The 274,951-nt window shown below is 39.6% G+C and overlaps 6 protein-coding genes across 13 annotated transcripts; 4 read left to right on the forward strand and 2 right to left on the reverse strand.

Moving 5' to 3' along the window:
- Window positions 1-46,604: 46,604 nt before the first annotated feature.
- On the reverse strand, window positions 46,605-168,198 carry ntrk2a (neurotrophic tyrosine kinase, receptor, type 2a). Its single transcript, XM_036143809.1, is given in 21 exon segments — window positions 46,605-48,939; window positions 51,645-51,803; window positions 63,504-63,578; window positions 63,580-63,589; window positions 65,813-65,968; window positions 66,133-66,305; window positions 74,975-75,105; window positions 83,587-83,775; window positions 138,706-138,805; window positions 138,978-139,015; window positions 142,539-142,550; window positions 142,992-143,015; window positions 143,619-143,846; window positions 143,976-144,047; window positions 144,229-144,361; window positions 145,591-145,724; window positions 154,644-154,792; window positions 163,187-163,255; window positions 163,614-163,685; window positions 165,217-165,291; window positions 167,556-168,198. Coding segments are annotated over 21 exon segments (2,439 nt in total). The 5' UTR covers window positions 167,810-168,198; the 3' UTR covers window positions 46,605-48,753.
- An 11,824-nt stretch (window positions 168,199-180,022) lies between these two features.
- LOC105919554 (solute carrier family 28 member 3) lies at window positions 180,023-193,913 on the forward strand. Its single transcript, XM_036143811.1, has 17 exons — window positions 180,023-180,571; window positions 180,959-181,038; window positions 181,188-181,279; window positions 184,391-184,580; window positions 187,587-187,731; window positions 187,814-187,927; window positions 188,063-188,140; window positions 188,473-188,553; window positions 188,699-188,779; window positions 188,872-188,997; window positions 189,259-189,389; window positions 189,745-189,913; window positions 190,003-190,200; window positions 191,172-191,253; window positions 192,002-192,100; window positions 193,384-193,495; window positions 193,659-193,913. Exons 1-17 carry the CDS (start codon window positions 180,515-180,517, stop codon window positions 193,774-193,776), a joined length of 1,953 nt encoding a protein of 650 aa, XP_035999704.1. The 5' UTR covers window positions 180,023-180,514; the 3' UTR covers window positions 193,777-193,913.
- A 31,106-nt stretch (window positions 193,914-225,019) lies between these two features.
- Window positions 225,020-238,198, reverse strand: rmi1 (RMI1, RecQ mediated genome instability 1, homolog (S. cerevisiae)). The gene is made up of 9 exons (XM_012857341.3): window positions 237,893-238,198; window positions 237,377-237,791; window positions 234,435-234,545; window positions 232,020-232,169; window positions 229,961-230,031; window positions 229,691-229,814; window positions 229,482-229,572; window positions 228,180-228,351; window positions 225,020-226,922 (listed from the first exon to the last, which is right to left on the reverse strand). Exons 2-9 carry the CDS (start codon window positions 237,536-237,538, stop codon window positions 225,749-225,751), a joined length of 2,055 nt encoding a protein of 684 aa, XP_012712795.2. The 5' UTR covers window positions 237,539-237,791; window positions 237,893-238,198; the 3' UTR covers window positions 225,020-225,748.
- An 86-nt stretch (window positions 238,199-238,284) lies between these two features.
- hnrnpk (heterogeneous nuclear ribonucleoprotein K) lies at window positions 238,285-250,849 on the forward strand. 6 transcript variants are annotated; one of them, XM_021313361.2, is made up of 17 exons: window positions 238,285-238,393; window positions 239,463-239,536; window positions 239,648-239,814; window positions 240,132-240,229; window positions 240,488-240,544; window positions 241,461-241,504; window positions 242,907-242,979; window positions 243,989-244,102; window positions 244,275-244,403; window positions 244,683-245,011; window positions 245,330-245,380; window positions 246,239-246,278; window positions 247,107-247,122; window positions 247,532-247,564; window positions 248,061-248,128; window positions 248,737-248,906; window positions 250,030-250,849. In XM_021313361.2, exons 3-17 carry the CDS (start codon window positions 239,757-239,759, stop codon window positions 250,058-250,060), a joined length of 1,311 nt encoding a protein of 436 aa, XP_021169036.2. In that variant the 5' UTR covers window positions 238,285-238,393; window positions 239,463-239,536; window positions 239,648-239,756; the 3' UTR covers window positions 250,061-250,849. The 6 variants fall into 6 exon arrangements, with proteins under 6 accessions (XP_021169036.2, XP_012712816.2, XP_021169041.2 ...); XM_012857362.3 differs by having other exon boundaries at window positions 245,333-245,380; XM_021313366.2 differs by having other exon boundaries at window positions 239,723-239,814.
- A 321-nt stretch (window positions 250,850-251,170) lies between these two features.
- Window positions 251,171-259,074, forward strand: c12h9orf64 (chromosome 12 C9orf64 homolog). 3 transcript variants are annotated; one of them, XM_036143813.1, is made up of 7 exons: window positions 251,171-251,270; window positions 252,968-253,167; window positions 254,021-254,168; window positions 255,521-255,633; window positions 256,392-256,535; window positions 257,092-257,287; window positions 258,583-259,074. In XM_036143813.1, the coding sequence occupies exons 2-7, from the start codon at window positions 252,979-252,981 to the stop codon at window positions 258,810-258,812; spliced, it is 1,020 nt and encodes a 339-aa protein (XP_035999706.1). In that variant the 5' UTR covers window positions 251,171-251,270; window positions 252,968-252,978; the 3' UTR covers window positions 258,813-259,074. The 3 variants fall into 3 exon arrangements, with proteins under 3 accessions (XP_035999706.1, XP_035999707.1, XP_035999708.1); XM_036143814.1 differs by having other exon boundaries at window positions 252,971-253,167; XM_036143815.1 differs by having other exon boundaries at window positions 251,195-251,270; window positions 252,974-253,167.
- Window positions 259,075-260,815: 1,741 nt separating this feature from the next.
- LOC105921364 (kinesin-like protein KIF27) lies at window positions 260,816-273,995 on the forward strand. The gene is made up of 15 exons (XM_036143816.1): window positions 260,816-261,503; window positions 262,631-262,825; window positions 264,748-265,709; window positions 265,888-266,031; window positions 266,121-266,297; window positions 266,388-266,608; window positions 267,864-267,982; window positions 268,115-268,225; window positions 268,492-268,691; window positions 269,959-270,006; window positions 270,128-270,298; window positions 270,389-270,580; window positions 270,700-270,927; window positions 272,550-272,748; window positions 272,858-273,995. Exons 1-15 carry the CDS (start codon window positions 261,203-261,205, stop codon window positions 273,403-273,405), a joined length of 3,816 nt encoding a protein of 1,271 aa, XP_035999709.1. The 5' UTR covers window positions 260,816-261,202; the 3' UTR covers window positions 273,406-273,995.
- The last annotated feature ends 956 nt before the right edge of the window (window positions 273,996-274,951 follow it).

Raw genomic sequence — 274,951 nt, forward strand, 5'->3', positions numbered from 1 at the left:
TCCCAGCTGTCAATCACAGGTTCTCAAGAGCGTCGCACAAAAGACGGCCCACTCTCCTTCAGCCACCGCCACAAACGCCAACAAAATCCAACCAATTAAAAAAAACAGGTCAAAAGGGGGGGTGTAGGGGGGGATATTGTGCATGCTTATGAATGTATGAGCCCTGCAGCGATGGAGGGTTCTGAAGTGCTTCTGCAGGTTTCTCATGTCCAGCAGAGACCACTAATTAGGAATCCCTCTCTCCCCCCGCCTCTCCGTGTCTCATGCGTTCTTGCAGGCACTTTGCCCAATCTCCGTCCTCACACTGATGAGCTCATTTCTGTAGTCAAAGTGTGGCTCTGTGGGCGTCTAATAGTGTAGCCAATTAGTGCCAGAGTCTGACTTGGCAGCTTCTCTAACTCACTGGTGGTCCCACAGAGGGACAGAATGACTCCCTGAAAAGGTACAAGTTCACAAAGAAGGGCCCGACAAAGACCCGTGTGTACGGGCTGCGTGTCATGGCAGAGCACACGGGAAGGGCAGCTGTATCTATGTGTGTGTTTAGGTGTGTGTGTGTGTTGATTATTGTAATTCAGCAGCAGAAATGATCAGTCCGGAGTCTCCCGATTATGAGGAAAAGTTACGCTTTTAAAGACGGTTGAATATTGTGCCACCAAACATCTGCACACCTATTTCAGCCTGACACCTACTGCAGTTTTATTTTGATGGAGGGGTTCAGCAGGCTCTGGGTCGGTTTACCCCTTCACTGCCTCATACCCCAATTTAACACCCAACTGTGACCATCTTGTCTGATAAAACGTTTTTTTTTTTTGTGCTCTTGAACAAACTGTTTCCACATTTCCTTACAGAAGGCTATGAATAGATTGTTAGAAATGAAATAATCGTCACAGTGGCAACTGTCTTCACAAATTAGAACTTCATATGCAAAACTGTCAAAACACAGATTATAAAAATCTGAAACACAAAATTATATATCTTTTTTTTTGACATTTTAGGTTTTTAAAGACAAGATACTCTTCAGGTCTAGGCTTTTAAAGTGATCACTTCATTAGGAAGTTCTAAAAGTATTTTAAATTTAATCTCCAGGCAGCAAAGCAACAAAGCACAGACCTTCTAAGGTCCTTGTTTAATATGTAATATTAGGTAAACTGTGGGGGAAAAACATTTGCATCAACAATCTTGATACGTATTGTATCAAACTAATAATAGTGGGAAAATACACTTAAGCTAAATAATTAAAATGGAAATATTATACATGGTTTGGAAACATTTTTAAGACTTAATTAGACCCAATCCCAACCAAGTTGTTTAAGGAGGTATTCCCTCTGATCAGTGGTCCTATTTTAGACATGATTAATCTATCCTTAGTAAATGGATATGTACCACAGGTTTTTAAAGTAGCTGTTATTAAACCTTTACTTAAGAAACCTTCTCTTGATCAAGATGAGCTAGTAAACTACAGACCTATATCTAATCTTCTTTTCTTATCTAAAATTCTTGAGAAAGTAGTTGCTAATCAACTTTGTGAACATTTACAAAGTAATGACCTACTTGAGGAGTTTCAGTCAGGCTTCAGAGCTCATCATAGCACTGAAACAGCTCTGGTGAAGGTCACCAATGATATTCTCATGGCCTCAGATAATGGACTTGTGTCTATACTTGTCCTGTTAGATCTTAGTGCTGCATTTGATACAGTTGATCACAATATTCTCCTACAAATACTTGAACATACTGTAGGGATTAAGGGGAAAGCATTAGGCTGGTTTAAATCTTATCTGTCGGACAGATTCCAGTTTGTTCATGTTAATAATAAATCTTCCTCAAACTCTAGGGTCACCTGTGGAGTACCACAGGGTTCAGTCCTTGGACCAATTCTATTTACTATATATATGAATAAATTATCAGACAGCATGGGATTAATTTCCACTGTTATGCTGATGACACTCAGCTATATTTATCCATAAATCCTGATGAATCCAATCAATTACTTCAACTGCAGTCATGTCTTGATGACATCAAAAGCTGGATGACTTTAATTTTCCTGCATCTAAATTCTGACAAGACCGAAGTTGTAATCTTTGGGCCAGAGTCCTCAAAAAATAAACTTCTTAACCAATCACTTAATCTGGATGGCATTATCTTGGCCTCTGGTAATAAAGTAAAAAACCTTGGTGTTATTTTTGACCAAGACATGTCATTTAAATCCCATATTAAACAGGTTTCCAGAGTTTCCTTTTTTCACCTCCGGAATATCGCCAAAATTAGAAACATTCTGTCCAGGAGTGATGCTGAAAAACTAGTCCATGCATTTGTTACTTCAAGGCTGGACTATTGTAATTCTTTACTATCAGGAAGTCCACAAAATGCAGTTCAAAGCCTTCAGCTGATCCAAAATGCTGCAGCAAGAGTTCTGATGAAAATCAACAAGCGGGATCATATTTCTCCAATTTTAGCTTCCCTTCATTGGCTTCCTGTTAAATCAAGAATATAATTTAAAATTCTTCTTCTAACGTATAAAGCCCTTAATAATCAAGCTCCATCATATATCAGAGCTCTGATTACCCCGTATGTTCCTAACAGAGCACTTCGCTCTCAGACTGCAGGTCTGCTGGTGGTTCCTAGAGTCTCTAAAAGTAGAATGGGAGGCAGATCCTTTAGCTATCAGGCTCCTCTCCTGTGGAACCAACTTCCAGTTTTGGTCCGTGAAGCAGACACCCTGTCTACTTTTAAGACTAATCTTAAAACTTTCCTTTTTGACAAAACTTATAACTAGATTGGCTCATGTTACCCTGAGCTATCTCTATAGTTGTGCTGTGATAGGCTTAGGCTACTGGAGGACATCAGGGCCTATTTTTCTCACTCTACTGATTTCTACTGTTCTTCAGTCTACTGTTCTCCAGTTTTGCATTGCATTACATTGAAATGACTGTTGTCATTTCAGCTTTTAACTTTTTGCTCTCTCTCTTTTTCTTCATAGTAGGTACACCTGGTCTGACGTTCTGTTGACTGTGAAATCATCCAGGGAGGACAGATCACCGACTATTACCATCTAATATAGAACAGATTACTAGATCAATGTGTGCTTCTGTGCTTTTTGTCTGTCTTGTTGTGTCTCTGCTCTGTCTTCTGTAACCCCAGTCGGTCGAGGCAGATGATCGTTCATACTGAGCCCGGTTCTGCTAGATGTTTTTCCTTCCCGCTAACGGGTGTTTTTTTCTTTCCACTGTCGCTTCATGCTTGCTCAGTATGAAGGATTGGAGCAAAGCCATGTACAATGCAGACGACTCTCCCTGTGGCTCTACGGTTCCCCAGGAGTGAATGCTGCTTGTCGGGACTTTGATGCAATCAACTGGTTTTCTTATATAGGAACATTTTTGACCAATCTGTATAATCTGACCCAATCTGTATAATATGATTGAACTTAACTTTGTAAAGTGCCTTGAGATGACATGTTTCATGAATTGGCGCTATATAAATAAAATTGAATTGAATTGAATTGAATTGTTTATGGTACATACGCAATAAAATGTTATTGCTGTAATAAATGTCTGGGAACATCCATCCATCCATACCCAGTCAGTCGCTGCTGTTTCCTTGCATCGTTGGTATAGTCTGGTCACCAAGAACAACAATTGGCATGTCCTACTGGTTTTTATTTATTTATTTTTTAAATGTGTGAGAACTATGTTGGATATTGAACTTGCCACTGGAGACCTTTGAGTTACCAAGTTGAAAGGTTCTTGTTGTATTTGCCGCTGGTAAAAATCCAACTTTGTGTTTAAGAATGGAATAGAAAAAACTTGGCTGTGTCAACTTGTGGGAGACTTCATTCCCAGACATCAAGACCTAAGGTGGGAATTAAATATGGCCTCCAGCAAGTAATTAAAATGTGATTTTCTATGGCATGCAAGTCGATTAGCCCACTCATTTCTGTCAGAATAAACAAGGTGGTGCTTTGTTATTTCCAGGAAACAAAGCTTGTTCTTTTAAAATCATGAAAATATAGTGGTGTGACTGGTTCTTGTGTTCGTCTATAACTCAAAAGTACTGATGTTGGCTCTTCAATGTAACACTATCAACTATAATTAACAAGGGTAGGAGTTTATGGTGTATAAAATGCAGCTTAACATTGTTAAGATATTTGTTTTCTACATTGTGATAACGTTTTTTAGCAATTTTTCTTTAACTGTTAGGACATAATTTGTGAAATGTTGTAATTAAACAATTTGCAGGGCAAAATTGGTTTATTGGTTTGTGTGATTTTTTTTTTGTCACAAAATGTACTTTTATTAATTTGGCCCCTGACAGTTTTTGCATTTGAAAAGTGTTTTTATTAAGCTAATTAAAAAGCTGAAAAGATTAAAGATAACATCCAGGAACAAAATAATTTTAATATAAATATCATAGTCACATGACATCGAAATTGCCCTCAAGACATGAAAGAAAGTACTTTTCTTTTTTTTTTTACTCCCCATGTCTAAAGTAAACATGTCACGCATTGGATTGTATCTCTTGCCAGTGGGCCACTTGTGATTGTGCTCTTGAGCCCCCTTTTGCACGGCTTTTTTGGAAGTGTCATCAAACATTTCGAAATCGTCGCGCTTTGTTCACTTCCTCATGCAATTAAATAACAGAAACGTCGGCTAAAAACAGACTGAAGGCAGGCAGCCTGGCACAGATCACAGATGCAAACACATTATGTTTAAAGTCAAATGCCCTGGAAACATTTTTACAAGCTCACGTGGGCCCGCTTTTTTTCGTTTGCATATCAATAGTCCTAGTACACACACACACACACACACACACACACACACACACACACACACACACACACACACACACACACACACACACACACACACACACACACACACACACATAATTGGTTACACGGGGAGCAAAGCCAACTTGCACCTCTCGTTGCCGTGGTAACCAGAGAGACTGATTTTTCTAGAAGCACTTACTCACATCCCGTCTTTTTTTTTTTTTTTTTTTTCCCCACTTGTTTGTTCATTCATTCCTCCATTTAGCCTCCCTCTTTCTAACATCATTCTCTTCCTCCCTCTCTCGGCTGCTTTTCAGCTCATTTCCATCCCCACTTCTCCTCCAATGAGACGCCTCCTAGCATGCATATGCAAACGAGGAAGATTTGACACCAATTAAACGGACCTGAACAACGAGCAGCATTGTGTCCAGCAGCTGGATGCGTGAGATGGATGCTCTGATCCACAGAGAGGGAATCTAATGCCTGCGTTGTTCTATTCTGATGGGGGAACTAAGTGGCTGTTTTATTTCCTATTGGGGGAATTCAAATATTCCAGGACTCCTTGCTTGATTTGGTTCTTTTACAAGTAAAGTGTACTGATTTCATCATTTTTTGACTATATAGAGCAGTGGAAAAGATTTTCTTTGTTCCCACTTTTATGTCATGCGTAAAAGTTTTCAAATGATCTTGGATGTTCCCCTATTTTAATTTATAGAAGGAGGGAACATTATACCTATTATTACTTGGACGGGTCTCCAATCCATCACAGATCCAGAGAAACACAAAATAAACAACTAGACATGCACACACACACACACACACACACACACACACACACACACACAATTTACAGTAACCACTTAAATCATGTTTTTGGAAAGTGATAGGAAACTTGAGTACCTGGAGAGAACCCACTTATTATTATCATTATTATTATTATAAATAATGATGATAGTAATAGAAACAGGAAAAGCATTTTTAAAAAAAATTTAATCTAGCAACATAGAACAGTTTTTATGCATAAATGGCCTGTTTAAAGTCACGCCAAAGGACCACACGTTCACCACCATGTTTGACTGTTGACAATTTAGCTTTATGTCAGATGTAACAGGCCAGACACCTTCCAAAAGGTTCTTGTCTTGTCAGTGCAATGAATATTTTCTCAAAAGTCTTGTGACTTTTCTGTTGTTACGGATTATGTGTTTGGTAAATGTGAGATGGGCCTTTCTTTTCTGTTGGCTCAGTGATTGTTTTCACCTTGGAACTCTCCTATAGATCCCATTTTTAGATTCCCGTCTCTTTGTTATTGTTGAATTATGAACGCTGTACCCGAGCAAGTGCGGTCTGCAGTGCTTGATGTTGTTCTGGCATCTTTTGTGACCTCCTGGAGAAAGCCATCACTGTTCCCTTATAGTAATTTTGATTGTCTGAACATTCATCATTGTTTCATGTATCCCCAGTTGTGGATAATAGTTTTCTCTGTGGTTTTTGCTGGAGTCTTGAAGCCTTACAAATAGGTTTTTAAATCTTTTGAGACCTAGAGATGTTAGATACTTTGTTTTTGATGTCTCTTTGAATTTTTTTGTTTTACGATTGGGACTTTATGTATTACTTTTTGAGATTTTCAAAACATAGTTAACTTCACCAGACAGATTTCATTTCAGTGCCTATTTTATTTTACAAGCCTGGCATTAATCAGACCCAAATTTGGCTCAAGAGCTTTCCAACAAAAACATTTAAGAGAGAGAAAAAAAAGAGCAAAAATCTAAATTTCTTTACAAAAATTTGTAAGGGGGCAAATAGTTCTTCACAGTACTCTAGCTTAACACGTTTACATACTTAAACCTCAAACAGTGCCAAATTCCATGTTTCAATTCATCCATTGTTTCTTTCTTTTCTTTTTCTTTTTTTCTTCCATGCACCCCATCACCGCCCCCGCAGCTCTCCCCCGGGTAGATCAGGTTATCACTGGTTGACAAAGCAGAAAACAGGAAGTACATAGTGCTCTGTAGACAGAACATTGGAGATACTCAGTGGCTAAACAGAGGCGCACACACATTCCTGCTAAATATCCACACAGCACCCCTGCACAAAAGTCATAAGAAGGAGAAAAGTCACGAGACGAAGATTATTTTCATGGCATTTAAAAATAAACATATTGGACATTCAAGAAAAGAATCGTTGAAATGTTAGCGTTCAAACTTCTTTCAACATTTTGTATGGCAAGCATAACAAATAAAGTAAAAGGTTTACTGCTGGCTGCTGCTTCCCCCCCACTTTCCCCAGGGATAGAGATTTTAATGTCCACCTACATGTGCATAATTTTAGACGAGACTTATCCCTGAAGTGGGCTTTTTAATTTGAAATTTTGAACGACAGATCTGCTTCCAATCTACATCGGAGTAGAAGTGAGATTTGAAAAAAAAAAAAAAACACAAGACCAGAGAAATATAGACGGTAAAGCACATATTCTTGTACAAACAATTACACATTCCATTTTGACTGACCCAAACGGTAAAAAAAGGAAGAAATTTAGCGAAGGAGATAAAGATGCTAACCTTTTATGTCAGCATTATGTCAGGTCGAGTCTGTGAAAGCAAAGAAATCCCAGGAGACGACAAGCTCTGATAGTCCTGTGTCAGCGTCCAGTCAGACCCCAGACCAACGCGACCTGAAGGCGTCAATGGACGGACGCCAGTGAGATCAGCAGTCATACCCTTCAGGTTCAAATGCCTACCAGCCCATAAAACAAAGACACACACATAAAACATGCTATGTTCAGCAGTACAGAGATAGCACAGCGCACAAGAGGTAGTTAAGGTTAAACAGAGTGAGTGCTGACGATAGATTGAGCGAAACAAAGAGACAGACTGGCACACACACACACACACCGTCTCAGGGGGGTAATTAATACGTTAGCATGAACACGTCTGCCATCTGAGTGTGTGGTAGTCTGCATACCGCACTTCATATCTTCAATTCTTTCACCACATTGCTTCTGCAAGGTCGGAGCGTGCCGTGCCGATATAAAACGATGAAAAAAACAAAAACAGGAGTCCGGCACCAGGCATTGTTCTTTGTGTGTGATATGAACCTGCTCCTGGAAATAACCCAGAATAGTGCTTTGGTGGCTGTGAAACTTGCAGCAGATTGGATGGAACAACCGATCCGAAATTATTACAACTATTTTTAAATCTATCCGAAACGTAGAAAAAAAAATAGTATAGGCTACTGAAATGAGTTTTCTGCATGGGATATCTGGGCTCTCCCTTAGAGATAGAGTGCGGAGCTCAGTCATCCGGGGAGGACTCAGAGTAGAGCCGCTGCTCCTCCACGTCGAGAGGAGCCAGTTGAGGTGGCTTGTGCATCTGGTTAGGATGCCTCCTGGACGCCTCCCTGGTGAGGTGTTCCGGGCACGTCCCACCGGGAGGAGACCCAGAGGAACACCCAGGACACGCTGGAGGGACTATGTCTCCTGGCTGGCCTGGGAACCCCTTGGGATTCCCCCGGAGGAGCTGGCCCAAGTGGCTGTGGAGAGGGACGTCTGGGCCTTTTTTGTCCAGCTCCATGCAATCTGAAACTATCAATCAACATTTTGTACTGACAGCCAAGGGGTCTGTTTTATAGTCTCTTCACTCAGAGACAGACCTTTTCTGGCTCCTGTACAGAAAGGGCTTTGAAAAGCATTTCTCAAATTGTGGGGTGCGCCCCCCAAGACACCATCTTCTGTTTGGTCTGTACCTCCCATAAGAAGTATGAGTGGCAAGGGATTCTGGGTAAACATCAAAGGAACGCCTTAACCGCATTCAGGTAACGTAGCTATAAATATGGAAGTATAACATTTAGAAACTCCTGAAAGTGTTTAAACTTAATGTAACTGTATTTTTTCTTTTGATATTAGTGGCTTGATATTATTTTTTGCCATATTTTGCCGGCTGAAAATATATATATTTTTTCAAACAATACAAAAAGTTTGAGATCCACTGTCTTGGAATACATTTGGTCATGAATTATACTCACTGTCCACTTTTTTGTGCTACACCGGTTCGGTTACTTGTTAATACAAAACCAAATCACCCAATCATATTTCAGCAGCTAAATGTATTCGGGCGAGTAGAATATATAAATATGACTTATATATGAAGTTCAAACCAAGCTTCAAGATGGAATACAGAAATAAAAGCTCATCCAAGCTTGTATCCCTAAACATGACATTATATTATTTTCTATCTATATCGACTTATGACCAATTCTTTGGCTAAAGTGCTGATGATAAACACAAGCAGTAGCTTGTGCTTATTGTTTTACAGATAAAAAGGCTCATGTTAGCTTAAGCATGTTGTTCAGTGTGGACTTAAGGTCATGAACAGAACCCACTGATATTAACAACATTGCACAGAATGATTTAACTCTTTTACCATTGGTCACAATTATTGATCAAATGTTTGGTTAAAACTACCAAAACGTTGATTTCAACATCAAAACCCAGCATTAGGGTTAAACAAATAACCCAGCGGTTTTTGTGTTGGTGTGTGTGTGTGTGTGTGTGTAGAAAGGTTTCTTCCACCCACTGGAAGTATTTTTAAGGTGGACCCTCTTTTATAAATGCTTTTCCACATGGTTCTGTCCAACCAACATCTGGCGAAATTATGCTAAGGAATATTACACATCCATCTCAGGTTAATGGTACCAATGGGAGTACAACATTTTCAAAGACTTCCTGTGCTCAGGAACATACTGCGTGGTCCAATGCTTCAACAGAAATTAAGAAAAAAAATTTGCCCCCTCCATTCTGAGAGCCCCAGAGCCTCTAACCCTACCCCCCCCCCCCCCCCCCCACCCACCCACCCAAACACACACACACCAAAAAAGGTCACTCCAATAAGATGTTTGTGTCAAGTGATTTAGTCTGTCTTAAAGTGAAAAGAAAAGGGACTTTCTTACTTGGAGCACAGGTAAAAAAAAAAAAAAAAAAAGAATCAAGGTGTTAAGAAAGAGGAATGTACAGCAACAGGTACATTAAGTACTTTGTGTGTTTGCCTTATATTTTCCATCATTTTAAAATTACAATGTCGTGACTGCAAGGTTGACACTAGATTACATCCCCTTGAAAGCTGCAGATCTCCTCCACCTGAGATGAAAAGCAGAGATCGGACCTCCTCATACCACATCACATGTGTTTCTTTGCACTGTTTGTTTTACCTTGAAATCTCGTCCATGAAAGCCACAAAGAGGGATGCAAAAGAGGGATGTCATCTCTGCACAAGTAACCAAACCTTGAGGAAAACTGTCCTCAGTGTGTATGGTCACAGAGTGCCCTAAACATTTTAGGGGAAGATATTTCATAACTAAGATGTGATTTATCCACCATTTTATGCACAGCTGGCAGATCTGTCAAAAAGAATATGGTTGTGCATGTATGCATGGTATGCATCATTTTCGCTTGGTTGTGCACCGCCGACTCACAGCGTAGCATCGCAGAAACAGCGGTTGCCTAGAGGAAAATAGCTGGTCATCTCAAGCATCTCAAATTTCTGCGGAGCTGCTGAGGAGTCAGTCGTATACAAGGCAACGTTTTAAACAGCTTTTTTTTTGTGTGTGTGTTTATGAAATATAGTGTTGAAATGTATTCTGAAAAAAACAAAAATGCAGATATCAGATTAAGACTCAGCATAGAGAATGGATTGGGGACGTGTGACGGACTGGAGAATAGTCTGGGTTATTTCCTGCCTCTCACCCACTGACTGCAGGAGACAGACTAGATCCCCTCTTTGCCATCCCTCCCTGCAAACCAGGAGCAAATAAAAGGACATAGAAAATAAATAGACGAATGGATGGCATCAATGAGGAAAATTCTTGTTTAGGCATGACTAGAAATATTAAAACACTAAAAAAAATTTTTTTTCCCCTTCCTGTACATGCAGGTGCTCCCATCTTGTTCTTTAACTGAGAAAAAAATAATTAGTAAAGCGATGCAAAAAAATGATACAATCATAAACAGATGAACAGATGAACAGAAGCCTCAGCAGGTGGGGATTCATTGTGACATATGATGAACAGACTTGTTTAGGACCTGAGCGTCCCTGAACTGTTCCATCAAAGACAAAACACATATGCTTCTTGTTTTCCTTTTAATTCACTTGACAGTTGCTGAAGAAGCAATGTATGGTTTGCTCTAATATTGTTTTAAAACAGCCCCAACACGTAGCTTTGTTCTCTCCCCAGGCCTTCAACCAAAAATGTTATTTAAGGGCAGGGACTATTTAGTCGCTTGTTAGGGTAAAAAAGAAGCCTCATCGCCCATGTTGCTTTGTGATACTTCTTCAAGATGTAGGGGGTAATTTAAGGATTAGGGTAGAGTTCTTTGTTTGACAGAAACGTTGTTATTGATAGATGGAGGCAGGTTGGAGTAGAGTAAACTTTGGAAAGAGAGAAAAAAAAAAAGGTCCTTCCCTGAAATGTTGAGACCACAGACTCACAGGAGCCAAACTGTGTCACTCACTAAACACGAAATACATGAACCTCTCAAGCAGGAGCATGAGAGCTGGATTTTACATCAGAGCGGGATGGTTTAGAGACCGTGCTTTATGTTGCAGTCCAAGTTCGCATAAGGTGAAATACTATTTTTGTGTGTGGAAATGACTGAAAAGAGATCTGAAAAGCACCTCGTGCCTATTGCAAAGGACGGTGGAGGAAGAGCGATTATATAAGCCTGTTTTCTCCTCGAAAGGCATGGAAACCTTGTGGAGTGCATGGCCTCAAGAAAACTGAAAATGGATCATCATTGGGTGTTTCATGCATGATCCAAAACTTATGATTAAAATCAACTAAACAAAAAGGTTCATCAGACACAAACTCAACTTTCTTCCATAGCCATGTTTGCCCAGAGGCCAAAATCTTGTAGCAAACCTGGGGTGAGTTGAGATATGACAGAGTAAGACAGAACTTTGGAGGGAAACTTCAGCTTATCTAGAGTACATCGTTCAAAGGGAATGTGTAGAAGGCTCTGAACCTGTGAAATGTAGAAAAAGTGTTGTCTTACAAAAAAATTGTAAAAGTATGGCTGCCAATACTTTTCCTAATTTTTTACAGTGACATTATGCTACTGCAATAAAATAGAAATTTCTTGGAAGGGCTTTCAGTAGATCTTTATTTAGGATGCCTGTAAGTCTGAAGAATGTTGCACTGTTTGCAAGTAAAAGAAAGGTCCTCCTTGAAAAGATCTTTTCGGTGTCGTTGATGCTGAGAAATCCATATAATGTATAAGCTTCAGTTCACGATCAAGTTACCCTACTGCAAAGTCAGCAAGTGCAGACTCTTAAAGGCGAGTTATTATTTCAACATCCGCTTGACTGTGAAGCCCTGTTGTGAAAATCTTGTTTCGTGCCGGCCCACGTGTGCTCTCTACTCTATCATGTGTCACGATACAGCGTGCGTTGTCTGTCAAAGACACAGTAGAGTTTTCGCTCCTGTCCTCAGGTCTTAAAAAAGCAGATTACCTGAAAAGGTAACCGAGCTTTTGAATTTGCTTTCTATTACGTTTTCTGTCAGTGGTTGTAGTTTAACTTACTTTTAGGGTTGCAGCAATTAATTATCTTCCTAAAAATGTGTTTTTTCATAAACACGGCGTTTATCTGAAGTCTGCTCTTTACCAGAAAACCCTGGGTTCGAAGGTCTGGCCATGTCTTTGGGACTTTAAGCTCAAGCAGCTTTTGGGGCGGTCTAATGAAAGTTCAGATTTAAATCCGGTTGAGATGCTTTGGCGTGACTTTAAGCAGGCCGTTCATGCTCTTATACACTTCAATGTGCCTGAATGCAAGAACGTTTTTGCAAAGAACCATGGGCCAAAATTTACCCCGTGGTAAACAACAAAACAAAAGACTAATTGCCACCTAGTTTTGCCATCACAAAAACTTAGTGGCAATTGTGGCTGCCAAGGGTGGCATTCGGTTTACAAGGCAATTGGCTTTTCTGCCAAGCTGGCTTCAATACATTATTTCCCTTCATAAATAGAATCATCATTTAAAAACTGCACATTATATTTACTGAGGTTACCTTTGTTTGATTTTAAAGTTTACTTGATTATCTAAACTGTTAAGTGTACCAAAATACACAAAAGCAGAAATTTGTTGAGGAGGCATTTATAATAGCTGTCATCATCAATGGTAGATGTAGCACAAAGAGTAGAAGGGCACAGAGAGGCACGGATTTGCTGTAGTGTTACATTTTAAGAGCAACACGATTTTTGAATAAAGAAAAACTGTTTCTTTAAAAGAAATCTAAAGGTCTTGGGAAAATAACATGAAATGGGTTTGTTTACCCCTTTGCACCTGTGCTTTAGTCATTCTAATTACATCCATTGATGGGTGTCTTTTCCCGCGTCTCTGGAAATGTGAGTTAAAGGTTTAATTAGTCTTTCATGACCCTCATCAGAGCCAGTCTGCCTCAATAATGCCTGTCTCAATCAAAGCAAATAATGGCCACACGCAGGTGCACACAGATGCAAAAGGTTAGGCACCGCCGAGGGATTGCACGCATGCGCACTGTCACTCGCACATAAACACACACTTACGCACGCTCCCGTGGGGGAAGAGCCCCCCTCCGCCCAAGGATTATTAAATTATTAAGAGGTCTACCCCTCTAAGAAAAAGTGTTATTGATTGATTATCGCAATAGGTTTAATAATTTATTTGTTTTAATAGCAGAGATATGGAAAGGGACGAGAAATTGAGCAGACCGGGAAAGGGGTGGAGCAGCAGCAGGAGGAGGAGGAGAAGAAAAGGGAGGATGGAGACAAGGGGAGGAGATCTCACGTGGAAGAAAAGGAAGAAATCGAGCAGTGAGGAGATGACAGGTGAGGAAGCGAGAGTTAATAGGCGATGAACATGTCAATTCTAAACAAATCTCCCTTCCTCAAGGTTTATAATGGAAATGATTAATCCTAGCTTCATTCTTTACTTACTCACATATTGACGTTTTGCTATACAGGTCAGTTTATCTTGTTCTAGAGGAGCCACTAGTCAGTAGAGACGTGCACTTCTGAGCTAATACCACATATTAAGCATACGTACGTCTATCATGTCTTTCCTTGCTTATGAATGCCATTTAATATTCTCCCCTTACCTCAGATATGCTGCCTTTAGCTTTCAAATTGGCGGCTATGACTCTAATTCTCAAAATGTTCCAACAATTTCAATGGCCCAAACCCTAAATCTTCTATTGGTTTTTATTTCAAAAACCTCCAAACAGTTGCATGTCGTACTTGGCTTTTATGACAGAATTCAGTCTGTTTATTAAGGGGCTTGTCAAAGCAGCTGATTCTGAATCTCTGTCAGTTTCTCAGTCTCTCTGATCACAATGCAGGCTTTCTTACCAGTTATTTCACATAATACAAGTCACTAATGGTATTACCAACACACCCCTAAACTGTTTTAAATCCCTGAGGTAATCCTTCCATTCTTAGCCATTTCAGGTGCCTGTTTTTGACTATAATCGACCTCCTTTCCATTAGTCTCACCTTCTGCAAGTACAGGGCTAATTGCCATTACTAAGCAGATACCCTTGTGTTCTGCCAAATCTACATTTACTCTGCCTGGCTCTCTTTGTAACTGCTTACACCGAGCCCTTGTTTTCAAGCTGTTTCGTAAAACGTAACACCAATAAAACAAAAGCCTTCTCGTCTGTACTGAAATCACCAAAATTGATTAAGCGGGGGTGTGGTCAGGACGAGGGAAAGAGGAAGCTAGCTTAATTTGACATATTGAAACATGGAGAGTAACCATTTGAGGAGGAGGATATTTCATCCCTTCATCACAGTGGGTTGAGGGAGGCTTTGTGGAGCCCAGTGGGCCTGAACGTCATCAGTTTGGCCCGCTGGCTCAAGGTGCTGACTCAGCGATGCCCGAAGCCTGTGCTGCCGAGGCAGGGGACGACAATGGGTCCAGTTTCTGAGTGGTAAACGAATGTTAGCTGCAGCATCGTTGCTAACATGGGCAGACTTTGGAAGCACTAACAAAGTAAAAAAAAATGCTAACGTGAAAAACGCTATTGATCAATCCTCGCAATTGATCAATAGCGGGGGGGGGGGGGGGGGGGGGGGGGCGTGTGACTGAGTGAGAGGATTTTATACCCGAACACGGGGTTGTGACATTGACATCAACCAAGCTGTACTGTTTGTAACCAACTGGAAAAATCACCTGCATTAGCCACTCTCCAATCCAAAGAGGTCAGCTCTAAGAGTACTTTAGGCCAGATGTTGAAAAATTAAACAAGTTTACACAAAAATGTTGAACTTTACAAAATAAAATAAAGATAGTATTGTTAAGGCCCAATATAGACAATTTATCTGCAAAAAAAAAAGTTAATTTTGGGTTTAGCTTTAGCTTTTGATTGGTTCACAACTCTCCCATTCGTGTCAACAGAACTTTCTTCATTAATTACACCACTGACGTTCACATGCAGCTTATGTGATTACTGGTTACATTTTGTGAGGTCTACAAAAATTCAGCTTTTAACTTTTAATGTCATTACATCGGTTTCTTTCTGAGCTGTTGCAAATTTACCAATCAAGGCGCACTCTTAGGGCTTTAACTTTAATTCATCTCACTGATCCAGTGAACCATCTGAACTCTTCCTGGCCGAGAGCTTTGAGCTGCTCTCCCCACTGCGTTTGAATTTTATCTCCACAACTATTACTATAAGAATTAAGCTGGATAAATCTAAAAGGATGAGGTGTTCTGTTAAAGACTGTAACAAATGATGCTTTTTCTTCACTTTTTCTGCTGTTTGTATTCTGTGTTTATGGTACAGATTTATGATATGCAATCACACACACTTGACCAAAATTGCTGATTCATGTAAAGCACAACTCTCTTAAAATCCATGTCTTCAACTGCAGATGTATCTCCAAAAAAGATACATTTAAAAGATGTGGAGTAAAACATTGGACCACATGATGATATTTTTGGCTTTTATTTCCTTGTGTCTGACATTAAAACCTGGAGAAAAACATGCTTTTGATGTAGTAATACTGTTAATCTCTACCCGTTACCATATAACTTATTGTTCTATCAGTTTTAAGAGTTTTTCTGATACCTTTTTAGAAAAAAATTATTTGAGAGTTATTCTAAGTGTTAGAATAACAATATAGCTAAATATTATAAAGACTTCTTTGTTGGGCCTCATCACTTATTTAACAAATTCCAATTAAAAATACATGTGACAACCAAATCCATATTTTATTGACCGTTGATGGAAAAATAATAGCCTTTAGTATTTACAATAATAAAGTCTGATTATACTTAATATGATCTACCCAAAATAGATGACCTACAGTCAGCACTGAAATTTATGTCAGCATGGCAAACAAGCTCAGGTCTCAAAGTTCACGGAAATGATTACAACAACACTGTTGCTGTTCTGCAGTGATTGTGCCAAGCCATTATGCTCTGTCATTTTCTCAAACAACTGTTTTGATTATCTTTTTTTGTGTGTTACGTCTGAATGGGCGGATGTATGTTTGTGTGCGCGTCCTCTCCCGCACCTCTTTTTGTCCTTTGTGCCTCTCTGTTAGGACCCCATTTCAATTCTGCTCACCATTCAGCGCTGGCTTTCATGTGAGCCAGTAAAAGGCATTTTGTGAATTGTAAAAAATAAGAAGATGTCAGGCCAGCTGCTCTCACACCTTGGCCTTTCAGTTTGTGGCATTTTGTCCACTGTGTTAAAAATGCATGAGCACACCTTACAGGACAGGCACCTCAGTCTTTTTTTTTTTTATCTTTATTGTTTTGCACCCAGTGTTTTGTGGAAGTATAACAGAACAGGAAGGGGGTTGGTCTTGATTTTCAAGCTTGGCCTTGTTATTCCAGAGAAAAGCAATTTGAATGGTCATGTGCAATAATTACAATGGTACCGTTTTTTGATTTTGTTTGAGGAATTAATTTCATGTTCTGTTCTTTACATGTTTGAAAGAAACTTTGCTAAACCCTAACCTAAAACTATGTTTGTTGTTGAGAAAGTTCAGGCTCTCAAATGTAACATGAGGAGGTTTGTATTTAGTCTAAACAAAATTTAAGTTCACTCTAAAATTCTGAGAACCTTTCTGTGTCCATCAAGTAATTTGTGCAGTAAAATCTAAACATTCCTTAACTACATCATTATCTTGCAGATTCCCTTTGTCATCATCTTGTGTTGGCCCTCTGCTACAGATGTTTCTATCTTCTCCAGCTCTGCAAACCCCTATCAGATGTCAATGCGAAAAACTAAGAACAACAAATAAACCAATTGTACATCTGCAACCCTTTCTTGTAAAAAGTACTGTCCTAAAAGATCCAGTTGGTTACTCTTAAAACGGAAGTCGAGTGTGGGTTAGTGCTACTGCCAGGTCTGTCGGTTGGCTTGCTTAGCTCAAAATCTATGGATAAAAAGGACACTAGTGGGTTCTGAGATGGCTTTACGCTGAGGGTGCCGTCTTTTTAGGGGACAGCGTTGTCTGTCGGAAAAACTTTGAGCTCCTTTCACAAAACACTTCAAGGCGGGATGAAGGAACTTTGATGCCTTCTCTGTGCGTTTTATGAAAAGACCGTGGACCTCTACAGCGGGGAACAGCTCTGTGGGTCGGGGGAGTGATGCAGCGATGATGTGTGGTTCATGTGAGCAGCCACAACAGTGATTTTACAAAAGCAAACAAGACTCAGAAGTCATTCCTAACAAGAAGATTAAGACGGTGAGATCTGTCATTTAGATTTGAAGCTTTCCTTGAGGTTAAAACCAAGTTTACTGCAATGAGGTTGTCCACAGTAATTGTTTTTGAAAAGAACGGTATGGGTGTAGTGACGATGTTGATGCTGAATGGCACCTCCTGTCATCCTGCGCTCTCTGTTTGTACACTCAGCTGCTTCACCGTATCCACTGGGGATTTCTAAATGGTCAGTGGGAGCGCAGAGGCAGGAGGTTTGTGGTGGAAATATTTTGTGAAAGTGGCTAAAGTTATCTTTGAGGGCTACCCTAAACATCCTTTTTGTTATTTATTGTTCCTGCTATTATTTATTGTTATTTTTCCATAGTCTTGTAAATAGCACTTTTTTTTTCTAAAGGAGCAATAAGCAAAATTTCATTGGGCATGGTCTGTAGACCAAAACAAAGATGTGTGACAAGCCACACCTCTTTCTACCTCTACTCCAGCTGCAACCCGACAACCCTTACCCCGCCCGTTCTCACCCGTTGCCACGTATACGCAGATTTGCTGAGGATAAATACACATCAAAACAGCATCACCTAACTTTGTTTTGAGTTTTCTGTTAGCAAGAAAACATTTCGATCCACCAGACGTGCTCTCCGTCATTCTATCCTCTTATTTTGCCTTTCACTTTACTGCTGCTACAACTGAATTTAACCCCTGACACATAAAGGATATTTCTATTGTATTGTATTGTATTGTATTGTATTCTGCATGACAACATGGTTTAAACCTGGCTGGTTAATTACACTGAATTTGGTATCTACCTAGACCTTTGGACTACCTTTGATGATCTCTAATTCAGTTTCTAATATCCTTAAGGTTGTCACACCTGAACTGGATTATTCTACAAGAACAAGATACTTTTTAAGACAAAGTTTTAATTTTATTAAATATGTATTCTATTAATGCAAATAAGAAAAACAACAACTGTTTTTTTTTTTTTTTTTTTTTTTGCATTAGGACCAACTAAGAGTGAGCATATCAACTAGTCAACATTGGAATTAAAGACTCTGCATAATTTACACATTATTCTTAGTGTTTTGGGGATTTGGAAAACCCCCCAGAAAGCATCGTCATATATTCACACCTATATACATACACATACGAAGGGTATATAAAGCGCAGCATTGAATATTGAGAGATCAATGAAGAATCATTGTATCTTTACCTTTGCTTAGGATCATTTATAAAGCTGCATAATGCTAAGAGCTGTGCAATGAACTTCAAATATGAATTAAAAACAAGGCTAAAAGCATAGGATTAAAAGACTAGACTAAAAGAAGTGCTGCAGGATGTGCAAAGTTGAAACTAGACAAAACGGGATGCAAGTACAGAGCATAAAGTTCTGACACAGAGTTCTTAGAAAATGTGTTGAGTACAAAGGTTGCAGACGGTGGAGTGAGGTTTCCCTTATAGGTGAAGTGTTGCAGAGTGAAAAGGAGACGAGTTGATAATGTCGCAAAGGGAGAAAAAGTTGCATAATGGCCGGCAAGTAGAAGAAAACAAGCTCGCAGCAACACATTTAATGTCTGCAGGTGGAACCGACCAAGGTCCATGTATTATTACATGCTTTGTGTTAATCTACTCTTTTCAATATACTTGGGTTTAAACTAATCCTTTGACTCTGTGATTTATTGTGTCGTTTATCTGGGAATTGTGTCCTTAATTCCCAGATAAACGTACATGTAGTTTGGGTGAAAACTTCGCCTAACAGATGAAACAGGCCTCCAACATTTAAAACTAGAGAATATCGTTGGTTAAGTAAGAAATCTTTGTGGGGCCAGGAAAAAACAACAGCTAAATATGTCAGGGCTGCTATGCCAACCGTCTTTCAATTGAGTTATTTAAGCTGAATTGAGTCTGGGGGTTTAAACATTTGGAGAAATACAGTTAGAACCATGCTGATGAGGCTCGATTGTTAGATAAAAAGCACTTGTTAAAAAACTGAGCAGGTGTTTAAAAAGACACGTCATGTAAAGTGAGGACCCCTTTTTTAGTTCTCTCTCGTTATTGGGTTAAGTTTAGGACTAAGGTGTCAGTTAGGTTTAGGTTAAGGTTAAGTATGCACTGGCGTAGGGTTAGGGTGGGTTTAGTGTAAGTCCATAGAAAGTGCTGAAAACAAATAGAAGTCAAGGCAAGGTCCTCAGTAAGTATTCAAAACAAAGCTGTTTGTCGGTGTGTGTGTGTGTGTGTTCTTGTACTTGCAGCTGAGCAAGGACTTTTTTTGTTAATTTCCCTAGTAAAGTGAGGACCTTTTTCTGGGCTAGGGATTAGGTTTAGCACTAAGGGTCAGAGTTGGATTTAGGTTAGGCTCAGAGTCAGGCGTCAGAAAGGCTTGAAAATGAATGGAAGTCTATGGAAGACAAGGCACAATCCTCACCATGTAGTTTAAACAAGGGTGTGTGTGTGTGTGTGTGTGTGTGTGTGTGTGTGTGTGTGTGTGTGTGTGTGTGTACTAAAGCGACTCACCTGGGGCAGCAGCAACATCCACTGAATACTAAAGCTGCTGACTCTCCCCTTGCTGGTGAATGTATTTTACTAGGGTGGTCAAACATATCCACTCTCCACTCTAATTTGTAACTGTATTCTGTTACTTTTGCTGCTCTGCAAGTCAAGTGTTTCGATAATTTCCCCAGAACTGAACTGAACACTGAGTTCTTTGCAATGCATCATCTTGAGTCAATTTCTTGCTTACGGCTAAGTCAACTCGATGTGACGGCTCAGGTAGTGAAATGTCTTTCCTGGAGCGGCTCTCCTCCCTTCTTTCTTTTCATAATGCATATTCCAGATTGTTGTATATAATAAAGTATTGCTCCTTAGACTCTCTCACAGACAGTGTTGCTATCATGCTACCAGCCAGTTGCAACAATACACCTGGGTAACCTGGGCACCGTGCGCAACAGAAAGTAATCCATTTAAACTTTTTTTAAAATGTAGCCAGATTCCAAACTGCAGAGTTTCTTGCTGAGTTAAGTCAAGCGATTTGTTTTCACTCGGCGGAGATGGAATTGCTATTACAGCGAATCCGCTGAGCAGAGATTAGATAAGTTACATCTACAAACATCTTGTGTATGGGAACTTGCTGATTTGGAGTCCGTGTGTTTATCCAGCTGCAGAATCAGCCTTCCTGTTCCTGTGCAAAAAAAATAAAAAAATAAAAATCTAATTTATGGGTTCAGAGTTTGAAGCTCCAAAATATCTTTGTCCTGATCAGCTGCAGGTTGTGCTCAGTCACAAAGTGACTACTTGCCATTTATAAATGTGAGGTTGCACTGAGCTTTACCTATTTCCCAAGTGGTTTGTAATCTGGCTAAGATGTTGGATTGCTTACAAACTGTCTGATTATTCAGTCTTCGAGGAGTCGAATTTCCTCCATAAGGAAAATAAAAAATGAACAAAACAAAATAAACATTAAGCAGCAGTTACACAGGAGATGTTTTCATGCACTGAAGCTGCTGAGGGTCATATCCATTGCCGGTAAAGTCATGGTGGTTTAGTCGTCCAACTGTGAGCAAAGTCAGCTAACAGCCCCGGTGCGGCTGCAGAGTTCAAACCCCGAACACACCGCCGCTCCGCTCTCATCCCCTTCACCATATGTCTCAGCCGCTCAAATCCCGCTCTAGCAAATCCTAAACATCCCCAAGTCCTGCAATTCATAAAGTAGGTAACAATTTTGGACCTTAACACTCAACATACTCACACGCGTGTGTACATGCAAACAAACACACACGAGCACATCCCTGCTCCTTCAGCAGAGGGTTGCTTGCGTGATTGCATTATTGATTGACTTGGATATGTTTTTTTTTTCTTTCTCTTCCTTCTTAAAAGCATTTAGCAATCTGGCAATTAGTTAGAGCTTAATGTGGGCTGTCAAAACAGTGATATTGATCCAGCGGGGCAAGGAGGAGAGATTGATCATTCAACTCATTATGTTGCTGGTGCTGCCTCGTCATAAACACTCCAGATGAGACTCCATCAAAAGCCCATCCCTTGTTCACTGGCTCTGTTCTGCTGCTCGCTCCATCGCTCAGGGTCCCCAGTGTTTTCTGTTTCTGTTCTTGGCTCCTGATGCTTTATTGGACTGTCTGTACCTGGACTTGGTTCTGTCTTTTTTTTTTTCTTTTTTTTTTGTCATTGCAATTTGTTTTTATTAGATTGCCTTCTCTGGTCTAAGCTTTACCTTGATCTGCCACCTTCCTCTTTCTCGCTTCTTTGTTAATGTATTTACATCTTCTCCCTTCCATTTTCTCTCTCAAACCCTCTTTATATATCAACCAGTGTGCGTCTATAATACACCCCTAAAATCTTGTTTCAGTTAGACAACTGGAAACAAACAAGCATGTATCATTAAAATCACAGCCCAGGCTGATTTGGTTCACAACCTGGCTTTAACCTATTCATTAAACAATCATCAAAAAAAAATAGGTGGTAGCAGACTCACTTGATTGAATTTGCAGAAGCACACTTTCGTCATCCTATGAAGTGTTCAGCTCACTGGTAAGCGCTTCTGGCTCATTAGGGTGGCACATGTTGCACAATAATAAGGGCTGACATTTATAGAGCTCCTAACATAATGAATTTTGATCAAATTGATCATATCTACAGATCTAAGCATGGGAGAAAAGATTCAAACTGAGGGCTAAAATGTAAAGGTTTGGGTAGAGAAAACCAAAAACTACATAAAAAATTAGCCCAGCTTCACATCACGTCACATATTGTTGTGTTGAAAAGCCTCAGAAACAATGTAAGTTTTAAGGCACTCGTGTGGTACACCAGCAAAGACATGTCCAATACGTTATTTTGTTTTATGTGGTCAGGAGGTACACACTCTAATAACATGTTGAATTTACTTAACTAAGTTATGGCAGCAAATCCCACACAACTGCATTGTTTAAATCAGGGCTGGGCATCATCTAGGATGAGCCGATTCGATACGATTTGCGATACATAGCTCACGATACAATATGATTCTCGATGTGGCTCAGCTTGATTTGATTTGACTCCAATATCGACATTTATTACTTTCAAATTAATGCTCAAAGTCATTCAATCAACAAAACCAGCCAAATACTATATCTACGTTTTATTGAATACTGATATACTGATTTTTAGGGACGAAGGTGCTTCTAAAATCCTGTCGGCCGTTAGGCAAATTCATCTCACTTTTACTTCCTCGTTGTGAACAGTAATGGCGCTCTGTAATAACGCCTCCTTGGGGTTGGAAGGTATATCAATATTGAAAGTGAGAATATCGATATTAAATCGTTTTAAAAAAAATCTATATTAATCTGTGTATCGATTTTTATGCACAGCCCTAGTTTAAATAGGAACAGTAATATACTGTTAACGTAGGTATCTTGCTTTAAATGGATATGATATTGCTACATTGCAGAAAAACAACAACATTATGTTGGATACAGCATATTCAATTTATTCAACGTGAATAAGTTAAATTTACTTAACACAGATGATCATTAATAATGTGATAGGTTTGTTTTAAAAATGCATAACCTTAGTTATGCTGTTTAAATAAATTAGTAAAATAAATACATATAAATAAATTAAACCTTTGTTGCAGGTTAGGGGGAATATTACAAAATAATTTACATTATTTTGTACTTGTTCCTATACACACACACAACAAATTTTAACATTTACCCATAAATAAAATAATGCATATTCTTGCATGTTAAAGCAGGACTACAAACAAACTTGCAATTTTTATTTTAAATGTGTGCCTTTACACACATTTAAAAACTGAAATTTTACTGATAAAGTAATCAAAAAAAATGTATGTCCTTGCTGTACCCCACACCTGACTCAAGTACACAGTAAATTTGTCAGAGTAAAATTTATTTAAATTGAGGAAAATGTACTTAGAAACAGATTACACCAGTCACTGGCTAATTATCATGCATCCATTCCAACTGGGACTCCACCGACATATACCTGCCTCACTCAAACGCTCCCCCTCAAAACGTCTCTTCTCATCTCGCTGCGTGCTTCTATTTTCCCCCAGTGTTTGTGTCAGTCAGCCTGCTGGTCCTGTGGACCTGTACATTCTCAACTTTATGCTCCTAGTTCACTACTATAGTAGTAAAATGCATTATAGATGTGAGCATGCATATGACAATTATGTATATGTCTAATAATACTTCAGGGGGCTCTCAGGTGCTGCATAGTTGGCAGCTCTGTTGCCTTGTAGCTGAAAGGTTCTGGGTTCAAATCCTGGCCTTAGGGCTTTCCATATGGAGTTTGCATGTTCTCCCTGTGCATGAATAGGTTCTCTCCAGGTATGCTGGCTTCCTCCCACAGTCCAAAAACATGATTGTTAATTAGTGTCTCTAAATTCTTAGGCGTCAGTCAGTCTGTGTGCATTGGTTGCCCTGTGATAGACTGGCGACCTGTCCAGGGTGTACCTGTACCTAGCCCAATGACCACTGAAGTATATGTGATGGATAGATCTCTCAGGTTTAAGAAAAAAGGTTTCTTGTAAAAGTTACATTTATAACTGTCGACAAAAAGTATTCACATTCATCACTGCAGTGATTATAATTCCACCATAGTTTTGTTTGCAGTTGTTAATTGGTTGAAAAATAAAATCAGAAAATATGGAGAGATATTACTGCTTCCAGACAGACGTAGACAAGGCAAATTTATTTGTATAGCACGTTTCAGTACAATGACAACACAAAGCGCTTTGCATGATTAAAAAATGGGAAAATGAAAATAGAATAAAAGCAATACAGAAAAACAAACAGTCATAATGTCTGCTAAATCCAAATGACAAAACGGATCACAAACGTGAAGTAGAAAAAAAGAGGGAAAAAGCAGTTACCCAGCCTAAAATTAATGCTAGACATTAGTATAAATAAGTGATTAATTACCTTTTATCCAACATCTAAAACTGGGTTGTGATATACAAAATACAAAATACAAATAAAAAAACAACAACACTGTAAAACAAACCAAATGTAACAAAACATCCTCAACCAGGATAATTGAACAGAAAACACAATGGAATAGGGTCTGCAGCTGTGATGTAAAGAATGAACCTGACTTTCCAGGCCAGCAAATGAAACATATCCTTATGTTTTTGGCAAAAATATGGAACAGTCATGATTCAGGATTTTGTTTGTTTGTTTGTTTTGGACTTTCCCGGACGTTTCTTGAATCAGCCACCATCCTATCAGCTCTGTCCACTTCTCATCCACTACTCTGTTCTTGATCAGATCCACCTGCTGCACTAGAGTCAACTCTGCTCACCTGTTCACCTGCCTACATATACCTGCCTCTTTCATCCACTCTCTGCCAGAACGTCTCGTCTCGTCTTTTGTGGTGTGCTCTGCCTCTACCAGTTTCTGTGTGCTCAGCCAGCTGGACTCTTCTGATGAAAACCCCGGTCAGTTTAGTTCTGCCATTCACCTCACCTGCATCCTCTGGTCTTCTGCCCATTACCGTCTGTTTGCCTCATCTGCCATTATTCATATTCTGCAATTAACGTTTTAATAGCGAAGCTCTGTGTTTTGGCTGAATATCGGGTTCTCCGGCAGCATTCATAACAGGGACAGCAAGGACATCTTGAACAGCCAAGAGGATCAAAAATGAGTAAAGGACTTTAAGCGTGTCATTGGTTTTTATTACAAAAAAGAAGAAGGAAAAAAACAAAAACAAAAGACAATAATTTGCTTTGTAGACGAATCAACATATTTTACAATGAATCCAGAGTTTGATTAGAGGTCAGTGTAGAACCAATTAGCCCTGGAGGATATGAGATTCCTACAAACAGATCTGACCAAAAACCTTTGAAAAAAATAAAACGCAGAGCCCTATCACACAAAGAATTCATGTGATGACATTAAATAATGACTTACCCTTTCTAAATGCCCGCAAGATAACAGAGAGCATGTTTTCTCAGTCAAAACTAACCGGACTCGTTTATCAAGCGAGGAGGAAAACAGAACCACATAAAATAAAAAGGTTTTGTTTCAGGATGCATAGCTGAATATCCTGCTTCCTTGTATGGTAATCCAGTCATAGTCAACTTCTTTTACTTATATTCTTTTGGACGTCAGTTGAATTATTTAAATTTTTCCACTTATTTTGAGCTTGTTTGGGAATGATGATTCTGTAATCGAAATAAAAAAAAGCTAAAAGTCCACTTTCAAAGGTATTGCAGACATTTTATGACCAGTTTATTAAAATATGTGAGACATATCAATACTGCCTCTATCTTTTCATCCACTGACTACCGTGAGGATCTCAAGACAATAAAATCCATGTATTGGTTCTCTTTAAACAGACAAAAAAGTTTTCTTTTATTCTTGTACATTACAGGGATTTTTCACAATTATTCTATGTCATACACAGTCATACTCAATAAATCAGAATGTGCATTTCAAAGAAGCTTGTTTGTTAGATTAAAAGTGCCTTTTGAAAAAAAAAAATCTTTAAACTACTATCAAACATGCTTTTCATTTGGCCCCCATTTCTGCAAGAAATGTTTTTGCTTTTTTTTTAATGAAATGTTGTGTTTTTATGGGCTGGAGGTGGGGGAAAAATTGTAATTAACAGAAATAAAGGCTTTTAAACGTCATCAGTCTGCATCGATATAATACTGCTTGGCTTGTAATACAAGAGCTGTGTCTGATCCTAATCTGTATCAAGCACATTTAGTCATTCATCACTGCTGCTCTGTCACTTGTTTGTTTCAGCAAACAATACCATTGAAAAGAAAGACAGGGGTAAAAAAAATGAAAAGTCACCGACTGTTTGTCTTTGGGATCAAGACTGGAAATCTATTTATGCCAAAGTCTTCATATTTTTCTCTATTTCATTCTCTTTTCATTCTGTTCGTACTCTCTATGCTGCCCTCTCAACTTTTTCGTCTCATTTTCCTCTTCAACTAGCACCATTTCTCTTTTTCTCTGTTTGACCGCTCCCTCTTTTTCCAATCTGCCCTCATTCCCCAACAAGTGTCTTATATTTCCAATGATGATTTAGCTCATAAATCTTGATAAAGCCACTGGCTGTTCCGTTTCGGTGGAACAAGAAACCCTTGCAGGAGCAGGAGGAGACTGAAGATGAGGGATGGCTCTTGCTCATAAATTTGTCCTTTGTTTCAGTGTTTTTCACTCTGTCCTGAGGGAAAAGAGCATTTACTGCATCTTCAGAAAACCTTTCTTCATGGAGAACAGTGTATAGGTGGTATTTGTTAGCATATCTGTATTATGCACCCCGCCCCCTTAATGCTGTGCCCTTGTGGGATTTTATTCTAAATAAGTACAAACTGCATTTTAGTTGCTTTTCCAGATACCACACACTTTGTATAAAGATGCAATTTGAAAGAATTTTGAGGAGTAAATCGACAGGTGAGAGCAGAAATCACACATTTCCTCTTGTAATATATAAAATATAATTATAATTGTGTGCAACTTCTAGTGAGTCTTCCATGAATCATGGACACGGGCTACTTACAGTTGCAACCAGATACATAAACCACTCACCACAAACGACTTTGTAATGATGCTGATGAAAGATAATTACAATAAGCAACAAAAAACTTATTGAACAAAAATGATCGATACATATTTGAGTTATCTCGACAATAGAAGTTGACCTAACTTTTCAGTTCAAATGGAAAATGTCTTATATAACGTGTAGCATTGTTCAACCCCATCTACGGTACTTTGTGGGGCATCCTTTTTCTTTTATTACTTCTGAAAACCTTCTCTTTAGTGCTGACAGGCTTCTTACACCTCTTGACCATTCCTTAGGAGCAAAAGTCCATAACTCAGTGATGTTTAATTTTTCCTTGCCAAAGCTGCATTGTTTATATTATAATATAAATTTGATGACAAAGGCCACTCAAGGATTATTTTTCTCGACCAAGCTTTGGTTGACTTAGATTTGTGCTTGGGATCACTATGTCATGATTTGAGGTTGGTTTGTTTGTGTTTTGGGGACTTATTGATCTTTCTCCATTTCAAGATCCCTTCAGCCAGCACTAAGCCATAATTAGCTCTACCTGATAGGGCTGGACGATATAGGAAAAATTGATAAAATAGAAATTATATTGATCTATATCCATAATTATCAACAAATTCAAAACATGTATTTTAAGTGCAGCCCTGGACATTTTATGCTGTTGCTTAGCGACCTATTTTTAGATAAAGACACAAACACTGAATTCAAACTGAACCCTTTAATCAACCAACTTTTTTACCAGAGCTGCAAGTTTTTAAAAAGTAAAAAAAAAACAAAAAAAAAAACATGTGCTCTCTGAACTCTTTGAAGGGAGCGGTGCTTGGGGTTCCTGGGTCTGCGTTGTGATTGGTTGGGAGGATGTAATAACTGTAATATTGACCTACATGATTGGCTAGAATGCATAAGGAAGGAAACTTTTATTCTATTGACCTTTTTTTTTCTATCAGCGATATGTGTCTATCGATCAATACATATTGTTATTGAATTATCGTCCAGCCCTACTACCTGCTGCTGCCACTGATTATCTTCTAGTCATCCCTCCTGGTTCGCTGCCTATTTATACCTGACTACCTCACTTCTCACTGCCAGAATGTCTCTTCTCGTCTCGCTGCCTGAATGTGCTTTGTGTTTGTGTTGTTCAGCCAGCTGATCATGTGGACCTATTCTCGCTCTGTTCTTGCTAGTTGGCTTTACTAGTGCTGGTGTGTGCCACCTGGTTCAGGTTGCTCCTGGGGGTTTCTGTGTCTCGCTCTGCCCTCGCTGGAGACTCATTGGCAGCATCTGGCCAAGTCTGTCTGTGCCTGCGTTGTCTGGTCATCTGCGAGTTCCTGCCACATTCACCTGGTCAAGCCTGATTCTGCGGTGTTCAGCCTTTCGTGCATACCTGTCACTTCTGCCACCGTCTCCTATTTTCTAATAAACGTTTTAAAAAGCGAAACAACAAGTCAATATCAGGTTCCCAGATCCAGACATTACACACGGTCTTGATAAAGAAGGCAGCCAAGGCCTAATTTGTCATTAGAGGACTCCCCATTCCTCTAAAAAAGATTACCTGATATTTCTTAGATTCTAAGTTCCTGCCACAGACAATCAATATAATTAATGACGTACCACCGTGCTTAACTATTACGACCGAATTGTTCTGGGCTTGTCATAAGTCTTGCCTTTAACATGCCAGATATATAGCTGGTCCATTTGTTCAAACAGTCCATACAGTTGTCTTCCCAGACTCTGTTTTCCTGTTCAATCTCCTGGGATATCCTATGTTTGTGTAATGTTCTGTGTGGTCAAGGCAAATTAATTTACTGTATATAGGACTATTAATACACAAGGCAATCCAATGTGCTTTAAAGCACACAAAAGGAGAGATGTAAAGAAGAACATAAAGCATTGGCATAAAAGGACTTCGTAAAAGAAGAAAAACGTGTCAAAAAAGACAAATCAAAGGCATAAAAGAAACAACAGTTTGAAACAGTTCATCAGTCAAATTCTTTGATCAAAACCAGTTCCAGGGATAAGGAGCATAGAAATGAAATGCTTGACTTTGTTTAGTTCTTGTCCTGGGATCACTGTGTAAGCAGCTTTCTGAAGACCCATGTGTTTCATACTTGGATGTGCATTTCAGTTCACTTTTTGCTTTATAGAGAAATAGTAGATTTTTAAAATCTACTATTTGACAAACAGGAACATTATGTTATACAATCTATTTCCCTGGTGTTGTTTAGGACGCTGTAAAAAAACCCTCCAAAGTCGGGGTTAGGAGCCATCTGAACAAACTTAGGGACAAAAATTGGATTTACTTAATGTGAGGAAGAGAGTAGAGAGACAGAACATGGAATCAGCCTGCCAGAAATGTTATTTTGCTCACTGTCACTTTTCAAATTATTCAAATGCGTGAAGAGAGAAAAGTTAATAAACAGTAGATGAGCGCACCATGTCTAAATTAGAGGCACCGTATGTCGTCATATCACCCATGGTATATCTACCATAACCCTGTGCCCTGGGGCATCTCGAGACCGTCAACCTGTACGACTCTTCAGAGGTGCTTTGAGCAGAGGACAGACGGCATAATCTGACAATCAGTGTCTTGAAACGAATAATAGTTCTCTTCGTTGCTTTCCGCAAACTTACCCATAATGCACCATGCAGGCTGAATTCTGCAAGAACGGGCCTCTGCTCCCACTATACTGTCTCACAACCGCCCTCTACTGGTGGGAGGATAGCTACGTTTTCACTAAAAGTCATAAAAAGCCATTAAAGATTATTATTATTTTTTAATTAGTCATACTAAACATGATGTGAAAACTCCTTCCTGTGTGGCACTCCTTATAGTACATTGCTGCATAGTGAGATTTTATTTCTACCAAATAGTTAGTCAGAGGAGGATTGATTCAGATGGTGTACTACTGAAAGTTCAGGTGTAAAATGCATGGCCCACCACTGCAATATACTGCATTAGTTCAGCCGTAGTCACATTTTGAAAATCAAAGGCATGGAAAAGCAGAAAAGGTGTCCTCTTGCAGCATACTAACGGCCTGTCTTTCTTTTTGGGTGTTCCACTCCGGTTGTAAAGTATGGGTCACCTCTCTCCCCCTTGTCTGAAGCAGATCTATTTATATTAGAGAGGAAGTTGGCCTTCCTCTCTCCTAATACCTCCTGTTTTGACTGAAAATCTACTTGAGAAAAATCCTTTAGTTTAAAGATGTAAGCTTCCATTAGGCCATTATCCAAATGAGCGTACGGTTGCAGACTTGTTGGAGCCACAGCCCCATCCTATGCCTAGAAGAAGAGCCTGTAGTGAACCTGTTACCCATTGTTACCACGGGGCTCAGCATTGGCCCAAAACTTACACAAGATATGATGTAGCTCTCCAGCAACAACAGGAAAATGAAGGAGACCATAATATGTCCAACAAAGAAAACGCAGGACAACCTTGTTTTCTCCTGCATTCCTGAGTGTACAGAGAAAGAGCCAGAGGCCACCGCGCAAGAAATCTTCTGTTGGTAACTAAAAATCCTGGTCACTGCTGTAAAGATCATCACATTCCACTGTGTGCAACATCTGGGAGCAAAGCACCCAGACAACCGAGACCTACTGTAGCGAAATCCAAATATTTCAAACAGAAAGAACAAGTCAAAAGCTGCAGTAGAGAACTGTGTAATAAGATGAATAATCAGCAAAAAAAATCCCAACCTAACAAACAAAAAATCCACAGATTTTGAACTTTATTTTTAATGAATGAGAAGCAGCAACTCCCCCCTTCACCCCCCATATTTATAGAATGGTAAACGTGTGCTCTCATGGCCAGGAGAGCAGCATCCAGAAAAACCTCTTTGGGGAACCCTTAGAATATAGCAGTGTCATCATTTAGGTTTTTGTTTGCTTTGTTCTGGACTAATTAGTTTCCACTCCTCTCAGCCAACAGCCATCTGTCACCACCCAATCAGCTCAGTCCACACCTCGGTCTCCAGTCAATCAGATCAGATCAGCTCCACCCGCTGTCACTAATTACTGTCCGCTCTGGTCAGCTGTTCACCTGCCTACACATACCTGCCTCAGTCATCCACTCACTGCCAGAACGTCTCATCTTGTCTCATCTTGTCTCGTCTTGTGTGATGTGCCCTTCCTCTACCAGTTCCTGTGTGCTCAGCCAGCTGGACTCTTCTGAATAAAGTTTCCTGTGTCTGCGTGCTGCACAAGTCTGCCTGTTTCCCCGTGAGTTCCAGCTGCTCGCTCTGCCTGTTCTGGTGGTTCCTCAGTCCACATCGTCTGTTCCGGTCTTTCCCTGCTTTCATCATAGGTTTAGCCCGTCACTGCCTGCAACCCCTGGTCAATTTGGTTCTGCCATTCACCCTACCTGCAGCTTCTGGTCCCCTGCTCATTCCTGCCTGCCTGCACCATCAGCCATTACTCATCTGCCTAGTCTGGTTCTGCTTGCCTGCCTCAGCTGCCTCTACTCCTCCTCACAATAAACCTTCTCAAATTGTAACTGTGTTTGGCTGAATATCGGGTTACCCAGCATTAATATAATATAATTGTTTAATATAGATTTCCGTACCATTTTTTTTATTTTTTTTTTTACTTCCAGGACTGTCTACTGTAAGAGCCAGTAGAATGCGTCACTGTAACCCCGGAGAACTGAATGTGGAAACGTTGCAGAGGTTTTGCGTCGCGGGTTGACCGCACCTTTGCGACTGATCGCTGCAACTCTAGCCTGTCAGAGTGGTTCCACCCAGCGCGCAGCAGCAAAATTTTGAAGCGTCCCAGAAACACTGGCCCTCGCTGCTTCTGTAAAATATGCAGCTGTTCTATTTTTGACGCTCGCTGCTCTGACTCCATGTCAATCTAGAGCGGAGCTGGTCGTTCAGGCAGGAAGTCAGTTGATAAAAGGCGAAGTGGATCCGGTCAAGTTTACAAATAAAAGACTGCATGTGCAGGCTTTGGTCTATATTTTACTGGGAAACATCATTACATCATCACCTCCAGCTTCAGCACCAAGTCACCAGCGGATCTCACTTGATACTTGACACCATGGACAACGAGACATTTAACTTGGAGGTAGAAAAACGCAAGACATGGGTAGTATTGGCTGAATAACCACTTCACTGGTTTATTGTTTAAAGCCTACAAGTACACTACAGTTCAGTGGAACCCTGGGGTAAAGCGGGTCCAATAAAATAAAGTGGTTAGGGTTACTTACTCTTTCTTTTTGCACATTCACTGGATGCTATTGACTTGCATTATTTCTCCTCGTTTACTCATTGTGCACATACACAAAATCATACTTCTGGTCATGTGATCTTGTTATGGTAAATATACACAAAAGCGCTTTGTTTATTCATCACTCGAACTGCACCCAATTTTACCCTCTGGTTCCATAATGGTCCATTTCTTTATGTCACAGACACCTGGACCCTTGTTCCTATTTAACAATTTTGCATCGATTTTTCACAGTCAATTCAACAGGTTAGCCACCATTGGCTAAGAAGAAGTGTTCACCTTAATGCATCCCTGGCCAAGTCTAACACGCCTCTCTGATGCCAGAATGGTTGTTTTTATGCTATGTCCAAAAGGAAATAACACTCCTCTGTATATAGCGGCAGACTTCGAACCCGACTTCTGGTTGGACACAGCAAAGGTTTCTGTGTATTACTCTTCTCAATTATTAATTATTCTGAAACATTCCTCTGCCCTCAAAAGTACAAAAAACAGCTCACTTAAGGAGTCAATGACACAGCCAAAGTGCTTTAGAAAAACATTGGAGATATTTAAAAAGGGATCTTCTCACCTTTTTATATGCAGCCCCAGCTATGTTTTTCATTCCTCGTGGTCCCCTATCCGGAAGCGGAAGTGGTCCTTCGCTCTTCAAGTCCGGCCGGAAATACCATTTTGTTGTGAATCAGCGCAGTCTGCTGGCGGTTAAACAGCCTGGTGGACCCTCGGTTCTTTTCCCCTTGAGCGGACTCAACTTGTCGCATAATAGTTTTGAAGGAATGATGCTCGAAACAGAATACTACACTTTAACATATTCAATCTAACAAGGCAGAGGGATGTTTACAGCTTCAGTATTGGACTCTCCCACATAAAACAATACGAGATGCATAGAAATCTGGACGTTAAAGTTCCAACCCTCTCGCTTTCATCAGCTTATATGGATCAGCAAAGACCTGCTCCAGGATTGGTAAATTCTTTCCATGTTGTCTTCTGGAATACGTGTCACTAGCTATATTTACATGGACAAAAGTAATCTGAATAAACGGCCGATCGGAATAAAAATGTGTCATGCAAACCAGCCAATCGGAATATGATGATCAGATTAAGCTCAATCAGAATGAAATTGTATTACGAATGAGAGCGGTGGTTTATAATGATAAGTCGATCATTCGATCATTAATTTGATAATTCAATGAATTTCTCCAACGTGAGATCAATAAAGCCTATTTTATCTCTTATCTTATCAACGTGCATATAAAAACTTGTCAGGCTCAAGTTATTCTGAATGAGGCAAACTGACCCCAGTGTGCCATGTTTGCCCAATGTAAACAGGACGTACTCCCATACTGGCGAGTGGCGGAAATACATCAGGAAGCAAAAAAAGTTGGGATTCTGATGCAACTTTTCTGTTTCAACCATACTTAGAATATGGTGCAAGTCCATCCTGGGCGCTCGGAAAAGACAAACAAACTCGTATAATACTGGTTTGTTAACTGTTTTTGTAGTTTAGCAAAGACGGAAGTACTTCTTCTTCTGTGTTTTTTTATGGGTATTTGATAACTGTGCATGTCAGAGAGGTTGTATTCTGAATAAAGCCAGGTGCATGTACACGCACATATCGGATTACTTGATTGTGTGGCCATAAACAGTACAATCTGCCTATTTAATCCAAATACATTTTAATCCAATCATGAAATTTTGTTCATGTAAACAAAAGCTACCGTTAGCCTGACTCCAGGAACATCCACATCTCCATTCTGTCCCGAGATAACTGTCCATATCTCTATGCATGCCACATCTGTGAAGCCCTTGGCATACGTGGGTTATCTGCTGTCTCCCTGTTAACTGCTTTCTGCAGCTCCAGCCTCTGTGATTGCATAATCCTTAACAACAAAGTATAACACACAGACATAAAAAATATAATAAGCCAACAGCGTGCAATAACTTAAATGGAAAATCTTTGTATGCAACCAGAGTGAGCTACTGGTGTGGAAATTTGTAGTCGTAGTATGTGACTAGGGCCCCTTTAGGAATACTTTTGGGAAATACATTTTAATCCCAAGGAAACATTTCTGACTAAATGTATTGAATGTAGAAACTCATTTTAAAAACTATTTATAAATCAGTCTATCATGCCAAGGCTGATGTGTTACAGGTGGCTAATAAACAGTATTCCTGCATTGTTCCTGAGGGTCTTTCTGTGCATGGTACTTTTCCATCTCTTCCTAACCCCGCTTTTAATAACAGTGTGTGTAATTAGAGGAGTGACAAACTATCTCGCATGGGTAATGGCAACTGATTCATCCAACCCCCTGCATCTTCTCTGGCTTTAAACATTTAATGTTTGCAATTCACACAGTATTTAAGTCAAGCCAGAAACAATCCTCAAATTAGTTCTGGGCAAGAGAGTCAAATATTTACAATAGTTTCAAATATTTCTGGAGCAAATTCAACACGGACTTGGGGAACATAAAGCTAGTAAAATGTTTGAGGCAGCATGGAGACAAGCTGGGAAGCACTTACAAAGCCACATGCAGTCTAGACAAATCTACACATGAATCTGGAGTCTGAAACAGTCAAGAGTGTTTTCGAAGGTCAATTCCACTATTATTTTGTGTGTGTGTGTGTGTGTGTGTGTGTTTGTTTGTCTCTTACATTTTTGCCAGGATTGTCAGAGAAATGCATTGAATTAAAAATACCACAAAAAGTGTTTCAGGGAAACAGAGTAGCATGTGAGGAGGAAAGCATCCATATTAACTCTCTTCCATGTGTCAGCGGTGATGTCACCATGCAGGTGCAGCAGTGAGGGATTAACCACTAATGACTACTTGTCATTCCCTTTAACATCTCTAATTGGCCGCCGCTCTTACAAAGCAGCCCTGGCATGCCTCGTCTGTGCTTCCTCTAAACCGCTGCTCTGATATGTGGCGGTGTTTCTGTAATTAAGATGCATATCTTCCCTGCTGATTTCGGATCTTTCGGGATCACACTCATGCTAGAAGGCACAAGCCACAGCATCACCAAGGCTTTGATGTACAGCACGTTTATTATATACTTAGTCTGCAGTATTTCCTTGGCTAAAAATTGTTGAAAAAATAATGAGGCGCTGTCTTTCCAGGGTTCCGGTGTCTTTGTTTGGTGATGAATCATGCATTCAGATGTTTCCTGTTTATCGGGAGACACTTTGATCTCTTTTTTTTTTCTGGTGAAAACTTTGTGGTAAAAATATTTGTCTTTCTTTCTATTTTTTTTTACATTACAAACACTGAAGATAACTTCTCATTTAACTGGTATTACACATCATGACAAATCATAAGTTGTGTTTTGGTAAAATTCTTGGCTTTGTGTCGATGCACATTTAAGGTTGTATTTTGTTTAACTCAGGTCCAGTCACATAAAATAATCACATTTTATCAATGTAATGAACTTTTTAAATCCTTGTGTTTGTGCATGTAGATTTTTTTGTTATTGTTTTCATTATATATATTAAAGTTTGATCAAATGTTCTTCTAAATTATCCTTAAACACAACCATCAGAATTCTATAGAAACTTGTTTTTTAAAACACATTTGAACATATGGATATTTATTATCAATTTGAATAATACGCAACATGATTGAACAATTATTATTTAAAATATTTCAGAAGTATTTGTGAAATGTAAAAAAATATATATTTCTTTTGAGGAATAAATCAGCATAAATAAATGTGTTCACATTTATTCCTATTTAAAATAGCTAAAATCCCACACTAACATATCACATAAGGTCCAAATAAGGAGAATATCATATCAGCATTTAGAAAGACGTTTTGCATTGCATTGGATACACTATATTTTTTTGTTTGCTCTTGACTGAAGTGAGTGTGAACACAGTGGTAATATCAACAAAGCTGTCTAAAGACTTCAGAGACAAAATTGCAGGACTTATTAATATGATAAGAGATTTAAAGAGGTCTCAAAAGAATTTGAAATCAGTGTTTCCACTATCCTGATAAATTTAATGTTGAGTTATTCAGCCTCAGAGGACATATTTACAATAAACCAAATCCAGCATTTCAGAAAAATAACCTCTTGCCTACTGTGAAGTATGGAAGTGGAAGTGTCATGGTTAGGGAATGCTTTATCGCATCTGGACCTGACCAGCTCACCATCATACACTCCACCATGAATTCTACTGTCTATTAGAGTAAATATACCAAAGAAATGAAGAAATGGAAAGCCATGGGCTGAGCTGAAGCTCTAGATCTCAACAACCTGTGGATTATTAAAGGTGTCTCCTTTCTCTGTGAGTGATCAGTGTATTGGACAGGTCAATGTATGAGATCATTGAACTTTCAATCTCAATCTGGGTTCCTATGTTGTGTATAATTTATTTCTCCAGATATGTTTTGTCCCATAATTACTTTAGGTTTACATATTGTTATGTTAAGTTCAGTAGCTAGCAAACGGGTCAGGAGAATACACTTATGTGCAGTAAGCACACAACCCGTATGAACCAAAAGTGCATTCTGTGCGAGCAGGGTAACAGATAATTTCAGGAAAATGAATTTCTCTCATCGTGTCAATGTAGTACACTCTCATGTACACGATATTATAGCCTTCTCTAAATGCATGAAACAATAATGTTGAATCAACAAGATATGCTTAGATAGATCCAACAGATTTCCAATGTACACTAAAGAAGTAACACCCTAAAAAATGAACAACCATTTTATAAGATTTTATTCATTTTGAATGATTTCATGACATTACAAACAAACTTTGAAATATTTATTGCCTTTTTATCTGAGAAAATAAGATAACCTTTTAAGGATGTTTTTTTTTTCAGATTTCCATTTTTTTAAATATTTGGTAAAACATGTATTTGCTTTTACTTTACACTTATACTTGGCTTGTGTTGGTCTATCACTTAAAATCCCTATAAAGGCTGCCAAAATTCCTCATTATAACGTGACAAGATGTGAAGACTTTTGTAAGGCATCCATGGTGGTGCTGAATGTGGGATCCCTGCCAGCAAAGTCCTTGCTAAGGTCTCTTTTCCATAATGAGGTTCTGCTGGAGTTCATGAACGTTTGTCCTAAGATGAGGCTGTCTTTAAGCTTATAATTTAAGCGTTACTGTTCTACTGTCTTTTGACACTGTAATGATGAATGGCTCCATACAGATTACCTTTAGGCTTCCGATACAGAAGCAATTACAGCCCCCTACAGTAAAATATGCCTCGGTCAGGGCTGCTTGAATTTCTGACCTTCAGGATGGGTGCTTAATGTTTGACACTTGAGGATACCGTTTGAAGTGGTGTTGAGCAGCGATGGTACACTTGCACACAAAAACAATACAAATATAGGAATAAAAAATGGAAGAATTTACCAATAAATTCCATTTACAATTAAAATAGTTTTTATTACGTGGATTAGGTTCGTTAACAGGTCCAACTGCTTCACAACAATCTTAATTTAAAATCAAATAACTTTGTCTTTGAGCAGTAATTATTGTCCAACTCATCTTAGAGTTGCTTGAGGAATCAATAATCCCTAACATCTGTTAATAATGTTAGAAATTATGAGACGGATGGTCTCTGCATCACAGAGGGGAGATGAGAGCGCCGGAGTGAGCAAAAAATAATAAAACTGAGATGACTAAAACATTTTTATCCGCCCACGGTGAGGCTGACTGGCCTCCAAAGTCAAGTTGACAGGCAATCCCAGTTCAACTTAATCGTGAGCTCTCAAGAGTCTTTTTCTAATAGTGGTGGACTTTTATCTCCACAACTTTAGGGATTGTTAAACTGACATAATGACGTTGAAAAACCCAGCTTGCAAAATGCTCTATGCAATAAGTGTAGACGAATGAGTGTATACGTTAACCAAAAGCAAATATTAACATTTTCACACAAAGAGAGATGTTGAATTATAAAAGCAGGAATTGGTGTGATTAAAGGTTTCTTATTAAAAAGGGATCATAAGCTAAAAATGTGTTTATTACAATCAAATAGAAAAACAGGATGCCATTTAGTTTAAAAAATATTACAGTTAAAGCGATTGTAAAATGTGAAAATTGAGATACTTTAAATATATTTGAAATAGCTCTAATTAGTTATGATTGTCGAGGGAAAGTGCTTAAATTCTCATGCAAAACCTTCTTTTCCTCAGGAGATATAATTTTAGACAATAACTGCTGGTAGAAATCCACTTTTAATTGAGGTCAGTGGTGTTGGAGTATTGCCCCGAGGCTGAAGAAGAAACGACATTAAGCAGAATTTAATAATGTGGCAAAATATAAATGCCTTGGTGTCTGACAAACCTGGCATCAGTTCTTCTGGAGATGTCCTTACAGCCCTTCCCTTCCCACCATTAATTAAAGGTGTTATTCGTGTGACTGAAGAGCTGAGGGCATGAATTTTCTGCTCTGCGCTAAGAAGGGCACCGACTATCCTTCTCCTCTTACATACTCAGTGTTTGCTGAGTTTTGGGTTTTTGTATTCAACTACTTCCTCCCCACTCACACGCTGACACCAAGGTGAAAATGGATTAGGCATTTCTCATTTTCTTTCAAGTGTTTTTTTTTTTTTTACTACAAAATAAATTGCAGAGCTCTGTGTAAAAAGAACATTAATTCAGCTGCAGCTTAATTGCATCTGGGGTTTAGGCAAAACCTCTTGTTCAATTCGCTTGTACAATTCCCTGCCAAGCCCGCTGTCTGAACCTAATTTACAAACAAAGTAAGTTTTTTTTTTTGTCTTTAAAAACACTGGATTTAAAGAGAAATCTTTGGGATTAATAGAAAAGGAAATATGTAGCATTGACTCTATTTTTTCTAACACTTCGTGCGCATCTTTGTGTTAACTATAACTACATAAGGTTTCAGTCAGAAGTTGAAATGCATTCATGATTCATGATAGCCACAAATATCAAGTATTACGGTATTTTATTCATTTATTTGAGTTGTTCATTTCAAGGTTTGTATAAGTTGTTGATATTTTTTCTTATCCACACATGGTCAAACATACACGAAGGCTTAAATATATTGATACAACCCCATATATAATTGGATAAATGTCCCTTAACTTGCAGAAAAACTATACCTTTCCTGTACTACCCTCTATAGTCCTGAAGGAGACCCTGGTAGAAGCCTGGTGTTTGACCTCGCATCTTGTCAGAGCTATTAGAGTTTGTTTAAATTAATTGGTTTCTTTGCGTAAGGCTGTCTTTCAAGCATAGACCACAAAGTTTCAAAAGTGTAATTGGTCAGTGGTTAAAGCTAGCCTGACATGGTCATACTCAAGCAATGAGTCTAATACTGCTCCGTAGAGCTGTGATTATGGGGCGTGTTTCGAACGAACCAGGAAAAAAATTCCTCTGCACTCAATTGGATAGACCTACAACCAATAAGAGCAACGGAGGGTGTGACGTATGTTAAGCGACGCATAGTTGTTGTCAACGGAACTCAACTGTTAGCCTAGCATAAGAAGATGAGCGTTAACGATTTTTGCCAGTGTTGCAAAAAGGATGTAAGGATCCGAGGAGTCCTTCAACACACGAACCTGTTGATATCTTCTAGAACAGACCTAATAGCAGAATCTACACACCTCAATTCTCCAGCGGCAGCCATCGTTGTTGTAAACGAATTCAACCCAAGCGCGCTTTGGTGACGTGGTTGATTACGTTACTGTTGATCATCTGGCCATAATCGTATAAAACCCGCCCTGACAATTTGATTGGCCCGCCAGATATTGGGCGAGCATACTCGCGCTAATATTGAGCAATGCCAGACCGAACTTCCCGACCTAAAACGTTGTGGGCGGGACTAAGTTCGGAATGGCACTCAGGCTAGGTTAAAGCCATTCGAGATGCTTAATATTAGCTTGGCTTATCTCTTTGAATCCATTTTGTTAATGTGTTTTTGTTTTAACCGTTTTAAATGTCCACTGTTTTACACCATCTCATTGTTGGATTGATGGAAAGTTGAACAGTTTGACAGGACTTGAGTTTTCTGCATGGTTCTGTCCACTCAATGTACCATAGATTCTACTGGTAGTGACCCAGCTCCATAACAGGATGCCACCACCATGTTTAACAGCTGGTACCATGTGATCCGAAAACTATTTCAAACATGCTTCCTGTCGTTTTTGGCAAACAGCTCAACTTTTATCATGTCGGTCCCTGAGACTATTCTCCACAAGGCATTTAGCTTGTCTATGTGAGCAGTTGTCAAAGTCATTCCTGCTTGCAGCTACTGTATTTTTGGACATCCTGACTAGTTTACCTTTATCTGAGGGTGACAGTTTGTGTCCTACGTTTGATACTGGGAGACAATTAGGTATTTAAACAAGACATTGTTCAAACAACCCTGTTATGTTTGGGCTGAGTTGTTTGGACAACAAATTAAATCCTAGTCTGTGGCAGAAAGAGTTCACCAGGAGGGACACTGAAAAACTAGGCCATGCATTTGTGACTTTAAGGCTGGACTGTTGTAATTATTTAATTTAAAATTATCCTTCTCATCTATAAAGCCCTTAATAAACAAGCTCCATCATATATCTGGGATCTTATAACCCCGTATGTTCCTAACAGAGCACTTTGCTCTCAGACTGCAGGTCTGCTGGTGGTTCCTAGAGTCTCTAAAAGTAGAATGGGAGGCAGATCCTTTAGTTAACAGGCTCCTCTCCTGTGGAACTGCCAGTTTTAGTCTGTGAGGCAGACACCCTGTCATACTTACTTAAAACTTTCCTTTTTGACAAATCTTCTAGTTAGAGTGGCTTAGGTTATCCTGAGTTATCGCTGTAGTTATGCTGCTATACCCTTATGCTGCTGGAGGACATTAAGATCCAGTTCTCTCACTCTGCTGTGCTGTGCATTATTTGTTGTTATTTCAACTTTTAACTTTATGTTCTCTGTCTTTTTTCTCTTCATAGTACCGGTAGGTAAATCTGGTCTGGCATTCTGTTAGCTGTGAGACCATCCAGGGGGGCAGATCATCTGCCATTAATGTCTCTAACATTGAAAGGATTCCTGGATCAATGTGTGCTTCTGTGCTTTTTTTTGTGTCTCTGCTCTGTCTTCTCTGACCCCCAGTCGGTCAAGGCAGATGACCGTTCACACTTAGCCTGGTTCTGCTGGAGGTTTTTCCTTCCCGTTAAAGGGGAGTTTTTCTTTCCACTGTCATTACATGCATGCTCAGTATGAGAGATTGCTGCATGGACAATGCAGATGATTGTCCACTGTGGCTCTACACTCTTTCAGGAGGAGTGAATGCTGCTTGTCAAAGACTTGATGCAATCTGCTGAGTTTCCTTAGATACAAAACTTTTTGATCAGTCAGTGTATCCAAATATTAGTAGGGGTACATGTATATATTTGAGCTTGTACAACTTTGATCATATTTGGATTAGAGAAAAAGTTATAAAAATGTATGCACCCAACAGTCAAATATATCATTCTGTCATGAAAAAAAATAAAAAAATTGTAAAGTAAAAGCTTCTGACCACAATTGTATGTCTTTACACATCTTACACAGTTATGAGATGATTGCATTCATTTCTCTTTATTATGAACAGCTTAATGTTACTTTAGCTTAAGATCACGCCTGACATAGTTCTAATCAGTCTCCTTCACAATGAGTTTAAAAAACCCACCCACCCACCATGATGTCCTTGATTTAAAATACTTACTGAGGTCCTTGCCTTGACTTAAGTTGACTTCAGTTCATTTTCAACCCTTTCTATGGCCTTACCCTAACCCTACACCTAACCTTTGGGAGTACATATCCTAACCCCATCCTAAACCTAATTAACAACTTAGTCCCAAATCTAAACTCTTGCCCAAAAAAAGTGAGGTTCTGGCTTTTTTGGTAAAATATGAAAAAAGTGTACAAGTACACACACATACACGTACACACACTTAAATATATGTTCACATGCAGGGTGTTTGATGTGACATACCACTTTTATTAATTACATTGTATCACTACAGACTGGTCCACCTTCAGAAAAAAAGTCACATCATCCTCCTCATCATCATCATCATCATCATCATTGCCATTGTCACCATCATCATTGTCACAATCATGACTAAATACTTTATTACTATTTCCATCATACAACTACACAGCTGTCCAGCTTCTATCTGGTATGTGTGTGTGTGTGTGTGTTTGTGTGTAGGCACCAACACGGAACAAATGGGTCATAGCAAAACCTTTTCTGTGTCCCATGTGAAACATCACCCTAAGACCCACGCTTCAGTGTTTTTGGCAATTGCAATCCTCGTATTTTTTCTACATTTAAAAATCGTTTTAACTTCACCTTGTTCCCAATGAGTCCAAAAACCTACAAAACATCCAGAATTTACTCTTTATCATGCTGTTGAGAATGCAGCAAAACGTTTTAAAAGCAAGGAACAGAAGCACAGGGAAAAAAAGCACGGTTTAGATTTTCCCTTTTCGTTCCAAAAAAGCAGTTTTTATGCATTAGATTCTTGGTGCTCCAGAGCATCCAAGCACAAAAGCAATCTCAGAGATGACCTTTGCGATATTTCAGCTCGATTAAATCAAAGCCTGATGTTACGGCTGTGTGAGAGAGAGAGAGTTGGGTGTGGGGGCATTAAATGTGATATGGATCATAACATTTCTAAAGAAGTGATGTGCATATACTGTATTTGAAATACACCCCGGAGTCACAGAGTCTGGCCAAAAACACACTGAAGTGAGGCGATGGAGCAGGGCAAAGTTCTGTAGGTATTTCTGATATGCAAGTGAGAAGCCTAAGCGTTGATAAACTGAGGCAAAAAAAAAAGCTGATTTGGGTTTTTTATAAATAAAGTAAGTGATTAATTCTGTTAATCATCCCTAACATAAACCCAACCACAAGTTTATAATAAAGTTATTTATCATATAATGGGCATACAGCTACAATAAATCAATTTTTGCTTCCTGTGTTGAGTTTTATTACGTTTGAGCTTGGATTTAGTCTGAATGCTGCAAATCAGTCAGCCTTCCACACACACACAAACACACACACACACACACACACACACACACACACACACACACACACACACACACACACACACCGAAACTGAATCATCAAAAGTTGTTCAGCATCCCTGGGGGCCACTGAATGCATTTATTTTTTTTGTCTTCACCAAGTCATGCCCAACTAGTGGCCCTCTGCTTCTTAAATGAAAGAGTAAGACGGTTTAGTCTAGACACCGACACAGTCTGGGACACAGCAGTTAACAATGCTTATTTCCTCCAGCAGATTATTCACATTTTTTACATGAATTCTTGTTCATTCCTCTTGCCGTTATTTTACAAAAAAAAAAAAAAAGAAAGGAAAGGAAAAAAGTTGCACTTCTAAGGACTAGAGTTTTAAGACTATCACATACAAGTATAGGCAGCATAGAAGAGGAAAAATTGGTTGAATAATCGATCATACACTAGGTCACTTGAATAAGAGAGAGAAAGTAGAGAAGTCTGTGATTGTCAGTCCCTCCAGTCTGAGGTTTCCATTTGCTCAACAGATGTTGTTTTTCCTTTTTCAGTTTTTATTTGCTGATCAGAGGCATCGATGCGAAGACTGCCGATCTGTGCTGACCAATCTTCTCCGTTCCTCGCTGTCAAAACATCACCCCTGTCCAATTCCACCCAGTTCATTATTGTTTTTGTTTTTTTTGTTCTTTTAAAAAGAGAGAGAAACAAACACAGCAGGTAAGTGCAGAAACAGTGCCGGCAGCTGGGGAGCTGCTTCAGTGTACGCTACTCTTTTGACTTCAGAGGTGTCCGTACGCACTGCCTTTATTTTTCACAGTTTTTTCCAGCTTACACACCCTCTCCTCTGTTATTGCACAGAGGTATAGGTGTCAGGTTTTGTGAAACGTGTGCTTCAGCAGGGATAGATTTCTTCTTCTTTTTTTTTCTTTTTTTTTCTTAACCCTGTTAGCATGCGCTGTCAATGCTGCAGCCATTAACCCTCGCAGTACCTCTGACAGGTGAGAATAATTTTGGCAAAATGTCAAATTCAATCGACACATGTGACAGAGCGGTGAGACATCCATCCCTGCTGCAGTGAACAGTGTCCACGAGGACAGGCTTGGATTTAATTAAGAAGGAACGGGACGTAAAAATACCCACACACTCAAGGTCATCTTACACATTTGTGTAAATATAATTATTAAATTGAAATTCAGTTTGCCATTGCAAAAAAGGCAACCCTAAAGTTAGAAAGAAATGTACAAAAAGGCTAACAAGTTTATAAATAAGATAACAAGAAATCAAATCCACAAACATCAATACCATCAAGTGCTGCAGTTAAATAACAAATCAAGACCTAATATTCCAAATGAATGCTCTACATCAAATTAAAACGGCCGTAAGTGAAACCGCAGTGGTAATGACTTTTTAATGTCTGTAAAGAGTAAAGTATGCCCCAGTAAAATGCAAAAGCAAACATTAAATGTGTTTTCTTGCATGCATGTGAGCTGTATTTACAGTATGTTTGTAAAGCAGAGCAGAGCTCTGGAGGGAAGTGATTCCCAGTTAAAGCAGAGATGTGTGGAAGATTGTTTAGATTGTTAGCTATTGCATATGTATGAGGTGTGTCAAGCAGGGTTTCTGCAAGTATCTTATCTTAAGTATTTTATCCAATCAATTATGGTTTTAAATTAAGATGTACACACAAGATGAAAAATGGCTTCCCTTATATATTTAACATTTCTTAGCGTATAAGCAAGTTAAATCTAACTTTGTCGATTTCAATTTTACAATTCTACAATGTGACTTTGGTACCTTTGAAATTGCTACAAAACCTGAATACATTCCTCCAGTATATTTTGACTTTAATAACTGCTATTTTAAAACTGGAGAAATCGAACCAAAGAGCCTAGCCTGGATGCCCAATAGAAAAAGTAATTACTGTCCTATTTCTAGCACAACATTTTTGGCAAACTTCAACAATTTTATCCCTCATCGGTAAAACAAAAAACATCTTTACCATTATTTTCCTAGATTGGTTCAGATTTTATTCACCACACTAGAACCACTTTGTGTCATTTTGTAATTATAAATCATAGCCAACAAAAATCCCATGTAGCTACTTTAATTCAACATCTACATGCTCTTTAAGGCTCAGGTTATTGAGTACTACAACATATTTTAACGCATGTATGCTGATGACTTATGGCTTTATATGCCTTTCTAACAATATGACCACAGTTCATTATAGGCACAAGTGAACAGATTGGTCAGAATTTCATCTAAATCAATACAAAAAGGAACAAAGTTGTTTTGAAGTCCAGAAAATAAAATGATAGATATCATCATTATACTGGACTGTCGCCTAAAGAACAAAGAGCATCCAAAAAACCTATGTGTCATTAAAGTTAGGGTTGGCGATTTTTCCGGAAGTTTCTCCAAGTCCCTTTTTGAATAACGCATGCACAACTCTTACCATGCTCTACTGCTCTTCAAGGGATCTCGACTTTAAGGTATATAGACACATAATATCACCAAAAACCGTTTGATCATGATAAAATAATGTTAAATACACCGAGCCTCCATCTTGACAGTCCTTTTTGAGCCGAAAAATAATTGGCATTCGGGCACGATTAACATATACAAACATACGAGGCGACATCTAGCGACAGCATCGCAGAACTATAATAGTGCCGGTTTGCTTAATTTATAAATCAAATGTAAATAGTGCCGGGCCCTCTGCAATGCCTCGCCGTGATCGAAGACCAACTGTTATTAATTAAATACACCAATCTACAAAAACTTTAAGAGCCTCATATCAGAACATTTACTCACTTCAGTCAACTCTGCAGTCACATCTGAGCAATCGGCAGGTTTAGTGTCCACTTCAGTGAACACCAACGCTCATACTGTATTCCTAGTGACATTCCAGTTCTTTCCTTCTTGGAATCATATTTTTCCTTTTTCTTCTCTGGATCTTGGACCTTTTTATGCAATGCTTATAATTTGGTGTGTATGTCTTGTTTTTAATGGAAGTTTCTTTACTGTGTTCCTTTATTTTGCATTAAAACACTCGGAATTACCTTGTGTTTAAATGGTGCTATGCAAAGAAATAACAATAAAAACTGTGTTGCTTTAATGACGTACTTATGAGATTTTAAGCATGTAGGAAAACTTTACAAACAGCATACTTTTGCAGGTTTCTGAGGAAGGCTGAATATCTGTGGACAAGTTCCTTCCACCAGTGCTTATTGTTTGCCTGCATTATAGGGTTTGAAGTTTTATTATAGCACCATAACACCTTAATCCAACAGCCAGCACTACAAATAACGGAGCACAAAAAATGGCCAATTCCTTAGGAGAAAAAAAAAAAGTTGATGAAAGCTGAAGACTGAAGGTTCACGTTTGAGGCGAAACTAAATGTAATTTAAGACCTACTGTGGAAAATCTGGCCACATTTTAGACGTTTTAGAGCCTAAAACAAGATTAATACATTTTTTTTTATAAATTATTTTAAGACCCTGCAGAAACCCTGGTCTGCACAGTGTTGTGTGTACTGTCTGTGGTGGAAGGGTGCTGTAGGGATGTGAAGGGAGCGTAAAGCTGAAGTTGAGGCTTACAGAACATCTGCTGCTCCAAAGTCATGATGAATGTTCACACTTCTTTTCTCCCAGAGGATACTCTCACCTCTTTCCCTCCTTCATTTGGCCTTTTCTGTTTCCAGTCCCATCCCTTTTTTTACGTCCTTGCTTCCCCTCTGCACTCCTCTCAACTGCTTTCCAGTACGCGTTAATACATCTGCACATATCCCTCCTTGTCGCCGCTCCTAAATCCGGCGAGCCTAACTGTTTTCTTCTCCTTCACCTTTCCATCCCTCCATCCCTTCTTCTCGGGCCATAAAACAATAAGTCTTGAATGTCTGTGAGGAGACTGTGCTAATGGAGCCCATTAGCTGTAATGAAATATACATTACACCATTACAGGGGACGGGGCTCTGCTAAAGCACTGCACCGCTCTAATAATAAAACATGTACAATTCAATTTCCTTCCCGGGTCCGTTTTGAGTGTCTTCCAGTGAGTGGGAGTGGGTGTGTAGGGACGGAGGGAATGACGGGATGAGGTACACGGTGGATGTGTGCGGGCGCGTTCTCGTGCGCATCCCCTCTTACGCAGCGATGGTTTTCAAGAATGTCTGAGTGCTGAGAGCTTTGAAGATTTAATAGGGGTTGACCAGATGAACCACACCTTCTCCAGTCAGCCACCCACACATTTGACCATGGTCTGACCACTCAGAACCCAAACTCCCTCAGCAGCCTTTTACGCTCCCCAACCCACCACCCGCCAACCCCCCCGGCTTCCCCCAACGCCGCGGATTTTGTGATTGTCGGACAGCTGCGGACAAATGAATCAATTGACCTCCGACACAAGCGCTTGACATCACAAGTGGAGCATCTGTCGCTTAGGAGGTTTTTGGGGGCGGAGTAGTCATCATATTACCCTGCTTTGTATGACATTGCATCTCAGGCCTGAGGAAAAGTAAAATGCAACAGATAACAGCTGTAAAAAAAAAAAAAAAAAGCGAACCCATGTCAGTGAGTACCTCGGCATAATGTCTGAAAATCTTTTGTCAGCGCAGCAGTCGGTTGCAGCTGTGTTGTCACCGACTGTTTCTGTGCATCGGTGAAAGCAGCCAACCGGAAACGATTTCCTTAACACACCTCCTAATTTCGTCTGACAGGCAGGGAAGCAGATTGTGTTTACTTTTGCCTTGCCGTTCTGGCCGCCGTTGTGTCACGCTGAATTCCCCGCATGCATACAGATGTCTCGATCAGTGCGCGCACACGTCCTGCTGGATGAATTTGACGGTAATCCTCGTGTTAGAAAGGGAGGCGAGGGGCGGAAAAAAAAAAAAAAAGACACGCAGGGGTGAAAGAGGATAACACAGTGTCTTTACGGCTCGGCATCTCCCAGAGCCGTTTCTCCGGAAGTGTCCCATCAGTCTCATATTTACAAGCAAAATGGCCCGGAGCTTCCAGAAATTCATCCTCCTTCTCTCGAGCTCCCCAGATGTTCAGACATGTCCTGTTGTCTGACAGGCAGCAAAGGGATAAGTCCATTAATTGAAAGTCTCATTCATCAGTTTTTTTTTTGTTTGTTTTTGTTTAAACCAGTTAAGCCCCAGTGAGTTTAAAGCATCTGAAAAGAAGTGAGAAGCTTTAAAGTTCAATCACACCTCATAAAAGTCTCCTCTGTGATGAGGCGGGGACGAGTTGGATTGCACAAAAGTGAGGAAATTGGCCGGCAGGAACGAGGTGATTGGGGAGGAGTTGAAGGAATATTTTTGATTGCCTTAAAGTGAGCTTCACATCCTGTACAGTTACACCTCCCACACACACACACACACATACGCACAAACACACACACCTGCACAGGCATCAAACACTTCCGTCAGAGGTGTCGCGATGCCCACCTTGGCTCACATACGCATGCATGCAAAATTCAAATGCACATATACATTTAACTCTGTCCCCACGCACAACTTTTTCACGCACACATCCCAAACTGTGTTCCATCCTTCTCTGGTTCAGCCCAGTATATCCAGGTAAACCGGTGAGGCCTTGGCCAGGTTGAGGAGCAGACTGTGGATTTCTTTAATGTTGAGTCTCATGTGTGGCTCCCTTTGCCAGCAGCCCAGCATCAGGTCGTAGACTTCTTTGGGGCAGGTCCTGGGACGCTGCAACACGCGACCTTGAGTTATACACTCTATCACCTACGGAGGAGAAAACAAAGGAAGATTCAGAAACGGAGGCGTCACCTTCAACATACAATGTGATGTTGGCTGATTCATTTTACATCTTTAAAATCCCATATCTTTCAGTTCTCGTTACCTTCAAGTCAAGTTTTAATACCTAAATACAAAAGAATCTGCAAACCTCTAAATATTTGTTTTTTCCAAACCTATCCAGAAATACCTAAATTAAAGGTTCCACGCTCTGGACTTTTCCAGACCCAATGGGAAAAATGTTTTATACATCTTATAGCGGGCTTTACCACTTTATCCATGTGTGCAAAGTCCGCTAAACATAAGTATCCACTCTGTGTCACCTCGCTACAGCGGTATAACATAGAAATGTTACACTGAATACATAAATTATTAAACTTTTGATATAATATCAACGTCACATCCATGAAAATCTGATGCTATTTCACCACAGCAATATGTGAGTCTCAGCTATACATTTACATTATTTTCATGGACACCTAATTTACAGCAAATAATTACTGAAATGTATCATCATAATATAGGAATGTATATCTGCAGCCAATAGCAGAGTAAAGTTCTCCTCAGCACAGGAAGCAAAACTGCTTTTTTTTTTTTTTTACAGCCATTTATAAGTGATCTACATTATTGTTAGCCTTTGAAATAACCAAGCTTGTTATTATTTCTTCAAACATTAAGTACCCTCTGTTCTTTTCATGCAATGAATACCACTTAATGGCTTTCATTAGACCCCCAGAGCCAGCTGTGTCTTGCAAATTGCTAGATATCAAAGATCTAATCTGTTTTAAAGTTATCATTTTGGCGGGCAATCAGCCACCGAGTCCTCCCCCGTTCTGTGATCGCTATCAGACTGGATGAGTGGATAAGTATTTGATATCTAATTGGGGAACAGAACTCTATCCAGTGTGTAAAAGATTTCTGACTGTCGGAGTGAGGTCAGAGGTGTGCGATCTGTAAAAAACTGCAGAACATTCCTGGTTCATCACTGTAAAACAAGTCTGCAGTTTAGAGTACTAGTTCCTTCTTGGATGTGACCAGGGTTGAGAGCATCATTATCTTCAGGTTAGATAGGTTACAATTTAGGTAAAGACATGTTTTTATTGTGTATTGTTTTTATTTTGCTCAAATTTTAACAAGTTAGCTTTTTTTAATCAAATAAATAATAAGTCTAACAAACTGAATTTCAAGCACAAACTTTTTATTACTCGTTTATGGAGGGAATGGGTGATATGTCAATGCAGATGTCCTGCAAGAGAGTTCTTTCCATGTATGGAGCTAAATTAGGGCCATAAAATTTGCATGATTTTATTTATTATTATTATTATTATTATTATTATTATTATTATTATTATTATTATTATTATTATTATTATTATTATTATTATTATTATTTAACAATATACATACCCAATGGAGAAAGCATGACTCAATACAATCTGCTACATTTCTTTAGACATAAAAGCTTTACATAATTTTAATAATAAACTGAACTTAACCACATTGTTTGATAACCAGGATCAATTGAATTGTATGTGTTTTACTTGGTACCAGTCTGTATGAATGAAATTAATTTACTTTTTTTGTGAAGTATTGTGAATAGCTAAGAATCTGTGTTTATATGAACAAATTGAACTGAACTGGAAAAATAAACCAGAAAGACTACTAACTATCCATTATACTATTAGATTAGTTTATTTCTTTGGCATGGAGCCAGTACAAAATGAAAGAAACTTACAAAATAAGTTATAGACATTTGACAAGAGGTTTTGGTTACCCATTTGTTATATTATACTTGAAAATGTAGCATTAATGAAGCATTAATTCAGTAGTGATCTGTAAGAGCCTCTTCTTTTCTGCTTGTCCAGGAGGATTCAGTGCTGCAAGTCAATAACTCGAAGCAATCGGCTGGGTTTCCTTGGAAAATTTCTCAACCAATTTAAATAATAATCTGAGCTGGACTGCATAGTTCAACAACTTTAATAAATTTTTCTGTATGACTAGGTTGACTTTTTTTTAAAGCCTTAAGGACATATTTGTTGTGAATTATCTATATAGATGAACTAAAGGCTTAGGTGTTTGTCAGTTTTGCTTGTTTGTTTGTCAGTGTTTTTTGCCTTCATTATGAGTAATGTGAACCGGAGTAGCCAAAGAGAAATTTTGGCGCGGTAACACGCAATAACAAATAAAATATTCTGATTCTAAATTGAATTGACTGTTGTGTTAGAGTATGCATTGTCAGCAGAGCAGAAATAATAAAGCAGCAAAGAAAGATCATTGTGTTAAATTGGGCTATTCTTCAGGTGTCATACAGTATTTCATAGTGACAATTTACAACACTTCAGACTGATGTGGCTTAGATTTGTAGAAGGTGAAAGGATGACACTAGCTCACATATTCATTAAATCATACCTATGAGACACTTCTCCACAGAACAAATTAAATATTTAGATGTACGTCTACAGAGGGGCTGTTACATCACACCTTGTGGCTACAACATCTTGTTTGTCATCACTCATTAAGATGACAAAGCCTCCGAATCATCTATACCTGCACTGTGTAAACTATTTTTGATATCTTTAAAGGGTTCTTGTCAGAGAACATTGTATTTTCTGTTTAGTTCGGTGTTTAAAAATGTGTTTAGTGCTTGATGTGAAGTCGTGAACTAGACTGTAGAATAAATGTCTTTTCCAAACCTCGTTATTGGAGAGCTGGTACCACGGCTGTTTCCCGTAGGTGAAGATCTCCCAAAGAACGACTCCTAGACTCCAGACATCACTTTCTGTGGTGAACTTCCTGTACATGATGCTTTCAGGGGGCATCCAACGGATTGGCAGCATGGTGTGACCTCCGACCTTTGGAAGCAAAAACATATAACGTTATTCGAAATTCCGTAAACCAGATGAGAGTACATCTCATGAAAGTAAATTGGTGAAGAGAGTGGATTTTATTCTCTGTTAGAAATACATATTACCTCAGGATAATGAAAAAAAAAAAAAAGAATTGGAAACCTGACTTCAAGGAAAGGAAGAAACCAAAGCTGATGGACAGGGACACAAAACTGCTTAGCAGCAATGTTGTGTTTCTCAGTTAAGAAAATATCTTGTTTTATTATGGTTTTTAATTTTTATGTATCCTCTGTCAGTTCACAATGCATCTTGATGACCGAAGATTGTGTTTACTAATTAAATCAGCAGCCAGTGTCCAAGCAGTCCTTCTTAATTAGCAGAGCAACTAGGTTTTGTTTAAGTATCTGAGCTAAATGAATGACAGATTGTAATGCTAGTAATGGAGTGCTACATTGCTGTAGCACATTTAACCCTGTAAAAACACACACAGATAATATGGGGACAGAAAAAGACCACAGGTCTCAGTGTGGGACCTATTCTCTTTAGACAGCTCTGTTGAAAGGGCTGCAAGCTTGCTAATATTGGAGTGGTAGTACCCATGTGCTAAATAGTTATGCTATTCAGGACTGGAGCAGAAATTATTGTTTTTGAATGTTGTGAGAACTTTTTTAAAATATTATTTACTTTCATAAATACTTATTCAACAAATTACAAACAGGCCAAACTTGCCAAATGCCTTTACGTGTTTGTTTTATATCAACATTTTATGTATATATATATATATATATATATATATATATATATATATATGTGTGTGTATTTATATAAATCCATCCATTTTCCATCACGCTTGTCCCTGTTGGGGTTACGAGAGGTGCTGGTGCCTATATCCAGCATTCAATGGGTGAGAGGTGGGGTACACCCTGGACTGTTTGTATATTATATATATACAGCCTATATATATATATATATATATATATATATATATATATATATATATATATATTTTTTTTTTTTTTTTTTTAAATGTAGTGCATTTTGTAGCTAACTTATGTCATCAATGTAGTTATCTTGTGTAATGAATCTTTATTGACAAACCTTCACTTTTGACTTTTATCTATTCTATTGTATTCTATTGTATTCCATCATCTTGGATTTCATTGTTTTCATGCCAAAGCTTTTCACTTGTCTCACACTCCGAGTGTACTCTCAAATTCAGCACATTTTCAAAGTAGCGTCACAGTCGTTTCACTGCTGCCTGAGGTATTTCAGTGAATCACATTTGATGGCTTGGTGAAACAGATTGCATCACTCCTGTGACTGTAGCAAGCCTCGCCCTGATAAATCTGTTTAGCTGAGGAGTGTGCTGTTGAGAAGGGTGTTTTGCCAAACAAAGAGAGCATTCACGCTTTAGTGTATTCGCTGGTAATCTCCCCAGGAGGGCACAGGCATTTTACCAATAATCGTAATTAGTGGATAAATGTGAAACGTTAACTGTCAGTGATAAAATGTGCAAACCAGTACATGGCAGACGGCAGCAGTTAGATGCTTGTAATGTACTGTAAGTTGTTTCAGCGGATTTATTCATAATTATTTAATGAGAGACGTTAAGTTGCAGTATGAAACAGGAAGATACGGCGGTCGGTACAGAGCAGAATTGATGTCCAGCAGGAACTGTCTCTGTGAGACAACCGGTCCATTTCATTATGCTCTAATCTGGACTCAGCCAGTCGAGTCTGCAACATTGTCAAATTCATTAGCTGTTTTTATTGTTCATAAAGACTGACAGTTCATTTCAACACGGACTTTATACACGATCCTCAAAGGCTTGGATTGGATGGGTCCGGCTGCAGATAGTTTTATCTTAATGCTCAACTAAAGATAAAAGGTATGTCAGTGCCTAAATTATACAGGCAAAGTGACATGTTTCTATTTATCAGTGTCATTCATCCCCAAAGAAACAATCAGCTGGTCTGTTTCCTCCTTTTCAGGCTGGAATACAGTCTTGATAACCATGTACAGATAAGAAGCGGCACTTTCTGTGTTGCTGTATGATGCAAGAAAAGAACATTAAAACACCTTCCTGCCTCCAGATAGGCCGATCCCGTTCATCTGGCAGAATCAAGCGCAAACGGGGAGCAGAGAAGGCGTGTGATCAGAAAGAAGTCAAACACGTCGCAACACCTGATGTTTGACAAAGATACCCCAAAGCGCAACAAGCAATCCAGCGACACAAACACATTAATCGCTCTGGTGATTGCGATCTGCATGGCTGAGAGTTAATCTGCCCTGAGTTTCAGCAAATTCAAACGGGGGCTGAATCACACTGGTACATTCACGTCTGCTTGTTCAACATGCTTTGGAGGAAAAGGGCGAGAATAGTGAAAGATACAGACAGGGGAAAATAACTAAATAAAAAGCTGTTTCACATTTACAAAAAGTTTAGTAGTTCGACTAAATATTTACACGAAACCGAGGAACTAGAACACAGCAATCTTCAAAATGTTGTTACTAAAGGTGCCTTGGGGTTGGTTTCAGTGTTAACTATTCAAAATGTTCTGTTTGTGAAAAACAGAACGTACGCAGTCAAAATTTTTAGCATGATCAAACAAAAGTTTATGCAGGATATTTAGTTCAGTATTTTCATCAGTTCAGTAAAATGATCTTAAAGAAGAACTTGTCTTGTTCTTTTTATCCTGTTCTTTTTATGAAAGAACAAGATTCATTTATATCAGATATCACCCACAAATTAAAATGGATACTTAACAAATCTTGTATTTTCCTTTTATGAGACCGTATCAACATTTATTTTATTAAAAGCAAGTATTATGTCCTAATATATAAAAGGTATCACCGGCAATCAAAGGTAAAAAGATGGTGAGAAGCTCATTTCTGAAGCTGCTGTTACACTTTCTGCAGTTGTAGAAGCAGACTCCAAGGATATCTTGTATTCTCTTTTTCCTCTACTCTATTTTTGTCACCTTTTCTCCCCTTTAGCATTTTATCTCATCTTTTTCTCTTCCTTTCGTTCTCTTTTACCTTTCCGTTTTTGTGTCCATTCAAGTTGAAATAATCCCAAAATAATATCTAATAACGTTTTTTGCATAGATACCAAGTGGAGCCCTATGGCGAAAGCAATAATGCTTCACTTGGGAAAGTAAATCTGTTGGACACTCTCTGGCATTAAGACAACAATTCTAAATGCTACACTGCCAGACAGGACACATGAAAAAAAAAAGTTCTGTCGAGTCCTCGAGTTTTGTTTTCCTCCTGTTTTGAATAGTCCATGTCTATTGGGATCAAAATTTCTGGAGTTCAGTGTTTGTTATGTTTACAGTGACATCGCATTGCAGTTTAGTCTATTTATTGTTTTCAGTATTCCAGGATCAAATAACTGTCTGGAAGTAATATATCCACGGTGTATGACTAAAGTGGAATTTTTTTAACAAGTAAAGAAAAAATATGGTGGCCAAACTGTACAGGATGCAGCATCAAATGCCTAGTAAGGAGACGCCAGAGCATTATTTTTCTATGGCGTAATGTTTTACACCACTGGAACCAAGTATACAACAGGTTTATGTAGGTACAGGCAATTTCAGGCAGTTTTAAAAGGACAATACTTCAACTATAATGGCTCATATACCCGGTGGTCAATAAACATAAAGGGGCTAAAAGGACTCACAACAGATATTCTTAAAACTATTTTGCATGAAAGTTAAGCTCCCCCCCCCCTCTCTCAGTGCTTTAAGCTGATGTTCTCCAACACTGAAGCTCTCCTCTTCTTTCACCCTTTCCTCCAAACATGAATCTAACAACAGACCTGCGCTTCATTGCACTGCACAGATAGCGCAATACATTTTCTGAAGTTTATGCCTGTTATTAATGGTCTGGCACTCCTTCTGTTTTAGTGAGTGGGTTATTTAATGCAGTCATAAAATGTGCGCGGTCACACAGATAGCCATCAGGCTCCGTTTTACGTGAGAGGAAACATATCTGCCTCCACCTCGGCAGTTTTTACTCTTCATAACCAGGCCCGAGATCTCTCTGCCTGGGATGCTTTATGTTTTCCTCCTTACTTCTCTCTTCACCATTTGCATATATATCGCTGTGTCGGCACACAAAACAATATGACGAAACACAATAGAATATTTGAATAAACAGCTACAATTATGTGAATCCTGCATATAACGTATTATATTCAGATAGTTTATTTTAAACCTCTTTTTATTAAATGTAAACTGACCTAGAATTTCTGTGACTGAGATGCTCTTCCCCACACATTTTCCAATGAATCACTTTATGATGAGAAGGAAGTACATTTGTACCCTTTTTGTCAGTTCGCATTAACATTTTGCAACATCAAAACAAAACTACATCAATTAGGTTTTGGTCCAAGTCATGAACTCACCGGCATGGTGAGACTGTGCCTTACTCTGCTCGAGGTACAGAAGAAGGTTTGGATTACATTGATCTGGACCCATTTCAGAGTTTAATATTAGCCTGCTTTTCCATTCAAAAACAAGTTTTAAAGTCTGTTTGGGGGTGTTGTTTGAAAGACCAAATGTTTCAACCTTCAAGTTGTCACAATCAGACGAAAAGAGCTTGTTTAGTGTGTTTGGGAAACACCTAAGAAAAGAAAACAATAGAATAGAATAGAATAGAATAGAATAGAATAGAGGAACTAACAAGGTTCAAGCCTATCACAAATTAAAAGATGCTGGAACAACACTGTCAACATGAAAGAAGACGGGCAGAAAAGAAAGAAGCCCCTGTTTTAAAAGTGATTTAAATTTAGAGCTATGCACAATGAAAAGCCAAATGTCTTCTGGAGAAACATGTTAAAGAAAGATGTGACAAATATAATTAGACCACTGTGATAAGAAAGACGTTTGTTGGACTTAAAGGTGCATAGCCATGTTATTTGACTCTTTTTATTTTATTTTACGTCACTAGCTCATTCTGGTTGCATAAAAAAGTTTTATGAAGGTTTATCACGTCCTGCTGGTGTATTAGTTGTTATTTTTGGTGTGTTATGCTCTGTCTTTGCTCAGTTTGTTAGGAAATAAAGCCTTTCCTGTTTATTTACGATTTGAACGGAAATACGTACTGCGCATGTGCAGCAGCGGTTAACAAAAGGAAGCGGCTAGCGGCTAACGGCTAACGGCTATCAGCATCTCCCAGCGAAACAATGAAGAATGGTCCAATATCCAGTGGGGAAAAAATGGCAAAAAAATATGGTTCCCAGAGGGAAAAGACTGGAATATCTAGCTCCAAATTCAACTTCACAGGTTGAATAAGAGGACAAAAATCAAATCATCAAACCAATAAAGAAAGCTAACTTTAAGCTGCTGGAATGAACCCAAATCTCAACCCAATGCAATGACAGCAAACCAATCTCTCTTTTTAGATTAAAAATAGACAACGTCCTGCCAGAATTATTGCAGCACAATCAATCACTAAAAGACTCAGATTGATCTGTGCATGTTAACGTCCGACCAGTACTAATTATATATACTGATTTGAACTGGAAGTCTTTTAACAGCAAAAATATTGAGACACACTTTGACTTAACCAACATTCATTCACACATCATTAACAGATTAGCAGTTAAGTAAAGCTGTGTCAATAATGGCTGCTAGTTGCTTCTTGATGGATAAAATATTCTCTTTGCCTCTATTGATAGATTTCTGACAGCTCATGGATGCATCTGAACTTGCCCACATCCATTAGCGTTTTTGTTTTATTTATCATGGCTGATAATATTTAAAATATTTATATCGGGGTATTGAACTGCTGAGCTGCAGCTTTTTATGCTTATTAACTATGTGCATGCTTATGAGGCTACGACTTTCAACCAATGATCAGAATAAAGAAGCTTTGCCTTTGAAAGGGAAACAATCTACCCAACAAAAAACAACATTCAGTTACCACCTCTTTAGGCTGTTACAATGTGTGTCTGTCTTAGCATATTCTATGCATAGGCAATGAAGAGAGAAGTGTAGGGCCTTCTACTCTAAAAAGCTCTAAAGGGGTTGAATTAAACAGAATTAAAAGGAAAATAATATAGAGGAGCCATAAAAAAGAAATAGATTTATTTTGTAAGCCCTTTGGGAGTGGACGACATCAAATATTTAGTAAGTCTCGATACCAAACATTTGCAAGGACATCTCATCTCCCTGCATGTGAGCTGCATTGTTGTTGATCTTTGCCTCCTCTCCTGCTCTCTTATCATTTTCTCTCACTCGCCCTCACCTTCCTTCAGCATCTCTCAGCCCACCAGCCATTCCCTCCACCACACTGTCTCATAAATATTCAGAGGATCAGCCAGACCTCTGGCTAGAGTTCCTGAAAAAAAAAACCCAAAAAGGTGAAGAAAAAAAAACCAAGGATGTGAGCTTTCGACGGCCACTTTGCGATGGCTATGGTATTCATGGTAACTACACTGGGTAAAGCATTATGGGATGTCCTGTCAGAGGGACCTTTGTAACTGACCCCACCCACTCTTTATTACACAGAAAATTGCATCCTAATCAGCTTCTGTGCTGCCATGGAAAAAGTAATACCATCAACGATGGTATCTGCAGGACTGGAGGAACGATTCCAGACTCATTCCTAAATTTAGCTATTTATTTTTATTTTAAGACTTCTACTTTTACTGATCCCTGACTGTTACTGTTAAGTCAGGGATCACTACGAATGAAAAGCAAAGTCACTAAGCAGGCATGAGCTAACCTTAGACATAGACAGCCTTTTATCACAGTTATACTCTTGCATTTAGGAAAAAGTCGATATGTTAACAAAGATTCTCAGTCATCCAGGTCATAATCAATCCAAAAAAAGGTTAAAAAATAAAACAACTGGACTTCAATTCTGAAGTTGAAGACCTTTCCATTCCCATCCAGGAACCTTTTTCAATTAAAATGTCTGGATTCACACGCAAATTCACCTGGAACTAGTCACCCCAACAAAGGAGTTGTTAGGCTCATCGTTTGCTTGGCTCACAGGAGGGATGTTGTGGTCACATGTGTGGAGGTGTGAATTGGGGTGAAACTTGGCAGGAATCAAACCTATCACTGTGTTGTAAGTTTTTGAAAGTTGAAACCTGAGCAAGAGGAAACAAGCAAGGAGCGTGCGTGCACATTGGTGTTACATGAGTCACTTGTGGGACCACCAATAGATAAAGTGAGCCCCCCGGAACTCGAATCCGAAAGAACATCGGCCACTATACCTTTAAAGCGGCAAAACAGGAGAGAAATTCTCAATCGAATCTTCCATTGCAATATAAATGAACCACTACAATCCTTTATTTCATGAGCATCTCTTTGGATAAATTTGAATTAATTATTCGTTATTGTCATGTCTGAAATGTACAAAAATATTGTGAAAGAAAAATGTAATGACAAGCCTGACAAGAATGTAGTTGAAAGTTGATGTATGGTACACCAAACAGGGCCATCAATGCAAAACCCAAAATCTGCCCAAGACAAAAGTGGTGATAGAAAGTGTCAGGGTGCAATTCTGCCTACTGCACCCTGAGCCTTTCCAGCACCTTCCTTCTCCCGCCTAGCTCTGTCTCCATTCCACTAATCATCTGCACCTGTTCAGCCACTAATCATCTGCACCTGTTCAGCCATTAATCATCCTGGATTTGTCTTCACCTGCAAGCCTCACTACTCAAACCCTCCTCAGTCAGCTCTTCTCCGCCGGTCCGTGTTGAATCTTCTGTTGCACCTCAGTCAGAGATTTTCCCACGTTTGGCTGAGCGTCAACTCTCCCCAGTCTGACAAGCCAGAGATTTCCCACGTCTGGTTGCCAGAGTTTCCCGCTCCTGTCTGCACCTCCATGGGTTCTCCCTGCACTGCTGCTGATCCTCCTGCTGCTCCAGCGTTCCTGTGCTCCAGGTGTTCTCTCAGCTGTGCTCCTAGTCCATCTGCAGCCCTTGTGTTCAAGGACTCTCTCTCCACTGCTCTCCTGGTCGTTCTGCAGCCCCACATCCAAAGAACCTTCTCTGCTGCACCTCTGGTTCAACAGCAGCCCCCTGCACCTCCAAGAACTCTCTCTACTGTGCTGCTGGTTCTCCTTCACTAAGTCACCTCTCTGCTGTGCTGTTGGGTCTCAGTGCAGCACCCGCAGCTCTCCAGCTCTCTCCAGTCCTCCTGCTCCTGCACTCTCCACTCACCAGCTCCATCCCGGTATTGACTCTGGTTCTCTTCCTCCACTAAAACAAAACCTTCAATAAACTCTCTTAGCAAAGCTCTGTGTGAGGTGTGTGTGTGTGTGTGTGTGTATTCGGGTTCGTCATGACAGAAAGTACCCAGCTTAAATACAGTAAGGACAAGGACGTTTGCCTTGGACACTTAAACCAGCATCCTGTGGATGGTTTGGAAACGTCTCTTTAGCGACCCCAGTCTGCCAACAATTCACTACAATGGGGAAAGACAAAAACTGCCATTAGAAAAAGCATAAACATTTTGACATAAACTGAGCTAGATGTTGTGATTTATGCTCCAGTTCTGACCAGCATTGTTGCTCTCGGACACTTCCCGTTAGTGAACCATGCAGTGAGCGCAAGTCTTCATTTTCTACTCATACACTGCAAAAAACAACACTACAAAATAAGTAAAATGAGTGTATCTGTCCTTGATTTGAGCAGGTAAATAACATGATCTGCCAATGGGATGAGTGTTTTGCACTTAAAATAATATTATTTACCTGCTCAAATGTACGACAAAAACACACATTTTAAGAACATTTAATTTATTTTTTAGATCCGTTTTTGCAGTGTAATCAATCCATGCATAACTCAAGAGGGTTTATCTGCACAACAGTAATATAGCTAGAAGTTACACATTATTCTGAAAACATCTTTGCTTAAAAAGTCAATTTCAGTCAGTCTGTCCAAAACTAGTTGCTCTACAACATCGTTTAGGGTCTTAAAACATCTCACATGTGGTGGATGGAAGGATAATAAAAAATGTTATGACAACATTTTGCAGTCAAATGTTCTCTCATTCATTCAGCTCCAATACTGAGAGGAAAAATCATCGCCGCAGCCCCTTACTACTGAAAATAAATATGCAGGAAGAACCTTTGAAGGAAGCAGGTATCAATTTAATGCAATCTGAGAACATCTGCAGTTGTTTTGTGCTGACAGGACACTTTCTGGGTACTTGGAAAGTATAACAATTATAAAATAAAATGTATTGATTTGATTTTCAGTAGTTCAAACATCTTGTTTGTATAACAATCTTCTGTATGTAGTTATTGTCTGATATTGGAGATATTAAAATAAAAATTCACAAAGACAAAAAAAGTGAAAGCATAATAGTCAAAGAAATGGCTTGTATGCTTATCTAACCTATTTTTCTGACTGTTTATTTCTTTCTGGTCATATTTACTGAGTGAACATACTTCATTCTGTATATCTAAGATTCCAGTTGTTTCATTATCATGAAGCAAACTGAAAAAAAACCCCTATACTTTTCATTTTTTAGGATTTTCCTGGCTCTAGAATGTGGTAATATTTTACCTTTTAAACTAACGGGACAGGCTTCGGGAAATTAGGATCTGTATTGCTTTAAAAAAAAAAAAGACATTTCAGAATGAAATTGCCAGCAGAGCTTGTTTCCCTTTATTCAAGGTGTGACCCTGAAAAATGTGCTGCAGACACATCCATTCTTCTCCACCCTAATTCGTCCGCTATCACAAAAAAGAGTAGAGGCCCCATGCCCTATTAGTATAAACATTAAAAAAAGTGCCAGGACAAGCCACAAGGGAGAAAACGAAGGAAATCTCCCTACATCTATTTTATAGTCAAACTTTGAAGCAAACTAAAACTATAAGATGAAGTGCTCCCACCTTCAAGGACCCCAACATCATATAGCTCTCCACCAAAACACCCACGTGCCCAGAAATACTGCTCAAGGTTTGAGAAGAGGCACCCCGTCTGTCTTGTGCAGCACCCGTCAGATTCATTGTGTAACGGGGGATTTGGTGACGTCACCGCAGCCCCTTCATTTCATCGCCTCTGCTTCTATTTCTACTCACATACATACGCATTGAGAGGTGGTGGTGGTGGTGGTGGGGGGCTGAGCTCCGATTCCTCTATGACTCATCTTTGCTCCTGTCTGACGCAAGAGCATGACTGGGTCCGTACACGCCACCTTCCCACACACAGAAAGCACTAACACACACCTCCGTCTCTCCTAGATGCTGGAACGCGGCCACCATCCTGTAGCTGTTGTTCTCCTGTGTATTCATTTTGTCGTTCTTTACGTCTCTGATAGAGACCCTGCTGCAACTCCTGCTTTGTTTTGTTTCCGGGATGATGTCTTTTCTAGGCTGCCCAGCCTCCACGCCTCTCCTCTCCTCTCCTCTCCTCCCTCCTCCACATATAATACTTTATTGCTCTTCTTGTGCATTTTCTCTCCGTTTTGTTGTTGTTGTTGTTGTATTTATTAATCTCTTTTCCCCCCCTGTCTGGCATCCCACTTTCTTTCCTCCCTGCTGTTTTTGTCCCATCTCATTCCTCCTTTCATCTTTTTACTGCCGTCTCTATCCCTTCTCCCTCTCTCTTTCTCTACTACGGCCTCGGCATACTAAGCAGAAGTTCTCTGATTACTTTTTCTTCCTGAGAAAAGATGAATTCAACTCCGGAGCTCACCGCCGCTACCTTCACCCGTTACCCGTTGCCATGGATACAGCCTCAGCACTTGGCGTTATTGAGGAGGGGGTGAAAGGAAGGAGGAGGAGGAGGAGGAGGAGGAGGTTGTTATGTGTTGTCACACGGAGACCGTAGTGAAAAAGCCCACTCAGAGGTTTTTTTTTTTTTTTTTTTTTTTTTTCCCTGATACATTTAATTTTCCAAATGCAGAAAGGTTTTTAAAGTTATTCTCTAATGTTAGGCCACAATGCTCAACTAATGGTCTCCTTTTTGACACTGCATTTGTACTCTGTGGTCATGAATCAATTACATGTTGCAAAACACAATTTAACTAACTTAAATACCTCCCGGGACAACATAACCTGTATGTATTTCTGCAGCATCATTACGCTAGAACTCAAAGTACCTGGAGTAACCCCCCCCCCCCCCCCCCATCCCCCACCCTTTTTTTTCTTTTTGGACTCCATTCAACAGGAAGAAGAAAATACATCAATTGCACATCCCATAGATTATTATCTTTCAAAGTGTCATTGTCAATGTCATTATTTATTCTAAACAGAGATTTTTTCTCGTCACTGAATGAGCGCCGTGCCCTCTACTCCTCCCTCGCCCGCCTCCTCAGCGCTATCTGTCATTGTCAGTCATGTCAGCGTGTCACGGCGGATTGGGGGAGAGGGTTGGAAAAATGGACAGCCACTATCGATCAGTCAATACAGTTTATTAGGCCTTGGTCCTTTGGGGAAAGTGACAGATAGCTGTACAGCAGGAGGAAAAAAAAAACAGATTTACTCCTGGCTCACTCATGTACCCCTGGGTTATCTTGACACTCAAAGTAAATGCAGCAAATGACACAAATAAAGCGACATTGGCAGAGAAATGTGAACTAAGACTGCTTTGTTTATGTATAGCCAAGCACATTTATTTACATTTTAGTCTTTTGGAGTGGAGGGGGGAGGGGTTGCAGAGGAATATCCATGCAGCAATAAATAGGGGTGGGGTGGGATGAAAAAAGGGCCAAAAAAGATGTCGACACATACACCTACCCTGTAGTAGTCCGTGCTGTAGACGTCTCTGGACATTCCAAAGTCTCCAATCTTTACCAGCAGGTTCTCACCGACCTAGACAGTTCCTGCAAAAATAAACAAATGAATGGAATAAAATTACAAGCTAAACACAAAACAATAAAACTGAGAAGTTACAGAGGTGGTAAGGCCCTCAGGGGCCAGTGTCTTGTGTGTTTCTGATTAAATTGCTAAATTGTCTCCCCAACCTGGCAGTTCTACAGAGGCCAGCTGGTTCATTTGTTTTCTAAGCGTTTCGAAGCAGTGAAACATAAAAAGCATCTAGGACACCAACCCTGTGTCATCATCTTAGAAACATTTTTCTACTTTACTTATATTATTTCACACGGAGTTAAACTGTTAACATGCAGAAGGATGTGAACAGAAACTTACTCTATTAACAAGTATTTGTTTTGTTCTTTTATTTTTTATTATCAAACACATTTAGACTAAGATGATCTGAGCAAATAAAAAAGCAGTTTTCAAATGTTGATTATATTTACAAAGAAATAAAAAAGCTGTATACACCAACCCGGCTACATGTGAAAACATTGAATAATTGCCCTTCCCTGTCATGAGTCAGTCTGCTGAGTGTATACAGTTTCCGTGTATATATCCTTTGCTTCTTATTTTACTGTATTCTTATTTTTTTGTCTGCACCATCAATACCAAGTCAAATTCCTTGTAAGTGCAAACCTACTTGGTGATTAAACTTGATTCTGATTCTGACAAATTCAATTTTGTCAACCACAGGTTTGGATCCATTTCTCCAGCTCCCTCAAAGCCTGGTTACTGTCTGAACTACGGGATCAAAAAAGTCACTTGCAAAGGACAAGTCTGGACATGTCAAAAAGCAACACGTCAAGCTCAGACCTACAGAAAGGCATCAGATGAGAAAGGCTTTAAGACTCCAGCGAACAAAACCTAGTCAGAGCCATTATGCATGGATGGAGAGAAAGCTGAACAGTGGTGAACTGTCCCAAGAGTGTCCAGCTGACCGACATTACTGTAAGATCTCATCCGCTACTCGTCAAGGAGCTCACAAAAGAACCTGGAACAACATCCAAAGCACTGCAGGTCCACCGGCTCCATATAAGGCCAGTGTTCAGGACTCAACAGTGAGAAAAAGCCACCAGCACTGCTGACCTAAACAGACACAAAGTGCCTGGCTAGCATTTGGCTACATTGCGGAAAAACCTTTGTGGACTAAAAAGAAAAAAATGGGGCTTTTGAGAAGGTGCACATACCTTTACAGCTGACATAAATTTAGCACAGGATTTTAGAAAAACAAACTCTCCTCCACAGTCAAACATAATGGTGGTGATTCGATTGTCTCAGGCTGCTTCTTCTAGACCTCGATGAATTGTGGGACTATGTGGAACCATGAATTCTCTCCACTAGAAAAACTAGAAGAAGAATGTCCGACCATCAGTTTGGGACCTTGAGCTCAAGCTCACCCGGGTTATGCTGCAGGGGGGTGATCCAAAGATCACCGGCAAGTGCACCTCTTAGGTGGTTAAAAAATTTGAAATAATGTTTTTTGAGATGCCAAGTCAATGTCTGCAGTCACATCTGAAGTCAAGCTCTCCTGCAATGAGGAGTGTATCAAAATTTCTCCACAGAGATGTAAAAAATGTATTTACGTTATCACAAATGCATGACAGCAAATTGTTGCTGCCTAAGGTTGCATAACCAATTATTAAGTCAACGGGCCAATTACCTTTTTTAAAGAGGTACAGGCTGGTTTGGCTAAGTTTGTTTTTCATAAACAACAATATCATTTGAAAAATGCCTTTTGCATTTGTTCAGGTTATTTCTGTCTGATAATAAAAAGGTTTGGCATGATTTGAAAAGTTAATGTGTGTAGAAAACCCCCCCACATTAAATCTAAAACACTTTCAACGGCCCTGTAAGGAGTTCATTCAGTCATTCCCTAGCGTAATAATGGATTAATCCATCAGATAACAACCGCACAGTGAAGAAGATCTACTGTATTATGCATTTGAACCGTGTCCAATAATTTCTCTGCACTTTTCAGGAATGACATTTTAGATGACTGTTTCAGTCATTAAATTTACCATTTCGATAAAACTTGTTTGGATTCTTGTTCGGGCACTAAAGAAGGATTTCCAGACACATACAGGGATTTCCAAAAATAATAATAATAAAGGAAAGCCATTCACTTATTAATACTTCCATTTGGCTTGATTAAAAATGATGCAACGTTGCCAGGTGGCTTAATAAATATAAAAAAAAGTTGTTTCAGCAAATAGTAGTAAGTGAGGTAGTACCTGGTGGCCAAGTCTCTGTGAACAAAGTGCTGTGATGCCAGGTAGACCATGCCAGACGCTATCTGCTGGGCAATATGCAGCATCTGAGACTGGGTCAGCTCCACGGGTCTGGTGGTCTGGCCTTCTGCCATCAGAACCGCATCTGGTCCATGAGCCCTAGAAGAGAAAAGGTGGCACATTTTCAGACGGGCAGAACACCATTCAGCTTCTCCTGAGGTGCATTTTTAGAACGGCAAACGGCTGCTCAACACTCTGTTCAATCATCTGTCTTCATGTTGCCATTTTGGCAGCATTCAGTACAATTAAGAGAAGCGTCATGCCTGAGGAACTTGTTCAGGTCTCCGTGTTTCATGTACTCGAACACCATGATGAGAGGGTCGCTCTCCACACAAACGCCGTAGAACGTGACGATGTGCTCGTGCTGCAGGTTGGTCAGCAGCTCGGCTTCACGGTGGAAGTCCTTCCTGGCGTTTTCGCTGGCCTCTTTCAGTGTCTGCAAACAAACACCCAGAAATGCACATGATTAGCATTTTTAGCAGAGCGACAATCAAAGAAAATTTGCATTTTATGCTTTATTTTTCACGACTGTCGATTGGTAATTTTTTTTATAATGGGCCCCGAATTGATTTCTAACTTATTTGCCCCTTCTCCACCATGGAAACAGAAACAGTCTTATCCTGTCAAACTACATTATAGCAGCCCAGAAAACACCGAGTTAAATTATATTACATAGACCGACCCAAGGCAGGCGGGTAAAGAGAGCCTTTTGTTTAATGTAATTATAAAGCACACTCTTGTTGTCCCCTAATATCATCCTAAACTAATATTTATCTCTTTTTTCTCATCTTTGAGGGAGGTTGAGTAACATAAGCGTCTGTGACCGAGAAAGAAACAATGTCAGTGTGTGAAAAGGGCATAAAGAGTTGCAGGAAATGAAAGGGATATGGTCTCTGTATTAGTTTCCCATCTAATAAAAAAGATATAGAAAAAAATATTATCTTGTCCTACATGAATAATAGATTGCCGTCCTACATCCTATGACATGATATACGTCAGTCGGTATCTTTACTTCTCTGTCTGTGTACCAAAACACAGAAAAAAAAAGCTCAGGTTACACACACAGAGGACTCCAGCACAATAAGTCGTGAAGTAAATGACCTGTGACCTTTAGTCCAGAAAAAAAGAGATGGCAGAAAACCCGACCAGGTGCATCTTTCCAGCAGCCAGGGTCAAAGCAAGTGTCACTATTTATTTATTTATTTATTGGTACAAAACAATTTGTTAAACATTACAGTATGAAGATTATTTGCAGGTCTATATAGAGATAGAGAGGGAATGAGGTCATGTGCTTCGCTCTACATTTACAATCTAATATCAAACCTACAGTGCCTGGGAGAAGTATTCACACCCCGTGCACTTTTTTTTTTTTGCATCTTACACAAAACAACCACAGACTTGAGTGGATTGTGTTCGGCGTTTATGTGGCAGACCAACACAAAGTTCAGCATAATTCTAAAGTGGAAAGAAGAAAGATGCTGTTTGGTAACGAGTGTCCTCAGCAAACCTTGAGAAACAGGACGCAAAACAGGCATTTCAATCTGAAAAACTCACACGGATAGAAAAGACAATTAGAAGAATTTTGTTGCAATACAATATTTCAATCTGAAAAACTCACACGGATAGAAAAGGCAATTAGAAGAATTTTATTGATACAATATTTTAAGAGTTTGGCGCTCAGACCTCGGCAGGAAAAATTCACGCTGAATTATACTTCGATATGCATAAGCAGGCGTATGAGAATAGGGATGTTCCCCCCCAGGTCTGAAACTGGTGGTGGAGTGGAGATACATAAAGTTTGTTCAGTCCATATGCTGAATTGTTTGAGCTAGATGTCCAACTTGATAAACACAGGTTTACATGAACTGTCCATGACGAGCAAGCATGAAGCGACTGTGGAGAGGAAAAACTCCCCTTTGGGAGGAAACCTCTGGCAGAACCAGGCTCAACATGGCGGTCTTCTGGCGGATCGTTTTAGGGAGTGACTGGGAATTCCATAAGAGTCCAGGAGGAATTACACTCTGATGGGGACGAGGTTGAAGGAGGACCATAGGAAAGCCAGGCGAAGCTTGCTACGATGGTGGAGAAGGGGATGGAGGTGGGTTCAAACAAGGCATCAGAGTCCAAACCAGACACGGCACAGCCACCGCTTGCTCGCTGAGCAGAAGGCCGAGACGAGGATGTGGAGTTCTTTTAAGGTGAACCCAGGATGCTGATTGGCTTCGAGGAGGAGCAGTTCAAAGCTTATAGGCTTGTGATGAAGGCGGACAAGTCTCTGATTGGATGGAGGTAGGCAATAGAGTTTCTTCAGTATGAATTTCTGCTTAAGCTCCATTTCTATTGAGATTCACTGACACACTTGTGGACTCATATTTAGGCGACTTCTGAGAGCTTTTTTTTGCACTCCATTAAATCAGAGGTTTCAGAGTAAAGGAGGATGACTATAGAAGCACGGCAAACTTCAGATTTTTGGGTAAAATATGTAAAATATCATGTGCTAAAGTGCATTGGTCCATCATTTAAAAACTCAGTAGAATACACTGGAGTTCAAGGGGAATGAATACTTTTGCAAGGCGCTGGATATGGCGAGAGTGAGTCGGCTTCTTGATTGACTCAAGCATGCTGGGACTGACTATTTTTCTGCTGAATTCGCTTTACCAGATTACACACAACGTATGTTGATTTACTGATAGTCAAAAAGTGGTAGAGGTTGTTACCAAATTTTTAAGACCATTTCCTTACTAGTGTTTCCTTGTGTTTTCTGACAATCCAGTTATAAACAATAAACCGAGAATCTGAATCCATCTTAACATGAATGATTACTGTAATTGGAAGTGGAAGCAAAAAAACAAACAAAAAAAAAATACAAAATTTGGTTTTACATAAATACTATTTACGGTTTCTCTGAGCTTAATCGTTGAGCGGCGTCAAATAAGCCCTGCAAAACTAATCGTGAATCACTGCACGGAGCTGGACATATTGAGGCTGGATCCTGGGCCGCTTGCTGCTGCAGAGACTTCCCTGTGAGGCAGAAACGTCTATAAGTGGCCTATCACGCTCTCACTCACTGAACTCAAAGCTGATTTAATTCCCAGGCCAAAAGCCACAATATTACGCTGTTAGTCATCCAGTCTGAGCACACTCAGGTTCTTGGACGAATAAAAAAGCAATCAACAACCTCTAACTCTCAAATGCGGTGACTCATTTACATGTGTGAGGGAAACATTATTGGACGTGTTTGGTGTTTGTGATGGATGGGGATACAGTCAAGGAAGTGTGCTGCGCTCATGTGGGTATGCATATTTTACTGAGCATTGGTACTTACTGCAGCGTGACTTTGACTGATGGCTTCTCTATGTTTAATATACAGTAAAAGCCAAAAAAAAACAAAAAAAAAAAAAAACCTTCCCTGTAATGGATGGCTGGATGATTGATAGGTGACTCTCAAACTGACACCATTAAACTTTCTTAGTGAGTGCATGTTTCAATACGGTAAACAATCAAGGACATGTTCTTGCACTGCAGCGCACATGACAGAGTGCGACGCACGGACAAAATAATTATGTGCAATTATATATTTAAATGCCGAGGCTGTGGCAGACTGTCAGCTTATAAACCGGAGCTCAGACAGCTTGTCGGCCAGGGTGTTTGAGTTTATGAAAGGCGGAATAATAAAAAAAAAAATGTAAACAGTAAAAGGTGATTTGTAAAAAGATGCATGAGTGAAGAGCATTTCTTATTTGTAGAACATGACAAGCATGATATTAAACTAAGGTTCTAAACCTCCCCTAATTACCTTGTACTTTGCTTCTTAGGAGGCTCAGTCATAATTTCTCTCAACGTTTCAATTTCCTTCATTCGACTTTGTCTTATTTGTTCACTGATTCTATGCACATAAAAATGCTTATAATAGTAAATATTTAAGAAAATATGAACACAGACCCTGACCTGTAGCTTATCTACTGTTCATCTACTTCCTACTTCTGGAATCATATTTTTGGCGGTAAAATACTGATGTGAAAAAGTTTGGATTATGCTTTTTACTTAGCAAAGATTGAACCAAAAACATCGGAAAAAGTTGTGTCTCTGTGACAGGATGATGGCAACAGAAAGGGTTTTCCCATCAAAGGCTCCAGTGCTTATTGAGGGCTGGTGCTTCAGCCAGCTTTTTTCACAGCCAGAGGACCCGTGTAACGTCATCAAATAAAAAAATATAACCTGAATAAATAGCAGGTTTTTAAATTATGATTTGATTAATTTAAGAGAAAAAGCTACCCAAAACCAACTTGGCCCCTCCAGGGGAAAACTAATCTTCCCCATGAGGCTGTTCCACCCTTTCTTGCAATAACTGGCAAGGTTGTTTTTTTATTTACATCACTGTTGGGGAATTTTGGCCTGATTAAGATTAGGTTACAGCTTCTCATCAGATTTAAGTTTTTTTCAAAACCGTCAGTTTGTGTTTTCCATCATTTAAAGACCGACTGGGTGGAGTGCTTTGGATCGTGCTGTGCTGCTTTACCCAAGGGTGTTTCTAGTTGAGAAAATAATTCATCACTCCACCAATTACGCTAAGTTTTTTCAGGTCCTGAAGCACCAAAGGAACCCAAGACAGCAACACAACCACCAGTATTGTTGGCTGTCAGTATAATGATCTTTTTCTGGAATGTTGTAATAGTTTGAGCCCCATATTAATGCACACACACCTTCGAAAAAGTTCCACTCTATGTATGGTTAGTCCACAAAAGTCTTGAGGATCTTGAGGATCACATCAAACTTTTTTTGTTTTAAATATTAGCTCAGTGTTTTTGTTTATTTAGGTCAACAGTGGTTTTTGCCTTGGTACTCTCCATTTTTACCAAGTCTCATTTTCATGGTTGAAACATGAACACAGAACTTCACTTAGGCAAGTGACGCCTGGAGTGACCTCATGGATGACTTTTTGGATACACTCTTGGAGTAATTTTTGTAGACCAGCTACGAGAGAAGGTACCCCACTGCTCCATGTTTTACCCATTTGTGGAAGATAGCTGTGACAAGGGTGTGCTGGTGTCCCGAAACTTTAGAAATCGCTTCCCCGGCCAAGAGATGTCTTGTTTTCTCGACTGTTTCTCGACTGTTCTTGAATTTCTTTTGTTTAAGGGAACCATGTGTTTCATCTTGATCTTACAGCCTTCTTCATGTTCCCAATAATTCAGTAATTCCACGGGATTCTGGGAGTAATCAGGCTTGGGTCTGGGTGGTGATATTGAGCTCATTAATACAAAAAATGTTGTTGAATAGAAGAAATCTTTGTTACTGCAACAAAAGTTGTCTTCTGCATTTAACCCATCCCTTAGGGAGCAGTGGGCAGCTTTTACAGCGTCGCACGGAGCAATCTGGGGGTAAAGGTCTTGCTCAGGGACCAGCAATTCATGATTTAACAAGAGAGGTGATAACTTTTTTCACTTTAGTTCACGTTGGTTTTATAACTTGAAAACAGCCTTCTCCATTTACTTGGATTATATTTGTCACATATTAAAAAGCGTTTCTGTATCTGAAAATTTTAAATATGACCAAAAAAATATTTAAGACAGGGGCAAATACTTTCAAATCACCGTCAGAGATGGCGAGCTGTTATTTCAATGCTTAATCTAACTTTTGATGAATGCCGAACCTGTGTTTTGTTGTTTTTCACCATAAATTATTTTAAACATTGTCTAAACAGCATTTGATATTGTTCTCCATGAGTCCGCCTCCAGCTTCAGAAAACAGCGCTCTTCTTCTGAAAGAGCCCAGAATTACTGCTGAGGCAGCATCTTTCCTCCAGTGTGAGAGTCAGTGCTCGCAGCGGTGGACACACAAGGAAGTGCCACTAAGCAAACAGTAGCACCGCTTTAAACAGTTTGTTAGAAAATTACCCAAAGTGCCTAACGATCCAATGTAATATTGGTTCCAAGCAAAGTCGTCTGTGATGAGTTAACAAAACATTATCTCAGCCTTTAAGTTTTAGATTATTTTCATGACTAAATTATTTATCGCTGTGAAGACGTAAGGGGGGGGGGGGGGGAAAAAAACAGCCAAAGCTCAAAGAAACACTTTGAAAGACCTAAACAAATCTGGCAGAACTACTGTGCAAGATCAGTGTAGAATATTACAAGAAAGGCGCAAAAAAATGAGACCCTTTTCCTGCAGTATGGAGCTAAAACAGGAAAACACATGTCACCATTTCCCTGAAACTGGGTCAGACTTGTAGTTATTTTAGATAAACTATGCTAGTTAATGATCTCTAAAATGCCAGTTTGAAGTTAATATATAATTATTGTTTATTTTTTTATTTTTTTGCTGCCATTAATACCAAGCTTCTATATGTTTTTCTCAAAACTGAAAACCCCTGAGTTGTATATAGTTTTTAACTTTATGAGAGAGTCCCCGCTGTTTGGAGCAACTGACATAAAGTTCAGATGCGTACATAAACATTTCCTAAAGTCATAGACGGGGGCTATTCATGTGGGCCGAGTTAGTTTGAGATCCCAAGTACAGACCGCATTAAGTTACTCAAAGAAACAGACGGCAGCCTGAACTACAACTCACTAAGTGATGTGTGGAGGTTTTGTTTTCTGAAATATCACTTGTGTCTTAACAAAGAATCCAGTAAAACGTGTCAGTTCACATAACAGAGTTAAACTTCAAAAAAAAAAAAAAATAACAACACTGTTTCTGAGTGCTGAGAGTTCTGTTTCTTTTCCAGACAATTTAAAAGATTGACATTTTGATTGTAATGCTGCTGTAGCAGAGCAACAAAAGACAAATCACCTTTGTAAGGATTATACCAAAGTCCCATTGTGAGTTATTATTTAGCCGGGAAGGATGTTCTATAAATGAATGCGTTTAAATTGAGCAAGAATTTGCTTTAGATTATTTATTTTTTTATCAGATTGAGTTGACAAGTATCACTCTGTTTCAAAGATTCAGTGAGATATCAGCTGGTGAAAGCAAGCATCCACACCAGGCCTTAATGGTGATCAAATGATTGGTAGCTCAAACATCTGAACTTCCTGTGTCAGTGTGGACACATCCATAACTTACAAAGTTGCACTAGCAATAAAACTCTTTGATGCAGAAGTGGGAATCCGACTCAAAGCTAGCTATTTCTAATGAAATTAAAAGTGCTTTAAAGTGGAGTCAGTGAAAGAACAAAAAAACCCAAAAAACTGTAGTGTGTAGTTTTGCAACTTTGGCTGTTTGGGAGTGAAACAGAGTCAGAACCAAAGCAGGTCGATCAGTACCAGCCTTGGGGACGTTATCAAATGGTCAGATAAGTGAGTTGATCTGGAGCCTAAAGTCATGTATTTCACTCTGGCAAAAAAAAAAACAGACCAGGAAGTCAAATCGTATAATTTTACCTTCATTTCTCACCTACCTGCTATTTACAGTAATGTGAAAATGTTTACATCAATGTCTAATCTATTTTTTATACCTGGAAATAATTGCATCTAACCAACAAAAACGTAACCCCAGCACCATTTTTATTTATTTTTTGCACTACAAACATTGTTGAACATCCTTCTGCACACTTTTTTAAAAAGATTGTTTTCTCCTGCATTGACCTTCTTATCACTGCTGCACTTTATATTGTAATGTCATGTTATTTCAATTGCAATCTCATTACACTGTCGTAAGCTGTATGCAACAAAATTTAATTTTGTATGCACTCTGTACATACAAAATGACAATAAAGTTTGCCTAAGTCTAAGTTTACTAATGTGAACCTGATATGATACGGCTGTGGGAGGGTTTAGCCATTTTAATCGAGCTACAACAGCAGGACATCCTAATTTATTCCTCACCAGAAATTACATGTTTTGTTTTGCTTCATTTTTTTCTTTACATTGTTTGAAATTTTCAGCATGGCTAAAATTGATACAAAGATACACGTGTGTAAATATGTTATAAAAATTAAAATATTAACTTAGATTTTACATGTTGTCAGCAAGGCCTCCACTTTTTCAGGTGAACATTTTGCGGAGTACGCTGACTAAGCTGCAGCTAAGCTGGCAGCCAGTAGCAGCAGGTGGTTTTAGGGATAAGCTAGAAGGAAACAGGAAGTCCAAGAAAATCAGAAAAGATATGTGGGATTTGTGAGGGGGAACTGAGCCAGGATGATGAGTCAGAAGAGAGAGAGGAAGAAATGCAGAAGGTGCAAGCTGTAGGTGTAGAGGAGAGCGGAAGCTGGGGGCAAAGGAGAATGGAAGAGGAAAGGGAGGGAGGTCCTGTCACAGGTCATGTATTGTTAATGCAAAATTCAACCATTCAGATCCTGTTTCACTGCGGACCTGCAGAGAGAGGGAGAGAGAGAGCTGCTTTGATGGGGAGGCTGATGGGCAGATACATGTTACAGGAAGATGCTTCCTGGGATGCCACTCAGTTTCATCCTGGAAGTCAGCGGTTTTCAGCTGTAATCCCACCTTACCTCTCGCAGAGAAAGCCCTGATAGGGACAACTTTCTCATGATAGCAGCGGATATGGAGGTGAACGCAGATCCTATAGACTGTGCCGGTGCCATGTGAAGAATTATGTTTCATAATGCTGTGTATCCTTTCCAGTAACATAATATTATCTGCTGGAAACTGCTCAATATTTTCAATGCATTGCAAGTATCAGATGTCACTTCCTAATGTTGACATGGCAATAATTTTATGTTTATCTATATAAAAATTTCTTTTAAGAACTCAACACGACTTGCAATTCGTTATCAAAGAGGTTTGTATTTTTTCTTAAGGCCAATCCAGTCTTTTCCTGGACTTCATACTTTTTTGAAGGTCGCAAAACCAAAATGTGACAGTAAGCATTCACATATGTAATGTATGGATTCTGACACACAGTAATAGCATATATTAAGACAATTAGCGATCAGAAATAGAAACATTAGGTAAAACAGACATGAAAATCTAGAGAAACCTTGTTGTAAGCGGTTAATTTAGCCAAAGACAAGATAATTGCTTCGCTGTTTCCTAAATTTGCCATTTCTTTTCCGGCACAGAAGCAGAAAGATTTGTTCAGTGTTCTGCTTGTAAGTTATTCTGTGGCTCTGAAAAAATGCAAGTAAACACGTTATTTCCAGATTACCTTGACAGCGACGAGTATCTTCTCCTGGTCAGGTGAAAGGTTGTAGCACTCAGCCAGGAAAACCTTCCCAAACGCTCCCTCTCCCAGTTCTCTCTTCAGCACGATGTTGTGCCTCTTAATGTGCTGGACAACTGAACAACAAGAGACAGAAGGGAGGTCACTTTCACTGTTACGATTTGGGTCAAATACAAATGACACAAAAATGAGGCATTTTATGCTCCTTGTTGAGGCATCCAGGTCTTGGATTTGATCTTGTTATTTTCTTGAAGCTTTTTGATCATGAAGAAAATATAACATGCAAGATGGAGCTACTCATGACAGCCTGAGGACTTTGCCCTCTTCTACTTTAGGGGTTTTGCGTGTTTATTATGCTCCCTTTTACCATTCTGTGATCATTTTCACAAGAACTCCTAATCATCAGCCTCCCCTCGCTAGGCATTTTCTCTCCATTTTATATCGACCACCAACTCCACTGAGATCTCTGTTGGTGGTGCAGCGGTCCTCTATTGGATTTACCGGAGATACAGAAGAAGTAAACAGGTAGACACTTTTTGCAACAGGGTTTCCACACACCGTTAACACTCAATCCAGGTGGCTAATGTGCATTCCCAGGCTAACAAACTACGCTACACCAAACTATGTTTTTACGTAAACATAGTTTGGTGTACTGATGTCACAGTGTTACAGAAGACATGTTTCTCTCACCTGGAGACATTTTCATTGACTAAACTGTTTTATTCACAGGGAGTTCTTCTTGTTTGTTTTGGCTGGTGTTTACATCCCACTATAGCCCTACCCATCATTAGCTGTAAAAATCGCTCACTGAGCTAATAATAGACATTTAGAAATAAAAAAAACACCCAGAGTCTCTCGTCAGTTATGTTGGGCATTTTAACAGCAAACACATCTCCAATGAACTTCTGTAATACAGACAGGATATTAGGTGGCCTACCAGGGTTAAAGACACTGGAGCAATTTCACACAGGCCTGCTCTTGCCCTGCCCTCACCAGTTTGTTTAACTAGTGCTTGTGTGCACCGCCTGGTTAAGGTTAATACTGGGGATTCTGTGTCTTGTTCTGCCCTGACTGGGGACATATCAACATCATCTGTTCAGGACAGCCTCTGCCTGCATCATCTGGTAAAATCTGTCCCCGCCTGCATCGTCTAGGCTTCTGCTCCCACCATCTACTTGAAATACTAAACATTTTAAATTCTAAGACCGTGTTTGGCTTGAATATTGGATTCTCCACACACTCCACAATTACAGAATAGTATTGGAGCTAAATGGAGATTTTAGCAGGAAAAGGATTAATTGGCCTGGAGTCAGAGTAAAAGATTAAGTTCCTGGTTTTACTGTAAGTTAGTTTAGAGTGCTCTCTGGGGTTGCTTCCCTAATACACAAACACCCACACACTACAACAGATGTGTGGACTTTGCTCCCTGGATTAATCTTTTTGATTCATTCTATTTCATAATAACACTGGATTAATGAACATGCTTCCCCTGAGTCTATGCTGGTAGCAAGATCACTACAGACTCCTCGTCTCTTGATAAGAGACTCAGTAATTTTGTTTCTATCTCAAACTCTTAACTGTTTCATTTTCTGTTTAGTTTTATTGTTTGAAAGACGTGTGCATCCTTTGTAATGGCGTTTTAGATAAATATTGCTTAAAATCTTCCCAAAACACAAGTTTTAAAAGGCCCGTGTGTGAGATTTGTCATTAATTATCCGTGTTTCTTTTTGTGGAGACTCTGTTTGCATTTTCTCTTCAGGGACAAGATGATATGAATGTAGAAGATTCTCTGTGCAAAAAAAAGTGATGTGTGTGGATAGATGGCGTTTCAGTTTACTGCTTCAGTCTTCATCTCAGGAGCAGCAGTAGCAGGTCACAAACCAGACACAATCCTCCACGCAACAGAATAAAAACTCTGTGCTCTCTAAATGACATATACCTGCTATTTGACCAGCTAAATACCACATCATTTCCTACTGTGGCTGATTAATAAGTGTTCCTCCATGAAAGCCCCATACACCACTTCTTGTTAATTAATATCCTCAAATAGCAAATAAATGGATGCGTGCGAACCAATGCTTCCGCCATCTCCGTTCTTTTCCGTTGGCATGAAGCCTTTTTGGCTCTCTCTGCATTTTTGCTGTGTTTTCTGTCCTTGTTAAATAGGTAATGTGTCAGTGTAATTATTATGCATTCATAAAAGAATTAGATGTAATTGCCATACTTGGTAGTGGAGGGTTTTTCTGTTGTTTTTGTTGTTATAGGAAAAAAGAAATCTGCTTTTTTAATCTCTGCTTTGGAACATAGATGAAGCTCTGACATCCAACCATTTACACGTGCACATACATATTAGCTGATGTTGCAAACTAGTCCATTTTTTTTAGTCTCCCTTCATCTAATCTTTGTCTTACTCTTCTGTCCATTTGCAACCTTTATCAGCTTTTAAACGAGCTGTTTTGACAGCAAGGGGATGGATGTTTCCCATCAACCACCTTTAACATCTCTGGTATTTCTTTTACCTTGACATCGCTCCAAATAAACTCCTTATTTTTGCTCGTTTGCCATCTGCCTTTTTCTTTACTCCCGATTGTCTCATCTGTCCAAAATCTTTCCTAGGCTTTTTATGGTGACATAAAACAGCCTTTAGCAGCGTGGAAATAGTACGTCTCTTAGCTGGAACCAGGCAATGCGACAGGTCAGATGGAATAATGTTTGACAGACGGTTTGGGAGAAAGACAACCTGCAATGCCAAACTCTTTCTTGATGTAATTCAAGCTGATCTCATGTCTATGGTTTTCGTCTGCATTTTTCATCAAGTGAGCCACCACATGCCCTCTTACTACGAGGTGCAACTAATTGTGACCTACATTTTCTGACATGTGTGACTGTGCGAGAGGGCGTGCTTGTAAAAGGGTGTTTATGAAGACGGTACGCTTGTGTTGGCATTTGAATAACATTTTCCTGAACTACGTTAAACTGGATGAAACAGAAATGAACCCTGAGACTTGCCTGGATACCAATGATGGAATAACTGAGTGATGATTTTCTTTTTTTTTTTTTACAGGAGTTATAGAGAGAAATATTGTGTTCTCAATCCAGTGCCAATACTCACATTGTTGGAAGTGAAGTCTGACTTGTACATAAAAAAGTATTATAGTTATGATATAAGACACTTTATTTTTATAGGTAGTATGGATTATTCATTTAAAAATGGGTTCTGCACATGTGCTATTAGCAGTCACGGTCTTACCTTAAACTATCTAAAAAGCTCAGATTGAAGAGATAGATAAAAAGTATATATTTTTTTTTTAGAAAAAATCATAGTACTCTAGAATTTAAAGGGGACATATCCTACTTTTCGGTTCTTCCCTTTTACATTGAAATATTAAATTTTTATAGCTCTGGCATCCTTGAGCTTGGACTACAGAATCGCTCCAAGAAAAAAAAAAGCCGGATTTTTAAACCGGTAAACTGGTCCATGACCTTGTTTTGCAGCTCCGCAGCAAATACTTTGACGTAACATAGAAAACTGAATGGCTGAAAAAGATGATCCAAAAATAATATTAAACATCTCTACACAGCATCTGGAGAGGCTACATTCGCTTTTTCTGCACTCACTGGAGACTCCAAGTACACAAAAAAAAAAAAAAAAAAAAAAAAAAAATATATATATATATATATATATATATATATATATATATATATATACGCACACACTTGACTTGATATTTTAAAGTATGAAACATTCGAAGAATTAGGGAATTTATTAATTGCAATATTACATTTATCTAATATGAATTGTAATGTTGGCATTTGTCAGTAAACATCGAATTAGGTTACTTAATCTTTGGTGAAATAACTTACATCTTAGTTAATACGTTTTATTGTTATTCTCACTAATGATTGGAAATTGTAAGTTTTGTACCTCAAGTATTTAAAAAAAAAAACTGAGACCCAAAGATCTCTGAAATATAGTAGCTTAATGAGGATCCAAATACTTGCAGATTTTTCTTTCCCCAACAGAAACCCTCAACTTGAATTAATCCCGACAAGGTTAATAAACACTGGAACACTCAAATAGTAAAACGTTTACCATCAGCAAAGGTCCCCATTTTGTGACTCACACCAAGGCACGAGTAAAACGACCTTCAGCCTTTATTTATGCCTCAGTTTCTCAAAATTGCACAGTACATTAACTCTAAGCTGAGTGTATGCACAGAAGAAACTGGTCAAACATTACCGCAACAAACAGGGCCTTCACAAACCTGCATGTTTTACGGTAAGTATTTCCTAATGCATCTATTATGGTTTCTAACAATCATGCCTCCTCTGATGTAATTATTGTTAATGAGGTGTTCACTTCTGAAGAAAGCTACACAACTGAAGCCGTGCAACACATCTAACGTTTCCCGTGATTAAGCCTGGATCCATCATCTCTGCACAGTAATTGTTGCTCCACTGCTGCCAGGAAGAGTTCTCTGCAATCATTTAAGTAGCAACGTATACCCAGCATTGAAGAGACAAGCTGGTTAAGGCCATGATTAAAGAGCAACCAAGAGCCACTTTGCCAAACTGTCTCCATCAAAGACTTTACTTGTCTAAAAAAAGCAGGAGCGCCAAATAATCGGTCAGATCCGCAGAATTTCAGGCACACTGAGTCCGCGTGACTCAAAGAGGCCCATAGAGCAATTATAGTAATAACTGTAATATTTTTTTTAAAAACCCAAAGAAGAGTACCAACACATACACAAGAGTACGTTATTGACTTGCATCGATTCAGAGAGCTTTCATTCTTGTCTTTGAGCAGTAAATCCTAGTAAGTCGTTCAGTTATATAGCAGGACCAAAGAGGTCAACCTGCATTCTCTCATTAGTATACCCCTAAACATAGCTACCACCAAAAAGAGCACACACACACACACATGCACACACAGATCTATAATTTATTACTACACAAGGCCAAAGCCTGGAGAGGCTTTTATTACTTGCCAATAATCATAATGTCATATTGATGGAGCAGGTCAATATCCCCTGCGTGTTCTCCTTCTGTTTGTCTGTTGCTGTTTTGTTCCTTTTGTTCTCCTTGAGTTTCTCTTTTCTTCTTCATTTCTGTTTTTTTTTTTCTTAGCTCCATTTAATCTCTCCGTCATCTCCTGTCTCGCTTTATTCCATTGCTAAATGTGTGGTGTACCTCTTTTGTGCAGTTTATTTTTAAAAATTGTAGTAATGTACATTGGCAGATTTAATACATTTTTGATCTGTTTGTATGGCAGCCTCTCTGTCCCATTTATAATGGTTAATAGATATTTACATACACTATAAAATGGTACGTAACCTTTCTTTAAACTGTGGCCTGGGAGCCATTTGAGGCCCCTGTACGGATTTTGGGTGGCCCCCCAACTGCATTTCAAAAAAGATCTGGTCCACCAGCACTGATGCAGTGGCTGATGCAGATGGAAGATTTTAGTTTTTAATTAGGGCAAAATTATTACAGAAAAGTTAAAATGCTACAATTGAAAATGTTATGTACAACACAAAGTATTCATCTTTTAATAAACACGTGTTTGCCAATCTCATTAATTTCATAGTAACATCTATCCAATGACTTTTAATTACTTAAATGCAAACGTTGGTGCATTAAAATTAAAAGTGTTTTCTTATATTGCTAGACCAAAAACAGTTCAGCTTATTATTGTTAGTCAAATTACATTATTCAAAATAATTTGCTAACTGGCTCAGAATCTTTTAACAAACAAATGAGCAAAACCTTTTTTTTATTATTAATTTTGTATCTACAATGAGTTAAGCCGGGCGTACACTGTACGAGTTTTTCAGTCGTGGTACTTATATACATCTCAAACTGTGCGACGGAACCGCGGGGTTTAAAAGGTTCACCGCTCACGATCTGTGCGGCGCGACGCTCGGACGAGACCGGACTGCTCACACTGTACGTCGTGTCCCCTCTGGGACCGCTCACTGTGGTGGCAGAGGCAGGCGAGCGACGGTAGGTGACAGGGACCCAGAGCAGGGGGTCGAGCCCAGCTCTGGCGAGGGCACCGGCGGCCGCGCGCCCCCCCCCCCCCCCCCCATAGAGTGGAGGAGTGCCGAAACAGGCGGCGGACCGCGGAGGAGTGCCGAAACAGGCAGCCAGCGCGTTGCCGCCCTCCCCAATGCCCCCGCGAGCGGGCCGGGCGGAGGTTGCTTCAGGGACGCCCGCTCCCCTCCCTCCGCTGGCGGGGACGGAGAGGAGGGGAGGGCGCCCCCTCGTAGTTCTGCTTGAACAGCAGGATGCGCTCACGAAAACCTCACGACAGCCGACTGAATTTCAAACATGTTTGATTTTCATCGATCGTCCGATTCCTGATCGGGAGGTAGTCGTGAGAAGCCAGTCCCCCCTCCTCCCCCCCTCTACGATCAAGCTGAAATTCGGCCCGATTCAAAAATGCCTGCACGACTGAAGAATCGGCCCGAAAAGGGGAAAAACTCGTACAGTGTACGCCCGGCTTTATATACTCATTTCCAACAAAAAATCGGACTAATTTGTTTTTATTTAAAATTATCATATTTTGTAGAGCAGGTAAAAAAAATTAACATACTTTTTTGGTTTAATAAAAGATAGCGTTAATTTTTTGGCCCTCGAGTTCCTTTGACTTGACAATTTTGGCCCACGCAATGAAAAGTTTGGACACCCCTGCTCTAAGGGTTGCCAAAATTGTTTCCATTTGCTAAATGTTAGAATAATGAGAGGGGGAATCGCTGCATAATCTTTTAAAGTCAGAGGTTTACAAACGTTTCCTCAATATTTGGTAGAGCTGCCTTTTAAACTTTATGGCATGAGTCAAATGTATGTATTGGCGTTCTTTCTTCAACTTTCCTTTCAACCAGTTTGAATTTTCACCCATTTCTACTGATAGAACTGGAGTAACAGAGTCAGGTTTCTCGGCTGCCTTTCTTGCAAACGCCTTGACATTACTTTGGTTAGCCTTTGAAGATGGTTGTTTTAAAACGATTGTTAAAAAGCTCATTTGTAACTTATTTGGCAGTATGGTTAGCATCATTATCCATTAAGAAGATCCATTTGCATCCAAGTTTTCACTGATGTCTTGAGATGTTTCTTCAATTGTTCTACATAATTTCCTTTCCTTGTGATGCCATCTGTCACCCAACCTGATGCTGCCACAGTTGGGCTGGTGTTCTCAGCCTTCTCCCCATATTCCCTAAATGTAACAATGATTATCATAGCCAAAGACCTCAATTTTAGTTTAAAGGCATACTATGCAACATTTTTCAGTTAATTAATGTGTTCCATACCGTTTTGGATGATTAAATGAGTCATTTCAGGTCGAACAAAGGTTTTCTCAGCCGCCCTGGGGGTCTGTGGGGGAAATACCGCACTTGCAATTGCAAGAGCTCACGGCCCGCACACACAGAAGTCTCGCTTTACGGCGAGAACTCCATGTGTTTTTGCCCTGCTATTCACTATATGCACGCGCGAAAGCAACAACAAAGAACCGCGTGTTAACGTCAAATAAACATGCAAGCATATCGAGTTTTTTTTTATTATTATTTTTATTTTATTTATTTATTTTTATTTTTTTATGTTGGCGAGACGCTACCGCGGCGGCCGCGGCTCGCCAGGATAGCGCTGCGGGAAGCTTGATGTTCATACCTTCACTGTGTTAGTCATTGTTTGTACTGCCGTTTTTTTGACTTTTCGTTGCGTTCGCCTGTCTGCTGAGCTCAAAACAACCGCGCCTAGCTTGACGGAGAAACCAGAACAGCTGAGCATCTTTACGACAGTGCACTTTTACTTTCGCCCTCTGGGGGGAGCCTCGCTGGAAAATCAACCCTGGTTGCATAGTATACCTTTAAAAGACTGCAGTCTTCCCTTTATATGTTGCTTTTGGAGGACTAGCGTCTTCCTCTCTGAGTGGCCTTTTAGCCCATGTTTGGTACAGGACTCGTTTCACTGCGGATTTTAAGACTCTATAAGTTTCAGACAGTATTTTCACAGGATCTTTTGCTTTTGTTCTCAGGCTGGTACGGACATTTCTGACCAAAACATTTTTGGGTCACAGAACTTATCTCCTTCCTGAACAGTATGAAGGCTGGACATTCCTGTGGCGTTTTGACTTGCAGATAACTGTTTAAACAGATGAATGTGAAACCTCGGGGATCTGGAAATCCTAGACAAGGATGAACCAGACTTGTAGAGGTCCACAATTTTTTTACAGCTATCCTGGCCAATTTCGTTTGATTTTTCTATATTGTCACACAAGGAAGCAGTGTGTTTTAAAATACATCCACAAGTATGCCTTTATTGAACACAGATGGTGTGAATTATCCGCTTTAAAAAAGCCTTTACATTGTTTTCTGGGCCAAAATAGTTTGAAGTCATAGCAGTCATATCAATTAATCAATCTTTATTCCAGAAACAAGTTGGTCCATAGTAGAATGTTGTGTGCTTTTAAACAGTGTATGAAAATATCTGGTTCCGGCTGTGTATATTCTTTATTAAGCTTAATCAGGGGATATTACAACAAGTAAACCCTTTACTATTGAGTATTCAGTATTTATGCAAGTGTATGTTTTACTTACAAGTGTCGGTCTTCAGCAGGCTGTTGGTGCTCCTAAAATATTGAGGGTTTTCTATCACTGGGATCTTGGTCATGCCAATGATGACAGCATCAGGGCCCATCTCTGAGGAAGAGGGAGTGTTGCTGCCATTAGAGACGTGATGAAGAGGAGAAGCTGAGTCGTCATCGTTGCTGATCACTGAAGATGGTCCTAAGGAAGCAAAAATATGATAAATAACACTGTCAGACAGTGGAAAATGAAACCACCTTTTAGTGATAGAGCTGAGTATGTTGGGGGGGGGGGGGGTTCAGCACGTTTGTTATTCTTTGAGAAATCGTCAGACTTAATGCAGACAGATAGGGGTACACAACTGAACGATTGATAATACAATTTAATGCCATTGTGCACAGGCGGACATCATATTGGTTTTAAAAAAATCCGGAAAATAACAGCTATCCATCCCTCCATCCATCCATCCATCCATCCATCCTCTATACTTGTTTATCCTTACAGGGTCATAGGAGAGTCAGCTAGCATTTTAAAAATATGCAAGTACAAAAATTTTCCCCTCTTTCAGTTTGTTGCACAAAAACAACAACAACAACACATTTACTTTTAGATGGGCATCAAAATATATCCTAATCCATTTAAACCATTATGCTCAGCTTTTTATAAATATGGCTCTCCATAAAACACTTTAAAATCCATTCCAAAAATCGTATCTATTCACAACCAATCACAACACAAGAGAGGCATGGCAGTATTGCTCGACCAAATCCCATATTATTGGTCAATTACAAGAAGAAGGGATATATGTGAAGAGGATACAGAGCTAGACATTTTAATTGGCACATCTGATGTAAAAAGTCTTAAAATGAATTATTCGTTTACTGCAGCAGCATCTTCTCACAATGTTTAGAACAATCCAGCTTTTAATTTAAGTACATTCATTCAGTGCAGAAAAAAATAGTACGAAAAATAAAATATAGCATTTTACATCTTGGAGCAAACCGAATCTGGCTAGTCCTCCTTGCACACGATCTCGTAATTCTCCAGATAACCAGGACCTCTGTTCTGCTCGCTTCTCCTCAGGATGCCCCACAGGTTTTTTTTTTATTTTTTTATAGGATTTAGGTTGAAGAAGGTTAACTTTCTACTATTTCTGTGCTGATTTTGTCAAATACTTTGGCTCATTATATTGCTCCTGGACCAAGTGACAACCAATTTTCCACCATTATGTTTAGCTCTTGACACTTCAATGTGTTTATCACGCTGATCATGAAGTGCTTTTCCATCTATATATCATTTATTTGAATGTTTGTTGCCCAAAAGCTCAAGCTTTGTCTGACATCAGAGAGTACTAATCCTTGGATAAATAACTTAAAAAACATATTACTGAAATGTGTAAATAAAAAAAACAAGCCAAGCTGAGCAAATACTTCAATACAATACTCTAATTGTCATTTGTTGCTTTCAAAGTTTAAAATTTTAAATGTTTTTATTTAGACTCTGCAGCATCAACGCTGAAGTCAAAGAAAGGAGCGAAAAAGTTGAACAAAAAATGTTATACCATCGAAAGCATGATTACGTAAAAGTGTGAAAAGTCCTCAAAGACCACTTTCCTTATAAATTAAAATTAATAGACTGTAGTTAAGCATAATGTTTAGAAAGCCAAAAATACCAATTAACAACATTAGGCGGCTATAAAAAATAAGGAAGGTAGCATGGCATGAGTCAGACACTGAGCCACAACCTGTTAGAGGAAAATGGTTTGTTTTGGCAGCCTAATGGAGGCTGATATTAGCTTTTAATTAGGGAAATGAATACAGTGTCGGCATTTGTTAGCGACTGTAAACCCTTGTGACACCACTGCTAATTTTCTGCAAATACAAGAGCCAGAATAAACAAACTTAAAAACTCTTTTGCAAAGAGACAGCATCATTAAAGCGTAGTTACATTTTGCATCCATGCTTAATTTTGGGCTTGTTTCCACCACCTAACAAGTTACTTAAAAAAATGACATCTGGCTGTGCAGTTTTGCTTGCTGAAACTATACGGGTCACGCATTAGCACATCGGTGTTAAACAGGCAATGAAGTGTGGATCCACACTGACACAACACTCAAGTTCTCGCACTGAACTGCACATCCTCAGACTCCCTCCAGGAAAACAGTGAAGAACTGCTAAAATGGTAAAAGGAGAAAGGTACGTATAAAAGATCACCATGCTAGTAAAAAGGTGCAATTTTCATAGTCTTGGTTGTCCACAGTTTAAATACAACCAGTATAACAATGCTTACACCTTCCTTTATTTCAGAAACCACAGACAGATTCCACCGACACACTTTAGTGGCATCAAAAATGATTCATGTGAAACCAGCAGTGAGCGTAAAAATCAGCTTTACCATTCTTTGAAAAAGAGATCAGCAGTAAAAAAAAAACGAGTGAGTGAGTGACTGTTTCTTTCTTTCTTCCACCTCTGTACTGTTGTCTTATTTAACGCTGCTCTCATACATGGCCTTGTTTGAAAACTGGTTATTAAAATAAGAAACTCAAATAAATGATAGGTAGCAGCATAAAGTGCTTTGCAAAAGTACATGTTCACCATTTGTCACCCTAAACCCACAAACGTCTGTACATGTTTTGGGACTTTTATGTGATAGACCAACATTAAGGAGTGCATACCTTACAAGGAGAAGAGAAATATAGTTAGTTTTTTTTTGTTTTTTTTGACAAATAAAGCCAAATGTGGAGTGGATTTGTATGTATGCCCCTCTGGTCTTATAACCCTTAACTGAATGAAGGGCAACAAGTTTAATCAGAATCAGACATTACCTAATTAACAAAAACAGTCCACGTACGTGTCATTTATTCTTAATAACTGACGTTCTTTGAAGGTTTTAGAGGTTTATTAGAGAGCAACATCAAACAGCATCAGGAAGAGGAAGAAACAAAGCAGAAAATGAACAAGGAATAAATTGGTGAGATGATGTTTACCTTCAGCAAGGACATTGGAGCTGGTCAAAGTTGATGGGAAGGTTAATGAAGCCTAATATAGGTGAATGCAGGGGGACATAATGCTGTTAGAGCTTTATCTTCCTTGCAAGACAACAGCCTTAAACATACAACCAGGGCTCTATGGAATGGATAAAGAACAGCTGTACTTTGGAATGGTCTAGTCAAAGTTCAGACCTACATTCAATTGGGCAATCTTAGAGAAAACTTGAAGGTTGTCGTTGAAAGACACTCTCTATCTAGTCTGAGTAAGCTTGAGCTATTTTCCAAAGGGGATTGTGCAAAAACCTCAGTTTCTAGATGGCCAGAGCTGGACACAGCCTATAATGACTAACAGCTGTAATTGCAGCAAAAGATTGGTCAACAAAGTACTGAAACAGCAGGTCTAATAGCACTGCATGACACACTTTTCAGACTTTAAGTTGGAAAAAGATACAATAAAATAATAATCAGCATGTGGAACAGATATTTTTAAAGCCAAATTAAATCCCAATGAAAAACAGACTTCTGTGGTATGAAGTCAAAATGTGGAAATGTTCAATGAGTATGGATAAATAAAAACTCTTGCAAGGCACTGCATACTAAAAAAAATAAAAGATACACACAAACGTAATGGTGATGAACTTTCATTGAGAGACTTCTACAAAACAGGGACCCTGATCCAGAAAACCTGTCCAGTGACTTCAGATCTATTTCCCAGAGCACACTGGATGTTTCCCTCTCATGTGTAGTTCGCGCCGCTGTATTACAATAATACTTCACATTGTTCATTTCCTCTGTCCCTGGCCTCATATCAGGCTCTAGTGCTGTTGACAGGGCTGGATTGAGGGAGCGGAGCCGAGAGATTGTGTTTGTGTGTGAATCTAAAGCACTCTTTGTGTGTGTGTTTGTGTGTGTATGTGTGTTGGTGACTCATGTGAGGAGAGAAAAGGCCTTGAGAGAGAGAAAGAATGAAAGCAAGCGCACAATAGTTTGTTATTCTGTGTATGGAGGCTTCAAGTATGTGTGTGCTGTTAAAGTGGTTGTTGGCTGTGATGTCTGGCAGCATCACCCTGTGCCCAGCACCAAGATGTGCAATTTGATCTCCTATTTGCTTCGGGCTGTTTCAAAGTATCATTTAAATTGATAATTTTGGGATCAAATATCTTGGACAAAAATACAAAAAAATTGTATGCCAACGATTTCAACACATCTCGACAACAATAAATTACTTTATTGGTTTCTGGTCTTACAGCCTTGCTCTAAGTTGTGCTATCTATCTTAATGTGAGAGAGGAGGTAAAAAAAAAAAAAAAGAGGAGAAATCCCAAGTCTCTGAATCACCTGGGCCTGTCAGTTTACAGCACGAGAAGGAACACAGCAGAAATGAAAAGTGCCCGATCAAACAGCTGCTCTTTCAGCCAAAGGCCACTCAGAGACTGTGGGTTCTGGTAAAAGGTCATCTGGATGTCTCGGTGGTTTCCCACTACAAAGAGGATTTGATTTAAATAAAGCAACCAAGTGGTGCTGAGCACAAAGACAAAAAAAAAAAAAAAACTGAAACGTTGCACAACTTTATATAAACATAAAGTAGCGTACAAGAACTAAAAGTTTTTTACCAATAGGTTCTTCTAGGAGAGGAGTCGTCATAAGATGCTGATCAACCAATCAGAGAAAGGGCTTGGAGTAAAGCGAGAGCCACGTCTACTTAGAGAGCCAATAAATCCCTTTTTAGGAGTAAGAACTTCTAAATTAGCTCATAACAATTAGAGTTTATTTTGACAACACAACGGTCCTGCAAGGAAATGGACCTGGAGAATACCAGCTTTTGAAGGTGAAAGGTCAAATTTGAGGTGTTTGCATGCACCAGCTCATCATTCTTCAGATTTTCTCAAAACCATGACAAGTGAAGAACCCTTTATTCTCAAGGAAACAGAGCCAGAAGCTTATCATCTAACAGATATGTAAAAAGAGACTGTGCAACTCAACCACAAGTCACTTGCCTTTAAGAGCTTTGAACAAGTTTAATATAAAATTAACCTTATCTAAAAAAGTGATGCTCAAAACCTGAATACATTTCATAACCCGTCGATTTTTATGGGAAGAACTCAGAATATTACATTGTACTGATTTGCAAGAGTTATCAAGGCAAGGCAAATTTATTTGTATAGCACAATTCAGTACAAGGACAATGCAAAGTGCTTTACATGATTAAAATATAGCAAAATAAAACAGAATAAAAGCAAGTAGGAATAAAATGTAGATAGAAAATAGAACAAAAAAGTGGTGATTCAGTTAACTAGAACAGTTGAAGGCAATCCTAAACAAGTGTGTTTTTAATCTTGATTTAAAGGAACTCAGACTTTCCGCACCTTTACAATTTTCTGGAAGTTTCTTCCAGATAAGTGGAGCATAGGAACTAAATGCTGCTTCTCCTTGTTTAGTTCTGGTTCTATCAGGAAAAGGAAATCTATAGACTTGTTTTAATATTAGTCATTTCTCCCAAATCTGCATTGAAACAATTAAATGAGAATTATCCATTTTGCTAAAATGCCTCCAAGTTTTGCTCAGTGGGAAACTTTGTGCATTCATCAAGTCAAGCTTGAAGTTTTACCTGTTTTAATGATCCTAAATTCACCTCGACCTGACAAACAGAAAAAACAGGACGACGGACACAGGAGCCCAGGTTATTGTCTGTCAGCTTGTGCGTGAGTTTGTGTTGGGAGGGGTTTGCAGATCATTACCACAGAGAGGTCCCAGGGTCAGATCGTTAGAAATACCGTTAAGCACAGAGCTGACAGGAGCCTGGGTGCATCTGGAGACGGAGAGAGGTGGCCCAGCCTCCTCTGGGAGTCAGGGCGTAAAAAGGGGGATGAGAAGATGTGAAGGAGAGAGGCAGAGAGAGAGGCAGAGAGAGAGAGACGGTGAGCAGACACAAAGGTATAAGAGAGGTCAGGTCATGACCCTACACCGTTAATAGACATGAAACTGGTGTTTAAACCGGTGGCGAGAGGAGGCCCGCACAGCTGTCAATAAACGCTGATGTCTAGCTTTCAAAACGCAGGTCACAGCTCAGATGTGGGTGGTTGGGGAAATGAGCTCTGAAGCTGCCGGAGGCTTCATGTCATTGTTTTTTTTCCAGGCTATCGTGTGTAGTAAAAACAGCTAAAAGCTCTGCTTTGTAACATGGCTGATGTTTATTCAAAGGGAGGTTTGAGAAATTGTGGTTTTGACAAGAGATCCTCCAACTTCGTCGGCCAAATATAACAGTTATAAACACTGCTGAAAAAAAACCATTATTGATTCTTTGTACTTCTAAAAGGCACCACAAAAAGTCGCATTGAAAGATCAGTCTGGTAAATAGAGCATACCCAGGAGCAAATAGATGGTCTCTTTGTAGACCCCAACACTGTAACTTCTGATTGGATTGAAGATGTGAGAAAAGACACAGAAACTGTAGATGCTAAAGACAGAACCACCCAAAAGGCTTTGAACTGATTAAATTGCAAATAAAATATCAGTTTGTACGTCATCGTTTTATCAGACCAGGGATGTTGGCCAGTCTGAATAAATGTTTTCATCCATCATGGTGAAGAAGGGGGATGATGTCACGCAACATCTCTATGTACATTTTCATTATTAGGACCAGGTGAGTGATGTGGGTTGCTAACTTTCAGACTATTCGAGTAGGAGCAGTTTTACAGTTTAATGTAAAACGTGTTACTGTTTCTAAGTCATTAACAAGTATGGGTGAAGAGGTTCTGTTTTTCCAGTATCCCAAACATTTCAACATTATCTTCACTATAACTAACCTGCCTATACGTTGCTTTTGATTAAACCAACTATTTAATTAAGAGTCTTGTATTGAATCCTTACAATTTCAGGCCTCACAAAAGTCTTAAATAAATGCATTGTTTCCAAAAACAGCGTCTGACTTTAATATGATGAGTCTCAGATGTCACTAACTTAGCTACTTGTTTTAAGAACTTTTGTTTCAGGCAGTGGAGGTTTTGGGTATGGCTCACTGCTCAGGATGACAAAGCATGGGACGACTTCAGTATTTGACCATTTTTTATGTTAAAGTTTGTTAAAAATCTGAATCTCAAAATTGTTTTCTGAGACATACAGGGAAAACAACAATGCACACAAACCTACACACACGCTTGACACCTAACTGCAACTCAGAGACCACCTAACCTAAAAAGTCCTGCATTTGGGAACCAGAACTAAACAAGGAGAAGCAGCATTTAGTTCCTATGCTCCACTTATCTGGAACAAACTTCCAGAAAATTGTAAAGGTGCGGAAAGCCTGAGTTCCTTTAAATCAAGATTAAAAACACATTTGTTTAGGATTGCCTTCAACTGTTCTAGTTAACTGAATCACCACTTTTTTGTTCTATTTTCTATCTACATTTTATTCCTACTTGCTTTTATTCTGTTTTAATTTGCTATATTTTAATCATGTAAAGCACTTTGCATTGTCCCTGTACTGAATTGTGCTATACAAATAAATTTGCCTTGCCTTGCCTTTGGGAGGATGCTGGAGTACCAGAAAGAATCCATGCATGCATGAGGAGAACATGCAAACCCCAGTGAAGAAAGACCCTTGAAAGGAATTCAAACCTGGGATTTTCTTGCTGCGAGGCATCAGTGCTACCAACTGCATCACAGTGCAGCCCAGTACAAAACATGAGGGAGAAGAAAAAGAAACAAAAAAAAAAATCCTGAAGATTAAGAACATTTATACTGTAAACTTGTCTGGATCACTGGCAACAAATATGTCCTAAAGAAACATGCATTAGTGTGGCAGTTTTTCATGAATGTGCTTCAAATAAAATTTTTCTTTTTTTTTGAAAGCTTGCTTTTAAAAACCAACAACGATTACATTGTGTTTAACTGATTGTGGTGGTTAGCCCTCTCAGGCTATATACAGTACACCCTCTCCTATGGTAATATTATGCTTTCAGAGTTGTTGAATCTAATTTGTCTTCTCATTTCCATTTTCATAGTAGTACAAAGCTGTGGGGTGGAGTGGAACCGAGGAGCACACTTTGCTCATCACAACCAGCAGCAGGCAGAGGATCTAGATAGCTTATCACAAAAGTAGAGAACATTTGTGTTTGATTGATTTCTTTTTCTTTGTTGATCCAAGGTTTCTGGATGATAACATCTTAAGCTGTTGGAAAGCCTGTTTATTTCCCCTTAAAATGTGGCAAAAAAAATAAAATTGTTTGTTTTTTGGAGCAGCTGTTAAGATGGCATTATGACAAGACATATCGGCAGTTTCACAATTCATTCATTTAATAAAGGAGTTAGCAAAGTTCCAAGGGCCCTTGACTAACAGGTGCCCCAAAATAGAAAATTCACATGTAAATAAGAGGTTTTGGGATGATTATGATTGTTTGACATGGTTGCAAGTCAGTCAATGTGGTTGTGCTAGGCCTTCTGGCACTAACGATGTACCCATGCTGATCCCTCAAATGTGCAACGGGGGGTAAAGGCCACAGGCAAATCCATGGGGGCGAGGATTATCATCATGGAGGATAAAGTTTGGTCCCGAAGACTGAAAACATGTGGTTCCCATCTCGATATCTCTGCATTGAGAGTGCTTACAGTCACAACCAGCTTTCTGTTTCCATTGAGGGTGATGCTGTCCCATACTGCCTCCGCCAAAGGTTGGTTGGCATCAGCAGCAAGGATTTGGAAAGGTTTTCATTTGCACAAATCACATACCGCATGCATTTTCCCTACAAATGTGGTGCGATTTAAAGGAAAATAAACAAGCTTTTCCAAATGTCCTTTTTCAGTGGTTTGAACAATAAGAGTAGAGGTTTATTGACGCTGTAATGTTCTACTTTGACTTGATGTGAAGTACTTTCAGAAAATCATTTGTGAAGAAATTTAAAAGGGCCGTAAATAAACCACGAAAAGTGGTGTCAGGTTTTCCACGGAGTGTTAGTTGTTCGTGCGGTTTTCCGTTAGATTTGTGCACCGCCATAAAACAGTCTCATGTCTAGTTAAACATCTGTTTCTATCAAATAAATGACAAGCGGCCGCTCCATCCAATCACGGTGCAGCTCTTGAAATACCGTGCTGTTAAATTAAAGACTTCCATTTTTACGGAGCGCGTTTCATTTGAGGTTTTCCTGACTCTTGTAAACCAGATAATTAGTTAAACTGACCAGATGTGGTCTGTGGTCATAAAGTAGCTGTCAACAAACTAAGTTTGGGAGACAAAACACAAAGACAAAAAAACAAAATAGCTCTCTTTTGAAAAGGAGATTTTGAGAGATTTCAATGCTTTCGAACAAAAAGCAACATGAGAATGTTTCAGCCTCTGTAAGCAGGATAGGGTGAACAGAAGCAGGTAAGGAGCTGGAGATTAAATCAATTATTCAGCCCCCCCCCCCCCCCCAAAAAAAAAAAAAAACAACAACCCTGAAGCGTTCTGCAGCAATTTAGAGTTATTGCATTCTCTGCAGGAGGACTGGGTATGATAGAGCAGATGGCGCAGCTGCACGCTGTTATACAATTATAAATATGGACTGTTCATTCTTCAGCTTTTTACATCGCTGCTGTGACACAGTCTCGCTGAGTGTGCCCAGGGGTTCGGGGCGTTGAGCTGGAGTTTTATGGCAAGGAACCCACGCTGGAGCAGAGATAAACCGATGGTGGTGAGTAACCGTATTGATCTCTCTCTCTGTGTCTTTGGGTACACCCCGGACAAACCGAGGCCATAAGCTGCTGTGTGTTGCCTGGGGCCATAGATGTAAGGAGCCCATTATGAGAGTTAAGTGATCAGGTCTCTTCAGTCTGTCTGTTAAAACTATTTGTTTGCCACAGAGAGAAAAGAAAAAAAACTTGTTAGAAGATAAGAGCAGATTTCATGATTTGACATAACGTCCAGGAGACCGGCTAAAATATGACATTCAGGTATTCTTAGGAGATATCGATGCAGCCTAGATATCAGATTGAAAAAAAAGGGTTCATCTCTTAAAACTATCTGTACTAAGGTAAATAGGTAGATTTAATTCCGGCCTCTGAAGTATCTGATACAACAGGGAATCAGCTGAGTTTTTGTTTTGTTCTGGACAGTCCAAGAATCATGACTGCTTTCCTGTAACAGAATAAAAGGACCCAAATAATCCGAATGAATTATCACAGACGTAAAAGCCAATAAAAAAAATAAAAAATTGCCCTTCTGTGTTTCTCTGTAATAAATGTTTAATCAATACAGGCAGAACTCAGCACAGTCGTCACGTAAGAGTTCAGGGCTGAGACAGCCGTGCCGACATAGGTGACCCTCAAGGCTTTTCAAGCCCTTCACAATCTGCGCGTGCAAACCAACACACACTCATGCACGACTGGTAACATGAACCCCATGGTCTCTTAACTGGGGCTGTCACCCTGCGGAACACAGGAAGTGATCTATTGATCCAGGAGGAAGAGAAATCGAGCAGAGACAGACAAGAGGGGAGAGAGCATGCTAAGAAGTTTAATGCGTGAGGAAAGAGGAGCTGCAGACTGACCACAAAGTGTTTGGTTAAAAACATAAACATGCTCAGGAGTATACTGACTCTGTTGAGTGTCTGCCTTCTTTGATCCATAAAATTGTTTATTAATGTACGTGGACGATGAAAATAACCAATGTCCTATCTTGTGTTGTTTCCCTACTAATGAGTAAAATGTCTCTTTTCAAAGGATTATTTTTCTTATTGACTTCTACTATACTTTTATATTATACTTTTTTAAATGTTTCTGTTTTTCGCCATGATTTTGTAGCTGAAGGATTCCAAAGCTACAATTAGCTAAGTGAAACTGTTAAATTGTACTAAACCACACAATTGACATGATGCAAACTGTAAGATCGCTCCGCCTTTACGGAAATGTACCCCAGGCTGATTAAACATCCGTCACCAAAGTCGTTGTGATGTTGGTGAAAGGGAAGATCACAGGATCACAGCAATAAAAGAGGTATTTTTGACTTATCTACCAACATTAAGACAAAAAAATATTATTTTTTTTTCAAACGAGTTCCAAATCGTGTCAGCAAAGTTATTTCAAGGTAACCATAGACCAAAGCCCAAGTTTAAATAAATGTGTACCCTCTTTGTATACCTAAATATATATATATATATATATATATATATATATATATATATATATATATATATATATATATATATATATATATATATATGCATATACATGCATGTAGACATATAAGTGACTGCAGCAGCTATCCATGGCAAGAATTAACATCGAAATTCTGTATTAGGAGTGCAAATTTTACTTTACACTACCTCATAAACACAAAAATTGGACTCCTGCTAACTGATGATAACTAAGATTCAGCTTATGAAGCCAGACATTGCAACATACAGATATCTAGAACACATAAAACACAGCATAAGTAGCATCAAGCATTACCCTTTCATTCAACCACTGAGCATACAATGTAATTATGAACAGAAATTGAGTTATCTTTGTACAGACTAACATGCAGTAGTTCCCCATCAATCACTGTTTTGTTCAGCTACTCAGTCGGCAGCATGCCATTATCCATCTTCTGCATTTTTTTCCTAAAGCCTTCTAGGCTTTAGGAAAAAAAATAAACTGTATCCCAACGTTTAGGATAATGCGTGTCTGAATTGTACGAAAAGCTATGATAACATTTAACCATTTTTACAGATGTTTTAATGAAATCCCTTTGATTGCCATGTGTTTGTAATGTAAAATGTCGGCATTGTTTTCAGAGCTAGGGTCTTCAGCTCCAGCAGGTAAGAGGTGTTTCCCTTTGGGATAAATTGGATCACTGATTGGTCAGTTACTGACGGCCTTCCATGATTGGATGACAAGCGACGTCACATCATTTCATTACACCATCCCCTTGAACACTCTGCGAGCTGGAGAGGGGCGGTGTGTAACGTGCCTCCTTTGCATTTAAAGAGACAGCGCCTAAACGAGCTGCTCTCAGATGCACCTCAGAACAGAGCCAAAGGACGGGTTGTGGGGCAACAATAACAAGGAATTCACACCAAAGCATTGCAGTTCTACTATGTATAGACCACAACTAAATGATTTGAATTTGAAAAATAAGGCATTAAAAAGCATACTATGTCCCCTTTAAGTTTTAGCCACTAAAGGTATTTCCATTTTGATCAAGCATGATAGTTTGTTAATTGTAATGTTGAAAAACCAATTGTAATATAAAGCAAAGTTTGCCTAAATGATTTGGGATGTTCGTTTGGTCAGCTGTTATTCTCAATTTTCATGTGCAATATCCAGCTGAGAAGAGTAAGGCTGATAATTTATAACGGACTGTGTTATGAATAAATATTAACTTTGTAAAAGATAAGAGCTATAATGAAGGCACTATAATTTTGGGTGAAATGCTTTTCGGCAGCAGGGACTAGAAGCATAATCCCCATGAAAGGCAATACACAGTTGCTAAAAAATAATTCTGTCAGTGTATAGAAGCCCATTTTCCAAAGTCTTAGCATCTCAAGCTGTGAACAATTCATCACTTCAACAGTCTGGAGCATAACAGCCACGGAAACATGGGAGTGGCTTTGGAAAAAGTCCCAAATCCAAAGTCTGGACTGATACCCGGCAGAGTTTGTCTTACAAGACGAAGTGGACTGACTACACATTCAATATGGGTGTGTTTCATTAGATATACCAAGAAAAATAAAAGAAAATTCAAATAAAAGCCATGTCAAACTTCTACATATTTAAAAGTAAATGAAAGGCCATCCACGCTGCCAAAGCAAATTTAAAGCAAATATAGAGTGAGGTGTATGAATATTTATGCAAATCAAATATTTCAGTCTTCTTTAAAACCGGTTTACTCCTCTCCAGGAGCCTGGATTTCATTTATTAATATGGAGAGCTGTAAGAAAAAAACCTACATCGAATTTAAATGAAAAGACAACATAAGAAAATAGGATACATTTTGTAAAAAGAAAAAATAAACAGACTGCTTCTTTTACAAAGAGCCAGTAGGAACAAATAAACAGTAAATTAGAATTGAATAGCAGGTAAAATGCTGCTAAAAGACTCCTTTACACAACAGTTAGGTTACACATTCATTAAACACCCACAGCAAATTCCTCTTCCTCGTTTTGTCTAACACAGAGGCCTATCATATTCCCATTTTTTTTCTTTTTTTCCCCAACTACTAGTAAAAATAGATGTTTCCTCTCTCCCTTTGTCAAATTGTGTATCTTCTTTCTTGCATCCACGTGTGTGTCTACCACCTTCTTTGCTTCCGTCATCCTCTTCTTCGCTTCCCACATCCTCCTCTCTTTCTTCCTCTGAGCCCCGATAGTCCGTCCTTTTCTATTTATAATACTCAACCCACATTCACCTTCTCATATGACACGCTGAAAGACCAGTTCCTCTAACTCAAAGCAACCCGGTGGTGGTCAGAGATGTGAAAGTGAATAAGCACAGATGAGATGAGGGTGTTGGGAAAAAAAAGGTTACTAGATAGAGAGGAATTGCTGTGTAATACTGTGGAGGTGTAGAAGATAAAGTGCTGCCAAGAAAACAGGTGGAAAAAATCCTAAATAATTGTAATGCTACCAAGTTTAACTGCTGAGCATGATATATTAACAAAACAAAAACTGAATGTCTCCCTAATCTGTGCCTGATAGTTCTAAGACACTAGGGTGAAAATTAAGAAAACTAAATACTTCCTGTAACAGTGGCATTTTCGCAGACATAGACAAAACGAAAAGTAAGCTTTGTATGACTAAGCTGGTTAAAGACTCTTAATTTAGATAAACCTCCAACATCTTGGCTTGAGTAACATTTAATGCTCTATGCAAAATGGTCACAGCAGTTTATTACAGAGGCGTTAATGTTGTGATAACATTGAATTGAACATCACTTTGCTTTTTAAATATGTTCTGACAAACAATAAATATATATATTCTAGATGGAAAGTTGGAGAAAGGTTATGTATGTGGAATGTTTTTGCTTTAGAAGCAAAAAGACAGAAAAAATGATAATCAATTGAACACCGTTCATCTTGAATGCATATCTATCTATCTATCTATCTATCTATCTATCTATCTATCTATCTATCTATCTATCTATCTATATACAGTATACAGTACAGTACAGTATATATATATATATATATATATATATATATATATATATATATATATATATAGATAGATAGATAGATAGATAGATAGATAGATAGATAGATAGATAGATAGATAGATAATTCAGCTTAAAAGCATTTTCCTCCAGTATAGCCTTTAACATGGACTCTGACTTTCTTTTACATCTTTCAATTAAATTATTTATCTGTACCATGTCTCTAGTTTGGAGAACAAAGTCCATGCTGTCTTTTCTCAAGGCCGAAATATTGCATTTCTTTACTATCAGAATGTTCAAAAATAATCTGTAAAGCCTTCAGCATACCAACAATATTTCATGAGGGGAATTGCAAATGTTCACATTTGTTCAGGCCTAGCTTTAATTTTGGAGAAAGATACTCGGTTTGAATTTATTTCAGGAAAACATTTAGTCAATAGACATGGGTGGAGTAATCCATGAGCAATTCATCTAGTTAATGCTTCTAAACCTAAGTGGCCTTTGAATCTCCCATGAAATGCTGACCACATCTTCTCAATCTGTTGTCGTTCCTCTTCAAATACATCAAGACTTTTAGCTTTGTGTGTTTTGTTTCTTCACTCTTTCTCGCAGGTATAGGTATTTCCCAAGATCCTTGGCTTGACGCTCCTGTGTTTGTGCCACTTTCCTGTACTTGCAACCCCCAGCTGGTGGAGGCAGATGGCTGCCCATCCTGAGTCTGGATCCGTTGGATGTTTCTTCCTGATAAAAGGGAGTTCTCCTCTCCCCTCCTCTCCTCCCTGATGCGTCTTCCATACTCATTAAAGGGATTAACACCCAGGTGAAGATTCAATGGTGTCCGCTGTTTTTTTCTTATCTAAAACTTCTCTGTTGTTACAAATTGGTGTTTAGCGTAGCAGATTTGACTGCGCTAATATTTAATGTAACTTAACGGGACTCTATGTAATGGCCCATCAAGTCGGGGTGGGGTGATTGCCACCTTAAAGGGAGCACAGTCTCCTTTGTCCTATTTGTGTCAATCCCACGCCCAGAAAGGTTGCATCAGGAAAGGCATTTGATGTAAAACCCACACAAAAAAAAAACACTTCTCCATACCAAGGGCATTGGTTAGCCATGATGTGTGTTGGTCAACAAAGAAGAAGAAGATGAAGATGCGTCAGCAGAGAGAGAAGAGGAAAGGCAAGAATCTATGACTGAACGTAGGGATTTTTGAATGTCGGGGCTATGTTGGGAATATGGAAAATCTATAGAATTGGCTCATCAGAAGACCATTTGTAAAGGTAGCACATCTATAAGCTTAGGAGCAGGGTTCAAGCTGTTCTACAATGGTGTGGATGGGAAGAGAAACCCTGAAGGAGGGGTTTACCAGGAATATTCTGGAGGTGAAAATAGTGTCAGATATGGTGATGACTCTGAAGCTAGAAATCAAAGGTGTGATGTTCAATGTTGGCAGGTGGAGTGTGACTTGGAGGAGAAATTCTGGAGTGAGTTAAATATAGTGATGTAGAATATCCCCAAAGATGAGCGAGTGGTGACTGGTGTAGATTTCAATGGAAACGTTAGAGGTGAGAATAGCGGTGATGAAGAAGTGATGAACAAGGCTGGTATCCAGAATGCAGAAGGTCAGATGGTGGTAGACTTTGCAAAGAGGAAAGGTAATGGCTGTAGTGAGTACTTTCTTCCAGAAGGTACACAGGGTGACTTACAAGAGTGGAGGCATGAGCACACAGGTGGATTACGTCTGGCGTAACCTGAATGAACTCAGAGGCTGCAAGGTAGTGGTTGGTGAGAGTGTTGCCAGACAGCACAGGATGGTGGTGTGTCGAAATACTCTCATGGTGAGGAAAATGAAGATAGCAAAAGGCAGAGCAGAGGACAAAGTGATGGAAGCTGAAAAATGAAGAAACCTGTGTGGCTTTCGGGGATCAGTTGAGACAGCCTCTGAATGCCCAAGAGGTGCTTTCAGATGACTACAGCAACTACAGCTAATGCCATCAGATAGACATGTAGGAGAGAAAATCTAGAGATGGAGGTTTGCCTTGAAAAGGAGAGGAATGAAGGTTGGCCATGGCAATACAGAATACATGTTTGAATTAGAGAAACCCGAGTGGAACCGTTACAGGGAGCAGAGATACAGCAGGTTGATTTTAAATACTTAGGGTCAACAGTCCAGAGCATCGGAGAGTGTTGAAAAGAAGAGAAGAAAGATGTCCAAGCAGGTGGAACAGTTGGAGAAATGTGTCTGGTGTGTTGTGTGATGAAAGAGTATCATCAAGAACGAAAGGAATGGTGTACGAGACGGTGGTGAGAGCAACGATGTTGTCTGGTTTAGAGACAGTGGCACTGAATAAGAGACAGCAGGCAGAGCTGGAGGTAGCTCTGCCTCCAATGGACTCGTCAGGAATGAGTCCATCAGACGGACATAAAGTCAGAGAAGCAAGACTGAGGTGGTTTGAACATGTACAGGGATAGTGAGAACATTGGTAGAAGGATGTTGAGGCTGGAACTGGAGGTCTAGAGGAAGATCAAAGAGGAGATTTATGGATGGCATAAAAGAGGACATGAAGGCACATGGTGTGAAAGAAGAAGATGCACAAAATAAGGTTAGATGGAGATATCTGACTCGCTGCGGTGACCCCTAAGGGGGAAAAGCCGAAATCAGAAGAACAAGTTGGGGTGGAGGATTAGCTTAAATGACACCATCTCAGGAGATCGTAAAAGTAATCTTTGAAAGCTTCTATATAGGCTAAGATGATGCTACATATCATCTCGCTATGCGCACAGATTTTATTAAACAAAATTAATAACTAAATTAAACAAGAGCTTCAAAGCTGTCAGACAGATGTGACACAGAAAATAATACAAATGTAATTTTAGAGGAACGTTCTAGAAAGCAATGCAACAAGCACCTACAAATTGACAAAATATGCTTTCATAGACTTTTATTTAATTCCACATAGTGAATATAACATAATTATTTATACAATTTGTATATTTTATAATGTTAATTTTTTTCTAAAGTTTCCATCATTGGAACCCTACTCTAAACTCATAACAATATACAGTTACAGCCTAAATAGCTTAATACATACTGTATAAAAAAGGTTTCACTATCATTTTTCACATCAAGGCAGTGTGATCCTTGCGTCTAACAGACATTTTCCAAAGTGCTCACAAATCTCCTCAGCCAGCAAGAAAAGGCAAAGCCTTGATAATGTAACATATTAAAGATACCTACACTGGAAATTTTAATGAGACAGGTGAGCAAAAGATGATTCAAAAGCAGAAGATTAAAAGTTGTTTTGATCTCAAAGGCAAAATGGCAAACTATACACACACACACACACACACACACACACACATATATATATATATATATAGACTTTTAGGCTTTAATTTCACGTGTTTGACTGAGATTTTTTTTACTCTGAGAAATAAAGGAGGACTCATTTCAAATTTTTCATTGATAAACAAAACCACGCCTGAAAGCGCTTCTGCTTCCAGACAAAAAAGACACATTTACGTAATATGCAGAACCTATATTTCAATGGAAAGCGTAACCCAGCCTGTCTCCTGAAAAAGGAAATAACATTTTCAGTCTTTAAGTGATTATTCACATGAGCTTCTTAAGCATAGCTTTAAAGTCAAAATACATAATTTATGGGAAATGCACGCAGCGCGACAGTTTCTGTTCAGTAACACTGCGATGCATTTTTATAGCTTAGATGTATTACCGTTCACCTAAATATAAAACATCTGTGAAAATCAACCAAGTTTCTGTGTTGTGATCTTTTAGAGGTACATGTAACTGGGGAGGGCAGCATATAAACACAAATGATCAAAGATTTAAAACATCTCATATATATATATAAAAACAATGCATCACACAATGTACAAAAGAATTAACGACAACAAACGAAACAGTAATATTTATCTACATAGCATTTATTTTCAACTTAAAACCTTTTTTGCTACATTAAATGTCATATATTCCAGTGTTAATATTTCTTGTTTGTTTTAGTTTTTTGGTGTTGTATTTTTATTATCTTTTAACTCAAGCTATTATCATAAAGGTCTAAAATATAGCGCCAGTTGGAATATGCAGAATATGTATAATGTGCGAACTAATAAAAAAAAAATTAAATGTCAAAATCCATCAGAGACTAACAATAAATCTGGGCTGTGCTGCACCGACAAACCCAGCTTGTTGAGATCTGATTTACTGATTTACCTTTTAAGTTCCTCAATTTCTGTCACTTTCACATTTAACCTTTTACGGATTAGGAGCCGAAAAAGGGTCTCCCTCTATCTGTTAAAATGTATCCACCTACCAGAACAATCACATTTGTTTTATTTCATGATGAATACATTTTACAACGAGTTTTGCTTCTACAATGTTTTTCTCTTTTAAATGAAGCTTTTGAAAAGTCATTCTGTGTCATTTGTTACTTTCTACAAATGAGAGAACTGGCAATTTGATTGTTTCTCTTTGCAAAGCAGTTGCCAGTTTGGCTCTTCTTTGAATATTTATTTGTTTTGTGGAAAGATTTTATTCAAACCGTGACAAACTGAACTGACAGACGGCTCACACAATCAAAGACTGTTGTTTGTAGCTCACACCAGAAAGGCTTAGAGAAAGGTTTAAAAAACGGAGTCTGTCATTGTAGTCAGTGAAAGAGCAGCAACCCTTTTACCTAGTTTCTGCACTCTCATCAATAACTTTGCCTAAACATGAATCATAAGACATGATTCTTTATTATAGATTTAATTTTGCCAGCTTCCAGGGGTTTTAAGTAAAGTAGGCTGTGCTCCCTTAAGCGGTGAGTCACTACAGAGGTCCTCTCTTCACCAACAAAAGCATTCATATTTCACCTCTGCAGCTCTTTTAATCAAAAAAACATCCCCAGAACACCAGTCATGACCTCAGTCTTAGCTGGTTGTGCCGTTTTCAGCGTCCTCAGACACATGGGGGGAAGGGGCTGGGGGGGGGGGGGGCTATAGGTACACAGCCGAGATTAAAAGTACCAAATTAAAAGTAGCACTTTTCATTAAGCCCACATTCATTTCTGTATTTTTCATTGTTCTGTTCTTATATTCTACTCTTGTGTTTTCATTGGCTGTAAACGTTAAATCATCATAATTAACAGAAATTAAACTTGCAAACATGAACTTGTGTGTAATTAATCTATATGTACTCGCTTAGTGAATTAAGCTTACTAAAAATAAACTTTTCTAATTCGTTGAACTTGACAGTACCTTGTGAAGAGGGCTGGATGCTCATCTAGTTTGTGGCTATGATTATTAACCTTTAGATGTAGCAAACAATGCAAAAGGTTGAAATACCCAACGACTTCTTCATGCTGTGGTTCCAGGAATTCAGACAGAATTATAATCTTTTGACGTTGTCCAGGTTTTCTGAAGAACTTCTAAAGTGATACTTTGGACAGGCTGGTAGCAACAAAGTGTCCAAAGCCTTAATTTAAATGTGGTTACTTGCTAAACAGTCCATGTGTAGACACAATACTGGTTCATTCCAAGAGTTTAGGTGCCTTTTAATACCTGAAAAATTCATTGTGAGCTACCTGACTGACAGTGAATAAAAATATACTAAATTCAACACATACATATACATATATATATATTTATATATTCTATGGGTTTGCTCATATGATGCCTTCTAAAAGCCTTCATACCCACTGAAGTTTGATGTTTACAACTCCAAATACAACTCCAAGTATTTGGGATATGTTGCTAAGTGCTTTTCACGTTGAAAGATTTGCATTTTTGTCCACTATTCGTTGCAAAATAGCATGAGGTCAGTGATATTACATGGACCACAAGATTTGGAAGATCAATTTCAAATTATTGTTGCAAAGTTTTCAAGTGGACATTGATTAGTGAATCCAGACGCATTCATATGCTTTCATCTAAAACATGTCATGTTAGCTCTGGCTGTATACTTAACATAACTGTCCTGCTTGGAGGTGAAAATCGGCCTCAGTCTCAAGTCTTCTACAGACCCTGAAAGATTCTCTCTCTTTAGTTGTCCTGTATTTTGTTCTATCCATCTTCCTATTAACTGTAAGCAGGCACAAATTCCCTGGTGAAGAGAAGGATTCCCACAGTTCTTGGTACTGTGCAGCGTTGGGTTTCTGCCAGACGCAGTGTTTTGATCTCTTCTCACCACAGCCCCTTCTGATACATGTTTTCCTCTCCTCGTGGGAAACTTAAAATAATAATTATTTCTGCTTTCTTTCAACAATGACTTTCTTCTAACTGTAAAAGCCAGATTTGTGGAGTGCATGACAAATTGTCTTCCCTACAGATTATCCCCCCCATGGATCTCTGCAGTTCCTCCAGAGTTACCATGGCCCTCTTGGCTGTTTCTGTGACTGATGCAGTCCTTGGCAGGCCTGCCAGTTTAGGTGAATGGCGATTTCTGGTTAGGCTTGAAGTTGTGTTATCACCCATTTTGAAATTTTCTGGTGACCGACGGTTCTCCATGAGATTTTAGAAGACTGGGATACTGGTTTACAACCTAATTCTGCTTTGAATTTCTCCCTTGGTCTTCATGATGCTGCTTGTTTGATAATGTTCTCTAACAACGGTCTAAAGCCTCAGCATAACAGGTGCATTCATACTTTGATTAAATTACACACGGTTGGACTTTACTGAGTAATTCAGTAGCTTCAGAAGGCAATTTTATGATGTTTTATCAAAAGGAATCAGTGGGCAGGGGGAAATACTTTTTATTTCGTTTTCCTTCCACTTTACAATTACGCCCTATATTTGTGTCGGCCTGTCATGAATTCCCGCTAAAACACAACAAAGTTTGTTGCTATGATGTGGAGAAAAAAAGGTGGAAGAATGTATTTAGTGTGATTGCTTTTGCAAGGCACTTTATATACATCGGTCTGTTACCATAGCGGAGGCAGAGTGCAGTATATCTGCACAGGTCCAGTAGAAATAAAACTCAACAGGAATGTAATTCTCCTGTACAATCTCCACAAAAGCGTTTAATCAATCTCCCTACCTGTACCTGTTAGAACAGCATGCACGCGTATTGGAGCTATTTCAGCACGAAGTATAAGCATGCATACTGCGTCACGTGACAGCCAGGCGAGGTTCATTTGAGCAAAATATAAGACGAAGGTGTCTGTGTTCAACACTGATGTTTAAGCTCTGTAATTAGCTGCAGATATCGCATCTTGTTTTACATTAAAAAAAAAAACAGTAACATATATAGATTTGAGTAGCGCTGAATTTCCAGCTGTTGACAGAGCAGAAGGTGGAAACTGTTTCACGGTGGATATGCTGAATGTTTTGACAGCCGTTGCTGGTGAGTACCTGCAAAACTAATTTGACGGCTACATGGCAGTTTGAAAGTGCAAACAGTCGGCTGATTTTCCCTCCCCCCCTTCCTGTTGGTAACAGTCTGTAATAAAGACTTTTAGAATCCTTTACAGCTCATCAAGCTGTTATCCATTTAATTAATTGCTGAATGCAATAGCCACGTTATTAGAATTGGGCCCATTTTGTTTCAAAGGCTCACCAATATCTCTCATCGCTTTTATTTTCTCTAAATGAGACGCGCGCAGCAGTGCAGACTGCGGCAACAGGAAGCTGGTGCCAAGTTCGAATAAAGTCACTTTTTAAATCTTCAAAGGGGGAAAATGTTTCTCCCAATCTTGGAATTACTCTTTAAAAGCCTCTGCTCTGTTCTCTAAGCAATCACTCAGCACCAGTCCTGAGATTTTGGTATCATTATACTGTCTCAACAGGAATTAAAATAAAGTACTGGATGCAGAGAGCACTCGTCGTGTGTGAGTTGAATACCTGAACAAATGCAATGGGCGTGACGGACTCGGTGCGTTACGCATTGGCAGCAAGTAACTGGGTGGTAACCAACTAAAACAGGAGGATAAACCTGCAGAAGTGTGCGTATGTCTCTGTATGTATGGGTGTGTATTGTGGAGAGTAAAAGCCTGCGTGTGTTAGGGGAGGATGTAGGTTAATGGTTGTCTCTGTGCCTCTGATCTGAATAATTTATCCAAAGGGAGGCTTTTATGTTTCTCTGAAAGCTCTCTGCGATTGGTTGATCAGGCTGCTGCCTCTTCTACCTGCTTCCTCCAATCTTAGAGATGATAACGGAGAGCTCCACCTGACAGCCGGTGCAGCTTCCACTCTACTTCTTTCGCACATGGTTCCTGTTTTCTGCTGTTGCCTTTTTTCTCCTTCGTGTTACATCCTCTGTTTTACATTTTCGCTCCCCTATTTCGCTTACTGGTTCCGTGGAGACTCACTCAAAGGCAACAAACACACACACACACAAACAAACACACACACTCGCACAAACGCAAACAAACACGCAACAATCCTTTTAGTCTCTTGTGTGTCCATATCTGCGTGACACCACCTCCACCGGGATGTTCTGAAACAACACACATCCTGAAGGAAAACACAAAAAGCATGAACAATGACAAAAAGAAAACTGACAGAAAACAACATAAACTAAAGCAAATAACAAATAATAATAATAATAATGATAATAATAATAACAACAACAATAATAATAATACAAACAAAGGAAAGGCCTAGGTCTTGATATGTCAGTGCCACATAACATTCTTTATTTGAAAGTACTGTGAGTAGAAAGGGTGAAAAAAGGAAAATGCACTAAAAGACCGATGTTAGAACAGAAAGGTTTAGTATATTAAGTAATTAAAACAAAACAGCCATTATAAGACGTTTTTTGTTTACTGTGATGAAAGCATTTTCCTCTTGAAACTGTTAAAAAAATTTTTTTATTTTTTTTTTGCTGGTATTGTCATACAGACTAGTGAAATAATAATGGCATCCAAGCCCCCCTGAGTGAGTCAGAGAGATTACAAAGAAGCATTATTCCTTCTGAAGAAGAAGTCCACAAAAAGGGAGCGGGCGACCTGTTGGAAATCTTCCACCACACAATATTCCGCCTGTGAAACATCGACCACCTCGTTACAAAAGCAGCAGGGGAAGGCCTCTCTATTGGTCCCCAGCTGCAAGAGTGACACAACAACTAGCAATGTGCAGATGCAGAACAATGACGTTTTCACAGAAAGGTTTATCCAGAGTGTCCTACAAAATAAGAGTAATGATGATAAAAAATAATGCCATTGTTGAAGGCTGTGGCTTACAATTCATGTTTTCATGAAGCTTCCACTTGCTTTCGGTTTTCTTGTTTTACTAAATGAATTTGGAAATGTAATTAAAGACATTTTTAATGACGACAGACCACTACGGTTTCAGCTCTGCTTCAGCTCCATTTTTTTTATTTACTGATGGTCTCACCTTTCTATCAAGCATCTTCTGATACGCGGGAGAATTTAGGATCAATTCTATAAAGGTGAGCTGACCAGGTCCTGCTACGGCAAAGCATTCTCAAACCATGACACTTCCACCTCCATGCTTCACAGTGGCTATGATCTTTTTTTTTTTTTGCCATGCTCTCACTGTTTCACAGGCAAAGCTTCCACTGTTCTGGTGTCTAAATCAGAATCGAAATAAACTTTATTTTTTTTCGCAACGTTTGAGGGTACAAACAAGGAATTGGACTTCAGATTCCAAGGCTTTCGTTGTGCAAAGAAGCATGCAGAGATAAATAATTCGGTTTTAGACTCATCTGTACAAAGAACATTATTCCAGAGGTTCTGGACCCAGAGAGCAAAAGTTTCCTCCTTACACACCGAGCAAGAGAGTAGCTAGTGCGTGCTGTAGGCCGTATTATGATATTTTTGTATCTTCACAAAAATAAGACTTTTATCATGTTGTTTTCTGCTCTCAGGGTGAACTTGCCTGGAGGATCAGACCTGGCTCATGTTGGCAGGTATCTGTTCAACAACTGTTCTTCCGTTGTAAGACATTTTCCACACAGTGGAAAGGCTGGTTTCAAATTCTTTTGAGAAGCTTTTAAATTAAACATGCTACAATCTTCTTTCTGAAGGCCCCAGATAGCTCATTTCAACAGTCCGGGGCCCCCGCCAAGCTACAGCAGGCGTCTCAACAGGGCAAACCTCCTTCAAAATGATGAGTAACGACGTTCTCATTAGTAGTACCTGATCTGATACACCTGTGTGTGATTTCACACATTTTACATGCGAATAAATGTGGGGGTGTCCTAACTTATTCATCACCAGAATATGCATCTTCCTTTTTTACATTTTAAATACTTTTTTAAAAAGGTCTATAATTTTTAATGTTTATTAATATTACTTGATTTTTTACCTTCCTTAAAATAAATATCCATATCTCACAGGCTTTCGAAAGGTGTCCTAACATTTTCCCTTGACTACAGCTGTGCAGTTCCCAAACTGCAGAAAATCTTATATATAAAATCTTGTATAAAATATTATAAAATAGGGCCGATTGATGAATAAAGTTTAGCATGTCTAAAACGATTAAAGTGGAACTTATTTGATATGTGAAATTGGACACCTCCTAAACCTATTTACCGGTAATTCAACTAAAATACTGAGTCGGTATTTTCATTACTTCAGATGATACTTCAGTTGTTATTTACTGTCTGTTAAATCGTTTTTTCCTTTTAAAAAAAACAGCAGGACGTTGCAAATACATGTTGTTTTAAAATGTTTTAATGGCTGTCGTGATGTTCATTTTATCTAAAGCCTCAGTCCTGCCGCAGAGCCTCCACATCCTTTCATGCTGGTAATTTTACCTCTGATACTTGTAATCACAACCGAAATTATTCCCCTTTCTCGGATCTTTATTACGTTCGGTCTCTCAAACGAAACAGAGGCGAGAGGAGAGGAGCTCAGACTGAGAAATCCCTGTCATATCCAATGTAGCACCTCCGTTTTTTTTCTCTCCAAGTTTGACATTTAAATCTGCCTCCACCTGTGCCAACGTATTTCAATGCCATTTCAAAAAAGCCACAAAAACCTCATGTAAGATTTTGCTTTCCTCTCTCCCTCCAGCATTTTCACAGCTCAGATGGGATGAACCAAACAGGGTGATGTTAGCCAGAATATATCTTTCCCATAATGAAAGGCAATCCACCTCCCTTCATCAGCTGGCTTTCTCACAAATCAAGATTTCGCTACTCATCACTTGCTAGATTGTCTCCGAATGGAGTCTTCTAGGCTTCTCGTTGCCAGCTTTGACCCCGTCTGAATTCCTCACTAATCTCTCCGTCATGTCTGCCTGCCTGGATTTGTACCGTGTAAGAAACTCTTTGATGTGAGTAAACTGAGAGCTCACTTCTACTTGGCACTTTTTGTGTCTCGCTAGTGGGTTTGTTTTCAGATATTTAGACTGAATGACAGAAAACTGGACAGAAAGATAAAAGCTAGTATAAGATTCTTACTGTAGCCTTCACTAAAATTGCCATAATTTCAGGGTATTACCACAAAGCTCTGAGGCAAAAATGTGTTAAAGGAACAGTGCACAAGTTCAAAAGTATTTTTTTTTCTGTCCCATACATGCACTCACAATTGCCCGACGTGTACAATTATATTTACTGCAGTTGTTTCTATAGGCTCCATTAGGTTCACGAGAGAGTGATTCGGGTTGTATCCTCTGGGTGTGCACATGGGTGTGATGTGCTGTGTGCTCTCCTTCACCTGGCTACTTTGTTCATTCTCTGATGCATTAGCGAGAGAAAACGGGCTAACTACAATAATTATAACGCTCCTATTTTGGAAGACGTTCCGCCTCTAAACAAAAGACCTGTTCAGTCACAGCGCCAGATGCCCTTCCTCTTCTCCCAGGCACGTGTACAACACTGGTGTTGTTTCAACTTGTCGCCAGAGGGGGCAAACGTCTGCAAAAACTCTGGAACTTATGCTCCAAAAAAAAAATGTGGTTTATTTTCTTTGCTAAGCAGGCCTAGGAGTACTGAAAGTATTTATATTAAATTTCTTATTTTTTTATCAGCTCAAAGGTAAACTTAACCTACAAGACTTCAATGAAAATGGTCTGTTTTTTGTAGAAATGGGATCTGCATATTTTTGTTGATCGGAAACGTAAAAAGGATTTCACCCATTTCCTTATTACAACCAAGGTACAATGTTCTAACTTTTTGGGTTGGTTATTGTCATTGGTCCTGGTCTGGGGTCTTTCTGGGTGGAGTTTGTGGGTTCTCACTGGGTATTTTGGCTCCTTCCAACAGTTCAAAAACGTAACTGTTAGGCTAATTTGTTTTTCCAACTTGGACTTGTGTGCGCGTAGTTGTTTGTCTATCTCTGTGTTGCCTTGTGATAGACAGGTGACCCATACTGGGCGTACGCTGCCTCTCGCCCATTGACCGCTAAAGATAAGCACCAGCTCCACCAGAGTAAAAGTTGCTGGATCTTTGTGGTTCCATCTATCATAAAATTAAAATGAAAGGAAAACAATGTGGTGATTAAGAGACAAATATGTCCTACCGGAAATGTTGTATTCTAACAACATTTGATTGTCAGTGTCCATATGAATCAACTTCCTGAGTGTTCGAACTAAGTGTACATTTAAGTCCAAAATAATTCCTACCTTAAAGCAATATTTGAATTTTACTAACTTGTATTTTATTACCTTTGGTAATATTAGTGTTTTGGAGTGACCCAGCCAGAGTTCTGGTTGCTTTAAATGTTATGCATAGACTAAAGCAAAGATTTTGTCTAAACCCTCACTACATTTTGTAGGTATTAAATAAAGATGGCTATTGCATAAAATATTACTCCTCATTGCCATTCTTCTCTTTATAAATTAAAACAACACCTTAGAACTCTGAAAAGCTGATATAAACTGGTTTGGTTAGTTGATATGAGGTTCTTTATATGGCTTCTTGTTAGAGGGTCTTTAAAATGTAGTAAAGAAAATGACAGAAAACTATAGAGGTTTTAAAATGTTAACTGATAAAACCTCCTTGTAGGTATACCTTGATACTGAGCAACATGTATTTATTCATAAGTATTCAGAGATATTTGGTTAATTACAAAAAACAATTTGCTAAATCAGGCCAAAACAATAACATCTAGGAAAGCGAGGCTAATAAGTACACTGACGGCACTGGAGGGACATTAACCATAACCTAACTCTACATTAAATTCCTCTGAAATTTCCTCCCTGACCTGTCTGCTGTGTTTCTCCATCTTCATTATGCTCAAAAATGTTCCCTAACAAATCTCTGAGGGCTTCACATAGCACCTTGTGTAATCAAACTACACTCTGTTTACCAATTAGGTGACTTCTCAGATTAAAGGGGGATGAATACAATTGCACACTTTTCATATTTTAATCTCTATGTAAACCCGTTTCCTTTCACTTCACTGTTAATTGTTACTTTTTATTGTTGTCTGCAGCTCGCCAATAAAATACATTGATGTTTACAATTGTAATGTGACTGTGAGTGAAAAAACATTCCCATAGGTTAGTGCAAGTCATCTACTCAAACTGGCCTTCAAGATGTGCGTGATAATGGTGAGGCTTTTCATTAATCAATAATGCAGCAAAGGTCACACTCATGCTGATATTTCTCACAAAAATCACAGTGGAGCCGTTTTCCAGTAAACGGGTTAAAAAAAAAAATTTATCTTCAGCGGTTGGTTGTGACCTTTTACCGAACGTGAAGCCCAAATTCATTGATTCTACACATTTGAACTTTGCTTTATTGTCCATTAACTTCTCACTGGACTTCAAGCAAAGGACACAAAGACAGCACAGAACACAAACTTCATTCAAATGAGAAAATGAGCTGTGTTTGGTTAAAAGCGCTAGATGAAACAACCGAAAAGGCTCGCATTACCGACATGTCAGAAGCTGACGGCGAAAAGGAAAAAGAAGAAAAAAGAAAACAAAAGAATCCGCTTGATGTGGTGTTAAGGTATCGGATGCATATCAAATATCGAAGAGAAAACGAAAAACAACAAAGCCGATATAAGAGAAAGCTGAAGAAAATGGAAAGCATCCAAATGATTTCCAGAGGCAGATACAGTAAAAAATGAGAAAACTTCATGAAATAAACTGTAGGTTCTGTCAGTAATTAAGGCCCCTTTTCTCTTGTGCTTTGATGCAAATGTTCTGCACAGGAAAGATTCCTTTTTGCTTCTCATAATCTAGACTGCACATAGTGGTCCAATTTCTCCCTCTTTTGCTTTTTTTTTGTCACACCAACATGATTCAGATCATCGGATAAATTTGTCAGACGGCTGCACAAATCCTTCAGGACTTTCTGCAGAATTCATTTCTCCATCAGATACGGCAGGTCATACACGTCCTGATAAAACTAAGTAAGAACAAGCTCCTTTATGCTATCATTTTTACCTGGTTTTTACTATTTGACTGTTGGTAGGATGTTCTTTTTTAATGCTCTGTTTGCTTTAAGCCAGGCATAACAGGAAGTACACCTTCTAAAGGGGTCAGCTTTCAGTCCAGAATAGCTCTCTGAAGGTCTTGGGGATTAACAAGATACTTTTGTTCTTTTGCAAATGTGAGAAAGACCTTTTCAGATGCAATTTTTTCCCTCTTTCTTTGTTACTATTAAAACAGAAATACCAACTTTAATTGAGGCACACAAAATGTGGGTTATTTTGTGGCCTCCAAAGACCAAATGTATTGGCTAACAAAAGGAAGAATCCTTTCAATTACTTAGACTACAGGCATGTCCCAATAACATCATTACCCGGATGACTTCAAATCTTCTCATGTATAAAGCCCTTAATAATCAAGCTCCATCATATATCAGAGCTCTGATTACCCCGTATGTTCCTAACAGAGCACTTCGCTCTCAGACTGCAGGTCTGCTGGTGGTTCCTAGAGTCTCTAAAAGTAGAATGGGAGGCAGATCCTTTAGCTATCAGGCTCCTCTCCTGTGGAACCAACTCCCAGTTTTGGTCCGTGAGGCAGACACCCTGTCTACTTTTAAGACATGGCTTAAAACGTTCCTTTTAAATAAAGCTTATAGTTAGAGTGGTTTAGGATACCCTGAGCTATCTCTATAGATATGCTGCTATAGGCTTATGCTACTGCAGGACATCAGGGTCTATTTTTCTCACTCTGCTGAGTTCTCCTACTGTTCTCCATTTTTGCATTATTTGTTGTTATTTCAACTTTTAACTTTTTGTTCTCTCTGTCTTTTTTCTCTTCATAGTAGGTAAATCTGGTCTGGCGTTCAGTTTAGTTCTGACAACATCCTGGGCGGCAGATCATCTGCCATTACCCTCTTTAACATAGAAAGTATTCCTAGATCAGTGCTTCTGTGCTTTTTTGTGTCTGTCTTCTCAAATCTGGCAAATGGCCGTTCACACTGAGCCTGGTTCTGCTGGCGGTTTTCCTTTCTGTTAAAGGGAGTTTTCCTCTCCACCGTCGCTTGATGCATGCTTGGTATGAGAGATTTCTGCAAAGCCACAGACCATGCAGACGACTGTCCACTGAGGTTCCACACTCTTTCAGGAGGAACGAATGCTGCTTGTCAAAGACTTGACTGCTGGGTTTCCTTTGATAGGAAACTTTTTAATCAATCTGTCTGTATCATATGATTGAAATTACTTTGTAAAGTGCCTTGAGATGAAATGTGTTGTTAATTGAAGCTATACTGAGACATTATTCCTTCATATCCATGAGCTCCAAAACCTTCTGATCCTCTGCCAGCCTTCATTTCTGGTATCGTAAATGCCATAAATGCCATCCTCAGTATTTGCTTTACAATAAAAAAATAACAAAGTTGTAGTCATGTTCTGCAAATGAAATGGTGCAAACTCTCAAACGTTCTATTTTAACTCCAGGTTGTAGGGCAAAAAGCATGCAAAATTCCAAGGGGTTGAACACTTTTGCAAAGCCACTGTACAACGCTTTTTCCTCCTTCCACGTCTGCAGAACACTGAGATTACGAGTTAACTGTGTGGTGATGATTTGTCTGATTTGGCAGTAATTCTGCAAACATTGGAAGATAAGATCTGCAGAGTGGAATGAAATAATTGGAGCGATTCCAGCAACTCCCATCCAAAAATACATGTGAGGAGTAAGGAGAGTTTGGGATGGTTGTCAAACCATGTCACCTTTCTAACGCGGAATAAAAGCCATAAAAAAGGACATGTTTGGATTGTGGTTATGGAATCCATGATTGGACACATGCTTGTTAAATCTTGTACCTTGGCAATGCGTCCTGAATGGAAGAACATGTAATTAGGAAGATTAAACAGTTGAAATAAAGTCAGATCAGGCAACAGCAGCAGCAGCAGGATGATGGCTGATTCATCTGTCAGGACTTAGGAACGCGAAAGAAATAATAATTTCCAGGCAGCTGACACTTCATGATAAACTACACAGTGAGCCGAGGTAAAAACAACCTGTCCTTCCCCTTAAGCTGGCTATGCCCTTTCTGTCTGTGAAAACTGAGATACATTTGCAGACTGGCAGTGCACTAAATGTACACAAGCCAGAAACAACACACTCCGATGTTACAACCAGTAAGCAGTGACCATAAGACAGAAAGCACACATTGTGTTTCCCAGTGGGACAGAGATTCTTCAGCTTCCTTGTGTTCATGTCACACAGCAACAAAAAGAAAATCCTCCAGGGAGCTCTTTGAGGATCTAATTTACAACTTTACCCAAAGAAACAATAATCCAACAACCGCGTTGCCTGTGCACTGAGGAAATTTAGCGGATTACCAGTCCCAGGATACAGCAGAGGTATGTAACACCAGGGGGTTTATTAGTATCACAGAAGGGATGGCTTATGCATTTAACAAAGCTAGAACACTAAAGTAACATGCTCACAACCAGATATTTTACAACAATATATGTGCTGCTGGTGCACAAACCATTGGAGGTCTTTAGGTTATAGTTTATATTAGTAACAATAAGACAAGAGGGATAAGTGTGTTCCAGTCTAAATATGAACTTTCTGACTGTAAAATGCATACAAAAGGAAAATAAATACAATATGAGTTAAGTTCTCCACCTCCGCTCACTCTTCCTACAGCTAATTCTAAGTAAGTTGATATTTGGCTGTATTCATACGCCACTAAGAGTCGTCTGGTTTGTCTGTTTAACTTGTTACAAGCTTGACAAATCTATTGGACAACTAGGATGTAGCTGAGTGTGTGCTTACATATGAGTTTGGGTTTGCAGCAGTTCACCTTAATAAAACATTTAGGCATTCCAGTGCAGCCACCTAGTCTGCAGCAATGTTATACATTAGTTAGCTCATTTCCTGCAAACATTTGGAGCAAATATTGTTATGATAACAGCAATGCTGTTGAAAATGGCACTGGCACTGGATTGGTCTTCATTTTTGACTTGGTCCATTGTCTGGTCTTGTCTTAAGGTTACTTTAGGCTTGAGGCACATATGTTCTGCATGGAAATGAGACATATGGACACACCATCTACAGCCTTTATGCTCCTTTCGGGTCTTCTTCTAATGTAGCACCAATTTTCTAGACTCAGCGTTGTGCTCCTACCCCAAGCTACACCCCACTATACATAGAATGTAGAAAACACAGTTGTTTCCAACATTTAAGCCAATCAAGTATAAACTAAGCTTTAGTCTTGGTATTGTTTGGTCTTAGTTTTGACAAATTCTCAGTTCAGTTGGGGTTTAATAGAACACTACTGTGAAACGAATAGTCAAAAGTTGAAACTGATAATGTTAAAAAAAAAATACATCAGACTTATGGCTTTTCCACCAAAAGGAGCGCTTGCTCGTCTGCCATGCTTTTCCATGCAGGACTGTCCACATTGTTGGGGAATTTTCCTAGGTGCGCAGAACAATAAACCTTTGGCCACACGGAGGAGCGTGGAAGCCAAAATGACGTAATTTGTGTATCAAGTATAAACTAAGCTTTAGTCTTGGTATTATTTGGTCTTAGTTTTGACAAATTCTCAGTTCAGTTCGGGTTTAATACAACACTACTGTGAAATGAATGGTCAAAAGTTGAAACTGATAATGTTAAAAAAGGTTGGAACTGATAATGTTAAAAAAAAATTACATCAGACTTATGGCTTTTCCACCAAAAGGGTTTAAGTACCAGACCAGTGCATTTGCCACTGGTCAAGAGTCCTATGTAGTGGTTCAATAAAGATAAAGGGGTCTTACAACATTTTGATTGGCTGCTGTGGTGCATGAGTCCACCTGTAACTCCTGATGAAGTGTGTGTGCGTGTGTGTGTGTGTGTGTGGGGGGAGGGGGGTGGGGGGGGGGGGGGCTCCAAGTTAATGCTAGTAAAGAACAAAATATTTGGGGCCAGATTCAGAATTTGCAGGGGTGGAAACAAAAAAGAACTTCTGCTAAGTAAACACGTGTACAAGTTTAGCCCTGAAATTTGGGGGTGGAAAGCGGCTTTTAATACCTAAACCTGTGTCAAAGCCTTCACATTGATGGATGACAGTAAATTCACCTATGATGCTCCTCTCCACAACAGCCAAGAAAGTATTCTTTCTTTTTGAACTTGAGGATTTTCAGTCCCTTAAAGTCAGATTAGGCAAAAGCAGGAGCACGCTGATGGCTGATACATGTGTCAGGACTCAGCAATGCAAAGCAGAAACTCCTTCCAGGCAGCTGACACTTTATGATAAAGGGAGGTGGGTAAAAATCAACAACCTGTCCTTCCCCTTAAGCTGGCTTTGCCCTTTCTGTCTGTGAAAACTGAGAGACATTTGCAGACTGGGTGTGGACTAAAGGAACACAGTCCAAAAACAACACACTCAGACGTTACTACCAATAAGCTGCGACCATAAGACAGAAAGCACACATTGTGTTTCCCAGTGGGACAGAGATTCTTCAGCTTCCTTGTGTTCATGTCACACAGCAACAAAAAGAAAATCCTCCAGGGAGCCCTTTGAGGATCTAATTTGCAACTTTGCCCTTGGAAACAACAATCTAGCAACATTGCTTTGCCTGTGCACTGAGGAAGTTTAGTGGATTACCATTGCCAGGATACAGCAGAGGTATGTAACATCAGGGGGTTTATTAATATCACAGAAGGGATGGCTTATGCATTTAACAAAGCCAGGAAAGGGTCTTGGCCCCATTTCTTAGCTTCAATATTGCAATTTTGAGTTGCGGTAAGATTAATGTGTGACATCATATTAGATACCCATACTGTAACAAAACCTCTAAAACGATTAGTGAAAAAGTTCATCGTATAATTGGCAGGAAATATTTCCTGTCACTAAAAACTCAGGCAGTCGTGGTTTAAAAAGCAAAGGCCATCGCTCTTCAGGACTTGACCTATCTCTCCATCTCCATACAGGTGAGACACTTGGACCTACTGTGTGTTTGTTGCTGCCATCTGACTGGGAGTATGATCGCCCCTGTCGGTACAGACAGACCGCACGGTCACAAAAATCTGAGATGCTCGAGAACATCTGCAGATGGGCGAGAACAGATCACTTTGCAATCGAGCGGGCAGCAGAGCAAACTGGGAAGTATAAATTATGCTTCATTAAGGGAACACTGTTTAAGCTCAACCGATTAATAAGTAATATCTGCTTGTTGGATTCAGGAGCTGAATGGCAAAAGTTGTAATATTGTATGAAAAAAGCAAATAAAAATATCCATCTTAGTTGAATTTCCATTTATATCTTTGCTGGTGTCAGGTTTTGTGCGTTGGTTTGTGGCTGGAGGGCAAGAACCATCAATTGCTTCTCTGGTTTAAACAAAAGCAATTAGGTTGTGTTGTAAATTTCTGTCAAATACAATGCTACATTGAAAACCATTGTATTTTTATTACATTTTGGTGATGTCATACCTGTACAAAACTTGACAGCACTTTGTCATACATGTTTTTGTAGCACTTGTGGAAGTTATCATGCACAAACGGGTAAAATGCAGCCAAAACAACGTCTTTCATTCTTTGTGTGTGTTCTCTGCATCCCAGTCAGAAACGTTTTTATTGACTATAATAATTATTGAAAAGTTAAGCCTAAAACGATTCATTTTAATGGAACAGTGTTATATTAAGCACACACAACACAAACTACTGTTCTAAAGAAGAATAGCGCAAGTTCCAGAGTTTTTCGCAGAAGTCTGCCCCCTCTGGCGACAAGTTGAAATGACACACAAATGAAAGAAGAGGAAAAGCATCTGCCGCCTCAACTGCACAGGTCTTTTGTTTAATGTCTTCTGAAGTAAGAAAGCTATAAATATAAACGTTAGCTCGTGTTCTCTCTCTAATGCATCATTGGTGGCAGAAACTCAACAAAGTAGCAAGGTGAACAAGAGCATGTAGCGCATCACATCCACAAGCACCCACACGGCCCCCGAGAATACAACCCAAATCACTCTCCTATAACTATAACTCCATAATGGAGCCTATGGAGGCAACTGCGGTAAATAGAGGAAAATTTATTTTAAACATCGGGGAATTGTCAGGGCAAGTGTGGGCGAGAAAAAAAATACAGTTAACCTTTGAAATTGCGCAATGCTCCTTAATGTCTCCACCATTGTGCATTCGTGTAAATGAACAATAGAGCAACATCTCAAGCAAAATATGTTTGATTCCCAATCAAACATTGAAATGGCTCTACTCCTAATAAGCCAAAACTGTGACGGTTTGTGTCACGGTGCGTCAAATCAGCCCCAATTCATCTTCAAACTTCTTAAAATGTATTCCAGCGCCATGCCTGGCTGCCACTCGTCCTCGGCCCTTGTAGAAGCAGTGAAAAAACTGTTTCTGTGCTGTGACTCAGTCTACAAACAAAGCCAGTGAATGGAGCAAAAGATGCCTCAGCTTGAGGCAACATGGTGCGAAAAAAAAACGAACTTTAGATTAATGATTTGACGTCTTTTGTCTGCTCCCATTTCTGCCTCAACTGATGACTTCGGATGGTGCAGGTGCTGTTTCATCTTGCTCCCTGTGCGCGCGCGTGTGTGTGTATATGTGCGTGTGTGTGTGTGTATATGTGCATGTGCGCTCGTGTGTGTGTATATGTGCGTGTGTGTGCGCACATGTGTGTGCATGTGTGTGTGTTTGGAAGTGGTGATTCACTTCTCTCCCAGACACAGCTAGTGATAATGATTTTGTTTTGGAGCAGCGCAGCTTGGCAATGACGCAGGTTGTCATGGCAACAACATGTGATGGGCAGCGGAAGTTGACCATATAATGCCGCAGACCTTTTTGACAACTGCACACGTGCAGACTGCGGCCGTTTTATTTTTTTATTTTGTTTTCATCCACTTTTGTGACACACAAGACAAATCCAAGTCAGTGTGTGTGTGACAGCTCCTCACACAGGCAGCACTGAGCAACTTTTCTTACTTCCTCATTCCCTTTAAGAGAAATCCTGCATTCTTCTCTTTAGCAATGACGTAACGTCCCCTCTACGTTCTGTTATTGGGTCATTTCTTTCTTTTATTTACTTCAAATCGTTTTTCTTAATTACTCCACGCAAAGCTTAAACAACAAAGCAGTTTGAAATAAATTAGCTTTGGCCTAACTGTTGCAGCAATGATGACCTACACATTGAATCTTATTTGTGCATCAAAATCTTATTCATTTAAAATAATATTGATCAGTCTCATTCTATCAATATGCAATCTAAAAAGTGCATTCTTTTTCTTAGTCAAGGAGCTTTAATTGCATACCTCACACAAAGCAATGGGATTTTGTATATTACATTGTAAAATGGACAATTTGATTGACATTTGAATGATTATATTGGAAGTAAACAGAATCAATAACTAAGCTGTTAATACCCACACTAATATATTTTTAACAATTAAATAACGAAACAGAAGATAAACATAAATAAATAGAAAGTCTGGCGCTCCACTCTTTGTCAATAAGAAGAGAAATAGCCACTAACGCTGTCATTTCAAAAACTTAAGTTCTCAATTTGCAGAAAAAGATAGCTTTTTCTGCAACTTAGCTTCAAAAATTTACATGAAATACCTTGACCTACATGTAAACAACTTCTGATGATAAAGAATCTACTAAACATTGCACAATCCCAGGAAAATGATGTGTGTGATTATAAGTTTTATAATGAAAGCCTTTTTAACGGAAGAGTGAAATGAATGCAAATGCCAAAAGGCCCATGTCTTTAGGTCTTTAACACTGTAATATGTTGTGTCGTTGCCGTCTACTGAAATCATTGCACCATTTATTGAGGGTGTGATGATATTACTGATTTGATCGATATTCTGTCAAAAAAAAAGGATTAGATTAACACGATGAAAAACACGCTGGCTGATAAGGAAATTAATAACTAGCTGTAAACACATCGATCCATCTCAGACTCTGTCGATTGTAATCCCGGGTAGACATTGGTTGCAAGACAGTAACAACAGTTGCAAGACCTCATAAAAATACCTGGATTTTCAGGTTATGGCTGTTATTTACTTATTTATTTATTTTAAAAAGCTGTTTTACTGCAACACAGAATTTAAAAAGTTAAAACAGTAGAGAGAGCAGCTGCTTCTATAGGGCGGGTTGGACTGTTTTCTGAAGACTTTGACATTAAAGAAATATAACAGCTAGAAAGAGAGGGATAGATATAGACGGGCGCCTTCTAAATTGAGTTTCAGGCATCATGTAGCCCACCTGTGAGTTTATTATTTTTCTCTCCAAGCCTTTGAGATCTGTTTTGAAGCTGGTGACCCAGCTGTAGAACAGCGTTAAAGTAAAATTATAGGAGACGTGTAATACGTGGAGCTTTTTCTAAAGGCAGAAAAAAGTCGACTCCTTAATTTCACAAGTTGTGATCAGATCAGTGTGATTCTTTTCAACGAAGGTGAACGTGTGTGGCGGTGGGTGAGCTGAGGTATCATACCGTTAAAGGATGGAGGAAAAAAAACACACACACAAAAAAAACTCAATTTATGGGAGAAAGTGAAAATCTGAAACAGAAAAGCCTCAGCTTCTGTGTTTGTAACGAAAGAAGATTTCTTCTTTTTTTTTAAACCTAAAGTCCAACAAGTAATGCAATGCTAGGACTTTTGTTATTTACTAAGCTATTTGTGTTTTTAGTTAAAACAAGACAGTAGAAAAATCACAGAATGCAAGATGAGATGCTATCACAAGCAAGGGGACCCATGTTGAGCGTGGTGAAGGCCAAGTGTGAGAGTACGGGAGGGATAGCTTTATTTTTTGTCATGAGCAGAAGAATAAGATACTGTAAGAGAAAAAGACTAGATAATTCTCAAACTAAAGGAGTTGCTCTTTGTGTGTGCCACTACTGTGACATAAATATCTCTTTGCTTAGCAAATACACAGCTGTAATGAAGCAAGCTACTAATGAACATCCTTAGAAACCTGCTATGCTGCATTTATTGAGACATCTGTTTGTCTGCATAATAAGTTTTTTTTTTTTCCTGATGGCTTTTTGACAGCAACAGATGGGCTGGAATTGTGATGAATGTAAGTGGTTGGTGAGAAATAGCAGCATTCAGCACAATAACTTTGGGATAAAGAAGAGCTGATTGTTCTGTACTATATTTTTAAATAAAGGAACTGTACTGAAATGAATGTAGACACAAATTCAAGGAACAGTTTCCACTAACAGTTTCCCTCACACCTCTTTTTCTTCACCGCACACATACGTACACATACACACAGTGGAGCTGCTGACCTTAGCACTGGACAGTTAGCAAAAAAAAGCAGAGCTAGGAAGACAGCAGCATCTTGCCTCGGTCTGGACAGGCATACGATCTATCGATTCATCAATAAACTTCTATCTGTTTTAGTGCCTATCCATCTAGCCAAGCACTGATGCTTTTCTGTCCCCTTTCAGCATCTTTCACTGAGCAGCTGATCCTGCACACACCCAACACCAAAATCAGCCAGACACACTAAATGATATTGGTAAGTGACTTTGCCAACTCTCATGCATATTCAGGAAAGCTAAGGGCTTTGTCTCCTGGCCACTTGAGCATCCACCTCAGTACAGCAGAACTAAGTGCTGATTGATAGCAATATCCTCATTAGCATAGATCATGCCATACAGATATTTACTGCACTGCCAAGAAAACGTCCCATTGATGCATCACACTCGCTCGCTGGCAGCCAAGACCTTTCCGGGCCAACCGGGAGCGCCTTGGAAGCCAGCTCGCTGTCACGCTGTCTGAGCAAAAATACCAGGCTGACATGCTGTACATGTGCACACAGTAAATTTGCCTGCGTAGGCAAATCCCAAAGGTTGGGAATCCGCATATGGCTCCGTCTAATGTCTGAGAGCTCATATCTGGTTCATTTATTAAGGAACATTGTTGTGGAAAAACATGGGAGAGACATTTATAGGGACTCTAATTGCATAGACGGCATCCTTATGTCTTCAAGTTAATGAATAAGCTGTGAATTCATTTCTGACAGAAGCTTGAAAATTACCAATCACAGCCACACATAGTGTGGTGCAAAAAGAAACCTAAAAAGATCACTTTTCGGGCATGGTGGTACTGCAGGGGTAGTGCACACGATCCGTGTACAGAGGCCTCAGTCTTCAGCGCAACAGTCCTGGGTTTGATTCCCATCTGTCCACTTGGAAAATACCAGCTTCACCAGGTCCTCACAGGACTTTAGTTCTAGTTCAAAGCAAACATTTTTATTCCCACAGCTGAGAATTGTAATATCGGAAATAGAAATACCGTAGTATATAACGTTAAAAGTTACAATGGCCAAAAAGTTAGCAGTCTCATATGACTCAGCTTACTTAGCTTCTTCTGTTATTTTGTACAAGAGCTGCTACACAGTGGCAAAATTGGTAGCACTGTTGCCATGCAGCGGGAAGATCCTGGGGCTGGATGCAGTTTGGATGTTCTCTCCGTGGGCTCTCTCTCTGTGTACTCCAGCTTTCTAATAACATGACTGTTATGTTAATTAGTCTCTTCAAGTCATCCTATGGTATGATTGTGTGTGCATGGTTGTTTGTCCTGTGTGTCTCTGTGTTGCCCTGTGATGGGCTGTCGGCCTGTCCAGGGTGTACACGCCTCTTGCCCAATGACTGCTGCCCAGCACCAGCCCCCCGCGACCCAGCACAGCTCAATAATCGCATATAGACGATGGATGGATTGTTGATCGTGTCAAACCTTAAAGGTGGGTCTATCTTTTTAGTCAAAGGCACGATTACATGGCTGCTAATTTGAAAAAAAAAAAACTCAGTCATGCAATTCTTATTATGTCAAGGTTTAATATTTAAAGTAACAGTGAGTATTGTCAAGAGTAGAGTCTGGGTTCGGTAGCACAGAAATTTAGAACCCATTAAAACGCCCTGCCAGGTCAAGTCAGACAGGATCGACTACAATTTTCACATTCAGTTGTAAGAAATGTTAATGAGCTTTAAAAGTATAGTAGACGATCTTTGTTTGGCATCGTGTTCCGGGGTTATCATCGTATCTATTGGTTGTCCCACATGCCTATCATATTGACGCGCTCACGTAACCCCAGTGTCCGTGCTCGTTCCTAGCTGGTTTCCACTTGCTAGCTGCGCATGGGCACTTCCAGTGTTTATGTATCCAGTTAGCTTTAGTTTCAGCTGTTCATTTTAGCCCCACTTCTCTCGCCATATCCTTTCAAAATGGCTGAGACTTGCAAGATGCAAAGTGTCTTACAAGTTTATGAGAAGAAGAGGAAGGCCTCAGAAGAAAGAAATAAGACCAGAGTGTATTTGGGAGATTCTTTCCCCGCGATCCCTCTGAGGAGCAAAAAAGCAGGAAGGACGGTCTTGCGCATGCACAGTTATTGAAAATGTGACATGGACGTTTCTTACCTACATTTGTGGAAAAACCGTGCACTATACCTTTAATATAACATAGCTAGATATTGATACAACACTGAATATGAAGAAAAGATAGCATAGATATGATTCCCTCAAGTGATGGTCTTCAGAATGTTTATTTTATATTGGATTTCTTTACAATATCTCAAAATCATTTGTTCTGAAGCTTTTTTGTGGTCTTTGCTTCTACGCCTTTCCTCTCTCTTGCCTCTCTCTCCATCTGCCTTATTTTGCTCTCATGAGTCACACCTTTGTCTAATTGCCTCCTTCCCCTCTGTGTATCCATTTTTCATGCTCCATTCCTTCCATGACAGTTTGTCTCTGTTTTTGGTGACAGGTTTTTCAGCTTTTTCCAAGAGTAACTCTCAAGTTTTCTGGGGGTTTTTTTGTGTCTTTTTTGGACTCTGCCTCAGCACTTTTGATTCGAATATCTCTCCCTGACTGATTGATCTCTTGTGGGCTGCCCTAGCTTGAATAAATCACTGGTTGTTGAACTTGAACTGTTTTAACTCTTGAGCTGATGCATTTGAGTCGAAATTCCCTCCTGCTGTGCAAAAAAGTACGATCTGGATACGTATGAACTCAGTCCACTAATCCTCTTCATGCTGCTCCCAAGCTTGGGATAAACGTATCAGTCAACAAGAAGAGTACTTTCAGAGTACATAATGGTTTCACAGTGTAATTAGCTTTTTGGCAAATCGAAGGCATATTTCTAACAAAAAGATAAACCTCCTAAAGTTTCACAGATTTGTGCCATCAACCACATACTTACTCCTAACCCACACACACACACACAGTCTTTTCATAACAGAACAAGACGAGGTTGTATCTGGCTAATTGTTTATCAGAGAGACATCTTCTTCTTCTTCTTTTTGTTTAATGGCAGATTGCATCAGAGAGACATCCAGGAGAGTAGTGGTTTCTGAGGAGGTTAGTTTTTGCAAAGTGCCCTCTGTGTCACTGACCTGAAGGAAGAAGTCTAAACAGGTTGTGTCCAGAATGTGTGAGATTTGCAGAGACTTTAGCTGTGCTGTTCCTGACCCTAGACCTGCACAGGTCCTGGATGGACTAGTGGAGATTGTGGAGAGCGGCTAGAACAATGCAGGTCATTTTTTACAGGCTTCACAAATGCACCAAGAATCATGTAAAAGACATTTTGATATTTCACAATATGCCAGAGGGCATTACTTTCTTGAATCTGCTGATATCAATTAATACCCACATCTCATAAATCTACATTGCCACACTTTATGTAAAATCAAGGCAATTGGGATGAACATGTTATCTTCCAGAGATTTATTGGTAAATGTTTAAGCAAGGAAAGCTATACTTATGGTTGAAAGCTTCCTCACTTAATGTTTATGAAATTTTTGGGCTTATTAGTTATTTATTGACTGATACGTAGCATAAAATCCATTTACAAATACCCTCAAAAGAATTTTGCTCCTCATCTTACTCTTATTTGGTGTGTCTGGCTGGATTTAGTGTCAGACTTTCCAATGTTCCCATAATGCATTTCGACTATGTGACCCTGAATATTTTCCTTCAGAGCTTATGTTCCCTGACTCTCATCTTAAAAATCTTTGAGTGAGCAGTGGGATAGGGTTATTTCTATTTGTACATCCATCCATGCATCCAACACCACTTTTGCCTTGCAGGGTCTGCGGGTAGCAGGGGCCTATCTCCAGGTTTCATTGGGCGTGAGGCGTGGTACTCTCTTGACACGTCACAAATACTTTTGTCATCTGTTTTCACCCGGAGTCTTGCAAAGAAATTTTGCTCAAATCTACAATGTGAATGTGCAGTTGAATTACAATAAAGTCTGTCTAAGATCATTAAACCTCTGTAAGTCTATCACAAGGCAACACAGAGACACAAAGGACAAACAGCCATGCACACAGGCATACACACACTGTGCAATTTAGAGACCACTTCACCTAACAGTCCTGATTTTGGACTTTGTAAGTAATCCGAAGAACCCGGTAAGAACCTACGCATGCATGGGTAGAACACGCAAACTCCATGCAGAAAGACCCAAGGCCAAGAATCAGACCCAGGACCTTGGTGTAAGGCAACATTGCCACCAACTGCACCACCTTGCTGCCCTTCCACTGTGCAGCCCAAAATTTCACTTTGAATAAGTTCATATATCACAGTGGACAGGTGAAAGTACCTGTCAGGGATTTAAATCTGTTGCTTTTAAAGTTAACAGAAAATATTCCTGCCCCCGCCCATCCTCATGACCTTCTACAGAAGCACCATAGAGAGCATTCTGACCAGCTGTCTCTCTGTGTGGTGTGGAGGCTGCATGGCCTCCGACTGGAAGAACGTGAGGAGAGTGGTGAGGACAGCAGAAGGGATCATCGGGGCTCCTCTTCCCTCCATTAAGGACATTTCATCCCAGCGCTGTGTGTCCCGAGCCCGTAACATCATCAGAGACCCCTCACACCCCCACCATGGACTGTTCTCCCTGCTGCCCTCTGGGAAGAGGTTCCGCAGCATCCGCTGCAGGTCCACCAGGTTCTACAAAAGCTTTTTCCCCGTTGCCATCAGACTGTTGAACCGCTGAACTATAAACTGGACTCTGCACCAAATTTCCACATTTACTTACATTTTTGCACAAATGCATTTTGCACCATCATTTTTTGCACATACAAATGGTTTAAATATTCTCCTGTACACTGTGACCGCACATTGTTTCTTTCTTCTTTTCCTGCATCGTTTACATTTCAATTGTTTACTTTTTAATCACTGCTGCACTTTATACTTCAATTCACAAGCTGTATGCAACGAAATTCTGTTCTGTTTGAACTCTTTACATACAAAATGACAAATAAAGTTGTCTAAGTCTAAGTCTCTAAGTCTAAGTCATATTCAAATGTAAACTATGATGAACAAAATTTGAACTCTACCCTAATAGTTCAGGGTAGGTTAAAAGTACTACTTCCCACCAAGACTTTTTCTAGGTTAAATTTATATCCTGGTGATCTGTTTAACCCTGGTAGATACAGTGGAGATAGCGGGCGTAAAGAATGGCCCTCAATAGTCTTATGACATGTTTCCTCTCACAATTATTACAATTTTCTCACTTTCCTGGAAAACATTTCACATTGTCTCTGTTTCAACCTTTTTTTCAGATTAACTCCTTATCCTGGATTTCCTCTGACATTATAGAACAATCCTCAGCTGAGTTGACCTTCTGGAAATTTCTGTCTTGTTCAGAGAATGCTACAAGAGCTGTTTTTCTCAGCAGAGTTCTATAAATCTCTGGCCCAGGTGCCTCATGTCTAAAGGAGCTCATCAAGAACTTGATTGATCATCCTGACCTCTCGGGTGCCCCGTGTTACACACAACTAGATCTTTGGCAAGTATAAACAAGCCTTTTCCACTCACCATCATCCTGTGAGTTAGACTGACCTCCTACCTGGCACACCTAGTTCCAGTGGGAGACTTTATTCTTCATCTCCCCTTGAGCTGAAGATGATGTGGAAGGATGTGGATTATTGGCTGCAGGCTGGTTACATGCTACATTCTTTTTCTTTTAACCGACAGGAGCCAAATCTTCATTGTGCAGAGCCATCACACTTATTTTCTTTTAGTGATGCAATTTGGACTAACCATTCAGACTCCCAGGCTCTAGTTAATGATGTCTCCAGGGACTTGATCAATGCCTGTGAGTTTGTTTCTTTGGATCACATCGTAAGCTTCTGTTCTTAAGACCACATTTAGCAGAGCAAAATAAGGCTTAACGCCAGAACTCCACATCGAGGGTGAAAGGAGTTTTTCCACATTCTCACTCTGGATATGTCATCTCAGAAGGCAGAATAGAAGCAGGTCCAGATAAGGCCTGTGAGTAATAAACAGACTCCATCAAGTAGAAAACAGAGTCAAAGATTCTTGGGGGTTGCCAATTTATCGACTCTGCAAAGCAGTTTGAAAATTATCTCAGCTTTACAACATGGTGTTTTGTCTTGCTGGAAGTAGCCTTTAGTACATGGTTACACTTTGGTCATAAAGGCACTGTCTTCTCTAATTTGACGCTCAGCTTGAACTCAAGCATCTCATCTTTGCCGCATGTAGAAACCTAAATGCACTGAGCATCTGCAATGTGATTGGCTGATTCCCAATTAGTCCCAATTAGTTTTCTCCTCCTTGCAGGGACACCAGGTGACTTGTACTTATTTCTAGTGGTCATTGTCCAAGAAAAAGGATACACATTGGACAGGTCACCACCAAGGATGAACAACCATGCACACATATTCATACCTAGGCACAATTTAGAGAGATTATTTAACTTAAAAAATAATAATTTCAGACTGTGGGAGGAAGCCAGACTACACAGAACCCTGCATGGAACAGGAGAACATCCAGACTCCATGCTGAAAGGCCATGGCCAGGATTTTAACCCTGTGGTAGCAGTTATGCATTTGACAGCTTGTGGATAGTCTAGACCACAACAAAAAACATCAGGGGTTCTGAGAAAACTAGATTACAGGATTTTTTTTTTTTTTTACATTATAATTCTAATGTCTCCTCAGAAACAAAAACTATATTGCTTTAGTTGTACACCAGGCTTTCTGGGTGCTATCAACTGATGTCATGCTCAGGGAACTTCCAGGCTCTCTTTCTGAGCCAAATTATGTAGATTTTTTTGGAGTGACTGTGGGACTGGGAGGCTATTCTTTTTATTTTAATCCATCATCCAGGACAAACAGCTGTCTGAAAATATGATTAAAGGGAAATAAATATTTGCATTAATGAATCGAAAGGCTGCCGCCAGGAAACAGCATGTCCCAGACTTTAAAAGCTTTAATGTTTTAAATATGCACATTAGATAATCATGCGTTGTTTGCGTATCACGGCCCCCTCCTGGTTTCCTGCAGGATCATTTAACGTCCACTTATGGTGTCTGATTTTCAAAATGAGTTCATGCAGATTTCAAAGTGCTTGCTTTTTGAAGTAGCAAGTAATCAAATTTTAACCTCTCCACCAAATTCAGCCATTAAAATGGAAACAAACACTGAACATTCAGCTTCTCGGTAGTAATTCCATCTGAACCATGGTGGGACTGTATGTATACACCATGTCCTGTTTCCCACACTGCCCTCCTTGTTTGAGCCATCTCGTTTTTCATCCCTCTGACAGTTTGCAAAGGTCAGGCTGACCAACGCAGGACACGAAATTATGTACAGCTGTACAATGGACTCCTTAACAGAGATGAAAAAGACATCAACTACTGGTGACTGTTTTCAAGCTTTTTGACTGCTAATCAACCCTAATCAACACCTGAATATAAGTCACAGGATCGGCCAAACTATGAAAAAAAGTGTGACTTATAGTCCAAGAAATATGGCATCTATAAAATGGATTTTTTTAATGACTGACCTTTTCCTGTTTGGGTCAGTCAGGATTACTAAGATTATTTCTCTTTGCTTAATGCTAGAGTATAGAGAAAGTTTTTTATTATTATTTTTGATAACATTTTATTAAATTCAGAAGATTGCATAGACAAATATACCAGGAGGAATGGGCCAACATCTCACCAAACTATTGGGAGAAGTTATGGTAGCCTGAGAAAGTCAAAGAGTAGGATGGATGGACTGATGGATGTACTGACGGATGGACAGATGACTAATCATTCCAGCAATCCTAACTGAACAAGAACAAGAAAAGTTTTGCCTGATTTATTGTTGTAGTGCATAAAAATGGGATTTTGCAGTTTTTGATGAATCTGCTTTCAACCCTATGCGTGACCAAACTCGGCTTCTAACAAACCAATAATGGATCCCTAAACCAATATTTAATGGTGCAGTGGATTATGTGTATGAGTACTGATGTCGGGCAGGGAGGCAGCTTTCACACTGAACCACATGTATATTTAATTACTCTTTTTATAAACACATTAAAAGTTGTTCAATAAAGTACTTGATTAGGGAAGTATTTGAATGCTGCTCCCCATTAACAGACAAACCAGACCAAGACCACAGCAGTCCATGTTGGCAAAGCAGCTTGATGTGTATGATGTGATATGGTATGATGTGTAGCTTGGCTTCACATCATATCAACTGCAAACTTTCAAAGTTTACTGACTAAAACATGACACAATGACTGCTACTATCTTAACAAAATCTTCCTTCAGACAATGAAAAGCACCCCTGTAAGTTATTCAAACCCGTCTTTGTGGTTCTTACTGCTCGAGAAGTTGTCTCCAGGAGTATATTTTGCTATGCTTATAAAAAGCTTCACTTTACTTGTAAAGCGCAGCAGGAACAAAAAAAAGCCGTCAGGCAAGCACACAGACTAGGTCTCCAAGTAACATTTGACTTTGTAAAAGAGGAGCTTCCATCTTCAGAGCAATTCAAACAATCGCTGCCCTCAGGATCCGCCATAGGCTTCAAAACTTCTCTTGCTCCTGCTCTCTACGCTGAAACCATTAAATACATTAACTTGACTCAGGATACGAAATAAAATAATAAAACGGAAGCCTGAGTCATCGTCCTCTTTCATCCAACAATGCTCGGTATCTTGTTTAAAGGACTAATGCAAGGCAGAAATGCAGGCATCATTAATAGTTTGTATTTGTGTTTAATGCACTCAATTATTCAGACAGAATGTAACAATAAAATGTGCTATTATGTTTGGACATTCTCTGACAGTGAATTGGACCACGAACATGCAGTAATATGTTTCTCTTTAGTAAATCTGTGTTTTGTATCCTCTTTCTTTTATTTTTTGAAATAAGGCTTGTTAGCTGCACAATAATTATGCATGAAATTGTTTAAGCACTTTCAAGGCAAGCCTGTATAGCCGCAGAGGAGTAAGAGCTTCAGACGATTCACCTCAAATAACACGTTGTCGTTTAAAAAGGTTGTTATGGTTACAAAGGAGAGATCCATGTAAAGAAAGATGGGTTTTCAAGATGTCTTCCATTCAAACTTCCAAATCAGAGCAATTGTGAAGGTGGTTAAACAAGCGGTGAGGAAGCATTTAGTACAAATAGTCTAGAGTTTAAATGAAATGTTCTCTGAGACAGGAAGAATTTCATCAAATAACCACGAGAAGCTTTCTCTGTCAAACTCCACCTCTGTTTCCACCCGTGCTTTAAAAAGTATAAGGGTCGATAGTCTTCACTCTGTGGCTCTCTCGTTTCTGTTGCACATGTTTTGTTTTTTAGGCCAGCAGAGCTCACTGAAAATCTCAAGAGCTGGAGGCGAGAGCTGCTTTTCAGCAGGGAGTGAAGGAAGAAGAAGAGGAGGTGGTGGTGGTGATGCCAGTGGATGTGGTGGGTATGCTGAGCATGCTCTGTAAAGCCTGGGGCCCAGAATGAAGCTCCACTGACCTTGAGGGTGTCATTTCGATCGATCGACAGAAAGGAGCGGTGAATGCGTGTGAGGGAGATACAGGGAGAGAAAGATGGAGGCGTGCAACTCCACCAAACAAGGAGAAAACTGAAACCTGCACTAATGATGAATCATTGATAAGTGGACAGAGGAAGACTTCGTCTTTTATCAGATTCTTTTTCTTTTTGTGCTCTTTGCCTTGTTCCACCTTGGTTTTCAGTGCCTACGGTCTATCTCTGGAATCTTCTACCCTCATACTTTTTCCTCGGTTCTCTCTTGAAGCTCTTTGGTTTTCTCTCTTTTTTGTTTTTCTCCTCTGACATCCTGACACAAATGTCAGTTTTAACATTCTCCTCGTCCTCCTCTTCTTCCTCTTCTCCATCTGGCTCTCACTTTCTCCTCTTCGCAAGTGCTGATCCACTTTCAGTCTTTTTTTTTTCAGTCATGACATTTGTCTTTCACAGCTGTGTCAGAAAAGGGGCTGATATCACCACCTCCCTTTCTACAGGTGCTTCAGGAGGACGCAGCTTCAGTGCTTGAACGTACACCATGAACATTTCACCTTCTATCATGTTGCAATCTTTTGGGAATCCAATAAAAAGCAAACAGATCCGTGATAACTCTGGATGAGCTGCAGAAATCCCAAACTTGGGTGTGAAAATCTGTCAATAGCACAACTAGAAGACCCAAATCTGACCCTCATGAAAGAGTTTGTTGTTGCAAACTGGGAAAAAACATAGTGAGTCCCGTTTGCAGTTTATCACAAGCCGTGTAGCAGACACAACAAACACATGGAAGGAAGGAATTACAACTGAATCTGCCCTCATGTAAAGCACTATGCATAATTGGAAATAATCATTGCACATCCCTATGAACACAGCATCCTGTATTTGCATCCTTTTCCGTTTGGTACGTTCAATTTGAACTAAGGCCGGGCGATATGACTTGAAAATAAAATATCTGATTTTTTTAAACTAGATCCAATTAATCTGTTTTCCCCCCATCATTACATTATAAAAATTACTGAAATAAAAAAAAAATAAAAAACTGATAGCTAAGCTTAGTACAAGCTTTAAAAGGTGCCTTTAAAACAAAATGGTAGGCCCCGCTATAGTAAACAAAGAAAATATAACACAAAATGTTTGCTGCTTGTGGTTTTACACACCTAAAAACAGGCTTCGCTTCACTTGTGTAACTTCAGTCTAACCTAATAAAATAAGCTAATTAATAAATGTATTAAAGTGCATCATCTTAGGGGAAAAAGGTTTCATGTTTGGACTATTCTGACAATATATTTTCCTGAACATGTACTGGACTTTGCATGCTATTCCCAAAACAATTTCCTCTTTCTGGACTGATATTATGCAAAGTTTAGTGGAAGCTGAAGAAAGTGTATTGGCACAAAAAAAATCTTGATTTTCCATAAATTAAGTTTCAAATGCAAAGCAATCAATGAAATCAATTTTTTGCCCAACCCTAACCTTTTTATCTGAATATGCCTTATTATCTATTAATAAATGCACAGTATTTTTACCATTCTGATTAGACTTTTTCTTGTGTTGTACAGCTGAGTTTAGCTTTGTTCATAGTGTAATTTTTGAGGGTCTTCAAAATGAATTCTCATTCTTTGTTTTTCCATGGATGTATTTTATTTGTGTCTGTCTGTTATATGTGGATTCTGAGCCGATGTCTCACCAAAAATGTTTTTATGGTTACATAATGACAATAACCTTTAGTATTATGAAACATTTGAGTCAGTAAAATCCCAAGTAAAACCATTCATGTAAGTGGTTGTAAGCCAAGGAGAGTTCATCCTTTTGCAAGGTGCTGTAGATCCATCCTTGTCTGCATCACACTTTTGGAACTGCTTTCTTTTTAAGAGTAGGCTTGGGAGGGTTGTTGTGTGTAATTTTGTTGAATCTTTTCACCCTCCAGATGGTATTTTTAAGCCAGCCTGCAGTCATGTTTTTCTCTTCATCTAAGATTCTACATTTTTATGACTTTCATTGGCTCAAGCATCGTGTGAATATGTGTCACTTCCTCCAGTGTAATTAAGTCAACATGCATCATCTTTTTAAACGTATCTAGTTTTAGTATAAATGTTAAATGCTACGTTAAATGCTATGAAGTGAAAACAGAAAATGAGTGGAAAAGCACATTTTGATGTGGTATTTCCACAGCCAGTCTCTGATAATGTTGCACAATTAATCCTAATAGACCAAACCTCCTTTCTCTCTGTAATGTTAAAGGGCTAATATCGTGCAAAATCAACTTTTTTGAGCTTTTAACTATGTTATAAAGCTGTTTCTTAAAAAAAAAAAAAAAAGCATACCCAAAGTGGTCTTTTGCTTGATTCCTGCATGCCCCTTCCTACCCTGGAACACAAGTGGTTCATTACGGTCTACATGGAGTGTTGATTATCTGCCCCCTGCTCTTTTTTTAGCTAAATATATGTTGTGTTTTTGGCTGTGAGAGGTCTCAGACTTTGTTCATTCTCCCTAAAGAAGAGGATGATCACCAAATGTGTTTGGATCTTATCTTAGGGAGCACGCTAGCGTGTGTTTGTCTGTGACCGTCGCTTCACCGATGACTGCTTGTTGACCTCCGCCCTGTATCGAAGTGGATTGTCCAGGTGGTTAACTCTTAAAAGTGCCTTGATTCCAACTATAAAACCAATCGACGGAGATGCAAAAACCGTAATTAAATCAAACCGCTTGCTAAATGGCAACAATACTGTAGAGTTGGGGTTGAATGCTGCAGCGGCTCTCGGTGACGTTCTGAAATGGGCAGCATCCACATGGGGAGAGGCGGCGTCGTTCTTTCAGGTTGGAAAAATAGCCCCAGAAAACAATATTTCATAACAAATTAATACTCCACAGAGCCAAAGGCAATATTTCATCCTATATATGCTTATATTTGACTTTGGAAAGCATTACAAAGGATAACATAGAGCCTTTAATAATTAGGTAAGTTTAATTCTATCTGGGAGCAGGCTAGTCTTGAAATATTAGTAAGAAATATTTTTTGAAAACTAAGTAAGTGAGCAAAATCTCTCCATTCTGCATCTTCATCTTAAATATAGATACAAAAATGGTTTGATTATGTTTATGTTACTGGTTAGTCAGAACCACGCTTACCCAGAAACAATTAGGGCCAATTTATGGGTGCTCACTGGTGTTTATTTGAAAAGCTGTCTGCCTACGCATGGAAGATTATGGGCATTAAACTAACACAGAGCCTACAAAGACACATTTGCATGCAGCCCTTCATTAAGCCAACGGGGTCTCACTGCTGCAGTGATGTTGCACAAAGGGTGCCTTGAAGTTAAAAAAGCGGCAGCTGCAGCTCGGTTCCTTGTTACAAGATGGGATGTCTTCATCAAATCTGGCCAATCGATGTTATTTTGGATTGATCAGAGTCACAGAACGCATTTTGGGTTCACGATCCACGCCGTTCAATGTCATCCTAACAACAGTAGTAGCAAGAGCTCGTCATCATTTCTGGAAATGTTTTGAAGCGTAAAACAAGAAAGACTCAAGTGCTGCTGGGAAGCATATCTGCCTTTAAAAGTACAATTTGTTGTTGCAGTCGGTTTGTTGACATCAAGAGCTCCCAGTTTGGAGAAGCAGGCAGGGGTGCAGACAGGCTAGCCAAGTTAACACCCACATGAAAGCACAAAAAGAAGAGGAGACATCTAAAAACAACCCAAATGCCACTAACACAGGAAAATGTTATAAAGCAGATTTTCCCCCCATTAATTCCCCGTGTGGATTAAGCCCCATACTGATAATTACTATTAAATCACAGCAATTAGAGCAAATCTAGTCCTCCTAGTTTGCCCTACCACCTTCTAGACTGCAAAGCCTCTATGATGTGAATTTTGACATCTATACCTACTACATCCTGCTTGGGCTCTCTGCAGATATCCAGATATTTGTAGCCGTGCGGAATAAAGAACTTCCCATATAAAGACAAAAAAAAAAAAAAAAAAAAAATCTAAAGCAGAGGAAAAAACAAATGTGAAAGTAGGTTTCATGAAGTACTGAATATGTTTTTAAGGTATTTTCTTCCTCTCTTCTGGCTAGACAGCTGATAGACCATAGCATCATTAGACTTCAGTGAAAAATGTATATGTCGCTGGAACATTGTAGTACCACTGACCCAAAAGCAGGAGGAATATGGGTGCGTATGTGTGTTCATGGTTCAATTGTCATATGTGGAGACCGTTAGGGTCAACATCACAATCATCCCAATGCACAATAGACCTAAAAAGAATGAAGCTTCTTTGTTTGTTTTCAGATCTTAGTCTTACACCAAAGAGAAGTCAATGGGTTTTCTATAACTTTTGTTTTTTGTAAGTAGGCAAGAATGCAGCAACTTGGAGGAAAAAAAGGTTTCAACTAAATGAAACAAGCTCTTCATAAAATCACCAGTTTAGGGAGATAAACTAAATATATTATAAATCACGTCCAACAATTTTTTTGTTTTGGATGTCAATTACTTACATAATTATTTTATTTAGTATACAATATAAAGGGTCAAATAAAATTCTTAGAACTGTCCACTAACTAAACACGATCTGTGCAGATATACAGTTTCAAATACATGCAAATTAACATTATGCTTTATGCCAAAACACTGAGGTTGGTTATGCTGTAGACTTCTGCAACAAAAGGATGCGTTGTAGCCCAAACAGCAAGTAACTGGAATATTTATTGACTGGAAATGTTTACCCGTATGATGCATTTTATAGACACAAGAGCTTCAAGTATCACAAGCCCCTGTTCTCAATAGAAATGCTAAAAGTTGAAATAATATCTCTGCACAGCAACAAAACAACTGCACACAACTCCAGCACCTGTCAAAGGTTTTAACACTCCCTTCAATGTGTCTATTATGTTGCCTTCTGTTTTTTTTTTTTACTTCATTAATTCCCACATCTGCTTATTGACAACCCCAGATGGCAAAACATTAGGATTTTATGTTATAGAGTAGACCAACACAACACACTGCATGCATACAACTACAGCTACTAGTTGCTTAGGATATAGTTATCTTTCGAAATGGCGCACTCAGCTGACCAGCTTCTTTTTCCCTGCTGTAAGAAGGATTCCCACAACATGATACTGCCAACACCACGTTTTACCCTGGAAATAGTGTGTTATCAATGCTAAAAAAACAGAATGATAAAATATATATTTTTTAAATGTTGCATTTTCATTTGCAATCAGAAAGGGACGCTGTCAGGCTCAGAGGTCGTGCTTACTCACTGCACATCTGCTGCACAAGTCACAAGGCCTGATATGCGCTCATTACACTTTTTGTTCACAAGTTCATCATCATTGTCAGCACTGACTGGGCTTATGTGGGTGGGTGTGCGTCTGTGAGCACATGCCTATGCTTTAGCAACCATGCTCCGACAAAAAAAAGTCCGACTTACTTTACATTAGCGACCGTGGTGATTTACCATCTGGGGTTGTATGTCTAGAGCTCAGAGGAACTGGTCAGTGGTCAGATGTGGGAAAGGAAGAAATCTAAACAAACAGCATTTATGCAAAGTCAGACCTTAGCCTGTGTCTGACTCCAATCTGCTCCTGTTGATTCAACAGCTATCCCCTCGATAAAGTCCCCCCAATGTCAACGCGCTGCGGGCCACACTCATCAGGCTGTTTGTGGAGCAGAAGGACGGGACCGAATCGTGACAGGAAGTTCAAGAGTGTAAATAAAGAAAGATGAAGACTCAAGGCGAGCAATCAGAAGGAAGGCGAAACAGTAATGGGATCTAACATCTTTCTTTCCACATGAGTGGAAGCACATAGACAAGAGAAAAGTGTTTGGATAGCAAAAACAAAATACACACCACAACATTTTATACAAGATATTAAAACACAGAGAGGTTATTTCCTTCATTTGCCTTCAGCCTGATGTAATTGTGCTGGAGAAATACAAAAGTATGCAACTGTATGAATACACAAAATGCACATGTGCTCCATCTGTCTTCCAAAACTTCTTCTCTGGAGGCCAAACTGCTCCATTTCAGCATTAAAATGCACATACGTTTGGTGAACACATTTGTAAACTCTCTAAATCTCTAAATCTACATTCACTCTCTGTTTTGCTCATTTAAATTTGAAATGTGAACCTTCGCTGCTTCAAATGTTAGCGGAACAGACGGTGCCAAAATGCGATTCAATCCGGAAACAACCGTATCTGTAAATGGCACAAAGCGACACCGAGCGCTTCAGTTCCTCATCGAGTAGGTGTAACGACCCAAACTTGAGTTGGTTGAATGGAAAGCACACAAAAACCACCATCAATAACAAGCTTGATAAAACTATTGTTATACATACAGCATGAACTAGCCGAGATGTTAATGTTAGTGCATAAGAAAAAGAAAACATCAGCCAAAGATCCAGGCTACATCCATTCTAGTAAATCAGGACGTTAACCACTACAAGAGGAATCAGATTAGTTACGTATGTAGCCATTGCAGAAGTCAGTGAGGTGAATGTCCTCCAGATACATTTAAAAAGAAAAGTATTACTGAAAACTTAAAAAGCAAGTGTCTGGGCATGGAGGATTCAGCAATGGCTACAGCAGCAGACTTACGTACCTCTGACAGAGAGTTTGTAAGTTTACCCAGCATGCATGTTATTCACCAACAGACCTGAGACCCAGGTGCATAACTGAACAGAAGCAGTTTCTACCCAACCAAGGAGGATTCATGGATACAGAATGATCAACAGGTTCCACAAAGAACAGTTTGGCTCAAAAAGTCCAGTTATTTTAGACTCCGTAGCTTTCCATCAAAGCTACTGACTTATCAGACTCCCCAAATCACACTGAAGCACCATGATTCAGTAAATCTGTGGACTGTGTGATGTAAGTTAAAATTATAAACCAGTTGTCAGTTTGACAGCATTAGAACAATGTATTCAATTGTTGTCTTATATGAACATTTCTTTAAAATAAAAGACATGTTATACAATTTTATTCATATATTGACACAATTTTCAGGGACGTTTAGGAATTTTCTCTAAAAAGCTTTAGTAAATATATCACAGGGATATAATAATTAATAACTCATAGCTCCCTCCTGCCAATTTTGAAAAACATAATGGCAAAACTGTTAAGCCTCAAATTTTCGCACTGCAAATTTTGGTTTAAAGTAACCTTAAAATTTTACAAACTTGTTCATTCTGACTGGAAGTAATGTTAAAGCTTCCAAGTGGCCCGGCCAGATTGCTGACTTAAAAAAAAAAGGATATAAATAAAGATTTGCAGGTTTAATTAAAGATCAGCGTGATGGCAAGGAGACCTTCCAACATTGGAGCTTATCACTAAAGAGAAATGCTCAAAACAGCTGTAAAAACAATTATAAAATGAGTTTAATTGCTGTAATGCCAACAAAGGTATAAATCATTTTTGATATAGTCATTTTTTTAAAAAAAATTAAATAATAGGCACAACATTATTTTATTTTATTTCTTCCTAAACTGATACTCCTACCACATTTCTTTACAAGATCTTTGTCTCCTCCCCTATCAGAAACATATCTTTTTGCTAAATAAAATTAATTTCAAATCTACTTCTCCCAGATGTATGATTACTTTTAGGGCCTAACTGAATTTCTTCTTCTTCTCCTTCTTCTTCTCACTGGTTTATCTATTTTTCATGCTTATTTGTGCAGAAATAAATTGCCTTGTTGATAGTAAAAATGGTAGTTTGTATTGATTGTTTGTCTTTTTTGGTGGGGAAATCTAGAATCCAAGTGATATTCTGACCAATAAATCATATAAATCATATTTTTGTTGGAAATTGTGTCAGCATTATTTTAAAAAAAAAAGCATGACATGTCTTTTTCAATTTTTTGAAATTGTAACAAATTCCTATTTCTGTGCTTTTGAAAAATATAGTTGTTGTTTATCCATGAAACCGTCTAGCACACGATCAATATTTCAACATTAATCTCCCCAGTTTGTTAAAATAATGAATAGAGTGACATACCTTTGATGCCAAACTTGGAATTTCCTCCAAACTTTAAGATAACCAGCATCAGCAAGAAACCAGTAAAGGCTACGGCAGCAATCCCCACAACGACGTACACCTGCACAACAGTAAAAGGGAGTTATGTACCCACATGTCTATTGTAGAAGTCAGCAAACACAGCAACAGCTACACGAGAACAAATTCAACGCACAACAGAACAAAAGTCACATCTAGGTTCAAAAAGCAGCATCACCCATTTGGAGAGCAGAGGTACATCGAAACAGACTTACAGCGACTCTGTCTTCAGGTGGTTCTAGAGGAGGAGGCTCTGTTGATGACAGGAGGAAGGGAAAAAATATAATCAAAAAATAATTTAGGACAAATTATCACTGTATTCTTTTGCATTTGGTTCTTTATAACTGGTAAAGAATATAATGAGGGGACTTTAAATTGCTGTTAGGTGTGAGTGCAGGCATGCATGGTTGTTTGTGCGGTTTGTCTCTGTGTTGCCCTGTGATAGACTGGCAACCTATCCAGGGTGTACCCTGCCTCTCGCCCATTGACCCCCCACCCCTCCCTTTTTCCACCTTGTATAGAAAATGGATAAATGGACATAATGAGGGTGCGAGTGAACTGTACGATTTGACCCCTAAATGGGTCATATTAGATGACAACTATTGGTGTTTATTTTTTTTCCCTTGGCAACGCTTCAGATTTTTTAAATTCCATGTTAGACATAGCTAATAAAATAACTCGATGAAGGTTTGAAAAGGACCTCTGTTAGAGCTGAAACAGACTTTATTACTGCATGACCTATTATAATATCTATAGTATAAAGGGAGCCCCAGGGTATGATATACCCCTTACAGGTGATGCACACTGTCACCTGCAGAATTACTTTGATTTCTGTTCAAACTAACACTAATATCAGACAAATTATTCTCTCCTGCTAGATGACAAATGAACAATGTAAAGTCAACTTTTTTTGACAAGCTGAAGCTTTAATCACTGAGGAAAATATGGAGATGGTTTATTTAATATGTGATTCTGAACTGAAAGATCCTTTTAAATCATCATGCCATAATATTTCTTTGTTATGGCTCTGTTAATGTTGGAATATACTGTGGTTGGTCAAAGACTTCAGAAGATTTTCCCCTAACTCTGTGTGAAACTATCTCCCATTTAATATAGCCTGATTTAGGACTCCAGAAAAACATACATTTGGCACTGGGAGAATGTCGCACCAGCAGGCAACATGTTTCAGCAGCTCCCACTCAGTCCTGAGTTTTTCTTTTTTAAACCATTTTGTTAGACATGTTGCATGTTTCTGTTTTTACCGCCTTGCTTGTAGGTAATATGGAGCTGACCAAATTGTGGGCAACTATGTTGCTATTATCATTTTTTATGGTACTTGTGTTTAGAGACTCTGTGGGCATCCACGGTCCCATTGTTTACATCAGAGATCATCTGTTTGCTCCACTGTCCCACCTGCCACTGAGCTACCCGGTGTTCCCCATGAGCAGAAAAAAGGAGGAGTTGCAGGAGCCTGCATTGGACATCACAACCTGAGGAGATGGTACAGATCCCTCATCATGGGAAATGTGAGCTCCCTTCCAAGCAAACTGGGGGAATTGAGGCCCTAACAGAGCATCAGCAACCTTAGGAAGTGTGGCTAACTGCACTTACTCTGGACACACACATAAAAATGGACGGTATTCATTTACTCCGCTCCGACAGAGCCAAGGAAAGCGATAAGAAGAGAGGAGGACGTCTGGCTGTGTTTGGGGATGATAGATAGTGCAACTCTGGACATTTAACTATCAAAGAGACGCTCTGCATTTTTAATGCAAAAGGATATTAAACTGCTAGCTGTTAGCATGAGCTGATGCAATCCACAGTGGGAGTTTATGCATGTTATTGCGATAATGCCGTGTGCCCCCCCACTCGGCTCATGCTGAAACAGCGTGCAATGTTATCCACACTGTTACCGGCAGACTCCAAACACAGCATCCCCAGACCCTCTTTGTCATCTCCAAGGACTTTATTCATGTCTCCATATACTTCACTCCCCACAGATTCACCCAGTAAGCTCCCTGCCACACCAGAGACAATAAAACACTGGACTTAGTAAATGCCAACACCAAAGACAGCTCATCACCTCTACATCCCCTGCGGGGCTTCGATCACAACCTGATTCATGTCCAGCCTGTGTAACAATCCCCTGTACACAGAAACCCAGCGTCAGACCCACAGTAAAGATATGGACTGAGGAGACAGCAGAGGCTCAAAGGGACTGTTTCAGCTCTACTGTGTGGAAGGAGCGCCGTGCTCCTCATGGAGAGGACATTGACACCATCACAGGCTGTATCATGGACTACACTAACTTCTGTGTGGACAACACTGGGCCCTTAATGAAGGTAGTGTTTCTCAAACAACAAGCCGTGGATCAACCTTGAAGTAAAACGCTCTCATCAAAGAGAGGAGAGCCTTTAGCTCAACCAGGAAACAAGGAGGAGGCACAAGCTGTGCAGAATGAACTGAAGATGATCAGGGATGGAATAAAAACATTTACAGCAAGAAAATGGAGGACCAGCCACAGCGGAACAACATCACTGGGGTTTGGAAGTAGTGGTCAGTGCTCCCAAATTCGAAAAGAAAGTGCTGTCTGTGGACCATCATGATCCGTAGTTTTTGTGTCATTCCCGCCATCGTATAGAATATTTTCTGTGTTTTTCATTCTGATTAGGCTGGATTTCACACAACCACAGCAGTATCAGCCCAAGCACGTCCAAGAGCCACAAACATCTGTGTTGTAAACTGCTGCTGGCCGTCTGTGATGTGATCCCCAAAAGCAATGCAAAGAACTTTGTGTCAATTTTTCCCAGCCTCAAGAGATGGTACGTAGGTACAGAAACATGGACACTGACACCTTGACAAGAGAGACTGAAGTGGATTCTTCATATTACTGACAAAATTCAGGTTACTGTTCACCATAAAGTTCAAAGACTAAAAGCTACTGAGATGGACTTTGATGCACTTCACCTCTCCTTCCTTCTTTTTTTTGTTTGATTTCCAATAAGGTTACTCTTTGATTCAAGCAGTAGCTCCTGGGTAAGCTACATGGCTGAATACAAGTTTACCCTCCTAACTCTAAAAAAGTAGTGCACTTTATAAAAAAAAAAAAAACTTTAGAGAGAGGAGATAAGTTTCAAATTGATAGTAATAAGGCAAAAGGGATTACAGAACTGGTGACCAGATTTATTGCTCAAGATAAGCAAATGAATTACTAATGTGGAGAATGCAACATATTCTGACAGTACGTAGTTGACACAGTGGATATTGTTGTCTGAGATGGCTTTACTGCAGCCAGCTGGAGCTCAGAGGTTTGATAATTGTCACTGATAAGGTCTCACGAGACAGTGGATTCCACTGGGATTGAACTATTTTAAATCAGACATCCAGGTTATTGTCTATACCAGGGATGTCCAAACTGTGCTGAGTATTTCCAGGTTGAAACTAACATTTTGGCCCCCAAAGCAAAACGTCCAGACACCACTGGCCTATACCTGCCTCCGGTTCAGCTACAGCTATCAAACAGAATGTCGATTATTAAATGTTATACCTGGCAAAACATATGTGAATTTGTGTCATTGTCCAATTATCTTTTAAGATATGTAACGCTCTTTTTTTAAACCATATGGCTACTCTGCCCCTTTAATGACTGAAGGCTGCTTTTGTATGAGGCCGTTATGTAAACTCTTGCCAGTTTGGGAAAGGTTCATTGAAAGCTTGGCGGTAAGTTTGTAAATGTGATGTAAACAAGAGTGAGCAAATAAAGGGTAAAGCTGTACCTGTAGTTATATCTGCTGGAGGGAGGACGTGTCAAAGAAAAAGACAGATAGAGACAAATCAGATTGATAAGCAAAACACATTTTAGTTAAGAATATTTTGACGTGCAGCACTTAAAAAGTAACCTTGTAAACCATGCCCGCTCTCTGAGTTAGTTTGGGAAAGCACAAATACTGCACACAAACCAACAAACAACACAAACTAAACATGCACAGGATCTTAACAGAAATATAGACAACATCAAAGGGACAGTGAGGAAAAAAAGCTGTGAAGGTATGTCACGCACGTCAGGAACTTGAAAGAAACAAAAAAGAGAAAGACAGATTTCCAAAACTAAATTTTAGTCAACTGATGGGGACGATGTGAAATGTAATCTAAAAATAAGGACAAAATGAAAAGACTGTGAACAGGCTATATTACTTTTGTATTTGAAAAAAATAAAAACATTTATTCACCATAGTAGGAAGGTTCAGAGGTACCTACAATTTAGGAGAGCAAAAAAAGTATATTAAGTAAAACCTTAGTTTTACACAAGTTTTAACTCTTCAGATTACAGATTTTGTTCTATAGCATATGTGTATATCTATCTATCTATGATAGATAGATAGATAGATAGATAGATAGATAGATAGATAGATAGATAGATAGATAGATAGATAGATAGATAGATAGATAGATAGATAGATAGATAGATAGATAGATAGATAGATAGATAGATAGATAGATAGATAGATAGATAGATAGATAGATAGATAGATAGATAGATAGATCTTTGCTGTGTATGTAAGTGAATATGCATGTGTTAAGTATAAGTTTTGCCGTTGGAGCATTTTGATCTAGAGAGAAACAGGAAATGAAAAGATGTTTTTATAGGATAAAAAGGGGTATGATTTAATAGGTTCTAGTTCTTCATACCACTTGTCATACATATTCAATATATACGGTGGTGGATTACTGTATGTGTGGGTATTCATTGTTAAGATGTTGTATCAACACTGAGGAATATGAAAGTCTTAGATTTTTATTTTTATTTTTTTTGAGTGAAAACAGAGAATAAAATAAGATCCAATGTTGCTCCTCACCATCAAAAGGCTGGACCATAAAGTGAGCTACAATGGTCTTTTTGTCTAGGCCATATTTGTTTTCGACCACCAGGGAGTAGAGGCCGTTGTTGAGGTGTGTGGGATTGTCCAGCTGCAGGCAGCCGTGGTATTCTCTCTCTGTGACGTCGTGGATCATGGTCATAATGTACTGCCCCTCGGTCACCTCCACATCGTTCAGATACCACGTAAAGTTTGGCATTGGGTTTGCTGCAAAACACAATGAAAATGGAGCAAAGGGGTTTATTTATATTCATAACATGCACAGTCAGAAGAAAGAATGTGTTCAAATGATGTGGAAATGAGAGTAAATGAATTTTATGCGACTGTCTTACATACCTGCTACGCTGAAGGGGATGCACCAGTGATGGTCTGGGATGGCGTCACTCAGTTTTGTGATTTTAGGAGGAACTGAGAGTATAGAGGGAATAGAAGACAAATGTGAGATCAAAACTAAAAGCAGAACAAGCTAGACATCAAAATGATGGCATAATAGATGAAAGGATATCCTCTCAAGACTTTAACGCTGTTTTATAGTCCACTTCTGTTCTAATTTGAATTAGAACAGTTTGATGACAGATGGTGAACGTACAAAGTATATCCAGCAGCAAAGAGGACTCCCTCTCTCCCACAATATTTTCAGCCAAGCAGCTGATCTTCTTGTTGTGGTCCATCGATGACAAGTTTGTCAGCCGCAGCGTCGAACTCTCGCCAGAAGTCTCGATCTGCGACAGAAAACACAATTGCGTAACAATATTTAATGCTGAACTCATTTAATTTTTATCTCCTCATCTTCACTATGCTTTTAATTTTCCGGTCAAGTTTTATAAAGAGTCCAAAATATGAAACTCGTTTGGAATTGTACAGCAATGATCCTAATGGTTTGCATGGTTGCACAGTTGCTAGTACATTTGTCTTGTAGCAGGAAGCTCCTGGTTTTAAATCTCCTTCTGGGGTCTTTGTGAATGGAGTTTGCATGTCCGCCATGTGTATTCTCCAGGTCCTCTCCAGGTACCATAGCTTCCTTCCAAAGATCTAAACCATGACTGTTGATAGGTCAGTCTAAAACTGTTGTCAGGTCTTAGTTTGTGTGTAAAGGTTGTTTTTCCTTTGAGTCTTGATGGACTGTTGACCGGTCCAAGGTATACCCTGTCTGAAGATAGTCCACACACACACAACCCTGCATGGATTAAGCAGGATTAGAAAATGGATTGAAGGATGAATAGAAATAACAATGGCAAACCTTTGATCGATGATAAAAGTGATCTGACACCCTACAAAACAGCTTTTCTTTCACATACAAAGTACTCCTCACTCAGTGCTTTTGTGGTTCCAGATTAAGACCTTGACAGAGCTATATCTGTAATGGGCTGGGCTTCCTTGGATAGATAACAAAGGGAGTTAAAAGATCAACTGAATTTGACTTTATTTTATTATGATTTGCACCAAATTAGACTGTGTGGATTGTATAGAAATTAACTGAATCTGAATCTAAACGTTGTGTGACAGAAAACTAAGACTGCAGTTCACCCTGGGCATAACATGATCAAGGTGAAACATGGTAGTGGTTGTATCATGTAATCTGTTAGAAGCGGCAAAACACTTCAGAATGAGACAATGGCACAATTCCTAACATAAAGCCAAAGACACCATGTAGCGGTTTAGATCAAAAACATATGTATGTGTTACAATAGCCCAGCCAGAGTCAAGACCTAAACCCAAGCGACAGCTATATAATGCCTTAGAAATTTGTTCACATCATTCCCAATTTCCATCCAGTCTGATTTCTGCACTTCTTTGCATTAGTCTTTGACATAAAATTCAAATAAAACACATTATTAAATGAGGCACATGGACACTAAGCTTAAACCTGTAACAATCTTTAACAATTCTTAACCTAAAGATGGCCTCCCATACCACTGTATATGTGTGTTCGTTGTGTGCTAGAGCTTACCTGGTGGTTACTCTCCAGCCAAACGTCCCAGATCAACTCCGGCGAGGGCATGCCAGAGGTCGTACAGAAGAGCTCCACGTTATCCCCTTCCTTTGCAGACACTCTGGATGGGCGCAGCGTTGCCATTGGAATCTCTGCATACAGCGAAAGAGCGGGACAGAAAGGGAGTCAGGGTCGGAGACGGAGAGAGGAGAGGAGGGAGATGCAGAAAAGAGCAAACTTAGGATTCCTGACCGACGCTTCTTTATCCATTTAAAACACTGGGCACGTAACAAGCCCAACAATAAAAGTGGAGGGGCAGCCAAACACACACCCAGGCAGAGAGTAAAAAAGAAAGATACACAGTTCAAATTCAATCTCCCTGTCCCCCACTCTGTTTCTCCTGCTTTCATTAAGGCGCACTCACCCCAATCACGCCGCAAGACAAAGAGACAGGGTTCAAACACAGTGATGGTTACACTGATTTCCATTGCATGTCTACAGCAGGCCAGGCACCAAATTGATTGGACACAGTCTGAGGCCTCTGTCAAAGCAAAGACACTGGTGACTCTGTGTGTGTCTGCAGCTTTGACCAGGAGGTGACCTGGGTATGACCAATCAGTCTCAATAAGGACCTGGCCACCATTGTCCTCCCATGTATAAACTCTGTTGGTAGAGAGAAGAGGAGCACAGAGAGGAGAGGGGAACAGGCATTGACAGCTGCTGCAGATAAAACTGGACGGATTTCTTATCAGCTCCAACCTCTTCTGTCCGTCAGCAAGGCGCTTATCTGCAGGGAAGCCCACTCAATCACCGTGAGATGCTGCAAAAACCAGTCATTTCGCTGGTGGCAGGCCAGCTACCGTATCAGATTCAAATATCTTAACAGCCTCTCAATGAATCAGCTTTCTACAGCCACTGCAGGCGTCTGCAGGTTGCATTAAGCACACCAGCACAGCAGAATGGACACGTCCCTGACCACGCCAGCGCCGCAAGTCATTAAAAAATAGCTACAAATCTTTTTAAAGTTGTACTTCATCAAAAATACAAAGTAGGTGCAGCTTTTCCTTTAAGGTCCTGAACGGTCGCTTTATCAACAAGTGGAGAAGAGGAAAAAATTAAAGCAATTAGCTGAACAAGCTTTATATGACAACACACATGTGAAACAGTTTTAACGGCGTTCTTTACTGTTTGGCCTGTGTACAAAAAGCAACGGTAAACATGGAAGTTATTGCATGAAACAGAAAGAGCAAAATGTAAATGTGCTAATGCACAATGTTAATTTTTTTTCTTTTAGAAGCGGTCACTAAGTTGAAATATTTGGCATATAAATTGTGTGGTTTGAATTAGTGCATATAATAATTGTCAGACAACTATATGAAAACTGTTGAGAATAATCAAGTCTGAGCAAGAAAAGACAAACTAAAATGCTATTTTTAAAGTAACAACTGTAAATGTATTAACTTTAGTTGTATGTAATGTTATAATGTGCTTTTAACGTCCTTCACTGATAAGAAGGGGTTAGATCCAGATAATATACAAATAACATATAATGAAATCAATCCAGTCAAATGGATAGATTCAGCTCCAGTTACATACCAGTCTGATCCTGGTTATAAATGGCACAAAGTTCAGTTTATTATGACAGTAGGTTAAAAGAAAGTTGGCCTTGAGCCACCAAATTATCAGCAATCCCTCAAACTGAGCATGCATGTGGCAACCGTGGAAAGAAAAGACCCTTCTGTCGTATTGAATCCCAAATAAAACAGACTCAAAGAAGGGGTGTTTTATTTTCACTACGACTATATTAATAATTTATGTAACTTGTAGTAAAAATACTTACATGGTGATTAAACGCATAAATTCACAGCCCCAAGCCCAGTCAACTATGGAGCTTATGTGAGGTAAATTTCTTCATCTGCACCGGCCCAAATTAGTCAGCCAGATCCCTCCGTGGGCAACCTTTCCCAGCACAGCGCTTTGTGACCACAAAGACTGTGCACAGTTATTAACAGTATAAAAAAAAGATTAGAGTCAAACCCCAAGAAGAGGATGAAGGAAATGAAAAACAAGGACTGCTGGCTGCATGAAATTCCTTCAGGAAGATCTAGCAATGCTCTGTATCCTGTTGTGTGCCATAAATTTGTATAATTTTATGATGAGATTATAACGGCAGATTATATTTTTGTCTGTAACATGATTAGCATTTTACATAGAGGTTAATTTTTAATAAAGAGTTTGGATAGCTTTGCCAGGACCTACCAGGACCATTAGACATTCTGATTTGACTTTGCGTTACGTCTTAAAACTTAATACCAGCTGCTTTTATTACTCTAATCCAAGCCTTTTTCAGTTGAATATATTACCATAAAAGGCTTTTAGGTGTAAAAGCTGTAAGTATAAAACACTTGCTCTTTGTTTGATTCATTTGTGGTAATTTGTGGATTTTATTCATATTTGAATTTATTTTCTCCTTCTGGCTTTTTTTAGTATATGACTTTGATGTTTGTTGTACGTAGAGAATAGGTTTCTTTTCTGTGAACAATGATTTGCTTTTGGAAAAGGTGACAAATGACTATAGCTATAATGGCCTCATCTATTAAGCATGTTGAAAAAAAAAATAACTAGACTAGTTCACTTTACATATGTGCAATTTAACAGTGTTTGGTGCAGCAAAACACCAAGTGTGCTCTGCTTTAACATAGTTTGGCACAATTTGCAGACTTATTGTCACCTGGAAAACCGATCATCAGCCCATTTAGGGTTTTGATCTGCCTCTTTCTGTTTCATATATAAGAGATCGACATTTATTTTTTCTGACTTGTGTTTTGGCATGATGTTATATTAATATAACATAGCACATTTACTTAAAAGGCATGGTTAGTTGGGTTAAACAATAAAATAAAGGAGAAATAAAGAGTTGCATGTTTAGACAGCAACAATTTTGTTTCTAAGGTATGGCAAGTCAAATTATCATATAATATTATATCACATGTTCAAAACTGCCCAGTCAGAACTTTTCAGCTATCCAATATGTGTTTGACTCTATCAAACATTTTATAGATCTCAAAGTTCATAGTTCTAAAGTATGTTCTGCCGTTAAATATCTGTAAATACATTTTTCCTATGAAGACTAAAGAAAAATGTAATTAAAATTTCAGGAAATTCAAGAATAAACATTGTATATGTCTGCCCTTCTACTTTTCTCTAATGTTATTTTTATTTATCTACGTGTAGCTTTTAAAAAGACAACAAATACTATTACAGATATTTGCAGTATGATTTTTTATTATCTATAAAAATGAAAATAATGAAGTTGTCAAATATTAAAAACATAGAGGATGTATGTCATCCTTGCTCACCTGCTGCAGCGATGCAAAAAGACTGTTATATTTGTTCACACACGCTAGTTTTGTCCCATTCATAATTATCTGACTGTCCAAAAAAGGTGTTAAAGCTGCTTAAAAAAATGTAAGGTTAGCAAAAATCTACTCTTAAAGGGCATTAATGAGGAGGTCAGGAGACACAACAGTTTGAAGAACAGTGCAACAACATACCGGTAATCTTTTGCCTTTAAATGGTGCTATAAACACCTAATTAAACATTTGAAGTAATGAATCCTAATCAGCTCCCCAGCGCCTCTGTTGGTTGAAATTTGGTTTTGCATCTTGATTAATTCCTTGTTCTTAAGGCTTATATCTGAGTTGTCTCTGTTTTGATTGAGTGAGTCACCAAGTTGCTAAAAAAAAAAAAAAGAGAGATCACACATGTGAACATCCTCCCCTGCCTACAAACACTAAGATGAGCCATCTGGCCTTGCTGGCTAATCTGTGCTGCCATTTAGGGCTTGTGCCTACATGTTGCCTCCTTGTTTGAAGACAGAAGAAGGGGAATGATTGAGGGTCAAAGTCATTCCAGCCAAATAGATGTAATGACAGCGAGACGGACAAACATAAAAGCAGACAGATGAAGACAGAGCACCGCTGTGGACAGGTCTGATAATCAGTCTGGTTCCATTTCCGCGCCACATTGATAAAGCTCTTTTTTCCCCCCCACAGCTGTTTAGATTTGTCCCGGAAAGAAAGATTCAATTTCCTAAGAGTCATGCTGACAAATGCACCAGTTTTAGAAAAATGGGGGTGCATCTCAGTAAATTAGAAAATCATCCATATGATAAAGGATTTTAGTAATTCAGTTTAAAAAGTGAAACTCGTCGAGTATACAGATTCAATAAACAGAGAGTGAAACATGCAAACTTGTGTTAGTTTTGATGATCAAGGTTTACTACTAATAAAAGTCTCAAATTCAGCTTGTCAGAAAAAAAGAACCAATATCATATATATATATATTACCAATTATAATATAATACCAATTAGAAAGCTTTTTTTTTCTTTATCAAACACTTTTTTTTCACTATACTGCCCCTGAATATGATTGGACACAGCACTCTGTGGAGGACAGTTTCTTTAGCATGTTCAGTCAGAACATTCCTGTATAAAAACATTTTTGGAGCTCAATATAATCTTTTAAATTTCCAAGAAACTTATCTTTGTGATTTCATTGTATATGATGCATATGTATCTTCTGAGTTTGAAGTGAGCCCACACATTCTGCTGGGGTCCTCCCAACCTTGGGCTCTGCCCAGGTGAACTTTCTAGACTTTGGCAAGCTTAACCTAAAAATTCAGATTTTTAGATTAAGCAAGTAAGGCACGAACAGCTGAAAGAAGAGTGTTAGAATCCAATTATGCAGCGCTAAGAAGTTCATAAGTTTTATGTGCCAGTTTTATTGCTTCAGACTGTGTGAGCCTTTTAACACCTGCAGCTGTTTGAACTCCAACATTTTTTTTTATGTGTCGCACAGTGGATTAGATTTTATATTGCACGAGCGGGGCTGCAGTAAACTCAGAACGGCACCTCTCTGTAATAAATTGCATCGGTCAGCCGCCTTTTCAGCCAGCTTTTTTTAGAGCAGATCTCTGACAGTATTCAGTTGGTGAACACCAACAGATAGAGATCAGTGTCAGCTCAGCCCCGGGGCTTCGCTGGGCATTTCCTCCCTTTTGTGCCTCCCTCACAGTGTCAGTCAGAAATGCTCAGGCACACAGACACAGGGGCACACATGAATCAGACAGACAAATGGAAAATGAGAAATACAGACGAGGCACAACAACCAGCAGTTTGGCTAGACTGAGACGTCTTTTGGTGCATCACAGTTAGCCCTGGGGCATCTTTTGGCACTCCTTCCCTTCCACATCCCACTACTCATATGTCACTCTACCGGGGGTCCCCTGCCCACCCACCTCTCCAAGGGCCCTGCAGTGACTACGCTAATGCCAAAAATATCCTGTGTTAATGGAGGGGTTGCAGAGGGGACAGATCAATGGGAGTTATCAATGACATTGTTGGCTTCCTGTAAGCAAAGTTATTGTTTGTGTCCTGAGTGCCCTGACGGCCCCGGGCTATTTCTGACCAGATAGCTTACGCTGTCAACACAGGCATGGCAATAATCCTTCCAGATTCGACGTTTTGTTTTTAGATCAAGCAGATAAATGTTCGATTAAAACACAAATATCATATTATCGAGCAAAAAAACCCCATAAATCTATAAATCATGAGCCAAAAATCACAAATGGCTTTTTCATTGTTTTTTTTTGTTTGTTTTTTTTTTTCAAAATGTCCACTACTCTGTCAAGAAATTTACTTTTGCAGCAAAGCCTTTGTGAAGTTGAATCATTACCATACAGACGAGACGTTGAGAAAGCACACCTAACAGAAGAGTGCAACGGCCTCTTTAATGTATAACTAAAACCGAATATTTACAAAGTTATTTCTAATGGGAATATACTGATAGACGTGTGGCTGCTTCTTGTCGATTCAGAAAAGAAGAGAGCAAGCACTCTTACTCTAACTTTCAAAAATTGTGAAAGACTTGTGAATATGAACAGGTGAGGAAGATGAATTTCTCCAGACCGATCAAAAAGACTTTATACACCAGGATTACAAAACTTTTTTTTCTGCGTTAGATGTTTAGTATTTTACAAAAGGAAGCTCCCAAAGCCAAGGAACACTGGCACGGCAAAGTCTGTGCCAGGACCAAAACGAACAGTTTCATGGACCAGTTAGGAAAATGCTGGGTGTTTGTGGGAATGCACAAAGTTTATGAGGTAAACAATTGTGCATATTTCTTATTTTGCCAACGTCAACGCGAAAGGAATAGTAGGTTGAAGTCACGTGACACAGAGCTCAGTTGTTGCCAGGTCGTAGTAGCTCTTTGATAGTGATGACAAATGGCTTCTTCTTGCCGTTATATTTCTCAGATTCAGGAGGACCAAAAAACGAGGGTGAACTTTTGAGCATTGGGGCCGCCTTAAGGAAGCAAATGGGCTAAGAAGCCACGTGGAGGTTGCCACTTTCCTTCTGGACAGGTAATGGTAATGCTAATACCATATAACAATATTCGCATACTACAATGATTGCCAATCTAGCATGTTTGCCTTGTGTATATATACACATACACAGACATGTGTAAGTCTGTGTATGTGTATATGTATGTGAGCATGTGTCTGCATATACATATAAATTGTTTTTATTTTTTTATCTATATAGATTTCTTCTTAATTTTTTTTTAATGTTTCCTAACTATTTATTAAATGAGTCGATATAATGGATGATTTTCTCCACTGTGAGAATAATAAAGTTCTATCTTATCTTATCTTATCTTATCTTATCTTATCTTATCTTATCTTATCTTATTTTAATGCTACAGGACCTGACAGCCGGCTGGCAAACAGTTAAAGGTTGGAATGAGAGCGGGTGAGCGTGAGTCTGCCACCTACTGGCTGGGAGGAGTTAAACTTGTAGCTATCACCTTTGATAATTTTAAATGAGCATTTTAGATCCCTTTCCAGAATGTACATGTGCAGCATCAGCTTAAAGTGACTTCTTATGGCAAACTGATAATTTTCCCGTCAGATAAATTATCTGCACACGGATCTATAGAGTGTAAGTATCACGGCAGATCATATCCTCAGAATATTGTTTTGACAGCTACATTATAGCACAGGTAAACCCACACTTATAAAACACAGACTGATTATGTGTAAAAAAGTGAGACTTTCAGTTGCTTTCATTCAGTGTTGCTATGTCTGCAATGTCGGGAACTTTTTCCAAAGGCGTCCCTAAGTGGCAAAATATAGCTAGACCAGGCTTTTAAATCTCAGAGAAGGCCACCAGTCTGTTGGGTCTACAAGCTACTACCCCCAACTGGAAAACTCTCCTTAGAAATCTTCACTTTATGAACTTGTATTTATGCTGGAAACTTTGCTTTCATAGTCGTCTTCTTAACCTCTATGGCTAATGTGTTAAGCACTGTTGCCAGAGTTTAGTCTTTCATTGTTTCTATCCTGTTTTCTACATTTCTTGCAAAACTGAAAAGCAAATGTTGTAAAATGTATGATTTTCACTATTTTAAAGAAATATATAGGTAATGAATGAAAAATGCAGTTTCTTTCGTAACAAAATGAAATTTGAATTCTAAATGATCATCAAGAATCAGTGTTGGTCAGATAGTTAGTGCATGCTAAAATGAAAACAGAACTAGAGTTTGTCCAATGCAGACATTCACAGACAGGTCAAGCTGTAATTTGACCCTGTTTATGAGCAGAAGAGAGTCCAAAAAAAGAAAGATTCATGAAAAATTCATGCAGCATATATAAAGCAGAGAGGAATAAAGTGTCAATTAACTGCTGACATTTATACATTCAAGCTTGATAAACATTCCCTTATGCCAGCATATAAAGGGCATAAGGTTTGTAGGTGTCTGCTGTACAGCGAGAGAAAACTTGTGGGTAAGGTTCAAAACACACTTGTGCATAAATCTTTGCACTGTTAGGAAGTCATTTGCTGGTTATACAGAGACATTATTCCTAATAGGGGGAGCATATATGGCGCAATTGCCCTTTTTAGGTAATTTTTTACAGTTAATTGGATGTAAAAAGACTTTATTGTTCTCGCAGTTCTCTAAGTTCAGTCTTTTCAGGCAGCTCGCTATAAATGCAGGGGGAAAAAAAGGAAATTAAAACTGCTGGGTGAGAACATGACACCGCTGGTAAAAGGACAAAGTACAGACACTCCTTTTTACACAATAATCTTTCAGCAATTCGACCTCATCAGCGTCATGTTTGTTGAATTATATAAATGTCCCTCTTTAGTTTATGTTTTCTGGTAAAGTACCATTGATAAGTCAGCTAGCAGGCATTTCAAATGATTTGGTATTCAAGACCTTCTCAAAGAAGCTTCTAATTTGTGCACATCATATAAGTCCAACAAATCCCTACAGCATATATATTAACATGGGCCAGTTTTGTGCTGACGTCACTTTAGTGGCATAAAGCAGCATACAACATCAACTCTCAAAGTGTGTGTGTGTGTGCTTGCTTTTCCATTTTTCTTTTTCTTTTTTTGCTCATATATTTGGGCATCGATGTGTTGGACATTGCAGCTTTCTCTGCTCCTTTTTGTGTGTGGAGGGTGAAATCAGAATATACAAGCTAAGCACCGCTCTGTGTAATTGAAATAAAGTGTGGGCAGCATTTTCCTTGCAGCCTGTGTGCGCGCGGACACACACACACACACACACACACACACACACACACACACATACACACATAACAGAAGATACTGATAACTGATTACTGCAGGGGCTGCAGTCGCTGCGTGAATTGTGTTCTTTGTACAGTTATTCTCTTAGGTGATAACAGCAAAACTCCCATATTCACTCATACATTCCCCACACCCACTGTGAACTGACAAAACACTTAGCACGTTTGGTTCACAGCACCAATTCTCAGCCCGCATTTTGAACACTAACGCTTCTCTGCAACACACGTTTAACACGGAACATTAACACGAAGGAAGCGAAAATATTATGAAGAACTTTGTACCAACATCTCTATCAAGGTAGATATTAGTATGAGTGTGTCTTCTCCAGATGCTGAACAGCTTGTGGATGTTTGTTGTTTTTTTTCAGTTCCCCCCTTCGCTGTGTGTGTGTGTGTGTGTGTGTGTCCTCACCACAGCTAGGCAGTCTCAGTTTTGACAGCGGTCTGCGTGCTACTCCATCCTCAATGCAGCGCAGGTCCTGAGTGTCTGCTTCCTCTCCTAACCACAGCTTGATCCACATGTTCTCACAGGAGCAGTGCAGAGGGTTCCCTGACAGGATTCTGGATACGTGCAAACACACACACACACACACACACACACACAATGAGGAACCCTGAAAAAGACTGAGTAGGGAAATAAGAGAGCGCCACACAGGCTAAAAGCAAGCGAAAGGTAACTTGCTGAACTCTGGTTTCAGCCAGCCTGAATAAAAACTCACATATTTCAAAAATGTTTCTCTATACAGGGTCACGTTAATACCAAGCTAATTAAAACTAGAAAAATTTGCATTTCCTGCGAAAATGCACTGTGAATGCAGATAGCTGAATGATTAAGCAAAAGATGCAGAAGATCTTTGAAGAAGAGAAAAAATAGCTGAAAAGCATTGAAGTTGAAAAAGTTGAAGAAGTTGAAAAAGTTGAAGAAGTTGAAAAAGTTGAAGAATTTGAAAGAGTTGAAGAATTTGAACATGAAAGGACAATAGCTGAATTATTAGAAGAAGAAAAAACTGAGGGAAAGGCACCAAACATTTCCTAACTCATTCTAAACACTGAATCGTTTAACAAAGCAGAAGTAGAATTTCAAACTTGAATATACTGTTGCCATATGTGGGCCTGCATTTCTAGAGAGTATAAGGGGTTTCGCCCCCATTGAAAAGCTTTGGATGTTTGACACCTCCTAACGTGGAGATGCTTTACGTGCCGAGGCCCAAACTTATTGTGGAGCATTCTGTATAAAGGAGGTACAGACTCTGTAAAGCAGAAGTTTGTCCGAGCTTCCTAGAGCTACTTCCAATTAGCAACATGCTAACCATTAGCCGCTAAGATGGTTGTGCTCAGGATCACCTGGTGATTGTACTCTGTCAGTTTGGTCCAAATCCTGTACTGGGAAGTGCCTCAAATAGGGGTGCCAATACTTAATGTCGCCAAACGTGACCAAAGTTCATGGGTCAGATTGGCCTCCTTTAGCAACTCAGCCTCACCACATCTGGGCCCAGAACTCAATATTTGACCAAAATGGCGTGTAGGGCCATTTCCCGCAGGTGGGTGGTGCTGTATTGGCCAATTGGGTCGTGTCTGGGCATCATGCCAGGTCCTGTTGGAAGCAAAGACCCAATAGGAAAGCATGTCAAATCCAAAATGGGACAGAAAAATGACACATAGCTGAAAGTCACTTGAAAATTTTAAAATGTCAAGAGGAAGTGACTGTGCGAATTTCAGATTCCTACATTAATCACAGCAACTGCGGTGAGCGTCGAAAGTTGCCATTCTATCTCAATTGATCCTCTCCCTCTGGCCCTCAGAGTTCCGTCGTCATGGAAACTCACTGACACACCTGCAGCGGGCGAGTCTACTCAAGTGCAGACACTTTGTGCACAATAAGTCCCATTGGGTTATAATGGAGAACTTTGCCCCGAACAACGCTTCATATCTCCTGATCCCTAAATGGTAGAGACGTAATTGTTTCTGCGTTTAGTTCGTAACGGATAGGGGAAGAAGAAAAGCTATCGTTTTTTGCTGGAAAAAGTTTAATAAAGGCGTAAAAAATTATGATCTAAAGGTGGTTTTTAAGGAATTTCCAAAATCCTCTAAAAACAGTCCCGAACAAATCGCTCTAGCTGAAAAAGTATAAGAGATATCAAAACAATTATTTCACTGTGAGTATCAGCAGGCTTTTGAGGACTATGTTGCTCATTTTTATGTTTGTACAAAAATCGGTGTAGGCACAGCGACGATGTAAAAAAGTGGATCATTTGGGGTGATGGAGGTCCAAAGCGTCTTCAGGATTTTGCAAATTCGCTACTCCCGAACAAATTGTTCCTGCGGAAAAACCGTAACAGGTATCCACAAAATTCCTTTTTTGTGAGTGCCAGAAGGGTTGGGACATTCATATGTGACAGTCTCATGCCTGTACATCAAACGGTTTAGGAGTAGCGACGATGCGAAAATGTGTGATGTTTTGGATTTTCAGACGTCATTTTTCAAAACCGCTCCATAGGAAATGAATGGGGGAGGTTTCGGGTTTGTGTCGCTCTGAGGTGATTTGCGAAAAATCTATAAATGTTACACCAATGACGGTTACATTTCCTGAATCCAGACAAAAATTCCTACGTTTTGATGTATAATTTATGTGGATAGGTTGAAAATTGAGCGAGTGAGAAGAAGTTGTTCGGAGAAGAAGAATTTGTTGAATTTCTAGAGTGCGCACTCTATAACTGCCTCCTTGACGACCATAGCAACGCATGTTATTTGCTGAATTTCTTGAAAAGCTAAAATGATTTTAAGGAGGTACTATATGAAAATGGTAAAAGATATGAAAAATCTGAAATAGACCATAATAGCTGAAAGATATCACTACATTTTAAAAGTTGAATGACGTTTCTAGCTGAAAGTAGGCTGAAGCAGTAAGCTGTCAAAAAGCAGCTGAAACGAGCGGAATTTTTGTGAATTACATTCATTTCCAATGGGAGAAAAAAAGCTGAAAATTTGCAGAAAAAGCTGAATATTTTAAAAAGTTGAAGAGTTAAAAGTACAAAAAGACATAGCCATCCATTCCAGAAGAAGCTGAATAGTTTAAAAGTTGAATGGTTGAAATCGGAGAAAAATTGTAGGAGGAGAAGCGAAGCAAAGTTTAAACAGTAAAAACGCATTTGGAAGAATAAACAGGAATAATAATAATAATAAAGAATAAAGAGAAACAGGATCTCAAGAACTGTGAATGCCTACTGCATTCACAGTAACTAGAAAAATTTGCATTTCCTGCGAAAATGCACTGTGAATGCAGATAGCTGAACGATTAAGCAAAAGATGCAGAAGATCTTTGAAGAAGAGAAAAAATAGCTGAAAAGCATTGAAGAAGTTGAAAAAGTTGAAGTTGAAAAAGTTGAAGAATTTGAAAGAGTTGAAGAATTTGAACATGAAAGAACAATAGCTGAATGATTAGAAGAAGAAAAAACCGAGGGAAAGGCACCAAACATTTCCTAACTCATTCTAAACACTGAATCGTTTAACAAAGCATAAGTAGAATTTCAAACTTGAATATACTGTTGCCATATGTGGGCCTGCATTTCTAGGGAGTATAAGGGGTTTCGCCCCCATTGAAAAGCATTGGATGTTTGACACCTCCTAACTTGGAGATGCTTTATGTGACGAGGCCCAAACTTATTGTGGAGCATTCTGTATAAAGGAGGTACAGACTCTGTAAAGCAGAAGTTTGTCCGAGCTTCCTAGAGCTACTTCCAATTAGCAACATGCTAACCATTAGCCGCTAACATGGTTGTGCTCAGGATCACCGGGTGATTGTACTCTGTCAGTTTGGTCCAAATCCTGTACTGGGAAGTGCCTCAAATAGGGGTGCCAATACTTAATGTCACCAAACGTGACCAAAGTTCATGGGTCAGATTGGCCTCCTTTAGCAACTCAGCCTCACCACATCTGGGCCCAGAACTCAAAATTAGACCAAAATGGTTAGTAGCGCCATTTCCCACAGGTGGGTGGTGCTGTATTGGCCAATTGGGTCGTGTCTGGGCATCATGCCAGGTCCTGTTGGAAGCAAAGGCCCAATAGGAAAGCATGTGAAATCCAAAATTGGACAGAAAAATGACACATAGCTGAAAGTCACTTGAAAATTTTAAAATGTCAAGAGGAAGTGACTGTGCGAATTTCAGATTCCTACATTAATCACAGCAACTGCGGTGAGCGTCGAAAGTTGCCATTCTATCTCAATTGATCCTCTCCCTCTGGCCCTCAGAGTTCCGTCGTCATGGTAACTCACTGACACACCTGCAGCGGCCAGTCTACCAAAGTGCAGAGACTTTGCTCACAATATGTCCCATTGGGTTATAATGGAGAACTTTGCCTCGCACAACGCTCCATATATCCTGATCCGTAAATGGTAGAGACGTAATCTTTTCTGCGTTTCTTTCTTAACGGATAGGGGAAGAAGACTTGCTATCGGTTTTTGCTGGAAATATTTTAATAAAGGCGTAAAAAATTATGATCTAAAGGACATTTTTAAGAAATTTCCAAAATCCTCTAAAAACGGTCCCGAACAAATCGCTGTAGCTGAAAAAGTATAAGAGATATCAAAACAATTCTTTCACTGTGAGTATCAGCAGGCTTTTGAGGACTATGTTGCTCATTTTTATGTTTGTACAAAAATCTGTGTAGGCACAGCGACGATGTAAAAAGGTGGATCATGTGGAACAATGCAGCTCTAAAGCATTTTCAGGATTTTGCAAATTCGCTACTCCCGAACAAATTGTTCCTGCGGAAAAACCGTAACAGTTATCCACAAAATTCCTTTTTTGTGAGTGCCAGAAGGGTCGGGACATTCATATGTGAAAGTCTCATGCCTGTACATCAAACGGTTTTGGAGTAGCGACGATGTGAAAACGTGTGATGTTTTGGATTTTCAGACGTCATTTTTCAAAACCGCTCCATAGGAAATGAATGGGGGAGGTTTCGGGTTTGTGTCGCTCTGAGGTGATTTGCGAAAAATCTATAAATGCTACACCAATGAGGGTTACATTTCCCGAATCCTGACAAAAATTCCTACGTTTTGATGTATAATTTATGTGGATAGGTTGAAAATTGAGCGAGTGAGAAGAAGTTGTTCGGAGAAGAAGAATTTGTTGAATTTCTAGAGTGCGCACTCTATAACTGCCTCCTTGACGACCATAGCAACGCATGTTATTTGCTGAATTTCTTGAAAAGCCAAAATTATTTTAAGGAGGTACTATATGAAAATGGTAAAAGATATGAAAAAGCTGAAATAGACCATAATAGCTGAAAGATATCACTACATTTTAAAAGTTGAATGGCGTTTCTAGCTGAAAGTAGGCTGAAGCAGTAAGCTGTCAAAAAGCAGCTGAAATGAGCGGAATTTTAGTGAATTACATTCATTTCCTATGGGAGAAAAAAAGCTGAAAATTTGCAGAAAAAGCTGAATATTTTAAAAAGTTGAAGAGTTAAAAGTACAAAAAGACATAGCCATCCATTCCAGAAGAAGCTGAATAGTTTAAAAGTTGAATGGTTGAAATCGGAGAAAAATTGTAGGAGGAGAAGCGAATCAAACTTTAAACAGGAAAAACGCATTAGGAAGAATAAACACTAAGAAGAAGAAGAAGAAGAAGAAGAATAAAGAATAAAGAGAAACAGGATCTCAAGAACTGTGAATGCCTACTGCATTCACAGTAATAAAGAATAAAGAGAAACAGGATCTCAAGAACTGTGAATGCCTACTGCATTCACAGTAATAATTTAAATAGCCTGCCCACCCCCTTGGCATTTTTTGTGCTGCTTTAGAACCTGGAATTAAAACAGATTAAGAGTTTGCACCTTTTCATTTACAGAACTTTGAAGATGTATATATTTTTGTATGGTTTAACAACCATCACAAACTCCCCATACTCCTCGTATGTATTTTTGGATGGGAGTTGCTGGAATAACTCCAATTATTTCATTCCACTCTGCAGATCTTATCCTCAGTGTTTGCAGAATTACTGCCGAATCAGACAAATCCGCACCGCACAGTTAACTCGTAATCTTAATGTTCTGCAGACATGGAAGGACGAAGAAAGCGTTTTACAGTGGCCTTGGGAAAGTATTCACCCCCTTGGCATTTTACGCATTTTGTTCCCTCGCGACATTTAATTAAAATAGATTGTTTAGACAGATTGTTGTTTGAGAGTTTGCGCTGTGTCATTTATGCTTTAATGCTTTAGCAGCATGCTTCGGGTCACTGTCCTGCTTGTCGATGAACCTCCATCCCAGTCTGAAATCACAGACAAGTAGTCCTGTATTTACCGGCATCCATCATCCCCTCGACTCAGACCGGTTTCCCAGTCCCTGCTGCAGAAAAAAAATCCCCACAGCATGACGCTGCCACTACCATTTTTCACTGTAGGATTGGTGTTCTTGGGGTGATGGGATGTGCTGGGTTTTGCATTTTCCTTGGTGTTCAGTCTCGTCTGACAGGAACACCTTCCTACATACATTTGCGGAGTTGCCTATATGCCATTTGGCAAACTCAAAACATGACTTTTAGTGGGAAGCCCTCTCTAGACAGAATTTTTTGTGCTTTCCATTTGAAAATAATGGATTTAATTGTCATCTGGGTTAAATATCAAAACTGTTATAATTTTTTTATAACCACACCCTGATTTGTACTTTGCCTCTGCCTTGTTTGGAGAGCTCCTTGGTATCTATGGTGTGACGCTTAGCGGTCCTGCAGCCTCTGGGGCCTTTCAGAAAAGGTTGGTTTATCCCGACAGGGTATGTTACACTTAGATTACACACAGGTTGACTTCATTTCATTAATTATGAGACTTTTGATCTATTGCTTTTTACTTATTTTGTTACATTCCAACCTGTAATTTAAATGTTTTGAATCATATTTTATGGGATCAAATTAGTCTAAGTTGGTGAAGTAAATAGGTTGCACCAGAACATTTTAAGGACTTTATAACACAGGTTGTGGCTCTATATGCACATGCTAATTTCCAGTTTCTTTAAAATAATGTACTAATAAAATAATATGATTAAAACATTTACATGTCTTTATTTGACACAGCAATTAAACAAAAATGTATTTTGACCAACACACGTTTGACTAGCTGGGTCTCCATCAGGGTAATTGCTTATTGTGGCAAACACTCTTTTTCTTTGTTATAAAGAAAACAATCAAAAAATCAAGCACAGCTGAATGAATAATTGTTATAGACAAAAATAATAAAACTGAGAATGTAACAAGGACGCAGAATACTACTGTCAGACCATGGTGTATATCTGCCTTTTACTTCAATGGTCTAGGAAGATACAACACATTAAATACTGTTGTATACACAACTTGATTACCAGTCTAACTAGGCAGATTTACAGTGCCTTACAAAAGTATTCACCCCCTTTGCTTTTTACTTATTTTGTAGCATTCCAACCTGTAATTTAAATGTTTTCAATCTTTTTTTAGGCGATGGATCCGTACAAATTAGTTTAAGTTGCCGAAGTAAAATGAGAAATAAGAATAAAAAAATAAAAAAAAAACGAAAATGGCAGTTGCATAAGTATCCATTCCCTTTCCTACGATGCCCCTAAAACATTCTGGTGCAACCAATTACCTCCTAAAATCCCATATTTAGTGAATTGAAGACGACTTGTGTGCAATCTAAGTCTCCCATGACCTGTCAGTATAAACACATTTTCTGAAAGGCCCCAATGGCAACAACAGCACTAAGCAAGGGGCATCACACCGTGGAGACCAAGGAGCTCTCCAAACAGGAGATCTAATGCGATATTACGCAGATTCTACATTCTACCTCAGCATGCCGGATGCTTGAAACCGAAATTGAAATTAAAGGCTTGACCTGATGTCAAACAACACACACGCTTTAAAGACATGGCAGAACATAATGAGCCACAAAATCACCTTCATTTTGACATGCTTACATTACAGGCATTTTTCAATACACCAGCACACCTGGTAATAGCATGCTAAGCAGTCTGAGAGCAACTGAGGTTTATCTGGTTTTATAATTTATTCCATAGGTGCGAGGCTAAATTTGGCCATCACAGCAATGATATTCAATTTTAAAGAATCTAATGTCAATGTTTTACCTTAGGACAAGCTCAGAATTCAATGTTTCGTGGAGTAACATTTTCAAAGAATCTTGGAATGTGGTTAATCGGTCTTTCACTCTGCTGTTGGGTTCAGGTGATCAAATAAAATAGTGTCTTATACATGGTATTGGAATGTATAAGACATGGAAATTAATTGTGAAAAGAAGTTTGGAATCACAACTTTGAGAAATAATCCAGTAAAACGGGTAAGTTAATTAAATGTGTTTCGTAAAACAGCAAGCTTGATAGGGTTTACATTTGAGTACTTCTCTACAAAGCTTGCTGTTTCTTCCTCTTTCTGGCTCTTACATTGGAACGTGTTAGCTCATTATGTTACTACAGAGAGAAGCCGTTTCCAGATGTTGCTATTCCTTCTGCAGACGGATATGAGAGCTTTATCAATCCTGCTGATCTAATTCCCCTCCAGAAAACCCAATTACAGTTTTCCTTCAAGTGCTAAACATCTCATTTAAGAGGATTATGGGAAGTTCAAAGAAACTGTCGGACATCATCAGACACTATGAGTTAACTCTAAATGCTTTCTATGGGAAAGCGTCGGATATATGGTTTTTTTGCTCACTAAACTATACAAACACATCTCAAAACAAGGAGAGACATCGATGCTGGCAGGTATTTTATGAGCCATGCTTGTTTGGAGCTAAGTGGCACAACCATCAGTCGGTGCATGATTGTTTGATCTAATACCTTTGCCACCTAAATCTTAGTTTTCATACAACTGCTTTAGGACTTTCTAAGGTTGACAGAAGATAAACCCAACTAAAAACCTCGGGTGACATCAGAGAACCTAGAAGATGACGGTAAAAGTCTCTGTTAACTCACAGATATGAGATGTTGAGGTGCTTGAATATCCTCCAGGTGAGGGATGACAGGTTATTGTCCTTCAAATTCCTGCAGATGAAACCAAGCAACCGTGAATAACATTGAACATAAACAAAACAAATAAAGTACTGTTCAGGTTATCTTGCTCAGTTTCCAGATTTTGTGCTTTCTTACCTTTATGACTAATTCAATTATATCAGAATTATGCCTTACAATAATATATAAGAAATATATAATTGTATACAATTCTGTTTTCACATTAGCCAAAAATGCAATGAACAGCAAAATAAATGTTTCATATAAGTATGATTCTTTAATCCATTGATACCAAAGCGACCCTGAAAGATTAGCCCACAAAAAGCAAAGACCATATCTGCCCAGCCTTTGTCATCTTAATAGAAAGAAAGAAGACGACACGTTTACTTACAGGTACTGTAGCTTTAAGTTGCTCTGGAACGCCAGCTTTGATATGTATGTCAGCCTGCTGTTGGTCACCGTTCTGAGGCAGAGGAAACAAGCACATCAGTGTCATTAGACTGCTTGGGAACGTTAAAAACAGACATGTTATTAATATAAATAGCAAATTATAGGGCAGCTGACAGGGTGTTTATAAGGTGAAACATCCATCCAAGAGGAAAATAATCTGCAGAACAAATTCTGTTTTCATGAACTCTGACTTACTGACCCGTGCTGACACAGTACAGCAATACTTTGGAACCATGCTTTAAGTTTACTGCACAAACGTACAATATGTAGAATTTTATAAGGATATATGCTTGGAAAGCTGACATTAAACTTGAAAAAGAACAAATTTAAAGTTAAGCTTGTTTGTAAATAACTAATGTTCAATGGTTGTTTGAAAACAAATACTGCATATAATAAGGAGGAAATTCAGTTAAGCCCAAAATGATTCAAATCCCTGATAGAAAATTAGGGATCACTCAAAAGACAACAATGTAAAATGAATACCATTTTTTTTAAATGTATGTCTATATATTGTATTTACATTTTATTAAAAAAACATTTTAATTCTCAGTGATCAAAGGAAAGATATGTACTGGCATTACAGAAATTAACCCTTTCTTATAATTGGACTAGCTTTTTACTTGTTTTCACTGGTATTTTGAAGAGGTATCTTTGCTCCAAGCCCTTGAGGTTGGAGGACCTCCCTGCCATCACCCTTATTTTCAGCCCTCTCCACCGATTCTCTAACAGATTAAAGTCAGGAATCTGGGTAGACCGCTCCAAAACAGTAATATAACTTCCATCCAGAAGAAAGATGTGTCTAAAAATAAAATATTAATTAAACCTAAGTCTGCCAAGTGTATTTGATTTTTTTTTTTTTTTATAAAAAACTGTTTAGTGGCCCTTTTTATGAGTTGTAGGAAAATGTTGGGAACATTATCTTTATCAAGATAATAAAGATTGTACTTTTTTTTGTTTACAAGCAGTTTTATTTGTGTGTCTTTAAGAGATGTGCAATACCTAGTGAAAATATGAAGCTGAGTCTATCTAGTATTAAAGCTGCCTCTCAACTTTTTAAGGTTTTGTGGCACTAGTGAGAGAAGAGGGCAGCGAGAGAAGGGGACGGCATAAACCAAATGGCCCAGGGCTGAGATTCGAACGGGGGAGAGCTGCGTTAAGGTGCACCTGCTCTACCACAGAGCCACATGGTGCCCCAAGTTTCTGTGAATTTTAGGAAAGGTCCAGCCCCTACTGAAAACAGAAACTTTGCATCAGTTTCCCAATCTAAATGAAGAGGTTTTATAAATGTATACAGTCTTACTTTTTTCAAAACTCACAGATCAGAGATAAAAAAAATAGATTGCCCATGCAAACAAAAACACAAGAAAAGAAAAAAGAAAAGTTAAACTATACTTTAACAGCCAAACTTTCTTTATCAATAATTTTATTGTAACGAGACATAATAACTCTATTAAAAAAAAACACTATATGAACTGAAATGTTGTACATGTTTAATAAAAAATAAATGTGGTTTCCTGGGTAATAAGAAGTCATAAAGGACTTACAGGTTCCTGAGGTTCTTGTAGTAGTGCAGTTCTTTGTCGTTAATGGAGGAGAAGCTGCTCTGGTTTGCGATGTAACTGTCAGGGGATGCAAGCGTGCATTACACAAAGATAACTTGTTAACATGGGGAAGCACAAGAAGAAACTTGTCAACAAGAGGTAAACATGTTAAGCCTGCATAAACCAATCTTTTTTTATTTTTTATTTAAACTTTTTTGAAGGACTCGAGCTGATGTGCAGCACACAGGGGAACACGGCTGTAGCTTCCCAGAGAGAGGAAGCAGAATGTAGGCTCGCCTCTTCTCGTCAGCAGCATCTGAGCAAAGCACTTGACCCGTTTGTGTTTGAGGGGCCGGCAGGAGCCGGTTTGCCAGCAGCTCCCGTGTGCATGAAAAGAACTTGCTGGGCATGCTTTGAAAAGCAGCTTTATGTACTTCTCGTATTTTACAGCTCTGGGATTCGATGTCGGAGACGATTTAAAGCGAAACAAAACACTAGGAGAGAACCAAGAAGGAGCTATTTCACAGAGATAACAGAGTCAAAGCAGCGCTCGGTGTAAGGCTCAAGCCCCCAGGCTAATTGTTCATAAAACATTGTCCAAATCACAACTACTGTTTTATTCCTTTCTGCCCTTATTGTTTTTCTGTGTGAACAATTACATCTTATGCACAGTGAGTGAAAAGGTGAGCAAAGATTGTAAAGAAAACACACAACCTTTAGTTTATATGGCTATTGTTGTGTATCACCTTAAACCTTCTCCCCATCTCCATTATTTCCCGTCAACTTTGTGTTGTTATTTTGACTTCTCAAAACTAACTGATGTAGTTAGACACCAAGCAGGCATAACATAACGACCAGTGGCAGGTGAAGGGAATACCACTGATTATATCTTCTTCAAACAGAAGTGAACATTGTGACCCCAAAGATGACGTACAAGAAACAGGACAAAGAGGCCAAGCGTAAATGCAAAGGTGGGCGTTAAGGGTGCCCATATTAATCATAAACGTATGCCTAATCTGTGCATTTGGGCCACTTGAAGAACGTTAAGAAATTATTATTCAGTAGGATATGCGGTTAAGTATATTAAAGATAGGGATTTTTGTGGGTGGCATTTATATATATATATATATATATATATATATATATATATATATATATATATATATATATATATATATATATATATATATATATATATATATTCTACTTAATCCAATCATATCACACAAATTTTGTAATTACTGATGAGTATGGCATTGAAATATATTTAAATAGTGACTGCAATTTGCACAAGTATGTCAGAAATTACATTTCTTTATCAACTGTATTTGAGGGTAGTCGCACAATTTGAACGGGCAGATCATTAAATTTGGACCAAATGCTGACGTCTCAAGGCATATCCAAGAAAAGTAAAAAAGGAAAGAAAGAAATTCAGGACATCTCAGCAATTAACAGGCAAGTTAAACCATCTTCATGGCTTTTGGCAAGGTCGTTTAGGGTTTAAACTGTAGCCAAGCGCTCCACGATTGCTTCTCATGCTCATTTAAACAGCCTCCAAGGCTTCTTCTCCAAGGCCGGTGATAAGGATAGTTTCCATCTAACTAAAGTCTTATCAACAAGGCCGTTTATACCCGTGCCAAAAGAAAAATAACTAATTTTCAGGTTTTCTCGTCTAATTATTTATTTTTTTGTTGTTTCACGTGGCTTCAACGCCCCCCAAAAAAGGCAAAGGGGGGCCTAGTTCTCAAAAAAAAAACAAAAAAAAAAACAGCAAATATTCACTCTGAGAAGAAAATTGCTGCCTAAACAAACTCCCCTTCAGCGTCAGTCCTCTCATCTCAGTTCAGTTCAAACAAACTCATATATTAGCCATCTTGGGAAGTGTCTGTGCTAATATTTGTGCTGTGGGGTCTGATGAGAGCGCAAACCAACTCCACACGCGTAAACATGGTGGACTGATTCTCGTGGATAAAGTCTATCAGCAATAAGATTTCTTTCAAACACTTTTTTTATATATATATATGATGATTGATGCGCCCCGGTTCCAATAAGTGTGTTATACAATGCAGGTCGGCCAGTATTACTACAGGAGCCGTGCAGATCGCTCACATTCCCGGACAACCCGAAACAACAAAGCTGCACAAGACTCATGGATGAGGGTAAGATGTTTAAATCCTCCCTTTCCATCCTGGCTCCTGCCTCGCTGTCCGAACATCAGCAACGGAGGATGCTTTGCGGGGTGGACACGTCTTGGTTAGTCGGACGCGCAGCCGTGATTAGACACTTAAAGGGAAATAGGTTAGGCTTAACCAAGAAGCGGCTCTGACAGCTCCCGCACTCACATGTCGGTGATGTTCTCCATCTCCGCCTCGCTCTGCAGGACGGGGAACGCGCTGATCCCCCGCTCCGGGTCCACGCAGGAGATCCTGGTGCTGCTGCAGGAGCAAGGTGAGGGGCATGCCTCCGTGAACAGCCACGGTTCCCCCGAGCCCACCGTCACGACGACCGCCACGACCCACCACCACAAGCACTGCCACGAGCCGGCGGTCCCCCGCGCCGAGGGGAGAGCCCAGATCCCGGGTCCCGAAGCGCCCATCTCGGGTGTGCCACAACTCTCAGCTATAAGGCTCGCCGAAAAGCCCCACGGCCCGGCCCAGGGTTGGCTGGGGATCAGCCCCGGTTCGGCCAGTCAAAGAAGGAGACAGGGGAAGAGATGTGGGGGATTTGGGGAAGAAAAAAAAAAAAAAAAAAAAGCGCAATCCTACGCTGAGGTGGCAAGAACCGGTGAAGAGAAGCTAGAAACCCATCAGAGGTCTCCGAGATGACAGACAAAAGGTGTGAAAAGGATTAGAAGCGCTGCGTTGTCCTCAAGAATCCTCCGTCAGACAGCCAGTCAGTCAAAGTCTCACTGCCACAGGGGCGCTGTGTGCCAAGCAGGATCCCTCTCTCTCCCCCCTCCACTCCCTCTCTCTCTCTCTCTCTATCACTCTGTCTGCCTCTCTCTTTCCCTCAGATGTCACTGGCCGGAGCGTCCTCGGCACAATGTTCTCTGTGTGTGGATAATTGCTGCTGCTGCTGCTGCTGCTGCTGCTTTTTGCTTGGTGCTCGGATAAAATGCGCGACGCGCAGAGATAAAGGCTGCGATGAGGACAGATGAAGGAGGAGACAGGGGGAAGAAGGGAAAGGATGGTTACCCGCATCAAAGCGGATCATGTATAAAGTGAGACACCATTGATCTGTTAAAAAAAGAAGAAGGAGATGTTCCTTGATCTGCTTTAAGAAGGCCTGTGGACAGAGCTGGAATATTTCATTGCTGAAGGACACGTCAGTAAGCCAAACGCTTCCATGAAGCCTGGTATCATTGTTGGTTAATGGATCAGTGAGTCATTCTATGAGAATGTGTAAAATTGGACTCTGATATTTTCACATTTCGTACCCAAAAGTATTGTTTCTATGTATATCCAATATTATTAGGGATATATTTAACTTTCAGAAAAACATATTTTCCCATCTCAGGCATTAGTTTTCTTTCAGTTTTGATCATCATTTCAAGATGTCGTCACTCTAATTCCTCAACCCTGTTATGGACACTTTGAAGGCTCTCTGAATATTATCATAAAATAAATTGGGATAGAAATCAACATTTTCACATAGATCAGATGTCCCCCATAACAATTCAATCATTTTAAAATGAAAAGTGAAATAAATACACACATTTGTGCCCTTTTCTTTACGGAAATGTGACTAATCGTGGACAGCACTCTTGTCAATTTTCATCAAAAATGTATTTTAACCTAAGAATTGTAATCAAAATCAATTTCATATGATAGCACTCAATATTTTAGATAAAAGTCAACAGACATTAAAATATTTTTTCAACATTTAAAAAAAACATATTTTATGAAATTGTGGGTGCAACGGGGTTGAGACCAGCATAACAGGGTTGAAGATGGTAACGGGGTTGAAGGGACAAAAACAATTTTACTTTTACTTCAATGTACAGCACTTTCCATTGACATTATACTGTATTTTGTTTTGTAACAATAGCAAGGACACAAATTGCTGCTGAATTGAGCTTTATTCGTCTAAAGGTAAAAACAGAACAGCATATTAACAACAGTAAAACGTTAAGTAAAATTCTTAAATGCAACATAATGTGAACTGTGTGTGTGTATGTGTTTGTAGCCACAACAAAATCTGATGGCAGATGTGCTAAAAGTAACCTCTTCCGAATTCCTAACATACAATTAGACTTGTAGTTTGGTATACTAATATGGATGACAATAGTGATCAGACAGTGAAAGATTTTAATGTATCTGTATAAATGCTTGTGTTTGTGTCCATGTTAAAGTGATTTTGCATGTGTGTTCCTGTATCAGTGTGTGTATCTATATATATGCATGAATGTGCTTTTTGTTTCAAAAAGTTCATATTGTGAGTCGGTTCCACACCTCTTTTAAGACTTTCACATGGCGCTTTGTAACATTTTGTGGGGGTGGAATAAGTTCAAGGACTTCATCAAACAAGTACCAGTGAATATCATCCTGATGCGGCCAGAAGAATCGGTTTGACCCAATACGATGCATACACTTGACCTGGACATGGGTCTCTTGTGTGTTTAGAATGATACCTGGATACAAATCATCATCATATCTGAGAATACACCATTTACCAATCATCTCTGAACTGTTCCACTGGATTTGTTTTCCTGTATTTCCCTCTCCAGCTGGCTGTGATGCAGCCATTTCCATCTTCTGTCCAAAACTGAAACACTGGGTGTTGAAGCATTTGCAGTTAAACTGCTTACGTGTTGTACACATGCAACTTGCATCGCGAACCATCAGTTCTCCTGGAGCCAGAGTAATGACCTGGTGGATTCTCATGGTTCCGGGAACAGCCGGTATCTTTGGCATTTTCTCCATTGCTTCTTCAACATCTTCACTTCTCACAAAGAAGAGTTTGACACTTGTGTTTGTTTCAGACAAGGCCCTGAATAACTCTTCTGCATCTGGGATGTCACAGCCTTTTGCCACAATCTTGTCAGCTGCTCTTTTTAAGGCTCCCCCAACACCATCTGGTGCTCCTTTTCCATGACTAGCCTCAAAGAAATTCCAAGAACCTGCCTTGAATCCTCTTTTATAAAGTTCTGTCGAGAAAAGGTAGAAGTTGCCTTGTGATTGTATTGCGAACAGGGTCCATCGCTTAAAAAGTGTAGCACAGACACTTGTGGATATTGGGCTTGGAGGTGATCTAGCACAGGATTTAGGTGCTGCCATATTGCTGGAGGGCTTTTATACCTGCTGGGGCAAATGGTGCTAAAGCACACAGGCTCTGCGTGTCCACCAACATACAACACACCTGTATGAAGGGTGGCCTGCTGATGTGAAGCCCCAAAGTGGACCGCCTGAACCTGAGAACTGTATTTACAGTTGTAGTTTTCTGAAAAGTCAACATGTAGCAAAGCCTCTTCCCCTGACATGTTGTTCCTCAGCTCACGGCAGAAAGCATACTGCTGCTTGATATTAAAGTAATGTATTTTAAATCTTTTTACATAACTGTGGAAGAGCTCAATAAGGTCCTCTTGTGTACCCTCCACAGATTTCTTAACTGTCACCTTGACAGTTGCCTTTTCTCCTTTTTTATCAATCTCCTTGTCCTCTATTACCCACTGGGTAAAAGAGGTGTTTGATGTGCTTTTGTATGCACTTGTGATGCAGACAGTTTTGTCTTTGCACTGGACACACTCTCCATACATGCAACTCTTGCTGGATGAGTTGCAGGAAACTTTCTCTATCAAATCCTCAATGTTGGCAGTCTCAATAAGTGTCAACTGATGGAGTCTTACTGCCAGAAAGCTCAAATTTTCATGCAATTTACACATACAAGTGTCACGTTCAGAGAGAGTTGGATTTACAACCCAAAAGGGGCGAAGACGACAGAAAAGGGAGTAGGATATCATTTGGTCTGGGTTTTCTGCCAAAAATCTTTTGTGGATATTTTGTAATGTATCCATCAGGAGCCTCTTTTGCATTTTTAATTTGTTTTTTGTGAGTGTTTGTTTGGTTCCAGTGGTCATTCTGCTTACATCATCCCTGAGATAAAATGACTTGATTCTTTTTTTAAAGTCTTCAGAGAACCTGCTGGTCCTCTTCCTTTCAAAATGAAGACTGTCATTATGTCTAGAGTTCTTGATTGAAAATCCAAGGGAGACACTTGCAAATTTTTGCAACCTGTATTTCTTTAAGATCCTCCCTGTCATGACTTTGGCAATCAGCTGCTTTTCTCTGTCCTTGGTGGCTTTTTTGTATTTATTCCTAATCTCTTGAATGAGTGACTCATGGTAAAGTAAGGTTTTTTTAATTTGGGGGTTAACTGGCCAATTTGAAGTGAGTCGTGTTACTTTTGACAGTGGTGAATCTGAATATTTCTTTGAACGTTGGCACCTTTTTTGTATTTTTCTTTGCTTTTTCTTTCCTTTTCAAGTTTTCTCTGTAGTTCCACTATTTGCCTCTTGAGCTTATTTTTTTCTCTTCTGGACTTCTTCCTAGCCACAGAACGTTGCCTACAAAACAAAAACATAAAAGTTGATCTGGTCATTGAAATGTAAGTCATTTTAACCCCTACCCTCCCTGTTTCTAAAATGACATTAGGTAAAATTACACATTTATAACACTGTTAACTACCCATTGCCCTGACCTTGAACATCTTGGCTGTGAAGGCTGCTCTGGCTCATCTCCCTGATCTGGACTCTGTGGTGGAGTGCTCAAGTTCTTGAGCGCCTCTTTCCTCTCCTTGCTCCTGTGGTAAGCTGCTCTCCACATTTTTCTTTTCTTACGCTGTTCTCTTTCACTCAATTCTTGAATTGCTTTTTTCTTCCCTGCCTCTACATTCTTTCTCCATCTCTCTCGCTCACTCTCCAGGTATCTCTCCCTTCTTTCAGGATCAGCTTTAAGGCGTTCCCGATACCTTCTCTGCCTTTCTGCTGCTGTTATTGGTGCCATCTTACTCACAGCTTTAACATAGAACATAAACCACATTTAGCATGCATACAGTATAAAAATTTTGATAAGATATAATAATAATCAATCTAAACAATTGGATAACTTAACAACCATAGTAACTAAAATCACAACCCCGTCACAATCTCACAACCCCGTTATAATCAAACCCATAACGGGGTTGAGTGTGACGGGGTTGAGATTTTTTCACAAAATGGCCGCTGCTCAATGTAGCGAATGCAACAAAGAGAGCACATGGCATGCATGAAATTCAGAATCTGCATATGTTCTTAAAATAACAAAAAGGTTTTTGATAAGTAGTACTTTTATATCTTCTTTTTATGTAACGGTGTTGAGTCATTTAGTTTGACGTCCACAATATCACAAGATAAATTACCAAATTGAAGGAAAATATGGGAGCAACTTGCCTGTCTCTGTGGTCCAGTTGTCCAAAAGACTTGAGTGTTGTCACTTCCTGATGTATGTACAGTTGCGGATCATACCATTCTACTTTTGAGGGTGAGATCATTTGTGTAACGGGGTTGAGCGGTGACTCAGGGACAGAAGTAATGTGATCTTTAATTAATATTTAATGATTAATTTTGATTAAAAAACAATACCAGCAGAAGAGCATAAGTAGATATTGAGATTGATGTAAACATTTCTTGACTTTTTAAATAATTTTTGTATGTATTTCCAAAGTAAACCTTCATCATGGCCATGAGGGACATCACAAAAGAGGGGGGTTGAATGAAAAAATAGTTAATAATTTCTCATAAAAAGAAAGAATTTAATTCAGGTTTTTATAATGCATTGAAGAAGGCATTTCAATGTATATGTGAAGCTATTTAAATATAACATTTGGTGACCCAATAGATGAAATGCACCTTAAGAGGTCAGAGGGACTCAAAATGACCCATTTCTATAGAATGACTCCAGTACGTTTCTCTGCGTTTTGGTTGTGCTGGTCCACAATTGTTTGAGTAACTTCAGCTGAATCTTCATTGGGGTCCCTCTTCTAGGTATAGACCCAACGCAGCCCCACATTAATTGTCCAACACCTGCTTGTTGCACATTTAACACCCCCTGTCACGGTTTACTTGCAAACAAACTAACACGTTGACTATATTGCACAACAAAGTTTGCTGCTATTCACGGTTATTAGTTAAACTGCAGGTTGAGGTGGCAGAATGGGGTATAGAGGTCCTGGTTTTCAAGAAAGACGACCGGAGACTACCTTATCCAACTATCAAGAGATCACGCTTCACAATCTCCCCGGGAAAGACAACCCAGCTTTAATTTTGCATATGAAAATAACAGTGAGGATCACATAAAAACAAACAACTACAAATGTAAATTTAAGACAAATAATTTAAAAAAAGTTAAGACTTGATAACATTGAGTCAACAGATCTGTCATGATCGTAAGGATCTACATGCTCCATACCTGACTAGCCAATAGGCCAAAGACAGTTTCATTCCCTGTAGGCACTGCTTTAAAATCTATCCTTTTACACAGAGGGTTTAAGTGCAGTGAATTAAGGGTTGGTGTGATATGATCCTTCCTCCTGGTGTTAGTTAGGATAGTTTCAGATGATGGCTTGAAACCGCATCTCTTGAAGTAGTTCTGTTCAGGAGTATGAGCTATCTGGGCTGCAATTAGAAGCTATCTGGTTCTTGCATACCCAAAGCCAGAGTATGATCCACATTCTTAGCTTGTTCTCTGCCTGGGTTCCCCTCTTGCCACTAAACCTGTCTACAGTGTTCATGGACAGGAGCTCAAGGCATGGAGAAAATGGAGCCTGGTTTGGGAACTACAGGGCCTAAACCTGGTTTTTCACAGATTTAGCATCTTCAAGCTGTGACCTTCAGAGTGCATTGGAGCAGTTTGCAGAGTGAAGCAGCGCTCGAAGGCCACGGATCTCAAACAGATGCGGGCGAATTGCTCCCTCTTGCATAGGGGTCAGTCCTTGTCTCTAGCAGTGGAGTCTCTAGGGGTCTTGCAAACGAATGCTAGAACAAGAGATGAATAGATGGATAGATGGATTCAAACCTCAGCTGCAGGAAGGTGGACCCGTCTCCAGTCTGTTATGGCAAAGAAGAAGAGGTGAGCCAAAAATCTAAGCTCTCAATGTACCAGTCTCGCTGTGTGAGAAATGGATCGGGAAATGGTGAGATTCTGAAGGCAAGGCAGGATTTCTGGTCATACCCTGTTAGGAGGAGACCCAGGAGACCCCTCTGGGGCGACTATATATCCCATCTGGCCCGGGGACACCTTGGAATTACCTCAAATTAGTTGAACAGTGTCAGTTGGAAAAGGGAGAACAGTGTTTCCCTACCTGGACCCATCACTCCAGCAACCAGATCTCAGATAGGCTTGAAAAATGGATGGGCGGACGGACGGACGAATGGATGGACGGACAGACAGATGGCAGTAAATAATTAATGGCTTTTCGGGGGTCCACTGCAGGACAGGAAGCCCAAAGCAGCAGCTCTGTTTTGTTGTGCCTTAGGCCGGCTCTGGCAGGCCTTTATATGATGACTGAGGTGGATAAAATCCGCCGTGAATATTCTGCCTAATTTCGCTGCCTTGAGATCTTTGCATGAATGATATTTAAGAGCTTGTCAATTTAGAGGCTGTAATTGTCATAATCGTTCTCATCAACACCGCGCTTGTCATTATTATCATTTTGGTTGTCATGCTGGGCGTCTCTAAACCTGCGTACAGTTAATTAGTTCAAATCAAAGCAGTCCAAATTAGGCTCTTTCTTTCTTTCTTTCTTTCACTCAAGTGCAATTGTTCAAATCATGATGAAGGAATATCAAAGAAATGTAATGGAAGGTAATATACGCGCATAATTTCACGTCAAACCCCATGCTCAGACTCCGAAATGAGCTGACAGACGCTTAAACGTCCGGGTAAGACTTGGACTGGTTGGCTACAGCAGAGAGGAGAGACTAGTCGCCAGTCATCAAGTTTTTAGCTGGCATCTACTAGACCAGGCATCACATTTTCGAATCATTTGGTCATATTTCACAGTAATATGGGGCTTATAGCTTTACTGGACTTGAATCAATATGTCACCTCAGGGTGGAGGCTGGATGCCAGTCACTCCGCAGCGATACATCTCTTTCAGCTGGCTGTATTTCTAATAGGAGTGGATCTGTCTTTAACACGGCCAAGCCACCGAAGGACAAAGCTACTTCTCCTCAATCTGTCACCTTGCAGCTGAGCGACAGAGGATGACAGCGCATCTGCCTGAGAGCAGCAGCAGCAGCAGCAGCAGCAGCCGCCCCAGCATACCGCAGCATGTGTGGAGGCCTCTCCAGTGTCCTGTCTCTCTCCGTGCAGCTCAAACATGACGTTTGCGCTGACGCACAGGCAGTGCTGCTGAATAGGCTAGCGTAATTATGGAGCTCTGTCTGTGTCTTAACCAATCTGGATGCTTGCCTCAGAGACTGAGCGTACACGTTCCACGCAGACAGAACAAGGTGGGCGGACCAATTAAGTCACCGTAACACAAACACAATACTCCAGTTGCTCTCCGCTCCTTTTTAAAATCGGGCAGAGGTCGTAGCCAGAGTTAAAGGTCTCCCCTTTTAGCTCGTTGTTGACACATAAAACGCCGCTTAAACATCAGGTTCTCGGTCGCAACATGTCAGAAATGAGGTTCAGAATCACGCAGGGCCTTTACTCTTCTTACCCCAGAGCCTAGTCACAACACGTGTTCACTTAGGCTAATATGTTCAAAACAGATAAAAAATCTTTACGCTTAGAAAATTCTATTGAAACGGGCTACTTAAAAATTGTGTCTTTATCTGGTAAAATACACACCCAGATCTGTATGTATCTGGACGTGTGTTTTACTAAGGAGGGGATTTGCATTCTGTACATAGTGGCATAAAAACTAAAGCTGCATCACCACTTACAACTGATGGTACAGCACAGTTTTTTCAAACAAGTCCCAAATATTGTTTCATTATATTCAGATCTTACTCCATCACAATTGTGATTTTGTATTTTCATTTGTCAGATTTTTTAACTGTTTATATATATATATATATATATATATATATATATATATATATATATATATATATATATATATATATATATATATATATATATATAAAATCCTGGAGATAATCACCAGCGCCCCTTATGACCCCAACAGGGATAAGCATGACGGAAAATGGATGGATGGATGTGTATATATATATATATATATATATATATATATATATATATATATATATATATATATATATATATATATATATATATATGAAAACTGTGTTTTGTTTGTATCACACACCCACATCAGCTGACCTCACTAACCCAGCTGTATCATGATGTTACATGTTAGTTAATCAAAATCTCCGACATTGCTATAAAATGTCTTTGCAACAATCTATTTGTTTCACGTTACAACGACTCACAAATTTTGGTCTATGTTTTTCAAGACAAACTTCCATTTCGTCACATCACATATATCAGCTGTGGAGATCATACCAAAGTCTCCATCACAATCACTAGTAAGTTTGCTGAAAAAAAACCCACACTGGTGTGACAGAGGTTACACCACTGTTACTGGTCTAGTTTGTTTACAGGATACAATAATCAAATTTTCCATGAAAACAACTCGTCTGAATATATTGAAGTGACCACGTTTTGTGTTTCATCACAGTTTACTGCGTTGTTGTGCCTGTCACATTAGTCCTTAAATAAGTTCTGTTCTTTCATCACTTGCAGATATTTTGCCAAATAGCCACTCAGGTTATTGTACCTGCCATCACCTGTATCACAACCACATGTTTCTTTACCGCATCATACTCAGTTTTTATTTCTGCACCACATGCAGTTAGTATATTTCCCTGAAAATCACCTTTTCTGTTTATGGCGATCTGTACTGATGTTGAAATAAAATCGCTGGTCCTGCTACATTACAATCTGCACTTTTTTTTTAATGACGATGACGTTTAATTTGATCAAATCCCTTGCCTTGATAGTCACAATCAGCTGAGCTAAAGGCCATGGATCAGCTTTCTTGCTGTGTCAATCCCAGTTTTATTGTCGTGTGCATTCAGTACATAGCACTTAAAACACTAAATGTCCAGGCTCCCTCTTTGCTTAGATATGCAAAGGTAAATAAACTGATCAATAAAAACTCGAAAAGCGACACAAAAGTTTTAAATGAATAATAACAATGCATTGAAACACATCACAACCTGTAAATAATGGTATACTGTCCGCTGCGGCTATCTGGGAGGAGTGAATGCTGCAAATGCAATGCAATCTGCTAGGTTTTCCTTAGATAGAAAACTTTCTAACCAATCTGTCTGGAGGATTCAATTGAACCAGCTTTGTAAAGTGCCTTGAGATGATATTTGTTGTGAATTGATGCAGAATAAATAAAGAAAAGGCACTACTACTTTACAATTAGTTCATCTTTTTTCTTCATCTGGCGTTCTGTTAGCTGTGACATCATCCAGGGAAGACAGATCGGCTATTACCATCTAATGTAGAACAGATTACTGGATCAATGTGTGCTTCTGTGCTTTTTTGTCTCTCTTGTTGTGTCTCTGCTCTGTCTTCTGTAACCCCCAGTCGGTCGAGGCAGATGACCATTCATACCCTCCCGTTAATGGGGAGTTTTTCTTTCCACTGTTGCTTCATGCTTGCTCGGCATGAGGGATTGCTGCAAAGCCATGGACAATGCAGACGACTCTCCCTGTGGCTCTACGCTTCTCCAGGAGTGAATGCTGCATGTCAGGACTTTGATGCAATCACATGGTTTCCTTGTACAGGAAATTTTTTGATCAATCTGTATAATCTGATTGAATTTGGCTTTGTAAAGTGCCTTGAGATGACATGTTTCATGAATTGGCGCTATATAAATAAAACTGAATTGAACATAAATCATATATGAAATACTGTAAACTAGATTCACACGTTATCTGTTAGATTTAAAATTGAAATTAACACAAAGCAAATCTTGACTTTCTCTCTGTGTTAAAATTAGAAACACTTTGAAGTGTGTCAAAATCATCACCCTTTCTATTGAATTGTTTTCTGTCTTTCCTGAGAGTTTTTTTTTTTTTTTTTTACCCGTGATCTGTGGACAAACAAACCTCAGTATGTCAGAGCTATTTTTCTGCCATGGTCTTGTTTCATTGAACTTCTTGGCCTTAGTATGTCCACAAGATTGACCATCATGTGGACATGCAAGCTTCTTTCCATTCCACAGCAATGACAGAATACACCTATCTGTGCTGCATTCACCCCCGGATATACGAACAACAACGATAAAATTACTCCAAACATATGCAGAAGAGACAATAAGCCATACATCCGGAAACAAGTAACATTTAAATAATTACATAATGTTATGTGTCCAACGGAGTACTTTTCGATCTGAGCTGTAAATGTTATTTACCATCTATCTAATACCAGAGCAACTTCGAACGACTTCTTCCTCCCCTAGATTGCCCTGTCGACTTGAGGGACGCTGTTGTAACCTTAATGATAAATTACCGAGTAGACAAATTATACACCACTGCCCTCTACTGGGTCACCAAAATGACTGAAATTAAAATTTTAAATTTACATTTTAAGGACAAAATGTGCTCTCAGTTAATGCAGTGCTCTGCCAAGTATTCATACCACTTGAACCTTTTCACATTTAATCAAATTACAACCACAAATTTTAGTTTATGTCATATGGCAGCACTATTTAATGCATTTAACTGTGAAGTAGAAGGTTAAAATACATGGTTATTTTTTTTGCAAGTAGAAATCTGAAAAGTGTGGCATTGAGATGTATTTATGCATAAATAAAATCTAATCCGAGCAATTTCTTGTAGATGTCACCTAAATAGTAAGCAGAGTTCACCTCCGTATAATGTAAGTTTAAGATAAATATTGTGGTTTTACTCCAATGCCAAGGCAGAACATAGAATACATTTCCCTGAAGCAAAAAAAAAAAAAAAATAAAGAAAAAAGAAAAAAAAAAACAGAATTAGAAATATTTTAATCTAAAATATTTTTATTTGCAGACAACTTCTGAAGCTGTGGGAAAAAAATTGGTCAGACTCGGAAAACCTGTGTAAATATTGTTTCACTCCCGTTTCAGGGCTTCTGGAATGAAGGTTTCAGAGGTTTGTCAGAGAACATTAGTGAAAAAAAACAGCATCATGAAGGCCAAGGAACACAGCAGACAGGTCAGGTGTTACATTAGATCATAAAACTAAGATTTTAACATCTGTAAGAGCACTGTTAAACCTCTCATACCAGAATGTTTGCATGAGACTTTTGCATAATATCCCAGACATGGTCATTCACCTAACAAATACAGAGCAAGCAGAGCACTGATCAGAGAAACAGCCAACAGGGCCATGGTTACTCTGGAGGAACTGCAGGGATCCCCAGCTCAGATGAGGGACCCTCTATAACTACAGTATGAGCTTTGAACTCCACTTATCTGGTCTTTATGAAACAGTGTAAAGACAAAAAAAAGCTTTAAAAAGTTCAGTTTAAAACTTGCTGGAGGATATGTAGGGGAAACATGTGAAAGAAGGGGATCTGGTAAGATTAAAACAAAAAGGACTTCTTGGCTTGAATGCAAAACTCCATATGTTGCATGCAAGCTTGATTAATAATTCTCTTTGCGAGAATGAGCATTTTTTCTATATAATTTTAAATGATATTCCAGATTTAACAGCAAGCCAATGAAGGGAAGCTCTTGTTGCAGCATTTTTGTTTTAACTGCCTTTAACTGTATTTTATGGACTTCCTGATAGTAAAGAATTGCAATAGTCCAGCCTTGAAGTAACAAATGGATGGATTCGTTTTTCAGCCTCATTCCTAGACAGAATACTTCTAATTTTGGCGATATTCCTTGGGGTGGAAATAGGAAACCCTAGAAACTTGTTTAATATGGGATTTAAGTCAAAGACCAGATCTAAATGTTACTGTAAATCTGTAGACTCTCTGTTCACAGACATTCTCATCCACTCTAAATGAACTGCATGAAAACAGGCAAAAGCGTCAGGCTCAATATGTGCAAACCTGATGGAGACATGCTGTACCCTCAGACATTTGCAGCTTTAACTGCAGCAAAAGGGGAATACTACAATGTATCAACTTAAGAGGGCTGAACAAAAATGCACATTGCACTTTTCAAGGAAAGGACAGAACCAGAAAAAAAAGAGCAGAGGTAGTAAAAACCATTGGGTCGGATCTGCCTAAAGGGGTCGCTTAACAAATAGATGGTCAGTGATTAAACACTAACCAACAGAGAGATCATGGAGCTCAATGGGACAGAAAGCCAGGGAGCAGACAACAAAGCTTTTGAATTAGAGGTAGGCAAAATGTATTAATGCATCTCAATCTATTCTCTGATGATCATGAAATTCTACCTGTGTGCATCTGAAAATTATGTTTCTGCTGATTTTTGCTGCTTTTAAGATTTGCTCTTCAAGAGTTCCTCCACTAAACCTAAACTGATGTAAATGTGTCTTTTGTGGTTCTACAAATTAAATTTCGAGAGTTAATCAAAGTTTTAGTTAGGTTTGAGATCCTGGCTTTGTGCAATCCTTACACTTCAGATTTTAAAATCCCAAACAGCTGTTCTTGTACAAACATGTGCCACACTCAAACTCTGTGGATTTTGTCTCTTACTAAAAAAAAAAAGTCTGCTTATGTGCAATGAATTATTTTCACTGTCGCTGTCTGTGTGATAAAAACAGGATCAGATAAACCTTGACATTGAATGTGCCAACAAAGAAACAAACAATTCACACAAAGAGACAGACCGCCGAAGGAAATGGTTTGTGATTTTTCTTTTGTTGATATTTTCCAAACATGCAATATCTCTTTATGTCTTCTAAATGGCCCAGCTTTCTGTTGTTCCTTTGAGATAATATTTATGTCCCCTTTTTCCTTGTCTCCCCTGTTATCTGTCTTATTTTGTTCCAGCTTGCTGGAGAGGAAGCTGGAGGCACTCCGGGTCTGTTTGGCAGAGTACAAAGACCAGATTCGGCTAACTATAAACCTGGTTTTAGGAGCAGGTACATTATCTTTGCTAACCTTAGTTAAAGTGTAACTAAGGATGCAAAATGGGTCTTTTGTCTCTATATCTGGACCTTAAATGCCTTCAGTGTTTGCACATGTGCAGCTGGAAAAGTGTGCAGTTTGCTCTTTCTAATCAGGATTCTTCATCGATAATATGCCCTACTGATTTTGTATAATATAGTTATTTTCTACACTTGCGCCTACATTGGATTCATTTTCTGAAACCAAATTAAAAAAAAAATCTTTATCTGATAAAGTATTGAAAAGAGGCAAAGAAAGATCAAAACCCAAAGATTGTATTTTCTTTGGAGATTTAGTTTGTTTCTCTTGTTCAAGTCTCTTGGAACTGATATCAGGGCATACAAAAAAAAAAAAAAAATAGGCTTTATCTGCTCCTGCACAGATTTAAGTTTAATGTCATGTTTACAATTCTTAAAGGTTTAAGAATTAAGACTGATCATCGGCAAATGTGGCACCCTCTAAAACAAAATAGGAGTTTACTTCTCTGGACTACACTGCCGTTTAACACAATGCCAAGGCAGAAAGGCCTTAGTAATGGCCATGTTAATTTCTTATCTATCAGAAATATCTTGTTTTTACAAATCAGGTTTACTCGTTTATTGTACCGCTGTCTTGTGGGGTACCTCAAGGCTCAGTTTTAGGCCTGATACTGTCATGTTTGGAGGTTAAATTGTGGTTGGACCGAAACGCAGAGAGACCAAGGCAGGGAGCGGTTATGAGTGAGTTTAATGAAGAAAATCCAAAAATTCACAAAAACACTGGAGAACTCAGGAGCAAAAACGTAAACGTAACCCTGGGGTGAAACACGAGGAAGCGATGAAGCAAGGTGACAGGCAGCAGTGGGCACAGACAGGAGTAGCCACAGGAAGCAGTGCAGTGGTGTTGAAAGCAGTGCAGAGCAGAAAGCGGTAGAAACCAGCGGGGAGTGGAGAAACGAGAGGAGCTTAAATACTGTGAGGAGAGGAACGGGAACAAAGGCAGGGGAAGATTGGTAAATGAAGCACAGGTGTGGAGATGGAGCTGGAAGAGAAACTGAGGAGAGAGAGCTGGTGAGAGAGGGGAACAGCAAAAGCAGACAGAAAATGACTAACCAAAAATATACAAAAAGTCAGAACTATGTAAACCATGACAGATCCTCTTCTATTATATTTATATTCTTTAGGGGACATCCTAAAATCCGTCCTGCAGGCGACAGCGGCACAGGAGTTAGGGAGTTTGTCCTGTAACCGGCTGCCGGTTCGATCCTGTGCTCTGACCGTCTCAGTTGTGTCCTTGGGCAAGACACTTCACCCGCATAGCCTGCTGGCACTCGGAAGAGTACCCTGTGGTGCCATTGCATGGCAGCCTCGCGTAGCATTTATGATACTGAAATGATGTTACAATAAAGAAATAATTATTTACAGTAAGGGCTAATTACCAGAAGACCTAAAGATTTGACTCAGGGAGGATCAGGGTTGTGACACCCTCAGCAGGATTCTGGAGGGGGCATGGGAGTTTGCCCAACCAGTCTACATGTGCTTTGTGGATCTGGAGAAGGCATTCGACCATGTCCCCCGAGGGATCCTGTGGGGGGTACTCCGGGAGTATGGAGTACCGGACCCTTTAATAAGGGCTGTCAGGTCTCTGTACGACCGGTGTCAGAGTCTGGTCCGCATTGCCGGCTGTAAGTCGGACTCGTTTCCGGTGAGAGTTGGACACCGCCAAGGTTGCCCTTTGTCACCGATTCTGTTCATAACTTTTATGGACAGAATTTCTAGGCGCAGCCAAGGTGTTGAGGGGATCCGTTTTGGTGGCCTTAGGATTGTGTCTCTGCTATTCGCGGATGACGTGGTCCTATTGGCTTCATCAGGGCGTGATCTACAGCTCTCACTGGAGCGGTTCGTAGCCGAGTGTGAAGCGGCCGGGATGAGAATCAGTGCCTCCAAATCCGAGACCATGGTCTTGAACCGGAAAAGGGTAGAGTGCCTTCTCCGGGTTGGGGAGGATGTGCTGCCCCTAGTGGAGGAGTTTAAGTATCTTGGGGTCTTGTTCACGAATCAGGGGAAGATAAAGCAGGAGATCGACAGGCGGATTGGTGCAGCGTCTGCTGTGAAGCGGGCGCTGTACCGATCCGTTGTGGTGAAGAGAGAGCTGAGCCAAAAGGCCAAGCTCTCGATTTACCGGTCGATCTACGTTCCTACCCTCATCTATGGTCACGAGCTTTGGGTCGTGACCGAAAGAACGAGATCCCGGATACAAATGGCCAAAATTAGTTTTCTCCGTAGTGTGTCTGGGCTCTCCCTTAGAGATAGGGTGAGGAGCTCAGTCATCCGGAGTAGAGCCGCTGCTCCTCCATGTCGAGAGGAGCCAGTTGAGGTGGCTCGGGCATCTGGTCAGGATGCCTCCTGGACGCCTCCCTGGTGAGGTGTTCCGGGCACGTCCCACCGGGAGGAGGCCCAGGGGAAGACCCAGGACACGCTGGAGGGACTATGTCTCCTGGCTGGCCTGTGAACGCCTTGGGATTCCTCCTGAGGAGCTGGCCCAAGTGGCCGGGGAGAGGGACGTCTGGGCCTCCCTACTGAAGCTGCTACCCCCGCGACCCGACCCCGGATAAGCGGAAGAAGACGGACGGACGGACGGATGTAGAAGAATATATTATTTGAAGTGGAGAACTAGTCTTCTGTTCAAAATGAATAAAGAAGCCTGGCTTACCTGAGCCATCTCCCAAAACATGTTAAACACGACAGTTTAACACAACTCCATAACAAATTAATGATTTGATTTGTTGCAATGGTCCAGTCAAAGTTCAGACCACAAACTGAGTGAAATACTGTAACTGAATGTCCAGCAAGCTTTCCTCCAACAGGGCAAGAAGCTATAAGTATGCCCCGGCTCTGCATTCTACTAATATTCTGTAATTACAAATTGTAACAAGTCATAAAATACCAAAGACAGTACACAGAATAGCTAAAACAAAGAACACCAATGCCTTCTGCGCTCTTAGTTGTTGACTGATGGTCTCAACAGGTGTTATATTGTTGTTAAAGTGCATTAGAAATAAACTGGTATGGTATGGTAAGTGGTTCATAATTACAATTTTGTTTCAGGCTTCATTTCCACGGTGGTAGCAGCATGCGTTCTGAACTTCCAGCGGGCCGTGGGGCTACTGGTCATCTCCGTGGTAACCATAATTTTCCTGGTTTGGGATTGGATAATGGAGCGATATGGTGACCGTATGTGGGAGGCCCTCTCTCCTACCAGAGACCTTCTCAACAGAAACTGGTTTTGGATCAGGTGGTGAGAAAAATGCCCCCCCCCCCCCTTTTTGTTTTTTTGGGGTTTTTTTTGGCTGCCTTGTATTTTTGGCTTCAATTTCACAAGATTATCCGGCCTACTGTTGAGCCATTATGATGAAAATCTCCCTGAGATGATGTCATGAAAATGATGCACAGTAGAGTACAGACAACAACAAAAAAAAAGAAATTCTGTCTCCTAGTAACAATAATGTGTTCAGACTCTGAATGCAATGTGTTATGTAGTGCACATAATTTTAACAAAAGCAGAAACCCAATTAATGGATTTTATCGCACATACAGCCATTCACCCACTTACTGAAACAGTAGGGGAAAAGTAAGGTGCGATGTGGTATATATTGTACTCTCAGCACTGCACATAATGGCAATCATTGTGTGTTCAAGAAAGGTGCAGGAAATCACCATTTGGTTTCGCAGTTTCCACAGCTTTAGGAAAATTCTCAGTGCTTTTACTGTTTCTGCAAAACTTTTTTCTGAATTCTTATTTGAATTGGGTCAACGGCTTCTTTTTTGTTGCAAAAATACAGTTTGATCATGTTCAAGAGTCGGGGAAAAGAATATACAAGCAGAAAGTGAAAAACAGGGTAAAATACAGTCACGAGACCTGCTATGATATGTGGTTTGGACACAAATAAAGGGTCTAAAAGCCAGGAGGCTGAGCTGGAGGTGGCAGCGTTGAAGATGCTGAGATGTTTCATTGGGTGTGACCAGGATGGATAAGATTGGACATGAGCAGATCAGAGGAATAGTTGAGTGTTTTGGACATATAGTTTGAGAGGTAAGGTTTAGATGGTTTGGACATGTTGAGAGAAGAGGTAGTAATGCACTACCTCTACGGCGATCTCTGAGGGGAGCAGTGGAAAGATCAACAAGCAGAAGGTAAAGACAGGTAAGGTAAGGTAAAGACTGAAAACAGAGGATGTTTTAAGTTGGCAAATGTTTTCCTTAGATTTATATCCATTTAAAATAACCAAGTACAACAAACTGTTTCTCTCAAGATTTGCTTTTGCCAACCTTAGCAGTAACAACTGCCATCAAGTGTTTGCAATAAAAGGCAATATGTCCTTTACATCGCTGGGGGAGGAATTTTGCTTCACTCCTCTCTGCACAATTGTTTTAATTCAGTATAGAATCAGACAGGCAGGAAACCCAAATTTTGACCCAGACACTGTGCTGCGTTTAAAAGGTTTATTTGCAGCAATAAGAAATCTGGTACAGCCAGGAAACCTCAGCAGGAGAGCTGGTTTACTCACTGCAGAGGTGACAGTCAGGATGGCAGAGGCTTGATCAAAGTCCAGGGAACAGGATGGGTCATGAACATGAAGACTGGACAGGGCAGACAAATACAGGGGCTATGTAAGGCTCATTAGTCATGAGATAAATCCTGGTTTTGGCCCAGAAATTAGAAGCTTGATCTGACAAGAGTAAGGTAAGGCGGGCATGAAAAGGAATCCTGGACATCAACTCACTAAATAATCTGGACTGTCTTAGTTTCTGTGGAGAGCTTATGAAGAGCAGGAAACACACTGCAAAAAGGGATTTAAATGTAGGCAAACTTTTCTTGAAATTAGTGTATTAGTCCTTCATCTGAGCAGGTAAATAAGATTATCTGCCAATGGAATGGGTATTTTTACCCCTAAAATAAGATAATTTGATATGCTGCACTTGCAATAAGATGATGGCGATGAGTTGTTCCTAATTTAAGTGAATAAATCTTATTCCATTGGGAGATTATTTTATTTGCCTGCTCAAATCAAGGAAAAATACACAAATTTCAAGAAACGTTTGCTTACTTTTAGTTCCCTTTTTGCAGTGCAGGTGTGTGTGGTATGAGCTTGATTGCAGGTGTAGCAGAATGCAGAGAGCAGACTGGCCAGACCATGACAATTCAGTCACATTGGAAGATTTTCAAGCATGAACGGCCTTTTTGAGTCCGTGCCAGTCTTTGACCAGGCTACTCTCAAACTTTCTTGCTATGAGGAAAGCAAATCCTTGTCCTACATCTCTAACTCAAGTGTGCTTAAGAGTAAAGCCACAGATAGCCACACATTTTCTTTCAGGAGAGCAGAATTTGTAATTACATCGATTACAGCTAGCCATCCAGTTCTTCAAGCAGCAACGCAACCCCAGAGCATCACTCTACTTCCACCATGTTTTCACTATATTAGTTATAGCTTTGCTCCAGATTTAACGACACACAAGTTGCACAAACTTCCACTTTTGTCTCTTCAGTCCAAAGAATATTTCCCCACAGTCTTGAGAATAATGAAAGTGTGTTTTGGTAAATATTAAATGGGTCTTTGTGATCATTGCTGAATCCTTATCCTGACCTGAACTGACACAAGTGAGGCCAGCAGTGATCCAGATGTTTTTTTTTCTGGCTGCTTCTATGACATCTTTCTTCCTGACTAGTTTTGAAATCCTTTTGGTCAGCTGACCACTCCTTGCAAAGTTACATGTTTTGTGGATAGTGACTCACTGTGAGTTACTGGAGTCCTAAAGCCTTTATTTTTTAAACTCTACCAGAATGGTCGAAGTCAACTAATTTTTCATCTGTTCTTGAATGCTTTTCCAGCATGGGCATGCTTTTTTTTTTGTTTCCTGAGAACTCCTGGCCTACTTCATGTAGTCAGTCACATTCAGTTTAAGTGATTTCTTGGTTATACAGATCCAGTGATAATCAGGTCTGGGTAAAGCTAGTAAAACTGAACCAACATATATGGTTGATCACTGTTAACTCATGTTTCTAACCAGGAGGATTTTTCCCACATTGGTTTCGGTTTCCAAATTTAAAAAGGACTTTTATTTAATCAGGTTGTCTTTGTCTCATGTTAAAATGTATTTGATAATCTGAAACATTTAAGTTTGACCAAAACATTACAAGTAAATAAATAAATCTGTAGGATGATGTAACCCTTTTTCCACAGAACTTTAACATTTGTAAATGTTTACAATTTAACCTCTGCCAACTATCTCTCCCTCTATCCAGGATCATTTATGCCTCTGTACTGGTGGCCGTGTTGTCCTGGCTGGTTCTGGATACCGCCCAACGGGGAACCAGGCAGCTCATGTCCTTCTTTGGTTTGCTGCTGCTAGTTTTCTTAATGCTGCTCTTTTCCAAACACCCATTCAAGGTAGGAAACACTCGTGCACACCCCTACAAAGACTATAAAACATAAAATGGCACAAAGTGTATGCTGTTGTTGTTTTTTTCAGTGGCCTTGGCAGACTTTGATTTGTGGTATTGGACTACAGTTTTTCTTCGGCTTGCTGATCCTCAGAACCACGTTTGGATTAACTGTAGTGAGGTGGCTGGGAAAGCAAGCAGAGGTCAACAAAAACAATCATACCCATACCAATTTTATACTTATTTTTTTGCCTCACTGTTTTACTTTTATGTGATATATATCGAAGGAATGGTGCATGTGGCAAATATTCTGCTGATTAAAAATGTCCTCCTCGCAGATTTTTCTGTCCTACACAGATGCTGGATCTCAGTTTGTGTTTGGCGATAGCTACACAGACCACTTCTTTGCCTTCAGGGTACGGCACAGCAAAATTCTCTCATTTACATAAATACAAGGTCTCTCTTCTTAAGGACCTATTCTTGAATTATCAAAAAAAGTTTCACTCTTTATTGACATAAGAACTGTGTACTTTTATTTACAAAAAAGAGTCAAAATAAGTGCAAGAACTAAGACCAGATAAACAAATTTGTTGAGAATTGTACATATGTGTGTAACACACGTGACACCTCTGATTTAAAAAGCTGAGTACTTAGAAAGTGTTGTTCAGAAGGCTCCAGATATGTTCTGACTAAAATCAACACCAGACTTAAGTAATAAATGGAGTGTTGCATGTTTTCCTCTATACAGGTGATGCCCATCTTGGTGTTTTTGAGCTCTGTCATCTCCATCCTCTACTATGTTGGCTTCATGCCCTGGCTCATCTGCAAGGCAAAATAAATATTACATCTGAACATATTCAACACAGTTAGATGTTCATTATTTGTTAGAATCAATTTCTACTGACAACCATTTGCTGTTTGATTACTTATTTCAGATTTTTTTATGCCAGTCTTGATTTATTTTTCATTCCAAGATCGGATTCATAATGCAGATCATCATGAGAACATCCCCAGCAGAGTCAATGGCTGCAGCTGGAAACATTTTCCTCGGAAACGTGAGCCTCTGGGGCTCTAAGCGGCAGTCAGTTGCAGGATTACAGTATTACTCTGGTGATCCACCCAACTTCTGTCTCTGTTTGTCTTTCAGACTGATGCAGCTCTCCTGATTCGTCCCTACGTTAGTGAGCTAACCATCTCGGAGATGCACGCTGTGATGACGGGGGGCTTTGCCAGCATTTCTGGCACCATTTTGGGAGCGTTTATCTCCCTTGGGGTGAGGAAACCGTGGGGGTAGAAGGATGTTTGCGAGGTGGTAAAAAGGGTTAGAGTTAGGATAGATGCTCAATGCAGCCTCTTCAACTTTGAGATGTTTAAAAAGTCACGCATACCTCCAAAGAAACAACAGGGATTATTTGGAAGAGGATGCATTGACCAACCGATGTTTGAATATATGCTTAACTTATAAGGTTGCTGAAATGTGAAAATGTTTTGAACCATTATGTTTCTATCCTTTTCCCTGTTTCTTTCATTTTAGGTGGATGCGACACACCTGCTGACAGCAACACTGATGTCCGCTCCAGCCTCCCTGGCCATCGCTAAAACTTTCTGGCCTGAAAAGGAGCCGTCGGTTTCTATATCCAGTCATAACTTTAAACTGATTAAAGGGTAAGATAAACTCTACATATAACCTAGAAGTACAAAAATACTGATGACACATCTGCTTAATTCAAAAATGGCATTTGAACATGTTTCTCGTGCAGACTGTGTGTACTTTTTTCAATATTTGTAGTATTGCAGCTCACATTTTCTTTCTTAATCTGAGATATCGTTAAAAAAAATGTTGTTTCACATGTCAGAGATTTGACTATTTTTACCAGAACAATCTCACTTAACTGAGCATGTCAGTAAATGTTTCATTACTGATTAAAACCGGTGCACTGCTGATGAAGTTTTAACGGCCAGACTGAGTAGACGAGTCATTCCAATATTACAGCCATGTCTGCATTTTCTGTCTCCTCAGAGAGAATAAAAACATCCTGGAAGCAGCATCCCAAGGTGCAGCCCGTGCTGCAGGCGTGGTGGCAAACATCGTTTCCAACATCATCGCCTTCTTGGCCCTGCTTGCCTTTTTCGATGCCGTCCTTTCCTGGCTGGGTGGGATGTTTGACTGTCCACAGCTCAGCTTCTCGGTAATCAGACTGCAGCACGAATGCAATATGGGTTTTCAGCAAATACATCAACGCAGATTATCAAGTTTCCTCTCATTCTGCCTCCATAGCTCATCTGCTCCTATATCTTCATGCCTCTGGCCTTCATGATGGGCGTTTCCTGGGAGGACAGTTTCATCGTCGCCGAGCTGATCGGCATAAAGACGTTCCTCAACGAGTTTGTGGCGTATCAGAGGCTGTCTGAGATTATCCAGAGGAGGACAGCAGGCGGTCCAGAATATGTGAACGATGTAAAGCAGTACATATCCGTAAGTGTTTAACAGCTTTGTTGGGTGCTTTTACAGGCATGTGGGCGGTTACATTTTAGTTGATGTATTGAAAACCGATCAGAAATCCACGTTGCATGTGGATGCTTTAAGCAGAGCTCCAAGGCATGAAGATGTAGCAACCTCTCTGTTAAAAGTCAACTTTATTATCTACAACGTTAGGTGCAAAATGTGCGTCCTTAACTGCAGACACAATAAGATGATCATCACCATGTTGTGAATTTGTGTTAGTTTGTTTGTTTTGCCATTCTATGAAATTATTTTGAATATGAACTTAAATGTGAACAACCCTTGTGCAAAATGGCCTCCAGTAAATGGTTTATGTACTGTTTATTTAAACACTTTTTAAGTATTTTAAATCATGCTTGCTGTCAAATTACAGGAAAAACAGGGGACATTTAAAATATTTTTATTTTTTTTATTGATGATGGAAAACATCTAACTTGGTGAGGAATGCCTAAACATGCTTTATTGGTTGTTTGCAGCCTGGATCAATGAACAATTAACAATACTTTTATAGCATTTCTCTTGCCAAAGAAAGTCGTTTGGGGGGGGGGGGCAGTCTGGACTGTGCTCACGTACCTTTTCACACCTTTCCCCCTCATACACACACACTTGCTGGCCCCAGCAGACACGCACACTTAAAATCAGGAAGACCGGGAGCTGCGCCTCTCATACATCCTTCCTCATGTTGCACATTAGAGCTGCTAAATCCTGTCTGTATTTAACTTGATGTGTTAATAGCGTGTTTCTGTTTTTTTTATTTGTTTTTTTTTAACGTGTGATTCAAATGCCCTAGGATGTCGAGAGCTATTATCTTGTTGCGGATGAATATGCATCACCTCACAGAGCACATGCCAATTGAAGTGAATTGGAATTAAATTTGTGCCATTTTATCTACATAGATCTTTATATTCTTTTTATTTGACTGATTATTTTATTCCTTTTCATAGGTCCACTCTGAAGCTATTGCAACGTATGCTTTGTGTGGATTTTCCAACTTTGCTTCCCTGGGAATGTCTATTGGAGCGCTCTGTGAGTGATTGACAAATATTGAAGACGCAAAACTCTTGACAGAACCGCTGTGGCATTTCTTTTTTCTTTTGTGATTACATTTTGATTGACAGTAGTTTGGAAATATGAAGGCAAATGTGTTTATTTTTGTGACCAGCTGCTCACGAAACCTAATAAGGAAGCTATAACCTAATATGAGGGGGTATTCCTTTGTCTACTTCTCTGCCCCCCCCCCCCCTCAGCACATCTTTGTCTATATGATTATATGTTATATATTTTATCCAGAATTTCATCAGTTACATTATTCCAAAAAAAGTAAAAAACAAAGCAACCGGACTTGTTTTCTGTATTTGAAGACATTTCACTTCCTCTCCAGGAAGCTTTCTCAATTCAAAAGGTCTAGAGTAATGATGAGTACCAAGCTTTATACTACTGCCCAAACAAATGCCCTTGTAATGGCTTAGATAACATGCAAATACAACCAATCAGTTAAATTACCCCATGTTAAAATACTTCAAAAACAATTAGATAGCCCTTATGATTAAACTTTATTACTTGATATTATTACAATTACAATTACTATTATTACAAATAGCTGAGCTGCTATTACTTATGAAATCAGATGATAAGATGCAAACTTTTAATTTTTAATCTGTGTCGATGTCTCTCTGCTGCTTGAATGTCATTGCTTCGCGCTCGCTGCTGTAAATATTTTTGGCTGCTTTTCTGCTCACGAGTATCTCCTAAAATGTGGCGTCTGCTCTTTCAGCGGTCATGGCTCCAAACAGACGATCGGATATTTCCAGATGCGGCCTCCGAGCGCTGACAGCAGGGAGCACGGCCTGTTTCATGACAGCTTGTATTGCAGGTGAGTTTTTTTTTCTCCCCGATTCCACAGGTTTGACTCAAACCTGGGATTGGAGTTCTGTCCTGTTGCTTTTTTTTTTATTTTTTTTTGTCAGGTTGTGTAAGCCCCTTGCAGTGGAAAAGGATGTCACAAAAGGATGTTAAAGCAGTTTTTGTGAAGAGTAGGCCAAAATTAGCATGTTTAATCTTTTGCTGATGTGACTTGTTTATAGTTTGCCACATATTTCATTGCAGTTCCAGTTAATTGTTTGCAGACAAATCATGCATTTAACATTTTGCTTTGAAAGTCATACACTTTAGTGACTGAAGGTTGTGCAGCGAGGAGCTACACAAAATGTACCAGATCGACAATATGGGTGCAGCTGACATAAAGTCACAGATTGTTTAAAAAAATAATAAAATTATCAGGACTCTGATCAGATACTTTGTCTAGGATTGGGACGTCCCTTTTAAATACGGCAAATGGCATAGAGCCAGAACTTAACTGCTCTCTCAGTTCATCAATTAACTGCACGTGTAAAACATTTCACAGCTTATGCAAATGGCTGCATAAGAAATGTGTTCAATTCTCAAGCCACAGATTTCAAAGAAAGTCCATTTCTTTGATATGGTCGGTTACGGTCTGTTTTGATTTGATCTATCACTATTACTAGCATGAATAGTTTGAAAAGGCAGCGGCGAACCACAGTTTATATGGATCAGTTTATGATTCACATTTATGGAATACAACCCCTTTCCTTGTATGTTTGTTGAAGACTGGGCTGCTCCAGGATTTTCTGTAGCGCTAGAGTGACACTTAGTGGCAATCCAACATCATACTTTTTAAAATCGATTAGGCTCAAATAAACAGTTAATTAAATGTAAAATTTAGACATTATCCCTGTATATTCTCCATCAAAGTTTAACAGGTAAAAGCAGAAAATTCACAAACCGTATTAAAAGCAACAGCAACTTGGTTTTTGTTTGTTTATTTAAGCTTTTGGCTGATTCATCTCTGCTTCTCACCTAAGGTGATGCTGCTCACAGCAGTAAGGCTCTTAATAAATTGTTACATTAACACCTTTGCACACATGTTTAAACAAGAAGCAGGAAGATCTGTCTCTTTTCAGGGAATTTGTGTAAACCTACTTCAAACATTGACTTGCAAGTTATTCATTAATTACATTAGATATTTTAGTGCTTTTTAGTTAAAAACGGAACCTTATTGCGAATTGAAACTTTTTTTAAAAAAAATGTGCAACTTTTGAATATTTTTGCTGTTTTAACACAAACAATCACTTCTAGGTATGCTGTACATTCCTGATTGCCAAGAATTTCTGAGCTCAGAGTTCAAGAACACCAACATTACAACCACCAGCAAGCGCCTGTTGGACTGCTGCTCCCAGCTATACATAAGGTATGAGGATGTGTCTTCTCTCTTTCTGTTTGGAGCAACTCTTATTCACTGTCTTTACCTTGGATTTCATGCTCACAAGTAATCGTGAGCATCTCTTTGTAGAATGAAAGATCACTTTAGATTGGGTTTTTGATTTGTTTTAAAGCATGTGTTTGAATTTCAGCGTGACGGCGGATGAGCCGTCGAACGTGACAATTGGAGCTGGATTCAATGAGAGCTTGTTGCTCCGCTGCTGCGCTCTAACTCCACCTAAACACTTCAACTGCAGCTTTATGCTTTGATTTTTTTTATTGCTGAATTTTACAAGTCATTTGTTGTCAAATTATCACTATATTTGTGATTGTTTTTAGTTTATTATACATATTTTGTATGGAAATAAAGAATGAAAAGTTGTTTGTATTAATAAATCTAATTTCCTAATTTTCTCCTCTTTAAAAACTATAGTATTTAAAATGTATTTTTTTCTGTTCCATATATTTGATTATTGATGTTTTAAATATTATTAGTAATATTAATTAAATTGTCAATTCAATTAAATTTTATTTATATGCCAATTCACAACACATATCATCTCAAATTCAATTAAATCATACAGACAGATTGGTCAAAAAGTTTCCTATCTAAGGATTACATCAAGTATTGACAAGCAGCATTCCCTCCTCCAGAAAGAGCGTAGAGCTACAGTGGACAGTCGTCTGCATTGTCCATGGCTTTGCAACTATCCCTCATACTTAGCATGCATGAAGTGACAGTGGAGAGGAAAACTCCCTTTTAACAGGAAGAAAAACCTCCAGCAGGACCAGGCATGTGAATGGCCAAGCTCTGAGGTTTGAGAAGACAAAGCAGAGACACAAAAAAAGCACAGAAGCACACATTGATCTAGGAATGCCTCACAGACCGAAACTGGGACTTGGTTCCACAGGAACCAATTCTACTTTTAGAGATTCTAGGAACCATCAGTAGACCTGCAGTCTGAGAGCGAAGTGCTCTGTTAGGAACATATAGGGCAATCAGATATATGATATAAGATAGAGTTTGATAATTAAGGGCTTTATACATGAGGTAAATTTTATATTCTATTCTTGATTTAACAGGAAGCCAGTGAAGGGAAGCTAAAATAGGAAAAATATGATCCCTCTTGTTGATTTTCATCAGCTCTTGCTGCAGCATTTTGGATCAGCTGAAGACTTTGAACTGAATTTTGTGGACTTCCTGATAGTAAAGAATTACAATAGTCCAGCCTTGAAGTAACAAATGCATGGACTAGTTTTTCAGCGTCACTCCTGGACAGAATATTTGTAATTTTGGCAATATTACGAGGTGAAAAAAGAAACCCTGGAAACCTGTTTAATATGTGATTTAAATTACATGTGTTGGTCAAGAATAACACCAAGGTTTTTTACTTTATTACCAGAGGCCAATTTGTCATCCAGATTAAGTGATTGATTAAGACGTTTATTTTTAAGGACTCTGGACCAAAGATGACAACTTCTGTCTTGTGTCTTGTGTTTAGATAATAATTGTAGAGAATAGACTTTTCACATGGTACGGGTTTAAAAGTTGCACTTTGTGCATTTGCATTAATAAAAAAAAGGGGGGGACGCATACCTGCTCTATACAAGACAAGCTTGTTGGCTTGCGGCTGAATCCAGCAATGTGCTCATTGACCAGTAGATGTCGCTGTTGACATTCAGTTGCTGTTCCCACAACCTTGACACCTGGCTGAGACCAGTTGGTTAAAGCTCGCAGGTCTGACTGGCAGACTGATTTTACAGGAATCCAGCTCATTTCCACTGGCCGGCGTGATAAAATCAGTCTGATCCGGGGGGACAAAGAGGAGGGCATCGAGGGTGCAGTCATAGAAACGCCAAATGACAGTGTCTTCATTAAAAAACAGCACAAGCAAAAGGTCAGATGGCTCCCTTCTCGGTGGGCAGGAGGTGCGCTCACATGTGTGAATTTCACACACCCACAGAGAGGGAACATTAAAATCAGCCATCAGAGACTGACACGTAGGGCATTTTCAGTGTTTCTATGTGTGCTCTGTGAAGAAGAAAAAGAGTCATTGTGATTATATTTAATTATGAGAAAGTCCCCCGGAAATTTTAGACTGAGAGATATTTGGGAAAACACCATGTCTTTGTTGTGTTACAAATACAGACACAAAAAGAAAAACGTTTTGTTGTTTTTATTAAGATGATGAGAAAAAAAAATCTGAGTATTTGTCACTGGCACAGCTAATATTATGATTTATATGCATGGATATCTAAATCCTTACTAACTAATTTTAGATTAGATCGTTTTTTAAGCCAGTTTGGCTCCTGTTTGAAGTGGAAGAACACATGACTAAATATCTCTCAATGAGTTATTTCAATGAGCTTTTCAAAATGGACTACTTAAATGTAACATAACTGGAAAAATAAACCCTTAGATTTTCTGTTATACGAAAACGGAGAAAGGCAAAAAAATAAATAATGTAATGGCATTAATATATTGCTTATATTTGACATGCTGCTTGTCCTTGTATCATTCACTTGTGGCTGTTTTGTGAACACTCTCAAATCAAAATAAAAAGATTCACCATGAAGTTTTTTGAATAGGCAAGCCACAGAAAACCTTTGAAATGTGCCTTAAATAGAAAAGTTAAACCAATTAGTACCTTCCGAGCTGAGCGATTTAAAAAGAAATGGCCCCAAAAAAATCTAAATTTCTGCGATTTTCTTTACTCTGCCGTTCATTATTTAAATCTTGTTACAGGTTTCTGTTGGAACCTCTTAGCTAATAACCAGTGATTTGTCAGTATAGTTACTGTAATTTTCTCTTCTCTCAGTTTTTTTGTTTTTGTTTTTGACCACTGAAGCCACAGGTTCAAATGAAGTGCAAGTTCTCAAATACATGTCAGAGCCCTGCAACAATAAAACAACACAAAGCAACGTCACACTCAAAAATTGTCTGGGTGGGTAATGGGTAAATTTGCATTGTTTGAATGCACAAAAGGCTATGCCCCTACTACCAATTATGCATTATGTGTGGAGCGCTCTGCGTTGTCCTTGTACTGACATGTGCTATACAAATAAATTTGCCTAGCCTTGCCTTATTGCTGCCAATAACTCAATGTTCTCTCTTTAGACGCTTGACAGTATCTGTATTTAGCCTCTTTCTCTCCCCTAGATGGATCCCCAAAAAGAGCTAATTCTGCCATTAACTTCCCTTTTTATTTAACATGGAAAGTACCCCTGGACCAGTTCTTCAGTAGTTTTATGTCTCTACTCTGTCATCTCAAATCCCTAGGCGATCACGGTAGATGGCCATTAACACTGGACCAGGTTCTGCTGGAGGTTTCTTGCTGTTAGAAGGGAGTTTTTTCTATCCACTGTCGCCATACGCATGCTCACGATGAAGGATTGTTGCCAAAGATTCAAACCATAAAGATACATGTACTTTTAGAAAATATTTAATTTATATTAATGTACTTATTGCAAATAGAAAACTGTACAAAGTCTCCATGTATGTCAATATAGTGGTGATAAACCCTGTGAAGGAGAAGCATATCTGGCTGGTGAATATTGAATTGTCTTATAGCACCTCTCCAGCAGAGAAAGGGAGGACTGAACGAGGAGAGAAAAGCCAAATGATGGAGATAAAATTGACCCCTACCACCACTTTAAGGAGCAAATGAAAAAACAATAGGATAGATAGATAGATAGATAGATAGATAGATAGATAGATAGATAGATAGATAGATAGATAGATAGATAGATAGATAGATAGATAGATAGATAGATAGATAGATAGATAGATAGATAGATAGATAGATAGATAGATAGATAGATAGATAGATAGATAGATAGATAGATAGATGTGTCACGTTTCGTGCCTAACAAGCCCTAACTGATCCAAACTGCAGCTTTAATTGCCCGTTGACACATAATTACATGGACGTGTCCACGCACACAGTGAGAAATTAATCAGGAGAATCCCCGACAAATGTGTGCAGACAAAGAGATGATATGCATCCTTAATTGTGTCTAATAGGTTTACGACATGTTTCTCATCAGAGTATTATGCAAAAGAGCAGTAATTATGTCCTTCACATGAACATCATTTACACAGAATCACACCTACAACTGCACATTACAAATGAAATTTAGACTAACACTAAATACTTCATGGTAATGTGCCTTTCAATTTATATTATTATTTATACTGTCATTATCAATATTAGCTTTATGTATGATTGTCTAACTATATAATGAATCACGTTAAGCAACAGCTGAATCAGATGTCAATGCATTTTGATAAGTAGTTTATTTGAGGTCTGAAAAAAAAAAGCTGTCACCCCTTAGTCACATAATTCTGCTTAAGTCAGTTCATTTTTCTAATCAACACTATTCTTTAAAATTAATCATAACCTGGTTGCAAGTTTAAAAATCAAAAAACAATAACAAGAGACAGAAACAGAATTAAGAAAATTATTGGAAAATATTTTTTTTCCCCCTGAACTAATATTCTTAAACTTTTGATCAGCTAATGGGAAATCTGTTTGAGTACAAATGTAATTTTCAACGAAATTCACAATCTGTTTTTTGCCTTACTCTCTCTCTCTCACGTTTCTTTGATTTTTAAGTTTTACTTACATCCTGGTTATGATTGAGCTCTGTGAATTGCAAATAAATGTACATTATGATCAGGAGATCAGGATTAACGTGTTTTTTTTTCCTATATTTACTTTTGTATATTGTATATATAAGAATGTACATTTTAATGAAAGGTGCATTTGGAACCTGGCTGGCATTGGAGCACCCTTCTTATTATAATCATACAGAGGCATAGACATACAGCACCCTGGCCACTAATTGGGGGGTGGGAGTGTGTGAGTGTATATGTGTGTTGGGGGGGGGGTGACAAAAATAAATTTAGGTTTTAATATCAGTAGCAGAATCCTAAACCGAAGTGTTGAGAAAAATCCAAACATGAATCTAAATACCTTTATCAAAGGGGTTAAAAATTCCAACTTATTGAGTAAATGAATTGTATTTAACGAAATCTAAGCTCTCACAACTAGCAGCACCCCTGACTTCAATGTGGTTTGCAGTCGAGCAATGCTAATTCTGTGTGAATATCTGTGCAATAACCCTGGTATTTGGAACTATTGCAGGAATATCTATACCCCACCATTTGATCCTTTCTCGGTAGAATTTATCTGTCTATGTCTTGCTGCATTGTATCTTACCTTGTTTTGCATTTGAAATGGTTTTACAGTCATTTATTGTCTATTGTTTCTCATCTGTCTAAACCACCAGTTTATTTACATAGCACCAATTCACAGCAAATATCTTCTCAAGGCACTTCACAAAATAACATGAATTCAATTGAATCACACAGAAAGATTCCAAGTCAAGTACATCCATTCCAGTTGATCCGATCAAACAATGCAGTCAAGTTCAATTTATTATTCAAATTGGTTAAAAAGTTTTCTATCTGAGGAAACGCAGCAGATCACACCAAGTCATTGACTTGAATCACTCACTCCTTCTGGATGGACGTAACGATAGAGGATAGTCGCTTGCATTGAGCGTCGACTTTGCAGCAATCCTCCATACAGGTCATGTGGTGGAGAGGAAAATTCCCCTTTAAACAGAAAGAAAGCTTCAGCAGAACCAGGTGTTGTGTGAACGACCGTCTACCACGACCAACTGTGGGTTTGAGGAAACACAGAAGCCTTGATCCATCAGTACTTTCTATGTGAACGAAAAGCAAATAGATGATAGGTAATTGCAGTAGTAGTTTCTTCAGTGGCTTCATCAAGGAGATAAACACAGCTAAGCAGATAAGCTCTGAGCCGGTTTCCAAGTCTAGAGGATAAAAGAGAGCTCATGCAGTTAATCGCAGTTAAAGCTCAGCCAATCACTATGTCTGGTAGAAGCACAGGGTTAACCACTGAAAGACTGGGCCAGCTGTATCATCTATAGATGGAGAACAGGAAGTTGTTGGCTGCAGTTGCCCAGCTGAGTCCCCACTTCAGGATGGTGTCACAGCTAAACAGGAAGTCAGGCCAGATGTAGCTACTACACAGAGAAAAAAGACAGAGGGAGAACATAAAGTTAAAGCTGTAATAAAAGCAAAAAATGCTTTTATTACAGCTAGAGTAGTAGGAGGGTGTGGCAAAGTGAGGAGAAGTGGTCATTATGTCCTCCAGCAGCCTAAGCCTATAGCAGCATAACAACAGAGATAACCCAGGATAACCTAACTATAAGCTTAGTTAAAAAGGAACATTTTAAGCCTGGTCTTAAATGTAGATAGGGTGTCTGCCTCACGGACTAAAATCATAAAGTTATCCAGGTTTTTATGTCTTTGAGACATGCCTGTATTCTACCTAACTGATTGGATTCATCTGGATTTAAGGATAAATATAGCTGGGTTGTTGCCCTGCGACAGACTGGCGACCTGTCCAGGGTGAACCCCGCCTCTCGCCCAGTGAACGCTGGAGATAGGCACCAGCAACCCACGCGACTCCATGAGGGAATAAGCGGGTCAGAAAATGGATGAATGGATGGATGGATATAGCTGGGTATCAAAATTCATTGGTCTCTCTAAATTGCCCTTAGGTGTGAATGTGTGTGTCTGTCCTGTATGTGTTGCTGTGGCCTTGTGATGGACTGGCAAACTGTCCTCGCCCAAAGACTGCTGAATATAGGAACTAGCGCCCTTGCAAGGTATAGACAATGTGCCTGCTTATTGATTTTCATTTTCAAGCCTTTTTATCCATCTTTAACGTAGGGGCCAATAAATGTGGAGGTAGCTGGAGATGAAACCAAAAACAAATGAAAGTCGGCATTTAAAGATGTGTTTAATCTGGCTCTCTTCATCTCAAAAGTGAAGTTAGTACTGATTTACCTTGATCAAAAGTTTTATTGGGTCCTCTCAGAAACAGCTTTCATTCATATGGACTATGCTTTATGATATCAGCATTATAGAGATGATACATGCATAGTTTGCATAGTGCATATCTGTAAATATCTTCCTGACAAAACAACTGTTGTTTATGATGGGTTGGTCGCCTTTAACCTGCCGATGTGAGGATATGCTCCTGGTAAGACACTCTGCTGACAGAGACATAGCTGAACAAAGGAGGCTTTAATTTCCATCAAAGCCCATATCAAAAAGTACAGCTCTGTGAATCCATCTGGAGGAACCGTAAGCCAAATGTAGGAGAACCATAAACACAGCTCCCATTTCTATACACATTTCGGTCTTTACATATGCCTCCTGCATCTGTTTTTATCATCACTCAGGAGACAGCTCCCGAAGGAGGCAGGCGTCCCAGTCCACCGTGGTTCCCAGGGTACATCATGTTATCACAAAGAGCCATGTCCTCCAGGCGCCGACAGGCCTCCGCTGTTTTCTGCTCAGACAAAGATTCCCCGTCTCCTAGTTTGGGCTGAACTCACGACGGAAGACATAAGGGATAAAAAAACGTGTCAATCCATCATTTCTGTAAACTGCAGACACCGCACAACAGAGACTCTTAATTGATTTGACATATCTAGTTGATGTCAAGGGAATTTGTTTGAGATAATAATCAACATTTTATTTATTTGTTTGGACAAGATGTTGAGTATAATCCCCTCCAGGTCAGAAGTGAAGACGTGGCTCATTAAATCATTTAGCCAGAGCTGCATTCGGCAGCTTGCTTGCAGTTAGTTCTCAGAAACTGTGTTGCTTTGCTCTCCTTTAACAACACAAATCTGAAACAGCTTCTGGGAAAAACCTCTGCTGAGAGACTGTTTTATGACTAAATGTGTGTTTAGCCGCATGTGCCCTTCATCCCATGTGCTTTCACCCCTGCTGAGAGTGCTCTCTCACACACACACACACACACACACACACAAACACACACACTGCGCGCACGCTCAGTTGTTGCACTGAAACACACATCCGAGCATGTGCGCCTGCTGACCAGAGCCCGAGCTTGTCAGTCACACACACACACACACACACACACACACCCGCGCTCCCCGGAGGCCAGGCGGGTGGTCTGGCTGGGATAGAGATGGACACATGCTGGGATCATAGCTGCCATGTGTGATTCAAATTTCTCCTTACTTTCTCTCCGTCTTTCTGTCCTCCCCTCATCCGTCCTTCTCTTATCGCCAGCGCCGTCCTCCCACCTCTGCCTGCTGTGTTTACACTCCTGCGCCTTTAAAAAAACCCTGACTCTGTCAAACATATTCTGCACACAAATTCACCAGCCAACTGTTCCTGAAACCCATACAGCCAATTAGACACTTGTGATTAAAATCTGGGGTTTTTTTTTTCACCTCCTTGCTCTCGTTCTCTCTCAAAGAATCGTGCTTACTGCCTTGATCCCGGACTCCACTCCTCCCTTCTGTTCTTGGGTACCAAACTCCTCATTTGCCCCCAGCAGAACCAAAGACTACCCCCCCCCCCCAACCACCACCACCCTCCACCCCACGTCTCTCTCCCTCTCTCTCTCTCTCTAATGGGTTCTGGAGGCCTGAAGAATATCAAGTGCTGCTTAATTCTTTAATTCTATTCAGCCTTTACATTCACACCATCCCTCCACCAGCTCTTCTGTCCCTTTTTTCATCAATTCGTGTCCCATTTAGTATCCCAAAAAAAAAAAAAAAAAAAGCTACTAAAACATGTTTTTTTTTTTAAAAATTGAGAAGGAGAGAGAGATGCGAGTTTTAAAAGCATATCAAAGCATCGCGTCCCGTCCCTCTTCGTGCAGGCTGTTGTTCCTGGTATCCAACAAGTGTTTACATGTTGTTGCCGCTGCTCATGCTCCACTGAACGTGTACTTATTTAACCCTATCGTTTCGCCAAAATTGGCCGATCTCCATGGTGACGGTGGCAGCAGAGAGCAGGTGGAGGGCCCTTGAGGATGCATTAGGACCTTCTTGCGATGAGCAAGATGCATCTTCACTGTAAGCTGAACTGTGCATCAGGGCCCCACTTCTAGGGCCTAAAAAGGGTTCATTGTCTCGGGCCTGAAATTGTTTTCAGGTCACTTGGCATGAAAAGCTCAACTCGGAGCAATCTAAATGACCGGGTTGCTTTGATTACAAAGAAAAACTTTTAAGTCTTGTATAAACTTTATATTTGGGGATAGAAAATGATAAAAAAAATTAGTTGCAATGTGACTGAATACCTAAATCACGTTCTACGTGCTTACAATACCAAATGAAGACCTACTTTTGTAAAATGAGTACAGAAATACAGCTGAAACTAACTGGAAGTACCAAGAGCCCGATCCCTCTGGTCAGTGCGACCCTTTCAAAATAAAATAAATTTTTGATGATGCTTCTATTTTTCCATGGTAGGTTTCCAGCAAATCATCCATCTTCTCTCTACTTTCACTGCAGTAGACACTTGCAGGCTGGATAATCTGTGAGGCAACATTTATTCTTCTTTAGATAGATGTTTAAAGGCTGGCCATTCACACTTAAAATGCAGACTTTATACAATATTATAATGCCGAAAACTGAAAGAAATCTGTCTTCAGAAAAGAAATAAACTATTATCAAAAACATTCATATTATAATATAAATTATCTTCATATACAGTCATATTAAATACGGTGAAATATACATTACAATGTTAAAATCATCATAATTAACACGAAAAGGCTCGAAAACATCCGTCTGTGTGTAAATACTTAATATAATTATTTTTCAAAAAAATCACATTTATCATATATTTTGTTATTTTTTTTCTTTTGTGAATTCCTCAAAGATTTTATTGTGTCTCAGTTTATACCCTTTCATACTGAAAGAACCGAGAGCAGCAGTCTATCCCCTGCTCTACACAGCAAGAATTTGCAACATTATCATACAAAGAACCACTTTCTATATTACAAATTTGTCTTGAGCCAAAAAAAGGAGCAAAAAAATATTTTTTTATTGTACACACAAATAGATATTACTATTTTAATGTGCAAGGGAAAAACAAGTGTCATATTGCATGACAATTAAAATAAAACCCATTCTTGAATAAATCTTTAACCCTCTTGCATCCCTGACAGTTTTTGTTTCTTGAATTTAATTTTTGCACAGAACATTGGCTGTTTTGTTTATTTTCTCAGGGGAATAAAAAAAATGTCATTATTTTTGCTTCCTTTAATATGCCATTTAAACAAAGTAGAACAGTTTTCCCCCAATATTTTTTGGACAATTTCTAATAAATTAGAATTCCAGTTTATGTATTTTTACATTCCCTTGTGTGGCAAAATGCCTTCAGAATGTCCAGTTTTATCACGTCACACTTGATTAATACATTTTCTTATGTACTTTAAATCTACCAATTTCCACAAACTAACTCTTCAACTCTTTTGTTTCGATTGTAAGTTCAAGAGAGGCTCTCTGTATGCGCTGAAGAGCCCCGTGTGGACCCAGAGGTGCAAGTTGCAAAGGTCACACAGATCACCAGGCCTCTAAAAAGTTTAGGAATTGCATCTTTAAAATGTTTATGAAAAAAAAAACATATGTCAAGGTGACGAAGTAAAATAGTTCGCTACTCACCAGTAAAGACCAACCTAGTTTTAAAAAAGCCAACAAGACTTTTCCATGACTGACCACAGACACCTGACGTAATGTTTGCATTAGCTGTGTTGTTAAATGAGGAATAAAAAGAGAACAAAATGCTGCTAAGGTGTAATAAATCACTTTCCTCTTTCTGAGGATAATGTCGAGAGCAGAGATGTCAACTGTCTGACACATGGGCCAAAGTTCTCAAGTCAAAAGTACTTGTAGGCCAAAAAAAAAAAAAACTAGCATCACAAAACATACCATTGTTAAATGTTTTTATCTGCTCAGCAATAAACTAAACATGGAATGTTTTGAAAAAAATAAAGTTGTTTTTTTTTTGTTGTAAGGTAATGTGTAAATCTTTTTAGATCCAAAACTTAAAAAAAGATTTTGCTATTTTCCAAATTAAAAGGCCCATAGTTTGCATTCTTTGGCTTGATTAAAGAAAATAAAATGTAAAAAAAAAAAAAGTTCAGTCAATTCTCAGTGATAACACTAGGATCTTGTTCACTCTTTCTAAGTTGTATTTAGCCAATTTTAATCAATTAATTTAAAGCAGATTTGGATTAACCAAAGTCTGCCCTTGAGTAAAAGTTACTGGATAGAATTGGTCCTATTTACTTTGAAATTAAAGAGCAAAGAATTGGGTGGTCAAAAGATAAATACTGTGTGTTGTGCCTAACATGTTCCCTTGTTGGAAGATTTTAAATCGTTGATCGGCATCAACTGCCGTCAAATGTTTCATTCTTGAATTGGAGTCTGGGGGAAGCACAAACTCAAGGCTGCACTTTGGACATCCCTGGTCAAGAGCTAGAATAACAAAAAGAGCCAATCACTCTAAAGCTTGGGCTAAATATGCTGAAAGACAAGTAATTGTGATATTTAAGAACAACTTTCAAAAACGTCGGGGAAAGACAGAATAGAGCAAAGTAAAACACTTAGAGTCAATCAGCTGAGTTTGATACCTGATTGCTTGCTATTCTTTTGGACCTTGTGGTTCCTTTTAAGTTTCGCTTTCTTAATTACTGACTGCCGATGTTCTTAGTTTGTCTGTACAGTTACAATGTAAGCATGGGATCTACGTAGAGTGCAAACCAAATCTATTTAAACTCGTTTTAAGAAGTAGTGTTTGGACTTCCATTATGCAACTCCATAATGTTAATCCTCTCTGAATGGAAGCAGGATACACCAATAAACTCTTTGTTGGCTACTGACTGAGAAAACAGCTGATTGCTATGCTGTTCAGAATAAGCAAGACAGGGATACAATTAAAGAAATCCATGCTTGGATTTTTTTTTCTAGAAAGAAGGAAATGCTCCAGATTAAGAGAGCTTTATACTTGAAGGGTTTTTATGTAATGACCAAATTAAATCAATGAATAAAACATAGGCGTATACCAAAATATCAGAATCCAGAGTGCTTGCGAGTCAACACTTCGTTTAGCTTGTTTCAGCAACCCCACAGTGTTTTGTTGATCCAGAAAACAAGGGAAACACAGCCAGCCTCAGCTTCCACTTCCAACATCCAGCATGGCTGCTGTGCGAAAAATATTGTTCACAATTAAAAATAGTATCACTTCAATAGATTTTAACTCAAGTAGAAGTTAAACGTCATCATTCAAAAATGTACTTAACTAAGGGTTAAAAAGTGCTTTTGTAAAAGGTCACTCAAGATGTCACCATTTGATCCTAACATCTGATTTAATTAGCAAAAAAGATACAGTGCATTTTGGGTTAAAACGTGCTTGTTCTTCATTCATTGTCGAAATGTGAGCTTGGAATGAGTTGGAATATTTGCACTGAAGTAAAAGTAGAGTTACTTTAAATTAATATTATTACTGAATGATAAGTTTTGAGCAATTTAACTCACTCTAGAAGGACATTTAAAAAAAATTCATTTAAGTATCATATTGAACATGTTGAAAAGAAGTTAAAGATCAAACTGGGGGTTTTCTTCAGAAATAAATCTTGCTTTTCTTTCATTGCAAGGAAGCATTTTGTCCTAATGACCTTCATGATTCTGGGAATTTAATGTGCTTATTTGAACACATCTGCCGCCTCTCTGCATATGTTGGATCTCGTCTAGCACAGAGCCTTACGGTTGATAACAGTGCATAAATCTCTCATTCATCACTGTACTTTATATTCTCAGGTCACCTGGCCATCATTACCAATCCAGTACTCATGCATTGATGCATTTTCCTCTATGAAGTTATCCTTGGACTGTTCTCGGTTTATCTATCCACCTACAAGTCACTTTGATTGCATCTGACAGAATGCTATGTGCACAAAATGTGACGTTTGCTGCTGAATTTTACTTTGTATGGACAGTACTTTCATCAGCCGGTATCATTGGTATCCACCTTTATTGTAAGACATTTTTGCTTTTTTATATATACTGAATGTGATACACCGCATAAACTCTGATAATATTTCAATAGTAATGATACCACTACAGAACAAATAACACTAACCTGGTTAGAAAGTGAGGACAGTCATCTTCAGTAAATTACAATATGTATTCCTATGAAGCTCGATCATCAGTTTAAAAATAGCGCATTTCAAGTATGTGTCAAACATTGTTTTCATTAAGCGCACATTTCAGTCAAATATTGTTTTTTAATGGTCTGATGTGTTATTCTAATCCTAAATGGTGTGTTTTCAGTGACTGGAAGCGGAAAAATCATCATAAAGTAAATAAAGGTTTGAAAACATCCGTCTGTGAGAAATGAAGCTAAATAATGTGTTTCACTCAGTGAGTTGAGTTACTGAAATAACGCAAAACGTTTCAATAATATTCTAATTTACTGAATATATCTGTATACAGGGTTCCTACCTTGCAGCTGGAGATTTGATTTTTCAGTATGAAGGTCCGTCTGTGGCTACGGGCTCGGTGTTGAGGGACAGGAAAGAGAGAAAGCAACTTCAGAGGCCCTGAGCCAGGAGTTCTTTCTAAGGGAGAGAAAACAAAGAGAATATAGAGCTAATGGCAGCAATGGCTCTGTCTATGATTTCATCCAGGGAGGAAACACCACAAAAGACAGCAGATCGGAGCAAGGAACACTTTCTATGAGAAGGAGAAACAAATAGAGAACATTTATTTAAACACAGCAAGACTGCAGAGAAATTTCCCCCTGGAGAGAAAGAAAACTAAACACAGAAGCATTTAGTTCCTGAGTACTTTCTATCGGTGATATATATATATATATATATATATATATATATATATATATATATATATATATATATATATATTAATAAAGAGAATGGACAAAGTTAATACAAGCAATAGCTCTGTCACTGAATTCATCCACATAAGAAACATTGCCAAACCGGAGCATTATGCCAGGAGTTATTTCTATGGAAAGAGAAACATAGCGGGTGCATAGAGTTAAACACAGACACACAGTGCTATGAGTGGGGCTGGGCAATGTACCGAGATTTTAAAAATATCGAGATTTTAAAAATATTGTGATTTTTTTAAAAAGAGATATAAGATGAAACTGCATTGTTTATATCGAGATGGTCTATGTTGCATTATAATTATACTATTATGTATTCCCGCAGGTTACTTTTCAGCTGTCTCTTATATTTATCTACAGCTGTTTGTTGAAAAAGCTATTTGGGATAAAGCTTTGATTCAAAGATGCAATTTCAAAATTACTTCATGAAAAGAAAAAAAAACATATTGACATTAGTATCTTATATTGACATTCGGCCCAAAAGTATTGAGATATTATTTTTGGTTCATATTGCCCAGCCCTAGCTATGGGTACTTTCTATGGAAAGAAATAAGAATGAAGCACAAAACACAGAGTTATTAGCAATATTATCTCTATCAATCATATAGCATTAAAGGTACAAATGTACAGATGCTTGGTTAGACTGGTGTAGTCCTAAACCATCTATTTACTTAATAGGATGAGCAACCTTAGGTCGATTACTTGGTGCCATGTGGCAATAGATGATCAACTGCACTACATATATTATAATTTAGATAGATATGGACCTTGTGCTGGTCTGAAATGCATTTTGACCCAAATAGATTCTATATAACCATCTGATTTGGACTTGCAAGACCCATTGAGATGATATTTGTTGTGAATTGATGATCTACCCTTTGTCTTAAATCATTTAATAGCTTAACATTTACAAGTACTACATCACAGAGCAGACTGTGGTTACGAAATTGAACTGCTCCAATGCTGCTTGACTACAACAAAGTATTTAGTTATTGTCATAAAACTTCACAACATCCTGCCCAGAACATCATTAGTTAAAATGTTATGAAAGCTCCAGCACATGCTGTACTGGGGGAAACTCTGCTGTATTTTCTTTTGTTGAACATTGATGACTTACCCTGTAATCAAATCCTGAAGAAAGTATTCCACCCAAATATATTCTAAATAGTTTTTCCGACAGTAATAAGTAGCTCAGACTGCCTGCAACTAAAGAGAAACAGACGAGAACATCACCGTATCCTTTTGTAAAGGGCAAAATAAAGCCATTCCTAGTATCTCTGTTATAATAGGGAGAAATTGTAACTCTTTCGCTTTGGTGTGTTCCTCACTTCCCACATCCTGTTAACTTCTTCTCCTACCATCCATCATCAGGAAACACCTCTTCTTTCTCCTTCTGCTTTTTTCTCAACTCTGTCTGCTTTCGCCGGCCACCCTCATCACACGTCCATGAAAATTCTTCCCCTGTCTTTCAGTTCTCCTCTCCAACGTCTTAAAACCAATCAAATTGGGTTTCAGAGTAAAAAGCATTCCAATTTTCCTCAGCAACTGATTATTTAATTGAGTAGCCTGTCAGAGATGGAGCAAAGAGGCGGGGGTAGTTTAATTGTAACTTTTCAAAGGGACTAATGCGTGCTGCTGAACTTTTGTTTTGACCCGTGCAAACTGCAGCAGAGGAATGGTCCAGGAAAGAAAATCCTCCGACAAACCATCAATCAGAAACAAAGGATCGTGTTGCTTTAAAGGAAGCAGAGGGGGAAAAAATACATAATGATTGCCACTAATGTTAAAATTGGATTAATTATTTTGCTGATTCAAAAAAGACTCCGTGGAGAACTTGGGGAAATACAACTGTGAATGTCTGGCATCAATAGAAAAACAAATGTGCTTCCAGGGCAAGACATTTGCAAGAGGGTGATAATGCCTTCTAATGGATGAGCAGCAGTTATCGGCCAGCTTGACCAATTCTGATCTGATCCATTAATACAACTTGATTATGTCTCTTTAGACACCCAAGATTTGTTATCCACGTGTGTGAATGGGCATAAATTAAGCACTGATTTTGATTGTTTAAATTTGCTTGCTTAAGCAACTCTGCGATGGGCTCCTTGCAATTATTTTCTCATTTAGTTTTACACGTTTGTGTGTTTATGTGTGTGTGGATGCATATGAAATATGAGTATGAACAAAAAAGAAGAGCGGATCCAAGGTAACTTAGCAGCTTTAATAACTGGTTAGACTCACTTTGCCTTTCAAAACTAATGTATTGTAAACATCACAAGATGATTTACACAAAATATTTCTCAATTGACTTATGGGTGTTGAAAACAAATTAACTAGCTTGTTAAAAATGTCTGTAAACTTGGGGGGGGGGGGGAACTTTGCTGGAGTATGTCAAGGCATATTTCACTTTTTCTGGTATGGAAAAACAACTTGTGAACATCTCTGCCATTTAATAGTTGTACAACTCAACCAATTCAGGCTTTAGACCATGTTGTCATGCTCTGCGAGTCTTTGTGAACTGTTTCTCACTTTGGTTTGGTGTTTGTACCCTTTTGGGTTGTTGCTTTTTCAAAGGATTCACTCTCTGTCTAGAATTCTAAATTATTTCTTGTTTTTAACGCCACCACATGTTACCGTGGTAAATGTTACTTCTGAGATGCTCAAGCGTGCAAAATAGTCTTTAGGGTCTGCTAAGACTCATACCAAGTCCCCAAAGTCTGATATTAGTCCCTTTTTTGAACAATATGAATGATAAATGATGAAGTTATTGTGTTGTATGAATTAATCCCTCAACGCTCCATCTGTGATGCAGTGACGCCCGCAGTAAATTCTGTGCAGTAATCTTAAGCCTACATATACAGAACTGTGCAATATTTATTTGCTTAATCAGCTGCATTGTATTGGATTACTTCGTCTAACCTGGTTCTCATCATGACACTCAATCACCTCCCCGGCAGTTAAAAGCCACTCAGTTTCGTTACCTCTTTGTCAGATTGTTCCATTGGGTCACCTATTTAGTCAGATGCTCTTTAGTTCCTCTCATTTCTGTGTAATAATAAATATAATTAAGTGTAATATTGATTGCAAACATTAATTTACTCAATTCACAAAGTGATATAACGCATACATTAATGATGCACAGATTGATATTTTAAGCCTTTGTGTCAATTTTTTTTTTATCTTACTTATTTATTTCGCTTACAGCTAAAGAAAACATGACATTTACAATTAGATTATAATAGACTAATAAAAAATAATTTTAATACAGAAAGGTAAACTTGATGAAAGGTATGTTTAATAACTGCCTAGAAGTTATTTTCCAAAGCTACTTTTAATCTGAGTGTTATTTCTAGCAAATAGTTCACTAGGTGATGAGCATTCATTTATCATATCTAACGTCTTGCTGTTGATTTGCCTTCTGCTGAATTGTCAAGGAACAACATGAGGGCATCATATGATAGCCTGCATTTTTCCAACATTATATTAAAATGAGGATGTTTAATATCAATTATTGATACAGATATGTTCGAGTAACATAAGTAAATAATAAAATGAAAATTATTCTGAAACATAGTGTAAAATGTAATAAAGATTGCCGTTTCTGATGGGCAACAAATTAGGACACCCCAACATTTATCCCCATTTAAAAAGGCTAAAATCCCACACAGGTGTGTCACATAGAGTGCGCCTGATTAAAATATCATTAATTGCCATTTTGAACATGGTTTGAAATGTTTAAACCTCGGGCAATTAGCTAGGTGTGCTCCTGACTGTTGAAATGAGTGTGAATACCTTAGTGAGAATGAAAGAGCTTTCTGAGACGTTCAGACGTTGAAGGCTAAAGCAGTTTATCAATCTGAATTTGAAATCAGTGATCCCCATGTACAGAAAATTGTCTACAAGTGGAGACTTTTTTACTCTGGCAACAGCAGGCTTTTGTCTGTAATACTGTGAAAGTGTATGTCTCTGCACTGACAAGAGACTGCGTAGCTCCAACTTTCATAGGACGTGTGCAAGGAGGAATTTTGCTAATGAAAAAAGTGAAATCCAAAGTAAAGCTTGACACAAAGATTGTAGATGAAAAGCAGGACTTCTGGAATAATGTTCCTCGGAGAGATGAGCATGAGACTGAATTATCTGGAAGCCAGAGCGGAGGACACATTTGGCATGAACCAAATCCAGTGTTCCATGTAAAATCGCCTCATACCAGCGCTGAGGTGTGGAGGTAGAAGTGGCATTGTATGGTGTTGCAGCTGGACCTGAGCAGATCAACGTTACAGAATCCACCATGAGTTCCAGCGTGCATCAAACGGAAGCTGAGGAAAACGTGACACCATCTGTTAAAAAACTTAAGCTGAAGCAGTGGATCTTGCAACAACACAATGACCCGAAACATACCAGTAAATCCATCAAAGATTTGCTGAAGATTAGGAAATGGATAGTCCTGGACTGAGTCCAAGCCCAGATCTTGACCTCATTAAGGTGCTGTGGGTGACTTGAGACAAATTGCACATGCAAGAGATCCCTCAAACATATCAGAGCTGAGAGTGAGGAATCACGCAAACTCTCCTCCGAACAATGCCAAAGACCAGATGGCTACAAGAAGCGTCTCAATGTGGGTGTTTCAAACATCTGGGTACTGCTGGCTAGAGGTGGGTGGGTTGCCCTGACATCTTCCTCTTCTGGTTAATAGATTTTTTTTAATGAGAAAACTAAATTAACCTTCTCTGTTTGCCTGGAGTCAAACTATACATTTTTTCAGAGATAGATGGAAAAATACAAACGTTTCTTTTGAAAAAGAGGAAACTGAATATAGTTGATTTGGTGTCCTCATTTTTTCACAATAATAGGTGAAAATGAATCAACGGTAAATATGTTAGGACATAATCACACATTACTGTTCAGGACATTTGATAACTAAAAAATGGAAAAGTGCTTAAATATAAAGCAGGTGCTTTTATCATCAGTGTAATGTGAAAAGTAAAAAATATTCTTTTGTAAAATAAAACTGAAGCTGCCTAATGTGAGTTCTAGAATGGTGCAGAAGGGTGGGAAATTATTTAACATCTCCAGAATATACATCATTTCACGTTATACCTATTTGAAGGTTAAGATTCTTAAATCATTACTTTGTCATTACTTACCTCTAATGTTTTATTTTCTATTTAAAACTTCAATAATTCTTGGTAATAATGTAAATAAAACATATTAAATTCCCACTTAACCCTTTCCTACATGAGAGTTCACCGTTAACCAGTTTCTCTTTCTGTCTCACCTTGTGGCCTTTTCTAATGGATCTAATTTCCTCTTATTCCCATCTTTCTCCCCATGTTGTTTCCTGATGTTAACCTTTTCATTTCATTGCCTACATCTTGAATTGAAGTCATCTGCTCTGCTCGTAAACGCACACATTAATTGATAATGAGCAACGGCAAATAACCAATCAACATCTGCGATCTCCTGCATCAGTAAATTCTGGGAGGATTTCTGTGACCAAATCCATTTGTCCCTAAAAGTCTTCCTGCGAGATCAAAGAGCCTTCCTTGGGTACACCTTCTGTCTCCTGTCCGTCCGCTGTGGTCTTTTCCAGCTCTGTATTGTCTTAATATGAACTGCGGCTGCAGAACTAGGTTTCATGGTGTTCAAGAGGTGTAAAGGCAAAGCAAATGCACTCTGCACAGCTTGTCAAATTACCGTCCTAATGGCCAGCTTGACAGGCTGCCCCTATTCTGAAGAATGAAAGGACAAGTGGAGGGGGAGTGAATAATTCTCTCTCCTGTCATAGCAAAAATCATCCATTCATGTCTTTATATGGTTACCTCTGTTTCTTTTCTTTTAAGCCCTGAATCTCAAGTGGTGGTACGGGAGCAGGATGTAGGGAGAGGGGGCAGCTGCATTGTTGGCCTGTCAATCGTTCGTCTTCACGCTTTCAAAGCTACTTTGTTAATGGGACTTCTTATTAAGCCTAGTTAACAATCATTCACTTGAGTCATCCACAAGAGGTTGGGCACTGGATTAATGGTTTCGCCATAACTAAAATAGGACATCTTCAAAAATAATTGTGATCTTTTCTTATGATTTTTGCTGCACTCACTATAAAGAATAACCCATAAAATGAACGTTGTTGCCCTTTTTCTCGTCAAATCTTACTTTGTGCATTAGGATTTAGGTGGTTGCCAAATCTTTCGTTTTTAGATCAAAGCAAAATATACTGCTGATAATAAGAAAATAGATCTTTTGGGCATGTTTGTTTATTCCTCACTTTTCTTTACATTTTGTCTCCACTTATATGTTTATATTCTTATAGAATTAGCATGCGGTCCACTGTGAAATAACAACTCCAAGTAACTGTGATAAGAAAAAGCATATTTTTTATAATGTATTTGTTGTAAATTATAATAATAATAATAATAATAATAACAATTAACGTGAAGACAATATGATTAGATGGTTACTATAAATCAGAAAGATGCCTAGAGTGACTGGAATAAAGGCCCCAGCAAGCATCAGCTGTACGGGGATGTTGAAAGGCTGTGGTAACTCCTGCGTTTGGATTACAAAGATGATCAGTCTGTCTCATCCAACTTTGTCTTGCGGCAAATCAAATCTGCCCTAAACACATCTGCCTTTGTTGTATTTCGAATCAAATCTTGTTAATGGCTGAAAACAATGATGAAAGCAACAGAAAAAGCTCTTCATAGTGGCATTCCTTTCCCTTTGGGTCTGAAGTGGCTCAAGCTTTTCCTTTAGGCCACATGTGAAGAATAATCCCTGGGTATGCTCTGACTGATCAGTTAATCAGTCTACATAATTTAATGATATTTAACCCATTTATCCAGCTTAAAAGACTTGAACCCAGCTGGGGTAAAACTGTTAGAGATAATGTAACATTTTACCTAAGCCCACATATATATATATATATATATATATATATATATATATATATATATATATATATATATATATATATATATATATATATATATATATATATATATATATATATATATATATTTTAGGTCAGCAGTAGAATAATTGGGTTTTGCACCTCAAACAAACTACTGTACCTTTAAATTTTTTTGTTGTTTCTGATCTGGTTTTGATTGTGACCCTCTTTACCTTACTGGGTTGGCTATAACTGAGAAAGGTGATGCAGATCCTCATGAAAACACTTATTTTTTTAAAGGAGATTCAAGTCAGGCTGTGATATTCAAGGAAATATAATTCCCATAGCTCAAAAGCAAAACAAAATGTTTTGAAAACAAAATTATACCAATAGTTTTATTCCTATTTGCTATTTTTGAGATTATGTTTTTCTTTTGTGATTTAAACAGAAAACACATGAGCAGGGAAAGACCTTATAAACATTAGGAGCTAGAGGAATAATTATGAAAAATAAAAACTCCCAAAACTACGAAATTGCTGAATAGGCCTTTTGACGTGACCACTTTATATGTTTAGGTCAGGAGCCAATCAGTGAATGGATCTACAACTCTGATATAAAACTAAGAAATTACAGAGAATTTGTTACTTTCAAGCTATATTTTGTTTTAGGGTAAAAAAAAAAAAAAGGTGTATTTCTAATCCTTTGTTTAAATACATCAGTATGTTAATGCTCTGTAGCTTGAGATGAATACAACGCAGTAAAATAGTGGGCTTTATCTGCACGTTTGTTTCATAGTGCACCAAAAGTAACAACACATTGCTTTTATGTGCTTCTCATCCATCCATTCATCCAGACAAGGCAAAGGTAACACAAATAAAGAAATAAAACATTTTAATTGATTTGTATTATTTTCTATTCTTTAATCATGCCCATCCTCAACGTAACGGAAGCGTGCATGCGCACACACAAAGTCCCACACACACACACACACACACACACATATATATACAGACACAAAGAGGTATGCTTTTGCCATGACGAGAAACCATTTGCTCATTTTGATGGAGGCCTAAAAGAGAAGTTGAGCTGTCTAAGTGGATTTTTCATTACTGAATGTAATAGGGCAAAGAAAATTACAGCTGCTACAGCAGGAAGGGCATTAGGATTGCTCATGTACTTTTTTCCATGGATATTTGTAATTGCCAGAGTGCAGATAGATGAACATTAGAGAAATTATCACGGTGCTCACGGTGCTCTGTGCAGTGATGTGTGTGCTCCATCCTTCCTGTCTCAGTCTCCTTCATTTGTCTGCTATCAGTAATTTGGGAAAGGTACATCCAAACTCACAGGGGAATGAAAAAACATTATTATTTTTTTTTCTACAGCTACTCCAAACCAACGCAGAAGTGGAAAACTAACATAATCTGAAAAAAATAAGGTTCAAAATGGAAAGCTATTAGGGCAGGCAGCCACTTTCTTGTGTCGACTTTGAAATATATCAATTATCCTGTGCCCCTGCATGAGAAACTTTTATAGACTCAAAAATTGTAATTTGCCCTATTGTATTCTGCTGTCCGGTCTTCCAATGAACTCCCAGGGTACAAAGTGCCCTCTGATTTTTGCATATTTAATGCATGCAAATCAGGGAATATTTATTCAAAATTACTATACTGACTAAAATGTATCTTTAGATGAAAAGTCATGCTGATTGGGATAACAGTAGCCATTTAAATAAAATATTTTAACTAAGTCATATACATTTAAACAGGAATAAAATCTGGCAGAACCTTTTTTTTCTGGCTCATCCTGCAGAAACATAACCTCCATATTATTTTTGTTGAAGATGAACCACTACTATGAGTTTTCTGTACATACTCCTTTTATATTATTCTCAAACACTTTCTTACCAACAGTATTTATTAAAGGTTGTTTGACTACAGCAGCATCTCCGCTGAGACCGAGCTCCTCTTCTCATTTCATTTACTCCATCAACCAATATTTATTCCACTTGTATCTGCCCCTTGGATTCTTTTTATTTTTTTCATTCTTGGCCACCCCTTTCCCTATATCCAGCTTCATTAGCTCATAACAGGGCCATCAACATGCATGGCAGGGTCTTGATTTAGACGTTCGACTCGATTAGCCCCTAATGAGCCGAGAGCGGCTACCTGAATGGAAGTGTGCACTGCGCAGCAGGATAATAACCTACTTGTACGTGGAACATACATTGACACGAATGTAAACAGTCAAACAGGGGTTTTTTTTGCTTTTTTCCCTTCTGCAGTTTCGCTCATGATCACGCAAAAGCATTTTTAGTTTCATGAAACGTTGATTTAATTAAATTGTACAGGGACAGGAAAGCTTCAAAGTAATTGCATTTTGTGAAAGGACGTACATAAAATATAATAGCCATAAAGGTGATCATGCGATTGTTTTCGTTGAATGTAAATTTTGAATAAAACACAATTAACAGGAGATCCTAACATATTTTTTTTTACCTCATTTTATATTTTTCTCTTTAATCTTTATAATATATCTTTATTTTATATTTTGATGTTTATATATCCCTTTAGTCTACAGATTATTTTTATATAATTATTCTTTAGTGAGGTTTTAGAGGCTTCTTGAGATGTTATCCCGTCAGAGATGCTGCCGGTACTTCAGCCATGTTTTATTATGTGTTATTAGAAATAACCATGGCAACAGGTGAGTTTTGGAGGTTTTGCACCAGGAAGCTACTATTTTAGCTTTTTAAGGGTCTGCTGTTGGTGGGTGTGTCATCCTACTCACAGTAGACTGGAAGAGGTGACATTGGGGATGTGTGGCATGGCCTTTCTCTATTACTGTGAGGGATGTGTGATCACTGGTAAACAAGATGCATGAGCTCAGAGGACTTACCGGGAAACAAAGTGGGAAGGCAGTTTAGGAAAACATGGCTGCAAGACCATATCCAGTCCCTACTCTTTTCAAGCCGGACTGGAAAAAGGCAGACTAATAAAGAAAATTCAGAAAAAGTCTATAATTTGATTCGACTCCCTTGAAGTCACTTTAGTGCTTTGCAGAAATATTTATAGGCCAATTTATTTAAAAAATTTTTCTAAAACAATTTTGAACTACAAAATATTTTGTGATCGACTAACATAGAATCATGCATTACTGTGAAGTGGACAGAAAATGATACACGGCTGTCAACAGACCCACATGGTGGTGGCAGCATCATGCTGTGGGGCAGAAAGAGGGAACCTAGTCAGATTTGGTGGGATGATGGATGATGGATCCCTGAAGAAAAAACTGTTAGAGGCTGCAAAGTACATGAGACAGGGAGAGCGTTTCCATTTCCAGGAAAATAACAACTCACATACAGCAAGGGCTTCAACCGAATCATTTAATTTGAAGCATTCTGATCAATGTTGGTGAAACCAAGGGGTGGAGGGGGGGGGGGGGGGTTCAGGATGTTTTGCAGAAAAAAAAAACATTAAAAATAATTGCCCCATCCCTAAAGTTTTGCATTACTCTGACTTGGTCTGTCACAAAATGACTCACAATACCATAGACTTTAGACTTAGACAACTTTATTGTCATTCTGTGCATACAGAACAAAATTTCGTTGCATACAGCTTGCAAGAGTATAGTGAGATTCCAGATGGAATAAGGCAACATTGAAGATTGTGGTTGTAATGTGCTTAAATATGAAAAGTTCAAGGGCTATGAATGAGTATGTGTAGAGAAATTACACTGTGGCAGAATTTTTGTCCATGTGATCATTGGAGACGGTGTTGTGATGGCAGTGAATTGCATTGGACATAAACCCAGCATGCAAAACTATTATTTTGGTATAAGTCACACAATACAACACTGATTTCAAAATCCAGTTGTGTGTTTAGTGCCATGTTCTTAAAATATCAAAAGAAAGACTTGAACCACTTGATAAAGTCTTCTCCAACCCACCCAATGATTCACACCGTGTACTCATCAATCCATGTGTGAAAATGGCATCTCATGCTCACTGATGCATTGTTTTGCACCATGACGTAAATGAATCCTGGACCATAACAACACCACGACTGGAAAGAATAATAGAACATACATTTAAATATATATATATGCTTGAAGAAACTGCTCAATACATACAAAAGCATCAGCTTACCTCCTCAGAGTTTCAAATTTAGACACAACCCTCTGAAGCAATCACAGATTAGCACACTGCTCTCACTAAATCATGATAATTGCATTAGCTCATCCACCACCTGATGTGCTCATCTGGATCAGAGGAAACCAAATATCATATGACCATATGAGGGTTTTTTTTAGCGTTCCATCAGAGTGAAATATTTATAGCTCCATCTAAATTCAACAAATAGAAACACAAACAAACAAAATACGTTAACATTAGTTCACCCTTCACATCTTAAGTTCTTTTTGTGTACTGGGCTTGCACAAATTACGTTTCCCATCCATTTATTTTCTGGTTTTAGCCTAACCCCGTTCAGGATCACAGGGAGGCTGGGGAATATTTCCTTGGCCAGTGCACCAGAGGCATGGCACACCATGGACAGGTTGCCGGTCCATCTGACAATGATTCACACGCATACACACCTAGACCTAAGTGGAATTTAAAGAGGCTCATTAACATGCATGTTTTTGGACTGTGGGAGGAAACCAGAATATCTGGAGAAAACCCAGAGATGCATGAAGAGAGCACACCCCATGTTGCCAGAAGCATTCATCCATCTGCCTTCACACGCAGAGAACCTTGAGTGACGTCCCAATCTGCGCCCACTTCCACCCCATCCATAGGGTTTACCACATCTACCCATCTTTTACAGCAATAACAGCCGAATCTCGTTCTGAACGGTTTAGGGTTGTCTTCATGGGATTCGTTGCCTATTGTTCCAGTAAAACTTTAGGGAGGCCAGACACTAAAGTGGGCTAAAAAATGTATAGCTTGCAGCCACTTTAATTCATCCCAAAGGTATGCTTTAGCGCTGAGGTAATACCTCAGTTCAGGCCACTCAATTTGTACATTTCAAATTTGCTTACCCATGTCTTTATAGACATTGTTTTACACGCTGGTGATCAGTGATGTTGGAACAAGATGGTGCCATACCTCAAACTGTTTGCAGAGAGTTGGGATCAGTAAACTGTGCTAAATATCTTTGTATGTTTGCATGTCGAAGCATTAAGAGTTCCTTTTCCTGTAAATACGTAGCCCAATCCAATACCATAATCCTATCTGTACCATACTTGACACGGTGCAGTTAGATAATTGTCTTTCCCCTGTTTAACTGCTAAACAGATGTGTCCATTGGATTTCCAGAGGCATAACTGGTGACTAGAGAGAATATACATCCACTGCTCTCTGGGGTCTATCACAGCATCCAACACTTTGCATTGCATCCAGTGACGTAGGACTTGGACGAAGCTGGTCGGCCATGAAACCCATGTAATGACGCTCTCACCACACTTTTCTTGAGCTAATCTGAAGGGCACATGAAGCTTGGCGGTCTGTAGTTATTGACACTGCACACATCTGGCAACCTGATATTTCATGACTTACCTTGTTAAGGCTGAACCGCTGTTGTTCTCTATGACTTTTACATTGAGATATTGCTTAAAGTTGACGAAGAATATTTAGTGTTGGGAAATTGTACAACCAGACTGACTGCACAGGTGGCTGTCCTATCACATTCCAACGCTGGAATTCACAGAGCTCCTTAGAGCGACCCAGTCTTTCACAATGTTTGTGGAAGCAGGATTTTATACACATGGGACCATTGAAGTGATTGGAGGATCTGAACTCAACGACTTGGTTCAACAAGCCAGTAATGTTCCGTTTATTTATATGTTTTTGAAAACTTCTTAGGTCTGTTACAACCAAGAAAGCCTTGGGTTTAATTCCCTGCCAAGTTCTGGCAGGTGCTCCAACGTCCTCTCTGTAATGAAGAGAGAAAGTCAGAGGTGTTACTGGCACCATCTTTACTGTGACAGCAAACAGGCTTAAATCAAAGGCAAGTGGACTCCCCTTTTAATGTTTTGCCTCATCAGTTCTTTCTGAAAACGTTTTGACATGTGTATAGGAGTTAGGTGTCGAAACGCTTTCAGAAAGAAACTGATCGAAAGTCCAGCTGCCTCCTATTTAAGGCTGGTTGCTGTTGCAATGACTGGGATAACTGAGTGTGGTGGTTACCTGTATATATATATATATATATATATATATATATATATATATATATATATATATATATATATATATATATACACACACACATTTCTATAATCTGGACATATACTTAAATATAAACACACCTATTTGTTTAGAATGGTTCAAAATCTATATATGCAAATCGATCAAAAGCCAATTTGGCTGCATTAATCTCTATTTTTTTTTTTTTTTTACAAGTACATGCAAGCTCCATCTATATATTTCTATTTGAATACTTAAAACATATACCCAGGGAACATAAACGTTCACTACTTTCTGCCACATACAATATGCCAGTGACGTTGACTTACAAACCTGCGCCCAATTAGGCGTCTACGTTTATAATGCCTATGGCAAGACGGGCCTTGTACTTTTTCATTTGATACTGTGATTGGCTAAAATCAAACTTTGGTAGGCGGGCACCAGGCGTCACTTTGCCCAATCAGCTTGAAAAGCTCTGCTGAATGTCCCTCCTTTGCCCTGACAGATTCAATGAAAGCAGTCCCAGATTGACAATGTGTAGAAATAAGCTGGGAGTGTTGATGCACTTCCGCTTTGAGAGTCTTTACTCATTAAGGGTATTCGGATAGAGCCTAAAACTGCATCCAAAAATGTCTAATTGGTAAAGGCGGAACTGTGTCAGTGTTCGCCATGAGTCAGCAAGGAAGGAGGTAGGAAAAGGAGTCTTTATGCTGCCTATTCATTTAGCATAGGAAGCTCACAACGTCCTTTACTGAGGCCAAGGAGCTATAAGGAATCCCACAATCCTTTGCATGACATTATGTACAGGCACAGCTCACTTCACAGAAATTAACGGAAATATATGAAGAGCGAGTGCGATCTAAGTAGCACCATTTACCCTTTCACATATTACATGATTTGTTGGTCATCCATGTGGATTAGAGGCCTTCTGCCATCTCCACCTTTGCTGTCTACAGCAAATAAGATCCTATAGATAGTGTAACAGTGTAACAGCAACTTTTAAATCAAAGGAAGCAATAAAATTGCCAGCTGTGATGTGACGAAATATAATGTATATATACACATGTTAACCTTGAACTTGGATTATTTGTGGGTTGTACACATTGTTTATTTCGCATATAATGTGTATACTCAATTTTCTGTTAAAAACAAAACCTATTCATAAAATTAAAGCAATTAAAATAAATAAAACAAAATCATTGCCAGTGTATCAACTAACAGTAACATGTTGAATTGGTTACTGTTAGAAGAATAACTATAAGTTTATATGCCTTCATGCGTTTTGGTTCGTGTAATGGGAGATTCAGCCGTTCGCTACATTTGTCTGACTTGTGTTTTTTTGTACTTCTTTTTCGGAAGGCTGTAAACCCGGATTTGACTCGCATCATCCATGTGCGTTTCTGTTACGTAATGACATATGAGTAAAAGGCTGTCTGAAATCGACACAGCAGTCCGAAGCTCCTTTTCTACCCACGAGTTCTTACTGTTGACCTCGTGAAAGGTCAAGGAACAGGAGCTAGGAGCTATAATTAGAACATTTTGGATGCCGCCTCTGCCTCAGCCTTCATCTCTATTGGAAATCTGGTCGCAAAAGGCCACCTTTACACTCTCACAGCGTAAAAAGCATGCATGTGAGGTTAACAGTTCACACTAGATTACACTCACTGTGTATGCTGTATAAATTAGTGAGCAAGGTAAGTAAAAGTTTATTTATATGGCACATTTTCATGGAAAGTGCGTCACATTAAAGTCTATCCCAACAAAATACACATAAATGTACTAAACAGAAACACAATAGAATCATAAATGCATATCATAATAGCTCAAATGTAACTAAAAGCTTCTTGGAAGAAAAATGTCTCTAGCTGCTTTTCAAATGTGTCCATAGAATCCAAACCCCACAGGACGATAGGCGATGCCTCCCACAGTCTGGGTGTCACAGTCTGGGTGTAACAGCTTGGAAAGCTGTTACACCCAGGTCTCCTCGAGTTCTGCAGCGGGTGTGGGGGAGTGATAAAAGGTTTTCATTTGATGGCCTCAGACTACTCCAAGAGCTAAATATTTGAATCAAATCAGAACTATAGAAAGGAGCCTGTCCATGTAAAACTCTGAATTTTTTAAATGAAACCTAAATCTGATTGACAGCCAGTGTCGTGACTTGTGAACAGGGGTTAAGGGAGATCCTCTGTTGGTGTGAGTCAGTAGCCTTGCAGCACAGTTTTGAACAACCTCAAGATGAGGCAGCCCCTTCTTATTGAAATCAGTAAACAGACCAATTCAAAAGCCCAGTCATGTAGAGACAAAAGCATGAATTATTATCTCCAGTTCACTTGTTGGCACCATTGATATAAGTTCAAGATATTCCTCAAATTAAAAAAAAAGCACATCCTCAATATCTGTTTTAAATGATACTCAATGGAAAGGCTTAATCAAAAAAATAACACCTAAATTTCTGAGGCTGCACTTCTGATAGTCCTGAATCACCCAGTTGCTGTTTAACTTTGAATCGTCTTGTTACTGAAAGTTGCTTTATAAATAAACTTGCCTTGCCTTAATGTCAGACATGGGCCTTCCAGGCCAAAGGTCAAATTTTCGTCTGGATTTAGTTGTAAGTAGTTGCTCTTTCACCAAGGTTTAGTGTTTGTTAAACAATGAATCAAAGATGACAGTCTTTGAACCTCAGGAGGCTTAAAGAAGCAGTAAAGCTGAATATCATCTGCAAAAAGATAAGAAACTTCAACTCACGCATGAAACAGCAACTTGGAGTAATACACTACTGTTAGTATTACACCAATGTGAGGCAGCATTTGTAAAGTCGTACTCAACAGTAATTTGTTGAATTTGAAAGATTTGTCTTCAACATAATTTCATCTGCTGCAGGTCATAAAATATACTACACCATAATATGCACACAACTATGTTCAAAACTTGATTTAGTGAGATATTTAATTGATCAGTTGTGAGATTGATTGCCTAGATGTGTCTAGACTGCAGGTGTGGAGCATGTATATGTCACTCAACCCCTCATTCAGCCTGTAGCTTTTCTGATTTAACTTCCCACATATTGGAGAAGCTGCTTTGACCCACCTCGCCAAGCTAATGGACAACTAGACTGACTGAATGCAGTTTGATCATTGAGGTAGAAGAAACTCTTGTCCGTTGAGGAAGTAGTAAAATAAATGTTTTTGACATTTGTTACCTGCCATGCAGGAGACACAGCAAAGATGGGTAGGCATGTGGTCTGGTCGGACCAAAACGTTACTTTCAGTTCTATCTACAAAATGCTGTGTGATGATGAACAACTAACACTGCTCACAACCATGAAAACACTAACAGTGAAGAACGGATGTGGCAGCATCTTGCTATGGGGATGACCGTAAACATATAGCCAGAGCTAAAATGAAATGGCTTACCTAAAAAAAAAAAAACATATTCATGTATTTATAAAGTCAGAGTCCAGACCTTAATCCAGTCGAGAGCTTGGAAAAGATATTCCCTACCTGATCCGATTGAGCTCAAAAGGTAAGAAGGGACACAAAGGTTAAATCTCTAGATAAGCAAAGCTGGCTCAGACACTGTACCTCTGAAGGTTTGCAATTGTAACTTCTACAAAGTATTGTCTCCAGGGCTGAATGTGTGCATCCAACATAGGGCTGGACGATATAGAAATAAAGCATATCGATAATTTAGAAATCATATTGATTGATATTGATAATTATCTAAGAAATTAAAAATATGCATTTTAAATGCAGCCCTGGCCATTTTTGCTGTTGCTTGATTACCTATTTTTAAATAAATGGATTCAAACACAACCCTTTTTTCAACCAACTTTTTACGAAAACTGTAAGTGTTAAAAAAGAGAAAAAGAACACGTGCTCTCTCAACTCTCTGAAGGATGATGGAGCTTTCCTGGGTTTGTGATTGGTTAGGAGGATACAATGACTGTAGTATTAACCTACATGATAGGCTAAAATGCACTGTTTTTTTATTGAACTTTTTATTGACCCCTGTTTTTTATATTGAACCATACGTCTATCGATCGATATATATATCGTTATTGAATTATCGTCCAGCCCTAATCAAACATAAAAAATAAAAAGAAACCATGCATTTCATTCCACGTCACAGTTATGTTCCACTCTGTATTCATCAGTCAAATAAAATCAAGGTAAAATGCAATGAAGCTCTTGGTTGTAGTGTGAGAAAATGAAGAAAAGCTCAATGTGTGTTATGGGTACAGAGATTCAGTGGACTGCTTTGAGGCGAGGCCTGGACACAAGCACTTCATTCTGATTGTCAACGAGACCACGGGGGATACGCCTGGATTTTAAGAAGAATAATCTGAACACCAACATCCAGTAGAAAATGTGGTGGACAATGGCATTAGCGAGTGTTCCCTGTGGACAACAGATTTCACCAGAAACACCAAACTTGTGCAGACCATAAAACAGGGAATCTGGCTTCAGCGTAAGGTTAGACCTTTCAGGATTTGCAGCAAGATGTTTCTACCCTAACAGAACTGTTAAAAAAAACATATGAATTAGGAGATAAAAGGCTGTACTTGAAACTCATGCTAGGGTAATGAGCCATTAAAAGACAGCTTTAATAGACATTACTCCCCGAGCTCACGGATACTACAAGTGGAATAACATGAAACAAAATCTATGATAAAAACCTTTTTGGTATCTTTTTATTTCCCGTATTTAGAACAAAAACAAACAAACCGCTACATTTAAAACCGAAACCACGGACATGGCTCCGAGGAGCAGAGAAATAATCAAAGCTCATCGCCTCTCCTTTATCCCCCCCACCTTTCCTTTCATTCTCCTCTGAGGAAGTTTATTAAAGACCCATGCTGCCCTTGCCTATTCAATCACTTTTTCAGTGGGAAGTAATGGCCGCGTTGGATGAATGCATAGACCGGCAATTCATTACCGCAATCAGAACATGAACACCCCCGAACACCTACTTTCATCTCCACTTTTCTCCTAGTGCGGTTTTTCGATGTTACACAGAACGCGTGACGCCTAACTCGGGGCTGTCCAAAGCAGCATTCTGCTAATCGATACACACGTTGTGCTTGGCTGCGCGTAAACTGTAAGCGACGCGGTGGATTTTAAAGCCCACGACAGCACGACGAATAGATGAATTAGGTCCCACGGTGCCAAACGACAGAATGCTACGTTCGCATACGGCAGATGGGACGCATTGCGACACAAGATCATCAGATCATCGGACTTCCAGTTCACACCTTCTGCCGTCTAAAAACGTAGCAGAAGGGCAGGTTGATCATCGCTTTTGATCATCGCTTTATTGGCAATTTTTCCCCTCCGCTGAAAGGCAATTTAATCTTTCCATTGGAGGTAATTTTCTCATTTTCGCCCACTTCCACTCAGCTGCGTTGACTTTCTCTCGCCCTCCGCTCCAGCTCCCGCAGCACTCTCTCGCTGACCGGTTGGGCCTCGGTCACCACGGCCCTCCCGTCGCCCGGCTCGACGACGATGGTCATGATGCAGCACATGTCCACCAGCTCTTCCTGGCACCTCCTCATGCCCGAGTCCAGCTCCCCCCTGCGGGCCGGGTCTCGCTTCAGAGCCGTCTTCTCCGCCACCGAGAACCCCAGCAAGCCTGTCAAAACCCGATTGGATAGCTCCACGTCCAGGTAAGCCGTTCCATCCGATATGGAGGCGGAAACACTCCAGACGCCATTACCGCTGCTCAGCTTCCCCAGCAGAGTCACGATGAAGGCTTTGACGTGGATCTGGAGCGGGCGCGAGCGCGGTTCAGATGTCAGCTTTTCAAGCAGGCACAAGTAGGTGAAAGGTGCGGAGGTCAGACTGAGAGCGGGGAAGCTGGCGTCTGTAGCGTTCAACTTGTGTGATGAGCCGGTAAGCGTTTTCGGGGATACCCTGGAAAGGCTACAGCCGGAAACGCTTTCTCCCTCTCTTCCCGATTGTTTTTTAGCAGAGATCTGAGCCAGTCCTTCAGAGCTCTCCGTCTGCCCTGGATTGTCCTCAACCTCCTGAAACACGCAGTCCATGTCGTCATCCCTAAAACCGTTCTCATCACCGACACCCAACTCTGACTCTCTGGGCCGCTCTGAGACTTTTGACAGAACGAAGGGCTTGGACGCGACCGGAGCCTCCTTGATCAAGCCTTGGTGGTCTCTTTTCAGTGTGGTGGATCTGGAGCCTTCAAATGTCCCAGATCGATGTGAGGCGTGCGCCTCTAACCGAGGGGGCTGAGGCTTTGTTGCTCTCTCCACGCCGCTTTCATGTCCTGCTATTCTGTTACTGTGAAGCGTGCTTCTCTGGCCGCCGTCAACATTTTCACTTTCCTGAAATATGACGTCGTCTAACTCGTCCAGGGGAAAATCATCAAAGTCTTCGTCGGGAAATTCGTCGCCGGCCATGTTGGCGCCTTGGCTGTTTTGATCCATCGCATCAGAGTGGAAGAACTCGACAAGGTCAGAGCGTCGCTGTCCGTCATCGCTGTGGTTTCTTCCGACGGACCCACTCCTGTTCGTTTGTGTCAAGTCGCTTCTGTAAGAGGTGGAGGCTTGACTCCTGAAAGACACGAATAAAAGGAGTATTTCACTAAGTTTTGCAAAGGAAAATATTTATATTAGACATTTATGTCATGCTCCAAACAGGAGAGTGTCTAGCAAGGCGTTTGTGGCGTAGGATTACGACTAAGTTGCTTCCTTTGCAACTTCTTTTTACACTTTAATCTTGAGATGCGATGAGGAATCAGCAGGTGATCGAATGAAATGGTTTCCAGCTGGACCGGAAGGTTAGAAACTGAAAAAGAACCTTTTTTTTTCTCTCCAATCAATAAACATGAAATTTAAGCGCAACCAGGTCACACTGACATAGGAAGTTGTTACTAAATGCGGAAGACTGAAATTTAGCTCAGTATTAGGTTTTTAAATAACGTCATAAGAGGAATTTGAAAACATTTGAAGACGTGTCTACAGTTCATTCAGGCAGTGGGGCAGCAAGAGAGAGCAATACTTTCAGCAGAAACCAGGAAGGCTGGATGTTTTCTGGAAAAATTCTTCAGTTTTATCATTTCTGCTTTCAACCTCTGTCTGTCATGGAACATGATAGATTTAAAAGCTTTTTCTTGGAAACCCAATAGTTTGGGTAATTTACATTAATGATGCATAAATCACCGTATGATTCTAAACTGTGTATTCTTTTTTCTTTGTTTTGAAAATAAAAGTAAAAGCATGTTTTACAGGGGCCGCTCTCACACCGGCAGTGTGACATCACCTCTGCACCAAACACAGACAACTGCGTACCGATCATGGCAGGGAGGCGAGAAAAAAATAATAATCTAGCTGCTGTCCTTACATCATTTTACATTACAGCTGTATAAATATATTGGCAGGTCAACACCTGAGAGACGAGCTGATCGGTGCGTCTCTCTGCCAAGACACATGGCGCTTGTTTTTCAGCAAATACGCGCCAACTGGCGAAAAAACAGTGAAGCACCTGGAAGAGGTGGTGAAATCTGGAACGATTTGGCCTTTAATGTGTTGGCCGGCAACTGGGATGTAAATGATTTTTGATCTGCTAGAGCAGAAAATGTAGCAGTGGCAAAAGTAACAGGACCCTGAGGAAACCCATAGATGTTTCATTCCCACGCTGCTGGAAAGAGCCCAACACAACAGGTAACTCCAAGATATGCCGCCCCCCCAAACAGGTTGCAGAAGAACATCTTGTTCATTTTTGTCTTGGATTTTTTTATTTCACTCCAATAGCTAACTCTACAAAATATGTATCAGAAATTTTGAGGACAGTAGTTTGTTGACCACTGACCTGGATGAGACAAGGTCCCCAAGGAAGGAAGACAGGGCCGAGGGCTCCTGCGTGGTCCCGTAGCCGCTGTCTCTAGTAGGCTGAACCTGAAGCACTTCGACCTCACGATGTTCCTCGAGGCTGGCCAACAGCTCCGCATCATCCACCTCCAGGTCCTCCACTTCCTGGATGCCTTAAAAGAAAACGAAAAAAAAAACTGAGTCTGATCATTTTCATTTCAAAATAAGGGGGATTCTGATCTAGCTTTGTTAATATCAATCCTGTTAAATCAGGAATAGAATTTAAAATTCTTCTTCTAACGTATAAAGCCCTTAATAATCAAGCTCCATCATATATCAGAGCCCTGATTACTCCGTATGTTCCTAACAGAGCACTTTGCTCTCAGACTGCAGGTCTGCTAGTGGTTCCTAGAGTCTCTAAAAGTAGAATGGGAGGCAGATCCTTTAGCTATCAGGCTCCTCTTCTGTGGAACCAACTCCCAGTTTTGGTCCGTGAGGCAGACACCCTGTCTACTTTTAAGACTAATCTTAAAACTTTCCTTTTTGACAAAGCTTATAGTTAGAGTGGCTCATGTTACCCTGAGCTACCTCTATAGTTATGCTGCTATAGGCTTAGGCTGCTGGAGGACATCAGGGTCTATTTGTCTCACTCTACTGAGTTCTACTGTTCTTCAGTCTACTGTTCTCTAGTTTTGCATTGCCTTACATTGAAATTACTGTCATTTCAGCTTTTAGCTTTTTGCTCTCTCTCTTTTTTCTTCATAGCAGATACACCTGGTCTGGCGTTCTGTTAACTGTGACATCATCCAGAGAAGACGGCTCACCCGCTACTACCATCTAATGTAGAACAGATTACTGGATCAATGTGTGCTTCTGTGCTTGTTTGTCTGTCTTGTTGTGTCTCTGTTCTGTCTTCTGTAACCCCCAGTCGGTCGAGGCAGATGACCGTTCATACTGAGCCCGGTTCTGCTGAAGGTTTTACCTTCCCGCTAATGGGTGGTTTTTCTTTCCACTGTCGCTTCATGCTTGCTCAGTATGAGGGATTGCTGCAAAGCCATGGACAATGTAGACGACTCTCCCTGTGGCTCTACGCTTCTCCAGGAGTGAATGCTGCTTGTCGGGACTTTGAAGCAATCAACTGGTTCCCTTACATTGGAAACATTGACCAATCTGTTTAATATGATTGAATTTGACTTTGTAAAGTGCCTCGAGATGACATGTTTCATGAATTGGCGCTATATAAATAAAATTGAATTTAATTGAATTTATTTAATCAAAGCTCCACAAACGTTTGTCATTCTACCTTGACGCGGTTGTGTCGAAGCCTCCCCCCCTTCCTCCTCATGCCGCTGCTCCGGCTCAGGAAGGCCGAGCGTGCGGCACAGCACCTTTCCCTGTCACAGAAAAATAACAGACATGTACAATTGTCGTGTTACATTCGTAAGCAAGAGCCTGGTTTCTAAGATTCAGAACAGATACTTTAACAACCCGACGTGTGTATTCACGGCTAACCTGAGTATTCCTTTCCACCAAGTCCTCCACCTCACCGCCTAGCACCTTCACATTGGACGGCCCCAAAAGCACGACACCAAGTCGGCAGACCATCTTGCCCTGCAACTGCAGCTTCACACCGGGCCTAAGAAAGGCAACATAATAATCTGAATTCAGGCGTTAGTACTAAACTATAACAGTTAAAATATGTAACCGCTGCATGTTTGGTGCTTCTGTTAGGATAAGGGAACAGCAGTAAACAGTTCGGTGTTTTAGAAATCAGTCGTTAACCTGAGTGCTGCGCTGAGGGCGGGGATGGACTGATACTCCATGGCCTCCAAGCTCTGGACTCCATCCGTAATCTGCAGAGCGAAGACAACACGTTCACATGTCATCAACCACATCTTTAGGGTTCACATTTTCAACGCCTTGCAGAAGGAACTTTTGCCCAGTTGAAACCAACAACAGTTTTTAAATACACTGAATCAGACTAAACGTTGCCTGTTTAAATATGTTAAAAGCCAGAATGTGAAGGAGAGAATCTTTCGAACAGTTTTGTTTGAATTTTCTTCAAACTCAGAGGTTTTTCCATATTTATCAAAATTGATTTAGTGAAATTGACTAATTAGCCTGAGATGAAGGGCTCCGTGTGGGTCCCTCCAAAAGATTAGCTTTGTTGTCCTAAAGGGACCTTATACATAACAGCAAAAAGTCTTAAATTGGAGGTTACCGGACTTTCGCTCAGTTCTTCTGAAAACGTTTCGACATCTCGACGCCAGAACTGTCAAAGACTCCTGGATAGGAGCTGGAATTTTCAGAAAAACTGAACCAAAGTCCGGTCGCTGCTGATTTGAGCCTGTCTGCCGTTGCCATGAGCCGGATAGCTGAGAATTTGTACATGCAGACATTACAAACAATTTATAGTTATGCTTGGGGGTCACTGTCCACTCTGAGGCGCTTTTGTTCCAGGATTTCCAGATTTCAGTCTGTTCTCGTGAAGCCATCTATTACTTAAAGTGCACCAGTCCCTCCTGCCACAAAAACACACCATGATGCTGCCACCTCCGGACCTCCCTGTCTGGATGGTTATCTCAGGCTTCTCAGCTTCACCACTTTTTACTTCAAACACAACAATGGTCGGTTTGTCCAAACACTTGAATTTTGATTTGATCACGCCACAGTGTGGGCCTCCAAAAATGGAAGTGTTTGCCCCTGAAGGCATTTGCAAACTGTAATTTGGCTTTTTATGCTGCACTTGGAGTTGCCTGAGTGGCCCAGAGCGCTGGACTCTTTTCACTGTGGATAAGGTACTGAGGTACTCTCTTCGCTCCAGCCATCAACTCCACAAGGTCTGTCTCTTTAATTCTGGGGTAGATTCCCACATTAGGCGCCAAAACACGTTCATCTATGGGACACAGAACCCATCTCCTTCCTCAACACTACAGTGGCTGTCGGACATTCCCACGGTGTTGATACTTTCACCTGATCCTTTAAAGAAATTAACCAGACTTATGGAGGTGTAGAATTCTTTTTCTGATATCTTACCTGATTTATTTTGGTTTTTCCATGACAGAACCCCATCAAGCAAAACGTCTGAGGTTCTTTCCATGAGACACGTCCACATGTGTGCCTCCGATAAACTTAAATGTTTGGAATTATTCAAAAACTTCAGAAAAAGGCCTGAGAATAAACATCTGGGCTTTCCAAAACTGTTTAAATTCATAAGTGTCTTTGTGTGCGTCAACTTTTAATTTAGAAGGAGATCCAAACTGACTTAAAACAGAAAAGATTTAAGTGTGAATAAATGTCAGAGGTAACGCTTCTTTACACACAGCGTACTTAAACACCTGGAAGTCTGTTTCATGCACCTTTTGGTCTGAAAAAAACAACGGCGGTAAAGGCAATATTCAAAACTTTTCTAGATAACAATAGCGCTACAATTTATTTGTGCATTGTGCTCCCACTGATTGCATCTTATCACCCAGATTCAGAGAAAACGATCAGCAGACGTGTTCACCGTTCTGCAACACAAAAGACGAAGTGAAGCCTGAGAAGCAAACATCGTACCACCATTCAGGACTTCCGTGCTCGTATTCTTTTAGCATCAAAGTGTTGAAAACGGTAAGGGCATGAATGCAATGTTTCTTCTTATACAACATTTTTTCCCCATCTTCAATTAAAGCACTTAAAATCTGGTTGTTATGGCTAAGAGGCAGAAAAACTGTTTACTATAAACTCTCCGACTGCTTTTTGATGTTTTACGTAAGCACGGCATTCTTTTTGTTTTGATTTTGAGATGTTAAATGCATTTTCTCTTTCCAATCGACCATAACTGAGAAGTGACGCTGACCTGGAGAAGCAGCATACGGGTCGAGCTGGCCTCCCAGGGCCTCTGAGTGGCCTGCGTGACAGCTGAGACCTCGTCATTGGTGCAGTCTGTACCCCTCCACTTCTGCAGCTGACCATATGCAGGCTGACTGACGTCCAACAATGAGTCAACCTGAAGCATAAAGAGACCTTCAGCCATGGTTCATGTTGCCTCCACAATCATTTTGTGATCATCCAGCAGCTTTTTGCCACTCTGTCCATTTCTGTTATGAGGCTGAGTCCAATTTTTTTTTTACCCCATACTGGAGGATGAAAATTAAATTCATCTTTTTTGCACAGTCTTGATCGCCGTCAGATAAAAACATTAAACTATATTTCACCTAAAACTACCGTCTTTGAATGCTTTTTTTTAAACTTTTAAATCCCTGGGGACAGATTTCCCCAATTATGGCTTTTTCCTTTTTTATAAATCAATCAGTCTAAGTTTATTTATATAGCCCTTTTCAACAATCCATATGGTGCACAAAGTGCTTTACATGCTAAAATACCAACAAAAAGATGCTGAGACAAAATAGATAAAATCTAAAGATGTATAGGAAAATAGGATAAAAATAGATAAAAACTAAAAAAGTGCATAACAGCACAATTCAAAACAGTATTAAGAGCTATATAGAAAAATAAAACCACAAAGTAAACAAAAGAAACGTTATTTCCTAAACGTTTACGTTTAGTAAATAAAGAGAGGGTTGGATGTGTGTTTCTAGACAATAGGATTTCAGATCCTCGTCAGAACCAGATAATTTATACATCGAAAACTTAAATTGCCAGAGAGTGCACTTTTCTTTTTTCATGGTGGTATTTGCTTAAAACGGTATTTTAAACGAGCAAATAGACTTCCATCGCATAAGGATTGGGGACTCGGGAGGTTAATATTACATTAATTACATCCTCCCAACCAATCACAGACGCAGAATCAGGAACACTCCGCCCCCTTCAGATAGTTCAGAGAGCACACATGCTTTATTCTTTTTTAAAAACTTGCAGTTTTGGTAAAAAGTTGGTTGAATAAAGGGTTGAGTTTGAATTCAGTGTTTGTGTGTTCTGTATATAATCTGATATAATCTTCAATAATAATCTGACTGAATTTGACTTTGGAAAGTGCCTTGAGATGACATGTGTCATGAATTGGTGCTATATAAAGAAAATTTAATTGAACTGAATTAAAAATAGGTCCTTAAAAAAACTGCATAAAATGGCCTGGACTGCACTTAAAATATATGTTTTGAACTTGATGTTAATTATTGATGGCGATCAATATGACTTCCATTTTATCATGCTTTTTTCCTATATCATCCAGCCCTAATTAAACGCGTATGTTTACCACTCATCGCTGCAGTAAAGGCAGAATCACCTTTCATCTGATCCTGCTCTGGTGATCACACAAGTCAATTATTGGCAGAAATACAAGATACCAAGGAGCCATCTTCGGGGAATTCTGAAGGGCTTTAAATGGGTTTTTGAAAAGAAAGAAAGAAAAAAAAAACATTCAATTGTTTCCTTGTTACAATCCAGTTTTCAGCATTTGTAGAACTTATAACCTTTTCCATTTATAGTCATTGAATTTAACAGACGCTATGGTTTGATTTTATCTAGTCGATTTCCTGATTTCCTATGAGATAATAAACTACTTTAAGGTTTTTACTTAGTTTGACTGTTAGCATTTTTCTTCGTCTTTAACTTATATTTAACTGTACAAAAGGCTGCTCTATGAGTAAAATCTGATTTCTTGATATAATATTTAGGCCACAAAGAGCATCCCTACTCATAATAATTCAGATCTCTGCGTCCTAACAGGTCATACTGGCAATAAGAATATGTAATTGCCTAGAAGCATATTTATTTCCTGTGTAATAAGGTTTTACAAATGAAGCATTTTATGGTTTTAATCACAAGGGCTGGGCCTTGATCATATTTTATTGTTATTGTGAAAAATTACTGATCATTATAAGAATTTGGGTCTATCTTGACAACGATAAATTCCAATTAGTAATGTCTGAAAACCACAAAAACTAACCATATTGACAGGATTGTTATTTTAGCTATTTTCTCCACTGTTGGTTTTTTCAGAGCATCAATAAATATAAAAAAAATTCTATAGTAAAGTTATGTTAAAAAAAAAGTACAAAAAGGTGGCAATGGTCTTTTATCATCACTTTTATCGTTTTTCATTAGGCCTCAGGGTATTATTACAGACACTTTTGCAAACTATTAAGCAGTGGCTTAATCCAGATTTTATCCCCAACTCAAATTTTTATTTTTCATAATCTTTTTAATCTCTAACCTCTTTAAATTTCTCATTTCTGGTCAGCTTTTTAAGAAAAATCAACCGAGCAAGAGAGTAATGATATATTTAAGGAAAAAGGAAACCGATCAGCACCTGGACACAAAAGGTGCCGTTGAGTTCTGTCTTTTGGGCCTGGGCGAGTCCTTCAGGGAGAACCGGATGGTCCAGGTCTCTCAGATCTGTCAGCAGCCACTGGTCCAGGACCTGAAAGTGTGCATCAGATAAGTTTGAAACCCGTAACGTTCAAAGCTGAAGGAAATCCTGAACACTCAAACCCAAAATTTCTTAATTTCGCGAACATGACTGACCATCTAATGAATTACTGCTCATAGATGAGCAACCTAAACTGACCCAAAGAGATCAAATGATGCATTTTGAAAAGCCTGAATTAGTCAAAGCAAACAATTTAACAAAATATTAGCCGCATCACAGCAGAGCGAGCTCATTCATCTCCTACTAGTGGCCGTTAGTCCGCGTTTGTGTGCGTCATTTAGAAAAAAAAAAAGAAAACGATCTGGAACAATTGACATCTGGGGACCATGTGGGCCGCTTGAATAAACTGATAACACGGTCATCCTGGAACCATAAGGAGACGATGTGCCCCCATGAAAAATTTAAGCAATATCTTCCACAAGTATTTGCTTGAAAAGAGATAAGACTTTGGCCCTGGAAGGACACAGCTGCTCGGCAGGAATATTTCGGTCCACTGTGGCGTATGAGGGATGCGTCAGCGCAAGAAAACATACCCCACATGACGCCACGGCCAGCTGGTACAGCTGACACCCGGCATGATGGATACGTGCTGTTTACACTAGAATCCCTTCTCCGCTATCTGCTGCAACAGAAACCAAGGTTTTTCAGACTAGGAGGTGCCGTGTTATTCCTCAAGACCCTCGCCTACCGTGGTTTGATCTCATTGTCCTCTGCGGTAACCATAAATTAATGACGGTTAAGGGGCTTTAGAAGTAACAGCAAAATGCTTTCCATTGGGAAATAGCAAACGGACACTAGAGCTGCATTATATTAGATGCTAGATGTTGCAATGAGGATATCACTTGCACTTAACCCACATGTATCTTGCATTCCTCTTCCATCATTGTGAGGTCCCCTCCACTCTCCATGAGTTTTGGCATCTCAGGCACTAAAGATCGGTGCCAGGTGTGGTCATCAAGGTGAGTGAAACTAGATCCAGCTGGCCAAATACATCATACCCACTCAAAGCATGAATGAATTTCTTTTCTCTGGTTTGCTCAATGCTTGGATGTACAGATTCAGATTTTATCCAATTACAGGATTTTCTTAATTAACTATAACAAAGGCAGATATAGACATTGATCATGCTTTTTTTCTAGCACTCCTGGCCCAGGTAGGATCGATCAGTTAGCTTTCCAAAAAGCAGCCGTCTCTTGGTGTACATTTCAGAGAATGTTGTCGTTTACCTTAAGTATTAGTTTTCTAAATTATGCCAGCATCGTGCTGGTGAGTTTCTCAGTCATCCAGGTCATGGTCATTCCAAAAAAAAAGATAAGAAAAAAAAAGTAAAAAACAAAGCAACTGGACTTGTTTTCCGTAGTTGAAGACCTTTCGCTTCCTCTCCAGGAAGCTTTCTCAATTCATGTTTCTCAATGCATGTTGTCTAAGCCATTACAAGGCCTTTTTAGGCAGAAGTATAAAGCTTGGTACTGCACATTACTCCAGACGTTTTGGGATTGAGAAAGCTTTCTGGAGAGGAAGCGAAACGTCTTCAACTACGGAAAACAAGTCCAGTTGCTTTGTTTTTTTTTTACTTTTTTTGGTATGCCAGCATCTTTCGGTGCATTGTGTTGCATACCAGAGGTTGAATGCTCAAAATAAACTTTGCAATTCTCTGTTTAGCTTCCCTGTTATTTCCTAAAGGTTTCCTTCTCTCTCACGACCCAAATACCCCACAGGTCTTAACATTTACTATAACATACAGCTTGCTTTTAAATGCTGTCTTACATCTCTGTGCTTTCGCTCACTTTATTTATTAACGCCTCAATAATAGTGAAAATAATAGTGAAAAGATCTACCTCTCATGAACGGCTGAACTACAACCCATAAACTCTGCACAACATTTGCATATTTGCACACTTTGCATCATTGCATCTCCATCTAGCATTATAAATGCTACCGAACTCTTAGTCCTTAAAAGCATCCTTGCACAAATGCCCTTGCACAACCCAATTCTGCACATTCAATGGTTTGTATACTGTGACCTTCTCCTGCACTGTTTACATTTCAATTGTTTTTTATAGTGTATTTTAAATCTATGTTTACTTTTAAATCTCCGCTGCACCTAAAACTGTAATCTAACTTTTACTGCAATTTACAAAGCTCTATGCAACGAAATTTCGTTCTGTATGCACTCTGTGCATACAAAATGACAAATAAAGTTGTCTAAGTCTAAGTCTTGTTACACATCTATGGGAGCGATTATAACTGAAGCCAGGTTTTGAATAAAAGGTAAACACCAAGATAGCCCCGTCTAAAAGCGCACCTTACTAGATTATGTTTTGTTCAGATAGTTGGTCAAAGAAACAAAGAAAAAACATCTGATTGTATAATGAGCAAAACGTCTCTCGTCTTTGATGTGTTCTGACTATAAAGAAGTTTGCAACAGGTTTCTCACATCTACTGTCCCCAGTTTGGCATAAGAAAAATAAAGGTTTGACTTACACTCACTCTAGCTTTACTTTTCACTCCCAGAAACAATATGAACTTTTTTTTTTTTTAAACCAAAATTATTTTAAGAGCTTAGAAAAACTACATTCAACGGCAAAACTTAAACCACGCATTTCTGCCATCCATTCTGAGTGTGAAAACAAATGGATGTTTTCCAAGTAAAGTAATTGTGTGACCTGTAGAAACAGTGAGAGCATTAAAAGAACAAGGCGGAAAAAAACAAGGCAGAAATAACGCCAAAATGAATGTTGAGCAAAGAAAAGGGGAGAAAAAAAAGCACATTTGTTCAGACCAGAGTGTGATCGGCAACGCTGGACACACTCGGTACCAACCTGTTGATTGATTTGCTGCTGAGACAGATGATCTGCTCCTCCAGCCTCTCCTTGAATCCACTCAACGCAGGCTTCAAGCCAGGCAAAGGGCACCTGGATATGCCTGGAGGACTGCAGCCAGGCTTGGGTAGTTCTTACTGCTGTGGGTGTCTGTGGGGCCATCCTCCTCTCTGTTCTCTGCTGTTTATATTAGGCTATTACGGCTCCATTCGGGTAATCTCACTGTTATCAGCTATTATATACAGACTAGTTGAATTTTGTAATGTGGGCCTTTTTTTTCTGTCTAAATCGGTTCTATTTAGTTAGATGTCTCAATATCAGCATGCAGTTCCATAATATATACTAATCCCCCACCATAGAAGGTCTCAATATTGTATATGTAAGTAAAGAAGTACAAGTGCAGTGTGGATGTAAACTGGAGTGAGGGAAAAAGAAGAGGTGTCAGAAACAAGAGGAATATTAACATCGGATTATGAAAAGCACGTGCGATGAAGTTAGTGTTGTTTTTAATTTTACCTAAGCAGAAAATGAGGGAGCCCCGTCCGTGAAGCGTGCTGGTACGTAACGAAGGCGCCAAAGTTGACTAAACATGACAACAGTTAGCAAGACCGGGGGAATAGCCCTATTTTTTCGGCTCATGGCGTCAGAATATCCTGAATGCAACGACTGGCCTGAAACCAGAACGAACCCGCTTTAAGACATCCGACGACAACGCCTGGATTATCTACAGGCTCGTAGGTGAATTATTATTAACATTCTTATTATTTTCCTTCACCAACGGGATGAACCAGAACTACCGCTTTGCATATCCGCATCCGGAAATAAGGTGACGTCACGTCAGGGACGCCTTCTTTCTCTGGACTGACATAAATGCCGGCCAATAGTAATCGCCGTACCGTTGACGGGCTTTCCGTTCAGCCAATCAGGAGACAGTCTAATCGTGTTTTTCGTTTCCAATCCAGAGGCTCGGAAGAGAAGGGAGGAAAGAAGCGAGCAAGCGAGGTGTTAACGCTGCAGGTTTGTGTTTTTTTTTTGGACGATATTTTCCGTTTTTCTCAGCGTACTGCTGGAGAAGTATATTCGGAGTGCACACATACAACTAAACGAAGTGCGTTTTATGTATTTTGTTAGTTCTTCCGTGCCCGCCGCACCGCGAGCTTACTAGCTGGCCTACGTAGCTACGCTTATGCTCAGCCTTGGCAACATGGCGAAACTAGCTAGCATTTAGCTGGAGTCGTTATAGCTGGTCTTTGTACTGGACACCGTGCCAAATGAAGCCATCGGCTGGAAGTTGGATAAATTAACTGCCAACACGCGCTTTGTTTGCAGTGATTGTTTTTGGGTTAGCCTTTCTTGAAGCTTCAATTCATTTACGGGGAAATACCTCGAAGCTAGTGCGTGGCTCTCCCGGTTTAGTAACGGCTGCCATTTAGCACGACGCTGAAGCTGGGTTCCGATTAGACGGTCGAGGGAATTGGTATTCATTAAACTGTTATTTTTGCATCCGATTATAGTAAATTTATAATAATCTTTGAACTGGACACGGTGCCTATGTGGTTCATATACCCAAAATCACTAGAATGTCGCTTTGCATATTTGCTAAATAGGAGGAAGTGAATCGGAGATCAGCTTCCAATTCCAGCGAAGTGCTTTGTAGCCTGATCAGAACTAATCCACTTTCGGTTTTGTCAAGACCAATGTTTAACCAACATTTATTGTTTTATTTGTTTTTAAAAAAAATCATAAAAACTGAGACAAATCCTAGATTGTTCCTTCGGTTAGCATGTGTATGTGTGTTTATCTTGTAGCACCTAGCGAACGGCGTAATTGCGTAACTGATCAATCATGTATCCTCTGATCGGGTCCGTGGTAGGCGCACTCCCACCAAACCTCTCTAGATACGCTTTTTTTTTTTTTTTTGCTATGGAAACGTGGTCCCGTAAATGATCTCTCTCATTTATCTCTCACTGTTCATAAATCTATGTTGTCCAACATGTCCGTAAGAAGCGAAAGGAAAGTTCGTGTTGCGATCAGTTTTGTTTGGCCACCTTTCAGCATTAAAAGAAGGAGCTTCCTTCCCCGACAGGTTCCGAGAGCTGTTTGGTCCCGCTTCGCTTAGATCCGCCTATCAACACGCCCTTGACTTCGTAATAAATATCGGTGAGTACGGGCTGTCTGGTCGTTTTTGACTCCAGACTAGCTGATTGCCTTTTACCCCCCTCTCCTTTTTTTTATTTGCTTATTACATTTTAATCGCTGTGAAAATGCTAGGAGACGAGATCAACGCACAGGGGCCAATTTTCTGCTTCTTCTTACGCTCTCCTGCTACCTGTGCTTCGGATCAAGGTGCTCACCTGTTCCATTATTCTGTTCGAAGACCATGGATACAGAAATTGATCAGCAAGAAGAGGGCTCATTCAGCAACACGGAGACGAATGGTATGAACTGCAACCGGTTTGCACCGTGCGCTGTGAAACTGCATCGGTTTTGTTTTTTACATCCATTACAGTATACTTATAGGATAGCAGTGGCATATTGTGTTGCACTAAACCTGAACATGTTTTTTTTAATTCCTTTTAATGTCTTATTTGTGAGACCTGCATATGCTCTGGTGTAGATGAAATTATTAGTTTCGAATACAAATTGCCCACATCTGAATTCAGTCTTTGCTTCACTGCTGTTGTTGTTTTGTTGCTGGCTCTCTGCAGTGTTGTCAGTGTGTGTGTGTATTTTTTATTTTATCTTCTTATGCAAGGTAAACGCCCTGCTGAGGATGCAGATGAGCAGAAGTCATTCAAACGCTCCAGAAACTCCGATGAGATGGTAGAGCTTCGCATTCTCCTGCAGAGCAAAGTAATTCAGCCCTTTTTATGTCATAATTTAGTGTGAATTGTGAATTCTGCACCTATTTTAATATTTTTTTTGTTGTTGTTGTTGTTGCCCAAAATCACATTTCCGACTAATTGGTAGCCACAAATAATTGCTCATATTTGTGCAGTATTTTATTTTTTTTTCTAGTCATTTTGACATTAATAAAGCTATATGAGGTCCATTCATTGGAATACCAAGCACGTGTACAATGTTTCTAAATGTATATGTTTTGCTTTGCAGAATGCAGGAGCTGTGATTGGGAAGGGTGGAAAAAACATCAAAGCCCTTCGTTCAGATGTGAGTACATCAGCGTTCCCTTTTTTACACGCAGAAATTTTACATTTTGTTTCTGTTGATTGGCCCCACAGACCCAGCCTTCTCTGAACAGGAACAGGTTTTCCCTTAACCATTTACAAATGTTAAAACATATTGCAGTGTTTTTAGATTATTTCCATTATTGTGAACCTAGCTGAAACCTGGGCCAGTCAATTTAGACATCCAGACAAAACCCTGGAGTTAGTTTCATCCTGTTCTGGTTGCTTTAACAGCATATTTTTACACCAAATAAACAGGGCCAAGACATAAAAGCCCAATTTGTTATAATTTTAATATATTTTAACACAGTTGGCACTATTTACACGCTTGTTAATTTAAATTGAAACTGACACAGTGCTGATTTCTTTTTCTTGATGTCAAACATAATTATTCATATATTTATATTTTACTGTTACTGGAAACTGGCCAATTGTTGAGTAATTTTGTCATTGCCTCTTTCTCTAGTCATTTACAGTTTGTTCTTCCCCTCTTTTTTTTTTATTTTTCACTCTCTGGTTTTATTCCCCCAACATTAAACTTTTCGTGTTCTTTAATATGCCATTTCCCTTTTTTTCCAATGTCAGTTTCTCCTCTTCTCTCTTTGACAAACCCAATCTCTGAGAGAATCAATTTAAAAATCACATTTCAACACTGCAGAGCCTGTATATTAAAAATGTATTCCTCTCCCCTCTCCCTTGTTTATTATTTTTACTCTTTACTTTTTTGCCCACTTCCTCCTCCTCCTCTGTTGCCCATGTTCTGGATGGCCCCTCCTGCGCCCGCCCACCTGACACCCTGGTTGGCCCCGCCCATAATCGTGCCCTGTCCCTAAATGGGCGTGTTACTTGATTGACATCTGTGCTCGAATGGCCCCGGCCCCTGCCCATGCCACGCCCAGTACAATGCCAGTGTGTCAGTCCCAGACAGCAGTGGGCCTGAGCGGTATGTCCCTAAGCTCCTCCCTCTCAATGCGTGACTACAGGTCAAACAAACAAGAAGAAGTGAACAATAATTTGTAGTCCTGCCTTTTTTTGTCAAGTCACTGTTTAAACATATTTAAAGCTATTTCTTTTATCCTACTCTGCCTGTTAATCCTGTTAAACATGCTAATATCCTTTCAATGCCATTGTTTTTTTTGAAGTCGTGTCAGGGCTGTAACTGAAGTTGGTGTTGTCAAGGTTATTCCACTGTCTGCTATAGTCTGTGTAGTGTTTGTTTGTTTTTTAGGTTTTGTCGGTTTCTCTTTTTATTTGTGGCCATCTTTCCTGTATATATCTTCTTCATTTTCTCTTTCTGAAAACTCCGTGTTTGTGTGTACGTAATGGTGTTTTTGGTTTCTGATTAGCTTGACGAGATCACTTGTTTTTAGGCCCATCCCATTTTTCTCTTTGAAGTCCTAACATAGCCATCTAGATTTTTATTTTTTTTTTTTTTTTTTTTTAGTTTTTATTGATTCCCATAGTGTTTTTTTTTGTCTGTCTTCTAAATCGGCTGATATTTATCTGCTGGAGTTTTTGAAAGTAAAACCTTTGACTTAGTCCCATCTATTCATTCTCCGTTTAAATTCATATGATTTGATTTCCCTGACTCTATTATAAGCATCAACTCCAGCGTTGGCAGATTTACAGCCTTACACTAAAGCACAATCTACTGTCACTTTTCCTCATCTGCAGACTATGTTGCTTCCATGTATAATCTGCTTTAGTTCTCCCTATCAGTACAACTACTGTATGGCCATAGGTGGGTGCAGACAACAATATTTATATTTAGCTAAAATTAAGCTTAAAACGTCCCTGAGGTTAAAAAAAAAAGAAGGTATTCTCATCTTGACTTAATTTGTGTCCTTCACCTCATTTATAGGGTGTTAGTCATTTTGTTGTGGTGTGCATCCACCAACCTATCCCATAAAAACTTTAGACTTTACTCTGGCACTTTTATCTCCTCCTAAAACTTCACTTTCCCCATCTTGCTTCCTCAGTGGTCGCCAAATCCAGTCCTCCTTTCTTTTGGGTCCTTTTTTAATTTTGCCACTGTGCTGCTTCTCTCTGGGCAAGGATGCCTTAATTGTACCGTTTTGGTGGAAGCTTTTTGATACCTTCGCTGTAAATTTATCACCAACTTATTGTGTAATATTTTAGGAGACAAAGTACCGTATCATTGAGGCAGCTCTTTATTCTGCGTTTGTAGCAGCGTTAGCTTTTTTTATGAGTTCAAAGAGGGGATATAATGAACTCTTTAATCTGAAACGTTGTTTTCTCCCCCCTCGGATGCCTGCCGGGCTTCCTGACCCCACCCTGTCTCTGTTGCTGTGCTCTGTTTTGTCATTGGTGGATAAACTATGAAGAATCCTGAGCATCAGCGCAGACATAGAGACTATTGGAGATATCCTACTGAAGATTATCCCTACGTTGGAGGAAGTAAGTTCTTTTTATTATTTTTTTAGTTTTTTTTTCTGCATCTGTATTAACACCGTCACATGATTTGAATAAGTTCTACACATACTAAATTGATTGCTCTGGCTCCATTTGTTTATCTACTTTGTAGGTGGTGTATTTTAGTAAAAACTAGGGTTGAACTGTATGTATAAACACAAAAGTTCTTAGGGTTGTGTGATATTAGGAAAATATGTGATCGATGGTGAATGTTACAATAATTTGACTTGCAATAAACAACATTGTCTTTTTGCTGGGTTTCATAGCAAATGAACCTAATGTAACGAGCTTATCAGCTACTTGGAAAAACCTAAACCACAAAATATTTTTGAAAAAGTTGCCTCTGGTCGATAAAACTTGTTTTGGCTAAACAACTTTGGAATTTCTTTACCACCTTTTATGTTACCAGAATATTACTGGTGTGGAGAATGCATGGTTGTGAAATAATCGTGATCCACATATCTCATATGGCGATCGTTCCTTAAATTTAAAGGAAACAGTTCTGTTTTTTTTTTTTTTTTTACTGATGTGGAAGTATTTGATGCATTATTCAGTTGGTTTAAGTTTATAGACATGTACAAAGAATATAGAAATGATGCTAATATCAAGGATTTGTTGTGCGGTTTGTCTGATTTTACTGCTTGGTAACAGCTAAGCGGGTTGATTACTTAGTCAGGCTGTCTGCTCAGGTAGCGAGTCTGCCATCAGCCCCTTAAATATCTTTGATCATAGCTAGCAGTTTTAAATGCCATTATTTTATCAAATAATAGCTGCTACTTTTTTTTCCGCCTTACTTTCAAATGACTTTAGTATTTAGACCAGAGATGCTTTGAAACAGCAGAATGTATGAGATTAATCAAGCGGGAATGTTATGATCGCACGTTCTAGCAAAACCGCAACAATTTTTGCCGGAATCTGAAGGACTCAGGTTTATGAACGCATGTGAAAAAAATGTTAATGTCCTCAATATATTGATATTCTTCTCTGTCTACAGTACCAGCAATACAACGGCAATGACTTTGATTGTGAGCTCCGTCTGCTGATCCATCAGAGTCTGGCCGGCTCCATCATCGGAGTGAAAGGAGCAAAGATCAAGGAGCTTCGTGAGGTTTGTGCCTGTACACATTTCTATGAATTTAAAAAAATATATTTTTTTAATGTTTTGGTACATTGGGAAAAGTGTTGTCATGCCATTGTTTTTTTTAAGGAGTTAATTTTTAAGCATGTTTGTTGTCGGCGCTTTCTCTCTGTACCAACTGGTGTTCCCTTCATGTGTGCAGAACACAAAGACCAGCATCAAGCTGTTTCAGGAGTGTTGTCCCCAGTCGACCGACCGTGTAGTGCTGGTTGGGGGTAAAATGGAGAGGGTGGTGGAGTGTATCAAGACCATGCTGGAGCTCATCTCTGAAGTAAGTGGGATTTCCAGTATTAATGAGTGCATTTTGTGCTTTATCAGGCTTTACACATTAAGAATCTACCTAGTTTCAAAGCCCTTTGAGTGTTGTGTATTATATAGTAATGATTTGATGTATTGACATAAGTTATACTTGATGGTATGATTACATTTTTTTTTAAGTTATATCAGTATACATTTTGAAAAGGTTTCCTGCTAAATAAGCACATATACCACTGTATAAAAGTCTCTTACATATTTACCTGAGTTTAAAATGTCCCCGTCTCCGCATTAGGCTCCAATAAAAGGCCGAACGCAGCCCTACGACCCCAACTTCTACGATGAAACGTACGACTACGGTGGTTTCAGCATCATGTTCGAGGAGAGGGGAGGTGGCCGCAGGCTCATGGGCGGCTTCCCCATGCGCGGCGGCAGGTCCAGCGGGGATCGTGGGTATGACAGAATGCCTTCCAGCAGAGGGGTGCGCGGACCCCCGCCTCCCTCGCGCCGTGATTACGACGACATCAGCCCCCGCCGGGGTCCTCCTCCGCCCCACCCCAGCAGGGTGGGCAGGGGAAGCGTGCGTCCACGCAGCATGCCGATGGGTCACCCATACAGGGGAGGGTAAGCTCGCCGCTTCATTTTGAAACAGTTTGGTAGTAGCAAGCAGCTCGCGTCGACATCCGTCGGTTTTAGGATTCAAGCGTTTTGATATTTTAGAGAAACATCTAATTTTTAAGCTTTTTTTTTTTTTTTTTTATATTCTTACTCTGTCTGCAAAAAACATTCTAGATAGTCTACTTTCTACCAGACTTGTTTTACCATTATAAGCAATATCTAATATGTAAGCTAATATTTCTGTCAATGAGGCTGTGTGCTCATCACTGTATGTTTGGTTGTGGTCCTCCTTTTTTTTTTTTTATCCCGTTTCCATCTTTTCAGCAGAGACGATCGTTACTATGACTCATACCGTGGCTCAGATGACCGCTCAAAGTAAGTCTGTTTCCAAACCCGGACCTCCTAACCAACCCTAACAGAAATGCGTTTTTATATTACGTTAATTATGTCATTGCTTGTTTTTATCCTTATGTTGCTTAATATTGAATTGCCTGCTATTTGTTGAGTCTTAAGAATGCATTTCCAGTACCCAAAGACGTTTGCTCTAAGTTCTAATCACATGTTTTGCATGTATAGTTAATAACTAGTGCAGACGCCCTTATCCTGCGACATCTGGGAATGCACAATACATCGCGATCACTTTTACACTGCATCTATATCTTAAAGAACCATTTGGACTGCATAGTACCGAATAACAGTGGCATGATTTTCCAATACAGCGCAGCCCGAATTGACAGACGTGTTCAGTCAGAACAAACAAAATGCATCGCCAGGCTAGAGAAAAGCGTGTTAAACGGTTACTGATGCTAAAGTGATCTCAGGTTTAAGGGTTTCTCCAAGTCGGCGGACACGCATGTGTTTTTTTGCCGAGTACAAAAGTACAACCCTAATACGTTTTGTCAGCTATTTTCACTATTTGTGCTCAGTCTTTAGGAGGGAAATAACAGCAGCATTTGGCACTAATCAGAATCACCACCACCTGTCACTCCTCTCACCATAACACTGTCAGAGCTGTTCCTGTTACTGTGTGGGAAGATGGTTGGGAGGAAATGTGTTTATAGTGTAATCTTGCTCAGCGTGTGTGTGCAGTTTGACCTAGACCAGAAATTTTCTCTGGAATGTTTTCAAGATTCAGTATTTTCTATTTCTTTCCCATCCAAGTCACATTTTTTTTTTTCCCATCTTCTCTCTCTCTCTCTCTCTCTGCCTGTCTGTTGCACTCCCCGTCGTCAGTGACAGAAGAGGCAGACCGGATCGCTACAGCGATAACATGGTTAGTGACCCTTTGCTAAATCCACGCAGCTCTGGTGTTCTCATCCTATTTAGTGCGAGCGTTCTCAGGCTAGCACGCTGCTTAGTCCTAGCGCACCACAATATGTTGTGATTGTCCCATTGTCCTGCCATTATGTAGCGTTTTAGTGGCAAAACACCTGAGCCGTGTCCACGGAACCAAGGCCGTTTCTTTTTTTTTTATTTTTTTGCATGCCGTAAACCATCCCACCAAATGACCATAATCGCCCCCAGCCGGAGACACCCCATAATAATCAGCTGTAATTGCCCTCTTACTGTGTATTTTTCATGGCCAACCTGTTTTTCCTGCAAAGGGAGAGAGGATGTTGGGAGTGGAGAGGGTGGGAAGGTGGGGGTGGCCATGGTTGGTTGCTAAGCACTAATAATGCTTTCTTGACAGACTGGAAGGTTTCTTTCTGCCTTTTTCCTCTCCCTCCTCTCTCTCTCGATCTCTCCCTCTCTCCCTCCCTGAGACCTGGCAGGATACTGCCTACTGTTGCTCGGCAACAGCTTTTTGAATTGCCTGTTGCCCTGGCAACAGCAGCAGCTGAAAATGGGGGGGGGGGTGATGGAGATGCAAGGAGAGACAGGAAGAAGGGGGAGGGATGGGGTGGGGGGGAGGGAGGGAGGAGGTGGAGTCTTGTGGGTGAAAACTGGGTGGCTTTCAATTGGGTGTACTCCGCGGACGAGGCTGCCGCGTTCGGTTTCTGCTCGCCAACCTGTGGCCGTTCTGGTCGGCGCTGTAGACGAGCGAGAGGAACGTGTCGATTTCTCGCTGTAACGCTTCTGTCTTCCTGTTTGTTCCTTGCAGAGTGGCGGTGGATATGGTGAGTACAAAGCTGTCTCTTTTTTTTTTTTTTTTTTTTCTCCTTTTTGTCTCGCATTGTGCAAATATTGTAACCAGGCTGCTGCGTGCATAGGACTGCAGGCCTCAGATTTCTCTCCAGCATAGGCAGGGAAGAGGACAAAACGGTAAAAAATTGGGGCGAAAACGGGCTGAAAGGGCTCGTTGTGATTAAATGTGTAAGGCTGTTGGATTGAGGTCGTGTTTACTGATTTCTTTCATTTATTTTGCTGGTGTATTGTCTTTGGTAGGCTTTAAAGTGTATTTTGAGTCAAATATCAAGTGAGCCTTTAGGCAGGGAAGGTAATCACTTTCTTTTTTTATTATTTTTTTTTTAATTTTTTATTACCGAGTCAACAATCCCTTTTTTTTTTTTTCCCTGTCCTACTCAGATAACAGTTCCTCCTGGGATAGCTACCAGTCAGGTTAGTCTTCCTCCTTTGCCCTCAGTCAGTGTTAGTCTGAGACATGCACGGAGTTCTGATTCAGTTCATTGAATTCGCTGCCAATGTCTTGTCGAAAAACGGCAAAACACCAGCTCTTACCTCACGGATGTCACTAGCGATGTGGCTGGAGGCTGCTGGTGTTTATAGGAGTGTGCAGAAGGAGAAGGAGAGAAATTGCTCCGGTTTTATCATCTAGGTAGTTTTCTCAGTAACCTCCTTCTACAGCTTTATTTCTTCTATCCTAAGTGACTCATTTGGTAGTGTAGCAGGCAAACACACCATCATGCTGCATTACTACAACTTGGCAGCTTTGCAATCACAACAAGCCTTTTTTATTTATTTATTTATTTTCTCCCAAACTGTCATTTGTGTTCTTTCAGTACTTTTGGCAAAAAGGAAATGTGGAACGTCTTGAGTCGTTTTCTCTTCCGACTCTATATTTTGCACGTTTGCTTTGGTTTTCACCTCTCTTCAGGTGGACGGGGCTCCTACAACGACATGGGCGGTCCTGTCATCACCACACAAGTGACGATCCCTAAAGACGTGAGTATATGAGCAGAACCTCAGCGGCTTGGTAACTAGTCAGAGATCTGTCGTCGCTGTGGGCTCGCAGATTATAGAAATCTAATCTTTATGATATTTTCTTAATGCGTCAGCTCAGCGAGTGGCTTTTTTTTTTGTTGTAACTATGAAGCCAAATTTATTCTATGTTCAACATGCAACTGTACACGACCAGGCCATTCAGTCTAAATACAAAAATGATTTAATATTTAAACAAATATGCACCAAACGGACCAGAAATCTGAATTGGCAGTTTTTACCATTTTTGATTGGCTTGTTCAGCGATTGGCCGGTTAAATACAGAAGATCTTCATCTAAAAAAAATGTTTTTAACTTCTTTTTTTTTTATATAACTAAATGAAGAACTGACTCTAGACACCTCAATCAGCAACATGCTTTGATCTCTTTTCACCTAGTTTAATGGTATTCAGATAAAGATGGTTTGATGTATAAATGGGTATTTTGCTATAGATGCGTAACGCCTGCCTCTACCTAAGAACCTGCAGCATATTTAAGTCAGGAGAAAAAAGTCTTATTTGGCAGGTCAGATCCACCCTAATTTTTTTCCCCCCGGCGTTCTCCTCTACCAGCTGGCCGGATCCATCATCGGTAAGGGAGGCCAGAGGATCAAACAGATTCGCCACGAGTCTGGGGCCTCCATCAAGATCGATGAGCCTTTGGAGGGTTCAGAGGATCGCATCATTACCATCACTGGTACCCAAGACCAGATCCAGAATGCCCAGTACCTCCTACAGAACAGGCAAGTTCTCGCTTGGTGTACCTCTTCCTTCACGTCTTGTAGAAATAAGCACCCTGTTTTGAAGTTTCACAACTGTCTTTACATTATTTCTTCTAAACTTGTGCTTTCAAATTCCAAATGTGAAAAACTTCAGTTGTTCTGTAGTTGCTAAAAGTTGGATCATGTAGGCCTCAACATATTGCAGCTTTTCAGTGCAAACACGAATAAAGAGCTTTTAAAATCCTCTAGAATGGGTTGGTTCGATTTGTTCCGTCACACACGGTCGACTATTTAAGCTCTTTTTCTCTCTTCAAAACATTTTTAAACAAAATGACCTTCTAACAATAGGCCAGTTTTCCTTGGGTATTGGATTCCTGTTGCCTGCTGTCTTTCTTCACTAACCCCCTTCCTTTCTCCTCCATGCAACCTGCAACTACTTGAAACCTTCCTCTTACATGAAATGGCTGTGAAGGAGTAGGCATGCTTAAAGGTGCATATCATTAGCAATTTCTTTAAAGGGGCAGCGTGAGTGGCAATTTCGATTGACTCGCGCTCGTCCAGTAAATCTGATCAGCAGAAAGAAAAGACAAAATAGAATGTCTATTTGCCATCAGAGCCGTTTCACTGTGAAGCAGGGAGTGGATCGATTCTTTCCTGGCTGCTGCTGTGTGGAAGACTAGTGATTTTGTTGTTTTTAGTTAGATTAAGCAACAACAAATCACAGTCTGCCAAACAGCACAGGCTCCTCCTCTTCTGTTTCCCTTGGCAACCAGTAGGCACGTATAATACACACTATATCCATATCGATGCCATCTGAGCTTTGCCCGATTTTGCTAATACATCCTCAGACCCTCTGCCCTGTCTCATGAGTAGTGTACTGTTACCATGATAACAAGCCCCGCCTCCCTCTTCCTTCCTGCCTTCCTTTTTCTGTGTTCTGCACCTGCTGGCCACACCCCTCCTCCTTTTTCATCCTTTTCTCTTCCTAAATCATATCTCCGTCTTTGCCGTTTGTTTTATCCTGCTGTTCATCCTGTTCTCTCACATCAGCATCCTGCAACAGTTGCAGCCATATGTATATGTGAGATGCAATGTTTTTTTTTTTTATTATTATTATTCATTTTCTCACTCTTGTTCATTTTAGTGTGAAGCAGTACTCTGGTCATTTGCTGTAGACCCCGAGGGAGCAGATTGAAGAAAACTCGGATTGAGCGCCCCTTCCTCCTCCTCCTCAAATCTCTTTGCCCTGGTCCAACACATCCCCTTCAGACTTTAACTCTGGATTGTGGGTGTCTTTTTTTATTTTATTTTTGTATTTTTAATTAAATGTCCTACATTCCTGTGCATCCACAAAAAATGTAGAAGATCTACATTTTAAAGAGTAGTCCAATAGTTTGTCAGATTCTGCTTTTGATTTTATTTTTTTTCCTTTTTTGTAATGCATACATCTGAATATCTGGTTTGCTTCATTAAAGATTAAACCTAACCCTTTTAGTTTTGGATGGATTTAGGTTATTTTGATGCATAAATGTGGATGTTTGTGTGTGCGCGTGTGAGAGCATGGTGTGCGTGTGTGGGTTGGTATGCTTGCAGTTGTCTCCTACCAATTTGTGCAACTTACAGAATGTAAGATGTTCCTTTTTTTTGTTCTTCCTTAACAGCTTGGGGGAAATGTAACCCTAGAATTGATTCAGTAATGTTTTTGTTGGGAGTTCTATACAAACAGAAGACAGAACAGAATAATTTGTACAAACACTGTAGTGGTGCAGCAAATTAAACCTGAATTATTGAAGTAACTCCAAAAGTAAGCATTTGTGTTGGTAGTTAAAGATTTAAGGCATTTATTGGTTATTGGACACACACACATTGAACTTTTCTACTACTCTGAACTTGTTTGCTCTTCATTGTTGGGAACTTCACAATGTCAAAGTTAAAGAGAAATAAAGATGCCACTTTTTACTGAACATCGTTTGATGGTTTATTGATTTCTGGTTTTAATTTTCCTGTGGCAGCCTGATTGGCTGTCTGCATGAAGTTAGTTAAAATAAACTTGTCTAAGTGCAGCGGTTACAGCATTTTAAGGAAGTCAAATTCTCGCATTTCCATGTAGTTTCATTTGTCCATAAAAAAATTAACAACTTTAAAAAAAAACTAAACGTAGACCAGTTGTAGAAAGCCAATAAGTAGGAAATGAATCCCGGCAGCAAACGGTTTAGCGCATGCCCAAAGCGAGCTCCCTTCCTCCATTGTGATTGGTTGAGCTGGAGGAGAGTGATGGCGTGATTGGTCAACAGCTGGAAACCCGGTAGTGGAGACCGACTTGACAGATTTGCTGTCCGTGCAGGAGAGACGCGGCTCTTCGTAGAAACAAGCGGCAGCTGAACAGTAAGTTAAGGTCGAAAATGCTTTATAGCCGTTTTAAAATGTTACGGACGCACCGTATGGTCACAAAACTCAACGCTGACATAAATGTTAGATCTGTTGATGAACTTTGCCCTTCCGGTAGTTAAAAGAGAAACGACTTGAAAGTACACATGCCTTTTTAGAAAATAAAGCAATCATCCTTGGGCGCACTTGGTGGCCAAACCAAAAAAGCAAGGGCCTTACAAAACAATTTGTATCCCTTAATGTTTTTTTTCCACAACTTGTCTAGTTTCACCGGTAAATAAAATGAGGAACGTGTCCGAATAAGCCTCCTTTTATTCCGGGACCCTAAACAAAACCCAGTACAATCAGCTGCCTTCAGAGGTCCCCTAATTGGTAAAAGGAAATCACAATTATTTCCCAAACTTGGAACATCTCACCAAGTATTGTTCAACCAGTCACCTGAAAATGAGTATGGCACCCAATTGCAAGACTACCAAGAGATGCCCGGCCTGCAGAGATCCAGCTGAGATGGCAAATTCTGTTCAGTCCAACTATCCCTCACCCACTCCACAGATGTAGCCCTGATGGGAGAGTGGCAGTGCAAACTCTGCTGGCAGTTTGTCACAAGCCAGAAAGGGGAAATAGTGGATCTGGTGTGAGAAAAGATGTTCTGGTGAGATGAAGCCACATTTGAGCTTGTTGGCTTGTATGCAAAACGCTATGTGTAGAGGAGAACTAACACTGTACACCGCCCACAATATATATATATATATATATATATATATATATATATATATATATATATATATATATATATATATATATATTATTTTTTTTTTATTTTTTTTTATTTTTTTTTACGATCCCCGTGGTTAAAATAAATAAAATGGCAGCAGCATCATACTGTGGAGAAGACTTTCTTCAGGAGGGACGGTGAGGCTGACTAGACTTACGGGGGAGATGGTGGATGGAGCTAAATACAGGACAATCCTATGAAAACCTGTGTGAAAATCACAGTTTCTGCTCAGACATTTTCCATCCATTATGACTTGGTTTGAGCTATTTTGCCAAGAAGGCTGGTCAACAAAAAGCATCTCAAGATTTTCCTGCTCACTTGACCTTGTCTAAATTTATTTTCCAGGTTCATTTTTAAATGGCACTTACTCAGAAATGTTGTAATGGTATGAAAAAGGGCCTTAATGCTGGGGGGGGGGGGGATCACTTCGCACTGGGACCATTGCACCTGAAGTCATTATGCAGTATTTAGCCAACACTGACAAAAAACTGTAAATGCCAGAAGATGGGATCACCAACCTTTTTGGTACTGAGAGCTATTTCATTGGTACTGCGTCACACGAAGGGCTAGTAACCTATGAACTAGAGGAGTCAGCACTCAATAAACCAATAAACATATTTGCAATGCTCTTCTTTTTCTTTTAGATATTGTAAATTTTTAAATCTATATAAATGTGAGTGTGATTACAAAAATGGAGCAACAGACTAAAATAACATTTTAGATGCAGCTCACTGGGGGGTTGTGCTAGTTTTAGAATATGCTTTAGGGGCACCACATGTGGTCCTTGGGGGGCCACCTGGAGCCCGCGGGCACCATGTTGGTGACCCCTGCTCTATTTTCTTTAGATGTAGCTGTTTGTTGCTGAGAATTGAAGTCCTTTCAATGAAAATCAGATTTGGGTTGTTGTTGTTTTTTGCAGCAGCAGCTATCATGGAGAAGCCTCTCCTTCCCAGAGAGTCTGGCCAGTTCGTGGCACAGCAAAGTCGAGACGTGTTCATCAAGGACGCTGGAGTGCAGAAGGCGGCAGAGATGCTCTACAGTCTCAGACACAGTGACGTCCTGACAGCCAGTGGCTGGAAAATGGCCAATCCCCTGGCTCCAGCACCCACCTCGGATCAGGGGAGTTTCTCAGCACCGCAGGGCTGAATTATTTCTAAACCCAACGCAGATGCAACAAATCGCTTGGTTCGATAGTTGGGCTTAAAGGAAAGGGAGTAGAAAATATCAAAACAAGCCAATCAAAGGTTGAATGAAACAAACATATTAACAAATAATTGCAATTAAGGGTTTGGAGCTCTGAAATTGCATTTAAACAACATAGGTAATTGTTTTGAAGCAGATGCTGCACTTAGTTTGATTCAAGTAGGGATCATATTTGTAAAATAAAACAAGAATGTTTGCTCTTCGAGCTAAAAGAAGAAAGTTTAAAAAAAAATCTGAAAATGCAGATTGTCTGCTGTTCATATTTCCAACCTCTCTGTATTATCTAGATAACCATTAGATGCATTGTTGCTTATTTATGGTTTTAATGCTGCTATTGGGAATGTGTTTAGCTTTTAGGACCGTTAAGCAGCACAAACGTTTGACACTTGAAGCCAATGATAATCTCTTACAGTAATTTATAATTAATATATTTTCAAGTTTGTCCTATTCAGATCATATATCATGAAACACCAGCATCATTTAGCGTATCGGATTACTACAAAATTGATTAGTTTCAGACTTTTCTATGTTTTATTTAGTGATAGAAATTATGAAACACTTAACATCTGGTAAAAAAAAAGTTTTAGAATTGTTCTAAAAACAAGTTTTGTAAAACTAAGGGAAGAGAGGGTTTGGACAGTTTTTCAAACATTGTCCGTTCAGGACTGTATAAACAGCAAAGTGATAACAAGAACAGATTCCTCCCCTCTTTAGAGTTTCTGTTGCTTTTTGCCTCTGTTGAAACGATGGTGTTTTCTAAACCCTGCAGGCGTTAAACTGGGTGTTTGTCGTGGACACCATGAACTTCTCCTTTTGGCCAGAGAAAGAAGCTGGCCAGTGTGAGGTGACCTATAAAGGCACCACTTACACAGGCTTCATGACCCTGTGTGCTGCCATCACCAGAGCCATGGAAGAAGGTGAGAACACTTGAATACGTCATGCACCATAACTCCACCTCTTACTGTTTTGGTCTGAGAGAAAACGAGCGCCTTCCTTTCTAAGCAGGCCAAAAGTTGTGTGGGGATGCAGGATGAGGAAAATTGATGGGGATTTTTTTTTTTTTTTTTCCTCAGGCCACCGTGCTTCTGCATTTTTTTCTGTTGTATTCTTCTTTTTTGTTTGTCTGCATTCACCAACTTCAGGAGGCTTGGTTAGGTTTTCTCCCCCGCTCCTCTCTCTTAGTTTGCGACCGCATCCACAACTTCTGCCTCCTCCTTCTATGCAGACATTCATTCAGGAACATGTACCTGGACACACACACACACGCAGCAGGTTTGCTTAAACACAGACTCAACATCACCAATACATGCACACACAGGAAGGAAGCACCAGCTAGAAAATGTGGCATTAAAATACTTATTCGTTGTTTGTTTAATGAGTTGCAATTACAAAAATCTGAATTGCAGGAGCTACCTGTATGCACTTGCGTTTTTTGATTTTTCATTGTAGCTCAGGCTCTACATATTTTAATCCTATGCTCCACCAATCCCCCCCCCCCCTCCCCCTGTGATGAGGCCAGCCATGGCAGAGTCATGGTAACCTGGGGAGATGATGGAGAAGTCTGCAGTGAGCAGAGTGAAGAGGAATGGGGCCAGCACAGTTCCCTGAGGGGCGCCCGTACTGCTCAGAGATAGCCTGCAGGTAGCTAGCGAGGTAGTCCTGTACTCACTGGGACGGGTGCCGGTCCACCCCTGACAGCTTCAGCTTGTCCAACAGCAGGAGAAGAAAAAAAAAAAAAAAAGATGCAGAGAAAATAAATGTGATTGATATAAGTTTGGAAAAATGTGTAATTAAAAATGTCTTAAACAGTGAGCCACTGTCAAAATGCTCTAACGGTGCCATAGTACATGACAACATGGCCTTTTCCATTATGTGTGTGTTTTTTTTATTTTTTTATTCTGAACAGAAAAAAAATGTGGTTTTATTATAGCCACTTATTGTCTGTGTGCCCTTTGTGAGCTCGGAGTACGAGGAAATTGCTGGTGGCTCTGCGTGAGCCTGATCATCATTTATAATTAGCATGAATGGCTCCGGATATGAATCAGTTACGTCTCGTATGGAATACTACTCTCAACGCGTTGTCGCTGTGGCCTTTATACGTACGAGAGCCTCTCAGAGACATGCAGGTAGCCTTGGCCAGAGGGTTCTTCTGCAGGGCTGAAAGCATGAGCTCAGAACAAATCCTTTTATTTAAGTGTTTCCTTTACTGCACATTCTAAACCGGAAATAATAAAAAAAACAACTAATAATTACTCTCTTCTCTCCTAAGGTGTACCCATCACTGATCCCAAGTATTTCTCCCAGATGAGTGTTGAGGAGTTGGCACAAGTCCTTCGATCAGACAACGACATAGTTATGCCGATGATTCAGGAACGCCACCAGGTTCTGCTTTTATCCTGATATGCATGGGACACATTTGTAGTAGTGCTCTGTTGGCGACATATAGAACAATCAGTTCTCTGCTGTATGATGGATGTTTATTAATATAATATTTATATGTCAGATGTTGAGACATTAAATTCTCTTCTGGATTTAACAGGGAGCAAACGAAGGGAAGCTAAAATAGAGGAAATATGCTCTCTTTATAATCTTCATCAGAACTTTTTGCTGCAGCGTTTCTGACAAACTGTTTTAATCAAACCCTTTTTTTGAGTGAAGAATAGTCCAGAATCCAGCCTTAAAGTACCAAAAGCAAGGACTAGTTTTTCAGAATCAATCTCTGATGAGGATATTTCTCATTTCCCAGAGGTGAAAGAAGGAAATCCTAGAAACCTGTTTAATATGGGATTTAAATGACATATCCTGGTCAAAGATAACACCAAGGTTCTTTGCTGTATCACCAAAAGCCAATTTAATGCCATCAAGATTATGCGACTGGCTCAGCAGCAATCAAAGGCTCTGGTACAAAGACGTCAACCTCTGTCTTCTTGTTCGAATTTTAAAAGCATAAAATGAATGCCTTTGAGAACTAATTTCATATTAGAAAATATTTTTCATCATTCTTTCTGTATTACATTCATGTTTGCTTCCTTTCTAAAGAGAACTTGAAAGCGTGCAGCTCCTCTCCTGTTTGTGGTGTTTTTTTATTTTTTTATTTGAAAGCTTGAGAGTCTGAACCTTTTTTTTTTTTTTTTGCCAAGGTCCTGACCGAGAGCGGCCGTGTGCTGCTGGAACACGGAGGAAGTTTCCGCAGCTTTATCAGCCAAGCCGGGAACGACGCTCGGAAGATGGTGGAGCTGATCGTGGAGAAGATTCCGTCCTACAGGGACGAGGCCACATATGAGGTCAGTGTGGCAAATAAAAAGGGAAAAGGACGAAAAATGTCTGTATGTATGCATTTTTGTAGGTGTCCACGGTTGTGAGAGCACCTCCAGAGGCCCTGTTTTAGTCAGGTTATCCTTGGGGATAGCTGCCTTATTTTGAATACTGACATTCCGATTAATTTTGGGTTGCGTCCTTTTGTAAAAAATGAAAAAATATACTACATTTACGCAAAAATTCTACTATGCTCAATATAAAATGTAAGTTACATGGTTAAGAGATTTTGATTATTAAAGCATACTTCAAGCATGTAAAAATCTCTTTTTTTAAACACCATAAAGAGTTTGGTTTCGGAGGACTTTGAAGAGATTTTGGCATGACAGCTCCCCCTCCTGGCCAAAACCAGCATGACATCTGTCCAATGGGCTGAATAAAAAGTGGCAAATGCAGATTTATGCAATTAGTACAAACATAGCTGATGCAACTCTGTTCTGTCTTAAAATAAGTGCAGCATGTGCAATAGCTGAAGACCAAGATGAACACGAGTCTACTTTTGTTTCAATCTGCTGCTTGTTTAAGGGCAAAAGAATCTCTTTCTACAAGCGAGCCCAGATCCTGGTGGCAGATTTCTGGGGGGTCATGGAGGCCAGAGGAGAGGGGGACATCGTCAACATGGACTGGCTCACCATGTTTGCAGACTACAGGGTTCCTCAGGCGCTTGTCTATTTAGGAGTGTTGCAGTACTCCGACGCACTGATGCAGGCCTTGAAGAACGGTGAGTGTTTTCCCCTGGTGTTTAGAAATATGAGGTGCCTTGCCAAGGTATTCGCACTGTTCTAACTTTTTAGAATTTTGATATTGTTAAAACCGCAAAATCGTTTAAAGATTTGTCTGGTTGGCCAACACAAAGTAGCACATTGTTGTGAACTGGAAGGAAAACGCTAGATGGGTTTTCAAAATGTGTTGCGAATAAGGTCGGATTTGCACAACTACAAATGTTTGCCAGTTCTTCTTTAAGAAATATCTCAACCTCACCCAGATTTGATGGAGAGCATCTCTGAACATCATGTCGGAGGTTTTGTCACATACTTAGGTCCTGGCTTTTACTGGACCCTTCTGGCACCACAATGTTTTTTGATCCAAACTATTCCACTGGAAACTCAGACGAACTGAAGAAAAGCGTCCCCACAGCATGGAGCTGTTATTTGTTTCACAAAGGGAAGGTCACATAGTGTTTTGCATGCAGATCAGAAAGTTTAAATTTGCTCAATCTGTCCAGGGCACCTTCCTTCACATATTCGCTGGGGTTTGTTTTCAACAAATGTTTTCTTACTTTTCCATAAAGGCCAGATTTGAGGAGTGCCCTGCTAACAGGCGCCCTGTCAACAGATTGTCCCACCAAAGCTGGGAATATCCGCAGCTCCTCCTGACTTACTGTTACTTTGCTGCCACATTATGCACGGGGTCCGAAACTAAAACTCGGCAGACGCCGAATGCGAGTAAATTTTCCGTTTGGCGAGTACATTTCAGAGGGCTAGCTGCCACACGGCGAGTAAATGTTTGTACCAAATAAGCCGTGTTTTTCAGTCATCATTTGGGAGGTTGCTTCTTCATGTTCCTCTGCTTTCAACAAATGCACACCTACGCAAACACTCACACATGTGACGCGGGAACGACAGCAGCTACGTCATGTCCATTTGCTAACAACCACCGTTTAGCTCAGGCTAATTACATAGCAGGATTACATTGGAGATATTTGGCAGGGGTCAGTCAGAATTAATATTTGGGCCGGTAAAAAATATGCTTGGCCGGTGCATCAGGAAGTTAATTTCGGACACTGATTATGCACATCACACTTTTTTAGATTTGTGTTTAGAAAAGATCTCTTCAAAAAGGCATACATTTCCTTTCAGATCATGCATGATTTTGTGTTGGTCTATCAGATTAAATTAGATTAAATTTGTAGTTATGATGTTAAAAGAAATGTGGAAAGGTTAAAAAGTATTAAAGCTTTTTTTAAGCCATTGCAAAAACAAAACAAGAAAAATCACAGTGTGTGATTTCTCTCAGGTGAGCTGCTGCCTTCAGGGGATCCGAGAGAGGTCGAGATACGAGGATGTTCCATTTGGTCCGTGGAGCTGATCAAGGAACGTCTGCACAAGCTGATGAAGGAGAGAGATGGAGCGGTCTGCAGCATCAACTCTGCTGTCATTGACTTCTACCTTTGGCCTTACGCTAAGCAGCATCACAAAGAGATGGCCCACATTCCCATTCACCACACGCGCTGTATTTACTACTGATAAACAGACTGGGAGCAGTGCATGCAGAGCGTTTGCTGCCTGTCTGCTTGGTGAATCCAAGCACCGTAGCGGAAAATCAAGACAGGCTTCTCTTTAGCGCTAAAATACACTGCTTCCATAAAACTGTTGAATTAAAGTGTTTTCACGTGGACTGTGTTCCATCAGTCCTCTTTTTGTAACCAAGCAAGTGATTATTGTGTGCCAATACATTGTGCATGTTTTGTGATTGCCAATTACAGCGGCGTTGAGTTTGTGAACCTCAGCTTTATTTTGTAATTTTTTTTTTTCTATTGCTATCCTCCCAATGTCCCAAAACCTGCATCTGTGGTTGATCTTAAACTGACCATAGGTGAAAGTGAACGTGTGCTTCGCTCTTTGTCTTTATGACAGACTTAAGGATCTATCTAGTTTGCACCATGCCGCTCACTCCTTGGGAACAATTGAATTTGGTTTATTTATATTGCGCCAATTAACAACACGTCATCTTAAGGCACTTTACAAAGTCAATTCTATCTAATCATGCAGACAGATTGGTCTTCTATCTAAGGAAACCCAGCAGATTGCCTCCAGTCTTGACAAGCAGCATTCAATCACGTAAGAGCATGCAGCCACAGTGGACAGCCGCTTGCAATGTGTTGACTTTGCAGCAATCCCTCATACAGGGTATGCATGTAGCGACAGTGGAGAGGAAAACTGCCCTTTAGCAGGAAGAAACCTCCTGCAGAACCAGGCTCAGTGTGAACGGCCATCCACAATAACCGACTGGGGGTGTGAGAAGAGGATACGTTTTCAGGTGTCGCCACGCCCTTGTTTAACTGGTTTGATGGAAATGTTTGTGTACTACAACCAGTGGTACAAGTCACTGCCACTCTTATTTTGTGTGTGAACGCTGAAAAATGTGGGAACCGTCGCAGTAACGGCAGCCTTTAGGACTCAGGGTTTTATAAGAAACCCAAAAAAGCAAGAAATCAATTGTCATGGGCGGCTTAAATCCCAAAGTAAATTTCACATTTTCTACACCATTTGTTGAAACCTGAGGTCGTCAGCCGAAGCTTGTCTGGCCATTTCAAAGTGTTAATTAAGTGGGATCAAGTTTTGTCTGTTTTTGTCAGAGGACCAGCACTTTGGGAATATGAGGAGATCAGAATGGCAAACTGATTTATATCGGTGGGGTGATGATGCATCAATGCTGCCCTAAGCCAGCTCTGCTCTCTGTCTGTATCCTTGTCTCCATCTAAAATAGACTGCAAAATGATGATTTCACAAAAGAAATATGACTTAAATAAACAGTAAACTTGTTTCAAGGACAACTAAGAATTATTCCTGTTGAAGTAGGTTTGACCAAATGCAGTGGCTAAAAAACAGTGATGATTGTTAGCATGATAGGAAGCTAAGACTGATACCTTTGTAAGTCAACTAAAGTGCATGATAGTATTTTGTTAAGGGGCTCACACAGCATGACACCAAAGTGGCGACCAGTCACCATCAAGCGAAAATGAAAACAAAGACTTGCCACAGACAACTTTTACTCTATCCCCAGTGCTTCTGCCGCTCTCTGACATTATAAACCCTTGGCTGGTCAGCGATATTTTACATATCAAGAACCACATGCTTAGTTTTTAATTTTATTAATCAAAATATGTTTTTATTTACTCATTAAATTGAGTTTTATTTCTCTTCTTGGGCGACTAGCATTTTTCATTCACATACTCTTGTTTTCAATTTTAAAAAATGGCCTCTGAATTTTGCTTGTGAAACATTTTGTAACTTCAAAATTATAAAGGTACAGAAGCGTATTTACGGAAGCGTATTGCATTCACCAAAGAAAAAAAATCAAAACTTATCTCATAATTACGAGATCCTGATCTCGTAATTATGACATATTATCTCGTAATTATGAGATATTTTCTCATAATTACGAGATAAGATGTCTGATTTTTTTTATTCTTTGTTGAATGCAATACGCTTCCGTATAAAGGCGTTTGAACAAAAAGGATTTATTTATTGACGCCGGGCTTCTGCGTTATATCAATTCAGTCCTGTACCAGCAGATGGCGCCGTTGCCCTCGCGGCAGCTCTCTTGTACCTTCTTGGATTGCTTTTCCTGCTTTTGGCCGCTGCGTCACCGCCGCGTCGGTCCGTCGCCCGGGCAACCCAAATCGACAACAAAACCAAAGGAGACGAAGTTACCAGAAACTTCAAAATGAAATGACCACGAGATTTTAACGCAGCCTATGCCAAATGGTTTGTCTTCAACTGGCAGGAGAATAGCTGCTAACTAATTCAAAAACAAAGTTTTGACACCCCTCAGGGTTTAGAAATTGACAAAAAAAAAGTGCAACCCTTGTGTTAAATTTCGTGTGTATGTTTCGTTGGTATACGTCGGCCTCATGAGTGAGGTCTGTGTGCGGGTGGCGGTCCGGATCCGTCCCCTGCTCCGCAGAGAGCTCCTCCACCGCCACCAGGTGTGTGTCCGGGTGGCGCCGCCGGGCTCCGGCCAGGTGTTGCTCGGCCCGGACCGCCTCTTCTCCTTCGACCACGCGTTCGGACCGACAGCCGGCCAGGATGAGGTGTACGAGTCCTGCGTCCAGCCCCTGGTGGAGTCCCTGCTCGACGGATACAACGCAACCGTGTTTTGTTACGGACAGACTGGGTCTGGCAAGACGTACACACTGGGAGGGGGGAGCCAAGGCAAGTGTGAAACGCTGGCAAAGAGACGAACTCATCTAGAGATTTTTTACACACGTAGTAATGCGTTTCAGGAGTTTATTTGTGTCGTTTTTGATGATTATGGCTCATCACTCACAGTTAATTACCCCCCAGATTAATAAAAATCAACACTGCAGACTAAACAAATGTACAGCAGCCACTGATACCTTTGGCTAGATGGGTAAGCACGTTGCTGTAGTGCTGTATACGAGCAAATAAATGGAAAGTTTAGTGGAAGGAAAACGTGTGACCCGTTTAGAACAGTGTGAAAGCAAAGCCCATTTCTTATAGTGTGATAAACAACGATTGGATTTAGAGCTTTAAGAACCACAACATGTGGATGTATCCATCAAATGGCCCACAACTGTCATGCTCACTGTATTAAGCCAATTATGAACCTGAGAGAAGCATTTTACCTGGGTTAAGGAGAGAAAGCATTGTTTGCTTTTTTTTTTTTTTTTGAGTAGATTTTGCAATCAGTTGTGGGGAGACACAGAATCCGTGCTGCTTGAGGTGTTTTACCAAATAAAAAGTCCAGTTATGGAATTAAGATGTTTTGAAGCACTCTTTGCATCCCTCTGGTGACAAGATTACAGAGATGCATATTTCGTTTCCCAGCAGGAAATGTACTGTACGCCCGTGGTATCACGTTGGCCAGGTTGGCCAGCCAATTCATCTGACCTAAACCCCACAGAGAATCCACGGCGTGGTGTCAGGAGTGGCGCCAGGTTCTGCAGAGCCGCTGTCTGATCGCCTCCGTGCCACGCTGCATTGATGCAGCAATTCATGTAAAAGGCACCTTCGAGAAAACTCAACGTTAGGTTTCCAGTAGCCGTGAGCCATAATCAAGATTTAAAGCAACAAAACACTTGAAATATAATCCCGGTTTGGAATAAAGCTAAACATGAGTTTCCCTTTTTAAACCAAAATAAACTGACTTTTTAATTATCTTTCACTCTAAAGAGACATACTTGCATTTATTTATATATTTTTTATAATTGACACCTAAACCAAAGAGTCTAATCCAAAGCTGTGCCACACATTTCTGATGCGTCCTTGCGAAACACACTAATGAAATCTCTTGTCGACCTTTCATAACCCCCCCTCAGATGAAGGAGGAATCATTGACCGAGTAGCCCAGGATGTGTTTTTGTTGCTGGCGGAGCGGAAGAGCGATGGCAGCGTCGAGGCCACGGTGCGGGTCTCATACATGGAGCTGTACAGAGAGGAACTACGGGACTTGTTGGACATGAACACCGATTATAAAGAGCTTCACATCAGAGAGGATGAAAAGGGGAACACAGGTAAAAAGAAAAAAAAAAAACTCTGATACAGTCATGATAAGAACAGATTCCTTCAGTTTTAAGGTGTTTATGTGTCATAAGCCATGACATAAAGTCGTCTGGTCTTTTCTCAGGTTTTAAGACTGATTAACTGTAGCATCAAGAATCCAAAAGCACACTAAATATTTCCACATTGTGATAACAGAAGGAGGCGTTTTGGCAGTTTGCAGGTTCAGAGCGAACGCCTGTTAACATCAGCAGTGGAAGGGTTAGAAGGCCGTTTCCAAACAATGTGAACATCGTTGTAGTGTAGGAAATAATATTCAGTAAAAAAAAACATTTAAGGCAGCCGCCAATTCTACCAGAAGTGAATGTTCAAGTAAACTTACACCTATTCCGTTTACCTTGTTATGCCAAAAAAAAAAAAAAAAAAAACACAACCTTACACCTCAGACTCATTTAGGATGCTGAATGTTAAAGTTAATGACTGAAAAATCTTGTTTTTGGAAGGGTTGCCAAGAGAAAGCCCCTTTTTTTAAAATAAATAATAATAATGTAGCATCATGACTTAGGTTTTCAAATTTGCACTTCTGGAGTGATGTATTTTGGACAACAGAGAGCAGGGTTCAAACGTCTGGTGTCGATGGATGGATGAGAAGGGAATAGCACGTGTCACGGATGGTGTTGGAGGGTTGGCGAGTCGGCCTTGTTTGGCAGCAGAGAGGCCAGGACTGCATGTCGCAGTCACGGAGCTGACCGCGGCCTCTTTTGTAGATTAAAGTTAGGGCTGAACCATTTTGGAATATAATCTAATTGCGATTTTTTTTTCTTAATATTGCGATTTAATGCGATTTTTCCCCCCAGTTTAATTTATCATGTATTTTTAAACATATACAAACAACAAATCAATCTGTTTCCTCGCCGTGTGGATTAGTTGCTAAAAGACTCGCAGCATCTAAACTCAGAGCAGAAACGATTGCGTTCTGTCTACAATATATTTCAACCAAAATTGCAATTTTGACTTTTCTCTGCATTAACCACAAGCAACAAAAATGGCCTCTAAATAAAGATGTTTGTAAACAAGGACTATTCAAAACAAGAACTTTTAATGTTTCTATTAATCAGAATATTGTTCAAGAGAACAGCTTTTAGTTGAATTGGACATCAATCCTTGTTGAACATAAAGTGCAACCAACAAGCAAGTCTATGTATTAAACTGATTGACCTGTACTTAATGCTATGTATGATTATATAAACCCTAAAACACGTAATAAAATTAGATTATCTCACTGCTGCAACTGTCTTCCCTTCCATGTGGCGGTAAACCCACTTTAAACATTTTACCAACACCTAATGGACGTGTCTAATTCCCTAATTGTTACATAGCCAAAAATTGCAGACCTCTGCGATTTGGAAATTGCGTTTTTTTAAATCGCGATTATATTGAAAATGCGATTAATTGTTCAGTCCTAATTAAAGTACTTCAGAGTCAAATGTGAGACTGTCGGTGCGACAGCTGAAGCTCGGCCTAAACCGGGTCATGGAGCAGGACTAAGATCCCAAACACACCAACAGAGGAGCCTGTGCGAGACGTGCACTCATGAGTTCTCACGGCAACGAATTACAGCAATGTTTACAATAAATGGTCCAAAAGTCCTCCGGAAAACACTGACTCAGTGTTCTCACTGCTAATTGAAGTTCTATCAGCCACTAAATCATGGATTTTTTTTTTTTAAATCTCATTTTTCAATGCTTGTAACTAGCTTGCTATGAAATATGACTGATATTTTTTTTACTGCTCTGTACAACCTGTTTGCGTTATTGTGTTATGTTGGCTGCACATCAACCTGCCTTCTGAAAAAAAAAAAAAGCATTGGTTGATTAATTTGTTGTACGTTTTTTGTGTAGCGATATCCGTTCTCTCTGTTTGTCTGCGCTTCCAGTTGTGGTCGGTGCCAGAGAGATGGTTGTCGCCTCAGCCGAGGAGCTGCTCGGCGCCGTGGAGATGGGAAACGCCCTGCGTCACACCGGCGCCACGGGGATGAACGAGCACTCCAGTCGGTCTCACGTCATCCTCACCCTTCAGATCAGCGTCCGTTCCCTGAAGTCTGCGCGGTCGTCCAAACTCTGCCTGGTGGACCTGGCGGGCTCGGAACGGGCCGGCAAAACCGGGAACGCCGGAGCGCAATTGAAGGAGTCGGCGCTCATCAACACAGGCCTGCTGGCTCTGGGCAATGTCATCCGCGCCCTCTCCGACCGCGGGGCGCACGTGCCGTACCGCGACGCCAAGATCACTCGCCTCCTCCGGGACTCGCTGGGAGGCAACGCCCACACGGTGATGGTGGCCTGCGTGAGTCCGTCCCACCACTTCGTCGCCGAGACGCTGAATGTCCTCCAGTTCGCCTCCAAGGCGCGTCACGTCCGCAACTGCCCGGGACCGGCGCCCCTTCTGGCAAACGTCAAATCAGAGCCCGACTCCTGGCAGCCCGCCATGGCTCGGCTCGGGGAGCTGGAGTACGAAGTTCAGACGCTGAGAGAGCTTCTGAAACAGAAGGAGAAGGACGCGGAGGAGACGGGAAGGGAGAAAACGGGGCCTGGAGGTGGAGAGGGGGGAGGCGTCACGCAGCCCGGGCAGATCAGGGTACCTGACCCGGATAAGAGGCCGAACCAAGACTCCGCTGTGCAGTATCTCTTCCTGACAAAGGAGGCTGCCGCTTTGCTTGCAGATATCTCCGAAGCATCTCTGAGTGATTCGTTCAGGCAGAGACTGCGAGAGTGGCAGGAGAGACTGGCAGCCGTCAGCCAGTCGCATCAGACAGACATTATAGACGGTTCAGAGGGGGCTGGAGACCAACCCTTCCATGGAAGCGCTTTAAAACTCAGAGAAGAACTCCACAAGTGTCAGGTAGAAAGAAGATGTAGTTACGTTAACACTCACGTGTGCTTTGTAAAAGTGGTATTTCTTAGAAGTCCACTCTATAAAGCAATAAAGGAAACAAAAGACTTAGATTTAAAAAAAAAAAAATCACTTGAATAAACTAATCAGACTCTCAAATGTGTTTTTTTCCCCCTCTCATTCTCAGGAAGCTCTCAAAGAAAAAGAACAGATTTTGACGCAAAAAGACGAAGAACTGAGACAGATTCAAAAAGAAGTTCAGGAACTGCTTGACGAGAAAAGAACCCAACGTTTAGCTTTGGAGGAGGAAAAGGAACGTTCTGGGCTGCAGGTGAGAAGTCTGAGCTGGAGCCAGATGGCCTGTTTTCAGGGTTTTCTCTTTACGTTCATCTGCATGCCTGTCGTTGTGGCGACTTTCAGAAAGAGCAGCTGGTGAATCAGCAGATTGTGATTGATCGCCTTCGCAGCAACCTCCTGGCTGTTCACGAGACCACGCCAGGGGCAACCGGAGAGGCAAGGCCTTCTGGGTACTTATGCCAGAGAGCCCACAGTGTCCCTCTGATCAGACCCAGCTCTCTACAGAGGCCGTCCAGGAAGGTATGGCGTTTCACCCTAAACCGATGCGGCTGTGCTTGTTTTCCTCTGACTATGCACTGGGTCAATATCTGTGAGTATTTCTGTTCGTAGATTCACTCCAGTCCGCCAGCCTGTTCGCTGGAGAGGGTGATGGCGGCTTTTAAGATGCGTGGTCACCTCCTGCTGGCTGGGATTGAGGAAAAAGATGAAGTCTACTCTCCGTTCATTACACAACAGCAGGAAAGCAAAGAAACAAGTCTGAAAATTTCTGGGGAGGAGGAAGAAGAGGAGGAGATGGAAGTGGAGAGAGACGTGTGCAGAGACGAATTTAGGTGAGAGCCTTTACTAAAAAAAGATGTTTAGAACGTTTGTTATCCGAGGATAAATAGTTAAATGTAGTTACACGTACTATACTTTGCGGCTGAGGGTGTTGTTTAAAAACTCACCATGAGAAACAAATGTGGGATCGTTGTTGGGGTTAGAAGGGTCAAATATATCAGATAACATCCGTCATCCCAATATCACTGCTCAGATGCAATATTTTGGGGATTATGAGAATTTCGGGAGCGACTCATTAAAACTCTACTTGTCATTAGTTTATTTGGCCACTTTTACTGCCTTTATACAATAAAGGCAGTAAAAGCTAATACAAAGGTCAGGGAAAGAGGTGGAGCAGTTGATGGAAAAGACAGAGTGTCTGCAATAAATACAATCAATGCAATATTCATCAATAATATCACAATGCCATGCATCCCTAATCTGGAGCAGCCCTAAAAACACATTTGTTTAGGATTACCTTTGACTGTTCTAGTTAAACTGTTTTACTGTTTTTAATGTTCTTTTTTTGTTTCTACATTTTATTCCTACTTGCTTTTATTCTGTTTTATTTTCCTATATTTTAATCATGTAAAGCACTTTGCATTGTCTCTGTACTGAATTGTGCTATATAAATAAATTTGCCTCGTCTTGCCTTGCCTAAAAGGGATGGTAAAAAAAATAGTCATGATTTTGTATTACAAAATATTTTGCCTCAGTGAACATCTGATCAAAGACTATGGACACAGAAGAGGATAACAAGTTAATCATAAGGAAGTTAATCCCACGTATAATGAATCTATGAGTAATTATGCTTTAAAAACGTATATTTTGGTTCTGAGTCCCATTTGGGCCTCTTCTGCCTGCAGGCTGCAGCGTTGAAAGCTGATGCTTTGTAGTAAATCAGAAGAGTCAGCTCGCATCGTGTTAGAGCCAATGTTGTGCAAAATTCAGCTCCCCTGAAATAATCTGGTCCACTGCAGTCGGGAGCGCACAGCGAGGCTGATTCTACAGTAGTTTTTTTTTTATATATATAGTAACGTGTATGATGAGTGGAAGAAAGTAAGCCCTTTCCTTACCAAAGTTACCTAAGGGAAGAGAATATTTCTACCTGATTTTCTCATAATCCCCCCACCCCGTATCTACAACAGAGAGAGTAATAGAAAAACGAGCTAATGTCTAATGTGTGAACGGTCACTACAATACCTTATACACTTTGGCTTAGCATCACATTAGTCTGAAATGTCTAAAACGATCATCATGTTACTTTAGGCATTCTTTAAATCGGACATGGACAAGCTGGGAAAAGAAACTACTGCTGGAACCCAAAAGTGCTGGAGTGGAAACTTGTAATGGAAACACAGCAGTACACGAGTCGGATCAGGTCAAAGGTACCCTTCTCGTGCTCCTTATTTAGCATTCCTTTATTTTATGCACTTACGTTTAGGGCCTGCTTTCATCTCTGGATTGACATAAACTGTACCAAGAAATTATTTCCTGTTCCAACTCCTCCTTCACAATAGAAAACCTCACGAAGACGGTAAGACGAGCCAGCAATGCTGAAAGAAGAATCCATGAACTGACAGTCAACATGCGCATGAAGGAGGAACTCATCAAAGAACTCGACAGAACTGGTGTGTTTACATGATTTTATCATCCTGTACGCAGAGAAATAGAGCAAATAGTGTCAATGGGTCCCAATGGGAATGTAGTGTTCTGAGACTTCGTTAGGCTTCCCAAGGCTTGATTGGGAGATAAACGGGATAAGCTGAATCTCGTTTTCATTGCTTTTTAAAAGTTTGCGTAAACTGAGCTTTTTTGACTAGTTTTTGGTAGTGTAAGATTTTCTTTTTTTGCCATGAATTACCTGCAACAGGACGTGATTGTTTCTTTCAAACAGAAAGGGAAACCAGAGCCCTGGAGAGAGATGACAGAGGAGTCGGGAACGCGTTGGGAAGACTCTCCATGCAGAGCCAGAGCATCCGGGCTGAGGTGTACCACAGTCTGCAGAACATGAGACAGGAGAGAGCGAAGCTGCAGAGCGGCCTCAGGGAGATGGACGAGAGCGCCGACATAAACAGAGCACTCCATCAAACGAGGGTCAGTCAGACCGAGTCTAAAAAAAGAAAACGCGTTGACTGAACGTGGCAACGAGCTCCGGCTCATTGAAACACGGCCGCTCTGTCGATCCAAGTGGAGCGTTATTATTCTAGAAAATTCCTTAAAAAATACAGTAAGAATGTTAAATGTCTTGTACCGGTACGGCACTTTATCAAGTCCGACGACCCCAAAGCGCTTTACTCTACAGTCATTCACACCGTGACGGTGGTGAGCTACACTGTAGCCAAAGCTGCCCTGGGGCAGACTGACAGAGGCCAGGCTGCCATATACCGGCACCACCGGGCCCTCTGACCACCGGCAGCAGGCAATTCAGGTGAAATGTCTTGCCCAAGGACATAATGACTGAGACGGTCGGAGCGGGGGATCGACAGGGTTCCCACGGATCCTTAAAAAGTCTTAAAAGGCATTGAATTCTGTAATATAAAACTAAGGCCTTAATTGGCATTAAAATGTTTTAAATCAATTTTTCTTAGGTCTTAAAAATGTTACCAGGTCATAAATAGGATTTTATTTTTGTAATCCTTACCAAACAGTAAAATAATTGACACAATTATAATTTTTTTTTATTTACCAAACGGCTCAATGTAACCATTATTGGTTCCGTCCCGATAGCAAAACCAATAAAAACTGTTGTGGCCGGACCATAGCTGCGAAAAAGAGTTGGCGCTGGTTATGTTGTGGTTTTTAAAACTGATTTATAGTTTATTTTAGTAGGGAACAAAACAAAGTTTGTGAATTCAGTTCAGTAGTTGTTAAAAATATATCTGTAATTTGTGTGTTTTTAGCTTTCTTCCTATATGGAATGTTTTTCAAAATTTTAAACATGTCTACTGGGCCAGAAAGTAATGGTTTATCGTGAAGTTGGTCTTAACTTTTTATTTCAAGTGGCATTAAAAAGTCTTAAAAAGTCTTGAATTTAACTTGCCTAATGCTGTAGGAACCCTGGATCGAACCGGCAACCCACCAATTGCAGGATGACCTCCCTAAATTTCACTTCAGAGTAGTAATTATGTGAGATAAATAATATTAACACACAGGGAAAATTTGTTTCTCCTGTTGAAAATAACTTTTTATCCGTATTTTTTAGTGATGTAACTCCTGCGATGCTGAAGTTTGAAAGTAAATCGTGTTTCGTGGTTTGTTTTATGAACCGATCTCAGTTTAAAATACAATTTAAAGCACAACACCACTTCGTTTTTGCAGCCCACATGTGTGATCATCATTTTTTTTGTGCTCTTGTGTGCAGGATTCAGCTGTCCCTGAAGGCTTTCCCTGGGAAGCGTCAAACAGAATGGTAAAGCACTAAACACACATTCTTTGTTCTTACACGTAGTCATCTTTAACAGTTGTTGTACAATCAGAGGCGTCCTCTTCTTTTGCCTTTCCTCATTTCGCCGCGGATTCCCTCACCGTAGCTGCGCGGCAGAAGTTGGCTCGAGAAAGAGGAGGAACGGGTCATTCAGACGAGAGCCGAGCTGCGGGAGCTGGAAGAAGAGCTGAAGCGAAAGGAGGAGGTCCTGCAGCACAGAGAGGCCTGTTTGCAACAGAAAACCAAACTGGAGATCAAGATGCTGCAGTCCAGCCAGGTCCGCCTCCGTTTTCAGCAGAATCCGTTTCCAAAGGCGCATTTTCAAAGCCGGGATTGATATGGTTTTAAATGCTGTCTAACTTTCCAGGCTTTGAGTCGGGACTTGATGCGCGTGTCCGTTCAGTTGGAGTCTGTCGAAGAGCAGCTGCAGAGCGAGCGCAGCGTAAGAAAGACCAAAGGAGTTACAGTGGGGGAGCTGGAGAAAGAGAGGGACATGCTTAGGATGAAAAGAGACACCCTGGAAGCCCAGCTGAGGAACAACAGGGGGCTGACTGTGGAGGCAAGACATGACATATTCCACCGTGTGTAATATGGCCAGGATGTTTCTGCCCAGGCTTTGATTCTTCCATATCCTCTCTGCACTATTCCTTATTCATTTGATTTATGCTGGCTGTGTAGGAGGAGCATTCCCTCCTCCAGCTGCAGGAAGCTGTCGAGGCTCTGGATGCAGCTCTGGAGTTTAAGAACAACTCCATCCAGGACCGGCAGAAGCACTTGTCGGTCACACACCAGCCTCTGCGGGAGTCGGCGGGCGCTGAACCCGCCCGACACGGCGACATCACCAGGAAGCTGAAGAAGCTCTCGTTACCCGAGGCCGTGGAGCTGCTGATCAAATATTTCAACAAGGCAAGAGACAGCTCGTTATGTTTTATTTTAAAATATTTAAGACAAAGACTTTTCAGGGTTTCTCTCAAATTTTAATAAGTCAAAGACAATAGTTAACTGAAATTTAAACATAGATTAATAAAGCGCTTACTTGTTTACTGATACTTGACTTACTTAGTAGCCTAAATAAATTCCCTCCAGTAGGGCTGTTCAGGTAGATCTCAACAAATTAGTAAATCACACAAATGTTGATTTATTTCAGAAACTCTGTTAAATATGTAAAACTCAAGTATTGTGTCGATTCATTAAAACATAAAGTAAGATCTTTCATGTTGTCATGCATATTGATGGAAAGTTGAGTGGAAGGAAAAGGTGTTCAGAGGTTCGAAAACTGATAACCAGCACCTACTGTATTTCTTTCTTAAGTTTTAATGTTGGCAAGGTGAACTCACTTTGTGCTGATGTCGACATTTAGCCGAAACACATTCCCGCTGCTCAAATTAATACTAAAGGAAGACATACAGTGAGTGCTGGTTTCAGTTTTTGCGTGTTCTTCTGAACCGTGTAGCTATCATTTTTGGAATCGTGCTTCTTTTTTTTGTGTTGCTTAGCAGTCCAAACGCCTCTATTCAGATTAAAGTACATGTTGAATTGAAAAGTTTCAATTCAATTAAAATTTTATTTATATAGCGCCAATTCACAACACATGTCATCTCAAGGCACTTTACAAAGTCAAATTCAATCAAATCATACAGACAGATTGGTCAAAAAGTTTCCTATCTAAGGAAACCCAGCAGATCGCATCAAGTCTCTCCAAGCAGCATTCACTCCTGAAAGAACGTAGAGCTACACTGGACAGTCGTCTGCATTGTTGATGGCTTTGCAGCAATCCCTTATACTGAGCAAGCATGAAGCGACAGTGGAGAGGAAAACTCCCCATTTCCAGGGAGGAAAACATCCAGCAGAACCAGAACCAGGCTCAGTGTGAACGGTCGTCTGCCTCGATCGACTGGTGGTTAGAGAAGACAGAGCAGAGACACAAAAGCTCAGAAGCACACATTGATCCAGGAATCCTTTCTATGTTATGGTAATAGCGGATGATCTTTATGCAAAAGGAGCCCCACCCAAGTATTGAGTAAAGATACTGCAAAGTACATGGACTTTACGAGACCAACATACATTATATGCGATATTCTTATTTTATTTATCACAATTAACAAAACTAAACCATTGGTATTTAATTATTCAACGCCATTAGTTTTACTTTTTGAATTTGCTTCGACTTTGAATTACTGAAATAAATGAAGTATTAAATGATAGTCTAATTCGCAGTAGTGTTTTTGTTTTTGTTTTACATCATAATAAAAGCCTAGCTCCTTAGCCAGAACTACAACACAGAGCAAATGAATATCAAGACATATCTAAAAATTAAGACATATCTAAATATAACGATGGACTTTTTTTGTAAAAACTAGAAATCTGATTCTGAATTGATTTAACAAATGTTAGAACTCTTTAGGACTTTGCAGTAACTCTTTGTCCCTGCCCGTGTGCAGGTTCTGTTTCTTTAATTTTTCAAATTTATATTCATTCCATTTCTGTCCTTCGTTTCGTTTTCCTCCACTGCCGTTTGTCAACTGCAGGTCGTTTGTCTTCGAGAGGCAGAGCGCCGTTTACGTTTGCGATGCGAGGAGCTGGAGCTTCACGCCGGAGAGCAGGAGGCGGCACTGAGGAAGATGGAGGCGGCCATCCAGCGTTTGGCGCTGGAATCAGACCGCAGGCTCACCCAGCAACACAGAGCCCACCAAAACAACATCCAGCTGCTGCTACAGGAACTTAAAGGTGAGGGTCCTGAATGCAAATATTCCTCTCGGTGCTATTTTCTGTGAAATCCACTGTCTTATTCTTTTGTTTTGTTCCGTCTTGTGTACGCGTACCTCTGTTTGTTCAGAGGGGGTATCAGGAGACGCCCAGCAGTCGGTACAGGATAGAGTCCAGCATCTGGAGAAAGAGCTGTTTTTCTACAAAAACTCCAGTCGGCAGCTGAAAAAGAAGCTCAAAGAACTTCTCAGTGACGCTCCCTCCGCCGACGATCGGTCCACACACGCACCAGAGAGCAGACCTGTCAGGGAGGATAACCCAAAAGCATATTGCGAAGAGGCAGGAAAGACGACACACATTTCAACCACATACACAAAAATATATACCGAGCAAACGGATGGAAAACCACTCACCGCATCGCCTGCTGCCGTCCAAGCACTCTCGAAGACAAAAGCCTCCGAACAGAGAAAAGGACTCGCACACGGAAGGAGTACGAGAGGTCAACCTGAGGAGAGTTTAGAGATCACCCCTGTCAGGCTGCGTCGAAGAGAGCTGAGAGAGATTCCTGCAGCTGAACTGCAGCTCCTTGGTTCTACCACTAGGAGGCACCAGTCTGCTGTTTATTCAAGCTCCGAGTCAATGATGGAGGACTCCATTGAAGTGCCCAGAAACAAGTGATTCTGCTTTATTATCTGTCTGCAAATGACCCTAGCAATAGGATGACATTAAAGGAGCTGTTATGTCGATGATCGATTAGAAAAAAATGCACTGAATAGATTGTTTCTTCTTTTGGTAAGTTGTAACAATTTTGAAGCATCATAAAGCAGTTGAAACGAGGGGAATGAATTGAGCGTCTAAAAAATGAACTGCCTGCCAACAGAAACTGTTGTGGTTTATTTTTCTGTGAAAGTAAAACTTTTATCATTGTTGTTGTTGCTGTTATTGTTGTTGTTATTTGTTATGATAGATTTCCAAATATTGTACGGCACCACGCCTTCTATTTTTTTTGTTACTTAATGCTGTTTGGGAGAAATAATTATAAGCTCTTAAAGGACTTAAATGTTAAACATTTATGCACGTTTTTCTAAATGTGTTTTGTTAACGATGGAAAATTCAGCACTTTTCTGGTTTGACTTCTCGTATTATTGTATTGTTTTTATACAGTTGCTAAACTCATATTTACAATAGTTACCATATCATTTCCCCCCATTTCACTATATGATTACCTCCTGTTTTTATGCAAGCCTAATATAAACATGCATTTATGTTTGTCACTTATTTTTCACTAACTTATTAAATACAGTAAGAATCATGGTGGACTGTTTTGTCTTTTATGTGGCCTCATCCCATTCCTCCCACTTTGAATAACTTTGGTTTTGGAGGATATGGTAATGTAGCTTTCAGGGGATGGTGGTGGTTGGCGGGGTGAAGCGCCTCCCTTAGAGTTAGAGAGACCAAAACATGTTTCTCTCAGACGCACCTCAGACCAGGGGTACAAAGGGGGATGTGGGGGTAAATTGATGAAGAATTCTGCCCAAAACATTGCAGTCCCACTTTACATAGAGTTATAGACCACAGCTGAATGTTGTCAATTTGAAAAGTAAGAACTGAAAAGCCTAATATGTCCTCTTAAAATTTCAAAACTTAGGAAAAATAAATTGTGGAGTTGGCACAGTCTGTGGTCAGTCAGAACCAGGTTATGTAGGACCCAAAACAGACTGATTTACTGCTCCACTTCCCCCCAACAACCCAGGACTGGACCACACCACTAACATCTCTTATAAATTGTCCATTTTTGATTAATTGGACCGTGTGCGTGAAATATATGTTTTATAGATAGCTATCGATGACTTTCCGCATTTACTGACTCCTTTTTTTGGATGATTTGGCTTTTTTTTTCTTTTAATCTTGGGAGCATTTCACTTCAAATTTGACAAAAACCTAAAAATTATTTTGAAATTGAAATTCAGCAAACATCCAAAGCAATTGTTTATGTTGCATTTTATACATTGTATATATTATAAATATACATACAACCATCAAAAGTCACATTATTGGCAATTTACCCGTATCATGTTTTATATTTAGTTTCTCCCTTAGTTTATTTTATTGGGATTTTATGTGATGAACCAAGATGATGTCGTCATGACTGTGAAATAAAAAAAATATTAATAATAATAATACATTTTATTTAAAAGGTAGCTTTCTGGACACTCAAGGTCAC

Source organism: Fundulus heteroclitus, chromosome 12 (assembly GCF_011125445.2).
Source record: "Fundulus heteroclitus isolate FHET01 chromosome 12, MU-UCD_Fhet_4.1, whole genome shotgun sequence".
In the NCBI taxonomy this organism is placed as follows: domain Eukaryota; kingdom Metazoa; phylum Chordata; class Actinopteri; order Cyprinodontiformes; family Fundulidae; genus Fundulus; species Fundulus heteroclitus.

What these genes read in the sequence shown, in the direction of transcription:
- LOC105919554 (XM_036143811.1), top strand. Translation starts at nt 180,515, where the DNA reads ATGGAGCTCAATGGGACAGAAAGCCAGGGAGCAGACAACAAAGCTTTT. An exon ending in GTCCACAGCTCAGCTTCTCG is followed by an intron (nt 189,914 to 190,002) that starts GTAATCAGACTG and finishes CTGCCTCCATAG; the next exon opens with CTCATCTGCTCCTATATCTT. An exon ending in CATGACAGCTTGTATTGCAG is followed by an intron (nt 192,101 to 193,383) that starts GTGAGTTTTTTT and finishes AATCACTTCTAG; the next exon opens with GTATGCTGTACATTCCTGAT.
- LOC105921364 (XM_036143816.1), top strand. Translation starts at nt 261,203, where the DNA reads ATGAGTGAGGTCTGTGTGCGGGTGGCGGTCCGGATCCGTCCCCTGCTC. An exon ending in ACTGGGAGGGGGGAGCCAAG is followed by an intron (nt 261,504 to 262,630) that starts GCAAGTGTGAAA and finishes ACCCCCCCTCAG; the next exon opens with ATGAAGGAGGAATCATTGAC. An exon ending in ACAGGGGGCTGACTGTGGAG is followed by an intron (nt 270,581 to 270,699) that starts GCAAGACATGAC and finishes CTGGCTGTGTAG; the next exon opens with GAGGAGCATTCCCTCCTCCA.
- c12h9orf64 (XM_036143813.1), top strand. Translation starts at nt 252,979, where the DNA reads ATGGAGAAGCCTCTCCTTCCCAGAGAGTCTGGCCAGTTCGTGGCACAG. An exon ending in CAGCACCCACCTCGGATCAG is followed by an intron (nt 253,168 to 254,020) that starts GGGAGTTTCTCA and finishes TAAACCCTGCAG; the next exon opens with GCGTTAAACTGGGTGTTTGT. An exon ending in GGGACGAGGCCACATATGAG is followed by an intron (nt 256,536 to 257,091) that starts GTCAGTGTGGCA and finishes TGCTTGTTTAAG; the next exon opens with GGCAAAAGAATCTCTTTCTA.
- hnrnpk (XM_021313361.2), top strand. Translation starts at nt 239,757, where the DNA reads ATGGATACAGAAATTGATCAGCAAGAAGAGGGCTCATTCAGCAACACG. An exon ending in GCATTCTCCTGCAGAGCAAA is followed by an intron (nt 240,230 to 240,487) that starts GTAATTCAGCCC and finishes TTTGCTTTGCAG; the next exon opens with AATGCAGGAGCTGTGATTGG. An exon ending in GGTCACCCATACAGGGGAGG is followed by an intron (nt 245,012 to 245,329) that starts GTAAGCTCGCCG and finishes CCATCTTTTCAG; the next exon opens with CAGAGACGATCGTTACTATG.
- rmi1 (XM_012857341.3), bottom strand. Translation starts at nt 237,538, where the DNA reads ATGGCCCCACAGACACCCACAGCAGTAAGAACTACCCAAGCCTGGCTG. An exon ending in AGCAGCAAATCAATCAACAG is followed by an intron (nt 234,546 to 237,376) that starts GTTGGTACCGAG and finishes GCACACTTTCAG; the next exon opens with GTCCTGGACCAGTGGCTGCT. An exon ending in GCCCTCAGCGCAGCACTCAG is followed by an intron (nt 229,815 to 229,960) that starts GTTAACGACTGA and finishes TGCCTTTCTTAG; the next exon opens with GCCCGGTGTGAAGCTGCAGT.